Below are 288358 nucleotides of genomic sequence, written 5' to 3'. Positions count from 1 at the left end.
AAGATCAGAGCAGAAATAAACAATATAGAATCTAAAAAAACGGTAGAGCAGATCAACGAAACCAAGAGTTGGTTTTTTGAAAAAATAAACAAAATTGACAAACCTCTAGCCAGGCTTCTCAAAAAGAAAAGGGAGATGACCCAAATAGATAAAATCATGAGTGAAAATGGAATGATTACAACCAATCCCTCAGAGATACAAACAATTATCAGGGAATACTATGAAAAATTATATGCCAGCAAATTGGACAACCTGGAAGAAATGGACAAATTTCTAAACACCCACACTCTTCCAAAACTCAATCAGGAGTAAATAGAAAGCTTGAACAGACCCATAACCAGCGAAGAAATTGAATCGGTTATCAAAAATCTCCCAACAAATAAGAGTCCAGGACCAGATGGCTTCCCAGGGGAGTTCTACCAGACATTTAAAGCAGAGATAATACCTATCCTTCTCAAGCTATTCCAAGAAATAGAAAGGGAAGGAAAACTTCCAGACTCATTCTATGAAGCCAGTATTACTTTGATTCCTAAACCAGACAGAGACCCAGTAAAAAAAGAGAACTACAGGCCAATATCCCTGATGAATATGGATGCAAAAATTCTTAATAAGATACTAGCAAATCGAATTCAACAGCATATAAAAAGAATTATTCACCATGATCAAGTGGGATTCATTCCTGGGATGCAGGGCTGGTTCAACATTCGCAAATCGATCAACGTGATACATCACATTAACAAAAAAAAGGAGAAGAACCATATGATCCTGTCAATCGATGCAGAAAAGGCCTTTGACAAAATCCAGCACCCTTTCTTAATAAAAACCCTTGAGAAAGTCGGGATAGAAGGAACATACTTAAAGATCATAAAGGCCATTTATGAAAAGCCCACAGCTAACATCATCCTCAACGGGGAAAAACTGAGAGCTTTTTCCCTGAGATCAGGAACACGACAGGGATGCCCACTGTCACCGCTCTTGTTTAACATAGTGCTGGAAGTTCTAGCATCAGCAATCAGACAACAAAAGGAAATCAAAGGCATCAAAATTGGCAAAGATGAAGTCAAGCTTTCGCTTTTTGCAGATGACATGATATTATACATGGAAAATCCGATAGACTCCACCAAAAGTCTGCTAGAACTGATCCATGAATTCAGCAAAGTTGCAGGATACAAAATCAATGTGCAGAAATCAGTTGCATTCTTATACACTAACAATGAAGCAACAGAAAGACAAATGAAGAAACTGATCCCATTCACAATTGCACCAAGAAGCATAAAATACCTAGGAATAAATCTAACCAAAGATGTAAAAGATCTGTATGCTGAAAACTATAGAAAGCTTATGCAGGTAATTGAAGAAGATATAAAGAAATGGAAAGACATTCCCTGCTCATGGATTGGAAGAATAAATATTGTCAAAATGTCAATACTACCCAAAGCTATCTACACATTCAATGCAATCCCAATCAAAATTGCACCAGCATTCTTCTCGAAACTAGAACAAGCAATCCTAAAATTCATATGGAACCACAAAAGGCCCCGAATAGCCAAAGTAATTCTGAAGAAGAAGACCAAAGCAGGAGGCATCACAATCCCAGACTTTAGCCTCTACTACAAAGCTGTCATCATCAAGACAGCATGGTATTGGCATAAAAACAGACACATAGACCAATGGAATAGAATAGAAACCCCAGAACTAGACCCACAAACGTATGGCCAACTCATCTTTGACAAAGCAGGAAAGAACATCCAATGGAAAAAAGACAGTCTATTTAACAAATGGTGCTGGGAGAACTGGACAGCAACATGCAGAAGGTTGAAACTAGACCACTTTCTCACACCATTCACAAAAATAAACTCAAAATGGATAAAGGACCTGAATGTGAGACAGGAAACCATCAAAACCTTAGAGGAGAAAGCAGGAAAAGACCTCTCTGACCTCAGCCGTAGCAATCTCTTACTCGGCACATCCCCAAAGGCAAGGGAATTAAAAGCAAAAGTGAATTACTGGGACCTTATGAAGATAAAAAGCTTCTGCACAGCAAAGGAAACAACCAACAAAACTAAAAGGCAACCAACAGAATGGGAAAAGATATTTGCAAATGACACATCGGACAAAGGGCTAGTATCCAAAATCTATAAAGAGCTCATCAAACTCCACACCCAAAAAACAAATAACCCAGTGAAGAAATGGGCAGAAAACATGAATAGACACTTCTCTAAAGAAGACATCCGGATGGCCAACAGGCACATGAAAAGATGTTCAACGTCGCTCCTTATCAGGGAAATACAAATCAAAACCACATTCAGATACCACCTCACGCCAGTCAGAGTGGCCAAAATGAAGAAATCAGGAGACTATAGATGCTGGAGAGGATGTGGAGAAACAGGAACCCTCTTGCACTGTTGGTGGGAATGCAAATTGGTGCAGCCGCTCTGGAAAGCAGTGTGGAGGTTCCTCAGAAAATTAAAAATAGACCTACCCTATGACCCAGCAATAGCACTGCTAGGAATTTACCCAAGGGATACAGGAGTACTGATGCATAGGGGCACCTGTACCCCAATGTTTATAGCGGCACTCTCAACAATAGCCAAATTATGGAAAGAGCCTAAATGTCCATCAACTGATGAATGGATAAAGAAATTGTGGTTTATATACACAATGGAATACTACGTGGCAATGAGAAAAAATGAAATATGGCCTTTTGTAGCAACATGGATGGAACTGGAGAGTGTGATGCTAAGTGAAATAAGCCATACAGAGAAAGACAGATACCATATGGTTTCACTCTTATGTGGATCCTGAGAAACATAACAGAAACCCATGGGGGAGGGGAAGGAAAAAAAAAAAAAAAAAAAAAAAAAAAAAAAGAGGTTAGAGTGGGAGAGAGCCAAAGCATTAGAGACTGTTAAAAACTGAGAACAAACTGAGGGTTGATGGGGGGTGGGAGGGAGGGCAGGGTGGGTGATGGGTATTGAGGAGGGCACCTTTTGGGATGAGCACTGGGTGTTGTATGGAAACCAATTTGACAGTAAATTTCATATATTAAAAAATAAAAAAAAATAATAAATAAAAATAAAAAATAAAAAAAAAATAAATTGGCCATTTAGGTAAGATATACGTCCCTAGAGAAACCGGGACGTTTGTGGTTAAAGTCTGATACCGGTCCACAAAATATACCTTATCAAGCTTTCAAATATTCATAAACCCCAGTACAGGCAAGAGGGGGGTACAAGGGGAACCTTCACTCACCGGTACTGGCTGTACAAATTGGCACAACCTTTCTGTAGGGTAATCTGGCAATACATATCCAAAATCTTTACAAAGTAGATGCCCTTTGACCAACGGGTAACCAATAAGGTTATTTTTAGGAAGCTATCCTGAAAACATAATTGGAAAAGGGACAAACGTGTGTACAGAGATATATGTCCAAGTATTATTAGAGTAGTAGGAAAATATTGGAAATAACCTAAAATCTTTTTAAAGAGTGATTAAGCAAATATAGCTGAAAAGGGGCACAAAGGTGTATATACACAGATATTTAGCTCAGTATTATTTATAGTGGGCAAAATTAGAAATAACCTAAAAATGCAGTGTAGGGTGATTGGTTAAACAAGTAATGGTTCAATTCCGTATTTGTTCACCCGGAAAGATCCCTATGACACACTGAGCCAATAGAGTATCTTACAAAGAACTCATTGCATGGTCTCATTTTTATTTAGAACAAAATCTCTACCTCTCTTTTCATGTATACATAGGACATGGTCTGGAGATAAATATCCTAAAATAGTCATAGTGGTTGTCTCTGCCTAGTGGGCTTTGGTGTGATTTCGGTTTTGACCTTATTGTCTGATTCCATCCCAATGGAGTCTCGTTACTTATAAAAGACATTTCTTCAGGGGTGCCTGGGTGGCTCAGTCAGTTGAGCATCCAACTTTGGCTCAGGTTCATGGGTTTCAAGCCCCGCATCAGGGTCCACACATTGATAGGGCAGAGCCTGCTTAGGATTCTCTCTCCCCCTCTCTCCGCCCCTCCCCCCACCACACTCTAAAAATAAACAAACTTTTTTTTAAAAATGACATTCTTTCAGAACCAGAATCAACTTGGTAGCTGAACACAGACTTTGAAGCCTGACTAAGGTTCAAATCCTGGTTTGACCACTTACTGACTGTACAGTCTTGGGCAACTAACCTCTCTCTACTTTAGTTTCCTCATCTGGAAAAGATATATAGGTAGTAATAGTACCCACTTTAAAAGATTGTCTTGAGGGGCATCTGGATGGCTCAATCAGGCTCTTGGTCTCAGCTCAGTCACGATCTTGCATTTTATGGGATCGAGCCCCACATTCAGCTCTGCACTGACATTGTGGAGCCTGCTTGGGATTCTCTCTGTCCCTCTCTCTGCCTCTCCCTTGCTCACACACATGCGCTCTCTCTCTCTCTCTCTCTCTCTCTCAAAATAAATAAACTTAAAAAGAAGGATTGTCATTAAAATTAAACTACTAAATATATTGCAGTGTTATAAACAGTGCCTAGTACCTAAGAAGAGTCTATGGCTTATTAAGTTTTAGCCCTTATTTAATAATAGCTAACATGTATTGAGGACCTATTCTGTGTCTGGTGCTGAGCTCCGTGCCTTACATGCATTCTTTCTACTCGCGATGGCAAGTGGTTTTAAGCCTGTTTTCTCTAGCAGATGAGGAAACAGACTTGGAGATACATGTGATGTGATCAAGGCCACAGAGCCTTCCACATCTGCAGGATGACAGGACCTCCCCCAGGCTGTCTGGAGTCCAATCCTGGTTCTTTCCTCTCTACCTGCTCAGTCTTCCCAAAAGTGAGGAAGGGAGACAACTCACAGACGGCTCCACACTTTCTAGTTAGGACCTAGACAGATGGTGATGCCACTGATTCACACAAGAAAAATAAAAGGTTTCCAGAATTTTAGAGAGAAAAGGACTCTTTCAAGTTAACCTTGTTCAACCCACATTCATAATTTCAAAATGTCTAAATCCAGAACTTTATCTGTCTCCTCACAACATGCTGCCTCCAGAATATCAAATTTACTCCTCAGTTAAGACAAATACTGTCTTCCCAACATCTTGTTGGCCTTAAACTATCCTTTTAGTGGGGCACCGGGTGACTCAGCCAGTTAAGCATCCGAATCCAACTTCGGCTCAGGTCATGATCTCACAGTTTGTGAGTTCGAGCCCCATGCCAGGCTCTGTGCTGACAGCTCAGAGCCTGGAGCCTGCTTCAGATTCTGTGTCTTCCTCTCTCTCTACCCCTCTCCCACTCCACTCTCTAAAAATAAATAAACGTTAAAAAATTTTTTTTAACTATCCCTTTAGTATAAACACTGTAACAATAACCGATTATCTCTGGAACACACGAATATTTAATGTTTCTACTTCTATCGTCAATAAAGTGGTTAGTCAATGTATCTGACCAACACTCAGTTGATTTCACTAACAACCTATCAAAATTAAAACAATTAAAAAAACAATATACACAGTTAATTTAAGCTTGGGTTCATAAGGACTCTCAGTAAGGAAATGTCCAACCTAGAGTTAAGCAATAAGCATGTGCCCAGCACTGAGTGAGGCACAGAAATCACTTCCTAAAATTCCCAGCCCCAGCCTCTTCCTCGTTCACATCCTCACATATGTCCAGCCTTCATCATCACCCTCCGTAAGCTGCTGCCTGTTAACTGAGTGTTGATAAGTTCTCTTCAGTGCCATTGTGAAAGACTGAATCACATCTGATGTTCCTACTCACTTTCCAGATTCTTGGCTCTAAGACAGAGAACAGTCCACTGAATTCCAGATGCCAAGATGCACGCATCATCAAACAGAGGAATCATTTCCTGTTAAGAGACAATATCTCTCCCCCTGCAGGTGACCTAGGAAACCAAGGATATTCTTGCTTGTGGGCATTCACTCACACCACATGGCTCTGATTCTTCAGGCAGGTTACCAAAAGTCCTTTGTATACTAAGGCTTTGGTTTACCTGCAGAGCATTTTGCTGACCTGTCTCCAAAATAAAGGTCTTCATCCTTATCAAAGACCTAAATTCTGAAGCAGCCCTAGAGAGTAAAACTGCAGAAACCACTAGAACCCAAATTGTTACACTCTCCTCCAAATGTACATTCAAGGTTGGTTAAAACACACACACACACACACACACACACACACACACACACGCACGCACACGCACACACATCAAAAGGAACCAAACAAATAATCAATATATGCTAGAAAAGAATTTTCTTGAATTAAAAGAGAACCAATGTCTATAGGTAGAAAGAGCTCAAGAAGTACCAGGAAAGTACAATGCGAATGTACTTAGTGTTACAGAACTATGTATTTTTAAATGGTTAAAATTACGAATTTTGTTATGTATATTCCACCAAAATATTTTTAAAAAGTAGTGCCAGAAAAACTGTCATTAAGTTAGATCCTGACGATGCAGAATAGTTATCACAGGTAATTCATCTGAATATACATAGAAAATACACTGGGAAATAATTCTACAATATAAACAGTTCTTACCACTAGACATTGAAATTTCTGGTAATTTTTTAACAATTTCCAAATGTTTTCCAAATTTTATAAAAATGAGTATTAGTATTTCTTTTATAATCAAAGGATGCTGTAAAAAATATACATGTAATATATAACATACATGTAATGTATATATGATATATATGTAAATATGTCATAGATGTATATGTAAAACACTTCCTAAATATGTCCCTTCTTCACCATAGTCTTTAGCAAGACTCCCTATGTTTCACATAGACTATTTCATTAATGCCCAACTAGTGCATAAGACCTACTCCACTTTCTCCTCCACACCAGACAGAGTTCTTCAGGAGTATAAAGCAGAAAGCACATATCACATAATACTATATAATACCACATAACACCCCACCCCATTCCTGGTCCTTACTCAAACCAAAGCTTCATTCCACACCTGAGTCTTGCTTTGTCCTTCAACTCCACCCATCCCTCTTCCTTCTCTTTGGCTGAGCCCCAGGATGATCTGATTTGCCAGTATCAGGGATGAGAATGAGTTTGAGGGGTTGTTGTGGTGAGGGATGTGGGGCAGTGACATCTTCATAAGAGTCTTTAGGAGGGGATTTAGGTAGGAATCTACCTGAAATTGCAGAAGTTGTGTTGTATATTAGTTTGGGATAACTTGAGATGGGGGTGATGGAGATGAAGAGAATTGTAATAAAAGCGTTTGCCTACTAAGCATTTTGTTTTTACTTTGATTGTTTATTCACCTGGGGGCGTGTGGGTTAGGGTTGATGGAAATTATGGGGAGTTCTATTCTCATCAAGCTACCCCTGGTTAACCCCCTCCCTTTATTTTTTTCTGGTTGATTCCTCCCCCCCCTTTAGCTTCCTGCTAACTCCTAGGTGTCTCTCATCACTCAGTACAAGCATCACTTTCTCAAGATTCTGCCCAGACATCCTAGTCTTGATCATATGCCTCTTCTGGACTCTCGTAACATTTCAGCAATGCTTTGGTAAAAAAGTGGCATAAGCAATTCCTATGCTCCACTCTGTCCTTTTCCTTACCCACCCTAATGCTAGACCGCAAGCACAAGAAATATCTTCCACTCTGTATCCTGAGCGCCAAGCACTGTATCTGGCAAACAAGTACTCAATAATTATTTTTTAACAAATAGTCAGTGAGTGAGCAGAGAAGAATCAAGGATATGGGTCTCCTTGACCCCCAAGGATATGGGATCTCAAGAATGTGAGAGTTTACAGAGGGATAGTGCGCTGTTTTACACCTCCTCAACCCTGATGATTAAGCCAGAAGAAACAGGCTTTTCATATATAAGTTACAGTGAACTAGCATATGATTAAGTCATTGATGAATGAATGAACTAATGGATGCATCTAAAACAAGGCTCAGGACAAACTTGATTATTTGACCCCCTAAAACTGAGGTCAGATAACAGCAACAATACCATAGTCTCAGAATCTAAGAAAGACCAGGCTAGGACTTGCCGCTCCCAGTTAGGCAATAGTTATTCTGGGAACAGATTGTGGGAGCATCGGATATTCCTCTCCATGGACCTCTAAATAGCCCTGTCTTCCTCATGTTCCCACTCCAGAAGAGCAGCAAAGCCACTGTTATTTTTAGTCACATGCCAAATGTAATTCTAATTTATTCAGCTTCCTAAAACAAAGAAGTCCTGAACAAAGCACAGAAAAGTACATAGGATGTTTAGAAAGGTAAACAGCATGAGCATAGGCATGGAGGTGTGAAACTAAATCGTGTGTGTGTGTTTGTGTGCACGTGTGCCTGCGTGTTGCAGCAGATATCAAGAAGACCAGAATACACTGCAAGGCAAAAAAAAAAAAAAAAAAAAAAAAAAAGGGATATGCGTATGTAGGAACTAAGTCCAGGATAATATCATATGCCACACAAGGGAGCCTAAATTCTTATCAGGCAGGGGAATGATACAGTTGGATTAGTATTTAGAAAGATCCCCCTGGAAGTAGAAAAGGCAGGGAAGGGAAACAAGCTGGAGTCAGATAAATGGCTGCTGCACTAGCACAGACATCCATCACCCCAAAATTTGCCTGCTTTGTGTTCAAAGCAACACAAAATAAGTCTGCCCCTAGAAGTTAAAGATGACAGGAAATCTTGTGGGCAGCAACTGTGAGCAAGCCATATAGCCAACTCCAGGTCTTTATTTTAAAGGATAGATATAAAGGCGCCTCGGTGGCTCAGTTATAACCTTTGCTATAAGCGTCCAACTCTTGATTTTGGCTCAGGTCATGATTGATCTGAGGGTTGTGAGATCAAGCCCAGCATCAGACTCAGCACTGAGCTTGGAGCCTGTTTAAGATTTTCTCTCTCTCTCTCACTCTGTGTCTCACTTTCTGTCTGCCACTTCCCCACTTGTTCCCTCTCTCTTTCCGATAGATAGATAGATAGATAGATAGATAGATAGATAGGCAGGCAGATATAAATAATAGAATGTCTGAGGTCCCTGGCTGGCTCAATTGGTAGAGCATGCGGCCCTTGATCTTGGGGTTGTGAGTCTGAGCTCCATGTTGAGTGTAGAAATTACTTAAAAATAAAATCTTTTAAAAAAATAATGTGTTAGATAAGTCTAGTCCAGCTTGGCCCCAGTCATCAGGCCTACCTCTAACCCATAAAGTCAACACCCAAAATTATTGATCCCTAGACCTTTACCTCCTTATTGACCTGTGTCCTAAAACATTACAATCTGGATCTGCCTTGTTCTTGGTTCTGGGGCCCTTGCCTCATTTGCTGGTTATTATTTTATAGTCAGCACCCAAATCTTCTGTCCCATTTCTGACACTTACCTCTGGCCAGCCACTGCCCCATTTATTTGCTGTCTTGGCATGAAAATCTCTCCAAAGACTTTCCAGCACTAGGTGTCTCCAAACCCATCCACCACATACACTGAAACTATTTTTGTCAATATCACCAGAGATGTGCATGTTGCTAAATGCAATGATTAATTTTCAGTTCTCGTCTTACGTGACAAATCAGAACCATCTGACACATCTCCTCCTTGATAACTTTCTCCACTTGGCTTCCAGGATCCACAACGTTTTGTTTTGCCCTACTTGCCTGATTGTCCCTTTTCTGTCTCCTTTGCCAGTTCCTCCTCTTCAACCTCACCTCTTACATGTTGCTGGGTATCCCAGTCTGGGTCCTTGACCTTATCAATGGTTTCTCAACTTCAGCACTAGTTTGAGGCCAAACAATTCTTTGTTGTAGGGGGCTGTCCTACACATTGTAGAAAAAAAAAAAAAAATATATATATATATATATACATATATATATACATATACATATACATATATATACGTATATATATATATACATATATATATATACGTATATATATGTATATGTATATGTATATGTATATATATATATAGTGGGCATTTACCTACTAGATGCCAATAGCAACCCTTCCCCCCAGTGGTGAAAATAAAAAATGTCCATGGGGCGCCTGGTTGGCTCAGTGGGTTAAGTGTCCAACTCTTTTTCTCTTTTTAAATTATTTCTTAATTTACATCCAAGTTAGCATATCATGCCACAATGATTTCAGGAGTAGATTCCAGTGATTCATCCCCATACAACATCCAGTGCTCATCCCAAGTGTCCTCCTTAATGCCTCTTCCCCCCTCCCACAACCCCTCCATCAACTCTCTATTCTCTATATATAATAGTCTGTTATATTTTGTCCCCCCCCCCGTTTTTATATTACTTTGCTTCCCTTCCCTTATGTTCATGTTTTGTATCTTAAATTCCTCATATGAGTGAAGTCATATAATTTTTGTCTTTCTCTAATTTCACTCAGCATAATACCCTCCAGTTCCATCCACATAGTTGCAAATGGCAAGATTTCATTCTTTTTGATTGCTGAGTAATACTCCAGTGGGTGTGTGTGTGTGTGTGTGTGTGTGTGTGTGTGCATCACATCTTTATCCATTCATCCATCAATGGACATTTGGGCTCTTTCCATATTTGGCTATTGACAATAGCACTGCTGTATACATTGGGGTGCATATGCCCCTTCGAAACAGCACACCTGTATCCTTTGGATAAATACCTAGTAGTGCAATTGCTAGATCGTAGGGTAGTTCTACTTTTAATTTTTTGAGGAACCTCCACACTCTTTTCCAGAGTGGCTGCACCAGTTTGCATTCCCACCAACAGTGCAAGAGGGTTCCCGTTTCTACACATCCTCGCCAGCATCTGTAGTCTCCTGATTTGTTCATTTTGGCCACTCTGACTGGCGTGAGGTGGTATCTGAATGTGGTTTTGATTTGTATTTCCCTGATGAGGAGCGACCTTGAGCATCTTTTCATGTGCCTGTTGGCCATCTGGATGTCTTCTTTAGAGAAGTGTCTATTCATGTTTTCTGCCCATTTCTTCATTGGATTATTTGTTTTTCGGGTGTGGAGTTTGGTGAGTTCTTTATAGATTTTGGATACTAGCCCTTTGTCCAATATGTCATTTGCAAATATCTTTTCCCATTCCATTGGTTGCCTTTTAGTTTTGTTGATTGTTTCCTTTGCAGCACAGAAGCTTTTTATCTTCATGAGGTCCCAATAGTTCATTTTTGCTTTTAATTCCCTTGCCTTTGGGGAATGTGTCAAGTAAGAAATTGCTACGACTGAGGTCAGAGAGGTCTTTTCCTGCTTTCTCCTCTAGGGTTTTGATGGTTTCCTGTCTCACATTCAGGTCCTTTATCCATTTTGAGTTTATTTTTGTGAATGGTGTGAGAAAGTGGTCTAGTTTCAATCTTCTGCATGTTGCTGTCCAGTTCTCCCAGCACCGTTTGTTAAATAGACTGTCTTTTTTCCATTGGATATTCTTTCCTGCTTCGTCAAAGATGAGTTGGCCATACTTTTGTGGGTCTAGTTCTGGGGTTTCTATTCTATTCCATTGGTCTATGTGTCTGTTTTTGTGCCAATACCATGCTATCTTGATGATTACAACTTTGTAGTAGAGGCTAAAGTCTGGGATTGTGATGCCTCCTGCTTTGGTCTTCTTCTTCAAAATTACTTTGGCTATTCGGGGCCTTTTGTGGTTCCATATGAATTTTAGGATTGCTCGTTCTAGCTTTGAGAAGAATGCTGGTGCAATTTTGATTGGGATTGCATTGAATGTGTAGATAGCTTTGGGTAGTATTGACATTTTGACAATATTTATTCTTGCAACCCATGAGCACAGAATGTTTTTCCATTTTTTTATATCTTCTTCAATTTCCTTCATAAGCTTTCTGTAGTTTTCAGCATACAGATCTTTTACATCTTTGGTTAGACTTATTCCTTGGTATTTTATGCTTCTTGGTACAATTGTGAATGGGATCAGTTTCTTTGTCTTTCTGTTGCTTCATTATTAGTGTATAAGAATGCAACTGATTTCTGTACATTGATTTTGTATCCTACAACTTTGCTGAATTGATGTATCAGTTCTAGCAGATTTTTGGTGGAGTCTATCAGATTTTCCATGCATAATATCATGTCATCTGCAAAAAGTGAAAGCTTGACTTCATCTTTGTCAATTTTGATGCCTTTGATTTCCTTTTGTTGTCTGATTGTTGATGCTAGCACTTCCAACACTATGTTAAACGACAGCGGTGAGAGTGGACATCCCTGTCATGTTCCTCATCTCAGGGAAAAAGCTCTCAGTTTTTCCCCGTTGAGGATGATGTTAGCTGTGGGCTTTTCATAAATGGCTTTTATGATCTTTAAGTATGTTCCTTCTATCCCGACTTTCTTGAGGGTTTTTATTAAGAAAGGATGCTGAATTTTGTCAAATGCTTTTTCTGCATCGATTGACAGGATCACATGGTTCTTATCTTTTCTTTTATTAATGTGATGTATCACGTTGATTGATTTGCGAATGTTGAACCAGCCCTGCATCCCAGGAATGAATCCCACTTGATCATGGTGAATAATTCTTTTTATATGCTGTTGAATTCGATTTGCTAGTATCTTATTGAGAATTTTTGCATCCATATTCATCAGGGATATTGGCCTGTAGTTCTCTTTTTTTACTGGGTCTCTGTCTGGTTTAGGAATCAAAGTAATACTGACTTCATAGAATGAGTCTGGAAGTTTTCCTTCCCTTTCTATTTTTTGGAATAGCTTGAGAAGGATAGGTATTATCTCTGCTTTAAACATCTGGTAGAACTCCCCTGGGAAGCCATCTGGTTCTGGACTCTTATTTGTTGGGAGATTTTTGATAAATGATTCAATTTCTTCGCTGGTTATGGTTTCTTTCATCCATTTTGAGTTTATTTTTGTGTATGGTGTGTATGGTGTAAGAAAGTGGTCCAGGTTCATTCTTCTGCATGTTGCTGTCCAGTTTTCCCAGCACCATGTTCTGAAGAGACTGTCTTTATTCCATTGGATATTCTTTCCTGCTTTTGTCAAAGGTTAGTTGGCCATATGTTTGTGGGTCCATTTCTGGGTTCTCTGTTCTGTTGCATTGATCTAAGTGTCTATTTTTTGTGCCAGTACCATACTGTCTTGATGATTACAGCTTTGTAATACAACTTGAAGTCTGGGATTGTGATGCCTCCAGCTTTGGTTTTCTTTTTCAAGATTGGTTTGGCTATTTGGGGTCTTTTCTGGGTCCATAAAATTTTAGGATTGTTTGTTCTAGCTCTGTGAAGAATGCTGGTGTTATTTTGATAGGGATTGCATTGAATATGTAGATTGCTTTGGGTAGTATCGACATTTTAACAATATTTGTTCTTCCAATCCAGGAGCATGGAATAGTTTTCCATTTTTTTGTATCTTCTTCAATTTCTTTCATAAGCTTTCTATAGTTTTCAGTGTATAGATTTTTCACCTCTTTGATTAGGTTTATTCCTAGGTATTTTATGGGTTTTGGTGCAATTGTAAACGGGATTGATTCCTTGATTTCTCTTTCTATTGCTTCATTATTGGTGTATAGGAATGCAAATGATGTCTGTACATTGATTTTATATCCTGCGACTTTGCCGAATTCATGGATCAGTCCTAGCAGTTTTTTGGTGGAATCTTTTGGGCTTTCCATATAGAATATCTGCAAAGAGTCATCTTGAAAGAGTGAAAGTTTCACTTCCTCCTGGCTGATTTGAATGCCTTTTATTCCTTTGTGTTGTCTGATTGCTGAGGCTAAGACTTCCAATACTATTTGAGTAACAGTGGCGAGAGTGGACATCCCTGTCGTGTTCCTGATGTTGGGGCGGGGAGAAAGCTCTCAGTTTTTCCCCATTGAGGACGATAGTAGCGGTGGGTCTTTCATATATGGCTTTTAAAATCTTGAGGTATGATTCTTCTATCCCTTGAGGGTTTTTATCAATAAAGGATGCATATTTTGTCAGATCCTTTATGTCCAAAAGACACAACCCTGAAGCAGGTCACCAAGAGAGTAAAGATAAAGAGGACCAAGGGCTGAGCATTGGGATACCCCAATATTAAATGAGTTCAAAGAAAAGGAGGAACCAGCAAAGGAGATTAAAAAAGAGAGTTAGGGGGAAAACAAAGACAAAGTGTCGCATCCTACAAGCTAAGTCTGAAAACAATCCATCAGGGATCGTTTAGTGACAAACTAAAATCTCTAAACCTAGATCCATCATAGTGACTTCTCTAGGAAATGTACAATCTACTTATGTAGCAAAATGCAGAATGCAATGTAAATATTTCTTTCATTGCTGTGCTTAATTACTCATTAATTTATCAGATATAGTTCTTGCAGTTCAGGATCCTGTCTCCATTTAATTTCCATCTGTTTATGATGCTATCACAGTTTAATTAAATAAACCAAAAGTTTAGGTGTTGTATGAGCATATGGAGGTAGAAATACCAGATCAACACATATGACTAATATCTGAAATGTAGTAATTGTGACATTATCTAATCTGTGACATTATTAATCTTGTCATTTACCAAAATAAGTACCTAAGAATCAAAACTGGGAAAAAGAGTTTTTCTTAACTCTAAACTTCACCATAACAAAACCCTCTAAACACAAAATGGCTAATATTTAATAATTGATCTGATATTATTCAGACAATATATTAATTAGTTAATTTCAAGGGTTTAGCCCAACACTTACTTAGCATTTGGAACCACTTCCCTTGGTTATTTCTTCCAGGGATACAGAGGAGTATAGATTTGGTAAATATGATGTTCATGGGTTACCATAGCAAGCAAGGCACAAACAAAACCAGACCAATTCTGGATCAATGTCTTTGTAAGAAAAAAGATGCCTGATGTATTTCTAGATGGCTTCATAGCAACATTTACTCCCCCAGTAAGCCGAGCACCGAGGCTCCCTAATCTTTGCTCCTGATCATCCTTCTAAATCAGAAGCTCAGAGCAGTTGTACTAAAAAAAAAAAAAAAATGCCTTCAAGATCACATTTCCTACAAATAATAATTGAGCTGCAGAAACTAAGTATAAGCAATGCTTCACACGTGGAAGGGGGCATATGCTTCCATATGACTTCCCTCAGATACACTATTGTTCTATGAACTCCTTGAACATAATCACATATCTACATACAAATTTTACTAAAAATGTGGAATTAAGTAACCATTTCAAAAATTTTTTAAACACCATTTTTTTAACACGATGATAAATAGAGTCCCAAACCTAAGCAAAGTTTCATTCATTTTCCTTGTGCAATCAGATTCTGTAAAAATTTGTCAGATCCTTTTAAAGTTCCTGTAGAACAAACAAGCACATGCCGTCATGTTTTAGCAATTAGGATGAAGTCAGAACAGGCATACGTTTCAAATCTGTGACTGATACAGTCCTGGGAGGGTCTGTTTCACTAGATGAAAGAAAAGGTAGAATAATTATTGTATCCCTTATCTAAGTGATATGTAGGGCTGTGCGGTGCTCAAAACCCACTAATTGAATGAATGGATGAATAAAGATAAAGACTTGGGTTTATAGTGAAATTTTTTGTTTAAAAAGGTCAGAATGGAAAAAAAAAAAAAAAAAAAAAAAACTGGCTTGACACAGATCCTGAGAAAGAGCCCTGGGAATTGAAATTGAACTCAAACTAAAGTTTGGTCAAATGGACCAGCATTGTTATAATATATAAAAAGTTAATACAATCTTATTAGATGCAAGCTTCCAGATAAAGTGCAGTAATTGTGCCTACACTTGGCATGAATTAGACTTCACCTGTAATGTTTTTTGTTCCAGGAAAAATATCATAAGAAGGACATTAGCAATCCAAATTTTCCCCAGAGGATGTGTCCAGGTTGCTTAGCACAGAGCCTTGGACCTACAGCTGTTCAATAAATAAGTACTGAATTACCCTGAGCTGATATGGAAGACTCTGGGAATCATAAAAGAAATGATTAAGGGAAGATGAAAGGAGGTGGATTATAGCTTAACCCCGAATGCACATCCTAACAGAGCTGCCCCGCAATGAAATGAAATGCCCAATGAAGTAGGAATCTTAACATTTCATCAGATGAATGCTCACCTACCAGAGTTGTTACCAAAGAATCGCTTACACTACTAAGTGGGAAACTGAAATGGATGGCCTCCAAAAGCTCTTTCAGTCTGAGCAACCTGGATGGATGCCACGGCCGACAGAGGGTATGTCCATAGCTAGCTCAGAACACCATCCAGCTAGTTCTACTCACCTCCCCAGGGAGCCCCTATCATGCATTCTATTCTTCAAAGGGGAATGCCATTGGGCTCCAGGTTGCAATGTTACCATTTGCACAGCCACGGACAGCCACTCTGTGGGGCGCCTTATGCCCTAAACCAGCCAAAGCACTAGCTTTCCCTTACCATGCTTCCCACTCTACTTGTTTGGAAAGGAAGCTGTTTTTTAAGTCATTCTTCAAGAAAAAAAAAAGATCGTTAGGGGCACCTGGATGGCTCAGTCGGTTAAGGGTCCAACTTTGGCTCAGCTCATGATCTCATGGTTTGTGAGTTCGAGCCCCGCGTCAGGCTCTGTGCTGACAGCTCAGAGCCTGGAGCCTGCTTCGGATTCTGTGTCTCCTTTCTCTGCCCCTCCCCAGCTTGTGTTCTGTGTCTCTATGTCTCTCAAAAAATAAATAAATGTAAAAAAAAAAAATTAGAAAAGAAAAAAAGATCGTTGGCTGAGAACTTTGTACCTAAGTGTTCCTTATCCAACAACCAATTCTACATACTTTTAAAACTTGATGAGATGAGAGTACTGGGGGAGGTGTGTGCTACAGTAGGAAGCCTTCTTGTTCTCTTCCTCACACAAATACCCTGAAAACACTGGAGTAAAAACTGCCACCTTACTTCTAGAACCTGGCTGTCTGGTGATGTTTGCATGAAGCAACAGTGGCATCTAGTGGTGATATGCATTAACCACATGCTTGCTCCATTCATGACAGAAAAATGGATAAAGACCTAATCCTTCTCCCCAACCTCCCCTTGTTCCTCTGATCTACTCAGACCCAATGAGAAGTTGGCTGGGAAACAGAAAAAGTCAGTAAAACAGGGAACCCTTAAAATGATGCATGCAGAGCTTACTAAACACTTAACATATCTAACTAGGCATTCAGTGAACAATTGACATACAGCCAAAATTTCTTTCCTGAATGCAGACCCACTGAATTTGTGCTAGCATATGTTGCATAAATCAAACATTATACATCACCTACATCACCTATACATCATTTGTTCATCGTACATCACCTACAACAGTCAGCTTTTGTTCATCGAAATAAGCGAGAACCTTAAGACACTTGCGAAATAAGATTTCCTCCACTGGTTTTTATAGGGTTTCCTTTTCTCGTTGTTGTCTCTCACTGCTTTTTAATAATCATGGCCCTTCGGCTCCAAGTCTAACTTAAAAGGGGAATGACACCAGTGTGGGCTTCAGCATTTGGGGATCTAGTTCCCCATGTTGGGTCCACCACAGCCCGGGAGGCCAGCAGCCAGTCCAACCCCGACTCAGTGACAGGATCTTGTAGGCATCCACAGCTCCCCTCTCCAGCTGCCTCCTGGGTCTGCTTCTTTCATTATATCAAATTTTTCACTGGGAGGAGGTGGCTGCTTCGGGTGGTTTAGGGTGTGAGAGCTGGAGCCATCCTCCCTGGCTTTAGTTCTACCCTCTATAATCTTGGGAAATTTGCTTACCTTCTTTCTAAACCCAGGATCCTTATCTGGAACATAAGAAACTAGACCCTACTCTTCGGGTGATTACGAGAATTAAGTGAGGTAATCCATGTAAGGCCCTTGGTGCATGGCCTCACAAGCGGGAAGCATTCAATCAATAATTACTGGTATTTTGTGTTTATCTTCTTCTGCTATCCCATAGACCTGCAGTTCTCAAACTTTTTGGTCTTAGGATCCCTTTACATAAATTCTCTAAAATTAAAAGGACCCTAAGAGCTTAAGTTTATAGATCACACCTTTTGACATTCACTGTTTTAGAAATCAAACCAAAATATTTGAATTCTTTTTAAGAGGACAATAATGAATCCCCTAACATAAATAACATTTTAGGAAAAATAACTACATTCTCCATAATAAGAATATTTGGTAAGAGAGTGTCATTGCTTTATACTTTTCCAAATCTCGTTCATGTCAGGCTATTAAGAAGATAGCTGGGTTCTCCTATCTGCTTCTGCATTCAATTTATTCTAATGTTACACATCATGCAACCCCTGAAAAACTCCTTGTGCACTCATGAGAAAAGGAGAGTGGAAAAGGCAAATGACGTCTTAGTGTTATTAAGAAAATAGTTTTACTCGGCAATCAAAAAGAATGAAATCTTGCCATTTGCAACAAAGTGGGTGGAACTAGAGTATATTACGCTAAGCGAAGTAAGTCAGAGCAAGACAAATATCCTATGATTTCACTCATATGTGGAATTTAAGAAACAAAACATAAACATAGGGGAAAGGAAGCAGAAATAAGATAAAGACAGAGAGGGAGGCAAACCATAAGAGACTCTCAAATACAGAGAACAAACTGAGGGTTGCTGGCAGGGTACTGGGTGGGGGGTGGGGTGGGCTAAATGGGTGATGAATCACTAAATTCTATACCTGAGATCATTATTACACTATATGTTAACTAACTTGGATTTAAAATTTTTTTTAATAATTTAAAAAAAAAGAAAAGAGTTTTGGCCTCATGGGCTCCACGAGAGGACCTCAGGGACACACGGGGGTGTGTTTGCAGTTTGTAGCTGTGGCCCGAAGCACCTGTCCGGGTTTCCTGGTGTATCAGCACAGCAGAGTGGCAGGCCCCAAGTCAGCTCACCGTCAAAACTGGGAGGATTCGCACAGACTAGAAGGGCCGAAGGAACTGGACATACACACAGCAGCTGGTGAAAGAGGCAGGAAAACCCTTTACCCTGAGCCTAGCCTATACCCTGTGGTTCAGAAACTCAGACTCGGACCAGATGGAAGTCCACAGTCCTGCCTCTCTACTGCACGATGCAGCTTGGTCATGACTAATAATACCCTTCCTGAAATCCATCCATTTTTCTGGCTGATGGGCTGAATTGTTTTCTGTTTTCTGTTTTTCTTATTTGTTTTAGTCGTTTTTTTTTTTTTTTTTTTTTTTAATCTGTTTTGGAAGAGAGCTAATTCAAGGAAACTAAAATGTTCGTTTGATGTCATTCCTTTTCCAGAAATCACCTTTTTAAAATCTGGAAATCCAATGGCTCTGTGTGACTTAATCATTAATTATTATTTTTACATCATTATAGGTGGGCAAGCTTTCAGACACATATTGTTGCTGAGACCCTCTTAATAGTGTTTTATTTATTCTTTATGGACCTTTCAGGCTACTTAAGTATAATCTATGAGGTGACATCATGGTCACTATGTCCCTGCGTGACACTCAAAACCACATACGAGGCAAACTCAAGCAGTGGTTCATTCTTGGCACCCAGTGGAGACGGTTCCTCTTGAAGGAGGCTCCAGACATGATCTCTAAGACAGTTTTCAAAAGGAGGGCAGGACCGGGGCTCTCTGGAGCTGACTGCTTTGGGTGCAGAGTTTATACTTTTCTCTCCACAAGGCTCTACAACTCAGGTTCTCTCTCCCTCACCGCACTAGTTCTAGAAACTTGAAAAGTTACTGTTATCAGTCAAAACGCTGAGCTGCTGGCACCAAAACCCAAATCGAAACCACTGTAGTGCAGAGCGGGATTTGAGGAAGAAATGCTTGTTTCTTGGAGACAACTTGCAATGATTCCACTTAATCCAGGAGTGCCATGAAAATATAAACAATATAATGTGTAGAGCGTGGCTTATGAAATATTATAACATAGGAACCTATTCTTATTAATATAAACAGGATGCTAAGTGAAAGTTTTCCTACTCCTAGGTGAAGTATAGTCTAATCTCTAGATTGACCTCCTTCTCTCTACATCAGCGATACTGCACCTGTCCTACTCTACCCTTATGTTCACATCTCTATACTATATATGTATGTATCCCAGTAATTTTGTGCTTGCTCTTCCCTCTGCCTGGAACATCTCTCCCCCAAACACCTACAGGAGGACCTGTGCCATGGTAGTGGTCCCTGACTCTGCTCTCTGGCCACCTTCCTGTGACCCTCCCCACCCCCACCCCCACCCCCATCACACACACACCTTGTAGCTCCTACAGCAATGATACACTCCACACACAAAGGAAGGAAAGGAAAACACACACACACACACACACACACACACACACACACACACACCCTACCAGAACATCCTTTGATATCACTTAATTACTCCAAACTACAGTTGTCATCAGTGAAAGAGAATGGGCCAGATCAAACTGTAGTTTGCGAAACTATGCTCCCCAGGATCCCAAAACCTGCACAGAGCAGCTTGGGGGTGACCTCAGGCAACAAGAAGGGAACAGAGTGGAGAGGGCTTTGGCCCTTCCACCTCAGCCTCAACCAGAGCAGCTGTGATACTCTCAGGACATTTGGTTTGAACACAAACTGTGGATCTGAAAGTCCAGAAATAAACCCTAAAACACACACAGGTATTGAGTATGGGATACACATGGTGGTGGCATTTCACATCAATGATGAGAAGATGGGCTATTTAATAAATGGTGTTTGGACCACTAGGCAACCGTTTGGAAAAATGTTACGATGGAACCATCATGCACATCTTACACAAAAGTAAATTCCAGATGGATCAAAGATTTAAGCCATGGAAAATGAAACCCAAGAAAAGACAAGGGAAAAAAAAGAAATAATTTTCGAACAATTCCAAAGATTTGGGGAAGGCCTTTCTAAATATCACACAAGACCTGGGGCACCTGGGTGGGTCAGTCGATTAAACATCCGAGTCTGACTTCGGCTCAGGTAATAATCTCACAGTTTGTGAGTTCGAGCCCTGTGCTGGGCTGTGTGCTGACAGCTTGGAACCTGAAGCCCTCTTCAGATTCTGTGTCTCCTTCTTGCTCTGTCTCTCCCCTACTTGTACTCCCTCCCACCCTCCCTCTCTCCCTCAAAACGTAAACATTTTTAAAAAGGGGGGGGATAAAATTAAAAAGGGGCTGCTAATCTGAATTTACTTAAAACTGACAAGAATTGGGGCACCTAGGTGGCTTAGTTGGTTGGGTGTCCAACTTCAGCTCAGGTAATGATCTCACAGTTCATGACAACTCAGCCTGGAGCCTGCTTTGGATTCTGGGTCTCCCTCTCTCTCTGCCCCTCCCCCACTCACTCACGGGTTCTCTTTCTCTCAAAAATAAACATTTAAAAAAATTTTGTAAAAAATAAATATCACACAAGACCCTGAAGCTAGAAAAGACTGATGAATTTGAATAAAAACCCTTTTAAGTCTACATACATGTTCACAAATCAGCATCAGGTCAGAAGATAACCAGGAAAATGAGAATACTGCAATATTACAAAGACATTTTTCTTAATGCATAGAGAACGTGCATCAATAAGAAAAAAGGACCAAAAGTGAGCATAGGCTATGAACAAGGGACCTATAAGTAATGTTTAGATATATGCTAACTTCATGCCCATTTTTTAAATGTAGCTTAATATCTGTCCAGTCAGAAAAGATCAAAAAAGTTTGGTGGCACCTGGGTGGCTCAGTTGGTTGAGCATCCAACTTCGGCTCAGGTCGTGACTTCATGGTTTGTGGGTTTCAGCCCCATGTCCTGCTTTGCACATGGAGCCTGCTCTGAATTCTGTCTCCCTCTCTCTCTGCCCCTCCTCTGCTCGTGCTCTCGCCCTCTCTCAAAAATAAACATTAAAACAAAAAAGTTTGATAAGATATTGAACAACATGAGGAGGAATTTATAGAACATCTGCAGAGACTAATTTAGCCACATGTGTCAAAATATAAAATGAACATTGTTGACGAGTAATCCCATAGCTAAGAGTTTATCCTGTAGCTAAACCTACTTATTTGCAATATAACAACATATACACAAAGGCATGCATATTCCATAGGTATGGAATCGGAAGCCAAAACATTCCCTGACAATGGACAAGAGGATCAATTCATTGTGCACAGACCTCAAATGGGAACCAATGCCCCAGTAAAAAGAATGCGGTCACCCTGCCTGCACTGTTATGAAACAATCTCCCTGATACATTAAGTGGAAAAAAAGAAAGATTCAGAAGTTTATTATCTTGCTACTACTTACAAAAACACATGTGTGTGTGAACATGCTTGAATATGCACAAAATTCTTCTGGGAGGATCTGCAAGGAAGTGCTGATAGTGGTTTCCTGTAGGTAGGGAAACTGGATGGCTAAGGATCGAGGTGTAGAGAGAGACCTAGTTTTCTCCAAGAGCTTTTTTTACAGTTTGAATTTTTACCATGTGCAAACACACTGCCTTGAAAACCATTGAAAACTACTGAGCGACAGGCTCCCTCGATCTAACATTTAATGATTTCATTATTCGAATACACTTTTATTAAGGATTCCATGACTCTGTCATGTGTTTCACACTTGAAAAACACACTAGAAATTCTGGCCCACAGCTCCACATGCAATGAAAATCTTTAAGCTTTTCACTATTTGTTAAGTTCGGCTATATATACATTTGTGGAATTTATTATGTAAAAGTCATATGTAACCCAATTTTCCCCAGACCTCAGCACCTTTCTGGTCCAAAAGAGGTCTCTGTAACAGCAATGACTCAAATCACTATTCTCACGATATATTATGGGTTTTTTTGTGTGTTTGTTTCTTTTTATTTAAGAGAGAGCTCACACAAGTAGGGGAGAGGGGCAGAGAAAGAGGGGGATGGAGGGCAGGGAGAGAGAGAGAGAGAGAGAGAGAGAGGGAGAGAGAGGGAGAGAGAGGGAGAGAGAGGGAGAGAGAGGGAGAGAGAGAGAGGGAAGGACGGAGAGAGGGAGGGAGGGAATGAGAACCTTAAGCAGACTCCATACTAAATGCGGAGGCGACATGGGGCTCGATCTCATGACCCTGGGATCACGACCTGAGCTGAAATCAAGAGGCGGGCACTCAACTGACTGAGCCACCCAGGTGCCCTGTCACAGATATGTTTTGAAACAGCATCTGTGAAGTCTTCTTATCCCCTTAACACTGGGCTATGTTGAAATCCTCAGGGGATGCCTCTTATGTGTTCGCAAATAGGTGTGGTCCCAGCGTGTGCTTCCGTGGCTGTGCTGAACACTACAGGTCCCCATGAGGCCCATGACCAGATCCAGCCCGCAGCTTCCCAGCAGATACCACCTGAGACATGCTGGAGCCTTCTCCGTAAGCAGGTGGCATGGCTACCTAAGGAAGGCAGAGGCAATGTGCCTTCTGTTTCTATTGCACTCTGCGAGAGGAGTTCCACAAGTATGCCATTGGGCTCCCAAACGTTGTGGAGTTTGGTTAAAATATCTCTTTTGTGTTTTGTTTTCAAGTCACTCTGCTTTCCACAGGGCTCAGTCATGAATGCAGATGGTGCTGGAATAGTAGGCAAAATTAACCAAAGATGGTTTCATACTCAAAATCACCTCTCCTTCTGTGACAAGGAGATACAAGACCAAAAAAGACTCAAGAGCTTGAGGAAAGAGCCCTCTTCATAAAACAAGAACCACACTCCCTGACTCCATCACTGCTTCCCATTATCTATTATTACGATAGGGAGGACAAAGCCAAAAATAAGAGAAAGCAGCTCAGCAGAGGCTTGAATTACTATAAAGTAAAAAATATTAACTATTTTTCACTGGTGATACATCCACTGCTTTGCCTTTATATCTGTAATCTTTATAACATCCCTGTTCCAAGTAAGAGACGTTTAATAGGACCAATAGAAAACCTGCGCAAACTGGGCTAGCATTCCAACATCTGCTTACCTAACAAAGTGTCGTAGAGAGACGTATTTAGTTGCAGGCATGGCCTGATCCAAGGATCACTTGATATGAAAAGGGTGTGGTTTCTCAGCTCCACTTGCTCCCTGTTGACTCTCTTCTCCAGCAGGTTCTGCCCTCGTGGTTACAAGACCACTCCCAGCAGCAACTTATGGGATTTTCCACCCAGGTGCAAACCCAGTAGAAATGAGCAAGTCAGCTTCCCCAAGATTTCAAAACAAGAGCCCAGGAACTGACTTTCTTTGCCTGTGTGCATGTCCATAGGCCAGACACCGGGGATGGAGGAGGGAGAATGCTGACTGGCTTAGCTGTGGCCCTGTGCTCCAGGGGCATCAACCTCCCCGGAAGTACTCCAACAGAAGGAAGAGGGCCAACCCCCCAAGCAAAATCAGAGCATTGCTGCCAAAGGGAGAGAGTTAATTGTAGGCAGCAAAAATAGCAGACTCCACAAGAAACCTTATGAGGTTGAAATTACTATTCTCACTGTACAGATGGGGAAACCAAAGCTCCCAGCTATTAAGTAATTTGCACAAAAATCAAAGAACTGGAAAGTGACAAATTGGATTTGACCTCATTAACGTGTTGGTTAAGATTAAAAGGACAAGTGGGTGTTTCTCAGACAGACTGGAGCAAGCAGGGTGCTCTAGGCAGAGGTTTGTGAATACACGGTTACAAGAATGCTGCGAGGGCGAGGACCTCTCAGGGCATGTCAAGTTGTTTGCAAAGTTGTCGGTGCAGCAGAGAAAAGAGCTCAGTCTGGTGTCAGAGGGATCAGGACTCTGCTATTTATCAGCTAGGTGGCCGTGGACAAGGACATAACCGCTCATCTCATATCCACCATCTGTGTAATACACGGATAATATGCTTCACAGGGTTCTTGGGAGGAATAAGCAAGATAACATATATGAAGGAGCCAGGACAATGCCTAGCACATGGAAACGGACGGTAGATGTTGGTGTGGGGATGACAGGACGTAGAAGGTGACGAACGGGAAAGAGGTAGGGAAAAAAGCTCAAACAATATCCATGGGCCAGATCATGCTAAACTAAGGATTTCAGATTTTATACCCCAGAAAATGGGGTACGATAGGATTTTGACTGGAGGGATGGCCTGGTAAGATTTTCATTTTGGAAGGATCACACTGGCAACAGTGTGTACTTACGGCAGCAGGGAGGGGGACTAGTTAAGATACCGCTAAAATAGAATGACAGTGGTTGCCAAATCTAGCTCAGTGTCAAATTTACTAGGGTGTTTGTTTGTTTGTTGAATACAGATTTGTGGACTCCTCAGGGGTGGGGAGACATCTGGGCTGAGGTATCAGCTAGCTCCCGCCCGGCCCTGTTGGTTCCCGAAGGGAACTGATCCACCTCCTTCCCAACGATCAGCATTGCCCAAAGGAAAACTAGAATTGTAGCAGGAATACAAAAATTAAGGAACAGTCAACTCCTTGTTGTTGTTTTTTTTTTAACTCCAGGATTCTTGAGGCCTCTGGGGTGCAGAGTGGAGCAATCAGATAAGGAGTGGGTGTGCTGGACGAGGTGAAGAAGATGAGACAGAGCATGACTTTTCAAGTCATCAGTAGGTCCGACCTGAGCTGAGCTCCAGGAGAGATGCAGACTCAGGTTCAGGAGCTGGCCAACAGGGAACCTCTCGGGAGCTGATCCAACCCCAACAATCTCCCAGTCCCCATTCAGTCCCCATGCGATCGAGCGCAGGCTGTCTTTGTGAAAGAAAAGCTGCCTGGTTCTACTTTAGCTACCGTCCGGTAAGGGCCTCCCATCTATGGCTGTATCCCAGGGGCCCCACGACTCCACACTTTGCTGACTTTCACCTGAACTGCCTTATGTAATAGATAACAGCCATTCCAATGGGGGAAACACTCATGGACCAAGCCATCTTATGGATGAACCATAATTCACCCCAACCATTTCCTCTGTTCTCAGATATTCTTTCCAAATTTCTACTAGTAAATTTACTGCAATGACAATTTGCACATAAAACTTTTACTCCTATCACTTCCAACTCTAAAATATCTAATACTCTTAGAAGAAACCTGGTAGTGGTCATTTCCTCAAGTTTGAGTTCAAATCTCACACACTAGTTTCTTCTCAAAGTATGCAATGCGCGATCATTTGACAAAGTTCAATACAATTAACCACTGAGCAACACGAGGGTGAGAAGCACAGTTGAAAATCCACGTATAACTTTTGACTCCCCCAAAACTTAACTACTAACAGCCTGTTAGCCAGAAGCTTTACCAATAATATAAACCTCCAATTAACACATTTTTTGTATGTTATATGTATTACACCGTATTCTTATCATAAAGTAAGCCAGACAAAAGAAAATGTTAGGAAAATTCTAAGAAAAATGTATTTATAGTACTGCATTGTATTTATCAAATCCACATATAAGTGGACCTCCACAGTTCAAATTCCTGCTGTTTGAGGGTCAACTGTACCTGCTGATTTTTTTTAAAACCTTAGTGAACAAAGAATAAAAGGTAATTTCCTTAACCTGATAAAAGATACCTACCAGAAATCTCAGCAAACATCTTACTGAATGGTTCCTTCAAAAGCCAGGAATGAGGTATGCATGCCCATTATCACTGCTTCTATCAATACTGGAGGTCCTAGAAAAAAAGAAAAGAGAAAAAAAAAAAAGAAAAAAAACTGCTGCCTCATCCAAGGGCATAGAGAAACAGGTATTCTTATTCATGGCTTGCAATGAGAAGTTCAACCTTTGATGGTGGCAATTTGACAATACGTATGACTTAAAAATCTTCCTATTTTTTTTTTATTTAAAAAAATTTTGTTTAACATTTATTTATTTTTGAGACAGAGAGAGACAGAGCATGAACAGGGGAGGGGCAGAGAGACAGGGAGACACAGAATCCGAAACAGGCTCCAGGCTCTGAGCGGTCAGCACAGAGCCCAACATGGGGCTTGAACTCACAAATTATGAGATCATGACCTGAGCCGAAGTCGGACGCTTAACCGACCAAGCCACCCAGGCGCCCCACAAATGTTCCTATTTTTAAAGTTCATTTATTTTGAGAGAAAGAGAACATGGGGAAGGGGCAGGGAGAGAGAGAGGGAGAGAGAGAGAATCCCAAGCAGGCTTGTTAGCACTGTCAGTGCAGAGCCTGACATGGGACTCGATCTCACAAATCGTGAGACCATGACCTAAGCTGAGATCAAGTGTCAGAGGCTTAGCCGACTGCACCACCCGGGTGCCCCCAAAATGTTCATACTTTCTAATCCAGTAACACCACCTCAATGAATGTACCCTGAGAACGTAGTTAAGTCTGTACACAAAGATGTAAGTATTAAGACGCTCTCAAATACTACCTACAATCAGGAACCAACTGTTTGACAACAGTCCTGAATTCTGGCATGAACACGTGAAGGAAAGTCACTGAAAATGACGCTGTATACGAGCGTCTACTGGAAAGACAGCTAAATATACCTTTGTGTGTGTGTATACATGCACACACACATACAAGAACATTCCGGAGAAGCCCATACCAGAACACTGAGGATTCCTTATGCTCGGTTTTGCAAATTTTCTTAAAATATATGCTACTTCTTTCATTAGGAAAAATGATATGTTTTTAAAAATTTTTTTAACGTTTATTTGAAAAAGAACACAAGCAGGGAAGAGGCAGAGAGAGAAGGAGACACAGAATCTGAAGCTGACTCCAGGCTCCGCGCTGCCAGCACAGAGCCCAACACAGGGGGTTGAACTCACAAACTGTGAGATCATGACCTGAGCCGAAGTCAGATGCTCAACCGAGCCACCCAGGCACCCCGAAAAAATAATGTATTTTAAACGTTGCCTCAAATGATTGCTGGAGGCAAAGAAAGTGGCTCAGAAAGAGTAAAGGGAGACTTGATGAAGGGAGCAGGCTGATGCAGTGCCTGTGACCACAGCTGTCCATTCACGTCCCAACCATGAGACCAGGAAGCTGAGTTACGTTCCTAGTGTCCTATTTTATTGAAACAAAGGAAAATGACAAACCTCATGGCTAATTTTATACACACACGTACATTCACACACACGTTCTTAAGTAAACTCTCTACTCACTCATACCTAGGAACCCGCTCCTCTGCCAAGTTCTCAAGAGGTCACGGGCCACCCTGCAGCCCAGTGATTAGATTGGGGGAGATGGAGCTTACTGGGCTGTTTCCCCAGTTCCGTGACCAAGGAGGGGAAAAAGTTGAAGCGGAAGGGGAAGGAGGATGTCAGTGTCACAACGGTATTCTACGCATGCACTCAGAAAATGGCACAACAGCTACAACAATAAGAATCTTTATGCACATGTCTTTGTAATCAGTACAATTCTTCAGAACAGAGACAAAAAAAAAAAGAAAAAGGAATACAATGTTTCAAAAAGTGACAGCCCATAGGTCAAACATTACAAACTAGGTTTAAACCATTTGGAGGCTTTTGTAAGAGTATTGAGGTGCAGAAGCACTGGAAGGAGGGGACTCCCCGCACAAGTGCTGACAGGGGACAGACAGATCTAGAAATCAAGAAACCGCTACTTGGTAAGTACTTCTGGTGCTTGAGTACAGTGTCCAATACGTAGGGGGGAGAACGAGTCCATACTGGTCTTTGTACATGCTGTGTGGTGAAGGCTACTGCAGATTTCTCTATTTCCTAAAGTAGGCAAGTCTCCAAAATTGACCGATTCACATTGCGATTACACGGTACAATGCATGCATGTTATTGGTACAGAGAGTGCTTCAACAGAAATCCTTCGGTTTTTAAAATCCTGACAAGGTCATTTTGACCTCCAAGGACTATGATCCTTTCAGTTATTCATTCTTCCATTTGGGATAAAATACTTCTTCCAAAGCATGCGCCCGTCTCGTCCGTCCCTCTCCCAGAAAGACCATCAGAGGGAAACCGGTGGGGCCTATGTCACCAACACTAAGACACTTAGCAGACACAACAGCGCCATCCCAAGGACTGTGGTAAGCGGCTCCGCCCCAGCATCCACCTCCCTGGACCTAGATCCTCAGGGAGCGTGGGGCTGACTCAAGAGAAGAGAGACTACTCCTCCATTCCAGTCAGACATCCCTCAAAGGGATGAGTCTGTTCTGACTCATTGGGGTGGGGGAGGAGAAAAGAATATAAGGTGGAATCATTATCTGTAAAGTTTTAGCAGATGGAAGAAAATCGTGTCATTTGCTTAACTTTGAAAAATGCAGCGGGTCTCATCCCCGCAGCGGGACGCGAGGTGAGCCCAACATCCCACCTCCTCCCTTCCCAAGACAGAGGTGGTGGGCGTGGCTGCTTTTTAAGAAGCTGCATGCCAACTTCAGGTGGCACAGAATTCAAGACCAACACCGCAATAACTCAGTAGTCATATTTTCCACCTTCTGTGCCTTTGGGGGTAAAAATACCACAAAAGGGATAACATGGCTTTTCTCACTGTATGTCATTCTTACGTCTTCTACTCAAAAAAAAGCCCACACTACCACATTTTCTATTTTATTATGAAAATTAATACCTCTCACAGTAGAAGCCCTCTCTAAAATTATAGCTTTGGTTTCAGAATTGGCAATCCAATTAGCCCAAATGAACACTGAGTGCATCGACAATGTGCCTGCAGGCATGGTCAAGGTCTATCAGAGAGGAGGATAAAGATGCTGAGGCTATTCTTCGGATAACAGTAAGACAAGGGGATTGAGGAGTGAGCCTTTGTTCAAATGACAGCTGCACGAAGCATTTTTAAAATGAACTACCTTTTTGGGTAAAAACAGAGCTGGTTTTGTGAAACGCCATCACGGGACTCTGTACCATCTGGAGAAAGGTCCTCTGAGTCGAGAGGGAGTACAGTGAGTGGCTTCCCAGTCTTGGTTTTTAGAACCTATACAGCCAATGCATCTGTGTACAAAGAGCAGTAAATCCGCCTATCGTGCCAGAGGAGATGTGACCAAGTCACAGGGAATACTGGGAGTATTCCCCTTGAGTATCTGCAATGCTACTTCACTTCCGTGTGGCTCAGAGTTCCCATCTGCATAGTGGAGATAACAGGTGCTGTCTCTGACCCGCTGGGACCGGGAGAGAAGTGGGTAAGAGAGAGCTAGAAAGCACTAATGCCTTCTCCAAAGAAAGGCAGTGTTCAAGTAACAAAAGTACTCAACAAAGTGCTCCAATCAAAAAAGCACAAAATTCAAGTAACAGAATTGCAGGTGCTGTGTTTCTGGCTTCCGAGCAGCAGCCGTGAACACGGCTCGAGCCACGATCGAGCATCGCTACGTCTGCCATGAAGAGCTGGTAGGTAAGTGAGCTGCACAGCGGACAACACGGGACACGCTCCATGGAGAGCCCACCAAGTCATCCCAACACTGAGGACCATAATTCTTCTTAGAGGGGAAAAAAATGAACCTTGGGGAAAGCTTAGCAGAATCAGCAAGCCGTTCAGAGCGATTGCTTAATGCATGTCCCGTGTGTGTTCTCTGGGTAAGATCTTCAAATTGGTGGCTTAACCTAAATTTCAACAGATAAAGGGTTTTCTTCATTTTGCAGGCAGAAAGGGAAACTAAGGCTATCTACATTTTTCTCCTGCACTTTAGCTCTAGAATGAAAAAACAATCTTCAGACTGGCTGAGAGAAACTACTGAAGAAAAACGCACACACACAAACATTCCCCCAGTGGGGCAGGAAGAGGGAAATCAGGATGTTTTTTGTAACTAAGAAACTTACTTCCTTTGTACAGTTTCTGTTCTAGGAGCTAGTGTGTGCATGCTTGAGTATCGCTAACGCCCAGAGAACCAGAAGGTTTGGAGGAGTGTTGTCGCAGGGACCCTGACAGCCTTCAGAACAGGAAGAAGGAAGAGGGGTTAACAGTCTAAATACGCAGTCTTTTCTAAACAACTCACGATTAAAAATAGGGAAAACTTCACGCTTTAAAACTACAATATTTATGCTGCCACAAGAATTCACTGGATCGGTTAGCGGTGGGTGGGAAAACATCCCCGTCCTGGCTTCCCACTAGAAAAGTTCCATTTCCCATCTTTACAGACTGGTGCTCATCTCTGAACCTATCTGTTCATTTTCACCGGACAATTAACACTCTTTTGGAGCCTCAGCCGGAACCCTTTTACCACCATGGGAAGGCGCATCTACAGTCGAAGCTTCTGAAGGCCATCATCGTTTCTTCGTGCCACTGTTTCCACCGCTGGATTTGCTGAAGCCCCTGCTCATGTGAGGAAAGTGCACGGTTGGGGTTCTTTCTGTAGGACCATATAATCCCAAGTTCCTGGCAGTGGCTGACTTGCGCAGTGGTTTGACGCTGGGGAAAGGGCTAAAGATGGGTGCTTTCAGGTGGCCGCCCTGGGGAGGTTTGGTTTCCCTGGGCGTATCAGGCAGCTCCGGAAAGTGCCGTTGGCAGGGCGCGTGTGCCTTGGGCTCAGGGTCGGCAGCAGCATCCCTCCGGTTCAGTTCCAAGGCTTCTAACTTCACCTGGACCGCAGACACGTCAGCGTCGGCATCCCCAAATGCTGGCTCCGGAGACTGCCCTTCGATTGTCCTCCCCACACAGCCTTCCGAGCTGCCACCTTCTCCTCCAGCTGCTGCTGCGCGGCTGGAGGGGAACTCCGCCGCCCCCGGGCTCTTAGTCTTGCAGCCCTCATTCTGCTCTTCTATCAGCCCAACGGTGTCCCCGCAGCCCAGCTGACTCTTGGTCCTCGTCATGTTCTTCTTGTGGACTCGGATGTGAGTTCGCCACGGAGAATTGAGCTTCGTCTTGAGGTCTTCATAAGGGACAGGAGACGTTCTGCCTCCTGTGTGGCCGGGGATGTGGATGACCGCATTCTTGGCAGGTCTGTTTGACATCTTCACCTTCTTTCCTAAAAGAAGGTGGTTTATGACCGGAGAGTTGTTTACCTGAGATGGGAGAATGCTGGTCACTGGCCCTTTATCTGAAAGAAACGTTGAAAGGTTGTGTGAAATGGACCACAGAGAAACCATCCATCACAGAACAGGAATCACAGAGGTTGTCCCCACATCCCAACCCACGTATCTGCCAGGTTTTGCAGAGTCATGTGACTGAAGGTAACAGAAACTGAATTCAACCCTAGAGCCTGGAGTACCTGTTCCCTCCTCTTCCAAAAGGAGGAGACAAGAGGCTGAGGATACAAAAAGAAGCAGACTCTGGCCCCTCATTACTAAAGTGCAGACACCCTACTGTTTCTTACTGAGAGTTTTTGTCTCTGAGAAATAACCTCAGAGGTCCTGTACCTAGAAAACTTTAGAAGACTGTTTTAAAAATAAGTCAAACACTACGACCATATGGATTATCAGCTGTTAGCTTCTGAGGAGTAGGAAAAGAACACACTGCATATTATAAAGGTGAGAGCAGGCAGAATGACAGAGGTGATAGAAGGTGGTGAAAATGTAGGGAGATCACTGCTACTTGATTCCTGATCCCACTCCTGTGTCCTCAATGGACTTCGAAAGCCAATTGAAACTGGAGAGCACCAAAGCCATGCTCTCCTGGAGGGCACTGGTGATAGTATTCCTGTCGTCCTCCTCCAGTGGCTATGACCAAGCCTCTATTTCAGATGACGCTCAAACACACATGGCCCCAGAGATGACAACAGCAGGCAGAAGCAGTAGGGAGAAGGCCCTACCGTCTCTGTGTGAGCAACCTTCCTCCTGACATCCCTATCATCTGGCTGAGCTCACCTCTACGCTTCTCGATTGCTCTCACGTACCTCGGGTCACACTCCAGTCTTTACTGAAAATGTTGACTACAGTCTCCTCTCCATCCCATATCCTACTACCTCCCTCAGTTGCATGACTGTTTCTCTGACTGACCCATCCTCATACTTCCTCAGCCTCCCCAATGCCATCCGAAACTTCATCACCCAGATCTATCTTACCTGAAAAATATTTAAGTCTCTGATTCTTCTCTTTGGCTCTCCTGGCTCTCAGGTTCTCGATATGACTATACATAGTACTGAACCAGAGACTTGGGTTCTCTCGTCTTTCAAACTTCCCATAACCCCTTGTCTATGTGTGAGTCACTTGCACTCCTCCCCCGGCTAGATGCATGGCTGATCACCAGGATGCTGCCTCACCAATGACCACATTCTTGACACCCCTATCTCTTTATGCCTGGCAAAATCCCAAACCTGGATTTTTATCTTTTCCAAAAAGGGAGGGGAAAAAAAAAATCACACAGACATGTGGACTGAAAGCCCTTCAGATTCATAACTTCCTATTTTGTTGGGTCCTCAAAGCCACTGAACAACCCTTTTCTTTCCCTCTTCCATTCCGTTCGATGACCTACCCAAATCTTCATTGCTTTCTCTACGCTCCTACCTGACTTCCCCAACTTACTCCTCCAAAAGCAAACAACTTTTCCTCCGATTTCTCCCCAAAAACCGAAGCCACCGGGTCCAAAAGGCCCCAACTTCCCGTCCTCCTTAACCTGGGAAGCTGGGACCTCAACCGCCATGCTCACCACCTTACTTCACATCTCAGAAGCTGAAGTCAAGCGCACCCTCTCCACCTGCACTGCTAATCCTCTTATACCATCTCTTCTAAAAGCTACTCAAAGCGTGATCCCCACCCAGCAGCACTGGCACCACCCAGGAGCTTGTTGGAAATGCATCATCTCAGCCCCACCCCAAAGCTGCTGAAACAGACTCTTCATTTTAACAGATCCCCAAGTGATTTACATGCACGCTGAAGTTTCAAAAGCAATGCTCTTTGTCTTTGAGCAACAATCTCCCTAAAAGGAACCACACAAACCATGATCCCGATAAGGGTCAGCGAACTTTTCCTGACTGTAAATATTTTAGACTTTTGTAGTACAAAAGCAGCCATAGACAATATGTAAATATTTTAGACTTTTGTAGTGCAAAAGCAGTCATAGGCAATATGTAAATAAGGGGGCATGCCTGTATTCCAATAAAATTTTAGTTACAAAAACAGGCAGCTAGCCGGATGTGGCCTGTGGAACACAGTTTACTGAGCCCCTAGCTACAGCACAAGACACTGGGCCGATTTAATACCACCGACAACTGTTCACCATCACACCCACAGATGTGTAGGGCGCAAGAGAAAAAGGGACTATGTAAAGAATCAGAACACGGGGGTCTAGCCCTGGCCTGACCACCGACCATCGCTATACAACCCTGCTAAGCTTTCCTGAGTCACCATTTCCTCATCTTTTAAAAGGACAGAAGCATATCCATCCTTACCTGCCTCATTTCTTTAAGGACAAAAATGAGGATATGTTTGAGCCAATGTTTTTAAAATTAAAGTGCTAGAGTTGTTTCTTTTGTGAATGTCCTCTTAATGATTCAAGTCAAAGTAAAAACATTCAGGAAGTTAACCCGCTCCTCCCCCGTAAGTGGAAGGTAAGTACAGTTTTCGTGCAAGATCAGTCACGTGCTCCCCAGTCAACTTCATTTTAACACAGAACAGGCATCATTTTCATTAGGATTTCACTTAGAACAAGACAAACCACTTCCCAAATCAGCATGTATTAAATCACAAAGCAGACTGTTCACTGGCATTTGTGGAATTTAAAAAGAAAACAAAAAAAGCAGCTGGACAGTCCTTGGAAAAGAGCATTTCCAACCTCAATCCAATTTTACTCTTCTCGGCAGATCCCCAAGAAAGACCCCGCTAACCCATCGGTGAGGCACAGGAATGGTTTCTTCCTTTTTCTCTGATGACAACTTCTGTTATATTACTACCTAAATGACCAGTGGATAGCTTAATTTACTAGTGCACAGATTAATAGATTCCATTTTCAAATGCCTAAAATTTAGGAAGAGCTCAAAAATGTCTCAAGTCCAAGGACTGCATGGCGTTTGCAACAGTTTCATCATTTGTAAACCCCTCTCCACAAGCACACGTAGTACAGACGTGTTTAATACCATCAAGTGCCTGGTTCTTGGTACCTAAAAGGGACCCATGGTCTTTTTCTTCGGTCGAGCCTAATAAAATAAGAAAGGGGATACTAAATAGGTCATTTCCTCATGCCAGCAGTGTTTGCGGATACTGAGCTACAGGGTTGCAATACCGAGGCGATCCTAGGAGTATGGTTCCTTCCTTCACAAGACACAGAGGGGAAATTGATTCAAACAAAGAATCACATTACCTGCCCGGATATACACCTGATGAACCTGCTGTTGCTGCTTCTTCTTAATCCGAGAATACTGCCGCTTCAGTGCGTTGATATCTGTGGTCATGCGCTCCATCATCATACTGTTGAAAGCTGCATGGTACTCACTTCGACAAGAGTTGATCGCTCCTGGACTCAGCTCTGCAATGTTATTAGACCGCAGACTCTGCTCTTCATTTGGTTCTACACTCCAGAGGAGAGAGACACGGACATGGAGGAGAAAGATTACACTGTGCCCCAGTGTGGTATCTTAACTTCCAGGGAATTCTAACCACAAAAAAAAAAAAAAAAAAAAAAAAAAAAAAATGCATGCTCCAGTTTGTTGTACTGGTTTTCATTTGGTCCTGAAAATATTTCCGCATTTTCTGATTAGCCTAACTGTGGGTCTGAAATGAGCTGTGTGGGTTCACTGTTTGATTTTATTAGCACTTTGCTCATTCTGTAGACATAAGAACAACTGTTTCCACATAAATATCACTGCCTTTTTCTAAAATTCCCTTAGGAAAATATAACGCCAGGTGTCTAAAGTCAGTTGACAGATTTGCATATAACTGCATGAGGATTTATAAGGAATTGACTGTTCGTAGAGTTTAGACCATCATTAAAAGTGAGTTTTTCCTAAGTTAAAAATAGCAACACATTCTATAAAATTATCAAGACTTCGGGGCATCTGGGTGGCTCAGTCAGTTAAGCATCTGACTTCAACTGAGGTGATGATCTCATGGCTTGTGAATTTGAGCCCCGCATCAGACTCTGTGCTGACAGCTCAGAGCCTGGAGCCTGCTTTGGATTCTGTGTCTCTCTCTCTGCCCCTCCCCTGCTCATGCTCTGTCTCTCTCTCTCAAATAAATAAACATTTAAAAAAACATATCAAAACTTTGAATCACTGCATCACTAGAAATGTTTTTATTCATTTAATACACATTTCCTGCCTATGTGTGTTTTGTCTGATGTGGTTTCTGCTCCTGTGACACCTACAACTAGCAGATTTGTCCCTTAAATAAAATTGAGATTACATCTGAGAAGTAGAAATAAGCACTGTGTGAGGGCAGACACACTACATAGGCTTTTCTAGCACAGTATGTAAAACGGCCTGGGAACCGCTTTTAAAAAAATAATTAGTGAGGATTTCAACTATCGTAGCATCTGCTGAAACTGTTATTCAGGTAAAGCTTAAACATCAGACAAATTTACTTCCTTTTTTATGGAAAACACATTTTTAAGGAGAAGAAAATTAAGGGGTGCCTGGATGGCTCATTCGGTTAAGTGTGCGACTTTGGCTCATGTCATGATCTCACAGTTCATGAGTTGGAGCCCCGCACTGGGCTCTGTGCTGACAGCTCAGAGCCTGGAGCCTGCTTCGGATTCTGTGTCTCCCTCTCTCTCTGCACCTTCCCTGCTTGCGTATGCTCTCTCTCTCTCTCTCTCTTAAAAATAAATAAACATTAAAAAAAAAAAAAAGGAGAAGAAAATTAAAAGGGGTCCTGCTAATCTGAACTTAGTTAAACCTGACAAGAATTGTGGCACCTGGGTGGCTCAGTCGGTTGGGCGTCTGACTTCTGCCTTAGGTCATGATCTCACAGTCAGGGAGTTCAAGGCCTGCGCTGGGCTCTATAATGACAGTTCAGAGCCTGGAGCCTGTTTCCAATTCTGTGTCTCCCTCTTTTTCTCCCCCTCTCTGCTCATGCTGTGTGTGTGTGTGTGTGTGTGTCTCAAAAATTTACAAAAAAAAAAAAAAACTTAAAAAAAAAGTTCATTACATCGATGGTGTCCAGACCACAAAAAGTCCATTCTCTACAAGAAAAAAACAAATGTAGTACAGCATCCAATTCAGAGCACCACTTTTTAAGAGGCACACTACAGGACATTAAAAGGTGAATATACAGAATATCAAAAGTTCTGGAAGTCATCCCTTCTGAAAAATTTTGATCTTGGACCATAGACAAGGATTTGGGGGACATGATGGATGTCCTCAAGATTTCAAGAGACATCCAATAAAAGAGGGAGTAGACTTGCTGTCTTTTGTTCAAAAGAACTACTAAAAGAACTGGTAGGTGGAGATTATCTTTTCTCAACTAGAAACCATGGGCTAAGCAGAGGGATCCAGCAGAATGTCCTATGAGATAACAAGTTTCTAATCACTCAAATTCAAGGAGAGGCTACCATAATGTTTTAGATTTAGAGGGTATCTCTATAGTGGAAAAGAAGCCATTCTGTATCAATTAAATTCAAACAGAATGTGTTAAACATCTATTATATGCCAGGTTCCAGGCTAAGGAACTGAGCATACGAAGTGGAATCAGAAGAACTGGAGGCAAAACACATAAGAAAAAGATATAGGTATGATGTGTGTAACACATAACAGAGAGATCCTACTACATGATAGAGTAGCACAGAAGACACTTTTAACAAAGACCTTTAATAGTGGTAACCAGGTGAGGAAACAGTAGTCATTGATCAGACACAATAATAATACCTTTGCTATAGTGACCCAACACATTGAGATCATCTAAATAGAAAGCGACCTCTTTACCTTTCATTTGCTTTTGGTACTTCTGCAGTTCGGGTGCCAGGAGCCCGCTGAAAGGTCCAAGGCACCCCACTGCATTAGTGACAGCATCTTCATCGTCTGGGTCATTCTCTTCATCACTGTCTCTGACCTTACCATGTCGTCTTGGGAAACATAAAAGAAAAAGAAATATTCAAAGAAAATTGTGGTGTTTTTGAAAAATAAATGATATGGTCACATGGTTTAATTTTTATATATAACTATGAATGTAACGTACATAAAAAGTCTCTCTCCCATCCCTGTCCAACTTCTGCCTTTGCCCTACTTAATTCCCAAAGGTGACCATTGCTACTAATTTCTATGTGTTCTTCAGTTTCTTTATTGCATAGATAAGCAAAGATAACTATGGTCTTATTTTTCTCTTCCTTTTGCATAATTATTAGCATACTGTATACATTCTTCTGCACCTTGCTTCTATGTACCTAAAACTTTCTCCACGTTCACACACAGAGCTTTCTCATCCTTTTTGTACAGCTGCACTGTATTGTGTGCATGTAGCCCATGTAATGGAACCAGGCCACTGACAATACACACCTGAGTGGTTTCCAATCTTATACCGTTATAAGCAATGTTGCAATAAATAACCTTATACAGACTGTGCTTTGCAGGTGTACAAATACATCTGTGGGATAAGTCATAAAGGTAGAATTGCTAGGTCAAAGGATATGTGCACTAGTAATCTGGGGAAATATTGCCAAATTGCCTGCCACAAATCTTGCAGCAATGCGCTACGCCTGTACTGTGCAAGAGTGTCCCCCTATAGCGTCACCAACAGAGCGCACATCCACCTTCTGAATTTTTGTCAATCTGACAGATAAAAACATAGTCTCAATCTAGTTCTAGGCTGCATTTCTCTTCATACAACCGATGCTGCCTTTTATACATAAACTACCAATCCCCATCCTTTCATCGTGTCTCAGTTGGGCAGCCATTTTCTTACTGATTGCTAGGAACTTTATACATGAGAGACCGCAATTACAAATATTTTTTCACAAAATATTTTTGCACCTGCTTATGAAGGTTTTGTTTTGTTCTGTTTTTAGTCATGCAGAAAATTATTTCTAAACTACTTAACTTTTTCCCTTGTGTTTCTGAGTCCATTATTAAGGCCTTTCCAATTCCAAAGAACTAAAGACATTCTTCCACACTTTCTTCTGCTAGTTTTATTATTTCATTTTTTCTATTTAAATACACTTTTCACTATTGATTTGATATGTTAAGTTTTCAAACACTAAATTCCTATACAGGAATATATATTTGTCAATTTCTTGTCTTCTCATTTTAAATTAGGCCATCTGCCTCTTCATGCACCTGTTCTATACGATTTTAATTATTAAAATTTTTAATATTTGACATTTTTAAATAAGTTGTGGGGTCTCTAAATATTCCTTCAGTTTATGTTCCAATCTTCTTTGGAAAGTACGGTTTTAAAAATCTGTCTTGAATTTAAATCAAAACCTTTGGGAAAGAAACATTCAGATTTTAAGTACCAAACTACTTTGAATAGATATATCTGGGGCTTAACCAATATGAAGTTACACCAACACATTAAGATATTAAGTCTTCCATCATGAAAACAACAAGGGGGGGAAAAAGACCTTACCCAGAAACTGAGGTGGGTTTAACTGTGGCTGGGAATGGTGTAATGTTGTAGGTGTATTTTTCCCTCAGCTCTGCCAACTGTGGGAAAGGGAATGGAGCCATAGAATAAACAGTCTGAAAAACACAAGCAAAAATGTCAAGTCTGAAACGATGGCCTTAAACAACTCTTCTCAATCGTGGAAAGATATTAAAGTTCTATGATTTGGGTGTAAAGAGGTAGATTCTGCTTCTCACACAGCAGGTGGAGAGATTCTACTTCAATATCCCCTTTAGAGAAAGACAAAAGAATACTGAGGAACACAATGCTCATTTCTCAAATCAATCCAGCCGTGACTGGGTATTCCAAGTGGTGAACATGGGTGGCAGATGGGGGCAGTCTGACTTCCTCTGGGCTCAACTGACAGGTGGGTTAACTCAGAAATTCACAGCTCTCTATTATTTCTTTAACAAAGAACCCATCGGTGATGCTCATATGCAGTGCTTGTTTTTCAAAGCTTTGCTTGATGACTTTTATAGACATTCAACGTCATCTGGACAACATTAAATCTAGTGGGTGATCGTGTGATCAGCCACAAGCTTTCGCCAAAGATACCACCTTTTCAAATGTCTGTGAATGAGCTCGAGGTGAAAATTGTTAGCTGTTATTTAAAAACAAAAAAAGAAAAGAAAGAAAGAAAGAAAGTGACAGTGTGTAAAGCATAGGCTGTTAAAAAATCTATAAATAAAAAGGGGAAAAGCACCTGTGCTTCCTCCAGAATTTCAAAATTATATATCATTCTACCAGCAGGAGGAAAGTAATCACGTTTGCTCTCTTAATTTTATTAAAGCTTAATTGTTCCAAATGCTTTCCTTCAATCCTTCAAGTACTTATTCTCCAGAAAATGTATATTAATCACCCTAAGTTTCACTTCTCCCAGGAAACCATTCACCTAAAACTACTATGTCAACTACACCTTAATTATTTAAAAAGAGAAACCCATACCATTGGGATTCAAGTTTAAAAGATGAAATTATTGGGGCACCTGGGTGGCTCAGTCAGTAAGCATCCAACTTCAGCTCAGGTCATGATCTTGCAGTCCGTGGGTTTGAGCCCCATGTCAGGCTCTGTGCTGACAGCTCAGAGCCTGGAGCCTGCTTCAGATTCTGTGTCTCCCTCTCCCTCTGTCCCTCCCCTGCTTGTGCTCTATCTCAAAAATAAATAAACATTTAAAAAAAATTTTTTAAGATGAAATTATTAATGATAGGAATTTCAAATTTCCTTATGAATGAAGATGTCTCATTGAAGACAATTAGTAGGGTGACCAGGTGAAGATTCACTTGTGTTTTATTTTTGTCAGTTTTATAAAAAATCATTAAAATATTCCCTTGTCCAGCCTCATGAAGGAAGCTGGTAAGAACAGTATGGGAAGTACGTCCTGCCCCAGAGTAATTGGCCTGGGCTCCTAGCAAGCTCCTTCAAGAGCCACTCAGCTTCAGACATCTGACAAAACAAAAACAAAAACAAAAACAAAAACAAAAACAAAAACCTGGCTGCATTGGTGCTTTCACTTTCTATTTTTTGGTCTATCTTCCTCTATCCTTTACTTTTAGTTAATCCTTCAAAGAAGAAATCAGTGCTTCTGGGGAAAAAAAATGTGTTTATGGCACCTCTTCACATATATTCACTCACTTAGTCGAAGGTCTCACGTCTGAAGGCGAGTTTATGCCATGAATATACACCACACATCACTATAGTCTTCGGGGTACCTGAGAAGCTCTGGTTTCCAGCGTTGTAAATCAGAGATTTACAATGGATTCCAAGAAAGGAATTTTACTAATCACTTTAGAGCCAAATATGGTACACTAACAGAATCTTCGGGTTAGAATGGAATGTAAACATAATTTAGTTCGGCCACCTTCCCAAGCAGAAGTTCCCTCTAGAGACTCTCCAACAGATGGTCACAAAGGCAGCACTGAAACCCTTCCAATGGTGGGCACACACTCTTTTGCAGGGCAGACGGTTTCAATTTTTGACAGCGCTAATTAAGCAAACATTATCCTTCTATCGGACAAGCATCCACATCCTTGTAATTTCCATGTCATCACTGATGGAAAAAAGTGAACGTTCCAAGGGCTGATCCTGCCTCACAGCACATGAGAGCTCCCCCCAGGTAACAATAATTACTGATATACACTTTGAGGTAGGTTGTCCCAAGCACCTACAAACCCTTCTGACAACAGCACCTGATTTTTCTCTCTATTGCCCTCAAGGAAGTCATGAGAGATTTTGTCCAAAGTCTCACTGAAATCCACACCCGCTATTTCACTGGCATTCTCCCAATGTCTTTTTCAGACACCACCAATTTTTTAAAAACAGCCCTTGCTACTTAAAAAAAAAAAAAGTGATATGATTTACAGAAGGAAAAAGCCCAGGAGATTTTGTGTGTGGCACTTAGAATGGAAAGAAATTGGGAAGACCACCAGGGAGAATCCTTCCCTGTCTTTCAGCTCAAAAATAAAGACCTTAAGCACAGCCCGCATTTTTCATCTGGAGCCATTTCAGGTTTGCTGACAGATTTATGGCCCACCATAATTGGATCCCAGCCACTGAATTAATTTTTTTTTTTAAAAGATTGAATAAAGAAAACAGAGTGCCTTGAAATGACATTCACCATTTCTCTCCATAACACTCCATGATGCCAAGGAAAACCAATAAGTCAACTTACTATTCAAACTACCAAAGTACACTTAAATAGACGTTTATATTTAGGTACCGCTGAAAACAAAATTGTATTTTTCATTACTGACATGCTTCACAAAAAACACGAAAACATGAGTTGTACAAAATTAGGCTCAGTTCATCTCCATCCAGATGTTTTCCTCTGCGGAAGAAAAGCTGCTAAAATGGCATCCAATTGATCAAACCATAGCCGGTAGGTATTTTTCCCTCTAGGATTCTCTCACAGCAAGGTAAAGAGGTGGTTGTCTTTTCTCCTAATACCTAAGACTGGAAATTTCTATAGGACAAAGATGGCGTGTGTCAACGTACCTCTCATTCGCTCTGGCAACGTTTAAGTGAAACAAAATGCTGCCTTATTTTTCTAAAGGGGATTTCAGCTTCGGGAAAGACACGTTTCGACTAACGTGGAAGCGGTGGGCTGGTGGTAGGGGAAAAGTAGGCCAGGAGAGGGGGACTTGGCTCCCAGTCTGGGTCTGCCACTGGACAATCTAAAAAACTGGCCATAAGCTCACACTCTATCAAGTGACAGAATTAGGTTAGTTGATCTTTAAGCTTCTTTTAAACCAGTGCCTCCCTAAGTGTTGTTTAAAAACCAGCTACATCAGGTCAGAGAAAGACAGATACATGATTTCATTCATATGTGGAATTTAAGAAACTTAACAGATGATCATAGGGGAAGGGTAGGGAAAATAAGATCAAAACAGAGAGGGAGGCAAACCATAAGAGACTCTTAAATACAGAAAAAAACCACAAAAACCTGAGGGTTGATGAGGGGGAAAGTGAGTGAGAGAATGAGTTAAATGGGTGACAGGTATTAAGGAGGGCACTTGTTGGGATGAGCACTGGGTGTTATACGTAAGTGATGAATCACTGGCTTCTACTCCTGAAGCCAAGACTACACCGTATGTTAACTAACTTAAGAATTAAAACAAAACAGGGGCGCCCGGGTGGCTCAGTTGGTTAAGCGTCCAACTTCGGCTCGGGTCATGATCTCACAGTTTGTGAGTTCGAGCCTCACGTCGGGCTCTGTGCTGACAGCTCGGAGCCTGGAGCCTGCTTCAGATTCTGTGTCTCCTCTTCTCTCTGCCCAGCTCATACTCTGTCTCTCCCTCTCTCAATAATAAAATAAATGTTAAAAAAAAAAAAAAAAAAAAAAAAAAGAATTAAAACAGAACAAAACATCATATCAGAACCATGGTGCATCAGAACCACCGATGAACTAAATGTCCACATTCTAACACACTCTGGAGCAGTTTCTCATACATAGTCAAGTGTGAAAAACACTGCCTCGAGTTCTAATGTTCTAGGAGTCTGTGTATTCAGTGAGCAACCAGGTGTATTCTTTGGTTTTTGTTTTTTAAAGACAGAGGGAGAGAGTGTAAGCAGGGGAAGGGCAGAAGGAGAGGGAGAGAGAGAATCTTAAGCTGGCTCCATGTCTAGCACAGAGCCCAACTCGGGGCTTGATCCCACAACCACGAGATCATGACATGAGCCGAAATCAAGAATCAGACACTTAACCGACTGAGCCACCCAGGCGTCCCATAACTGGATAGGTTCTTAGTACTCTATGGGCGCCTAGGTGGCTCAGTCAGTTGAGTGTCCGACTTCGGCTCAGGTCATGATCTCACAGTTCATGAGTTCGAGCTCCTCATTGGGCTTGCTGCTGTCAATGCAGAACCCGCTTCAGATCCTCTGTCCCTCTCTCTCTCTCCCTGTCTCTGCCCCTCCCCTGCTTGCACACACTCACTCTCTTTCTCTCTCTCAAAAGTAAATAAAGCTAGGGGCGCCTGGGTGGCTCAGTCAGTTAAGCATCCGACTTCAGCTCAGGTCACGATCTCACGGTCCGTGAGTTCGAGCCCCGCGTCCGGCTCTCGGCTGATGGCTCAGAGCCTGGAGCCTGCTTCCGGTTCTGTGTCTCCCTCTCTCTCTGCCCCTCCCCCGTTCATGCTCTGTCTCTCTCTGTCTCAAAAATAAATAAACGTTAAAAAAATATATATTAAAAAAAAAAAAGTAAATAAAGCTAAAAAACCAACCACTCCTCTAGGTGTTATGGGAATTCAGAGTAAAAGGAGGCCCTTATCATTAAGGAACTTACTACTTCATTAGAGAATATGATTAACACATTTGAAAAAAACACCAAATAATATAAAATAATCTGTAATTGGCATTAAATCAGTTGTTGAGAATCTTAAGTACTGAAAGAATATGGAGGAAGGCTCGTCAATAAGGGCTGAGATAAGAGAGGCTGTGGGGTGGGAGGGAGGAGAAGAGACTGAGTAGGATCCTGGTGGGCAGACCATTTTTCACAGAAAGTGGCAGAGGGAACCACAAGCCCTCTCACAGGAACGGGCATGAACAGAGAGGGCCGGGTAGCAACAGACCTCCACCCAGTGCAACAGGTTCCAGTCGGGGAACACCTTCGATAGGTAAGGAACAGGGCAGCAAGAACGCACCTCCAATGCAATCTGTCTCCAAACAAACCCTATTTCTGCCCCGGATAAACTTTTATGCTCTTCCTCCTAAGCCAGAAACCTGTGGGTTGCCGTTGTCTCCCCATTTCTTTCTCCCTCACCCCATATCCATTTTCCGTGGCCAAGTCCCATCAATTTCGCCTTCTAAGTACTGTCTCTGTTCCATCCCATCCTTGTTTCTACCCTTCACTGCCTCTCACGGGCTCCTGCTAGCAGACTTGACCCTTTCAAGTCCACCCTTCGCTGAGCTTCCCCTGTATCTGACAGAAGCCACAACTCAGACCATTTTCCTTCTCTCCTTAAAATGTTTCGGGTCTTCTTTTTCCCTTTCCAAAGGCTCCACAGAACCCCTAGAATCCCAGCAAGCACAATTTCACAACCTCTGACCTAAAAGGTCAAGTCCAATCCTTGCCACAGGTTGTGGTCCTCCATATCCACACCAAATACCAAACTGCTCATAGTTTCCTTCACACACTGTAAAGTTTCCCACTGCCATGTCTTTGTTTGTGCCCCTTCCTCAACCATGACTTCCCTTTCTGCTCTGCACCACTGCCTCCAACATACACACACACACCTCACATGTGCATGCACCCACGCATATACACACACATATATAGAGCCTGACCAACTCCATCTTTAAAAGGTAAAACCACACAATCATTTCCTCAAGGAAGTCTTCTGACAGAGATGCTCAAAAATGTTTGGAGAAGTTAATATAAGACCTAGAAAACTAGGCTGAAGCATTTTATTTACTGCAGTTAGTAACAAGGAAGCACTGAAGGCATTATGAAGAACAATGAAATGACCAAAGCAGTGTGGACAATCACTCTGGCAGCAAAATGCCAATGCTATTAGAGCGGAGGGAATCTGGAAGGAGGGCCACCATATAAGTGTTGTTTAATTCAGCAAACATTTATTGAAAAAGAGAAGGCAGGAAATTAATCTCAGACTCTCAACAGATGTTTGCTTAATGAAGTAATAAATTTATTGAGCAGCTGTAGTAAAAGGCAAAGTGCTAAGTGTTCATGAGCAAAGCACAGGCTCTGACCTCAAGGAGCTTAAAAATATCACTGAGGGGGCACCTGGGTGGCTCAGTCGGTTAAGCATCCAACTTTGGCTCAGGTCATGATCTTGTGGTCCATGAGTTCAAGCCCTGCATCGGGCTCTGTGCTGACAGCTGAGAGCATGGAGCCTGCTTAGGATTCTGTGTCTCCCTCTCTCTCTGCACCTCCCCTCAAAAATAAATAAACTTAAAAAAATTTTTTTAAATATCACTGAGGATATTACTGATTTAAGATAAATCACTGATTTAAGATACAGTCTTAAATCAAAGTAGAATGTGATGAATGTTCACAAGAGAGGTACAAAGAAAATGCCACAGTGATTCAGAGAAATGGGAGATGATTTTAGTTGAGACTATCAGAGAATGCTTCACAAAGGAGAGGGCATCTGAACTGGAACTTTTCATGAGGAGGCAGGCCTTAATCATGTGAAGGTAGATGGGAAAGACTGAACAGAGGGGGCACAGGTACAGAGGAGGCATATTCCCAGGGATTCCTGGGAGTGTGGAGCACAGCTTGACTTGACCAGAATAAGAAAAGGGTATGAAAGGGAGGAGCTAGGACAGTCGAGAGCACTGGATGATAAGTTGAGAAATCCATGCTTCATTTTGTAGGCAGTGAGTAGCCAACAATGTTTCATGAGCGAGGGGGAAGGGATAATATCCTAGAGTCCTGCCTTGGGCAGATGAATCAGGCAGTTCTGTGAGACGTAAAGGATCCCATATGTGGAAAATGCCAAGCACAGACCTTATACACAGAGCCATGTTCAAAAAGAGGTACTTCCCTCAGAGAGAGAATGAGTGATGAAGCAATAGCCCTGAGATGTGTGAGAAGAGTCGGGATCATAGCACCAACGTCAGCATCACACAGAACCCTTCTTCCTCTGAGACAGACAGGAAAGAAGAAAGAAGAGATGAGAAGGCAAAGAAAAGTTGAAATAAAAAAATATGAATGGCTGAATGGTCTTAGTTTCTTCTTTCTCTGTGATTTCTCTTTCTTTTTTCTGAGTTTCAACTTTTACCTTTATGTTGGGTTCCATGCATGGGGTTATGTTTGGGGGGTGCTGGGCCAAGTCAACAGATTGGAAAACGAAGACTCAGGGTCTGACTTTGGGCTTGAGAAGTCTGACTGAATGGCTCAGTCGGTTGAGCATCAGACTTCAGCTCAGGTCATGATCTCGCGGTTTGAGAGTTCAAGCCCCGTGTCGGGCTCTGTGCTGACAGCTCGGAGCCTGGAGCCTGCTTCAGATTCTGTCTCTCCCTCTCTCTCTGCCCTTCCCCGACTTGTGCTCTGTCTCTCTATATCAAAAATAAATAAATGAAAAAAATACATATATTTTAAAAAATATATGAATGTTCGGGGCAGTTCTATCAGGTGGTGAACATTCTCCAAACATAAGGGATTCTGAGAAGGAGCTGGAAGTGCCAGGAAATGAGCAAAGGAATGGAAACTCTTCGCTTCTCAAGCATGAAGTCAGGGCCTGAGTCTTCATTTTCCAATCTGTTGACTTGGCCCAGCACCCCCCAAACATAACCCAATGCATGGAACCCAACATAAAGGTAAAAGTTGAAACTCAGAGAAAAGAAAGAGAAATCACAGAGAAAGAAGAAACTAAGGCCCTAGGGCAACCTTGGACAAGACCCAGAGTTTGGTCGGTGGGCAAAAGGAACAACCAGGAAGAGAAGCAGTAGTCAGAAGCATCAGAGGAGAATAAGGATAAAATCATGTTACAGAACCTAATGCAAGAGAGAATGTTAACAAATCTGTTATCTTTTTTATACTCACTATCGCTTTTAATGCCTTGGTGAATATGATAGTGAGATATAATAACATGCCAGAAAATAACAAAACCCTTCAAGTCTTTTTATATTATGATTAATATAGAACAACATGAGTAGAATATATGGGTAAAACAAATTACCAAAACACTGATTAGAATAATCTCCTTTGGTGGAGAGGCACCTGGGTGGCTCAGTTGGTTAAGCGTCTGACTCTTGATTTTGGCTCAGGTCATGATCTCAGTCATGGGCTCGAGCTCCATTCGGGCTCCGTGCTGAGCATGGAGCCTTCTTGAGATTCTCTTTGTCCCTATGTCTCTGTCCCTCCCCCACTATTCTATATATAAAAAAACAAACATTTAAAAAAATTTTTAAAGAATAATTTCCTTTTCAACCCTCAATAATTTCTCCCTCAAAATAATATGTTGCCCCACAAGTCTCCCTTTATGAAGGTTAAGAATCAGATTCAGAAGAAGTACCTGGTAATTTGGGCGGGGGTGGGGTTTAGAGGTTGGATTGCACGTTATGATTTTTAAGCAACGCAGCTTGAATGGAAGTATAACAAATATCCATTATTCATTTCTTCCTTCCTCTTGTGACACAGTGAGATTCTTATCAAATTATATATATAGACTCTTGGTCAAATGAAAAACTAAATCTGATGGCTGGCCAAACATATTTCCCAAAATTGCTGCTGTGACACTGCCTATTCCCACAGCACCCAGCACTCCCAGAGCCAAAATGGGGCCAGGCTGCCCACTCACCTGCATGAGTTCATGGCTTTCCAGAAGGTCATTCTCTAGCATCTCCTGGGTAAGGCGTCCCATGGTGCTGTAGAATTCGTCGGCTGTTTCACAGCATTCTATCTGCCTAGATAAAGAAAGAACAGAAAAATGAATTATTTAGGACACCCGTGTTGTTTATCAGGCATGTACTGCAGTTGCAACAGGATACAGTGCCTCTTGCCATTAAATTAATCAAGTTAGCAATCAACAAAAACCACACTCCTGGGAACTTGTCTATGGCTTTGTCGTAGCTTGCATGTCCTGGCTTGAAATTCTCTGCTATTCCCAAATAAACCCATCTTTGCTGAATGCAGAGAAAAGATAAAAAAATACCAAAGGCAACGTAGATGTACTTATTACAGGGTGAGCTCTCATCTTTCTTACCTGCTCCCCAGCCTCACAGCCCCATCTGTGGCATCTTTATTATTTTTATTTGACACTGTCTACACAGCAGAATGCCTACCACCGATCAGATCTAAGGACCACAAAATTGGGTACTAAAGAACAATTATCCCCTGTAGGGAATCTGGGGCTTTTAATCTGCAAATGAGGAGATCACTGATAAAATTGAAACCAAGCCACAGTAGAAAGGAAAGTGAAAAATACGAGAACTTTCTCTGTATATTTCATCATCCACAGGATGTTTTCACAGGCAGAAATTTTTCACTTCTTCTCAGGACACTGCTGCCAGTTGGAGATTACATCCTGCTTCCTGCATGTGCTCCTGTACATAAATAAGAATCTGTGGGGGCACCTGGGTGGCTCAGTCAGGTGAGGTCTGACTTCAGCTCAGGTCATGATCTCACAGTTTGTGAGTTGGAGCCCTGCATCAGGCTCACTGCTATCAGCGCAGAGCCTGCTTTGGATCCTCTGTCTCCTCTCTCTCTGTCCCTTCCCAGCTTGTGCTCTCTCTCAAAAATAAATAAATATTAAAAAGAAAGAGAGAAAAAAAGAGTCTGTCGCTTGGCAACCTATAAGGCAGGTTATACTTTCAACCTTCTTCTAGAAGGGAAAAAAATTTAATAGTCTAAAGCAAAGAGCACTGTGTATTTGTTTCATTTATTACAATCTTTTTTGGATAGTAGGATAATTTTATTTGCCCACCGACATAAGACCTTCTCTTTGACATGCACTAATGTCGGGGAATTTCCACGGAGCCATCCAAAAAATATATAATGATGGAAAAACTTCAGGTTCTGGAGTGTTCTTCAATCCCACTGCCACTAAATGAAATAGACCATTGAAGTGCTATTACAAAGATACAGAGTGGCATGTGGGCATAACTGAAAAAGTGGTTACGTTTACCCTAGAGGGTGAGGAAGAGAAATAATGCTTCAGATGAGTTCTGAAAAATATCCTCCAGGTTGACGAGAAAGAAAAAGCGCTCCAAAGACATGGATGCAGGAGACAGCAGGCCCTCTCCAGGCCCTGCAAGGAGCTCCATGCAACCAAAGTTGGCCAGAAGGCCTATGTGGCCAGAGGGAGAGAGCAAGTGTTCAGGGTACAGAGCTGCAGACAGCAGATGGCAAAGGCCTCAGATGCCGGCTGAGCCTCCTCAGGGCAAGAGTCACCGAAAGGTGCTGAACAGGCAATGTGAGAGCAGATGTGCCCTTGGCAAGGTTGGCTGGAGGTTGCATGGCAAGTGTAGAGTATGACAGGGGGACAAGAAAGGAAACACCACGCTAGGCCTGGCATGAGGCCAAAGCATAGGGTCAGAGAAGAAAGGCTACATTAAGGAGATGCCAGCGAAGGTGAGCTGACAGTCCATGGCTTACATATTCCAAAAGCACCGCTGGTGTGAGTGAGAGGAAGAAATGCCAAGCTGGTGGAGTAAAGTGAATGGAGAGGTCCCATGGAGATGTTGTTCACGATTTTTCCAGTGCAAAGTTTGTGGGGAAGAATACAGGCCCTGGAGTCAGAAAGATCCAGGATTGAGTCCCAGCTCTGCTACTCATGAGCTGTGTGACCATGAACTAGTTAATTAACCCTCCGGGGGTAGCTTTCTCAGTTGAAAAGGCAGGGAGAATAATCCTACCTACTTCACAGGATTATGCAAAGAACTGAATGAGAAAATGTGTTTAAGCCGCCTGACAGAATGATGGCACTGTAGGCACTTGGTGATGTATACTGGTTGCCCTTCCTTTCGCTGAACAAGCTGCAGGTTCAAAAAATGTAGAAGTGGAGTGAGCAAAGACTCTGAAACATTTAAAGTCCTACCAGTCTGAATCTATATCCCCTGAATTTCATAAATGATAGCTATTTATTATCCGTAGATTCACATAATTAAAAGTGCAGATTCTAGGGGTTCTTGGCTAGTTCAGTCAGTGGATCATGCGACTCTTGGTCTTGGGGTTGTGGGTTCAGGCCCTGCATTAGGTATAGAGACTACTTACAAATAAAATCTTTAAAAAAAAAAAAAAAAAAAAAGTACAGATTCTAAAGTCAGGATACCTGGGCTCAAAATCAGGCTGTCCACTTACTGAGTGTCTTTGGGCAATTTACTTAACTTATCTGGGGCTCAGTTCCCACATCTGTAAAATGGGGATGATAACAGTCCTTGCCTTATGAAATGCAAGGACTAAGCGAGTTAGCTTCACATCTAGCATGCTTAGAACAATGCCTGTCCATTGCAAGCACTCCATGAATATTGGATATTAAGTGTATCTGTTATTATTTCAACAGTGTGACATCCCTGGGAGGACCATAGGGATAAATTCTGATCCTGCAGATAATGGATAGATGGGAGTAAAAACAGAATCACTTCTTTTCTTCCTGCCCCATAATTAAGAACTAACACAAAGGTTACTAGAACTCAGCACACAGTTAAGTGCTACAGTATTTTAATCCTATAAACTAGTTACCCAGCAACTGGACTATCAGACCCACAGAAACCATCAAAGTGTAAAGAGTTTCAGGCATACAGTAGGTTGGAAACACATGACTACAGAAAAATATAGATACTGGGGGGGAATGAAAAGATAAGTAAACAGCACACCAAATCCCCAGAAGACTCATCTATTTGCCTAGCTGAAAAGCAGTGCGCGATAAAACAAAGGCAAATGAGATAGCTATGTGATGTTTAAAAATACTTATACACAATAATGATCTTTCTACATCCCTGAATTGATAGTTGGCGGATCTTTCTTGCAAAAAGTATGAAATGCTACAAGGCTCCCAGGAAACAACTTATCATAAATAAAAAGTCTAGTTAAAAGGTTTTTGAAACAAAACACTGTCAGTGATTTATTAGTTTTCTGACATGTTGTCTATGAGTACCCACTCAAGTCATTTATAGCTCTAAGAAAGAAACATTAACAACTTCTCTGAATCTTAATTATAACAATTGTCCTATAACCATAACTGTTGTCCTCTCCATTACCCAGAAGGTAAAACTTTAATGTAATAGTCATAATATATTAGAGATGGGTGAAAATACCCTCCTTTTTATAGTTCTGCTACTGGTAACAAATGTAAATAACATCTATGTGGCAATATGTTTAATAGTAATAGGTTTCATCATAGAATTAATTCTTGATAGAAGGAAAGAAGTTCCATGTGTTCTACCTTTTTTTAAATAGGCTCCCCACTCAAAGGGGTTCTAGAACTCACGACCCTGAAATTAAGAGTCACATCCTTTACCGACTGAGGCAGCCGGGCGCCCCCTGTGTGTTCTACTATTGACTATGTACTAAGCACCACAGAGATACCTTATACATATTATCTCATTTAATTCTATCGTGATCCTGAAAGGCAGAACTAAACAAATAATAAAAATTCAAAAAATAATCCAAATCATGAATGTTAACAAGCCCACCTACTCCTCTCCAGATCTTCCTCTTCTAAGTTCCTCTCCCTCCCCCTCTTCCCAATTAGAGTCCAGGGAGAAGCTGCCAAAAGTAAGCCAGCCAGGATACTAGCACTGAAGAGGAGGAAGATATCTGCAGACCTGAAAAAGCTTACCCCCTTCCCCAACATAGATTCTATTTGCCACGCCCCCCCCAACAATCAAGAATCAGCCAACTAAGATTTCAGAAAGCTAAAGCAATTCAACAAAGTTCCCAAATTTCTCTTTTGCTCACACTTAAATACAGATGCTTTCCATATTAGAGCACAGAACTTCTTAAGGCCCTCCACACCAGAGAACAGAAGGGGGAAATCACTTACTCTCCCAATTTTGCCCAGATGGCCAGCGACACCCTCAGGATGATTTCCGAACCTTCAAAGAAGACTGAATCCCAAATCTTTAAGACTGTATGGTTAGGGAGGCACGTAGCAAAAAGAGTCAGAAACCACTGCATCGTGAAGACATTCGTCAGTGGGGGCTCATATCCACCTGAAATGAATCAAATACTCCATGTTTCTTCAGAATTGATGTTTTGCAAGATATAAAAATACCCTCATTCAATCTTCCATGCTCACTAAACATGTTACATTTCCTGACTGATTTCTTCATATCTCTAATTCTGGTTCTTTCCTCCTTTTTTCCTTCTTTTTTTTTTTTTGGAAGAACATAAGTGTGTCTGGTAAAAATCTCAATAATATAACCTTCACAAATTCTTTATATTTCAGAAATGTTAAGCTGAAACTTTATTTGGCTCTACCTATTTATTTTGTGGTGCTAAAAATTAAGGAGAACGTTTTCCTCACCAAAAACAGGATTAAAAGAAAGGATTTTTTCGCCTCTCAAAACCTGAATTCAATTTTCAAAATCTCATAAAGCCCACTTTTATTCAAATGCTACTGATAAAAACAAGGCTCCTTATGAAATTACTTGTCTACTTCTTAAATTATGCACAGCTCTCAGACCACAGTGGAATTAAACTAGAAATAAATAACAGAAAGAAAGCTGGAAAATCCCAAAGTATCTGTAGATTAAACAACATGAAATTTTAAAATATTTTGAACTAAACTATACACACAGCTCACAATGAAGTTTGTCAATTCACCAAAAACACAGAGCTCCCTCCTACTTCCTGGAATGGCATTAAGTATGTATTTTATGAAATAAAAAATGTAGATGTTTAAACTGATCCTCCCTCCAAGTTAATCAAACTGTGCATTTACCCAAGGATAAGCAAAAAAAAAGCTCTATTCTCATTTCCTCTCTTCTTAAAGAACAAAGGAGCATCTTTTTTCAGAGACTTAGAATCTAAGGGCAGCACTTATAAGCAAGTGCAGGACTTATGGAGGAAAACGTAGGGCCGAGGAAAGCACGTCTGACATGGGACAGGCAAGGTGGTCTATCTGGAAGCACTATGAAATCCACACAGGTGCACAATTACACTGCACGGCCAAATTAAATGAGATTATTCAAATGGTTTAGAAGGAAATGCTGAGAGACTCCCAGGTGTCACTAAAATTTCCAGTGTACTGTAATCACAGATTAGGTCTTCAGATCGTTTCAAATTTTCCCAGATTTGAATGTGTGGGTGGGGGGTTGGCAACCATATACAGGAAACACAGCAAAGCTCTGTTTTCCTGGTATCCTGAGCATAGCCAGGGAAGCGCAGGCAGTGGGTACATTCACAGCCATTAGCTGGGGTGCTTCGGAAAGCTGGGAGATGCCCACCAGACAGCAGCGACTCGGAGCTGCTTACAGACCTGAATTTCCATCCCGGTCTCAACCTAGTGCCTTCCTTCAGGGTGCAGATTCTAGCTGGCCGTCCTGGAGAGCCCTTCTCCAGAATGAGCTGACCCACTCATCTCTGGTAAATCTAAATACCCTTACCATGAATAGATAAAAGGAGCAATTAAACGTTTCAATCCAAAAGACTATTGACGTATCTCCTAAAACTTAATGAAAACACATATTCCTCTCTCCATAGCCTCAGTGGTTCAGGCAAAACCGTAGTCTGTGTGAAATTGTACCTGTCGCTCTGTTTTAAAGAACTCCTATAAGATGGGTGCCAGCTTAGAGCAGTGTAACTAGATGGTAAGACATGGACACCATTCTTCACCTAGGGTGCAATACATCATTTCAGTTGTTGATCTCATACTGGGAAAGTATTAGGTTCTTGACTGACTTCCTAACCATGACCAGTTAGAGGTTCAGCATGTGGCCCTATCATTTTTTCAGTTCTATTCTTGTTCTCTAGCAATCTATTTCACTGCACTGTACTCTCACTAACAGAAATACCTGAAAACAAGTATTTCTGTTCAAGGTTTAGGCTCAGATGTACAGTGGAATCAAAGTAAAATATTTTCACAGATATAAGAGCACTGAATCATCACTACCTCCGCTTTCCTTGTTTGCAGTTCTCTGAAGGGTATCCAGGTGCTGAGATAATTCAGGGAGCTTCAGTCTCAAGAGATCTCTGAAGACAGCCATATCCACAGACAATGCCCGGAGATTATTGACAAAATAGCTTTCAGGAAGTACCTTATCAATAAGGTAAATCATAATCTGAAGAAAAATACAAAGAATAAGATTACTTCTGAAAACCTGGGATCCCTAACATGTCCTAAATAGAAGGGACATATTCAAAAATGCTGTTAGCCAAAGTACACCATTCTTTAAATGTGTCAGTCTAAAGTTTCTAGATGGGCCACTAGACCTAAGTTCACCCCCAAAGTAGCTGTGCTTATACAACCTTCCGCCCCATTCAGAAGTGATGGAGCACATACTTCATCAGCAGCCAGCAGGAATCTCAATGCTGGCTCCCTGATGTCAGCACAGTTTTACAACCTTAATATGAAAACCAAGAGCTGAACCATCATAAAACACCGCAACTAAAGCAAGTCTCAGGATTCACTTAGCATCAGCTCAGAAACTGATAGTGGCTTTCCTCTCCCAGGAGACTGCAACAAGGTTTCGTGTGAATACACGGTATTTCTAAAATCTGGATTTCTCTCATAAGATTGTCTCACAAGTTCTTCAAATTACTCTTTTCATTCTGACTTTTCTACTTGCATTACCTTTTCTAAGATATCAAGAACCACTAGATTGACCGAGCAGAACACACAAGAGTTCTATATGTCAATCTCCGGTTGTTTCCCCATCAGCTTGTACACTCTGCTAGGTCTTCCCCCACCCCAGAAAACCACTGAGTCCCCAGAGCCCAGGAAAAACAAGATGAAGAATAGAATCATAGCTAACCCTATATGTTGGTAGAGAAGTAGCTGTCTCACATTTTGATTTTTCTGTCTAACACAAAACTCTAATTTCCAAGAAAATTCTCTCCCAGACCTGACAAGGGCCCATTTGTCCCTCATCCCTGGCTTGTAATTTCTACTTTTTCGGGTCATAGTTTTGACTAATAAGGCTGAGCCATCCTCTTGAGAAGGTCCCTCGGAGACCTTTATTCCAAGAGTGGACAGGTAGAGCTTAGCAATAAAAGGAGTACAGCATATTCAATCTGTGGAGGAAGGAAGTCCTAGAGAGACTGGGGCCAGTTGAGGGGGAATGCAGAGGTCCGAGAGAACGGAGTATCCTGGTGGGGACCTTGCACTCTACTTCTAAGGAGAAGGGGGACTTACAGGATCACAAAGGTAAAATTTAAAAGTAACAGTCTATTACTGCACTTTCTATCTAAGGATATAATAGAGAGAGAGACACTTAAGCTTTAAAAAGAAATCATGGGGGTGTCTGGGTGGCTCAGTCGGTTGAGCCTTCGACTTTTGGTTTTGGCTCAGGTGATGATCTTGCGGTTGGTGAGTTCAAACCCTGCACAGAGCCCTGCACTGGCCATGCAGAGCCTGCTTAGGATTCTCTCTCTCCCCCTCTCTGCCCCTCCCCTCCTTACTCTCTCTCTCAAAATAAATAAACTTAAAAAAAGAAGATAGCAGTTAGCAATTAAAAAATAAAAAAAGAAACTATGATCTCTCAAAATTACACAAAACAAGAAAAATAAATTTCCAATTATCATAGTAATTCTTATGACACAATGAAATTATCTGTCCAAAGGCATCTCTAAGTCTGACATAGGACATAAGAGATAGCTGTGCGGTTTGTTAAGTATGTCACTCCACCCATCACTATATTTCAAAGACACACATTGGGGGAAAAAAAGGATAAATAATGGCAATAGAGCAAAACAGTTTCTTCAACAAATGGTGTTGGAATAAGTGGACATCTACATGCCAAAAAATGAATCTAGACACAAAAATTACACCTTTCACAAAAAAATGACTCAAAATAGATCACAGACCTAAACATAAAATGCAAAACTATAAAACTCCTAGAAGACAGCATAGCCTAGATGATCTTGGGTACGGTGATGACTTTTTAGATACAACAGCAAAGGATACAATCCATGAAAAAAGTCACTGGGAAGCTAGATTTCTTTAAATAAAAACTTCTGTTTTGTGAAAGACAATGTCAAGAGGATAAGAAAACAAGCCACAGACTGGGAGCAAATATTTGCAGAAGACACATATGATAAAAGACTATTACCCAAAATACACAAAGAACTCTGAAAGCTCAAAATAAAATAATCAGTAGGATCAAATGGACCAAAGACTTTAACAGATACCTCACCAAAGGTGTGTTTGGATGGCAAATAAGCATATGAAAAGAGGCTTCACATCATATGTCATCAGGGAAATTCAAATTAAAATGAGATACCACTGCACACCTATTAGAATGGCAAAAATATGGAATGCTGACACCACCAACTGCTGACCAGGATGTGGAGCAACAGGAACTCTCATTCGTCGCTGGCGGGAACGCAAAATTGGATAGTCACAATTTTGGGAAGACAGTTTGGAAGTTTCTTACAAAACCAAATATACTCTTACCATATGATCCAGCAATCACACTCCTTGGTAGTTACCCAAAGGAAGTGAAAACTCACATCTACACAAAAACCTGCACATGGATGTTTATTGAAGCTTTATTCATATCTGCCAAAACTTGGAAGCAACAGAGATATCCTTCAGTAGGTGAATGGAAAAACAAACTACATACAGCCAGACAAAGGAATAATATTCAGCACTAAAAATAAATGAGCCATCAAGCCATGAAAAGACATGAGGAACTTTAAATGCATATTAATTACTAAGTGAAAGAAGCCAATCTGAAAAGGCTCCATACTCTGATTCCAGCTATATGACTTTCTGGAAAGGGTAAGACTGTGGAGATAGTTAAAAGATCACTGGTTGCCAGGGGTGAGGGCAGGGGGAATGAATAGGCAGAGCACAGAGCATTGTTGGGGCAGTGAACACCCTCTCTACAAATACTTTAATGACGAATACACGTCGTTAAACATTTGTCCAAACCCACAGAATGTACAACACCAAGAGTGAGTCCTAATGGAAACTATAGACTTTAGGTGATTATGACCCATTGATACAGGTTCATGGATTGTAACAAATGTACCTTTGAGAAGTGATGGTGATAATGGGGGAGGCTACACATGTGTTGGGGCAGGGGGCATATGGAACATCTGTGTCTTCCACTCAGTTTTGCTGTGAACCTGAAACTGCTCTAAAAAAATTATGTATTTTTTAAAAAATAACTAATGAAGGAGCATCAAAATTTTAACAAGTAGTTAAAAATAGTTACTAAGAAAAAACAGTAAGTGCTGAAAAGCAAGGAAATGGTTCACCTCCTTCTAAAATAAACTATATATCTGCCTAATAATTAAAACTTGCAAAAAAAAAATTTGCAGAGGCCAAAATAGCTGCTAAAAAACACGGATACCAATATCTTCCTTTGCATCTGAAATGATTCTTCATGAATCTAATCTTCCTCTGCATATTCAATGTCTAACCACAAGATTCCTAAATGATGATGATGTCATTTCATTTCACAGAGTTCATTTTCTTAGAGGCAGAAATATAAATATGCAGCTCCTCAGCTTTATCTAATCCATCTTTTTTATGTGCATTTAGTTTCCCAAGTATCACTGAGCCTTTCCATGATTTGATTGGCATGTATATCCCCTCCCCCAAACTACTCCACCTCACCTGCTAACCCAAATTGCTTATTCTAACTTTTCAACAGAACAGTTCTCATTTTATAGGCATAGAAATTACATCTGAAAAGAAAAAATTGACTAAAGCTGATAGACTGAGTAAACAAAACTGCTTCTTGATAAAAAACGTTTTAAACGTTTAAATTCATACATTTATTTGTCTCTGGCTCCTCCCTCCCCCACTTATTTGATGAACATGTAGCTTCAGAGCTGTTTCCTTAAATATGCGAATGGAAAAAGTGAAAGGGTGAATACGGATTTAGACTATGTCAGGCTGGCTTTATAATTAATTCCACCATGATACATACAAAACGAGAAGGAATATTTGTTTGTTTGTCCGTATGACATTAGTCAGTGATTGGAAATATCCTTAAGATTATTTACCACAATCAAACACAAGGCTTGGGGGAGGCTCTTGAATACAAAGACTAAGTATCTATTCCACCCATCACAAAGCATTGCAATCAATAGCAGATTGAGAGTTCAAACATGAATTAGCAACCCCATATTGCCCCAAGCTAATAAGGGAGTAGTCATCCTGCACATGTGAAATGCTTCATTTCTCATAAAGATTATTTCTGGTGATTCACTGACTCACATTCCAACACATAAGCTTAAATTGCTTGTGACCCATCTCAAAGTGTTTCCAGAATTTTTTTTTTTAACAAACAAAGGTTCCAGGTATCAAAGATTAAAAGATAATATAATTCACCTCCACAACCTTTCTCCATGCAAATACCTTCCATAATACACACTCACTCTCAGCCTACCTCCTCCATACCTCACCCCATATGTGAAAGAGTAAAGCAATCCAGTAACAAGACCCAACCTGAATTAAGCATAACTTGTGGGAAAGTAGGAAGTTTCTAACAAGACCCTTCGTGTCCCACCTCTTGGTAGTCACACCCTTGTGTAAGACCTTCCCCTTAAGTAAGAGCTAGCCCTAGTGACTGGCTTCTAATGAATAGGATGTAACAAAAATGAAAATGTAACTGATAATAGGCTACAAATCCGCAAATGAATCTCTCCTACCTTGTCCATTCTCTTTTACTCTCTTATTCTGAGGGATGCTGGCCGCCTTGTTGTGAAATGGAGACATGGCAAAGAACTAAAAAAGGCCTCCAGCCAACAGCCAGCCAGACTTAGGCCCTCAGTCCAACAACCTGTGAGAAATTAAATCTTGCCAACAACCACATGAACAAATTTGGAAGTGAATGCTGTCCCCAAGTGAGCTTTCAGATGAGATTGCAGACCCAGCCAAAAGTTTTGATGTCACAACTATATGACTTTGAGCCAGCTAGGCTGCACTCAGATTCCTGATTCCAAGAAACTATGAGGTAAATCATGTTTGCTATTTTAAGTAGCTAATTTGTTATGCAGCAATGGATAATTAATACAATTAGTATTCAACTTGCTTTAAAAATATGATGTTTCAGGGGCACCTGGGTGGCTCAGTCAGTTGAGCGTCTGACCTTAGCTCAGGTCATGATCTCACAGTTTGTGAGTTCCAGTCCTGCGTCAGGCTCTGTGCTGACGGCTCAGCGCCTGGAGGCTGCTTTGGATTCTATGTCTTCATCTCTCTCTGCCCCTCCCCCACTCATGTTCTGTCTCTCTGTCTCTCTCTCTCTCTCTCAAAAATAAACATTAAAAAAAAATTTAAAGATATGCTGTTTCATAAGCAAGACTAAAAACATAATGATTCTACTCACATTTGGCAGTTACATGAGTCCATCACTTGACCTGGCTTTAACGTGGGGGAAATGTTATTATGGGTAATTACAAATGCGCAGCAAACCCCTCGGAAGGCGGTGGGTCGAAAAGGAAGAGATATTACAGTTCCAACGTTTGACTCTCAGACAGTTTCAGTTGCCCTCTCCAGAGCCTGATACTCACTTTCAGTGCATCCCCTTCATTGCCTTCCACCACTTCCAGAATTAGAGCAGCCAGGATGTTAAAGCCTTGGCAGTAACCAACATTCTTGTTCCATCGAGCATAGGCCAAAAGGACCCGTTTTAACACAACCCTGTCCTGCTCAGCCTCCTGGCCACAGTAAGAACTGCAGCCTGTGCGGTGAAGATCCTAAAGAAGAGAAACAATTATCTTTTCTAATGGTTCCTTATTTTCTCTACAAAAAAAAAAAAAAAAAAGCCTTTAGTTGTATCTCTGCTTCAGCACTAAATAGAATATGTATTTTAGTTTTTTATTATTTTTATTTTATTTTATTTTATTTTTGATTATTTTTCTAAGTTTATTTATTCTGAGAGGGTAGAGAGGGACAAAGAGAGAGGGAGAGGAAGAATCCCAAGCAGGCTCCGAGCTGTCAGCACAGAACCCATCATGGGGCTTAAACTCATGAAATTTGAGATCATGACCTGAGCCAAAACCAAGAGTTGGATGCTTAATCGACTAAGTCACCCAGGTGCCCCAACATGGATTTTAGTTTTTAAAACTATATATGTACCCTAGACACAAGCCAAAAACAATTTTTTAAATTTTCTTTCTCCTAACATTTTCTAACATGCAAAGATACATTTTTTTCCAGTTTTATTCGGATATAGTTGACTAAGGACATTTTCAAGGGGAATTTCAGTCAAATTTTTCTAAATTTCTTTCTAATTTTCTATTAAAGTTAAGTTGTTTCCAGAAGTGATACAAATGTGATTCAGAATTAACAAAAATTGCATTATAATTCTATATAAATTGACAGTTTCTTTTAATACTAGGTCTCAGATAAAACAACGGTCACTTCAATACACATATGATAGATGCTAACATTATTCCTTTCTCGAAAACACAATGTAATATTTACCTATTAAAACTCTAATATTAAGGAGAAAAATCAAAATAGCAAAGAATGCAATCTATATTGCAGAGAGACAGAAAAATTATTCTGTTCAAGACACAGAAATCTTTCTATCTAAATTGGTTTATAAATTTGTATAAAAAGGACAGAAACATTTGTTGTACTTTAATATTTAATGAGATCAATATATATCATTTAATAACTAAGCAGAGACTATGATTTTCATGAGCTAATGTCATTTTACTGACAGAGCATTTACTTCAATGAGAAAAACGAAACATTCTCTTAATAACATGATTGTTATAAAATGTACATTGCCTTAATTCACAATTTAAACAGAAAGAAAATATTTCAAATATGGAATACTTTGAGGCACCTGGGTGGCTCAGTCAGTTAAGCATCTGCCTTCGGCTCAGTCATGATCTCACAGTTCAGGGGTTCAAGCCCCACATCGGGCTCTCTGCTGTCAGCGCTGAGCCTGCTTCTGACCCTCTGTCCCCCTCTCTTTATGCCCCTCCGCCACCTGCTTGTTCACGCTCACTCAAAAATAAATGAAAACATTTTTTAAAAATATATGGAATACTTCATTTCTGAGAAACATTCTGAAATTCCAAATAAAGAGCTGAAAGATGGATAGTGCAGACACTTTTAAAACATACAAAATAAAATTTTATAATTGTTTTCAACATTTGTCTGAAACAGACCAAGTTAGATCACATAGAAACTTCTTTTAGTTAGTACTTCCTCATGAGAAAAGTATCTTCAAATCTGCCAAAACCTTAGCCATCTTCCGGTGGCCAAAATTTATGAGACAACTTCCCTTTTAAAACCCTAGCTTAGGAGTACGTGGGTGGCTCAGTTAGTTAAGCCTCTGACCCATGCTTTCAGCTCAAGTCATGATGTCATGGTTCATAAGTTCGAGCCCCACGCTGACAGCACAGAGTCTGCTTGGAATTCTCTCCCTCTCTCTCTATCCCTCCACCACTCACACACGCACTCACGTGCATGCTCGCTCTCTCTCTCTCTCTCTCTCTCACTCACTCAAAATAAATAAATAAGCATTAAAAATAACCCAACTTAGCATTACACTGTAATGAACTCATAAAATCAAAAGCCATGTGCTGGAGGTTTATGTAAGAAAACAGTAGTGGGATCAAATTGAATCAGCATCCTTGGCTTTTGGCAACAGGCCCTAATCAACTGTAATAATCCCAGTAGGCAAACCACAGCTGCCTCCACAGCTGGCATGAACCCTTGACCATCTGGTTCAAAGTAGACCCATCAATCTATCTTCATAAATTAACAGTTAAGGAATTATCAAAGGCCCTAATAAGAGCCCAATTATTTTAATAGGAAATATACTTAACTTTAAATTTCTCAATCTGTGACTTTCATGTAAAAATCCAGTTAACAGCACTGACCCATGCTAAAGAAAGTAAAAGAAATTTCAATCTCCTGTCAAGTAAGTTAGATAAGCAAGTAGAATATGAACAGAAACATTTTCTTCTTACTGCCAACATACAAATTTATGAAGATAAGATACTGTCAAAGTTCCCATTAAAAGGCTGTTAACTAATGAAATAAGAAAGCAGAAAATATATAGACATTCAGACCATAAGGTTTGATCCTCTATCCAGTAAACACCTGGCTCTTAGAATCTTCCTTTTAAGTCAGGACAGTAGGCCAAACTCAGGGGACTTACCTTGACTATCTGAATTCCCATGGAGTCGTCATCAGGATTACTCCTTTCATTGAAAGTGAAGCGCATGGTTTTGTCCCAATCAATAGCTATACTGTGCAAATAATGATCTGCCAAGGTCAACCAAACCTAAAATATTAAGAGATAAAAAAGAATGCTACACTAAAATATATAATTTCATCCTTCTTTGTTAAAAAATAGTTATCACAGGGGTGCCTGGGTGGCTCAGCTGGTTAAGCAACCAACTCCTGGTTTCAGCTCAGGTCATGATCTCATGGTTCATGAGATCAGGCTCTGTGCTGACAGTGGGGAGCCTGTTTGGGGTTCTCTCTCCCTCTCTCTCTGCCCCTCCCCTGTTCACATGCACTCGTACATACGCGCACTCTCTCTCAAAATAAACTTTAAAAAAATAGTTATCGTATCTAACAAGAAAATGGGAACTGATCCTAGACCATATATAGCCCACTTGTAGAAATCAACTTTTCATTGAAATGTTTGCTGTGCTGAAGTGAACCAATTAGAGCCTTTCATTTATTGTTTTCTTTATTATTTGTTGAGCTTCTGCTACGCAGCAAGCAATGATCCGATCATTACGGATACTGTTAAGAGAACAAAAAAAAATTCCATTTTTATTTCAGTTCACTGGATTAGCTATATTATGTTATATACTTGTTAGACTTGACTCTGAATTGCTCTCTGTACATGGACACGAGCCACCTGGTCATTCATGGAGAATGGGTCTTTTTTCACCATGGCAGGGTCTCTGCCTTTAAATTATCCCTCCATCTCTCTCTCACACACACACACACACAAAACTGACAACAGGGTCTTACAATGAAAAACTTTTTTTTTTAATTAAATTTTTTTTTACATTTATTTATTTTTGAGAGACAGAGAGAAACAGAGCACAAGTGGGGGAGGGGCAGAGAGAGAGAGAGAGACCCAGAATCTGAAGCAGGCTCCAGGCTCTGAGCCGTCAGCCCAGAGCCCGATGCGGGGCTTGAACTCACGAACCGTGAGATCATGACCTGAGCCGAAGTCGGATGCTCAACCGACTGAGCCATCCAGGAGCCCCATGAAAAACTTTTTTTAAAAGAGTTACTGGATATTTTTACTCCTTTGATTACTTTCTCCTGAAAAGCTGTTTCTGAAAGACTTTTAATGTATATTTTGAAGATGAAGAATCCCCACCTTCAAATTCTAGGGGTATTAAGACTAGGTATATAAATTAACATACTAAGAAAAATAAATAACATACTAAGAAAGCATTTCAAGTTTTGGCATTTCAACACAATTTAGCAGAAATAACACTGATCAATATCTCCAGCCAGATTTTTCTTCTAAGCATCACAATCATATATCCAAATGTTCACCTGACACCCTCAATTTAGATGTCTAATAGGCATTTCAACCTTAACAGATAGCAAACCAATCATCTAATCTACCACTGCGTCAACTGATACATGCATGCATATGAACACACACATCTGCCCCTTCCATCTGAGTAAACAGTAGCTCTAACTTTCCAGAAGCTCAGGTCAAAACCTTGAAGTCATTGTTGACATCCCTCTTATACCTTATATTCAACCTAACAGGAATTCTTGTCAACTCGGCCTTCAAAATATATCTAGAATTTAATCCTTTTTTCCATCTCCACTACTGTAACCCTGATCTATGTCTTGCCTGAATTATCACAAGTTTTCCATTGATCGCCCTGTTTCTGCCCTTGTCCATATCATCAAACCAGAGAGGTCTGCTCACAATGTAAGTTGTGTGCTGTTACTCCCTATCTCAAAACTTCCCAGTGCTTCCCATCTCAGACTGGGCAAAAGTCCTACTATGGCCTGTAAGGTCCTACATGATCTACCATCCTCTGACCCCATCACATTTATCTCTATGACCCTCCCTCCAATTGCATTCCTCTTTGTTCACTGGGCTTCAGCCATCCTGGTTATTCGCTTTTGTGATACTCTAGCCTAAGGGTGTTCCCTCTCTTTGGAGTTCCCTTCCCCAGGTAGCTGCCTCACCAACTATTCAAATGTCACCTTGCTATTTAAAATTCCACCTCCTTACTTCCATTCCTCTCCCCTCAACTCTCCTTATTTCTTTCTCTGCCTTATTTTTATGCATGACACATCACCATCTGACATACTTTATATTGCATTCCTTGTAAGCTCCATGAGGCCAAAAGTTTTGGTCTGTTGTTTTCCACCACCACCCCCACTCCCTGTATCTTCAGTACCCAGAACAGTACCTGGCACGGAATAATCAATAAATACTTATTAAATGCATAGATAACGAAGAAAGACAGCTTTCAAATTACTAACCTAGAATATTCTTTTGGACATTTCAGACATTTTAAAGAGGAACGGAGGGCTGATCCTTTTGTTTTGAGCCCTATGCATCCTCCTTACCTTTCTCCTCCATTCCTTTGGTATTCCTGTTGATAGTCTGCAAACTGCCTTGAGAGCATCGTACCACTAGGAGCACAGAAGAAATATTGGCAAAGTGATACTGACCTGGATAAGCATTTTTCAACTTGTTTCCTATTTTGACATCCACAGAGTATGATAAAATTCATATAGCACACTAAGATAAACAGAGTTTCTTTCAGCCACATATAAGTACTCCAAGCCCTACCCCCACCCCCCACCTTAGGTACTCTTAACACACCTGTGACCCCTGTGCAGTACACACACAATGATTGGGAAGCTCTGGTTCAGAAACAAATACATGTATTACGGATTCAAAATAATAGATATTTGGCTTTTTTAATTTTTTTTCACACTTGCACCATTAAGAGAAAGTACAAAATTTTTCATTGCAAGTATAAACTTGGGCCACTTGTAGCCTCATAAGTTTATTTATAATTTTAAAAACTGACTCATCTTATGCATGTCAAAGTATAGGCTAATTTTCCCACTTTGAGAATATATCTCAGAGTGCCCTACCGATACCCCAAAATAAGAGTATTTTCAAAACTAAAAAAAAAAAAAAAAAACAAAGTTACCTGCTGAAAACCATTCTGACCTAAAGATGGCTCAAGAGTGAACTTCAACTTTGTGTCAACTCCTAAAACAAAAATATACATCTGTTATTTTGGAAATAAATAACATGTTAGATCAAAAATAAAATTAAAAATTAACCTGATTCTACTGAATCATTATAAAATTTTTAAAACATGTTTTTACTAAATTTTAGTCAATTTTGTTAAGATAAAAGGTAATAATATTACTTTTTTAAATAAAAAATATCCTATGGCCACTAGAATGTAGTTTAGCACATAGAATGGTGGCTTCCACAGTTGTTTGGAGCCGTGTAAAAACAAAAACAAAAGCATGACATCACAAGCTTGGAGTTATTCAGACCACCACTCAACTCTGGTCCCTAGTGTCAAACAAATTATTTAACCTGTCTCAGTCTCAATACTTTATCTTTAAAATGAGGAATAATATCTACCTCAGTAAATTAGTATGATGATTAACTATAAATCACCCAGCAAAGTATAATTAATATTTATGAAACTTATGAAGAGAATTCTCTACTTACAGAATTTGTCTTAGAAAAGACATTTACGTGAACTAAGTTATGAAGGAAACTTCAGTGAAATATCAAAAGTTATCAAAATAATGTCATTGCTTTCTCACTTGTGGAATAATCCATTTTAACAATCTTATTTGGAGATTTTCATGTACCTTAAAATTCTATGATACATTTACTCACTGAAGATAAAACAGTTTGTATGTTTAATTACAGACTACAAGCTAAAAATATAACTATAGATAACATAACTATTATTTAAAGTTATCTACAACTTTAAACAAACTTCTTTGACTAAAATCCAAATCTATGGAAGAGAATAAATGGGAGAATATATCAAGACAATGTATTTATAATACATAAAGACTTTATGCTATATTCATACTAGGCTTTTATTCAGAATTCCATGTGAGAAGTATGTGTTATTGTCCTTGAAATGAAATTACATGACAATTTTTATTCCCACATAAATTTTATTATTTTTTTAATGAGCTTAATTTTTTTAACTTTATTTATTTTGGTGGGGTTGGGGATTGAACCCATGAACTGCGAGATCATGACCTGAGCTGAAACCAGGAATCTGACATTCAACCAACTGAGCCACCCAGGCAATCCCTCCCATGTAAATTTTATTAAAAAGAATTAACTCTGAAAATGCTAGATTTTTCTACAACTTCAAAATGAATTAAATCATATTTCAAGTCACTTTTTTAGACTTATTACTTAAAAGTTCAAGGATCAAGATATACCAAACATTATTAATAGTATTCAGTTTTACAATTTATAATTGTCATTTATGACAATATTTTTTCTCAGATGTTGATTGCAGATTAAGCATACTGAAAACTTCCCCACAACTTCCAGTACTTAGGAATTGGTATGTAGATAGAAACAATTTTCAGAATTTAAAATTACTATAAGGTAGACTTAAAAAAAAATCATATATATATATATATACATATATACACACATATACATATACACACACATATACATATATACACACATATACATATATATACATATATATATACATATATATATATATATACATATATATATGGATAGGCACCTGGGTGGTTCAGTCGGTTGAGCATCTGACTTTGACTCAGGTCATGATCTCACGGTTCGTGGGTTCAAGCCCAGCATTGGCCTCTGTGCTGATAGCTCAGAGCCTGGAGCCTGCTTCCAAGTCTGTGTTTTCTCTCTCTCTCTCTCTCTCTCTCTCTCTCTCTCTCCGCCCCTCCCCCAGTCACACTCTCTCTCCTCTTTCTCTCTCAAAAATAAAATAAACATTTAAAAATTAAAAAAAATATATATATATGGAGTCAAGAAACTAGAAAGAGGTATGTATGTTTTGCCCAAGCCCATGACAGTATGCAGATATCCTTCTTGGGAGTTCTGGGAAGAGTACTGTGAATACATGATTTGGGTCCTAGATTTCTGAAGTCAAGCCATGATAAAGAATCCCAGGCATCCAATCAATGCCCTGATACTTCTTTTCAAAGATTCAGGGCCACAGGCATATTCTGCCTAAGCAGATAAGATTTCCTTCTCCAAAGGTCTATCAAGTACCCCCACAATTTCTCATCTCTCTGAGATCGTTTAAATGAAGTCCTGCTTCAGTGCAGAGCAATGATACAATGGCCACAAGAGTGCCTCCAGCTGGAGCGAATGATTTAAGGCAGGATGAAACACACTCCCTTGTGAGGTTGCTGTCCAGACGCGGGGTGCTGAACGGAGGAGCATACATACTCATGACTTTTGCTTTAACAAAGACAAGGATATTCTGTCCAGCGCTGACTTATTTCAACCGACCTGACAGTTCTGGATTCCCTGTATGTATGACCGAATATGCTCCCTTTGCTTTTTCAGAGCACCTGCTGGGCACCAGGTGCTGAAACCTGCTGGGGTTAATCTAAACCACAACTATTTTCTCATGATCTAGAATGAGTCACAGGATTTAACTGGAATTGATCATTCACCACCTGCATGCGATAGCTGAAATCAGGTCATTTTCTCCTCTTTTCTTCTAAAGCAGGGGAGAAGGCTTATGTTTCATCTGATAGTCACGGCTGTTCCGGATTCAGAAATATAAAACACTTTTAACGTGGAAAGGAAATTTTTTTTTAAGGGTAAAGGCAGATGGTGAATAAATACTACAGTCTCTGCAATTAGACACTTCCACGGGGAGAAAAACAAAGAAACCACAAGGTTCGTAAAGGCAGTCACGCGTTCCACCCTTTGGGGCTCCGCGCCTCGTCAGATTCTCTCCAGCAGCCTCAGGATAGCAGGTCCCCGGTGGCGCGGGGTGGGGGGGGGGGGGGCAGGGGCTGGGGGAGGACGAACTCGCCTGGAACCCCGCTGGTGCCACGCTGGGGACAAGTGAGCGCTAAGCACCGGCGAGAGTGCAGCCGGCTCCCTCTGCGGCCACCCTTTGCCAGAAAGCTCTGTGCCCAGGCACCCGCGCCAGGCCCATAAAACCCCGGGGAGGGATGCCGGGTGGTGGAGCAGACGCGGAGTTATGCAGCCTAGAGAAGCAAGGATGTGTAAACACAGGCTACCACCATAAAGGGCCTAGCCTAGCACACAAGGCGCGCTCCCGGACTTTAGCTGTAAGAAAGGATCTCTACTTGCAGGAGGGTTTCCTGCCCGCTCCCCAAACGGACACACAAATTAGAGGCTCCAGGCGAACTGACCCTAGCACTCACGCCGAGGGGACACTCAGGAAAATGCACCCGATTTTTCCTTCGCAGCCGCTGCCTCCCCCTTCGACCCCAAGAATCAAACATTCTCCTTTCTTCGCCTCACACACCTCTTTCAAGACGTGGCTTCCAGTGAGCCCGAAGCACAATTGGTTGCGCGGCCTCTGGCAGCCCGGGTAGCCGCCAGCACTTCCCCACCACGCGGACAAGGCCGAGCGCACCGCTCGCCTTAAGCTCTGGGTACAAACAGGGCTAGACCGCGCACAAGCCACAGGGTCGGGACCCGCGGGCAACCACCGGGAGCAGCCAGTCCTCCCAGCCTTGGGAGGCCGCTGCCCGCGCCCAGGCCTTCGTCTGCGCTCTTCCCTCCCAGACCGACCCAGCCCCGCCCGCGCCGAGCCGCGGTACGCCCCACCGGGCGGCCCGCGAGCGCTGCCCGGTTTAGGCGGAGTTCAACTGAGGCAGAGGCACCAGTCCGGGGCGCCACGCTACTTTCCAGTGCCCCATCTGCAGCCCCGGGACCTCACCCGGCTCCAGGGTGCAGAGCAGCCGGGGCGCGGTCCGAGAAATACAGCTGCGCTTTTTGAGCACATTGCTCAGAATGGTTCCCACGCCTCCGCCTCCGCCACCCTGCCGCTTCAGGCATCTCCCTCCGCGCCTCAGGGAGCCGGTCAGCTTGTCCTGCCGCATTCGAGAGAGCCCGGGGCTCCGGCGCGGCCACCGTCCGCCTGGATCCCCGCCGCCCTGCCGGCGTAGCGGTTCCGCGCGCGGGACTTAGCGGGTCTCCTTAGTCGAGGGGCCCTTGGGAGCAGCGAGAGTGCGGCGGGAGCCCGGGGGTCGAAGGGACCTGCGAAGCACCGCTGGAGCCACCGAGCGCGGGGCGGTCGGCAGGCATCTGCAGTGCGGAGCCTGCACGGCTGAGGCAGGAGAGGGCTTGGGGCGGGGAAGGGGGCGGGAGCGAGCGAGCGAGCGCGCGGGAGATGAAGGCGGCGCTCCCGCCCCCAATCCCGGCATCACCATGCGCAGGCGGGCGGCCCTAGCTCCAGGGCGGCCTCAGCTCCTGAGCGCCCGGCGGGCTCCTGGCACCTGCGCCCAGGAACCGCAGGACTGCGGAGCCTGGAAACCCCAGAGTCCGGGAGCCTGGGAACTGGAGAGCGGCCAGGTGAACAAATGCGCCCCGGGACCAGAAGCTGCGGGAGACTTCCGCGCTTTTCCCAAGATCTGGGAGGGGCTGGAGGGTGGCACCAAAGACAGCAAGTCTCAGGTGCAGAACACCAGAGAGATTCAAGTGCCCACCTATCCGGGCAGCTTCAGAAGGGACAGTCAGCCGAACGCAGGACGAATCTGGCAGCGTGGCAGAGAAGCTGGCAGGTGATGAAACACAAGCTTCATCCCAAATGGTGTTACACAGTTTCCTGGCAGCTTAGAGAGGCATGGAAAGCGCGTAACACCGAATAATAATGGTTGTTTCTCTTGGAAGAACAGGCTTCAAGAAAAAAGAATTGTTCACATTTAAAAGCAAGTTTTTTTAAGTGCCCCCTCTGTCCAGCCATAGACTTAAGTAGTTTAGAACTATTAACTATCATTACTATTTAAAAAGGGGGGGGGGGGGGGAGGGAGTCATTCTTAAACTATGACAGTCACCCGTGGAATATTAATCATAAAAATGAATGAGGAATAAGGAAGGAAAGGAGATAGGAGGAAATACAGAGACATTTGTATTTGCTAATATTTAGAAAAGGAATACTACATGGATAAAACAACAAAAAAAGTATTTATGTGAGAGGGAACAGTGTGGAAGAAAGAGGAATGGAAAACAGACTTCTCTGGATGTGCCTTATATAGTTTTGACTCTGGGATAACATGTTATATTAATAAATAAAAAGAAAAAATGAAAATGAATGGAAATAAATGAACCTAACTGAATATCCTGTTGTTGGCACAAGAATACAGAAAAAATTACTAAGTTGCTTTAGAATACAGTATTGTGACTATACATCAATGGTGGTATATATTCCAAGGGCAAAAAGAGCTGCAAAAAAAACCTTAAATGTCAGTAAGTAGCATTATTGTTACTATATTGATGTTTTTTTAATCCTTATGTACACTATGGGATAAAGCAAATAATGTTAATACCACAAGAAACCAAGATGTTCTCAGTGTAACCGAAAACTCAAGTGTACAAAGAAATTAAGGGTTTTTTAATTCTGCAATATTATATTTGGAACTTTGGAACTAGTATGAACTTGTCTTTTTTTTTTTTTTTTTTTTTTTTTTTTTTTTTTTTTTCAAAAATACATACACAGTTGAACAAGGAACAACAGGGGAGTAAAGGATGTGAACCTTCCCACCCACCCCCAATAGTGGAAAATTTGCATATAAATTTGACCTTCCAAAAACCTTACTAATTGCCTACTACTGACCAGAACCCTTACCAATAACATAAATGGTCAATCAACACATATTTGAATGGAGTGCCTTGCTGGCTCAGTTAGTAGAGCATGTGACTTTTGGTCTTGGGGGTCCTGCATTCCACACTGGGTACAGAGCTTACTTAAAAAAAATTAATTACTGGGGCACGTGGCTGGCTCAGTATGTTGAGCATCTGAGACTTGATTTCAGCTCAGGTCATGACCCCAGGGTCATGGGATTGAGCCCTGCATTGGGCTCTGCACTAAGCAGAGTCTGCTTGGGATTCTCTTTCTCCCTCTGCCCCTGTCCCCAACTTGCCCTCTCTAAATTAAAAAAAAAAAATTAATTCCTATGCAAATTTTGGGGGCACCTGGCTGGCTCCATCAGTAGAGCATGAGACTCTTGGTCTTGGGGTTGTGAGTTTGAGCCACACACTGGGTATAGAGATTACTTAAAAATAAACTTAAAAAAAACACATATTTGGTGTGTTAAATGTATTATATATGTATTCTTACAATAAAGTAAGCTAGAGAAAAGAAAATCTTAAGAAAATCATACATTGAAAAAAATTTTTTTAAAAATCATACAGAAAAGAAAATGCATCTACAGTACTATATTTATTGAAAAAAAAAAACACTTATAAATGGACTTGTGCAGTTCAAACCTAAAGACAACCCAGCAGCAATGAACACCTGCAGCACCCAAGTTGTGGTCTCTAAAAACCATTCCCCACTAAAAAGAATCAAGACTCCTTTGAAGTGTGACTGATTCTACATCTGAGCCAGAAAAAAGTACAAGATGAGCCTGAACCATTTTGATGAGCTAAGGAAGTAAGGAAGTGCTCCAAGACTAATAGGGGCATGTCAAAAGGACATAAGAGTCACATGAATAGGCTACTACTGGCCAAAGATGGAAATTTTTGACCATCAAAAACAATGACTGCTATTGATTGAAAAGTATTGAGTATTTTTTAAATGCAGTCCTAATGATATTCTGAAAGAGCTGGAAAAGAAGTCATTCTTATGACTCTGGCACACTTATGTGGTAATCAGTACATTCTGGGCTTTATGAAGTACCCCAGAATCTGAGGACAATGTCAGAAATGACACAACTCTAATCATGAAATACACATTTCATACATATAGAATCTGTTAAAATGAGATTCTTAATCTGCAAAAGTAAACCTGGCTCATTTGGGATACGTAAGCTACTCGGTTATGCCTGCCCCACTGGGGGAAAAATGCTTTGAAAAAGTACTGCCTCATCACTTGAGAAGATGAAGTCATTGTTTAACCTGGTCATAATTGACTGTTTGGCTTAGATTTCCCAACACTTTACACCAAGCTCAAAATCTATCCTTCGTCAGCCCGATACTTTCATAGTTTCAGTACATGTTGATTTTCCTTTTGCTTTCTCTTAATTTTAATAAGATGTCCATTGACTGTTCCAGCCTATCTCAGCTGTGCTGAGAGTAATAACAGAAAGAGAACTGACGTTTGGCTTTAGCCAATTTTTTAGAGGGCACCACAGGCCCCTGGTTGTGAAGACGGTGATGAATGGCCAGAATCAAAGGAAGAGAACCGGAAGGAGAGGGAAAATCCAAGAAAACAAGCCGGTATCTGCATGCACAGTCTCATCTTCCAGAGAGCTCTCATCTGCTCAAACCTTAGGGGGTTCTGTGTTCTCTTTTAACCAGAGAGGCTATTCACACTCAGTTTCTAACACTGGGCCAGCAGGAAAGACAGCCTCAGCAGCCAAGAAGAGGAGCAGTGGGCTCGGCTCTACAACATTGCCTCTGGAGCGGAAGGGACATCCAGCTCCCACAGCTGGTGGACATGTGCCTCTCAGACCATCCCCCTCCCTCTGGCCCAGACTCCATGCTCACCAAACAAAGGCTGAGTGTCATCTGACTTCCCATAGATTTTGCTGCAAAGAAGAAAATGCACCAGCCAGTTAATAGCAGCCAATACCCCCGAATTTGCCCAGTTCTCAGTGAGCTGAGGAAATCAAGTTTCTGGACTACCAAAGGAGAATCTAGACCCTAGATTGCCAAGCCCACCTCGACATGTCATGGCTGACAAAAAGCCCTCTCTCCATAACTCTTCTCCAGACAATTTTTTTTTTTTCCCATTAGTAATGGGTTTGTTTACTTTCAAGATAAAAATTGTTTCATCTCCAATTTATTACAAGGAAAAACTCTTTTAAAAAAGTTTCCTTGAAAACTTGCCATTCTAAACTACATAGAAACTGAAAACAGCAAAAAAAGAAAAAAAATAGTTTCTACTATTATAGCAATAAATAGTGACAGAATTAAATATTATTATTTTGTTTACATTGAAGAGGAAAGCCAGGATTGCCAACTTTTACAGCAAACAGATAATTAAACAAGCAGTAAAATACAATGGTCTAAAAGCAGCCATGGCATAAGCCTAGTATTATACTTATTGTATGACTCATGGTTTCTTATTCATGTCTGCAATATTGTTTTCTAGAAGCAAAAGATGTCACCTGAAGTCAACTTGCATAGGAAACAATGCCAGCATGGACTTTGCTTGAAGACCTCAGGTGGTAAGATTCCCAGCCAAGGCCAACTTAACATCCCTCTTTACTAATTGAGTGATCTTTACTAATCAAATAATATCAGTGAATTCACATTTGGGCAAATCATACCTTGGCACAGCCTTGAACAATTACAATTTAAGCTGTATTTGGCAAAAAGAAGGCTCAATGAAAACTGATTGGGATTTGAAACTTACTTGGATTGCTAAAGAAAATGAGTGTTTTGAGAGAGCCTCCTGAATGGTATACAGAGTCCAATCCCCACGGGACATCCCCAGAGATGGAAGTTCCCAGGCTGATACAAGAAGCAGGGATCTTCGGCTACCCCTGCACCTTCAGGTCCTTGAGCTGGGAGTGAGGCTCTCTTGAGAGCAAAATATTCCTTTATTCGGAGGCACAGAAAGCCCAACTTAAGGAATAAAAGCTCTGTCCCAAGGGGCTTCCAGACAGAAATCGGGTCTGGGACTTTTGTGATTTCCTCATGCTACTATTTTTAACAGGAAAATCTTAAAATAAAAAGGGCCTACGTGCTTATCTACAGGGACTGAACAGAACTAGTAGTGACAATTACCAAGAGAAAAAGCCCTGGAAGCCTGCTTTGAGGAGAGGAAAAAAACCCTACAGGGAGCTGTCTTGCTTGGGAGTGGGGGGCAGGGGGCGGGAGGGGTGAGAAACAGCCTGGAACTCATCCTTATAGCTGCAGAGTTTTCTCGCATCGTTTGTGAGTACCCAAGTCTCTGACGGCAGATGAGAGGTTACCACATAGCAGGTCTAGTGGGTCTAGCAGGAGATGGGTACATCTCTGCACCCCTGCTAACTAGAAGGGCGGGGGTCTGGTGGCATAAAGCCACTATTTTCCTCTCTGCTCTCCCCACGACTTGAGAAAGTCTGTGAGCAACTCCTGAATAGTAAAAATCACATCTCCCCTAAAGGGACAGTAACTATGACCAGTACTGTAAAGGTTAACACTCTCCTCAGACCTACTTAAAAGTAAGGACTTAATAGGTAGTTCCTTCAACCCATTATCTGGGACAAAGCCCACGCACTATGAGCTCATGGTGATGAGCATCAATCATAACCATTTTCCCGTCATGAAAGAGGCATAGAGGCAGGGCAGCAGGAAGAAACTGAGGGGGAAGAAAATCTTACAATTATCTGACATATCATGTTATGTACATGGGACATTTTATTTTTTGTGTGATTTTCTCCCCTCAGTCATAAAACTGATTTCTCTATTTAAATACAGTCATCCTTGCAGACAATCAGGTGTGGCTTTTGTATCTTATTTGAGAGAAAGGATCCTATCAAGCATGGAACAGAGAAGCTTTTAAATTCCAAAACCAAATCCACTCTACCTCCTGAGGGTCACTGTTGATGCTTTCTCTGGACTACTCCCTTTCATCAGATATTTTCAAGAACAAAACCACTCCTAACATTCCCCCCACACACACACACACGTTCAAATATTTTGGATGAAGTATTTTAAGAATAACCAGTTTTGTCTACAGATCAGAAAAAAAAATTTTAATGTTTATTATTTATTTTTGAGAGAGAGAGAGAGAGAATGAGCAGGGGAGGGGCAGAGACAAAGGGAGACACAATCCGAAGCAGGCTCCAGGCTCTGAGCTGTCAGCACAGAGCCCAACGCAGGGCTTGAATTCACCAACCATGAGATCATGACCTGAGCCCAAGTCGGAAGCTTACCTGACTGAGCCACCCAGGTGCCCCTACAGATCAGAAATTTTTAAGTTATGACCATGATATGAGAATTTAATTCCCAAGGGGAGTGGAAGTCCCACTTCTGGGTACCATATGAAAATGTACTTAAAACCCTGCAGCCAAGTCCACACAACCTCAGATACACAGCTAACCCAAAATTTTAGAAGTCATCATATTATTCCTCTTGGCCTCTGATTTTCTATGAAGTATTTTCTTGCCTCCAAATAAGTGAAAGTGATGTAATACTGCCTGAGGTAGGTTTATGTTGACTACAGAAAGACATCTTTGTATTTCTTTTATTCATTTATGCATTCATGAAATAAACATTCATTCGTCAACCGCAGTTGGAAAGGCTTTATGCTATGGTCTGTGGGAAATAAAAGTATGAATTCAGTACATTCTCTACCCTCAAGGAACTTACGGTTTACTGAGGGAAGGACAAAATGGGTGGTGACAGGACGGTGTGAAAGGTTTAAAATACTATGTGAGTATTTAAAATATCATGTGAGTACGTGGAGGGATAGCCTTATCTTTACCTTACCCTAAGGACTGTGTATTCCAATGTTTCCCCAGGGCTTTATTTCATTAAACTGTTAGATTTCAACTGAAAACAAGCCAAGGACAAAGCTGATTTCGGCTCTTACAATTGTGGCGATTTGGCTCTTTGCTTCCACATCAGGAGTAGAGCTGGAAGACGCAGACCATTGCTTCAGGAGACGGTGTCATTGTTCACCCTAGTCATGAGGAACTACTTAGCTTGGCCTTCCCAGCCTTTTACACCAAACCATTCTATGGTTCCTTTGACCCAGTCAAGGGATATGAAAGGAGAGGGTTTCTGATACCTATTGATGCAAATTAGCGTGGCTTGCAAATACATGTTCATAGAGAGGAGAAGGGTCATGTCCTTAAGAAGAATGTGCTTAATTTTGATGGTGAGAAGAAAGAAGTATTGGAAAGAGAGATTAGAGTCAACATTAATGTTGGCGTGGCTGGTCTGGGAGCCTCAGATCACTCAGAAGGCGTAGAATATGCAGGCTAATGAGGAAGCGTGTCAAAGCAGTCACGGCACCTAGTGCGGCCCTCCAGGGGACAATGTGATGTGTCACGGAAGTGCTGGCTCTGAAGGCAGGCAGACCAAGGTTAGAATTCCACTCACTAGCTCGATGTCTGCGGGCAAGTTGCTTAATTCCTAGCTTTCAGTTTCCTCATCTTTAGAATCAACGATACTGATTTGAGGTCCTGTGTGGAATTAAATGGCAAAATAATAGCAAAAGTCCAGAGTCTAGCACATAGTGGTACAAAGTAGGCACTCAATACATTTACATTTGGGCGTCCTTTTTTCCTTAGTGTATGTTGTTACTGTACAGGATAAAGTTAAAATGGCCCGGAGGGCGGTCTACCCAAATATCTGCCCAGCAGAGGACCCAGGACCAGACCCACAGGAGAGTGTGACTGGCCAGAATACCTCACCGAGGTTCCGACCAGGTGTTCTTCCTTTGCATTCTTACCCTACTGCCCTCACTCACTTGATAAGACTATTAAGATTGGCAGGGTGCCTGGGTGGCTCAGTCATGTAAGCATCCAACTCTTGATTTTAGCACAGTTCCTGAGATGGAGCCCCACATCGGGCTCTGTGCTGACAGTACAGAGCCTGCTTGGGATTCTCTCTCCCCATTTCTCTCTGCTCCTCCCGTTCTCGCTTTCTCTCTGTCTCAAAAAATAAATAAACATTAAAAAGAAAAAAGAAGATTAGCTTCATGTTTACTCCAAAGGACTGTATCAGAACTGCTAAATGGAAGTTACAGAGAGTCAGATACCAGCAAAATGTAAGAATGCTCTACCTGTAACAAAACCCAGAGCCTCAGGACGCCTTAAATGCCCTGTCCTTCAGAGTTCTCAGGCAAAAGCTACACACCCAGCAGACAGGAATACCCTCAATGGACGTGTAAAATGAGGTATGGCTCAACAACTAATAACAGTGAAATAGCTTCAGTTTAACTGATACTCAAATTCTATTACTCTGTAAGAATCCCTCAATCCAATATAAATGTTTACCAACTGTAATGCACAGAGAATACAGGTGGAGTTATTATATTTTCAGGTAAGCTGCAATTTAAGCAAAAAGATCCTTTTGGCTTCCGTCCTCATTAAGAATACTTGTAAGATGTATTATTACACTTTCTTGGACTTCAAAAGACTATTCTGAACAAACTGAATTTTTATGTATTTATTAAGAATCTTACATTATCTTTAGATCATTACTCTCATTATATGAGAATCCAAGACACTACTGGAAAGGAATCCCAAATCATGTTAGGAACTACATTAAAAGGAAAATGCATATCTCCTGAATTACATGTACCTGGGGGTAAGAGGAAGTTTATGGTGTATCAATCAACACAGTCCTCAGTGTTTTGAAGGGTAGCATATCTGGTGACTTATTCATTTTTACCTTTACCTTCATAAACATTTAGGAATACACCAGTGTGGGGCGCCTGGGTGGCTCAGTCATGATTTCACAGCTTGTGAGTTCAAGCCAACGTTGGGCTCTGTGCTGACAGTTCAGAGCCTGGAGCCTGCTTCAGGTTCTGTCTCCCTCTCTCTTTCTGCCCCTCCCCTGCTCGTGTACTGTCTCTCTCTCTCAAATATAAGTAACATTTTTAAAAAAGGAATATACCGGTGTATCCTTGGAAATGGTTATGTATGTGTTCTAGTCTTTGAAAGTCAACCTAAAGTTTGGGTAATAGAGAAAAACTTTTTTTTTTTAATTTTTTTTTTAATGTTTATTTATTTTTGAGAGACACAGACAGAGTGCAAGTGGGGGAGGGGTAGAGAGAGAGGAAGACACAGAATCCGAAGCAGGCTCTAGGCTCTGAGCTGTCAGCACAGAGCCTGACGCGGGGCTCGAACTCATGAACCATGGGTTCATGACCTGAGCTGAAGTGGGACGCTTAACCAACTGAGCCACCCAGGTGCCCCGGTAACAGAGAAAAACTCTTAAAGAAGCAGACAGCTTAATAAGTACACTTTCTATGTGTTTCTTCTCTTCTAGAAGCAATACAAATATGGCCTATTATACTCATGTACTTGATAGAGCAGTGCTGGCACCTTTAATTACCATTGTCTTTAGTCCCAGCTTATCACAGAGTCTCACTTGGCAGTATGTTAGTCTGGCCTGATGCCAGAATCAATTAGATATGCCAGCTCCTAGGGAGGGAATAGATTATATCTTTAAAAAAAAAAAAAAAAAAAAAGCAACCTCTGGTTTCTCTAAATTTTAAACCTTCCCGATACTTGAAAACTAAGTACCACAAAGTATTTTAGAAAACTCCTAAATAATTTTCCAGCATAGGGCTTGATACACCATAGGCAGTCAGTAAATGTTTTTTGGTTTTTTTTTTCATTGCCTCTATGACACACAAAAGATATCAGATCACGATCCTGGATTGAACATTTAAAAATGGTACCTGCATGAGGACCTGAATGGAAATTTTTCCAAAGAAAAATTTTCCAAAGACATACAGATGGCCCACAAACACATGAAAAGATGCTCGACATCACTAATCATTAGGGAAATGCAAATCAAAACCACAATGAGATATCACATTACACCTGTCTGAATGGCTAAAATCAAAAAGACAAGAAGTAGCAAGTGTTGGCAGGGGTGTGGAGAAAAAGGAACCCTCATGCACTGTTGATAGGAATGTAAATTGGTACAGCCACTGTAGAAAACAGTATAGAGGTTCCTTTAAAAATCAAAAATACGGGGCCTGGGTGGCTCAGTCGGTTGACCATCTGACTTCAGCTCAGGTCATGATCGCATAGCTCGTGTGTTCGAGCCCCGTGTTGGGCTCTGTGTGGACAGCTCGGAGCCTGGAGCCTGCTTTGGATTCTGTATCTCCCTCTCTCTCTGCTCCTCCCCCACTTGTGCTCTGTCTCTGTCTCAAAAATAAATAAACATTAAAAAAACTTTTTAATCAAAAATAGAAATATCATACAATCCCATAATTCCACTACTGGGTATTTACCTAAAGAAAACAAAAACACTAATTCAAAAAGATACAGGCACCCCTACGTTTATTGCACCATTATTTACAACAGCCAAGATATAGAAGCAACATAAGTGCCCACTGACAGACAAGTAAATAAGGAAGATGTAGCATTTAAATATACAATGGAATATTACACAGCCATAAAAAGGCCATTTTGTGACAACATGGATGGACCTAGAGGGTATTATACTAAATGAAATATGTCAGACAGGGAAAGACAAATACTGTATGATTTCACTCATATGTGGGATCTAAAAAACAAAATAAGTGAATAAACAAACAAAAAGCAGAATCAAAACTATAGAGAACTAAGGGTGGCCAAAGGGAAAGGGGTGGGGACATGGGCAGAATGCATGAAGGAGAGTGAAAGATACAGGCTTCCAATAATGGAACAAGTAAGTCCTGCGGATAAAAGGCACAGCATAGGGCATACAGTGAGTGATACTGTAATAGCATTGCATGATGACAGACGGTAGCTACGCTTGTGGTGAGCATGGCATAACGTATAGAGAAGCTGAATCACTGTGTTGTACACCTGAAGCTGTAAACACCGTGTGCCAACTATACTCAAATAAAAAATGTCTTTAAACAATAAAATAAAAAATAAAAACAGTGCCTGCAGATTGTGGTAATCACTTTACAATATATGTATATATCAAATCATTATGTCATACACCTAAAACTAATACGGTGTTATAGGTCAATTCTTTCTCTAAAAATAATTTTTTACACATGGTACCTGCCTTAGCACCTGTATTCCATATGCCACACTTCTCCCACCCCCCCCCCAGCTGATTCAGCTATGCCTTTGAATTATTTATAAGCACATCTTCTCCTCTCAATAGATCATAAACTCCTTTGAGCATAGGGACTAAGTCTTATTCATTGTTGTATGTCCCCCCCACAACTGCCCGCAGCTAGCATGGGACTCTGTACACATTTGGTACTCAGTACATGAATGTTAAAAATAAACAACATCATAAATTCATCATTTCAGGAAGAGAGCCATACCTTCCCACTCATTGAAAAAGAGCTTTTTATTCAACTACAAGAGACATAAGCAGATGTGTTTATAAACAGTTATTTTGACTGACATTTGTACAAAGCACCAAAAAAATCCCCAAACACTATTCTTAGTCTCCCTGACAAGTTTCCAAAACATGTAATGCTCAAATGTCACATACTTGCTCTGCTTATCAGGTGAAAGATGCTCTTAAAATACTAGCTATCAAGGCAGTCAGCATAGTATAGTAGCCAAAAAGCACAGACTCTAGAACCAGCTGTCTGGACTTGAAACCTGGCTCTACCACTCAGGGGCAATGTAACTTGGGTAAGTTAATTGTCTCAGTTTCCTCATCCATAAAATGGGACAATTAAAGTACCTACTTAATAGGAGCTATTCTAACAATCCAATGACGCAGGTAAAGCACTTACTATACCATCTGGCCCACGGTAAGCTCTATATAAATATGACCTACTATTTTATTTATTTTTATTTTTTTAATAGAACTTATTGTCAAGTTAGCTAACATACAGTGTGTAAAGTGGGCTCTTGGTTTTTGGAATTCCCATGGTTCATCACTTATATACAACACCCAGTGCTCATCCCAACAAGTGCCCCCCTCAATGCCCATCACCCATTTTCCCCTCTCCCCCCGCCCCCCCATCAACCCTCGGTTTGTTCTCTGTATTTAAGAGTCTCTTATGGGTTTTCCTCCCTCTCTTTTTGAAACTATTTTTTCCCCTTCCTAAAGGAAAGACATTTTAAACTATTACATCAATATTGCTACAGATTACAAATGATGCCGCCAGGTCACTCTAGCTTCTTTGCTCTTTAATTATGTTACCACCCATTCTGGAATGGATTTTAGTGTAAAATTAGTCTAGGAAGCCCATAAAAGAGAACATTAATTTAAATTGACAAATTGCTCACATTTTTAATCATCTTGATTTTTTTAACATGTTACTTGAGGAGAAGTCTCTTCAATGCAGACAAGTTAATCCTTCCCTGCTCTTCATAAATTAATAAAGCCCCAGCATTATTTACCCAACAGCCACTTGCCCTGCAAGATCACTACAACCAGGAAATCAATCTTTCACAGCACAGTTTAAGTAAGCAATTTTCTTCTCAGTCTTTCCATTCCTCCAATACTATAACTTTTTAAATAATGCATGCAAGTTTCTGAAATTTGGCTCCATCATTTTATTTTAAAGAGTTTTCCCAAATGTAGCCCATCATTTGGTAGAAAGTTCTGGTCTTTCAATAAATTTTGATTTGCAATGTAAGTAAGTTTTATGGTGTGCTCTACATTCTTACATGTTTTAACGCTAATTCCTCGAGCTGGAGGTGGCAAAGACATCCAGGAAGGAGAAATACCTTGTCCAAAAAAATCATTTTTCTAAGTCTGTCAATTTACCAGGACTATATTTTTTAAAGCAGTTGCACAAAGAAAGAAGTAAGGATAAAAGTGGGACAACTAATAGCAAGAACTACCATGTACCCATTGTCTACTATGAATTATCACTAAACTAGGTACTCTAATTATCTCATTTTACCAAAAAGGTAGCAATTATCTTCCAAGAAATGGGGAGCAAAAGGGCAGTGTATGCATATATCATCAGGGTAATTGTTTTACTAAGCATAAGAAACAAATGACTAAAAGAAAATACAATCAGGGGCTCCGGGGTGGCTCAGTCAGTTAAGCGTTCAACTCTTGGTTTCAGCTCAGGTCGTGATCTCACAGTTTGTGGGTTTGAGCCCCGCATCAGGCTCTGCACTGACAGTACAGAGCCTGCTTGGGATTCTCTCTCTTCCTCTCTCTCTCCCCCTCCCCCACTCAATGCTGTCCCTCTCTTTCTCTCAAGATAAATAAACTTTAAAAAAAGAAAAGAGAGGGGCGCCTGGATGGCTCAGCCGGTTGGGCGTCAGACTTCGGCTCAGGTCATGATCTCATGGTTCGTGAGTTCAAGCCCCGCGTCAGGCTCTGTGCTGACAGCTCAGAGCCTGGAGCCTGCTTCGGATTCTGTGTCTCCCTCTCTCTCTACCCCTTCCCCGCTCATGCTCTGTCTCTCTCTCTGTCTCTCAAAGATGAATAAACATTTAAAAAATTTTAAAAAAGAAAATACAATCAAATACAGTTAATTCTGGGTGGTGAGAATATGGGAGCCTACTATATTTTTCCTTGTACTTTTCTGACTTTTATTCCCTAAGAAGGAACCAAGGAAGGAAAGAAAGAAGGAATAAACAAGCAAACCAACCAAGAGGTGAAATAACTTTCCAAAGGTCATACAAATAATAAGGCGGAGCTGGGATTTGAACCCAGGTCTGTCTCACTCTAAAGTCATGCTCTATCCACTAAGCCAATGAAATATAACCAGATATTTTTATCTAAGCAGGGTCAAAAACATTTTGGAAGTTGTGAAAACTTGCTTACAGCCCCATTTATGTTACCAAAACTGAATAAGATACCCATCATTTCCCCAAACTCCCCCTCTTCTATTAATCTACTAAAACAAAGTACTGGTACAGGTAACAAAGCATCTGCTTCAGCAAGGTTAGCTCAGCACATCAGTGAACCAAAACAAACAAACAAACAAACAAAAAACATGATGACAGAGCAAACGAGTAAGGTTCTTAGGCTAGGATTACAGAAAACCAGCTGTATCTTTTATGACACATGATGGGGCACGCAGGAGTTAATTAGTGCCCACAGAGAGATGGGCTTGGTGGAGACCGCATGGGGCATGCCTTTCTGCATCAGGTCACCCCACAACTCACCCAGGGAAAATGTGGGCCACCTTAAAGTTCCCCGAGAAACTGCAGATATGACTGATCTCTAAAAATAATTTGCCGAATGTGAAACAGGAAACAGGAAGCTGGTTAATTAGCTGAGAAAGCAACAAATTAAAGACCCTCTCCATAGAGAGAAAAATGGTAAATGATGCGGACTCAGGGTACAATCAGTCTTGAGTGATGTTCAGGCCATTGTTGCGTTCCCTCATGTGCAAGGAGCAGCTGTTGTAATTACTACGTCTCGGAGTCAGGATGACATTTGAGATGATTCAAACCAAATTGCCCAGACTTTTAAAAACGTGTTTGAAAACTCTTGCACAATATCACACACGGTAGCAAAATCTCATTAACTACTTACTAATGTTGAAGCTTTGACGCAGTGAGTCAACCCCTCAGATGCTCCCTTGCCATATGTCCAACATTTGCGTTACAAAATTTGATGTACAATTTAATCTGAAATGAACTTTAGTCAAAGAGAAATGCTTAGGATACTCCACCAACCCACCTGGTCCTCATCTAGGTGAGTTGGAACCACATAGAGGGATGCTATGGGCAGCAAATTCATCTATGGCTGACTCTCCCAGGAAGGAAAAATTAGATTAGGCCAGATGTGAGTTTACCTTCCACCTCCGAAGCTTTATGGCTTCCTAATAGGAAGGACAGTTGAGCTCTAAAACAGATTACTAGGGTCTAACAGAAATGACTGTCAGAGAGCAATTTTCAGGGGAAGAAGTCCAAAGAATACTCGAGGACAATGCTGTCTAAGACTTAATTCGATAGTCAGCCGTTTCTTGTGTCCTTCCCTGTTGTAGCTTTCTCCTACGTTACCCTGAAACCTTCCGGTAAGTGTGTCACTGACAACCAGTGCCACATGCCCGTGGTACACTGGGGAATGACAAAGGAGGAACAGGTGGAGAGTGAAGGAAAGGAATGAGGAGGAAAGATGCACTGTGGGGGCGGAGAGCACATAGCAATGGAGAAGTCGGACGGCTGAATCAGAATGGATGTGAAACGCAGACCTACCAACAAGGGCTGTTGGGAGCCAGGGCTACATTTTGCTATTGGTTGTCTCTAGTCCCAGAGGTCACTCTTCATTTCTCCATGGCCTTGCAACCGTGGGAGGTGTGTGGAGGGGAAGAGCAGGAATGAACGGTCAGGCAGGGGGGCTTTGTACTGAACAGAACGTGGGAGGGCGACTGCCAGAGAATCCCCCTTTCTCTGACCGCAACAGCTGAGAACGTGGAAGATAAAGACCTGGAGGGAAGGAGAAAGAACACAAGGAAGAGGGAGAGGACAACATTCCATCGGGAGATCCCACATTCCACGAGGCACAGTAGCAAGCCTTCAGACTGGACCTGTAGCAATACTGATCAGAAACCACAAACAAGTGGCTGGGTATGAATCATGACTCACAGAGGCAGAGGGAAGCCATAGAAGCAGTTTTAAGTGAGGAAAAACAAGTCACAAGATCAAAGCTGAGGAGACCAGAAAAGGACACAAAGCAGATGCATAGAGAAAAATGGTTCAGGATGAAGACTGTAAAGAATTCAGGGCATTAAAGGTGTATTTTTTGATGTAATGCTATATGAATGGCACAAGGGCAGGTTTGCAATGTTTACAGTTTATTTATTTATTTTTGAGAGAGAGAGAGAGAGAGAGAGAGAGTATAGGGGAGGACAGAGAGAGAGGGAGACAGAGAGAGTCCCAAGCAGGCTCCATGCTGTCAGCTCAGAGTCCAACATGCAGCTCGTTTCCTGATCGTGAGATCCTGACCTGAGCCAAAATCCAGAGGCGGACACTTAACCGACTGAGCCACCCAGGCGCCCCAAGACTTGCCATGTTTAAGAAGTCAGAGCTACTCCATATTTGCAGCAGCACTATTTGCAATAGCCAAGGGGCGAGAGCAATCCAAGTGCCCATCCACAGATGAATGAATAAACAAAATGTGGCCTATATGTACAGAGGAACATTATTCAGCCTTTAAAAGGAAGGAAATTCTGGGGTGCCTCAGTGGCTCAGTCGATTAAGTGTCCGACTCTGGATTTTGGCTCAGGTCATGATCTCACAGTTTGTGAGATCAAACCCCACACTGGGTTCTGCGTGGACAGTGAGGAGCCTGCTTGAGATTCTCTCTCCCTCTCTCTGCCCCTCCCCTGCTTGCACTTTCTCTCAAAATAAGTAAACTTAAAAAAAAAATTTTTTAATAAACAAAACAAAGCAAAAGACAGGGACACCTGGGCAGCTCAGCTGGTTAAGCGTCCGACTTGGGCTCAGGTCATGATCTCACGATTCGCGAGTTTGAGCCCCGCGTCGGGTTCTGTGCTGACAGTGCAGAGCCTGCAGCCTGTTTCAGACTCTGTGTCTCCCTCCCTCTCTGCCCGTCCCCTGCTCACGCTCTGTCTCTCTCTCTCTCAAAGATAAATAAACATTTAAAAAAAGTGGGTTTTTTTAAAGGCAAATAATGAATGGTGGTTTACAGGGTCTGGGGAGAGGGAGAAATGGGAACTTATTGTTTAGTGGATGTGGTTTTGCAAGATGAATACCACTGAAATACACCCTTAAAAATTAAGATGGTAAAGTGATATGTAATTTAGCACAGTAAAAAGAGAAAATGAGGGTCGCCTAGGTGGCTCAGTTGGCTAAGCGTCCGACTTCGGCTCAGGTCAAAACCCTGCAGTTCACAAGTTTGAACCTCGCATCAGGCTCTGTGCTGACAGCTCAGGGCCTGGAGCCTGCTTCGGATTCTGTGTCTCCCTCGCCCTCTGCCCCTCCCCCGCTCACACAGTCTCTTTCTCTCTCAAAAATAAACATTAAAAATAAATTAAAAATAAATAAATAAGGGACACCTGGGTGGCTCAATCAGTTAAGCATCCAACTTCAGCTCAGGTCATGATCTCACGGTTTGTGAGTTCGAGCCCCGCGTCAGGCTCTGTGCTGACAGTTCAGAGCCTGCAGCCTGTTGCAGATTCTGGATCTCCCTCTCCCTGCCCCTCCCCTGCTCGTGCTCTGTATCTCTCTGTCCCTCAACAATAAATAAATGTAAAAAAAAATTTTTTTAGTAAGTATTTAAAAGAAGAGAGATGCCTTTAAAAACATACACATGCACAGATGCAGATTAGCACTTGGTGTCCAGCAGTTTTGAATATATTCCCCTTATAGCAGTATCTTCCGAGATACAGTACGTCTTTGATAAAAATTTTCGAGCCTCTACCGTATACAAGCAATGTGTTAGACACTGGGAACATCAAGACTGGTAAAGCAGAGTCCAATGTAAGATACAGACCAGGAAATAAAGTATGGCAATTCTATGTGACCAGGATGACCCTGAAAAGAGTGAGCATCTAATTCAGACTATGTAGTCAAAAGTACTTGGCAGGAGGGGCACCTGGGTGGCTAAGTCAGTTAAGGGTCCGACTCTTGGTTTCAGCTCAGGTCATGATCTCAACAGTTGTGACATCGAGCCCCACGTCAGGCTCTGCACTGGAGCCTGCTTAATATTTTCTCCATTTCCTTCTGCCTCTCTCTCTCTCTCTCTCTCTCAAAAAAAAGTACTTGGCAGGAGAGATGATCCCTCAGCTGCACCCTAAAAATAGAAGTTACCACATAGAGGTAGTGAAGAAAAGAGTACCAGACAAGGGGAAATAGTTGTGGCTGGAAAAAATATGGTGAGTTGTTGTTTTTTTTTAATGTTTATTTTATTTTTGAAAGAGACAGAGCATGAGCCGTGGAGGGGCAGAGAGAGAGAGAGAGGGAGATATAGACTCGGAAGCAGGTTCCAGGCTCCAGGCTGTCAGCACAGAGCCCGACATGGGGCTCAAACCCACAAACTGTGCGATCATCACCTGAGCTGACGTCAGACACCTAACTGAGCCACCCCATCACCCTGAGAATGTGGTGAGTTTTAAGCACCTCATGTAACTCCTCCTGCTTGGAGCACAGAATGGGAAGTGATTTGAAGGAGAGGAAGGTAGAGAGTCAAACAGCGTCCACACATCAACAATGAAAATGATTTTTCTGGACAGTGATAAACCAGTTGATGGAAGGATGCTTTAGCTTTTGATCCACGAGTAATTTTGTGGGGGGAAAATGCCATGAATGGTATATTAGGACAAAAACAGAATAGGAGTTGAGAGGAAACGCAGCACCAATTACCCATGTGGCCATAAGCATCTGTGTGTGTGTGTGTGTGTGTGTGTGTGTGTGTGTGTGCGCGCGCACGCATGTGCATTAAAATACACCTAAATTTACCGTGTTAACCATTCTCAGTCTACAGTTCTGTAGCGTTAAGTGCATTCACACTGTTGTATGACTGTCTCCAGAACTCTTTTTCCCAAACTAAAACTCTATACCCATTAAACAATAACTCCCTCTTCCTCCCTCTCCCCAGGCCCTGGCAATCACCATTCTACTTTATACCTCTACAATTCTGGCTACTCTGGTGCCTCATGTAAGTGGAATCATATAGCATTTGCCTTTTTGTGATAGCGTTATTTCATTTAGCATAATGTCCTCAAGGTTCGTCCATGTTGTGGCATGTGTCAGAATTTCCTGGGGCGCCTGGGTGGCTCAGTCGGTTGAGCGTCCGACTTCGGCTCAGGTCATGATCTCGCGGTCCGTGAGTTCGAGCCCCGCGTCGGGCTCTGTGCTGACGGCTCAGAGCCTGGAGCCTGCTTCCGATTCTGTGTCTCCCTCTCTCTCTGACCCTCCCCCGTTCATGCTCTGTCTCTCTCTGTCCCAAAAATAAATAAAAAAAACGTTGAAAAAAAAAAAAATTTAAAAAAAAAAAAAAAAGAATTTCCTTCCTTTTGGGGCACCTGGGTGGCTCAGTTGGTTGAGTGTCCGACTTCGGCTCAGGTCATGCTCTCACAGTTTGTGGGTTCAAGCCCTGCGTTGGGCTCTGTGCTGACAGCTCAGAGTCTGGAGCCTGCTTTGGATTCTGTGTCTCCCCCTCTCTCTGCCCCTTCCCAGCTTGCGTTCTGTCTCTCCCTCTCAAAAATAAATACACATTAAAAAAAAAAAAGAATTTCCTTCCTTTTTAAGACTGAACTATGTTTTACTGTATATATATATACCACATTTTTGTTTATCTGTTCTTCCACTGATGAACACTCAAGTTGCTCCCACCTTTTGGCTATGGTAAATAACGTTGCAATGAACATGGGTATACAAATATGTCCTTCCAGACCCTACTTGCAATTCTTTTGGGCATATACCCAGAAGTAGAATTGCTGGATCATATGATAGTTCTATTTTTAATTTTTTAAGGAACCATCATACTGTTTTCCATAGCAGCAACACCCTTTAACTTCCCACTAACAACGTACAAGGGCTTCAATGTTTTCCACATTCTTGTGAACACTTGCTATTTTCCAGATTTTTCTTTTTTTATAGAAGCCTTCTTAATAGGTGTAAGGTGGTTATAAACATCTTGTTTGAGCATTCAATTTCATCGTCTGTAAAATGAGCACATTGGATTAAATGATCCTGAAGGATCTGAAATTTCATTCTATGAATTCAGATGAGAATTCGGTTGATTTCCTGGGAAAACTCAGCAAGGTCATTTAATCACTCTGAGACTCACATTCCCTAGCTATATTCACAGCACTGACACACTGCATGTGGTTTCAAGTTAAACACAGACTGAAATTCAAGTGCAAGGAGTATTAACTTAATGGGACCATTTAAGAGAGCCTGGTCCCAGCCATCCGTGGGGAGGGCACTGGATACTGAAGTTGATTGGTCCACATATTCACACTGTTGTACAACCATCTCCAGAACTTTTTTTCCCAAACTAAAACTCTATACCCACTAAACAATAATTCCCCCTTCCTCCCTCTCCCCTGGAGCACACTTCACTGTTCACCCCACACGCAGGTGGGGGGGGGGGGGATTATTCACAGTGACTATAACAGAGACACCTTCTAACTCATCGCTCAACATTCACTTATATAAAGGGATAGAACTGCAACTAAATTAAAAAATGACCAGGCTCGGATGGCAGACAGAAGAGGTCATTACCTCCAAGAAATCTGTTATGTTTTCTGGTGTGGAGTGAGTCCTTCCCAAATACAGCAAATAAAACTCTGAACGGGGAAACATATTTTCTCAATGGGACACTTCGAAGAGTCACCAGTAAGTCCCTGGGGAAGAATACTGTGCTTACAAACAGGTAAACAAAGACAAGAAGGACAATTTGTAGAAAAAAACAGTAATACCACAAACAGAACCCAGGACTCCTGAACTCACAGCCCAATAGGCTTCACAAATTTAGCTCCTCCTCTAAAAGGAGGATTATTATTATCATTACATCTTTCCAAGAACAACAAAAATCAAAAATCCATCAATATGGCTGTGTATATATTGTTTAGGTCTTTTTGTAGGAGTACTGGCACATTGAGAACCTGGTGTGGGAACCAAACATGAGAAGCCTCCTTAATGTTCTATCAAGACTCATCACCCAACACCTGAAAACCACAAGGGTTAAAGGTGGAGTATCTCATACTTTCTGTGGCTGATCTTGGGACAATTAGGGCAGAAAAAGCTCAGAGAAGGCCACCAACAAGGGCTGAAAGAGGTTTGTCCCAAAAGAGTCACAATGTATGGAGAAAACAAGGAAATGACTTTTGTGCCTTCTTTTCCATTCGTTTTTAATTATATCACATACTGATTCTGGAAACTGTGTGATCTGACAAAGCAGAAAACTGCTGGATATGAGAAAGACTGAGCAGGAAGGAGGGGGTCCAAGCCCCGGATAAGGAAAAGGAGCAAGCCTGCCCTCTGGTGGACATCCTGAGTAGTGGCAGCAAGACCTGAAAAATGAGACTTTTTTTTTTTTTTTTTTTTTTTTTTTTTTTTTAAAGTAGGCTTCAAGGGGGTAGGGGGCAGGGCTTGAATTCACAACCCTAAGACCAAGACCTGAGCCAAGAACAAGAGTCCAACGCACTTACCGGACTGAGCCACCCAGGCGCCCCAAGAATGAGACCCTTTCTGTCTGCACCTTTAGCTGGAGGATTGAGACACACAAAAAGCCAAGGCACCTATCTACAAGTTTCATGCATATCAGAAACTTTATGGGAGAGATCACAGGCCAAATGGCAAACTCTGATGTTGCCTTAGTGGAACTGTGTTGAGAAGGAAATGCTGAGTGAGACCAAAAAAGAGCACTATCTAAAAGGCTAGGCATGGGCTGTGATGTGCATTCATTAGAAGCTATTCTTTCCCAACAGACAGACAAACAGATAGATAGACAGACAGACAGACAACTTTTTAAGAGAGAGAGAGAGACCACGTGCCCGCACAAGCAGGAAGGGGTAGAGAGAGAGAGCAAGAGAATCTTAAGCAGTCTCCACCCCCCAGCTTGGTGCCTGACATGGGGCTCAGTCTGAGGGTCGTGAGATCATGACCTGAGCTTATATCAAGAGCTGGTCACTTCACTGACTGAGCCACCTGGTGCCCCTCAAAACACTACTTCTACAGAGTCCATTACTAACACCTACCTGTTCATGCCCTTACCAGAAAAAAAAAAAAAAAAATGATGTTACATTACTATTCAATGATATATAATCCATTGAAAGTAAAAATCATGACAAAAACCCCAAGCAGCAGGTAGGAAAAGACTTCTGACATCCTGAGGAGGGAGATAGGGTCAGATATATATTTAGAATTGGGTAAGTAAACTTTTACAATGCTGTTGAGGAAATAAAGACAATACAGCTGAATTATCTGTATTTGCTATTGTTCTGCGGCCTGATACATAAATTTTCAAACAGTTTTTTGGACCTTCTAACTAGAATGATAGAACCTAATTTTTCCCTACTCACTCCATCCTCGCATAGAAATAAGACTGTATTAACATTATCAATTAATAAGTATGTCCTGGCCAAACAGCCAAACTCTCAAATAAGCTTTCAATCTAGCTAGGAAGGCAGTTCACATAAACTAGTGCCCTGTGTTCTGTTAACAGTTACACTAGATTAATTATGAGGTCCCCTCTAGCTCCAAAATTCTAAGATGTTATAATTACACAAAAGTCCTGCACATTTACTAATGACAAAGTTCCAATCTCAACCATCCCGATACTGCTCCTTCCTGATCAGTCCCTTTCCCATATGTCAGAGTGATGAATCCAAATCTGCACTGTTGTTCACAAGCTCCGCGCCTACTCCGCCTGTCCCCCTCACTTCCATCATCAAGTCACCTGCCTCACACATGCACGGTGACTTTGACCGAACCTCTTAATTTATCCCACCAACCCACCCACCCAGCTATCCATCCAACAGACCTTCTATGAGCTCATCGCAATGCCAAGCATTGTAACAGATGCTGAGGACAAAAAGGTGAATGATATAGCCTCTCCCTCAGGAGATCTATGTCAAATGGCCAGGGGAAGGAAATAAATAGATGTATAAAGAAACAAACTACCACTATATGTATGTATATACATACATATGTGTGTGTGTGTATAATATATATATATATATATATATATATATATATATATATATATATATATATATATGGTAAAATGTTATTGGTGCTATAATAGAACTAAGGATAAGGAATGATGGAATTAAGAGGAGGAAAAGGTTAATCAATAATAACCAATGGGGACACAGAAAAGGCTCCATGCAAGGAAGTCGGGACAAGCCTAGTTCTCAATCCATCTCACTGCATCACCAAAAGACTTTGGAAAGACTATAACACCCTTGCCTTTTAAATCAATGTGGCTTCTGTCTCCAGCATTCTACTGAAACAGAAACTCCTCTCCATCACTTTTTTGTTTTTAATTTTTATTTGAGAGAGAGAGAGAGAGAGGACACGAGTGAGGGAAGAGAAGAGAAAGAGGAAGAGAGAGAATCCCTGTGGGGAATAAGCTTAGGAATTGCCTGAGCTTGCACCCATGGGTTAACAAGGCATATAGGAGGAGTGCCTGGGTGGCTCAGTTGGTTAAACGTCCGACTTCAGCTCAGGTCACGAGTTTGAGCCCCACCATCAGGCTCTGTGCTGACAGCTCGGAGCCTGGAGCCTGCTTCGGATTCTGTGTCTCCCTCTCTCTGCCCCTCTCCCAATCACATTCTGTCTCTCTCTCAAAAAATAAATAATAAAAGAAAAAAAAAGGCATATAGGAATGAAGACATATAGGAAGCCTCAGGATGAAAGCATCCAAGATTAGGTATTCAGGGTGGAAGCACCCCCCACTTTAGTACAATAACAGAAAGCTGCTTTCACAGGAGGGAAGGACCAGTATAGGTAAAAAGGGCTATCGACCACACCAGGGCAAAGTTGCCCAGAGCAGAGCTTATTAGCAAAAGAAAGGTGCCTTGCTGACCCTGAGGTAGCATGCTAGGTCTGTCTTATCCCCTAGGCTAGCTAAAGATAGACAAGGCACCTCATGCCTGCTGTAAACAACCATCTGCTCAGTGCCAGGAATTTGTTTTGTATTGACCCAAACTCCTAACACCACATGTCTTCAAAACCCTCTTTTCCTCACACCCATGAGTTAATGTTCACGGTTTCATGGTCTCTTTGTGTACTCCATCATGCTTGTAAGCCTTCTGATCCTAATAAAAACAGAGCAAGGACCCTTACTCAGGGCTCTTGTCTCCTCCTGGACATTAGCCTCTCTCACATTTTAATCCTGTGTCTGCTCTCTTGCTGGACAAGAGAGAACTCCAGACCCAGAGTCTACACAAATCCCAAGCAGGTTCCAAGCTCAGCATGGAGCCCGACATGGGGCTCAATCTCATGAACCATGATATCATGACCTGAGCCAAAATCAAGAGTAGGATGCTCAACCGATTGAGCCACCCAGGCACTCCCATCATTTTAAAAAGGCAAAAATCCCAGGACACCTGGGTGGCTCAGTCGGTTAAGTGTCTGACTTTGGCTCAGGTCATGATCTCATGGTTCATGAGCTCGAGCCCCGCATCAGGCTCTATGCTGACAGTGCAAAGCCTGCCTGGGATTCTCTCTCTCTCCCTCTGTCTGTGCCCCTCTCCCACTCCCCATCTCTCTCAAAATAAGTGAATAAGCTTTAAACAAAAAGGCAAAAATCCGATGTGTTTTTCATTTTCCTATTTGACTCCTCTACGGTAATTTTATGTACAGCCATGTGTACTTTACAAAAGTTCTTGAGAACTGTTCTATAGAAGCTAAAACTGCACCTCCTTGAAACAGTCTCTGTCCTCCAACAGCTTCTTCTGCACAGCTCTCCTCTGAGGACTCTGTTCTCTGGCCATTCCACACACTCCTCCCCAACAGCCCCACGAGGTGCCCCTAAGGGATCTTAGCTGCAAGCACTTATTAATGCTTCCCAAACCTTACCCAGACCCCCAGGCCCCCAGATTCCTCCTCTTCCCACACCAGCCTCCTGGCCCTACCCAATCTCCTTCCTAAATGTCTCACTGCCTTTCCTCCATTCCCACAGCTCCTTCTCCGAGAGCCCATCAATTCAACTCATTTATTGCATCAGCCTCCTCCTGATACTCCTCATGTACACTCTCCCTCTGCAGCCTGTCCTCCTCACTGGGGCCAAAATGACCCTTGAAACACAAAACTCCAATCACATCACTCTAGTGCTCAGCAGTGATGCTATAGGACACAATGTAAACTCCCGCCTCAAGCTCTGCCCCTTCCCTCCAGCCTCCAGTTTTATATAATTTGTAACACTAGATTACTGAAAGTATCACAAATATCTGATGCTCTCACAGCCTCTGCACCATTATCTCTGCCTGAAATGTCTCCCAACGCCTCCCACCCTCACCCACATGACATGTGTCTATCATTCCTCTCTCCTGGTTCTTTGAGATGTCTCAAGGAGGATTTGGGGGACTCTCATCTTTGCTCCTATCTCCCTTTGAGCAGACAGGCAGGTGCCTACTTTCAGATATAATGTGTGTCCCCACAATATGTATACATATCCTCTTCCCAACTGTGACACATGAGAGACGAGCCATCTCCTTGCATGCTACTGGAGAAGAGTAAGCTACGCTTTCCCAAAAAGCTAAAGATGTAAAAACACCTAATCATGATTATTCAGTATCTCCTCCTCCAATAACGCCACCCCATCAATTTTTTTAAATGTGAGGAGCCTCAGCAACCTTCACAGTTGCCTTAAAAAGGCACGTATCCAAACGCTGATGGAAAAGGCAGCCTCCAACCCTTCCTACTGCAGGAATAAAGGCAATAAGAGTAAATGATGCAGCCAACACTATTCTAACCACGTCACATACTTTAACTCACATAATTCTCATAATGAGAAGTAGGTATTATCATCATCCTCTGTTTACTGATGAGAAAACTGAAGCACGGGGGTGTTAATTAACTTGCATGAGATTGCACATCCAGGGAGTGGCAGAACTGGGATTCAAGTTCAGACAACACAAAAGTCCTCCCGCCCTGGGTCTGTGGTTTCACTTTCTGCGGTTTCGCTCACCCACAGTCAACCACAGTTCAGAAGCAAATGATGCCCCTGATGTATCATATCCTGACCTCATCTCATCATGTAGGCATTGTATCATCTCACATTATCACAAGAAGGGTGAGTACAGTACAGTGAGATAATTTGAGTGAGAGAGAGAGAGAGAGAGAGAGAGACCACATTCACACAACCTTCATTAGAGTATATGGTTATAATTGTTCTATTTTGTTATTACTTGTTAATCTCTCACTGTGCCTAATTTATAAATTAAACTTCATCATAGTTGTGTGTATGCATAGGAAAAAACATAGTATATACAGGATTCAGCACTATTCACGGTTGTAGGCATCCACTGGGGGTCTTGGAACCTACCCCTCGTAGATAAGGGAGGACTACTGTACAGAGAACATAAATTTAATACTGTTTTTAAGAAAGCTTAAGAGAGAATGAGAACTCCCCCTGCTGGCTGTATATTTTTCTCTTGTCATAACTGATAGCAAGGACACCAACCAGGAAGTCCTCAGTCACCAACCGGCTGAGTATTAGCAAAGCTCTCAACTCCTCTACCCTTCACTTTGCTCAACCATTAGGTTGGGAGTAAGTAGAAATCAGATTTAAATTCTCTTCTGGTTCTAAATTATGATGACTTTGAGATTCAGATTTTTCTTTTTAATTTTTTTAATGTTTATTTATTCTTGAGAGACAGAGAGACAGAGCATGAGTGGGAGAGGGCAGAGAGAGAGGCAGACACGAAAACCAAAGCAGGCTCCAGGCTCCGAGCTGTCAGCACAGAACCCGACACGGGGCTCAAACTCATGAACCGCAAGATCATGACCTGAGCTGAACTCGGCACTTAACCGACTGAGCCACCCAGGCGCCTCCAGATTTTTTTTTTTTTTTTTCTAAAAGCCACAACAAACATCTTCTGCTTTTTTCAAAGCCCCAACAATCTCTAGGAAGTCGGAGGTTCAAAAGCTGTTACTGTTTCAAAGATTCTACAAACTTGCAGTATGCGTAGGAATGAGCAAATTAGGACAAAACAGAAAAAATAACCCTAAGCTGTAAGACACTAAAGAGTTTTTTTTTAAAAAATGAGAGGAAACTATGGCTAAAAATACTGTAAGCAATTACAATCCTGTTGCTTTCATCTAGTCATATTCTCACTAAGTTACTTCAGGGCAGATCAAACTGCTAATTATATATCAAAATATACCCAAATCTGTTATCCGTATTAACAAAATTGTGCCAAAACTCACGGTTCTGCCACCAAGTTCCAAATTTAAGGCAAACTACCTTAAGATTTTTTAAAAGAGTTTATTTTTAAGTAATCTCTATGCCAATCTGGGGCTTGAATTTACAACCCTGAGATCAAGAGTTCCACACTCTGCCGTCTGAACCATCCAGGAGCTCCCAAATCTACCTTCATTTAAATGCTAACTTCTTTATATGTCAAATATATCTCAGTAAAACCTGAAAAAAATGCTAATTTCTTTTTACCTTCTGAACTTATGAAAAAGGAATATGCACATCTGAGTGAAGAAGACAGACAGAAAAAAATTGCATGTAAATCTGGTCCCCACCAAAACCACACTAAAATTACAGTACAGGGATCTTTACCGTAACCCTATAAGGACCAGGAAACAAAGCAGCAGAGACAACAACAAAATGTTGAAGCTCAAAAAGCATATGGACAAGTAGAAACTGACTTAGAGCCTACAAAGCCAGATCTCAGATTGACAAGGCAAAGCTTCATTACATCACATATTCCACAAAACTCAGAGATGGACAGCCAGCTCTTGAGGAGGCTTACTAAGGAGAACCTGGAGGAAGCTGTTGAGAAATGGCTGCATCCCTACATCCTCCCCTCTATTTCATGAGGTTGGGCAATTACTCCTCTGTCATCCTTCCAAAAGTTTGAAGGTTTCCTTTCTGAAAAGGGTTAAAACAAAGAGTTGCTGGACAGCCAGCTGACGGTGAGTACCTGACCTAACACAAAGGGACTCAGCAACCACCTACATGCTGACTGCTGAAGGCAGAGATCCCAGCGCTTACGCCCACAGACCTTCACGATCCAAGCAGGAGGTCAGCAAGCTCTTCCCTGAGGAAGCTGAGCAGCCCCAAAGGAAAGACCTGAAGGTACTTACCTGGGGACCCATCCAGGTGACTCTTGAGCAAAGCTCAAAATCAAGAAGCCTTACTGGACAGTTCAGAGTTCAAGTCACTATTTTAGACCCCCACACTTAATTACAAGCAGACAGCCAAGGACTACTAGATATCTGAGAAAAGACTCTAAATATAATAAGTTTTGAAAGTTTCTTTCCTCCTTGTATAATCTCTTTCCTCCAAATTGTTTTCTGTTTGTCCATTTTAGTCTCTATCATTAATATCCTTGAAGCAATAAGAAAATATATAAATTTATAAAACAAGAGTAGGATACTATATATAAAACAAACAATCAAATAACAATCCCCCAAAAAAGAGGTCTCAATAGCAGGATGGGAAATAAAGTTGAGATAGTCTGCAAGAAAGTAAAACAAAAAAAACAAAAACAAACAAACAAAAAAAAAGACACCAAAAAAAGAGAGATGGAAAATAAGAAAACAAAGAATATTCAAGAACTAATCCAGAAGTTCCAACAGCCAAAAAATAGAATTCCAGAAAGAGGAAAAAGAAAAGGAGGAAGGAAAAGCATCAAAGGAATCATTTACATAAATTTTCCAGAACTGAAGGATGTAAGCTGCGTGACTCAGAGTCTATCAAGGCCAGGCACAATGGGTGAAAACAGACCCACACCAAGGAAAATAAGAAGGAATGTGATAATTTCAGAACACCAAGAACAAAGAGAAGATTCCACAAGCTTTCGGAGGTGGGGGGAGGGGGGAGTCCAGTACGAAGGATAAGGAATCAGAAAGGCTCCAGACTTCTGAAGAGCAAGAATGGAAGAAGTCAACAGAGGAAGTATGAAATTGTCAAAGGAAGGGTCTAATAAAGACATCTTCATTCCTGCACAATTTCCAAACTTCTACCTCACAGGCACCCTTGCTCGAAGGGATACAGGCAATGATATAAAAAGAATAAGCAGGAAAGAAGAAAACGTGGGATATGGGAAACAAAAGATCCAACACAGGAGAGAGGCATAGAGAGGGAAGGGAAACCCCAAGGTAACAGCTGGGCACCAGATTGAGCACAATCAGTCCAGATTGTAGCAGTGTGGCTCAAGTGACAGTTGTATTGATGGCAGTCAATGCAAGATGCTTCCTGCTACTGGACCATCTTTCTAACTCAAGGACAGAATGCCTGGGAGAGCAGGTCCACATTCTCATCTGGACTTGTTTATCTCACAATGTGCTGAGGAAGTGGTCACCCTCTCCTCCCCTCCATGCCCACAAAAGTGTGGTGTTTTAACCTACTTCTGGAAGCAAGAGCAAGTCATGGAAAGCTTTGAATCAAACATAAAAAGCAGGCCATTCCCCCAACTTAGCTGATCATGCAGCAAATAGCCTAAACCTCAGCTCTGACAGATGCCACAAGCCTCATTTTTCACCTTGCTCCCTGACTCCCCCAGAAGGGGGTCCTGTGCATTCTCAGAGGTACCCACCACCAGACTATGATCCAGAGCCTGGTTTATCTCTTGGGAGCCTTTATCTAACAGAGGCAAACATTAATTACCCTTTCTGTGTACAACTAGGCTTGGGCTTGCTACTCAGTTTCTCAAAACTATACATTATTTAGGAATTTACACAGCAGGGAGAAAAACTACAGAGAAAAGTAAGAGATGTGAGGAACAGAGGAAATTTCAATCAGGGAAGAGCACTCAGCGTTTTCTAATGTTCTAGTAACTGTTACTCAATTCTGGTAAGTAGATATCCACATACATAGAACTTTATTTTTTTAATATATTTCTAATATACATATTTGTTAAAATACTGTTCTTTATGATGATACATTCTATAATAAAACAAATTTTAAGTGGTAAGTGAATTCCTCTTTAAATCAGTAGAACTGTTTTAGTATCTTGAAACACCAAAGGAACCCAAAAAATAGTCTTTAAAATTTTCTGTCCATAAATGTGACAAGGTATGGGAAATGGGCAAATCCTATAAATTTACCAAAGCTGATATAAGAAGAAATAGAAAATACAAATAATCCTATAATTATTTTTTAAATTGAATCCATAATTTAAAACCTCCCTACAAAGAAAGCTTCAGGCCCAAATATTTTACCAGTGAATTCTATCAAAAATGAAAGAAGTAATTCCAGTCTTACACAATTTCTTCCAAATAATGGAAAAAGTGAGCACACTCTATAGCTTCTTTTATGAGTCTCCCAAAACCTGACAAGAGCATTATAAGAAAGGAAAATCATAAGCTTGTCACTCATGAACACAGCCATAAAAATCATCAATAAAATATTATGAAAAACAAAGTCAGAAATATATGTATATATAAATACATACATCTCGTGACCTAATTAGGATACTTCCAGGAATGCAAAGTTGTTTTAACTTTCAACATACTATCTCAATACAGCAATAAAGTCGTATGATAAAGTTCAACATCTTAGCAAATTAGATAAGAGAATTTCCTTAATTTGATAAAGGACTTCTATAGAAAATTTTCAGCAAGCATTGTACTTAATAGGGAAATGATGGGGGAAAAAACTTTCCATCTGAGATTGCACCTGAAAAAAATTTCACCCCATTATCACTACTTTTATTCAATATTATCACGGAGGTCTTAACCGTAATCACAGGTGATAAAGATTATGTTCATTAAAAAAATACAAAATGGGGTACCTGGGTGGCTCATTCGGTTAAGCATCTGACTTTGGCTCAGGTCATGATCTCAAGGTTCGTGGGTTCAAGCTCCATGTCAGGCTCCGTGCTGACAGCTCAGAGCCTGAAGCCTGCTTCAGATTCTGTATCTCCCTCTCTCTCTGCCTCTCCTCCACTCACACTCTACCTATCGCTCTCAAAAATAAATAAACATTAAAAAAATTTTTTTAACACAAAATAATTTATCAGAATGCCTCGTTGGCTCAGTCAGTGGAGCTTGCAACACTTTATCTTGGGGTTATAAATTCAAGCCCCACACTGGGTATAGAGATTACTTAAAAAAAATAAAATCTTAAAAAAATTAAAATAAATAAAAATTAAAAAGAATGTACAGATAATTAAAATCAACAAAAAAAGTAAGATTGCTAGATATAAGGTCAATATGCAGAAAACAACCATATTTCTATGTACTAGAAACAAACAGAAAATGAATTTTCTAAAAGATACCAATTTAAAATAGCATCAAGAAACCTTAATTACCTATGAATAAATCTAATAAAAGACTGGTAACACCAGGAGTAATTGTTGGCTACTCCAAATCTGCCCTAACCTGTTTTTGTTTTTAATTTTTTAACGTTTATTTATTTTTGAGACAGAGAGAGACAGAGCATGAATGGGGGGAGGGTCAGAGAGAGAGGAAGACACAGAATCAGAAGCAGGCTCCAGGTTCTGAGCTGTCAGCACAGAGCCCGACGTGGGGCTCGAACTCACGGACCGCGAGATCACGACCTGAGCGGAAGTCAGACGCTTAACCAACTGAGCCACCCAGGTGCCCCCCTAACCTGTTTTTTTTTTATTTCCCATAGTACTTATCACTTTATCACCTTCTTACATACATAAATATTTATTGATTCTTAGTGAGCAGGTGACCCAGCTAGGTCAAGGAAAGTGAATTATGGAACTTTCTGGAACTGTGGAAAGAACTTTGTGCTTTCAGGTAAGGTTGATTAATTGGAGCTGCCATAGTGGCCCTTTTGGTGTTATTTGGTGCAGAGGAAAGCACTGCTAAGGGATGAAATCATATTCTTAATATGATTTCATATTCTTAATATTGGGGGGGGTGCGGGTTTTTTTTGTTGATGGTTTGTTGGTTTTTTTTTTTTTTTTTTGAGAGAGAGAAAGAGACAGAGTGTGAGCTGGGAAGGGCAGAGAGAGAAGGAGACACAGAGTCTGAAGCAGGCTTCAGGCTCTGAGCTGTCTGAACTGTGAGATCGTGACCTGAGCCGAAGTTGGACACTCAACCAACTGAGCCAACCAGGTGCCCCTTAAATATACTATATATAGGCAGCTGTATCTGATTTAGTTACATCTGAAGCCACATCCTTGGAATTTTAATTATGTGAGCCAATCAATTTCCCTTTTCACTTAAATCAGCTTAAGTTGTGTTTCTGTACTTATGACTGAAAGGAGGTTTTTCACTATTACAATGTTGTAACAAAACAAAATGATGGACTGAAAAACAGTGCATTAATCATTCAAAATTATATTTATGGATAATTTATGCCAGCTTATGATGTTACATGAAAAAGGTAAATCCATAATAATGGAAAGTTTGACAATTTTGGATACAAAAATGTTATGTTGTACGCTGACTTTGGAAAAACTTTGCATAAAAAAACACTTGAATAAATATTCAAAACTATGAAAAAATGTCTTTCGAAAGCGATTTTTCCTCTTTTCATACTTTTGTATTTTCCGAAGTTTCCATGAGGAGTGGGTTATATTTTTAACACATTACATTTATTACTTTTATTGTACCAATAACACATTCTACAGTAAAACCTTGGATTGCGAGTAACTTGTTCTGCAAGTGTTCTGCAAGACGAGCAAACATTTCTAATTTTTACTTGATAAATGTGCCATGTCTTGCAATACGAGTAGTACATGGCACCTAATGTCACATGATCACAGCCGAGCCAATGGTTCTCCCTTTCTTTCTCTCTCTCTCTTTCTGTCTCTGCAGGATTGTGGGTGATTGTCAATGCAACAGCACATTTCCACAAAAACCTCAAAAGGAGGCAAAAGCAAGTGTCATTGGATAGGTTCCTTGTTAAAGTTGCGCAAAAAGAAAAAGATTCCATTGAGCCAATAGACAGCAATGATTCCGTTAGTGATAGTGAAAGTCGTCCTGCAGAATAACCCTCCTCTCTCTTGTCTCCCTCACATCAGCCACAAAGGTTTTCAAAGGTCAGGGCGGGTTAATTTATTTTTCTTTGTATTTTGTATTTTATTCATTGTTTTGTATTATATTACAGTATTGTAATCATTTTTATGTGAATATTTTTGGGTTCTAGAATGAATCATCTGAGTTTCCCTTATTTCTTGTGGGGAAATTCACTTTGATATACAAGTGCTTTGGATTACAAGCATGTTTACAGAATGAATTATGCTCACAAACCAAGGTTTGACTGTATTTATTTTATTGAGATATAATCCACACACCATAAAATTCACCCTTTTAAACTCTACAATTTAGTGATGCTTAGTATATTCACAAAATTGTGTAACCATCACCACCATCTAATTGCAGAACATTTTTGTCACCCTAATAAGAAACCTATACCATGAGCAGCCATTCTTCATTCTCCCTACCCTGGCCCCTGGCAACCACGAATTGACTTTCCATTATTATGGATTTACCTCTTCTGGACGTTTCAAGTAGAAGCATACAATATGTGGACTTTTGTGTCTTGCTTCTTTCTCTTAGCATAACGTTTTCAAGGGTCGTCCATGTGTAACATGAATCAGTGCTTCATTCCTGTTTATGGCTGAATACTATTCCATCATATGGATATACCACTTTTGTTAATCCATTCACCCACTGATAGACATTTGAGTTGTTTCCATTTTGGGGCTATTATGAATAGTGCTTCTACCAACACGAACGTCCTCATTTTTGTGGGGACATACGTCTTCAATTCTCTTGGGTAAATACCTAGGAGGGGAATGGCGGGTTGAGTGCATTTACTTTTATAATGTGTTCTAAAAACACAGAGAACTGTTTCTTAGCAGAAAATGTTGAATGTCGGTGCCACCAACCTGAAGCCACACAAATTCCTTCTCCTGCCACAGAGAAGGCTACTTTAGAGAAGATAACCATAGAAAAAAAAAGAATAAGGACCACTACCATTCACTATTTGGCAAGTGTGTCTGCCAGGTATTTATGATAGACAGCAAGATTTAGTCACAGTATTAAAGATGCCAGACACATTGATCAAATGAGGCAGTAAGCTGTTTAAAATTCCTGTACCTGGGGCGCATGGGTGGCTCAGTCGGTTAAGCGGCCGACTTCGGCTCAGGTCATGATCTCGCAGTCCGTGAGTTCAAGCCCCGCGTCGGGCTCTGTGCTGACAGCTCAGAGCCTGGAGCCTGTTTCGGGTTCCGTGTCTCCCTCTCTCTGACCCTCCCCCGTTCATGCTCTGTCTCTCTCTGTCTCAAAAATAAATAAACGTTAAAAAAATTAAAAAAAAATAATTAAAAAAATAAAAATTAAAAAAAATTAAAAAAAATTCCTGTACTTATTGACAAGGCTAAAATAAAGACAATACTTTCATGAATGTTCACATTTTTTCCACCTTCCCTCTTTACCACAGTTTTCCAATGACAGGTAGATTTTATTACTTGCTTATACTACCATTTCACAAACTCAGCCAGCATAACTTAAAAATTTACTACACCAATGCAAAAAATTATAAAATTAGGAAATGCTGATAGTTAAGATAGCCTCCTTTCTGCCTTCAGGAAAAATAATCAAGTCACAAGCAAACCACTTAACCTTAACATCAGAAAAACAACAACAACAACAACAACAAAAAGACAACAGATGAACTCGTGGCCAAATATTCATCTAATTATCCCATTGTCTTAAAGCCTTGAGGGTGATTTTCCTGCACACCTGCATGCACATAATGAATAGTGACACCACTACCATTCTTATTATTAATTTTACTATTAATATTAAATTGGCTATACCAAGGGTGCCTGGGTGGCTCAGTCGATTAAGCGTCAGACTTCAGTTCAGGTCATTATCTCACAGCTCATAAGTTCAAGCCCTGCATCTGACTCTGTGATGACAGTTCAGAGCCTGGAGCCTACTTCGGATTCTGTGTCTCCCTCTCTCTCTGTCCCTTATCTGCTTATGCTCTGTCTCTCAAAAATAAATAGACATTAAAAAAAAATGTTAATAAAATAAAAAAAATAAATTGGTTATACCATGGTTATCCTTAGACAAATGGTTAAATATGGGGAAACATATGCTCTTCTACAAGGCAAATATTGATCCTGCTCTTAATCCCATCCTGTTCGAAAATAAAGCAACCTCAGTCACCTGGGTGACTCAGCCAGTTAAGCGTCCAACTTTGGCTCAGGTCATGATCTCATGGCTCATGGGTTGGAACCCCATGTTGGGCTCTGTCCTGACAGCTCGGAGCCTGGAGCCTGCTTTGGATTCTGTGTCTCCCTCTCTCTATCTGCCCATTCCCCACTCGCACTCTGCCTCTCTCCCTCTCTCTCTCTTTCTCTCGTTCTCTCTCAAAAATAAACGTTAAAAAAAAAATTTTTTTTCACGTTTATTCATTTTTGAGAGACAGAGAGAGACAGAGTATGAGTGGGGAAGGGGCAGAGAAAGAGGGAGACACAGAATCTGAAGCAGGCTCCAGGCTCTGAGCTGTCAGCACAGAGTCCAATGCGGGGCTCGAACTCACGAACTTCAAGATCATGACCTGAGCCAAAGTTGGACACTCAACCGACTGAGCCACCCAGGCGCCCCCCAAATTTTTTTTAAATAAAGCAACCTTGGGGCTCCTGGGTGGCTCAGTCAGTTAAGCACCCTACTTCAGCTCAGGTCGTGATCTCATCACTCGTGAGTTCGAGCCCCGCTTCGGGCTCTGTGCTGACAGCTCAGAGCCTGGAGCCTGCTTCGATTCTGTGCCTCTGTCTCTCTCTGTCCCTCTCCTGCTCACACTGTCTCTTTCTTTCAAAAATAAACGTTAAAAAAATTTTTAATAAAAAATAAAAAATAAAATAAAATAAAGCAACCTCTTTGACATCGGCCATAGTCACCTCTCACTAAATATGTCTCCAGAGGCAAGGGAAACAAAAGCAAAAAATGAATTATGGGACTTCATCAAGATAAAAAGCTTCTGTACAGCAAGAAACAATCAACAAAACTAAAAGGCAACCTTCAAAATGGGAGAAGATATTTGCAAATGACATATCAGATAAAGGGCTAGTATCCAAAACCTACAAAGGACTTATCAAACTCAACCCCCAAATAACAAACAATCTGGTTAAGAAATGGGTAGAACACATGAATAGATGCTTCTCCAAAGAAGACATCCAGATGGCTAACAGACACATGAAAAGATGCTCAACATCACTCATCATCAGAGAAATACAAATCAAAACCATAATGAGATAGCACCTCATACCTGTCAGAATGGCTAAAATGAACAATGCAGGAAACAACAGAAGTAGGCAAGGATGTGGAGAAAGAGGAACCCTCTTACACTGCTCATGGGAATGCAGACTCGTGCACTCTGTAAAACAGTATGGAAGTTCCTCAAAAGGTTAAAAATAGAGCTACCCTATGATCTGGCATTTACATTACTAGATGTTTCCCCAAAGAATATAAAAATACTGATTTGAAGGGACACACAGTGCCTGATATTTATAGTAATATTATCAACAATAGCCTAACTATGAAAAGAGCCCAAATGTCCATCAACTGATAAATAAAGTAGATGTGGTATATATATGTATATGTATGTGTACATATACATATATATGTGATAGAATATTACACATATATACACATATATATACACATATATATGTATATATACACATATATATACGATAGAATATTACTCAGCCATCAAAAAGAATGAAATCTTGCCATTTGCAATGATGTGGATGTAATTAGAGTCTATTACACTAAGCAAAATAAATCAGAGAAAGACAAATACCATATGATTTCACTCATATGTGGAATTTAAGAAGCAAAACATAGAGGGAAAAAAAAAAGAGGAAGGCAAGCCATAACACAGACTCTTAACTATAGAGAACAAACTGAGGGCTGCTGAAAGGGAGGTGGGCAGGGGGATGGGCTAACTGGGTGATAGGTACTAAAGTGGGTACTTGTTATGATGAGCACTGGATGTTATATGCAAGTGATGAATTGCTAAATTCTATTCTTGAAACTAATATTACACTATATGTTAACTAACTGGAATTTAAATAAAAACTTGAAACAAACTAAATAAATAAGTAATAAAGGGATTCTACTGTAAGGCTTGGTGTAAGAAACCATAAAATCCAAGCAGTTACAGCATATGTGTTTGAAATAAACACAACCTAGTCATTTTGGTTCATAATCCACACTTATAAAATCATATCCTCTTTGGTGTATCAATAGGAAATGACCCATTTTTTAAAAAGGTTAAAAAGTTTTATATTACATTATAACATGTTATGAAAGGCAGAACATCACTTATGGAAAGAATTATAAGGACTGAATCCATATATAGTGGAGAAAATGAGGGTTATCTGGACTTCTGTATATTAAATACAAAAAAGTCAACATACATGTTGTATTTGAACGCATCACTGCCAATCACTGCTAAAATGAAAGCTCAGTTATTCATTACAAAACAGTGAGATCTAAATTCTTTAGAACTCTTAAGCATCTGGGTGGCTCAGTCAGCACCCCTGATCCACTGTCATTTCTTAATTCAACAAAAAACATTCTGTCCCATTTAGTAGAGTCTTATTACCAAGGTGATAATGTAACTCCCAAGGTTAAGAGGCATTAATCCCATACTCTATGAAATGAGAAACAGTGGCTGGATTTAAAGAGACAAACCCTAAAATACATAGGAAGGCTGCATTCAAATTCACAATTGAATTAGGTTCTTGTGAACACGTTTTTCTAAAAAGACACAAATGCCTGTCCCTTTATCAGTCAAGTAAATTCAAACTCTAAATGATTATCAGTCCCTGGTAATTATCAACCCGTGATCCTATGCCAGCCAGACATTCCCCTCTGTCTCCTAACACTGGTTCCATCGCCCCCTTATACTTTTTCCCACATCCAAACCCCATGCATTTACCACTTCATGCTTTTAACGTCTGGTACAACAGTAATAATGGTAGATGAAAACACAGTTGAAAAGAGAAAAATCAAGGTATTTCAAAATAAAGGGAAAATAACAGAATTTCTACTAGACACTTGTGAATCAATCAGAATCCACGGAAAAATATCAAATATAACACATGCCAACTTTTTGTAGATAGATACACATATAAAATATACACACATGTGTATGTATATCTATATCCGTATCGTCCTTTTCTAGCTGTTTCAGACAAGTGCCTAGCTCTGGAGAAAACCCTATTCAAAATCAGTCAATTCAATTACATCCTGCTCCTTGTATGGACCATTATATCATTATGATAATTACGTAACATTCTGTTCAATTTACATTAGGTTGAAACCTTCTTTAGGAGACAGCAAGAATAACAACTTGGGGATAACAAACAGTGACATAATAAAACAGGAGGAGGAAAACATGGTATTTACTTTTTATCATAAACCTAAGAATGAAGTTTAAGCCATTAATTTTATTATTTGAAACTAGTCAAACCCTGAAAATTGTCTTATGAAAACAAACACATCTTAATTTGGAATTAAAAAAAAACAAAACAAAACTCTAGAAGGTATCACTTCATATATAAAATGCGGTGGGACAAAGAAACAAAATAAAGCAACTTTCACATGCACCCAAAAACCTGTCACAGGCATTTGATCAAAACATCACTGGTGCCTAAATTTGCCATACCTGAATATACTGTTCTGCCGTGCTGCATGTTAATAAAGAATACAAAACAAAAATAGGGAAATGTTAGCAGAATAAAACATAAAACTATTGCATGGAGAATTAAAAGATTAATTCACAAGGTTTTACATCCCGTAGCTAACAAGGATCAATGATTTAACATTTTTAACTCAGTTAACAAACCACACAGCTCTTAGCTGTGAATGGATGACCTATGAGACAGATTTAACTTATTAAAATATTTCGTCTTTTTTAAATTTCAAAGCAAGTGTAAGTTCCTGTTATAAAAGGGTCCTTTTTTAAAGCCGATGTTTGATTCACTTTTTAGAGTGACACAGAGAAGAAGAGAACAAAGGCCTTTTAGGCTGTGTCTATTTGATGCAGTTCTAAAAATATTTTAGTCATTATTTAGCATCAGGTAAAAATAACCATGGTCAAAATGAAGTACGACTTCAAATCTAGAATAATAAAATGAAGTTTGTAACATCAGACACGTACTATACATTTTTACAAAACAAAAAACAAAAACAAAACAAAAACAAAACAAAAAATCCCAGGAAACTGAGTTGTTCATAGCTCTCAGTTTCGATGATAGAAGCTTCCATTTAAAACTTTGCCATATATTCAAAAACACAACAACTATTGGCTCAGCTCCACTAACATTCCAGACACATGTGGCCAAAGGGATAACCCCACTCCAGCACTTACTCCGCTTCTGGGACACAGCCTGCAGGCACGCAGTCACGATATCGCAGTTTCTCTGTACTTTATGCAGAAGCCTATCTTTTCGCTTCAGCTGCCGAAGTAGCTTTGCAGATTGTACGCCAATTCTATGCTTTAGCTCTTGAAGGATTGTCTTCAGTTCATTGGTGTCTATCAAAGAAAAAGAAAAATAAGAAAATAAATACCCTGAGAAGAATACAAATTCCCATGTAACACTCACCAATCATAGGACGAATATCTAGAACATCCATTTAAACCAAGTAATTCTGGCTTCTCACCCAGGATTACATGCACGTGTTCAGCTGAGATATTCTGATCAAATAAATCACTCAAACATTTCCTGCCCTGGCCGTGAGATAATTACTGTAAGATAAGTTTTATCTTTGAGGCTACTTGCAACATGTAAGCAAAGACTCTTGTCACATTTAGCTCAGGTTGCAGATTTACCTTTCATTGCCTGAAAATTGGCATGTATATTTTGTATCATTAAAGTGCTCAGACGGTAAGCTTACAAGAAAAGAATCCTTTTGAATCTGTTACATCAATGGTAAATCTAACAGCTGATAACAATTTTTTTAAATAAATGTTTATTCATTTTTGAGAGAGAATGTGTGAGTGGGGGGAGGGGAGGGGCAGAGAGAGAGAAGGGGACACAGGATCTGAAGTGGGCTCCAAGCCGACAGCAGCGACAATTCGAGTTTCAAACTCATGAACCTTGAGATGATGACCTGAGCTGAAGCTGGACACTCAACCAACTGAGTCACCCAGGCGCCCTTGATAACAAATGTTTTCGTTTGGTTTTGTTTTAAAGTTTATTCATTTGTTTTGGGGGAGAGAGAGAGAGAGAGAGAGAGAGAGACAGCATGAGCTGGGGAGGGGCAGAGAGAGGGAGGGAGACAGAGAATCCCAAGCAGGTCCGCACTGCCAGCATGGAGCCTGAGGTGGGACTCAAACTCACAAAACTGAGATCACGCCTGGGGCTGAAACCAGAAGTGGGAGGCTTAACCAACTGAGCCACTCAGACGTCCCCTGATAACAAACGTTTTTAAAAGCACTCACCTTTGTAAATGATCCGTTAAAAGCAAATAATATAACCACATTTTCTAACGTAGATGAATATAGCAATATTGGTTTGGTTTTAAATATACAGTCTTCCAATAGCTTGATTATTAGGTACAATATTTCACTTTAGAAACTCAGTAGTTTTTCAAATATGATAGAAGATACATTTCCTTTACACAGATAAATTAAGGATAATTCTACATTCATAAAATTAATATTCCCAACAGCTGTTTTTCCACAAATGAAAAAAGACTTGGGAATCGAAACTATCAGCAATCTTTATATGAATAATCATTACAATTTGGGAGTTTCGTCTGTCACACTTGGTATTATCATTAGTCACTGGAGTGTGGTCTGCCAGTCAGGCAAGAAGCTTCCATGCAACTCGGAATTGGCTTGTCCCTCATTAGAGATCCTGTGTGGGATTTGGGTCTATTCATTTTTAAAAGGACTTTGAGAAACTAGAGAGGATCCAAAGAGAACAAAAGAAGTATTCAAAAGCTAAAAAAAAAAAAAAAAAAAATCCAGAGGTCAAAGAAAAAGAACTTTGGGGGTCTGTATAACAGAAGTACAAGGTGGACCTTTAACAGCAATCATGTTTAGCCACATCATGGAAAATGTATTAGACCTTGAAAAGAACTCCCTTTGGACCAACCAACCATCTTTGTGATCTTAGGCAAGGTAGTACTCCCAGGCTCAAATTATGTTTAGCATACAAGACTATTTTGAGAAAGAAATGTGAACAGTCTTTATAAACATCAATATAAATAGCACTAAAATAAGAATAAGGGGTTACTCTGAAGAAGAGAACAAAGGCCATTTCTCTTACCTTGAGTTCAAACTTGGTGGCACATAAGGAAAAGAACACATTTAGGTTAAATGATAACATTCGTGTTCTAAGGAAAATTAAATATGGAAACAAGCTAAAAGAGGAGACCAGGGGGCTCTTCGTCCCTAGATCCCTTCCACAGAGCAAAGAGCCTTTCTTTGAATGTTTAAAATTTTTCCTTCCAGAAACAGAAAGGGTAGGAATATCATTATCTTGCATTTACATTATAGTTGTTTTTTGTTTTACATTATAGTTTCCTTCCAACAAAGAGTCATTTTCAGGGACTCTTAAGGTATCCACAGCTCTGTGATGCTCTGAACTATGTGTATTATCCAACATGGGAAAACTCTTCAGAGTTTAGAAATGTCTTCTACAGCAATATCTGCTGATAAAGCATCCTGAAGACAGGAATAATAAGGTCTCCTTTATCTTTGCATGCCCCACAGCATCAGCCACTTTTGCTGTTAAGTAAATGAGGAAAAGACCAACTGACAAGCAGCGGACAATTTCCTCTCTAAGAAATTCCAGTGTGTATGTTGATAAAAATAGTATCTAAACTTTGTTGAGCATTTTACACACACATTAACTTACATAATTATCACCACAGTCCTCTCTGGGAGGTAGGTGTTATTATTATCCATATTTGTAAGTGAGGAAAATAAGACAGAGAAAGGTTAAATAGCTTGCCCAAGGTCACACAGCGAGTAATGAACAGTGGCAGGATATCGATTCAAGCACTCTGACTCCAAAGTTCACCTCCTTTATGAAAATACCAAGAAGGGAGCCAAGATTTCCTGAGAAACCATTCTGATGCTTCACATAAATAAAGGACCCACACACGCCAAACACCTAAATAGGTGCTACAGCAAAAATCCTAATAGAGTAAGAGGTTATCTACAAAGCATTATGATAGGAGGGACATTTTTTGATCTTGAAACAAAATCAAGTAATCTAATAAGCTGTAAAATTATTTATGCAGACAGCTGTTTCCACGTGCTTCCACCTGTTTATTCTTAATATTCTAATGATACTCATCAATAAAGGGGGTGCGTGTGGGTGCGTATAAGATTATTATAATATGGCACTTTTGTTCATCTTAGCAGAGTCGATTCAAAGGAAAGAAAAGGTTAGCAGGCAACTATGCAATAAGGCTGAGACTTGGGAAAAACAGACTCTTGGCGATCTTGTGAATTAGTAGAGTGGTCACTGGTTTGAAATCCACAGGCAAAGCTCTTTAAACTTTAAACTTTAGCTTGCCAAATTTCCTCTTCCACGAGGAAATTGCCAACCCCCCAAATTTGCTCAGTAATGAAAAGTGAACGGCCTTGTAAAAGACAGAAAGGCAAATCATAATTCTTCAGAGTTGATTTTGTTGGATTCGGAAAGACCTATTGCCCCCACGGAACTCCTGGCATAAACACTCCGAGAACAGCCAAAAAACTGTGTAAAATTAAATGGCACTACTCCAGGCAAAGTCCCAGGCAGGGGGAGGAAGGCAGAAGCCATTTGTAACAATCAGCTGAGAAAAAAACCTTTGCTAGGAAGCCAAAGGAGGAAGTTGAAAGCAAACAGCTTTCAACTTTCAACACAGATTCGAGAAAGCAGACAGATTTATTCCTTTTCTGTTATTTATTTTTTTCCCCCACCTGGCACCAGCTAGACTTACAATTAGGAGACAGGAGACCATTCAATAGTATTCTCTCCTTCCTTCCTCTCCTGGTAATTTAGCACAAGGACACTAATTCAAGATATGTTATGGCGGCTTAGCATCTGTTTTCCACACCTCACTTTATTATATAAATTGAGGTCTTGATACATCTATGAAAAAGACATCTGTAATAACAGTGCCTGAAAGGCAAGCTATTATGAACAGTTAAGGCGGGGGTGGGGGGGAACCTCAGGACGTGAGCATCAGGGTCTGATAACAAAAGAAACACCAAATTAGCCTCCCCCCCGCCACTCCCCAAAAGCCACGTCCATTTCCAAATCGAAGGTACCAGCAGTCAAACCCTGTGCTAAAGCCAACAGCGTAGGGCCCTCCACTAATCCGCCGTCGAGTGAGCTTCCTGAAACCAGACTGGCTGGCAGAAATGGAATTCATCCGCTCTGCTTAGAAACTGCATTATCGAATTATTCTGCCTCACTAGTTAAACACTATCCTAGTGGTGTGGCCAGGGAGGGCAGATTAGGAGAAATTTAAAAAAAAAAAAAAAAAAAAAAAAATCAGGCCCAGGAGTCGCCGGTCTTCTCTCGGCGCCCCCTAGGCAACTTGTGCTACGCGTACCAGAAACTCCCAACAGTCGAAAGAGCTGTTCAGGTGCAATTAGAAGGTGGGCTGCCTGTCCCCTCGGGGCTCCTGCAAACACGGTGCGCGCAGAGGAGCGGAGACCCGCCGCTACCACCCCCAACAACTGTACCACCCGCTACAACCCCAACAACTGAGGTTCCACTGAGCAGCTCGAGAGGGATGCGGGCGGGGGCACAGTAAGAACTGAGTTTAGCCACGAACCAGTGACACCGCGGCCACTAGCCGCAGGTCAAAGGAGCCGCCCCAACCGTAATATCGGAGCGCCGCGCGGCTCAGCCAGGGGTGCCCAGGTGAGCGCGGGAGCGCCGGCGGACGCGGCGGGGTGCCCTGCGGCCCGTCCCCGAAGCCCCCGAAGCCCCCGAAGCTCACCTTTCTGCCGCAGGTACTGCATCTGGTGCCGCTGGCTCGGCCGCTCCTGCAGCTCCTGCAGCACCCGGGAGTCGCCGCCGCGGCCGCCCAGGAACACGTCGGAGCCGGAGGCCTCCGTGGAGCTGTCGAGGCTGTCGCGGCGCCGTGGGCGACCCCCGAGCCCCCGGCTCCCGCCCGCCGCCTCCTCCTCCTCAGTGCAGCTGTACAGCTCGGTGAGCAGGCCGCTCACCAGGGACGCCGTGCGGCTCGTCCTGCCGCCCCGCGGCTCGCCGGGCTCCGGGTCCTCCTCGGCCTCCCAGGAGTCCCGGGAGCCTCGAGGCTGCTCCGCCGGGGGGGCCCCGCGCAGGCACACAGACCGGGGAGCACCGACAACCGCTTCCTCCGCCGCGTTCTCCCGCCCTGCCTCGGGCTCCGGGCGCCCCGTCCGGCCCCCGCCCGTGGGAAGGACCTCCATGGCCCGCGGTGCGCGAAAGCCCGGCTCCCGCCTCTCCTCCCGCCCGGCCGCGCCGGCCAGTTCCGGGAGGAGGCGCGGCCTCATGGCCGCCGGGGGTGCCCTGGGCCGGGCGCCGCGCCAGCGGGCCCCAGATCCCCGAGGCTCCTGACCTCCCCTCGGCGGGCACGCGAGCCGCCGCCCCGCAGCTCCGAACCGGGACGAGCGGGGCGGGGGGCTGGGGGGCATACGGCCACGCCTCTGAACCACCTGGGGACACCTGCAGCAGGTGAGGCCCCACTTCCCCTGGGAACGCTATCTGATCCGCGTCTAGGAGGATGTGGCCAGAACGCATCAGGACGAAGCCTTCAGCCGGAGGGGGAAGGGCCCTCTGGCAGCCCCCACCTTTACTTTTAAGCACGTGATTTAACTCAAAAAGGGGGCAATTCTTGCCTCCTAGTCAGCCACCTGCTAGAAATCCTGCGGGGGAGAGTTCTCGACGCCAGTCAATAGGCCGAGGCCAGGAGCTCCCTTCTTCGCGTACTCAAGGCACAGTGCCCAGCCCTTCCCACCGTCCCACCTGATCCGGGCGCCTTTCAAGGCGCTCTTAGTTTCTGACAATAACCTTTCTGAAGACTTGGCTTATGCTGGAGATTTAATAACGCTGGGAACTTTCATCCTTCAGTGAAAAAGTCAAGTGCTAGATTAAGATCAACTAATTCCCAGGCACAAAACCTAACAGAGAATGAGGGCTTTAATAAATGTCCGTGAGATGACCGCACCAATGAATTGACATGGCTGATTCTGACAGTGAAATCAAAAGCTGACGGTAATATTCTGAGAGATGTATCTTTACATTAGACCCCAGTGGAAGAACCCTGAGATGCCCCTCCACGGCATGTATCTTTGTGAATTTAGTAGTAATTCTCAACGTTTTTGACGGCTTTTTGTGTGTGCCAAATCCTGTTCTTAATTCTTTGCACGAACTATCCCATTTAATTCTCACTTTAACCCTATAAAGCAGGTAAATATTGTGGGACTTTTTTTTTTTTTGAGGTATAATTGACTTAAAATTAAGTTAGTTTCAGGTGTCCAACATATGGTTTTGATATTTGAGTATATTTCAGAATGACCACAAGGATAAGTCTAATGAACTAACATCCCTCACCATACAGAGTTTAAAAGGTAAGTGCTATATATAGCCTCACTTTTCAGGTGAGGAGCTGAGGCACAGAGGGACTAAATAACTGCCCATTCACAAAGAATAAAGTGAACTTCCCTTAATGCTTAAAGTGTCTGGCTTTCATTATGGATGAATACATATTCCATTATGGACTCCATTATGGATTTTCATTAATGGACGAACATGTATTTGTGTAAGCCCTAGAGCTATTAAATATTTGCCGTATTTCTAAAAGCAGCCACAATGCACCTAGTGAACAATGGTGGGGCTTCATGTTTGTTCAGCACACGTTTTACTTTTCATGGCACTTTCATAATAGAGTCTGACCCTACAGGTAGAAACCTGAGGCCTCTGGTCACCACCACCACCACAATGCTTGTAAACACAGAGTGAGGGCAATAGGGCCCTTTTTGAAATTTGGAGTTACTGTAAGAAAAGCAAACTTTTAACGACTTTTCTCCTTAGGTATCCAGAATTTTTAAAAAGACTAGAAACATCATGTTGTGGTTTTACAACTGTATTTACTACTATGCCCATTGAATTATAAAATGTATTAAATAGAAAAATGAAATTATTTATTACTTTGTTGTTTAGTCTTTTGAGCTTTTTTTAAAATTTTGTTTTTAATGTTTACTTTTTTTCAATATATGGAATTGTCAAATTGGTTTCCATACAACACCCAGTGCTCATCCCAAAAGGTGCCCTCCTCAATACCCATCACCCACCCTCCCCTCTCCCACCCCCCATCAACCAATGTTTATTTACTTTTGAGAGAGAGACAGAGTGAGCAGAGGAGGGGCACGGAGAGAGAGAGAGAGAGAGAGAGAGAGAGAGAGAGAGAGAATCCCAAGCAGGTTTCAAGTTGTCATCACAGAGCCTGACGAAGGGCTCAATCTCACCAACAGTGAGATCATGACCCTCTGAGCCGAAATCAAGAGTCAGACACTTAGCTGGGAGCTTCTTTCATATGCCAAAGTTTGCAACACGCAGGACTTTCAGTAACGGGAAACAATGAAATTGGATCTCTTTTCTTATTTTACTCCCCAACCCTTTCTCTATCTCCATCCAGTAAGAAATGTGGTTACCAGTCTTCAGAACCTCATGTTAGGTATCTCTATCAGGACTTATGGATGAAGAAACTCAAAGTGAGCTTGAAGGAGATGGGGAAAGAAACCAGTAAACACAATAGGTCATTGACAGTCAACATTTCTAAATTATTCAGAACTTCAAAATTATTTCTCATTTCCTGTCAGTACCAAACCACACTAGGAGAGGAAATTGGCAAAATAAAAGCTAACAAGGAAAATAGATTCAAGTCCCTTGCACTTGTTAGAATGATCATCCCCCCAGATACCCAGAGGACTCTTACCTCACCAAGGTCAAGTCTCTGCTTAAACATCATCTTCTCAGTGGGTCTAACCACTCTATTTGAAACTGTGGCTCCCCACCCTCCACCATTCCCTTATTCCCCCTCCTTGTTCTCTTTTTTCCATAATATGCTCCATCTTCCGACTTACCATATCACCTAATGACTTACTTTGTCATCTGTCTTCTGCCAGGAAAATGTAAGCTCCTGAAGGCAGGAATTTTTGTCTAATTTTGTTCATGGATGTATGCTCATCAAACTAGACAGAAGACCAACAAATTACCTGCTTTCCTAAAAAAAAGAGAGTCTCATTAAAAAGAATCTTAGAAGTGGTGTTAGCATAGAGCAGCCCATTTTTGGACCTTATATTACTGCTGCCTGGTGACTGGAAGTCCCTAGGTGAGTTCCCTGAAGCTCTGAAGCCTTCTAATTGGAGGTAAGAGAGAACTATTGGTCTCACAGAATATGATTTCAAACTGATCATGACTAAAGGTAATAGCTAAAATTAAGTTTACTATGGTTAATTATGCTACTGATAATCAGTATTTTAACTTATTTGGAAACTTAGTTTCAATATTTAAATAATTATACTAACTACTTTATGCCAGATATAAGGTCTAGTGATACATTATATTTACAAGGATCTAAGAGCACCTATATTGAGTACAATTTACTACAATTTATAGAATACAATTTACGGAAATCTAGTGTGCAAACTACAGGCTGTGAACGTTTACAATTTCCAAACAGGCACTGGGGTCTTGCCAATAACCTTCTGATACCTGTCACTTAAAACTACCCTAACAAGGGGCGCCTGGGTGGCTCAGTCGGTTAAGCGGCCAACTTCGGCTCAGGTCATGATCTCACGGTCCGTGAGTTCGAGCCCTGCGTCGGGCTCTGTGCTGACCGCCCAGAGCCTGGAGCCCGTTTCAGATTCTGTGTCTCCCTCTCTCTGACCCTCCCCCGTTCATGCTCTGTCTCTCTCTGTCTCAAAAATAAATAAACGTTAAAAAAAAAATTAAAAAAAAAAAAAAACTACCCTAACAAGAGGCTCCTGGGTGGCTCACTCAGTTGAGTCCGACTTCAGCTCAGGTCATGATCTCATGGTTTGTGGGTTTGAGCCCGAGTAGGGCTTTGTACTGACAACTCAGAGCCTGGAGTGTGCTTTGGATTCTGTGTCTCCCTCTCTCTGCCTCTCCTCTGTTTGCACTCTGTCCCTCTACACCAAAAATGAATAAACATTAAAGGTAACTAAAAAAAAAACAAAAACAAACAAAAAAAAAAACTACCTTAACAAGACTCTCAACATTTTTGATAATTTGATAATTTTTTCAGCATGTTAAGACACACACATAAATAATGAATTGCTATGATGAAAGCTTTGATTATGCTCAGAATGGCTGATTTCTAATATCTAGCATTGAATCTTTTACTCTAATCCTTCCGGGATTTCTCATTCCCAGGCATAAGAGAAATTCAAAAAGTCATGGCTTGGTTTCAGCTTCTGCTCATGGAAGCTCATTTTTGCTCTTTATTTTTGCTGATTACAATTTATTTATATGCTTGGACTACAATAATCTCCGTTTTCAGTTTAATAACTAGACATGCGGAAGACTCATAGTTTTCAATCCAAAAAGCTGGGATGCCAGGTTAAAAAGAGATTTTATTACTTTTAAAAACCATCAAGCCTTAGATAGACCTTAGGAAATACATAGTGATACATAGTAGTTAGCCAATAAACAAGGGCTATTAGGGGAGCCTGAGTGGCTCAGTTGGTTAAGTCAGACTTCGTTCATTTGGCTCAAGTCATGATCTCACGGTTCAAGGGTTCAAGCCCCGTGTTGGCCTCTCTGCTGTCAGCACAGAGCCCACTTCAGATCCTCTGTCCCCTTCTCTCTGCACCTCCCCTGCGTGCACATGCCCTCTCTCTCAGAAATAAACATTTAAAAATAAGGGCTATTAATTATGAATGACATTTAAGTCATGAAATTTCGTGTTAAGAGGAACTTTGGAGATCTCATCTTACTGTTTAACTAAGGATTGTTACACTAGATTTCCAAGTGACAGAACATAACTTTTTCTTCATAATAGTAAAAAACTGTGATTGCTCAATGCGTATCAGCTGGGAGCCAAACTTCTGCTAGCCCACCTGTAATCACGTGACATTCTTTGAGCGTGAGGTGCCTACCATGCCAGCGTTTAGGTGGCCACTGACAAAGGGTGGTTAACCTAAAATGACCAAGCTATTTTTTATAATTCGTTGTTTAGTGCCTCTTCCATAGTGAGTGCTTTCTGGTGGGCATAAACATGTCACACAAAGATGATCACACTTTGTGCCTGTTCCTGGATGTCCATGCTTTTGCCTCTACCTCAGACCTCCCTATCTACAATCTTCCAGTCATTTTCCTTCCATACCCACGACGGGACCAGCCAAGGCCATTCACCACTACCGATGAATGCATATACTATTGTAATGTCAGACCACTTCCCTTGCCACACAACCTGGATGGTCAGGTGCACCAAAGCCGTGCCCATTTAGGATGGTTTTCTCTTACCACTGTCGTTCAAGGCCAGCCCCAAGTGAGGTTGCAACTCATCATCCATTTCCACCTTGCATCAATGTACCAAGCTGTTCTATCCATAAACCAGGCTCTGACTTTCTCCTCCTCCTTTGGCGGGTCATACAGTACCTGAGGTCTGAGCTGAGAGAGGGGTACTCCAGTAACCCTGCTGAGCGATCTGAGAGTCTGGGCTACCTACTCATGCACTTGTTTATTCCCTCCAGTCTTGCTCATGCTTGGTTCCAGAGGTAATATTTCATCTTATGTGAAATTACTGCTGATGCTAACCAACTTCAACTTGGTAGATCCAAGAGGACCCAACTCATTGTGGACAGTACAGGACGCATGGTCATTCCGTGTCTCATGGCCAAGAGTTCCATCTCTATCAGGGCTCAGTACACCGGGAGTTATTTTTCAAAAGATGCGTAATCCTGCTGCAGATAACATTTTCCCACTGGGGCTTGTTCCACATTGCATCTTTTCTCATCACTGGCACCCGGAATACCATAGGGTCTGCCAGAGTGTGTGGCCCAAGCAGAAGGCTTACATGCGTCACGGGCTGGATCTGCCACCAGGACAGACTTTAAGATGTGAACCCTGTAGTTGCACAGAGCATCATTCTGAGAAGGTACCCACACCTGGCCTGATGCTTTGTGGTCACCACCTTGAAATTACTAACAATTTCATCTTTGAACTTGTGTTTTGAAAATAAAGTGCAATGGGACATGCATAAGCAGAAGAGATAAACCAGGACAAAGAATGCCACAAGCAGCAGCCAGGCACAAAACAATGGTCACAGGGAATGCCTCAGGGCGGTCCAGGGAGTCTCAGGCCCCAGAGGGGTCAGAAAAAGACCACAGCCCAAACTGGAGGCAGCAACAGCAGAGAGAACAGTGGAGAAGCAGCAGTGGTGGCAACAGCAGCAGGAAGGGAAAGAGGCTCTACACAAGGCCAAGGCTGGGACCTGTTGTGGGGATCCCCATCTGCTCCCCAGATCCCATCTTTGTGGTATTTGCACAAATATTTGAGAGCTAGGATGGGAACTGCTTGCTTTCAGGCAATACATTTTGCCAGTAAATTATTATGAAATAAAAGCACACATGTGAACATCGTAACAAAACAAATCAGAGAATTCATTGAATTATTAGAATTAAGAGTTTAGAATTCTTCAGACTTTAGAAAACTTCTGCAACATGGCAAAACAAATATCCACAAGCTTACAAATAGAAAATAACACCATTTTCGTGTGAAAGTCCAGATGAACCAATTATTAATGATGAAAAGAATTTAAAAGTAATTTTGCCTTGTAATTGAAGATGCTGTGATAGAATGAATAGACAGGCACCTTGAATTGCTGTATATAAAATTTGAAGCTGGGGCACCTGGTTGGCTCAGTCGGTTGAGCATCTAACTTCAGCTCAGGTCATGATCTCATGGTTCATGGGTTCTAGCCCCACATCAGGCTCTGTGCTGACAGCCTGGAGCCTGGAGCCTGCTTCTGATTCTTTGTCTCCCTCTCTCTCTGCCCATCCCCTGCTCGTGCTCTATCTCTCAAAAAATATATAATAAAACGTTAAAAAATATTTTAAAGTTTGAAGCTGCTGGAGGTTTCTTGTACACCTTCCACAAGTTATAGGAAATATCAAAGGAAACATTACAGTGTAACTATTATACCAGTAACAATTTTACAACTGCAAAATCACAATAATTTTTGGCTTACATTTACAATTAAATTAATATCTAAATAAAACTGATCTATAAGATTTAAATGTTTTAGAAAAATTAGTCCACAAGAATTGTCAGTTCCACATGACAAACTTTCTATTTTGAAATAATCTATCAATAATTTATCCCTTTGTTATGCAGCCTATAAAATACCATTAACAGCTTCAGGAATAGTTATGTTGGAAGAAAGAGCCTCCTTAAAATTAAAAATTATTGGGGCGCCTGGGTGGCTCAGTCGGTTAAGCAGCCGACTTCGGCTCAGGTCATGATCTCACAGTCCGTGAGTTGGAGCCCCGCGTCAGGCTCTGTGCTGACAGCTCAGAGCCTGGAGCCTGTTTCAGATTCTGTGTCTCCCTCTCTCTGACCCTCCCCTGTTCATGCTCTGTCTCTCCCTGTCTCAAAAATAAATAAAAATGTTTAAAAAAAATTAAAAATTATTAACAATTATTTGCAATCATGCATTTGCTGAGAGCAAATGACATTGCTTTTAATTGTATCAAATGAAAATGAAGTTACTAAAAGTATACATTTTGATGGCCTAAGAAATGAATTTGCAGGAAAGCAAGCCAGAAAAATCATATTAGCAGTCAAGGTATCACGTTAATAAAATGTTATTTATAGGATATATAAATTATAATGCCAAAAATATTAATTGCAGTTTGTAAGATTATGGTGTTACTCAAGTATCACTAGAACCCCCACTGCATCTTGTTAGTAAATACAAGATTTTTTTTATAAAGTTTATTTAAGAGAGAGAGAGAGGGGCGCCTGGGTGGCGCAGTCGGTTAAGCGTCCGACTTCAGCCAGGTCACGATCTCGCGGTCCGTGAGTTCGAGCCCCGCGTCAGGCTCTGGGCTGATGGCTCGGAGCCTGGAGCCTGTTTCCGATTCTGTGTCTCCCTCTCTCTCTGCCCCTCCCCCGTTCATGCTCTGTCTCTCTCTGTCCCAAAAATAAATAAAAAACGTTGAAAAAAAAATTTAAAAAAAAAAAAAAAGAGAGAGAGAGAGAGAACATGTGCTCATGTGAGCAGGAGAGGGGCAGAGAGAGCGAGACAGAGAGACAGAGAGAGTCCCAAGGAGGCCTCTTGCTGTCAATGGGGAGCCCAACGTGGGGCTCAAACCCACGAACCATGAGATCATGACCTGAACTGAAATCAAGAGTCAGGCACTTCACTAACTGAGCCACCCAGGTGCCCCAGTAATACAGTATTTTTAAAATGAAAGGCTTTATACTTTAGTACATTTCGTGGCACTTTTTTTCTGCATTACTTCACCCTGGGCCCCACAGATTACAATGTAGCCAGCCCTGTCTGCTGTAGCCTGCTTGTCTGCTCCAGGCCCCACTCAAAGCTGGCAGCCTTCCACGTCACTCAGCGTCACGCAGTATACAGCTGAGGCAGTATGCATAGGTAGAATAGGTTGCATACAGAATACAGAAAGGTAGAATGAGCACTGGGCTTCCTTCTCTGTAATAACAAAAGCAAGATGCAGCAATTTGTTTTTGCCTCGGAGACCATGACCCTGATACACCCCTGGACCCCTACAATCCTTTACCGAAGGGACAAGTCCCCGAATTTTCATAGGGTCCGTCACCCACTCCCGAGAGCACATGCATCATATCAAAGATGGCAGCCTGTTAGCTGACTCTTGTTCACCCCGCCTGATCAGTATGTCATGGGTGCAGCAGACAGATATGACATTCTGCAGGGTGCCCAGACGGTCTAGATCTGTTGTGACTATGACATATCGTTATAAGAGGGGTTTTAAAATCCCGGACCTGTTAATTACTTCATCTGTGTCATTTATTACGTTTCCGTTGACTGATTTTTCCCTGGTTATCAGTCACATTTTCCTATTTGGGATCCTGTGTAGTAATTTTTTATTACTGGATGCAGGACATTATGAATTTCATATTGTTGAGTATCTAGATTTTGCAGTTTTCAAGTGTGTGTGTCCTTCTTCTGGCAGGCAAGTTAAGGTTCTTGCAGATCAGCTTCATATTTTGCGACTTGTATTTAAACTTTGTCATTGCAGGTGTACAATACTTTTCACTCATGGTAATTTAGCCCCACTACTAAGGTATGACTTTTTTGCGTTCTCTACTGAATACCCCCAGTGATCAAGGAAGACTCTTCTGGCTAGTTGAATCTCAGATATTTCCACTGAGAATTCTTACATGTTTTTGGTTATTCGTTGCCTTATTTTATGATGCCTTCCACCCTACACATTCACATCTTAGTATTCAACAACACCTCAAAAGGATATCTGTGCAGATTGATGGAGCTTTTCCTTCTCTTTGGAACTCTGCCCCGCAACTTCCAAGTACCTCATCCTCCCCCAAACTTCATCTCTGTCCCCTCAACTCATCTTCTTTCTACATGAAACACTCTCTCTGGCTCCCGGGTTCAGAATGTGCCTCCAAGTTGAAAGCAGTTAATTGATTCCTTTTCACACAGGGATCAGAGTCCTGCACTGCCTGTTGTCCGTTGTGCAAAAATATACACTTGGTCCTGTTTTCTGGTTGTTTACAGCAAGAACGTTAGTCCAGCCCTATTACTCCATCATGGTCCGAGATGGAGATCTTAAGGTTGTCAAATATGTAAGTGAAAGATATTTTTACTTCAAAGGTCATGATAAAAAGTAGTGTTGTCATAATGGAAGTTTCATGGGAACTTTTCAAATAATAGCTGGGTTTAATCCATTTTTGCTTAAGGTCTAGGAAAAAATGATAACATTTTAAAAAGTGACCTATTGGGGCACCTTGGTGGCTCAGTCGGTTAAGCGTCTGACTTCAGCTCAGGTCATGATCTCACGGTCTGTGAGTTCAAGCTCCGCATCGGGCTCCGTGCTGACAGCTCAGAGCCTGAAGCCTGCTTCGGATTCTGTGTCTCCTCTCTCTCTGTTCCTCCCCCGCTCACATTCTGTGCATCTCTCTCTCTCTCTTTCAAAAATAAACATTAAAAAATAAAAAGTGACTTATTTTACCAAGACAATTTATGACAAATTAATTTAAATGATGGGGAAATGTTTTAAAGAGTGGTAAGTCAAATATATAACCAGACACCAAATAATAACATTATACATTCTATTCTGGATGTGACAAACTGATCAGTTGTCAATTATTGTGGATTACTCCTCTAATAGGAACTCCTATTAGCAATTTTTAACTTTTTCACCCAACTGAAAACATTTGTCTGACTTTATTCAACAAGGTGAAAAAAGATTTGAGCCATTTCAACCTGCAGTTGGGCATTTACAGTCACATGTCAGCACAGCTATTATGATGATTAGAACAAAGGGCTGCGTGTTCTTTAAAAACCACTGCAGCACATGAGCCATGCACAAATCACTACCTTGATTTTGTTAGAGGCAAGGCTGCCTCAAAGCATCTGAGGTTAACTACTTCGAGAATCTGAGATTGTTGTGTATCTTATTTTCAGGTTCGACTACTATATGGAGTCTTTTTTTCTTGATCTTTTAAACATATATGCCAAGTTGGATTTTTCCTTAAAGCATCTAACTATAATGAAATGGTCTGCCCATTATAAAAGTGTTCAAGCCTTGCAACACAGGCTCAAAGAAAATTTAAGGACTCTAAAATATATTTTCAATGACTCAAAAGACAAACCAAAACACAAATGAGATGTAAGAACTTATTCAACAGTTGACAAAACCCAAATATAACATTTTTAACTACAATTTAGAAAGACACTTTGGAACATTTCAATTAAAGATGTGATAAATTACAAACTCCTGATGTGGATGTATATAGTGGGCACCTTCTCAGGTCATTCGTAAATTTATTTTACTAAAGTACTGATATAAAATTGAGGGTAAAAAATTAATAAATATGAAATTAAAGTGGTAAAGATGAGTGAGAAAATCAAAAGAAATTATCTTGACATTGAGAAGTAAATAGTACTAATTTTTTTCAGATAACAAAGACAGTAATTGTCTAAAATGAAGAGATAAATTGCAAATGAAAGTAATAAACAGGCCCGTGAATTTTTTTGATAATCAATTTGTGAAGAAAATCATATAAGCTCATTAAAAATATTTAAATTTCTGATTTGACCTCAAGTTGACATAAATGAAGACAACATAAACTCATAATACATGATTACAGTAAGTGTGTGTGATCGTGTATGTGTGTGTATAACCAACAATGAACTGCGAGGATGAAAAAAAAATTCTTCTGAACTATCAGTAATAAAAATCAAATACTGATCAACTATACCAGAGAAAAGACTAAATTATCTTCCTATTCTCTCTATAGAGTATTACAAAGCCACCGTCATATAAAAGATGATTGAAGTGTACATAGCCATAAAATGTAGGGGAAAAAAACATGGAGAGATGTATCTGGCAGTTCACTAATAAAAATATTTTTTATTGTGAGTGTGAGCCCTGCATCGGGCTCTGTGCTGACAGCTCAGAGCCTGGAGCCTGCTTCAGATTCTGAGTGTCCGTGTCTCTCTCTCTCTCTCAAAAATAAAGAAACATCAAAAAAATTTAATAAAAAATACTGTTTTAAAATTTTGCATTTGTAATTTGCAATATTTTTCAACTTTTAAAAATTGATAATACTGGTATTTCTTTCTTAGCCTAAAAAAATATTCACTTTGTACCTAATTTTGTATTTGTAACTATTATTCTTTTTAAGAAGCCACCCTTGCCAACTTGTATACATATAAGCTTCATGCCCCACAAAATCTGATTTGTTCCTGTTATCATCATCTCTCCACCTAATTGACCTTTATCCATTCTTGCCCTCTTCTAATCTGTACACCATGCCACAGCATAAAGGATCTTATAAAATTCATATATATTTTTTCTCCCCTATTCTTCCAGTGATTTCCCATTAGCTTTAGATGAAGACCAAAATCCTTCACATAGGATCTGGGTCCTGTCTACCTCTCCCTCTCCTTCTCTCCCTCTGCTCCAACTACACTGGCATCTTTTAGTTCTTTGAATGCACCACCTCAGGACCTTTGCACATACTGTACTGTGCCTAGGAGACATTCTACCACCGAACCATTCCATTAACAAGTCATCTCCTATTTAAACTTCACATGGACACTGGAAGTTTACTTCCTTAGCCTATCATAAATTCGGTCAGCCCCCCACCTCCTTAAATGCTCATTGCACTTTTTACTTTTCCTTCACAAAACGTCTCCTTATTTGTAATAATACACTTCTGTGATTATTAGGTTGTATATCTCTCTGCAACTAGATTGCAAGTTCCAGATGCCTAGCATTTGGAATAAAGTTGGCACCTAATTGTAAAGTGTCTACCATCATACTTTATAATCTAGCCTTGAAATAAGAACAGTGATATAATCTTACAATTTGGGGCATGGAAGCAGGTTCTTTTTTTGTGCCAGAAGTCTTCCTGGAAGTCTTTGATTTCCTAGGAGTTATTCCACCAGCTTGCAAAATGAGCCCAGCTTGAGGCTGTTACCCAGTACCATGGCCATCTGGGAACTACTCTGACCAGATGCCCAGCATAATTTTTCTTGCAGTGGAACTTTACTTCACTTTGTAAAGATTCTCTTGCCTTCTGTAAATCTATTTAAAAAAAAAAAAAAACAAAAAAAGGCAACACTTCCTTTTGCATAAATCTTATAGTTGTACATGTGACATTTCGATGTATTTCCACAATTATTTTTACCTCACAATAGGATAGTACTTAGAGAAAATACACTTTGTTAGGAGCCAGGAGGTACTAGTTGTTGTTCTGAATTGGAAATAAGCCTTGACCCTTCACCCTGCCAGGGATAATTCTGTTTTTATAGACTTCAACAGAGAGTTGAGATAAAGCTGTTCTAGAGCTACCACAGAAATATTTATAGTTCTAGTTTCATGGAATTTGTTCCCCCAAACATTACTTAATGTGGTTGGGTGACTGTTTCAGGGGTTTTGTTTTTGTTCAATATGCATATCCTCCAACAACCTCTAAGACGGCTTTCAAAAATTCACCGAAGACTATTAGGGTAAATATTAAAAAATTCACCAAGGAACATTAGGCTGTCAGGATATCTCTAAATCGTTTGCTTGTTTGAAATCATGTTATCAGCCGAGGCTTGAAATTAAGAATGCTAATCTGGTATCCAGCTCCAAATTTAGTAGGTGGGTGGTAGAGAAAATTAGAAATGATTAACTGTAAGGCCATCAGTGAGTGTGGACTCGGAGATTAAATATGACAGAGCCGACTTCGCCCACCAGCTGATCTTACTATGCGGTAGGTACATTTCTCCCTTCTCTTAATCGCTTACTGTGAGCTGATTCTCTCCTCCATTCCATCTTATCTTCTCTCCATTTTAAACCTTACACCAACCATTAAGCTTCACGTCCCCCGAGAACCCAACCCCAGCCTGAGAATGAAACAAGTCCAGGTCCAGCTCTCGGACCTTTTTTTCGCCCACTTCCGGTTTCCGGCCGGGTGGTCCGTCCTCCCTCCCCTTCCGCCCGCAGTCCTACCCTAGCGCTCTTCACGTGATTGCTCGGTGTGCTCCGCCTCCAGTCCCCGGCTCACGTGATCGTGCTAGGGGAGAAAACGCCTGACCCCAGCCCCGGGGCCTTTCCCGTGCAATCCCTTTCTTCCTGCAGGTCCTTCTCCTCTAGCCTTTCAGACACCTGCGCCTCCCTCCACTCGGTCCCGGGGCCGCCCCGGCGCTGTGTCCGCCATGTGGCTCCTGCCTCTGGCCCCAACTGGGCCCCGGCGGGACAACCCCCGTCACCTGCCTTCCTGCAGCCCAGCGCTGCTGCTGCTGCTGCTGCTGCTGGGCAGCTGCCTGGGGGTCTCTGGGGTGGCGGCGGGTTCTCGGAGGCCCAATGTGGTGCTGCTCCTCACCGACGACCAGGACGAAGTGCTCGGCGGCATGGTAACTCTTCTATTTCTGCCCCGCCCCTCCATCTCCCGGGCTGACCCCCAGTTTCCTTGCCCTCTTTCGCCGTCCCCACCCCAATTCCCTCAGCTGGCAGCTTTCCCCGCCGGGAGAGGTTCGCTTTTGCCACGCCGGACCCCTTACGGAAGTTCAGGGTTTGCAGGACTGTATTTCCTCTTTCTCCCGCGTCTCTGTCTCGCGTCTGTTTGAGTAGACACCTGCACGCACCACACGGAGCTTCTAGTCTGGACCTTAGTGCTGCGGAGCTCGCGTTTACAGCTCAAGATGAACATGTGGACGCCAGTTAGGGATGGGCTGAGCCACCGAGGAGCAGGTGCTGGCTAAAAGCACGCAAACTTTTATTGCTCTTCTTTTGGTTTGAAGGATCAGAGGTCAAGTCCAGCCCTAGGTCCTTCCTCTGTGAAGGACCTAGGCCACCTCTGAATTTGTCCCTGTGTACAATGTCTGTGCCTGATTATTTATTTGTAAAATCAATGCCGAGATGAACTAATCCGGTAGGTAGGTTGTCAACTACTCAGGGAGCCTTTTGCCTCGCAACAATCAAGAAAATTCAATTAGCCTGATTGAACACCTGGCTGCTGCATTGGCTACTGCTGTCCGTGTTCCATTTTAAATGTTTTGTCATGAGACTTCGTTCTTGCCCGGAGTTCATTTTGCTTCTGTATCTTAGAGATCTGGAATTTACGACCTTCAGGAGCACTCAGCCAGCCCCCTAGTCATGGAGGCCCCAGAGAGTGGCTTTCCCAAGGCGCTTAAGTAGTTGAAACCCTCAGTGCTCTGATCCTGGGTATGGCTTTTTTTTTTTTTTTTAAAGGTCTGCTTTATTTTTTTCTTCCTTTCAGTTCTCTTGTTGCTTTCAGCTTAATGTTGAGACTATGAAAACACTTCAGGCAAGAGGTTCCTAATTTGCACTGTGTGGGAATTCCCTACCTCAGTGTCCTTCAGCTGACTGCAACCCATGAGTGAGTTGTGAAATCAGTTTAGTGAGTAGCTACCAGCATTTTTTACTTTCCTGTGGAATAAAGTAGAATAGAAAATGTTGGTGTGGCACATGGGGCAAAGTATACAATCTATATGTATATTAAAGGGTTATGGATTAAAATGTTATTTCTTACTCAGGGGCTGTGTCCACAGCTATGAGACTCTTTTCTAGTTGATGTTTAAGATGCTTGCATTTTGACTCCATGCTTCTTCCTGCCACATGTACCTCGTTGCCTTTTAGTTTCCACTCAGCCACATTGACATTGAAGAGTCTTGACTTAAATGCTCTCCTGGAATTTACTTTGTTCTTTCCATTTCAACCACTGCTCTTACTCTTCTCACAAAATTCCCTTGAGGTATTTTGTCTAGGGGGCGCCTGGGTGGCTCCGTTGGTTAAGTGTCCAAGTCTTGATTTGGGGTCAGGTCATGATGTCACATTTCCTGAGATCCAGCCCCAACATTGGGCTCTGCACTATCATTGCCGAGCCTGCTTTGGATTCTCTTTCTCCCTCTCTCTCTGCCCTTCTTGTGCTCACTCTTGAGCGCACGCATTTTCTCTCTCAAAGTAAGTAAACATTTAAAAAAATTTTTTAACGTTTTGTCTAGAAAAAGCAAGCCATCTCTATAAAAAAATTAGTAATAGCATAGTGACTAAAACAATTAAAAGGTCAAGCTTTCACATCTCTGGTGAAAACAAAACTTTATCAGTAAAATGTAACGAGTTCAGAATTGTCTTAGTTCTTAGGGACCACAGATGTGGTCTGTATATATTTGAGTTCTTTTTCCCCTAGCGTGTTGTGTTTGCTTCTCTAAACCAGTAGCAGATTCTTTTTTATAGGCGTTTGTACTAGAGAGACGAGCCAAAATGGAGTGGAGGGCACAAGTCAAATTTAATGCTTCCAACTCTCTGGAGTATTCTGGCTTCTCTTTTAGCCTCTTTCAGAATATTCTACCACTAGTTGTTAAAGAGGACTTGAAGGGAAAGCACTAAGACAATAACTGTTGGAAAACCTACTGGAGCCAGTTAAGAGTGTGAAGTATTAAACTTGTGCTTCAGTCATTACAGGAGTCCTCTGCTGTAGGTATTATCCTTTCCTTAAATAAGAGGAAACTAATACTGAGAGGGGGTTAAGTAACTTGGCCAAAGTTCACGTAGCTAATAAGGGGCAAAATCTGGTGTCTTACGATCTCAGAGCCCCATTTTTCTCCTATTCTAGAACAGTGTGGTAATAGTGACTTACCAGATGCCATTCCACATGTCCACATCAGCATAGACACTTCTACCACAGATCAGAGATTCTTTAGATGATACTGAGGGGCACCGGTGGGGTCACGGAAATCCTTAATTTACACGTAAAAGTCTGTGTATTATCTTTTATGGAGATAGTGAAGTCTCTGACTCAAAAAAGATTGTGAATTGCGGCCACAGTTGGCAAAATAAACAGCTAGTCCACCAGACTAGCTCAGGTCAAAGGATTATAGCATTTGTGTGATTGTTGTTTCATGTAGAATCTTTTGGTCGTCTTTGAAATAGCCTTTTCTGCATCATCTTTAACATTTCACTGTATTTGTTTACAGGTGTCATCTGTGGGACTTTGGGGTTTTTGCTTTGGGAACAGTTCCTATTTCTTGATTTTGCTTGAATGTTGTTATGGTGTGATAGACCCAGTGTGCTTCACAGAGGCACAGGTTGCTCTTTTCTAAAATCATTCACTCTGGAAAAAGTGACACTTGGTCGGAATTTCAAGGAAACGAGGGAAGGAGTCATGATGAAATGTAGGAGAAGACGGCATCACGTGTCTGCTTTATTTAAACCAAAGAGATCTTTAAAAGTGGTTGTTAAAAGAAAAATTAGCCATAGATTTTTTTTAGAATTGTTAAAACTTTATTTCAGAGCAGTTATACACAGGAACCAAGAAAGTAAATGACTCCTTAGGATTTTTATGGAAGGGGTTTGCTTTGGATGAGTTAAAGTATAACACATCTACCTATATTCAGGTATAAGATTGGCTGCTGCTTAAACAGTATTGTACATCCTTTACCTGACCAGCCTTGCAGCTGTCTTTTCTTACATCTTAAGGCTCCATTTTAGTATTCAGATTAGCATGGACACACATCTTCAATACAGTGTGGTTTTTTGTCTAGGATTTATTTGGGGCATCTGGGTGGCTTAGTCGGTTAAGCGTCCAACTCTTGATTTCAGCTCAGGTCATGATCTCACAGTTTGTGAGTTTGAGCCCGGCATGGGGCTCTGTGGTGACCATGCAGAGCCTGCTTGGGATTCTCTCTCAGTCTCTCTGCTCCTCCCCTGCTCACACTGTCTCTTTCAAAAATAAATAAGTGAACTTTAAAAAAATAAAAGGATTTGTTTGATGAAGCATAGATGATGGTTATCACCACACTGGTGTTAACAGTATAAAAATTATGGTCCTTAATGTAAATGTCTTACTTCCAATAGAATCTGTGTTCCTGTGCAGCCTTGCATCATCTGCTGGCTCCTGCCTGATGCTTTGACCTTGTCTAACACCACAGTCTCCTTTACTTGCTGTGCTACTTCTGCCATATTCGCCTTCTTTCTATTCCTCACATGTGCCTCTTTCCTTTTCTGGCAGCCCTCGTACTTCCTATTCACTCAGCCTGAAAACACCTTCTCCTGGATCTTTGCCTGGCTGACCTCCTTGTCATGTGATGCTAAGCACCAAAGTTACCTGCTGAGAGAGGCTTCTCCTGACCACCCATCTAAAGTAGTTTCCCCCTTTCCTCCCACCAGCTGTAAGCACATCATCCTGGTTTACTCTGCTCGTAGCGCTTTTCACTGCCTGAAATGATTATTTACCTGTTAGTTTAAGTCTCCAAGAATACAAAGGTCATGAGGGCAAGGACTTTCTGTCTTTGATCCATCATTGCCTAGATCAGTGCCTGACACACTGATGAATTATTAAGTGTTGAATAAGTAGGCTATAATCACACAGTGTAGGGGCATGTGGGTGGCTCAGTTGGTTAAGCATCTGGTTCGATTTCAGCTCAGGTTATGATCTTAGGAATGTGAGGTTGAGCCCCGTGTCGGGCTCTGTGCTGGGCATGGAGCCTGCTTGGGATTCTCTCTCTATCTCTGCCCCTCCACCACACACACTCTGTCTCAAAAACAAAAAAAATCACACAGTATAGTCTTACTATAAATCAGATACTCTTCAGGAGCTTTGTGTGTTGACCAGACAGTTTGAGGATTAAGTCCCATATAATCAACTCACGTAGTCCTTTTCCCCACTTACACTGTGTATTCTCATTTCCCCTCCCTGTGTCGTCATAACTCAGATTTTTCATCACACCAGGGTTTCAGTCAGCCCCGTATTCTTTACCTAAAGATAACCACCCAGTGATGTTTTGTGGGAGATCATAGCCAGTGACATTGCCTCTGAAGGTTAGTGAAGACCTTGTATATTTGTAGCATTTCCTGGGAACCTATTATGGATCTACTCATGAAATTATGAAAGGTCTTCTTGAATAAGTTAGACTTCTCATCTTTTCGAGTTTATGGGTCCCTTATATCTTTTACTATCTATAGAAATCAGTGGGAGAGAGTGATTTATATAGTATTGTAAACAAGACCCTTGTTAACACATACTTAGATTATTTTTAAGGAATTATTGCACAATAAGATATACTTGAACTGCACGGAATATGGTCTCGTATTTAAAAAGTACTTCAATAACATTGTGAACTGATTCATATAATACAACTAAACTGAGCCTCTTTTTGTCTGGAATCTGAATGTTGTTAGTGTTCCTTTTATTTGTATTTAAATGACCTTCATACTTTTATCTTCACTCTAGGATTTGAGATTAATTGTTCTACTATTTGCCACCTAGTTCAAGTCCTTACCTGAGGTGGTGATTGGTCTAGTGCACAGGGTTTTGAGCCTGTATCTGAAAAGCATGATTTAGGCTGCACTACTGAATGTGTGATATTTGAGTCCTCTTCTGGGCCTCAGGGCTTTATCTGGCCTTTAGAATCTAAGTGTTATTTCTGTTTTAAAGGGTGGAAGGCTCCTTTCATATCCTATCCCACAGCCTGCTTCTAAAGATGAATTAATGGAGATCTGCCCTATCTATCTTGTAAGGGGGCTGGTGACGAATGAGAGCACCAAAATTTCATCACATTTAAATCAGCATTGCTGGAACAATGCTGTCAGCTGTGAACGTTCCCTTCCTGCAAGCATTATGACCCCTCTGAACTTTTGCACGGGACATAACTGACTGTAACCAAACCTGTTTGGTTCATCTCAAGAATCACACAGGACTCTTGGTGGTTTCTTAGTGTCTGATGGAGCTGATAATTGCGAGTAAGATGCAAAAACCATGAGTTTTGGTCTGTGTGTTTTCGTTTATCGGAGGAAATGGTTTAACAGATAATTATTTACTTTGCAGACACCACTAAAAAAAACCAAGGCTCTCATTGGAGAAATGGGGATGACCTTCTCCAGTGCTGTAAGTTTTGAATTTAATTTTGTGAGACTTCCTGTTCATGTTCTAGGAAGAAACCCTCTCTTTCGGGTAATCTAGTGTAATCTATGTGGTTTTTTTCCTAGTTAGATGCCTGATTTAAAGGAAGAACCTTATTTAATGTGATTTAAATTCTTTTAATTGAAGCATTACTTTTTACTAATTGAACGTTAATTGTAGATAGTGTCTAAGCCAGTTTGCTCTATAGCTCAGAACTAGAGAATTTTGTTTCAAAACGTCATTGTTGGAGGTTTGAAAATGGATGTTAGGAGTCATGTAACATTCATGCTATGTAAATTGCCTTGTGGTAAATGCTTGCAGGCCATGTTACAAAAGTCCAGTTAACCCTGATAGTCAAACCTGAGAAAGATAATAGCAACCAAACAAAACTGACATCTGTGTGTGTATGTATATTCACGTATGTGTGTATGTGAGGTACGAATATATACGTGTGTATAAAGACGGATGTAAAAATCCGTAATCAAATACTAACAAAATTCAGGAACCATGCACATAACCGAGTAAGTAGTAGTCTAGCTTAGCAGGAAATCCATTAAACACCAGCACAGTGTTGTGCTTAAGAGCACAGAGTCTGGAGCTGGATCACCTAGTTTGAATGCCATCTCTACCTCTTTTCTACCTGTGTGGCCTTGGGCAGGTTTCTGGCCCTTGGTCTCCCCACTTGTAAGTGGGAGTACTAAATCCTATCTCAAGGTCTTTGTGATGGTAAATTAATTGGTACATGTAACACAAGCACTTGACTCATAGTACTACATAATGGTCGTTATTATACTGTCCACCAACAAGATCAGTAGTTGAAAAATGAAAAATGTGATGTTCATGTTAATAGATGCTTGAGAGTCCTCCGAAATTTAGCATCCTTTCCTGGTAGTTTATTACGCTGATAAAAGTGCATCCTTACTGTGATGAGTATTTCAAACAAATAGCATACCACGCCTTATAGCTGAGGTGAAAGACTCAGAGCATTGCTGTTAGGAACGAGACAAGGGCATAATACTTGTCACTGAATGCTTTTCTAAACTGTATGGTCATTGGTATCTTGTGGAATTAATTGGAAGACTGGAAGAGACAAAATTATTATTTCCACTTCTTTGGATTTTTTACCTAGAAAACATGGAACTGTTGGAAAACTTTTTAAGTTAATTGAGTTTAGTAAAACAGAAATGAAAAAACAAAAATAACTTTCTTCTGTATAACCAGTTAGAGAAGTACTGGGGAGGAGAGAGAAAAGATCCCATTCATATAGCAGACTCTAGGAATAGCTGTTGGTGGCCTGTAATAGTTAATACCTATATAAATAAAGGTACAGAACTTCATGAGTGGTATAATAAAAATCTTTAATATGTAGATACACCCATCATTTTCTGTGGGGAGACGCAAGATTAATTTATTCTGATCAGAATCCCAACAAGATTTTTTTTAGGCTGAATAAAGGGATTTCAGATTTATCTGGAAGTATAAGTAGGTTAGAACAATCAAGGTAATTTCTTAAAGGAAGAAATTGCTCTTCCAGATAATAAAATGAAATATGAAGATACAGTAAACAGTGTGACATTGGCCAAAAAATAGGTCAGCAAACAAAAATGGGAAAGGAATCCAAGGGTTGCCAAAGTAAAGATTACAGAAGTCAAATATCTAACAAAATTAAAAGGCAAAAGTAAAAAATGGCAAGTATGTATTTGTAATGTGACTGAATCCTTCCTCACCTCAAATTTTATGTAACAAGAAGCTCATGCCCCAGGAGGAAAAAAATGTGCAAAGCTCGTGAACAAATCATTCACGTAAACATAATTGGTCAGTATGCATGTGGAGAATGTTCATCCTCACCAGTACTTAAAAATGCCAAATCCAATTTGAAACGCCAAAGAAATGCTGAGTATTTAAAAGAGATAATATGTAATTTTGGCAAGGGTGTGCTTGAATGAGCATTCCTTCCCTGCTGGTGCGAGTATAGGCTAGTATTACGCTCTGTAAAGTGGCTTGGTGATGTGTGTCCTAAGACCTATACAAATATCGGGTAGAATGGGCTAAATTTATTGATGATAGGTGCTAATAGAAATACAATTAGAACAGAAAAACTATGTCCAGTGTCTTAAGTGACACGGGAAATGTATAAAACTACAGATTATCCTGAAAACTGAACCTGTGCCTCTCAGCTACATTAGGTTCAAGTGATACTCTTTATCTTCGTTAAGACCCGGTTCCTACCACGTAAATATTTCTTTGGCAGATGAGATTAGAATCACTGTTATTCTGAAGCAAGAATCCAACTGCAAAAGAAATCTGTTCTCTTGGTTTGTTTTGTCTGATTTATTGTCTCCATTATGTGACTTAGCGCAGCTCTGAAGTGTGTCATGTGTTTAAAAAAACAAAAACCAAAAAACCTCTATTCCATGGGAAACTAGAAATTCAAAGTTAGAGTATTGAACAGCTTTCTTTATTCTGTTTAGAAATGATAAGAAATCCATCTTTCTTGTGTAACTGGGTTTTTTGCTTCTGTTCCCTTTGTAGTATGTGCCAAGTGCTCTTTGCTGCCCAAGCAGAGCCAGTATCTTGACGGGGAAGTATCCACATAATCATCACGTTGTTAACAACACTTTAGAGGGAAACTGCAGTAGTAAGTCTTGGCAGAAGATCCAAGAACCAAATACTTTCCCAGCAATTCTCAGATCAGTGTGTGGTTACCAGACCTTTTTCGCAGGGAAGTACTTAAATGAGGTATGTTAAATGATCTAGTTATTCCTTAAAAAAAAAAAAAAAAAGCCTTACAAATGTGAATTAACGTAATGCATGTTGTTTTTCAATTAGTATCCATTTGAGTCATGTTAAAATGTTTTTGGTAGATGTTTTCTCCTAATCTTCCCATTGAACAAGAATTTACTTACATGAACATATTTGCATGATTTGGGTACTATAGTTATTCTTCCTTTTTTTTTTTTTTTTTTTTTTTTTTTTTTTTTAAAGTTTATTTTCAGAGAGAGAGCAGGGGAGGGGCAGAGAGAGGGAGAGAGAGAGAATCCTAAGGGAGAGAGAGAGAATCTGCACTGGCAGGGCAGAGCCCAATGCAGGGCTTGAACCCATGAACATGAGATCATGACCTGAGATGAAATCAAGAGTTGGAGGCTTAACCAACTGAGTCACCCAGGTGCCCCAGTAATTCTTCCTTTAAGTAGCCTGATAGCATTTATTTAAAAATGGTCCTATGACTGCTGCTGTCTGATGCATCTGCCCCTTTTTCTTTAAGAATTTTGCTTGTCATGTGGCTGTTTGTCATTTTTGTTTACATTTCCCCCTTTATCAAGATCAAAGTGAAGAATTTTTTCCTTCTACCATCTTTTCTGCATCGTAACAACTTAAGACAACCCATGTCCTAACCTGAAAAAAATGGGAACAATATGTGGAGAGATCAGTAAGGAAGGGAAAGCACTCAGAGCCTGGGATATTCAGGCCGTTAAAGCATATGTCTATGTGGTTGATATGCTGGCCTCTCGTGTGCCTGGATGGAGAAATACCCCTTATAGCCTGCCAAGGCCAGATTTCATGGCCCCCACATTTACCACATTGGCCTTCGCTTTTAGAGTTCAAATTTAAAGGAAATAAAGTTTATTTGAGTGTTTGGGTTGTCTCTTCTAGTAAAACTAGAAGAGGGGATGCAGCACAAAGAAAAGATGTGTATTTTCTTATACACTTTATCCATGGTTGCTGGAGATCCTAATATCTTATCTGAATTTTCTGTTCATTCTTTCCCTCCCTACAATAATTTAGAGAACTTGCAACCTTGTGAGTTTGAAAGAAGAAGAGTCTATTTAAAAAGAATCATGATAAATAAGTACAGATACTAGGTTATCGAGATAAGGATGTGGAACATAAACAGAACATGTACTACTTTGCATATCAAAGATCATATAATGTATATAAAATTAGGAGAAATTCATTAAAATATGAAGATCTCTTAGGGTGCCTGGGTGGCTCAGTCAGTGAAGCGTCTGACTCTTGGTTTTGGCTCAGGTCATGATCTCACAGGTCGTGGGATTGAGTCCCCAGTGCAGAGCCTGCTTGGGATATTCTCTCTCTCTCAAAATAAATAAATAAACATTTTTAAAAAAAATATGAAGATTTCTCAAGGATTCTTCCTTAAATGTAAGGCAGTAGTAAACCTTGTCAAGGAAAAAAGGGATGATTCTATGGTTATTTATTCATCTCCTCAAATAAGTTGAGCTCCGAAAGTAGATTTCACCATCAGCACAACAAGTTGTAGGCTGAGAGCTCATAATATTATTTTGGCCTTGTGAGCCACAAGGTTAGTTGGAGTATTCAGTCTATGCCATCAATACCTCAGGAAATGAACCCTGTGGTGTAAGCCACGTGGACTTTTTCTGGAAAGGGCCAGAAGTAAATATTTTAGGCTCTGCAGGCCATGTCTTTTTTGTGATGACAGAATTCTCTGCCCCCACTCCCCATCCCCTTACCTATGGGGGATATTTTCCCAGACCCCCGATGGATGCCTGAAACTATGGATAGTACTGAACCTTATATATACTATGTTTTTACCTGTACATATGTACCTGTGATAAAGTGTAGTTTATAAATTAGGCACAGTAACAGATTAATAACGGCTAATAAAAGAACAGTTATAGCAATATAATGCAATAAAAGTTATGTGAATATGGTCTCTCTCAAAATATCTTATTGCACTGTACTTACTCTTCTGGGATGATGTGAGATGATGAAATACTACGTGATGAGATGAAATGAGGTGAATGACGTAGGCATTGTGACATAGTGTAAGGGGGGACTTCTGTATTTGACTCTGCTGTTGTAGCATGAAAGCAACCATACACATTATAAAAATCAACAGTGAGTGCAGCTGTGTTCCAATAAAAGTTCATTATCACTGACATTTCAATTTCATGTAACTGTCACATGTCACAAAATACTCCTCTATTGTTTTTGTATTTTTTTTAATGTTTGTTTATTTTTGACAGAGTATGAGTGGGGGAGGGGCAGAGAGAGAGGGAGACAGAATCTGAAACAGGCTCCAGGCTCTGAGCTGTCAGCACAGAGCCCGACGTGGGGCTCGAACTCACAGACCGCGAGACCATGACCTGAGCCGAAGTCGGACGTTCAATCGACTGAGCCACCCAGGCGCCCCTGTTTTTGTATTTTAAAGGTTTTTTTTTTTTTTCCTAAATGTTTATTTATATTTGAGACAGAGCAGAGAGAGAGGAAGACAGAATCCAAATCAGGCTCCAAGCTGTCAGCATGGAGCCTGGCATGGGGCTTGAACTCATGAACGATGAGATCGTGACCCAAGCCAAAGTCGGACACTTAACGTGCTGAGCCACTCAGGTGCCCCTGTTTTTGCATTTTTTAATGGTTGGAAAAAAACTCCCAGCTTGCTGATCATATAAAACAGTTGGCAGGTTAGATTTGACCTAGTGGCCATTAGTTTGCAAACTCCTTCTTCAGAAATTCCTAGGATTATATTCTTTACTTTTTGACTGGTTTATGTGTTTGGGAAAATTGAGCATCTACCATGTTTCAGTTTTTATATTTATTCATTTTTGAGAGATACAGTCGGGCAGGGGAGCAGCAGAGAGAGGGAGACATGGAATCTGAAACAGGCTCCGGGCTCTGAGCACAGAGCCTGAGCCTGAGCCTGATGTGGGGCTCGAACTCCCAAACCGTGAGATCATGACCTGAGCTGAAGTTGGATGCTTAACTGACTGAGCCACCCAGGCACCCCACATCTATCATGTTTCAGGCACTGATCTAAAAAGATTTCTAGGGGCGCCTGGGTGGCTCAGTTAAGCAGCTGACTTTGGCTCATGTCATGACCTCACAGTTCATGAATTCAAGCCCCGTATCAGGCTCTGCACTGACAGCACGGAGCCTGGAGCCTGTTTTGGATTCTGTGTCTTCCTCTTTCTCTGTGTCCCTCTCCCACTGGTGCATGCTTGCTTGCTCTGTCTCTAGTAAATAAATAAATGTTAAAAAAAATTAATAAAATTAAATGTGCCCATCTTTAAAAAAATTAAAATAGAGTAAAAAGATTCTAAAAGTTTCCTTTCTTTCTGATCTGGTCATGTCTAAGGATTTCTGATGCCCCACTTGTCTTGCTTTTCAGTATGGAGCCCCAGATGCAGGTGGACTAGAGCATGTTCCTCTGGGCTGGAGTTACTGGTACGCCTTGGTGAGTGATTACTGAAGTCATTGGCAATTACATGCGGCCCTACAGATATGAAATATATTTACTCTCTAATTTAGTTCTGATTTTTCACATAAATTGCTTTGTGTTTATGAGTAGCTATTTTATCTCCTTAAAACAAAGTCTGTTGATTTACAAGTCACTCCCTGCAGGATATTTTTCCTGCATCACACAGAGTTTAACTACGTTTTGCTGTTCTACCTGACCTACTTGTGGCATTTTAAACTAGGACATGTTATTGAAACTATGTTAGTAGTTCATAAAACTTCAAAGAATCCGATTCAGTATTGAGATAATGTAAAATCCGATTCAGTATTGACTTAATTGCCTTTTTTTTTTTTTTGATGTCCTATCACTAATTAAACAGTATAGGTTTGCCCAGCACGATTTTGACTTTTGTTTGGGGTGCTGACCTCATAACAACTTCTACTTTCCTGTCTTAATAGGAAAAGAATTCTAAATACTATAATTATACCCTCTCTATCAATGGGAAGGCACGAAAGCATGGTGAAAACTACAGTGTGGACTACCTGACAGATGTTCTGGTGAGTTACTGAAGCTCTGTCCTTGCAGGTTTGTTTTACAAATGAGTGAAGGCTCTGCCTAGGAAACCTTTGGGTTTGGTCATATTGAGTATGTGAATTAATAATAACTTCTTTTAACTGCCAAGGAATATTTCCAACTGATTAAAAACTCCTGAGGGTATTTTTCTTTGCATATAAGCCAGGCTCAAAGCTAATGTTCTTGAAATTCCAGCAACAAATCCCTTTTCCAAAGGCTAATCTCTAAGACTATAGAGATTACTTTGAAGAGGTTTTATTTTAGAGGTTTTTACTCTTGACCCCCGTTTCATTCACCAGCTGTGAGATGGCAGCTTCACCATGAGGGTGGAGAGATAGGGATTGGGAGTTCTTAAGGCATTGTGTATTTATATATCAAAATTACTGAAACTGGGTGAATTTAGGACTTTCCTTTCCTATCTAAGGTGTTTCTAATGACACCCCTCCATAGAGTATTCATTCAGCAAATATTTGAGACCCCAGCATAACATGTGTTCAGTAGATGAAGCAGAGTCCCTCTTGGTGATCGGTTAGAGAAATAAGGCAGGGTATGGGGGTTACTTAGATAACACTGACAGAGGTGAGATTGAGCTGTGCAGATCAGGAGAGAGGTTGCCGCAGACAGAGGGAACAACAAGTGTGAGGGCCCTGAGGCAGGAGTATGCTTGGCATGTTGGAGAAACCACAGGCTTCTGACAGGGCTCAAGCAGGTGGGTGGGATGGTAAAAGGAAATCGATGCAGTCAAGTATCCTTTGACTTTAGTGATGGGGATAAATGAAAATATAACAACTAGAACAATTTTTTTTTTTAAGTTTATTTACTTATTTTGAGAGAGGGAGCGAGTGAGCAGGGGAGGAGCAGAGTGAGAAGGAGAGAGAGAATCTCAAGCAAGGTCTGTGCTGTCAGTGCAGAGCTCAATGCGGGGCTCAAACTCACGAACCGTGAGATCGTGACCTGAGCTGAAGTCCAGAGTTGGATGCCTAACCGACTAAGCCAGGCACCCCTCAGCTAGAACAATTAAAAGCATAACATGTATGTGAGATGTTTTCAGTTTCGTGATGTATCTCCAGATAAGCAAATGAAAAATATAAGTCAACATAAATTAAAAACCTGGTGTTTGTATTTGGATTTAATGTTATTCATACAGCTTAGCTGCTTTCACTGGCATAACTTACCGTATCTACGCTCTGTGTATTTTTTATAAGATTAAGGTAACTTGATCCACCTGTCCCACTGTTGTGAATTAGGTTGACTCTTTTTACATTCTTCAAGGTATCAAAGGAACACTCTAAGCTGTTTTAATATAAGCTAATACTTGAATGGCCAAAGTACTATTTCTTTTCTTATGGGAGGCATAACAGTCTTTAGATCATGTAAAATCATTAGGATCTTCATTCCTTTCTTAGGATGGTGTATCTTTATATTTTTTGAATAAGTATTGCCTGAAACCCAAATATTTGTTCTAACAACACACTTGTAAGTAACTGTGACATAGGTTATGTTTCGATTAAAATTGTTAAAATTCTTAAGATTGCTTAAAAGTGAATATGACTGTATACCTCCTGTTTACCTGAGAACAAACATCTCTCAGGTCCTCAACTGTTGGATAGGGTCGATGATGATGGATTTTATGTATCTCAGGCTAATATCTCTTTGGGCTTCCTGGACTACAAATCCAACTCTGAACCATTCTTCATGATGATCTCCACACCAGCACCACACTCGCCTTGGACAGCCGCACCTCAGTACCAGAAGACCTTCCAGAACGTCTTTGCACCAAGAAATAAGAACTTCAACATCCATGGAACGGTAGCTTCCCCCAATCCTTGAATTAAACCATACTCGATATAAGTAACTTGTCAGGGAGCCATTGAGCCAGTAGTCAGTTTTCCTTCCAGGTCTTTTAAAGGTAATTGTACCTGTCTCAAGTACAATAGATAGTGTAAACTTACTTCTGAAGTACGGATAAGCTTCCTGCCGCATATGTAGTTAGCAGCTGGAGCGTGCACAGGGAATATTAAAGAAATGCCATCTTCCCTGACTACAGGCTCTCTTGATAATTTTTTTTTAATTTTTTTTTTTTTAATATTTATTTTTGAGAGACAGAGATAGAGCATGAGCAGTGGGGGAGGAGAGAGAGGGAGGGAGACACAGAATATGAAGCAGGCTCCAGGCTCCGGGCTGTCAGTACAGAGCCCGATGCGGGGCTCGAACTCCCCAACTGTGAGATCATGACCTGAGCCGAAGTCAGACACTTAACCGACCGAGCCACCTGGGCACCCACTCTCCTGATGATTTCTGTGCTGGTTCTCCTCAGTGTCTGAGGCACATCTCTTGGGGCTGAGCTAGGCCTGCAGCAGCCTCCTATGGGTGGCCCTCACCAGGCCTGAGGCATGGGAAGGAGGGGGTGACTTAGTGCAGAATGATTGGAAGGGGAAGTTAAATGGAGAAATGAGCTAGAGCAGGGAATATAATTAAGGACCACAACCTAAATATTTGCCTTACATGCAGGATACTTATACTTTCCTTGGCACAGGGGATAGGCAGTTCACTGATTCAGAGACAGAAGTGCTCAAATGCCTCCTGTGTGTTACCCAGAAATCTTCATTGTTTGTGAACCAGTAGACAGAATGAGTCTTAGAGTAGACTCAGCATTACCGTTTTCTAGCTAAGTGACCTGAACATGAGCAAGATGCTTCACTTCTGCTTTTCTGTCTAAAGTGGGAGATGCTCATTCCTCATGCAGCTGCTATATGGATTAAAGAACCTAGAAATGAGTAGCATGTTGCCTGGCACATTGTAGGCAAATGCTTAAGTATGATTTTTAAAGCTGAGAGAACAGAGTTTTGAACTAGAGAGTCATTCTCAGACTGTTTCAAAAGCAGTTAATAGAAGTTCCCATGAGCAAGTAAGTTGAGGAATTTTAAATAGGTCACTCTTATAGGATTTCTCAGAGATATTCCTGTTCTAACATGAATTCCCAGCAGGACGATACGCCGTATAGCATTTCTCAAACACGTTAACTAAAAACCTTTTGAGGATGGTAGTTTGGGAGATGGTGGCTTGGGACTTTATGAAGAGGGAGGAGAGAATTAATGATGTATGGGAATGTTTTTGTTTTTTAGAACTGTGAGTGTTTTGTTTAAATGAGAAGAACCCTCTAGATTTGAGTTTGAAGTTTTAGGAAATTGCAATGATGAGATTTTTCCCAAGGCTCTAGGATGGTCATCTTGGGTAGGAAAATAGAGGGTGATAGAATGATGGCTTATGAGGGCAAAACTTAATGGAAGGTAAAGTTAATATTTACCCTTTTGGAGTTTGGGCAGTAGACCCAGAGCATAGACTTAAAGTTACAAATTCAGTCTCCTTTTAGCCAGTAGTTTCTCAGTACTTTTTACCAAATCTGTTTTAATGCTGCTAACAAGGAGTCCAGGCCTTCTCTCATTAGGGAGGTAGTAGGAAGAAGCTAAAGAACAAGTGATAATCTATAGGACATGTTTTTACAAACATATGGGGCAGGGGAGAGGAAGTCTGAAGTTGCTTAAGTGTTCCTCTTTGCTGAAGTATAAAACGGTCCTTTTCATTATCAACTCTGGTAGTTTATTTGATTGTAGTAACTTGGTATTAACGTTTTTTTTTTTCTTTTAAATTTTAGAACAAGCACTGGTTAATTAGGCAAGCCAAGACCCCAATGACTAATTCTTCAATACAGTTTTTAGATAGTGCCTTTAGGAAAAGGTAAGAGCTGCTACTTTATCAGTCTGGATGGTCTTTGAGGACCTTTCCAAACCAGCCCATGAACAGGGGACTGCACAACATGGTTATCTTTGAGATAAAGTCAGAAGGTAGACTTTATCTGGTTGATGGGAGAAACTTTGATTGGGGGTCCGCTGCCCTAGAAGCGGACTGAGATTCCTTTACATTCAGGTGTATGGGAGATGGTCTTTGGACCCCAGGACTAACATAATTGCAAACTGGAGCCATTTGGTTAAAAAAAAAAAAAAAAAAAAAAAAAAAAAAAATCCATTTGTTTGAAGAAAAGGTCACTTTGTGAGAATCGGGCCCAATATTGGTATAAGACCCAAAGGCTTAGACTAGAGCAAAGTATTTTCTTTGCTATTTGGAATTTGAAGGAATTGCATTACGTCAATTCTTAAAAATCAATTATACTCTCTTAAGATGTATTTGGATTATACCAGGGAATAACAGACTTTTTCTATGAAGAGCCAGATAGTGAATATTGTAGCCTGGCAGGCCATACAGTTTTTATCACAGTTGCCCAGCTTTGCTGTTGGAGCCCAGCTAGGCAATATGTAAATTAATGAGCATGACTGTGTTCTAATAAAACTTTATATGAAAACAGTTTGTTGTTTAATGGATACAGAGTTTCAGATTTAGAAGACGAAAAGGTTCTGAAGATCTGTTTCACTGGGTGAATATACTTAATACTACTAATTGTATCCTTAAAATTTGTTAAGATGGTAAATTTTATGTCGTGTATTTTTTACAATTTAAAAGCAAACAAAAACAGAGGGCAAACTGTGGCCCATCACCATGGTTTGCCAACCCCTAGTTTAGACCCTTAAACTTTGTTGTAGCATAGGTCTGTCTGAATTAATCTGTATTCATCAGTGCTGAATTGACAATTTTCTCTTCCAGTTGCTTCTGCTGTCATAACCAGTGATGATAAAGCTAACTGGTTATTAAAAGCTCCATTTATTTCTCTAGAAATCATTAAATTTGTAATGAACTAATTACATTCTGGAATTTTTTTTTTCCCTTCTGGAATTTTCTAATTAGAAATTAGAAAATTATCTCTGGTTTTTTCCAGTGAGGGGTTTGAGGAAAGGAAGTTTGGGATTTGAGCTTTTTAGGGGTGTGGTTTGGGGGCTTTGTATTGTTTTGTTTTGGACTTTGCTCCCACTCTTTTGGCAAAATAGCATTCCCTCAGTCATTGTTTCTGAAGTCCCATTGTCACCTTCTGTTTACATCCAGGTGGCAGACTTTATTGTCAGTTGATGACCTTGTGGAGAAACTAGTCAAGAGATTGGAGTTCAATGGGGAACTTAACAACACATACATCTTTTATACCTCAGACAATGGCTATCACACAGGTAAGGGGCAAGCTGGGGTATTCCTGTGACCTTGATGAGGTGCCTTTCCTCTTTCACCCAGTCAGCAGCACTGGCAGGCAGCTCTGGTCTGTTATAGGGGTGCCCAAGCCTGGAGGGTGTTGTCCTCAGGACTCCTCTGCTTAGAGGCTCTTCTCATTAGCATGGAAAGACCAGGTTTCATTATTTGCTATTGCATATGCTAAATTACGTGATGTTCTAGGAGTTGGGAAAGGAGAGTGAGCTTGCTGGGTTAGAGGCAGGCTTTATGAAAGAGGTAGGAAACAGAACTAGATTTAAAGGGCAAGTAGACCTTAGAGAATACAGGCGTAAGAAATTTTACGAGGAAAGACCAAGATAAGGTTGTCTTGTGAAATTGTGAAAGAAGTTTTACTGATTTTGTGTGTGTGGTTTTGTTCTATGTCTTGTCTTTTCAAAAGTGTATATGAGTCAGCCCTAGATCTGTGACTTTCCTTTTCTCCACTTGGATGTTCTTAGAAACCAATGGCCTCTTTCCCTACGTATAAATTTCACAAACTTCAAACTGCTAACCTGAGACTTGCTTGCATAGTAGCAGATTGATTAGGCATTTAATTTTTTTTTTAAGTTTATTTATTTTGAGAGAGAGAGAGAGAGAAAGAGAAAGCAGGAGGGGTGCGGGGGGCGGAGAGAATCCCGAGAATGCTCCTCGCTGTCAGCACAGAGCCCTTACTTGGGCTTGATTCCACTAACCGTGAGATCATGACCTGAGCTGAGATCAAGAGTTGAATGCTTAATTGACCGAGCCCCCCAGGTGCCCCTAGGCATTTAATGTTTTGTTGTGAATATTTTGAAGCACTCAAAGTAGAGAGTAGTAAAATAACCCTCGTTATCCAGCTTCAATTTTTAGCTACATGTGACCAGTTTTTTAAATTCTTCTTAACTTCCCCTTGTTTTTCTTTTTTTAGCTTGGAAGGCTTTGGAAAAACTTCAGACATTGTGATTCCGTACATCAATAATTGATTGTGTATCTGACTGGTCTGTTATGTATTGGGATCTAGACAAAGTCCACATGCTACCTGTATTTTTTGTGTGCCCTAAGGTTGTCATTGCCACTAAATTCATTGGGGAAAAGTGTTTTTTGTTCTTTAACATCTCGCATTCTAGATTTGGCTGATTGCGGTCTTGTGATGCTTGTTTATCTTTAGTCAGCGTTTTCCATAGATGGGTAGTTAGATCTACGATCTTAATAGAAATTCACGTTTCCAGTGAGAATGCTTTCTTTGGTGATACTGACACGTACTTCCTGTTGCATCACTTCATGAGGGTGTCTGCTTGGCCCACTTTAGCAAGGCTCCTAATTGATGGCTCATGTGGTATCAGCCTGAGCCTCTCTTACGAACCTTTTGTGATCGAAGCTTCCATCGATGATTGTTGCTTTAATCCATTCTCTCAAAAATTGCAAAGTGTTGACTTCCTAACTCTGTCCTTTTTGCATTTATTACTTGGAATTCCTTAGGGAAGAACTTCCTCACATCAGCTGTTTGGTATCTTGAAATTGATTGATTCAGGAAAGGCCGAATAAACGTTTTCGTTCCTTTATTTACAGTTTTTAGAGTAACCTCGTTCAGCTGTGGTCAGGTTGAGTGACATACATAAATTATATTTGTTACAGTACTTTCCAGGCATTCTTTTTGCTGAATATGTCCTATGTTAGACCAACGAGTCCCCTGAGACATTTGTTTAAAGATGAACTCATTTCCTGCCTTGTAGTAATAAGAGACCTGAGCGATTGTAAACTTTCCATTAAAGTGCCATAAATAGTAGGACAAAGTTGTTTTCATTCTTACTATCAATTAAATGAATCAGTGACACATCTATCCTGGCTCCATCTTTACCCCATGTATTTTGTTTTCAGGACAGTTTTCTTTGCCAATAGACAAAAGACAGCTGTATGAGTTTGACATCAAAGTTCCACTGTTGGTTCGAGGACCTGGGATCAAACCAAATCAGACAAGCAAGGTAGGTGCCTGAAAAAATGGTGGTGTTTACAGGTAGCACTTGCCTAAGAAAAGAAGGTTATTTCTCTGGAGAAGAGCCTAATTAGATTTCTCCCGCTATGAGGAGGATGTCTGATTGGCTTAAGATCTTTTAAGTGTATTTATAAGCCTTGGAAATAGTGATTTCCTTTTTTATTTTCTGGCCACCTTCCATTAACTGTATTCCCCCCACCCCCATATCATATCATATCATATCAGGATAAATAACTTTTATTTGTCCTTCAAGACATAAATCTTTTTTTTTAATGTTTATTTTTGAGAGAGAGAGAGAGAGCAGGGGAGGGGCAGAGAGAGAGAGACACAGAATCCAAAGCAGGCTCCAGGCTCCAAGCTGTCAGCACAGAGCCTGATGCAGGGCTCAAACTCATGAACCGTGAAATCATGACCTGAGCTGAAGTCACATGTTTAACCGACTGAGCCACCCAGGCACCCCTGCAAGACTGTAAATCTCTACCTTGTCCTAGAACAGTGACTCTCCCGTGCAGTGCTCCTCAAAATCACTCTCTGAAATTGTGAAAGGTTCAACATCCACAATGGTTCTAATGGACTCACTTGGATGGAATAGAGACCCAGCCTCTGTTTTTTTTTCTTCAGTTCACAGATGATTCCGAGAGGCAGCCCGGTTTGAGGCCTACTACCCTGTAGATCAGAACTCCTCAGGCAGATTTCCCCTGGGGACCTTGTTAAAATGCAGGTTCTGACTCTGCATTTCAGACTTCCCAGCCGATGTCTGCTGCTGATCTGTCCTCACTTTGAGTAGAACATTCTAGAAAGCCTGTCTTGTGAGGATTTCGTTCCTCTCTCTGTGGGACTTTTCCTTGCTAATGTGTTTCTGCTTTACTGATTCTCCTAGAACTGTCATAATGTACCACTTTCTTTCGTTGCCATTTCCATTTGGTTTCATTGTCTTTTTCCAAACTTGGTACCTCATACTGAGGCACTTTGTTCCTAGATCCAAAACACTTTGTAGGCACCCTGATTCAAAACACTTTGGTCTAATGCTTGGGAGATAAGAATTGATAAGCTCTACCAGTTATGTCTTTTGTTTCCTGATAACAGCTCTGTGAGGCAAAAGGAAATGAGCAAATACATCGTTTAAGCTAAATTTGGAAAGTGGGCCAGACTTTCTGGGTATACTAGATACTTTAGTTTAATTTGGAGGTTTAATGTTTATTTTGTTTAAATGTCTGTAATTCACTTATTTCCTTTTGTAATGCTCAGATGGAATTCTGTTGAAATTCTTTCAGAAAGGTAAAATGGCCTTCATAATTTCCTTGGGAGTTTTCTTTTTCTCCTAAGACCTGTAATCCTAAACCCAGTTACTTCCCAGTACAAATTCAGTTCCCTATACATGGGCCTTTTTTCAAAGGAGATAGGCGAGTTTGGAGGACCATTAAATCTTAAAAAGCATTTTATTGATCTCGATGTTGGGAGTTGATTCAGGGACGTGTCTGCAGCTGTGTACATTTGTAAGGAGCAGGGCTACTGGGGCCACTTCTAACCAGTGTGCGGAAGGAGGCTGAATGAGAACAAAGTGAAATGTAACAGCCAGCTGCCCATTGAACAAACCATTCCTTTTGTCTTCAAGTTAACAGTGGCAATGAGAAAAGTTCATCTTCTCTAAGCAGTCTAAATGAAACTTGGTTCTTAGAAAACCATTTCAATAATAAGTATGATTTGTTAAATGCTTCATATGTGACAGCTCTTATTCTAAGTGTATTAGCTGTACCGACTCATTTAACTATCACGGCCTTATGAGAAATAGATAGCTATCCCCCTTTTACAGATGAGGAAATTGAGGTACAAAGTTAAATGGTTTGCCCAAGAAAATGTAGCTAAAAAGTATCGCAGTCTGGCTCCAGAGTCTGTGCTTAACCATTACAGTATAGCTCAGAAAATATTTAAGTATCTTCTTGTGCCAGCAGCCTTGGATACACAGTACTGAGCAGTCAGGGAAGATCAGTTCTTAAGTCCCTGTGTGCAGGAGAACCAGATACTTTAGCTACACTTGTTAGTGAGAGCCTCCGACGCATTTGAGCAGAGACCTGAATGTTGAGAAGGATATAGTCCTGCAGAGATTTGTGGGAGGTCATTCTGAGCAGAACAATAAGTGCGAAGGCACAGATATGAGAATGAGCTTGGCTTGTTCAGGGGACAGAATGTGGCAGTTGTACTGAATTATTTTCACTTCCTAAGTGAACCATCTCTCTGCCCTCCTCACCTTTGTATGGCTGATTGCTCCTTCTGTTTGGAATGCCCCTCTTGAGCCCCTTCCACCTCACTAATTGTCCTTTAGAGCTTCGGTTTTGGACTCCTGTCTGGAAAGTCTCTACAGACCCCTGCCCCCACTTGGGGTAGGTGTTCTTCCCATGTTCTTAGCTGGCCTCACACTTACCACACCCTACTGAGTTTGTCTTTTATCTGGGGAGTTCCTAGAAGAGAAGCACTGTCTAAGCTTAGACTACCCAGCCCTTACACACACTGGGGGACATCCTTGTTGCTTGAATGGTTAATTAATACCAAGGTCACATAGTAAGTGGCAGAACCAGGACTGAAAATTAAGTGTGTGGTTAAAATCCGTGTGTGTGTGTGTGTGTGTGTGTGTGTGTGTGTGTGTCTTGCACTGCTGTGCTGACAGATGTAGTTGGAGACGTGTGAAATGCTCAGCTTCCACCGTGCACAAAGAATGTCAGAGATGGTGGGTAGTTCATCATGTGTTGACAACATAGTTGTCTCAGTGCCAGTTGTCCCGTGTGAGTGGCACAGGGTTTTGAGTTGGGCATAATAAACTGAGCCTCCAGAAGCTGATGGCCAAAACAGGGCACGTTTGACCAGTGGGGCTTAGCTGTTGGGAGATCAGAAGCAGGTGGTATGTGTGAATGCCAAAGACTGGCTTATTGAGGTTTTCTCCCCTGGCTGGAAATTAATCTAGCTTTAGATTTGGTGGTAGAAATTCTTCAAAAGGGTTTTAAGCAAGAAAAAGGTTAGCAGGAAAAAAATGACCAGCATGATCCAGGGGAAATAGAACTGAACTGGGAGTCAAGAAGATGACATAATGGCTTTAAGACTGGACAGAATAAGCCTTGTTTCCCTACGTGAAGTCGGGAAGATGGTAAGTGAAAGATTCTCAGGTGTAACTTAGTGACACCCTAGCTTCATACTTGTAGGGAAGCTGGGGTTGAGGCGTCAACCCAGATGAAGCAGCCCAAGATGGGGAGAGTTCTCTGCTCTCTTACATGGTTCCACTGCTTTTCTCCACATGGATTTGGGGTGTTCTCTGGCATGCTTTGAGTCTTCCCTTGATAACTCTACATGAATTCTTGATTCTCAGGGCTTAAATGTCTGTTTGGAAATCCGATGTGTCCTCCTGAGAACCCTCTTATTTTATTTTATTTTTTTCAGTAATTCTGTAGCACTGTCATTTTTTTAGAGCTAAAAAAAAATAAGCAGCTGCAAGGCATGATATCCCTTGATTTCATGCCCCAGAATTTTCTCAGAGCTTTTACTTGATCAGAATGTCTGTATACTTCAAACCTAAGAACATTACCAAACAGTGAGGCTGTGATTTATGAAATAATTTATTTTTGGTCTTGTCAGTGCTTTTTTGGTTTCAATCCATAAATGAATCTTTATACTTATAAAAGCAGTACCATTTTAGGAACTTGAATGCTAATGTTTCTAGAAGTCATTATGATCATGGGTCCATAGTGTCCATTCTAATTTTTATTTGTAAAAACCAGAGCTAGGTGTAATTCTGTTGAATTCTTTACTCCTCCCATTTCCACTAAAAGTCTACCATCTCCTGACATAGTATGCTAATTTTGAGACTCTTCACCTCTTAGTCAAATAAAAGTCTAGAAGGTAATAGAATTTGTCCATTATTTTTATGAAAAATGTGATTATTGTAGATAGCTAGGAATGGAGAGTCCTGGGATGGTGTTTATGGCACTTGGGCCGAATCTTAGGGACTCTTGATTTGTACTGAAACCTAAAAGACCTGTCTCCCCATAGAGCAGACTCACTCGACAGAGGCCCCCCACCCCCGGTTCATACAGCTGATGGTTCTTGAGGCAATTGCTGGTGAAACAGGCAGTCACCATTTTAAAAAAAATTTTTGTTTAATGTTTGTTTATTTCTTAGAGACAGAGCACGAGTGGGGAGGGGCACAGGCAGAGGGAGATACAGAATCTGAAGCAGGCTCCAGGCTCTGAGCTGTCAGCACAGAGCCTGACGTGGGGCTGGAACTCAACAGACTGCAAGATGATGACCTCAGCCGAAGTCGGACTCCCAACCGACTAAGCCACCCAGGCACCCCCAGGCAGTCACTATTTTATATCTCTACAGGCTTTATTATTTTGGTGTTTACTTTTTTTTTTGTTTTCTTATGAAACTGCCTTGGTCCTATTACTAATACCTGTGGAATTGGCTTTACGTCATTTATGTTTTAGACATGACTGAAGATCTTTTAGTCACGTGTCAGGGTCTTGTTGCCTTGATCTGATTCCGAAGGTAACATATGTGCTGCTCTTTCCTGCCACGATCTTTTCTGTATTCATACCCAGTCTTCTTGACTGTGTTCAGAGCGGTTCAGTCTGTCTGGGAGTCTTGGAATTAGGCAAGATATTTCTTACACTGGGTCTTGTATAATCTCTAGAGACGTCATTTTTGTGGGTTTTTTCCCCAGTAACATACGGATTGCCTTTCCCGTGAGTGGCTTGCCACTGAATGGTAATTTCTGACAGCTGCAGCATTACACTAAATGATTCACAGCCAAGATAAGCATTTTGGTCTGCCCTACAAGAGCCATCGTAGCCACAGGAGAGCTGGCCCCTGGATGTTGCCCTGAAGATGCTTTCTTGCCCTTCATGTCTGTACTTTTGGTTTTGTTTTTAAATTAAAAGTTCCTGACTTGGTAGGAATCCCTGTTTGGCCTTTCCTAAGACGCTCTAAGTTTTCTCAACAATGTTGAAGACTTAATTTCCTTTGAGTAAATGGTAGCTTTTCCAGTTACGAGCTGTTGGCTTTGTTTCAGTTACTTCCCTTTCATTTTCTCATCTGTAAAATGGAAATATACTGCATCCTACAGTTGTGGTGAGGATTAATTGAGGATAAACGGTAAATACTGGCACAGAATAGGTGCTCGGTAAACATTAGTGCCCCTAGTTTCCATGGTGAATTGTCTTCACCATTCTCAAAGGTTTTCCTAGCCTGTGACTGAAGTGACTTCAGGTGTATGCTTAGGTCCTGTATAGGCCTACACTGTCCCCTACAGTAGCCACCAGCCACACGTACCTGTTAATGTCAAGTTAAATAAAATATATACAATGAATTTCCCCCTTTTTTTTTTTTTCACTTTAATGTGGTCACTAGACAATTTTAAATTGCATATGTGGTCCCATTGTATTAGACTCTTCTGGTTTAGGTCCTAATGAGGATTTGTGTACAGAAAGAAAATAGTCTAATAAACTAAAGGAATAAGGCAAGGTATAAATGCAGGACAATAACTTTAATGTCTAGAATGTTTATGTAGCACATTTAAGTTCTGTGCTCTTTAAGGAACCTTTTATCAGTGCACTGTTGGAATAAGTTTTCTGTGGTCTCCAGCCTATTGCAAACATTTTTTAGTATGTGTTAATCACTTTGAGAAACTATGAAAAGGGCTAATATCCTCCTTGGTAAAAAGTATTTAACTTTTGGGACACCTGGTTGGCCCAGTCGGTTGAGTGTCCCAACTCTTGATTTCGGTTCAGGTCATGATCCCAGGGTCGTGAGATTGAGTCCCATGTCAGGCTCAGGACCCCCATTCCTGCTCCCTCTCCTCCTCCCCCTCCCCTTCCGCCCCTCTTCCCCACTCGTGCGTGCTCTGTTTTTCTAAAAATAAAAAAATAAATTTAAAAAGCATTTAACATTTGAGACTTTTTTTTTTTTTTTTTTTTTTTTTTAACGTTTATTTATTTTTGAGACAGAGAGAGACAGAGCATGAATGGGGGAGGGTCAGAGAGAGAGGGAGACACAGAATCCGAAACAGGCTCCAGGCTCTGAGCAGTCAGCACAGAGCCTGACGCGGGGCTTGAACTCACGGACCGCAAGATCACGACCTGAGCCGAAGTCGGACGCTTAACCGACTGAGCCACCCAGGCGCCCCAACATTTGAGACTTTTAAAAATGTCAGGAGTTCATTTGAAATCAAATTTAGTGAACTATAGAAATAATCAAGTTGTAAACACTTTGTATAAATTAATTAGCCCAACATTTTCCTCATAATTCATCAGACTTCGGGCAGTCCCAAAGAAGTTTTGAAAAATGTTTTGATCAATAACAGTATAGGTTGAATAAATACATAACTTCCCAGGGGCTTATATTACAAGTCTTATTAAACCTTTATGTGTTGTTGTTGTTTTTTAATTATTGTAGTTATGTTTGAATCAATGAGTCAGTAGACCTCAGTAAGTCTAGGCTATACAAAAATAATAATAATAAATGCTGTTTGTCTTCTGGATGGGGTGGGGAACAGCTATATTACAGGTAAAAAAGAAAAATCAGACAAACTGTGTTCTAGATTGCTTCTTTTTTCCTCATTCTCATAGATGCTCGTTGCCAACATTGATTTGGGTCCTACTATTTTGGACATTGCTGGATATAACCCAAATAAGACACAGATGGATGGGATGTCTTTATTGCCCATTTTGGTGAGTATAAAGCCTTCAATCAGGCCTGAGCCAAGACTCTGAAATAAATTCCAGGGTGTATAAATTTAGACTTAAAAATTTAAATCTTAAACTATTAAATTTGGGGAACAAAATAGAATTTTTCTCTTCTCTATGGTGGGAAAGAGTTTTCTAAAAGACTGGACCACATATAAAGAGTTCTGTATCCTCCCTTCCCTCCCCACTGCCCCAAAAAGAAACCATCATAAACAAAGTGAAGACAGGTGACAAACTGAGAAAATAGTTGCAACATACATGAAAAAGGGTACTTGGTCCTAATAGATGAGTTCTTAGAAAGCAGAGATTAATATCCCAGTAGAAAAGTGGGCAAAAGAAGTAACTTAACAACTCATGGAGAAATGAGAAATGGCCACAGTAAATGCAAAAACATTGCTCCAGTGCTCATCCAAGAAATGCTTAACCGAAGGAGGCCTTTATTGCCTACAGTACTGGCAAAGATTACAAAGATTTATACCCAGTATTTTCAGAAGTCTGAGAAAATAAAAACTACTCACACTGTGTTCACTGAAGTGTGATCAGTATGAGCTGTCAGGAGGCTAAAGGTCTTTAACAAGACCTTTCACTTCAGAATATACACATTAAGAGGCTCCTGGCTGGCTCAGTCAGTGGAGTGTGCGACTCTTGATCTTGGGGTTGTGAGTTCGAGCCCCACATTGTGTACAGAGATTACTTGAAAATAAAATCTTAAGGAAAAGAAATACATTAAGCAATTCCATCTGGGAATTTATTCTAAAGGAAACACATTTAACTCAAGAATATTTGGGCACCTCCTGTTTGTCTGGCACTGCACAGAGCTAAGGATCTGTGGAAGGATCAATATTAAGTTGGGAGGATCAGTATTAAAATGTGCTGCGGTTTACGGTGACTCATTATAGGTGACTCTTACTGGTCTGAACCTGTTACGACATATTATTAGGTAGTATATGCTTCATACGAGAGGACTCCTGTCACTCACATAAGTTACGAGATAGAAGAAATCCCCGTGAACTCATCACCTTGTTTAAGAAGGCAGGTATTCCCAGTGCTGGTGCATCCCCCCCGTATGCCTCTCCCCATCCTGCCTGCCTACCTACCTACCTACCTACCTACCTACCTACCTTTGTATGCCCCGTGGGAGTGATCCTTTTCCTGAATTTCATGGTTACCATTCTCTGGATTTTAATTTTTTAGTAATGATGTACATATTCCTAAACGAAATACCTTAGTTTTGATATTGTTTTGCACTCTAAAAATTATACCCTACTGAATGTAGTCTGGGACTTTTTTCAACTCAGCATTGTTTCCAAACTGATACATGTTGTTCACAGATGCCTAATTTCCATTGTATGAATGCATCACAACTTAATTACCTGTTTTGTCAGTGGATAAACCTTTCTGTTATGCTAGTTTTGTTTTAGGAACAGTGCTGTTAGAGCATTTTTATATATTTCTTCCAGTGAACATGTGTGTATATACCAAGGTATGGGAACTGCACATTGTTCTCTTCTACAGATATTACCAAGTTATTTTTATAAAGAGGTCATTAATTTACCTTCCCAGCAGCAACGTATGCAATTTCCCTTTGTTCTATATGAAACTGTCAGCTTAATTCTTGCCAATCTAGTGGTTTAAAAAGACCAAAACTTTATTTGGTCCTACTACTGTGTGTGCATTTCTTTCTTTATTAATGAGATGAATCATTTTAACAGCTTACTTGACTTAATTTGTACAGTTTACTGAAGTTGACAGTTCAGTAATTTTTGGTATATTCAGAGTTGTACAGCTGTACCATAATCTAAATTTAGAACATTCTCACCTTCCCAAAAAGAAACCCCAGATATATTAGCAGTCTCCCCCCACCTTCGCTCCCTCTCCCAGCACCAGGCAAGCACTGATCTACTTTCTATTGCTATAGATTTGTCAGTTGTGGCCATTTTGCATAAATAGAATCATATGTGGCCCCTGTGACTCGTTTCTTTTCCTGAGTATAATGTTTTCAGAAATCATGTCGTAGCATATATCGGTATTTCATTCCTTTTTATTACCAAATAATATTCCATTGTATGGATATGTCACATTTGTTAATCCATTCCTCAATTGATAGGTTGTTTTCCCTTATTGGCTACTGTGAATAGCGCAGTATTCCCAGTATACCCCTGGGAGTAGAATTGCTCTTTCGTATGGTGACTTATGTTTAACTTATTGAGGAACTGCCAGACTATTTCTTAAGCAACTGCACCAATGGTGTATAAGGTTTCAAAATTTGCTATATCCTTGCCAACACTTGCTGTTATCTTTTTATTACTTCGTAGCGGGTGTGAAATGGTATCTCCTTGTGGTTTTGATGTGCACTTCCCTAACGACTGATGATGTTGACCATCTTGGCATGTGTTTATTGGACATCTGTGTCTTCTTTGGAGAAACGTCTGTTCAGATCTTTTGCCCATTTTTTAATTGAGTTTTTGATCAGTGAATCCTTTTTCATTTATGCTTTTTATGTTGCTTCCCTTGTGAAGTGCATCTTTTTGCCCGTGATGTCCTCCCTGTTTGTGACTTGTCCTTGCTCTACATTAAGATATGAGAACACAGGAGTTAAATGTATAAATCCTCTCTTTTATCGTTGGTGTTCTTTGTATCTTGTTTATAAAAAGGCTTCTGAACCTCGAGATCAAAAACAATTTTCCTAGGTTTTCTTAGAATAGTTTCATACTTCTCCCTCTTACACGGAAGTCTTTGGTGTATCTAGAATTGGTTTTTCTGGCATGGTATGAGGAATTCAGTTTCATTTTTTTCTCTATAAATACTCCATTGTTTTTTCTGTTCCACACATGTATCTTTCCTTGTACCAGTATCATTTTTGTCTTGTTATAAAGCTGTGTAATTAAATCTGTAAAGGCACACCTCTGTCATTGTCCTTGTGAGGATCTTAGCCACCTCTCATACAAACTTTAAAGACCACTTTTCAGATTAACTGAAAAAATTCATATTGGATTTTTGGTTGATATGCTGAATCTATAGATCAGTAAAAGGAAAATTTACATCTTTTAATGTTCTCCATACAAACTTTATACTATCTGTCTCCTTTCTAGTTAGGAAAAAAACCATTTCACTATGGGGATGAAATTACTATGCAGTTGACCCTTGAATGAGTATGAATTGTGTGGGTCCACTTACATGCAGGTTTTATCCAATAAACACTGGAAAATATTTTGGAGATTTGTGACAGTTTTTAAAAACTAGCAAATGAACTACGTAGCCTAAAAGTATTGAAAAAATAAGAAAAGGTTAAATATGTCACACATGTATAATTTATATGTAGATACTATTTTATTTCTTACTACCATAAAATATACACAAATCTCTCATAAAAAGTTAACACTTATCAAAACTTACACAGGGGCGCCTGGGTGGCTCAGTCAGTTGGGCGTCCAACTTCAGCTCAGGTCATGATCTCACAGCTCATGAGTTCGAGCCCCACCTCGGGCTCTATGCTGACAGCTCAGAGCCCGGAGCCTGCTTCAGATTCTGCGTCTCCCTCTCTCTGCCCCTCCCCTGCTTGCATTCATTCATTCATTCTCTCTCTCTCTCTCTCTCTCTCTCTCTCTCTCTCTCTCTCTCTCCCCTCCCTCCCCCCGCCTCTCAAAATTAAATATTAAAAAAAAAACTTCCACAGAACATACATGACACCATTCGAGAGAAGTGTAAAAAAATTTAACAAGGCAGGATTAAACCATAAGTGCATAAAATTAACTGCAGTACATACTGTATTTTTGTATAATTTCCTAGCCACCTCCAGTTGTTGTTACAGTGAACTCAAGTGTCATGAGTATCTGCTTAAAATGCCATGTGGTGCTAATCATCTCTGCATGAACAGTTTGTCTCTCTAGTAAACTGGGTATGGTGGTAAATGATTTTGGTTCTCGTGTATTTTTCATTGCCTTTAATATAATACCATAAGCCTTGAATAACACCATGGGACTCTTACAAAGTGCCACCTGGGATGCTAGAAATGCTCCCAAGAAGCTGAGAAAAGTCATGACATTATAAGAAAAAGTCGAATTGCTGGATATGTACTGTAGATCAGGTCTGCCGCTATAGTTGCTCACCATTTCAAGATAAATTAATCTAGCGTAAACACCACTGTGGAAAAAAAATAAAAAAGGAAATTCGTGAGGCCATTACTGCAGCCATGCCAGGAGGCATGAAAACTTGACACCTTTTGCAAAATACCTTTTTATCTGGTATTGAAAATAATAGCTTTTATGTGGGTACAGGATTGCTATACGGAAGACATACCTATAGACTCTTAAAGTGATTCAAGAGAAAGCAAAGTTATTATGTGACAACTTAAAGCAAAAGGAAGTTGAAGGATCTAAAGCTGGAGAATTTAATATCAGCCAAGGGTGGTTTGAAAATTTTAGAAAGATATGTGGCTTAAAAATGCCAATGTAACAGAAACAGAAGAAGCTGCTTCTGTCAACCAAGAGGCAGCAGACAAGCTCCCGATGCCATTAAGAACATCCTTGAGAGTATCTGCCTACACAGGATTTTAATGCAGACAGAGGTTCCCAATTCTGGAGAAAAAATGCCATGAAGGACATGTATTAGTAAGGAAGAGAAGGAAACACCAAGATTTAAGGCAGAAAGGGACAGGCTAACTCCTGCTGTTTTGTACAAATGCAGTTGGGTTTATGATCAGGACTCCTGAGCCTTGAAGGGAAAAGATAAACACCAGCTGCCAGTTTTTTGGTTGTACAACAAGAAGGCCTGGACAATGAGAACCTTTTCCTGGATTGGTTCCATCAATGGTTTGTTCCTGAAGTCAGGAGAAAGTACCTTGCCAGTAGGGGACCGCCTTTTAAAGTTCTTTTGATATTGGACAATGAGGATGACCACCCAGAACCCCATGAGCTCAACACTGAAGGCATCAAAATGGTCTCCTTGCCCCCAAACAGTGTCTCTAATTCAGCTTTTAGATCAGGGGGTCATAGGACCTTGACTTTCAGGGCTCATTACACACATTACTCTGTGAAAGGATTGTCAACACTATGGAAGAGAACCCTGCCAGAATATCATGAAAGTCTGGAAGGATTACACCATCAAAGATGTCATCGTTGTAGAAAAAGCTATAAAAGCCACCAAGGCCAAAACAATAAATTCCTACTGGAGAAAACTGTGTCCACATGTGCCTAACTTCACAAAATTTACAGTAGAGGAAATTGTGAAAGAGATTGTCTATACGGCAAAAAGGAGGGGTGGAGGGCGGGTCAAGGGTTTCAAGATACAGATCTTGGAGGATTGACACTGGACAGTCTGGCAGAAGGGTTTCCATTATTCAAGACTGCTTTTAACGTCTTCAGTGCCATGGACCCTTCCATGATATAGGCACTGAAGCTAACGTAAACAGTGGAAGAAGGATTGGTACCATATGGAAACGGTTTTAGAGAAATGGCAAAAAAGACAAAAATTACACTGTATTTCATAAAGTTATACTGAGTGCGCCTGCCTCCCCTTCTACCTCCTCCAGTGTGGAGACAGCAAGACTGGCCTCTCCCTTCCTCCTCCTCAGCCTACTCAACAAGATGCTGGGATGAAGACATTTATGATGATCCTCTGTCCTTAAAATAGTCATCATGCCAGACGTTAAACTTGTGTAGGTTTTTGTCTTTGTGTAAAAATCTAGTAACTGTAAGCAAGAAATGTATCAACAGCATCACTTAAGTATTTACTGTGTGGAATGTTGTGTACAAGGCTTCTACGGACATGGATGGCCTATCCTTACGTAGGCATAAGGTGAGTGATATTTAAAGTAAAATTAATGTGTTAGTTTTCTTGCCATTTGTGCTTTCAAAGAATAACGTTACCATGCCCTGTGCCTCTCTCAAAATTGGAGAAACTGGGTGTCAGCCTGTCACCGCTGGTAAGAGTTTTTTAATGTAACCATATTTTCAATGCTGTGTTATGAATATGCCTGTAATACTGTGTGCCATAAATTTTGGCCATAAAAGTTATATAATCATCCATTAAGCTAGGCTACTGTGAAGCGTTCGTGTCAGCTGTACTAGGTCACCATAAAGCAGCCACATTACGTGTTGCCAATGCATGAATCGTTATACCCGTAAATAGGAGGGGTTTTTTTTCACATTTTTTCATTGTTGTTAAAACTTCTAAGTTTATTTTGAGAGAGAGCGAGCTGGGGAGGGGCAGGGAGAGAGGAAGAGAGAGAATCCCAAGCAGGCTCCGTGCTGCCAGCGCAGAGTCTGATGCAGGGCTCCATCTCATGAACCAGGAGATCATGACCCAAGCTGATATCGAGTCAGACGCTTAACCAACTGAGGCACCGAGGCGACCCTCGTTTTTTCTTTTTTCATGTCTAGTGTTACCAATATGTGTTACGTGTACAGTGTGTTATATCCCTTAAGGTGCTGACAGATCATCTCGTAAACAGATGACAAGCTTACGATGCGAGAAATACAGTACCATAAATGTATATATTCTCTTCCTCGCGATTTTAATATTTTCTTTTCTCTAGCTTTACTGTAAGAACGCATCATATAATAGGTATATAAAGCATGTTAATTGACTTTGTTGTTAGTAAGGCTTCCGGCCAATAGTAGGCCATCAGTAGTTGAGTTTTTAAAGAGCCAACAGTTAGGGGCGCCTGGGTGGCGCAGTCGGTTAAGCGTCCGACTTCAGCCAGGTCACGATCTCACTCACGGTCCGTGAGTTCGAGCCCCGCGTCAGGCTCTGGGCTGATGGCTCGGAGCCTGGAGCCTGTTTCCGATTCTGTGTCTCCCTCTCTCTCTGCCCCTCCCCCGTTCATGCTATGTTTCTCTCTGTCCCAAAAATAAATAAAAAACGTTGAAAAAAAAATTAAAAAAAAATAAAATAAAAAATAAAGAGCCAACAGTTACACGCGGATCTTCAACTGTGCAGGGTGTCAGTGCCCTTAACCCCTGTGTTGTTGGAGTGTCAGCTGTCGTTAATTTCTCTGCATTCTTGTGGAAGCACTGCTTAGGATTCCACCCTTCTCCTTGTTCCTGTTTTGTTTTGGAAGTTACTCTGGTGAGACCGCTGGTGTATGAAGGTCGCAGAGCAGCTCGCAGCCCTAGCCTGCCCCGATTCAGGAGCTGCTGGCTGCATGCGGCTATTTAAGGTCACAGGAATAAAGCGAGGATTCAGTTCCTATGTGTCACTAGCCAGACTGTTGAACAGCACAGATACAGTACATTTCAGTCAGAAAATTCTGGATGGTGCTGCTAGAGATGGGAGGTTGGCACACCCCTGTGAGCCAAATTTAGCCCACCCCCATCTTCCATAGATAGTGTTATATTAGAATACAGCCACGTTCATCCATGTATGTATTTTCTAGGCCTGCTTTCCTGTACAACAGCAAAATCAAGTAGCTGCAGCAGAAACTATATAACCACAGACCCTAAATAGTATCTGGCCTTTGACAGAAATGTTTAATGACGCTTCCAGACCATTAGTATCACCTGGAGACTAAAATACAGTAGTCACCCCTTATCTGTGGTTTCACCTTCCACGGTTTCAGTTACCCATGGTCAGCCACAGTCTGGAAGCAAATGATCTTCCTCCTGATGTGTTATTAGAAGATCAGTAGTAGCCTAATGTTATGTCACAATGCCTGTGTCATCCCCCTCAGTTCATCTCATCACGTGGGTATTTTATTCCAAGAAGGATAAGTACAGTACAATAGATATTTCAAGAGAGAGACACCACATTCACATAACTCGTATTACAGTATATTGTATTTGTTCTGTTGTTATTGTTAGTCTCACTGTGCCTTTTTTATAAATTATATTTTATCATAGGTATGTATGTAATAGGAGTAAACAGTATCTATAAGGTCCGGTACTATCCACAGTTTCTGGCATCCATGATGGGGGAGGATCTTAGAATGTACCCTCCACAGATGAGGGGGAGACTACTTACTTTTGCTTGGGTCCCATCCCCAAGATTATGGTTGATTGACCTGTGATATAACCTGGCTGTTGGGATTTTTAAAGCTCTCCTTGTGATTTTAATATTCAGCAAAATTTTGAGACAACTGATGTAGACTTCTCAGATACTCTTTTCTCGTCTGCATATTAACGATGCACAAGTGTGGGGTTTTAAAGTCCACTCAAGTTTGACAGATAAGGTATTCCCCTGACTCCCAGCTTCCACAGCTGAGAGTTGGTAGAGTGGGTACCTGCAGAGGAGTTGATGGCTTCTGAAATCCTGTGACTTAACGATTTCTGAGACCTTAACCTGTGTGGGATTGTTCAGGCTTCATTATAGGATAGTGGGTTAGTAGACGCGTTCCTGTCTGTGCATCCCCCTTTCCAGGCAGCTGTGGCGTTCCGAGGCCTTGAACAGGCTACCAGTCCTTCCCACTGTGGTCAGCAGGTTAAGTGGGTGCGCTGAAGTCCTTAGAGCAGCAGTTTTCACACTTGCATTCATCAGGAATGGTTTCCCGCCCCAACTAGGAATGAAGAACTTGCATTTGCAGTAAGTCCCCACCTGATGCTAATGCTGCTGGGGAACACACCCTGAGAACCACTGTTTCAGAGTGTGCTTCTCAAGTTTTACTGTGCATATGAATCACCAGTGGATCTTACTGAAATACAGACCATGGCTCATTAAGGGTAGAGTAGGGCCCAAGATTGTGCATTTCTAACAAGCTCCCAGGTGTTACTGATAGACTGCTGTTAAAAATTCAGCTGAGTAAAGGTAAAGATCAAATTGGCTTCATTCAGTGATTTATTACTTGGGCAGTGGCTCATCTGGTAATAGAAAGGAGCTCCACCAAGCTATAAAAAAGCAAAGGTTTTTAAAGGCAGAAAGAGGGCAGAAAAAAGTCGTTAGCGAAGAATGCATCATTTCAGGCATGGTAGCCCTCCTAAGGGGAATGGAAGGGCCCAGTGGGCAGATTACCTCACTAGTACTGACCAGATAATTCCAGGTTGACTGGTTACAAGTACAAGGTAGGGGGGAGGGGGGGCTGTAATTAGGTATTAAGTCTTGGTTTGCTGACGTGGAGTTTAGCACAAGTGACTCCATTTTGGGCCTGTTGTCTCTTTTTTTTAATTTTTTAAAAATTTTTTAATCTTTATTTTTGAGAGAACTGTTGTCTCTTTTTAAATATGCGTATATATGTATATGTATATATATTTTAATCTTTATTTTTGAGACAGAGAGTGTGAGCGGGGGAGGAACAGAGAGAGAAGGAGACAGAATCCGAAGCAGGCACCAGGCTCTGAGCTGTCAGCACAGAGCCTGACGCGGGGCTCGAACTCACAAGCCGTGAGATCATGACCTGAGCCAAAGTTGGACGCTTAACCGACTGAGCCACCCAAGCGTCCTGTTGTCTCTTTTTTTTTTTTTCTTCTTCTTCTTAACAGTTACCCCTTTTTGATCAGACTGTCAGCTTAACTGAGAGTGATAAGAATTTAAGGCATTAGTGTTGTTCTCAGATACTGCTCTATAGTTCTCACAGCTTTTGTCCATCCTTTGTGTGGTATTCATAGGTCATGACATCTTTTGCTTAATCTCTGTGATATTCACAAGCCACAACTTCAGGTTCATAATCTTTTTTTTTTTTTTTTTAACGTTTATTTTTTGAGAGAGAGAGAGACCAAACACAAGCAGGGGAGGGGCAGAGAGAGGGGGAGACACAGAATCCGAAGCAGGCTCCAGGCTCTGAGTGGTCAGCACAGAGCCCGATGCAGGGCTTGAACTCAGGAACCGTGAGATCATGACCTGAGCCAAAGTCGGATATTTAACCAACTGAACCACCCAGATGCCCCCAGGTTCACACTCTTTGAGTCGATCATTCTTTTCACTCCTTTTCTGACATTCCAATCTTGGAGAGATCATTTGCTTGATGGTTAGTGGCTGTGAACACACATTTAATTCTTTTGAGAGAATACAGTGCACCAGGAAGATTATGATGATTATTATGGACAGGATAATTCCCAATGTTTGTAGTCCCCAAGACCCAAACCAATCAGAATCTGTCAAAAAAAAAAAAAAAGATCCCACTGAAAGTCACCTTTTTGAGCGAAGTGGCTTGTTCAGGAACCTTACACAACTGAGTTTCAACTTCCCCAGAAGTGTTACTCCAGCTACAGTATAGCCATAGCACAGAAACCTCTGTGTTAAGCTAAAATACAATCAAGGGCTATTCTTTTAACAAGAACAACTTTAGCCAGAGAGTCTAAGGAGCTTTTTCTGGAAGCTATTGTCTTCTGCTTTCTCTGCCCCTCCCCTGCTCCCATTCTCTCAAAAAAAAAAAAAATTTTTTTTTTTTCTTAAAGAGTGGAGAGGTTTCCGTCGTATTCTAATTTATATTTACTAATAACCAGAAAAGTATCTGCCAAAGGAGGTGATTTCTTTTTTTTTTTTTTTAATTTTTTTGTTTTTAACGTTTATTTATTTTTGAGACAGAGAGAGACAGAGCATGAACAGGGGAGGGGCAGAGAGAGAGGGAGACACAGAATCGGAAGCAGGCTCCAGGCTCTGAGCCATCAGCCCAGAGCCCGACGCAGGGCTCGAACTCACGGACCGTGAGATCATGACCTGAACTGAAGTCAGACGTTTAACCGACTGAGCCACCCAGGCGCCCCAAAGGAGGTGATTTCTGAGTCATGAATGTCTCCTGGTAATTTCTTTCTAACTTGATATATAAATCAAGAGAGTCAACCAGTGAGGTGTCTTAGTTCACTGTGGAAAGTCAAGGGCACAGTTAGATAATCTAAGACATTGCCCGGCTGTGTGCCAGCTCTCTCAGCATTCATAGGCCCAAGGAGAGTGAAAACCACCACAAAGACAGACTGGATCAGGGCACAGATCATCTCTGTTTAAGTGGTAGTGTTAATGGATCATTCACAGGATTTGCTGTGTGTAGCTGTTCAAACAGGGGACAGTTAGGTTTTTAGCACATAGGGAAAGAAAATCTCCCAGCCTGAAATAGTCATTCTAAATGCCTTGCAGAGGTGAGTGCTGCTGGTGAGATATTTCCGTGAAAAGGGACAGGTCTGACCTACATAATCATGAGAACGTGAGGGAGCAAGTGTACTAAAATTTACATAAATACTTGGGTCTGGATCCGGCACATAACAGTCGTAAATGGAGAAATGTGAAACAAGGCAGAGGATGTTCTAGCTCTAAGAGTCGAACTTGGTAAAAGGCTTCTTGAAGGGGTGGGGTGAGGGGCTCGATCATGGTTTGTAGTAACATTGGGAATAGAAGAGAAATTGGTCACAGGGGACACCAGAGGATCTCTAGCATCATGGGTAGATCAGAATCTTTGATGACAAATCCAGCAGTCTGAAAGGTTACCTTCCTTAGCACTTCCCTGAGAAATAACGGATCAAGCATGTTATTTTTATGGGCCAAGACGAGAGTAAAGGAAAAGAGGGGAAGGTAAAAAAATTTCATGTTCGGTTAAAAGTATGAAGTCTTGGTCCAGGGGGAAGCAGTCTACTTTGATGTCATTTGCTTGTCTTCCTCATCAGTTTGATTTGGAGGTTTCCAGTGTCTGTATATGACCAGATGTCAGGTGGAGCCTTCTTAAGCTGTGAGGTGTATACCCAAGGCTCAGTGCCTTCTAGTTTTGCAGCAGTGTTAGTGATCAGTAACCACTTGGGGAGGACCTTTCCAGTGGGGCTTGAAGGCTGTTTTCTTATGATGTTTCCAGGACATTTATTCACCAGGCTCTAAGACTGTGACCCGACAGGATCCTTGAACTGGGATCCAGGAAAGCTTCATTAACCTATTGATAATAGGCTTTAGCAAAAGATGTTAAAGACTTACAATATCATGTCAGGCTAGCTTGAAACAAGGCATCAACAGAAAGTTGTATACCAATAGACATTGGTCTACCAGTAACTGTCTCATGTAGTAGAATGAGTTCGTTTCCCAAAGTGGGTGCTATGAATAGTCGTCAAGGCCAGAAGCGATGCCTTAGGTCAAAGGAGTCCAGTTTTTCAGCAAGTTTAGAGATTTGTAAGTTTGAGGATCCCATTCGTTCTCTCAGTCTTGCCTGATATAATCGAGGGTGATTGGGACAGTGATCATTTCAAGAGGTTTGCAAAGCTTTCATTAATGCTTGTATGATTTGCCCATTGAAGTGGGTGACTCAATCACTGGTGATTACAGAAGGTATACTCGAAGTGGAAAACAAGTTTTCTAACAGTCTTTCTGCTGCTATAAGGGCATCAGCTTTGCAGCAGGGCAAGGCTTCAACCTATCTGGAAGACATACATACAAGAAAATATAACCCATGCTAGGTGAAAAATGAATGAAATTCAGTTGCATTTCTGCAGAGGGTCTGGAAAGAGGAGGTTTGAGTTCTCTGAGAACAAAAATAGTTTTTTCAGGATTATGGTCCTGATAGGTCAGACATTTATAGTTCTTTAAAGAAGTTTCACCACCGATGTTTTTTATAATTTGCGTCATCTTAAATGCACCATGGTTGGTGAAGGAATGCAAAAGCCACAAAATGGGATTTGCCAGGGAGCCAGGAAGAAAGGTCTTGATTTTCCGGTAACCCCAGTCGTTTATTAAGTTTACAACCATTGTCTTCCAATCTTAATTTCTCTGTCTCGGGAACAGAATGTTGCCACGTTGCAAGGATGAGACCTCACCCTTTGCCCCACATGGCAAACTTCTGGCAACAAGATGTCATTTTTTGTAGAAGCAGAATAGACTTGATCCACATGTGCCACAACCTGTACAAGTTCTGTCGCTGCTACCTTTGCATGAAAGCCAGCTAGGGTATTTCCCTGATACTCAGGTTCAGTCTTTTTAGTGAGAGCCTCAGTTTTGATGACAGCAGTTTCAGAGGGTAAAAGAATGGCAGTAAGGAGTTTACTTGCCCATTTTTGATTGGGGTCCCAGTGGACATAAGAAAACCCCTATGTCTCCAGAACATCCCCAAATCATGGGCCTACTGGCTCTCGGTGTAACAGTTCTACCTTTCAGGAATTTGCATGCTGAGGTGGGGGCATAGAATAGAGCTCTGCTTATTGGGCCGAGTGAGCTTGTGGGAGATTAACAGCATAACCTGCTTGGAAGTTCCCTTTCTCGTATTTATAGTGTGACCCATCAATAAATAAAACTACTCAGGATTAGTCAAAAGGGGGATGGATGTCTTGTAAATCAGGACGCAGTGTCACAGAATGGGACATTACTACCCCACAGTCCCGGGCTCCCTTGCTCAGGCAGGGGCAGTAAATGGAGCAGGATTAAGAATGTCCTGACAGTTACGATGCAGATGAGGGGGTAGGAGTCGAAAGAGTTCCTAGGAGGTTAGTCTGCTTGCAGAAAAGTGTTGGAAGTGTGAATCCTTTTGGAATTACAAAGGCTTTAAGCTGTGTTTGGGTTGTGTAAAGAAATGTCATTTCCTAAGCTTAAATTCACCAAGGCTTCTAACTGCTGCTGGATCTGGAGCCTTACGGTGGCTGCACAGCTCTAGCAGGGGAGTCGAGCTGTATGCTGTAACAGGCCTGTATTTATTGCCTTCTTCTTGCATCAGCATTTCTTGTGCTTGATGATCTCTTTCACACACAAATAAGACGTAAGGGTTTTGGTTTGGTTGGTTTGGTATCTCTAGGGTGGACGGTTCTTCTAGTGCTTATTTTAGTTTTAAAAAGGCCCGTTCATGTTTATCTTCCCATTCAAGGGGTTCAGGGACTGATGTCTCGGTAAATTCATAGAGTGGGGAAGCCAACAGAGAAAAATTAGGAACCCGTAATGTGTAATAGCCAGCTAGGTTAGAAATCCACAAAGCTATGCTTAGCTTAATGCTTTCTGGAGATAACTGGATTCCTTTCGTGCTTAGATTATGACCTAGGGTAATCAACAACGTCTAGAAATGAGATTTTTTTCCTCAGAGACTTTATGTCCCTTTTCACCTAACTGCTACAGCAAGTCCGTGGAACTCTTTATGGAGACCTCTTTGGTAAACAAGCATAGAAAGAGATGGTCTGCATATTGTAAAAGGATCGATTTCCCAGGAACTGGTGGAGGATGAAATCTTGGTGGAATACATGGGGGAAATAAGGGACCTCAATGAATCGTTGAGGCCTGACTATCCAGGTGTATTATTGATTGTTCCAAGTAAAAGCAAATGGATATTGGCTGCTGGAGTTCACAGAGATGCTGGAAAAGGCTGAACAGGTGTATAACAGCTAACCATTTGAGTCTGGTAAAACTTAGGTATTTGAATTTGGGACAACTGGGAAATGGGGAAAACTTGTTAATAGCTCTCAAGTCCTGGACAAGTCACCATCCTCTCCCATTGGGTTTCCAGACTGGCAAAATCTGCCTGTTGCAGGGGCTGGAACAGGGAATGATTAACCCCTGGGCAAGGTGTGAGGCCTTGGATAGCCTAATGCTTTAATGGATATTGGGGCAACATAAGAATAGGTTTAGTCCTATCTGTGAATTTCTGTAGGCTCTGCACTTGTTATCCTCCCAATGTCAGAATTAGAAGTGGCCCACAGATTTTCAGGCATCTCAGTTAAAATAGGGGATTTTTGTTGGAAGTCTTCCTCATTTATATCAATGGAAGATCAGGTTCAGGTTGGTCAGGAAATTGTAGGGTGAGGTCTTATTAGAAGCAAAACTTATTGGCCCTTTAAATTTAGAAAGGAGGTCTCTACCTAATACATTGTGGCTATATCACAGAGCCAAAAAGAAGGCTTTTTAGTAAAAGGTCGCAAAGTCGTTTGTCCTGGTTTGAGGTAGAAATTCTGTCTAAACTTGATTAGATACCCCTAGTATATAAACTTTCTTTTCACTCTGAGGAATTTGATGTCCTATGAGAGTGGGGTTTAAAGTAGAAAGTGTAGGGGCACCTGGGTGGCTCAGTCAGTTGAGCATCTGACTGTGGCTCAGGTCATAATCTCGAGGTTTGTGGGTTCGAGCCCGTGTCAGGGTTTGTGCTGACAGCTCAGAGCCTGGAGCCTGCTTGGGATTCTGTGTTTCCCTCTCTCTCTGCCCCTCCCCCACTCACCCTCTGTCTCTGTCTCTCAAAAAATAATAAACATTAAAAAAAATAAATTTAAAAATTTTTTTTAAAAATTAAAAAATAGCATAGCCTCGGTAGCTATAGAATTTAGCAAAGTATACTTCATTAATTTTAGTTTCCCCTTGGATGTTCAAGGGTATTACTGGTAGGAGTTTCCCTGTCGGTTTTGGGAAGGGCCCCACATGGGAGCTCTCCCTTGGGAGCATTGAGGAATTTGTGTAGGAGCTTTCAGGACAGTTTCTCTAAAGTTTCGTAGTTAATTACAAGTGAGATAATGGCCCCCGGAACAGCCATTTGATGATGCACTTCTAGGAGGGTATGATATGGAAGACCCAGTAAAGGCCATTGGTTTGGCAGACTTCTGTTTATGATTTTGGTCCAAAGTCCTCTCAAAGTGTTTGGCTATGGTCACAAGTTCAGTTAGGCCAGTGGCCTCTCATCCTGTCTTTTTATTAACCCACGAATCTCAGGAAATAATCCATTTACAAATAGGGCAGCTTGAGCAGATTGTACGGAGTCAGAAGTGCCATAGAAGAACATTTCCAAACAGACTTCCGACTCTGCTATGGATTCATCTTTTATTTTCATATTTGATGAACAGACCAACTAGTGCAGGCAGGGAAGACTCTAGGAATGGCTTTTAAAATATCAGTTGGTGAGGGCACCTGGGTTGTTCAGACCGTTAAGCAGCTGACTATTGATTTCGGCTCAGGTCATGATCTCACAGTTCGTGAGAATGAGCCCCAAGTCAGGCTCTGCGGTGACAGTGTGGGACCTACTCGGGATTCTCTCTCTCCCTCTCTCTCTCTGCCCCTCCCCTGCTCATGCATGTGCACTCTGTCTCTCAAAATAAATAAGCATTTAAAAAAATATCAGTTGGTATATTTCCAGCTCTTTATGGTCCTTAAGAGAGCTATGCTGGTGACCTAGGACCCTGAATATCATCGTCCTTGGGATTATGCCATTCTACTTCCTGCATCCATTTTTGGCCTTCACAAGGTCCTGCCAACATACGTGGAAGCTGATAAATATAGCAGCCTGGGGTCATAGGCCCTGGTAAGGATTCTAAACTCTTCAAAAAAAACTTAGGGCTCTTCCCTGGCTTTAGGAAATTCTTTAGCTATGGAACTTAGTCTGGTCTTTGACCAAGGAATGAAATAGATCTGAGAAGGATCACTTGCAACTGCAGGTAGGTTTATTTTAAAAGGTAACTTTTAAATCTCTTCAGAGTGGAAAGGCAGTTTTGACAGAATTAGTAAAACAAGAGTACTATTGTAAAGAAGGATAGAAGTGTGGGAGTCAGGTCATTTGTGACGTCTTTTATTTTAGGTACCTTTGTCTTTAATTTTTCCTTGACCTTTTGAAATGAATCTTTCAGTGAGGCTGTTTTGGAATCTTGAAGCCTTTTGGAAACCTACATATCAATTAAAATAGGTATCCCATTTTCATTTAATTCAGGAACCGTTTCAAGTACATCTCTTTTTTTTTTTTTTTTTTAATTGAAGTGTAGTTGAGGTACAATATTAGTTTTAGGTGTTCAACATTTATATATAATACAAAGTGATCACCACAATTCATCTAGCTGTCTTCTGTCACCAAAGTTATTAAGTTATATTTCCTATGCCGTACATTGCATTTCTGGGTCTTGCACATGTGCTGCCAAAGCGAGCACTCTGTGTCTTATTTAATAGCCTGTAGTTGGTACCTTTTAATCTCCTCGCCTCTTACAACCACCAAACTGTTCTCTGTATCTTTGGGTCCATTTCTGTTTTGCTCATTTGGGTTTTTTTGTTTTGTTTTTGTTTTGTTTTAGATTCTACATATCAGTGAAATTATATGGTATTTGTCTTTCTCTGACTTATTTCACTTGGCATAATACCCTCTAGGTCTTCCCGTGTTGTCTTAAATGGCAAGATTTCATTCTTTTTTTGTGGCTGAGTCGTAGTTTATTTTATATAAATATATGTATGTATGTATATACGTATATAAGCTTCATCTGTCCATGAACAGTTAGGTTGCTTTCATATCTTGGCCATTGCAAATACTGCAGTGAACATAGGGGTGCATATATCTTTTCAAATTGGTCTTTTCATTTTCTTCGCCTAAATACCCTGAAGTGGGATTACTGGGTCCCAGAGTAGTTCTGTTTTCCATAGTAGCTGTGCCATTTTACATTTCCACCGACAGTGCATGAAGGTTCCCTTTTCTACACATCCTCACCAATACTTGTTACTTCTTATCTTTTGAATATTAGCCATTCTGATGAGTGTGTGGTATCTCGTGGTTTTCACTTGAATTTTCCAATGATGAGTGATGTGAGCATCTTTCACGCATCTGTTGGCCATCTGTTTGTTGTCTTTGCAGAAATGTCTGTTCAAGCCCTCTGCCCATTTCTTTAAGTTTATTTATTTTGAAAGAGCACGAGCACAAGCAAGGGAGGAGCAGAGACAGAGGGAAAGAGAATCCCAAGCAGGCTGCATGCTGTCAGCGCAGAGGGGCTCTGACGAACTGTCAGACATGACTTGAGCTGAAACCAAGGGTTGGACATTTAAAACTAACTAAGCTACCCAGGCTCCCCTGCCCAATTTTTAATTTTATTTTTGCCTTCTTGCCGTTACCTAAGGAGACCAATCCAAAAAAAATATCCCTATGTTTTTTGGTAGCTGTTTTATGACTTCTGGTCTAACATTTAAGTCTTTGATCAATTTTGAGTATATTTTTGTATATATGGTGTAAGAAAGTGCTCCAGTTTATTCTTTGGCATGTAGTGTCCAGGTTTCCCAGACCATATATTAAAGAGACCATCTTTTTCTTATTGTATATTCTTGCCTCCTTTGTCAAATATTGACTGTACGAGCATGGGTTTATTTCTGGACTGTCCTGTGCCGTTGATCTATGTGTCTGTTTTTGTGCCAGTACAATGCTGTATTGATTACTGTAGCTTTGTAATATAGTTGGAAATCAGGGAGCGTAATACCTCTAGCTTTGTTCTTTCTCATCATTGCTTTGGCTATTTGGGGTCTTTTGTGGTTCCATACAATTTTAGGACTATTTATTCTTGTAAAATCCTGTTGGTATTTTGGTAGGGACTGCATTGAATCTATGGATTCCTCTGAGTAGTATGGACATTTTAACAATATTAATTCTTCGAGTCCATGGGCACAGTATGTCTTTCCATTTATTTGGGTCATCTTCGATTTCTTTCATCATTGTCTTAGTTTTCAGAGTATAGATCTTTCACCTCCTTGGTTAAATTTATTCCTAGGTATTTAATTCTTTTTGATGCAATTGTAAATGGTATTTTCTTAATTTCTCTTTCTTACAGTTCATTATTAATGAACAGATTAATGTGTATTAATTTTGTATCCAGCAACTTGACTGAATTCATTTATTATAATACTTTCTTGGTGGAGTCTTTAGAGTTTTCTATATCCTGTTGCCTGTAAATAGAGACAGTTTTACTTCTCTTCTAATTTGGGTGTCTTTCCTTTTGCTTATCTGATGTGGCTAGGACTTCCAACCCTATGTTGAATAAAAGTGGCAGGAGGCATCATAGTCTTGTTCCTGATCTAATCTTCTCTAGTGTGTATATATATATATTTTTTTTTTTTTTCATTTCATTTAGTGTATTCTTCAGCTCTGATTGGTTCTTGATTATATTTTCTGTCTGAAGTTCTGAAGTTCTCATTGTTCATCCATTCTTCTCCCTACTTTGGTGAGCATCTTTATGACCTTCTCCCTACTTTGGTGAGCATCTTTATGACCATCAGCTCTTTCTCTGGTAGATTGTTTACCTCCATCTTCTTTATTTCTTTTTCTAAGATTTTGTCTTGTTCTTTTCTTTGGAACATACTCCTTTGTCTCACTTTGCCTCTCTGTTTCCACGTATCTGTTCTATTAAGTAGATCAGTTATATCTCCCAGTCTTGAAGAAGTGGCTTTATGCCAGAGGTATCCTATGGGGCCCAGTAGTGCCAACTCCCCTGGTCACCCAGGCCATATGCCCTAGGGATGTCCCCTGCATGGGCTGCATGCACCCTCCTGTTATGACTGGCCTGCAGTCTATGTTAACTCACTGGTGTGCAAGGCAGTTCTCTGGTGCAGCTGGCTGTGGGCAGGGCAGCCTTCGGGTGCTGCTGTCTACAAAGTCCAGCTGTAGCTGTTGCGGGCACCAGGGCAGGGGCGCTCATGGGGAGCTCGAGTGCCAGACAAGGCAGCCCACTGGGTGTGGCGTGGCAAGAGGTCACTGGGGAAAGGTTCTGGTGCTGGCTGAGGCTGCCAGCCAGGTGTGGCAGAGTCAGGTATGTTTCTTAAATGAGTGATCTTCTCTACTTGTCCCCATAAGGGCCATTTTAAGCCTGGGCTCTGGGTTGTTTTTAGGAAGATTTTGCTATTGTTGTAGATATTACCTCAGGTACCATAGTTGTTAGATATAAAATAAGCACATGTGCCAGAAGGTGGTACACTCGACTTAGAGTTTAAGATGCCCTTTAGCTAAGGCTTTGGATTTCTCTGAGCCAGTCTAAATACCTAAATGGGATGTACCACTGGGTTGGGGGTTGGTGTTTTACAGTGTAGCTCATTGGATAGAAGTTGGTGGGTGACCACCTGTCCATCCAACCCATACCATGACCAGTTTATCCTATCACAGGAGTCTTCTTGAGGTGGCAAGCGCTCTAAAATACTCGTGTCCACCAATTTTTCAGGCTATTTGGCTTCAAAGATCCTCATTAGCAATAGTTTTTATCTACACAAAAGACGACAAACACACACCTTAACATAACAGCAGGAACCACGAAATGTTTACTGCAGACTGGCCAAGAGAAGGCCATATGTACCACCAGCGATTCCCAGCGTGGACTCAACCAGTAAACTCCAGTAAATGGGGATTATGGACTGGAAATAGATTGCAAATAACTGGGGAACTGCAGATTGAACCAAGGGCTGGGGAGTTAGGTTCTGAATGGAACATTCTGCTGTCTCAAGGTGACCAGCTGAGCCCTGGACTAGAAAGCCAGTTAGACCAGGAGCTTAAGTCAGACCCTCAGCCCTCAGAAATGGCAAAAAGATCATGAACTCAAAAATGGATTTGCGATTATCACGCCTGTGGCTTTCATGGTCCCTAAATGCTGTCAGAAGTTTGCTTCAGCTCCTGGCACCTACTACCCAGTCTGTTAAAAATTTATTCAGTGATTCATGAATCACGCAGCAACTTCTCTACAATAGAAGGGCACTCTGGAGAGGTGTAGAAAAGGAAAGGGTTTTTTTAAGGCAGAAAGGCAGCTAAAGGAAATTATTAACAAAGAATGCATCGTTTCATGCGTGGTCACCCTCCTGAGGAGAACAGAAAGACCCATCGGGCAGATTACCTCCCTAGTACTAACCAAGTAATTTCAAGTTGACTGGTTAAATAAAGGTTACATTCCTGGAGGGTTGACACTCAACTGGGTTAGGGTAAGTATTAAGTCTAGGTTTGTTGATGTAGGGTTTAGCACAAGTGACTCCATTCTGGGCCTGCCGTCTCCTAACACCGCAAAGCAGACTTTGATTAGTAAGGCTGAAGACCATCTTAAGAGCACATTCTAACCTGATCTCCCTAGCTCCATCTCTCCACCCCATCTCTTAGACTCTGCTACTGGGATGACTTTTCTAAAGGACAGCCTTGATTGTGTTACTTCCCTGCTTAAGAGCCTCCCGCTGCTTCCCACCACCTGCTGCTGTTTACAGAACAAGTGGGCAGCCTCCTGTCCATGCCGTTTTCTGTGTGGTTGCCACCCTTGTCTGAAAGCTGGATTTGGGGAAACCTTACTACCCCATGTTCTTCCTTCCAGTACTCCTGTTGTCCTTTTGATCCAGAACTTTTTACTTCTGTCGCCTTCCTCCTTTCACCATGTGTGAGCCTGTCTTCAGCGCTCCTACTTCAAATGCTGGTGCTTCTTTCCTTTCACTCCACGGATGTGCAGTGAAGACTAAATGAGTTCATTTACGTATGGTATCAACATTCTAACCAAGAAGAATTTTGAACCTGTTATAGTCCTCAACGCATAAGCTGTGTTTAATTTTTGTCCTTGTGTGTATTAGCCTGTAAATTTCTTCAGATGAGTTAAGAACTCTTAGATATCGTTTATAGTTTCCATTCCTGACCTGCTTCTCAGAAGTAGTCTTGGGAAGTAACTACTAAATGCTCAAAGTATTTGACCATCACTTGGAAGGGCTCTGTAAATACCAAACATGATACTCAGAAGCCTTCATCTGCATTAGTTTTTGTCATTCTCTTTAGGTGCCGAATGCACAGTCCAACCAGCTTTGACTCCCGTGTCCCCTGAAGTAATAGAATAAAACTTTGTGATCCTTATCACATTCTGTATGCCTCACAGAAACCATTTTTGTTCTTCCTTCCAGAGAGGTGCCAGTAATCTGACGTGGCGGTCTGATGTCTTGGTGGAGTATCAAGGAGAAGGCCGTAATGTCACCGACCCAACATGTCCTTCCCTGAGTCCCGGAGTATCTGTGAGTTGGCTTAGATGGTTTTCTTACCAATAGCATAGCAAGGCATTGGTTCAGACGTGTCAGGTACTAAAACCCCAAATCTGAGTCTTGCTCCTCTTTCACTTGACTTTGTCACTTGGCTGTGGAGATTAGTAGATGAAAAGTAAATTCAGTAGTCCTGAAAATGATGCTTCTGATCTATTGGCAGAATGTGCTCCTTGAATTCTTGCAGTTTTTATAACAAGTGCATGTATCTGCCCATATTCTTATCTATACCTCTTCCCAATAGCAGTACCATTTTTTTTATTAGGGAAGCTATCTATCCGTGGCACTCAGTAGAGAAGTGGGGTTGCCACAGTTCTGTGTAACTGCCATCATAAGTGTCTTGCATTGGTGGCGGTCAGGCTGGTGATGGAGGTGGTAAGAGCACGTTGGCTTCACTTTGGAGAGTGGGAAATAGGAGAGTTAACTCTAGATAGAAGCCTAATACCAACGTGTAAGGATGTAGTGAAGAACCGACCAGAAGTTGGTAAGGAAAACATGAAAAAATAACTTACCTGCAACTGGTTCCACAAAGCTCATTTAGCCTTTTTATCCAAGTGTTTAGGGCGAGCGTTCTTTAATATACCATAGACACGACTCACAGGAGATTGATTCTGTCTCCTTACCATCTGTCCCACCCATTTTCCAGTCGCTCACTACCACGAATTCTCGGCAGGAGATTAGCAGACAGGGATGGCAAGAGTACGAACAGAACTACCACCAACACATGTTCCTTAGGTTGGCCAAAAGAAACAAAGCCCCATATCTATTGATTTGCTTCTCCATGGAAGGTTGCCTGATTTCGGTCCAGTTGTAGGTCTGGCTTGAGCCAACTTGGTTGCCCCTGTAGGCCGGTGTTACGTATTAGAAGAACTGTTTTCGTTTAACTCTTTAAATCTCCCTACAGCAATGCTTCCCAGACTGTGTCTGTGAAGATGCTTACAATAACACCTATGCCTGTGTGAGGACCATGTCAACACAGTGGAATTTACAGTATTGTGAGTTTGACGACCAGGAGGTAAGAAGGTCCCCACTTCCCCCACCCCCTTGTGTCTCGTGCCAGTGCTTTGTTGGCTGGACCTGGTAGCAGAAGAGCAAGTCCAAGGATGTTCCCCGGGAAAGATAGGTTTCTTATCTGTACTTCCATTCAGGCTTCCTTCAGTGAAGAACATGGAATCCACGAGGCCATACTGCGCCTCTGTAACTGTGATCTTTCCGGATGGGATTCTCTCCACGCCTACCACCACCCAAACACCCTTTAAATGCACAGTCCACTTTTTCAGATTGTTGCATGCCTGGTCTGTTTGTTTCTCTGATAGTTTGGGGTCAGAGTAAGACACCTCGACTTCTGTGGAGCTGTAAGGAGTTTGGGACATTTCCTAGAAGGCTTACTGGCAGCCAGCTTGTTCAGAAACTTCTGTCCCCACAACAGCACAGTCCAGAGCTGCTCATTTAAATAGATGAGCAGGGGGGGGCAGGACCAGGAGTTTCCATCCTCATAAGAAGGTGGCTTTTAGGGGCACCTGGGTAGCTCAGTCAGTTAAGTGTCTGACTTTGGTCAGGTCACGACCTCGCAGTTTGTGGATTTGAGCCCCGCCTGCCTCAGGCTCTGTGCTGAGAACCGGGACCTGCCTCAGATTCTGTGTCTCCCTCTCACTCTGCCTCTCCCCTGCTTGCACTCTGTCTCTCTTTCAAAATAAAAACATTTAAAAAAAAAAAAGGCAAGGTGGTTTTTAGCCAGCACAGATCAGTGTGGGTTGTCTGAGGATCTCCTGCACTGCAGTCCCTTGTGCTTTCACACTCTATCTGCCTGTGCTCACCTGCCTCATCTGGCAACCCACATCTTGCCACGGGGAGCCGAGGCTCATTGTGTTTCTCAGAAATGGACTTGCTCACCATTTGTAGCTCCCGAGCACTTTGAAAGAAGCTCTGTTGCCTATTGTCCAAAGCCCATTCTTGTTTCTCCTTCCCCCATGATGTTTACCTGCCATCTTCCTAGCCTATCACTTAACTCCACTTAGGAGAACACAGTACAGAGTGGGGGGGATGGTGATATTAAATAGAGCTAATGTTAGAAACAATAGGGTTAGATCCTTCCCCACTTGGGAAGACATCCAACACTGCTTTTAAAACAGGAAACTTTAGCATCTGTACAGCACGAGTGACTGTACTTTCAGATCTGTTCTCATTTGAATCTTAACAGTTCTAAGGCAGAAACCTTCAAATGTCAACTCTCACTTCTATAACAATATTACTGTTAAGTCTAGTTTCTGAGACTCGCTCTTTGAGGGTCCTCCCTTCTGTTCTGCTTTTATTACATAAGGTCATAAATGTCCCCTCCTGCCTCTGCTTGAAGCCCCAGGGTGTGCCAGAGGCTCCTCTCCAGCATGGGCCACAGACCTGAAGCATTTTAACATAGTCTCATGTATACCCATGGGCTCTTTTAGGATCTTGAGACCAGAAAATGTTCTCCTGGGCGCTGCCCTTCCCTTCCCACTTAGAAATAATTCACACGAGGGGCACCTGGGTGGGTCGGTCAGTTAAGCGTCCAACTTCAGCTCAGGTCATGATCTCACTGTTTGAGAGCTCACTTTTCAGTGAGTTCAGGCCCCCTCATCGGGCTCTGCGCTCACAGCTCAGAGCCTGGAGCCTGCTTCGGATTCTGTATGTTCCTCTGTCTCTGCCCCTCCCCCGCTCACGCTCTCTCTCTGAAAAGTAAACATTTTTTAAAAAACTCACATGAGGAATATTTCAAATATAATGCTTGCTCTTCTCTTTCCTCCATCTTCATTCTTGTAGGTGTTTGTGGAAGTCTACAACCTGACTGCAGACCCAGACCAAATCACGAACATTGCTAAAAGTATAGACCCAGAGCTTTTGGGGAAAATGAACTACCGGCTAATGATGTTACAGTCCTGTTCTGGACCAACCTGTCGCACTCCAGGTGTTTTTGACCCGGGGTAAGTTCCCATTTTCTTCGAAGGCTTTGTCAGGCTTTGTCAAGCTGTCGGTGGCAGTCGTGTGTGCTTGAAGGCAGAGAAAGCCTGAGGGGTCCTTTTGGCTTTGAGCTAAGCTGTGTTTCTTGTTCTTCTGCTTTGTGGTAGGAGTACTGTGTGTTAGTGCATTTGCCTGTTGTGCTGGGGAAATGAGCCCTTTGAAACTTCTGCTCTGTGGTGCCAGTAGCTACTTTAGCTGGAGGCCTAGCCCTACTCCCTGCCACATGGGGCTCTTCTTCCTCCCTTTCCTCCTGTGACTCTTTTCATGGTACCCACTTGATTGCACTGGTGACAGATGGAGTTTCTTTAAAGTGAGCTGACCACCTGCTACCTGTCTCCCTAGCGCCTCCAAGAGGTTATGCCTTCATTTCATTTCTCAGAAACCCTGATTAGAGGAACTTGAATGCTTGCCAGTAAACTTAGTAGGCTGAACACACAAAATAAATTAGAAGGTACAGACTTCAAATGTTTAAATATATAAGCCCACTGTAGTATATGAAGGCAGAAAAGGTTATCACCTACTAAGCGGGCTCTGTCCCTCCCACTCATTCCTCTGGAACAGTTACCCTTCACCAGTGACGTGGGGTCTCAGCACACCATGCATTTCAGCTGCATGTAGCAAGAAACCTGTCATTTTGGGTTTAAGATTATGAAATTTAAAGTTGAATTTTCACCAGGAAAGGATTATTTTAGTTCTTACATTGATTGTAGGAGAAATGGGAGATTGATGTCCTAAGCTGATGGAAAGGAGTAATTTGAGTAGTAACTTAATTATTTAGCCAGCCTTCTGTGAAATATTTTCAGTACACATTAGAGAGTAATATATGTGAATGAGTAGAGACACTGGATAATAGACTTCTGATGAAAGAAATGTAATACTTTTGCTTCTAAATACGGTATACACACTTGTAAATTCTAAATCCATGTCGGTCAGGAGCTCTTCTGCAAGATAGTGAAATGCATCCTCACTTACACCAGTTCCTTGAAGCAGGAAGGAAGTTCAGTCTCTAAAAGGCACAAGACTTTTAGTTGACACATGCTGATTTTGCAGTTTCCAACAACTGTGCTCAGAATGTTTTATCAAATCAAATTAGATGTCTAGGGGCACCTGGCTGGCCTAGGAGGTAGAGCATGTAACTCTTCATCTTGGGGTCGTGAGTTCAAGCCCCATGTTGGGTATAGAGATTACTGGAAAAAAAAAAAAAATAAAATCTTGGTAAAAAATAACTTCAGATGTTTATAGCAGTCTCTGGATGACTTATGAACTTAGATGATGGATTTAATCTTTTATCTTTTAATGTTTATTTTTGAGAGCGAGCACAAGTGGGAGGTGGGCAAAGAGAGAGGGAGACACAGGATCTGAAGCAGGCTCCTGGCTCTGAGCTGTCAGCACAGAGCCCCACATGGGGCTCCAACCCACGAACCATGAGATCATGACCCGAGCCGAACTCGGATGCTTAACCGACTGAACCACCCAGGTGTCCCATCCTCTATTTAAATCTTGAATGGAGAGTCAGGACTTAACACCTCTTGAAGTACGGTGTTTGGCCAAACAGTCCCTGACCGTGCTGCTTCTGGAGCGTGGACCTGCTGTGCTGGCAGCCGGTTGGCCAATACGGCAGATTCCTTCAGTCTTCTGAGCATCAGCCCATAAGTGTTAGGACTTAACCATAGAATTTCCATATAGTCTTTAGAGCCCAGAGGTAAATGTGCCCAAGGGTCACCCTGTTAGGACTGATAGGCAAGATCTGACTCCCAGGCAGGCTTTGTTTTGTAACTATAATTTAATTGTCTTGTTCACATTCTAAGAAGCTTATAACCAAGACTCTAGATGCTGGCTTTACTAATGTCAGCCCCAGCTATTTAAACTTTTTAAATTCCTTATCAACAGCATATTCCTTCCCACCAAACATTTAGGCTTATACACTCTCTGAAAATGGAGGTCAGCAGACTAGGTCCTCAGGCCCAATCCAGCCACCACCCTTTGCAAATAGCCACATTCATTTACATACAGCAACAGAGTTGAGACATAGTTAGGACAGAGACCGTATGGCCTGCCCTTGTTCTAAAATAATGCTAAGTAAGAATGAGTTTATCCCTAAAGATTGCAGGTAAAAGGAAAATATATTATTTCTAGCCTGCCTGTGTAAAATGTCTTTGCAAACTACCCTCTTTAGTTTTACCACCCAGGGGAAAGTAAATGCTGACTGGTAACGTGACACTGGGCCGACTGATATTATGTGCCAGACATATTACGTGAATTGAATTCCCGTACGATTTTATTGGTAGCTAGAGAGGTTAACGACTTACCTGAGTTCATAATGAGCCAGACAGAAATGTCTGTCTGAGGTGCACACCTGTGCTCTTGCCTGCTGGTCTGTGTGAACTGTGAGAGAAGGAAGGGCTCTGAAGCTGCTGGTCAGGCTCCGACAGGGGCTAGCCTCTGCCATTGGTTACTTTACACCTTAGGGAGTCCTCCTCCCCCTCAAAAACCAGCTCAGATCTTGTCTCCTAATGCCTCTCAAGATTATTTTACATCATTTTGTGCTTGCTTGCTTGTGATGGGAATGCTCTTAATTAGTAAGTTCTTCTGTTTTGTACTACAGACTTTGCCACGAGATTCCTTTCTGGGGACTTAATTGTTCCTTTTATCTTCCTTCCTGCCATCCTTTCCACCGAACATTCTGAATGAGGAACATGGCGGCTAACTGGAGTTGATGTAACATCCTTTTTCTTTTTTTCCTCCTCAGATACAGGTTTGACCCTCGTCTCATGTTCAACAATCATGGCAGTGTCAGGACTCGAAGGTTTTCAAAACATCCTCTGTAGCGACCTCTGCAGTTGGGTCCCAGCACACCTCTGTCTGATGAAGTGATTGTAGTAGGTTTCTGTAGCTAGTCCTCAAGACCATGCCTTGAAGAGTTTCTGGACTGGCTCTAAGTCCTGTTTGAAAAAGCAACCCAATCAGCTGACTTCCTTGTGCAATGTGTTAAACTGTGAACTCCGCCCACACGTCAGGAATGGCTGTCCCTTCATTCACCTAATAACCAATGCTCCTGAGGTCTTTGTCCTCACCCACACCCTTTCTGTCCTGGGGTCACAGTTCTTGATTATTCCCCATGTGGTCATAGTCTGAATTACTTGCTTGGGGGCAGAGGGGTGGTTTACAGCTTAACCACTTCACTATCAAAAATACCAACATCACATGGCTTGAAGAATAACCCTCAGAGCTGAATCATCAGAGCAAGAACAAGTACCGCCATTTTCAGATTAGTAGAAATACAGTGTGTATAATACCCATCACAATGTGATAAGGTCACAAGTTCAAAACCTGTCAGCCAAGCACGGTTCGTGTTGTTTTGGTTTTTTTGTTGTTGTTGCTTTTTATGCATTCTGGGCTGATGCTACACTTAAATAGAACAGTTTTTGGTACAGGCTAATAATTCGAGGTAGTTCTAAAAGTGAAAGCCGTGGACTTCCTGGTGGCTGCTAACCACATGGAGTACCAGTCAACAGAGGTATCAAGGGAATGTTTCTTCTCCTGATAATTACTCCTCTGAGATCCCAAAAACAAAATGGCTTAGGTATCCTATCCTAATATTTCTCAGTAGAGGAAAAGAACTTCCAAGGGTTGGTGAAGGTTGCATTTTCTGAGGGCCTTCTATAGACGGGGCTCTTGGGTGGACAGGTTGAAGGGCTATTGTTGGGATTTAGTAAGTGCCTGTCTAGCAGGGAGCCTGGGTTTCAATTTTGACTCTCTGCATTTTGTGGACATTGTGTTCATTTGTTACAGTTTTTACAAAGTTCCAATTGCTTTACCCTACCTTGTTCCCTTTTAGAGAAGTTCTTCTGGAGGGTTTGGAGTCTTGCATAATTTGAGCCGCATTCACTGTTCCCCCTGGCAAAGCCAGACCTTGTTGAGGTTTCCTGTATAGAACACCTACATTTGTATGTTTCTGGGCTCAAAGACCAATCCCGTTTCTACTGTTTTCTTCACAAGAAAGTTATCTGTGGTGGGACAGCAGGGGGAAGAGGAAGAGCTGTGGTTTATAACCTGTTCAACTCAGGCATTAGTGATTTTAGCTTTATGTAAGGTCTTAGGTTGAGCTTTAAGCACTTTGTAAGACATGGCTGTAAACAACTTCTCTATCAACTCTAGAGAGCCATGTTGGGTTAATAGCCATTGGGTTTATTCCTTTACCTCATGCAATCCCAGTAACTGTGGTGGTATTTAGAGGTGAAAGAGGCAAGTGAAAGAACACCTCTGCTGTGAATGTTTTAGGGAAAGAAATTCTAAATATTTTGTAACTAAAAGCAAACTACACTGTTAAATATGGGTATTAGCTTTATTCTACACTTTGATTCTTAACATTAATCAGTCAACTTCTACCTTAATGAAAGTTGACCATAGTTATTCCCGAATAAAAAGACACCAATACTTACCAGGTCTTATATTGTGATGTCCTGTTATTCAGTTTTAGGTTGCTGGTTCCTGAGAGCAGGTAAAGTTGTAAGAGCAACACAAGTCAGCTGCCCATAGTGTCCCTGCCACACTGTTCTTACATTCAGCGATTTCTGTTTGGGTGGGGGGATCGGGTGCCCTCCCTATGTACCTCTCCTATATGTGGTACACTTCCCACTAACCTTGGAGTGGCCTATAATTTCACTTTCTCTTAGACTGGCTTCATTCTGGATCTGTGCTAAAATCATCTTTTGTGAAGAGGCCTCAGTTTATATAGCCTAGCAGACAACAAAATGCACTGAACTTTTCAGAATGTATATGTACAAGGAACCCACTGCAAGAGGTTTGGCTTGTTTCTCTCTTAATTGTATGAATTTGAATTTTGATTATTTTCTCTTTTAAAGAAGGCCAGGTCTGGACTGGTTGGTACCCTTCAGAGTAGAAAACTAACCCTTAGGAGGGATCCAAGGCCATAGGAATGAATCGAGATTCTGCCTTACAGAATTTCCTATTACAGAGGTCTCCCTCAAATACAAAGTGGGGAACCCCTTTTTGAGTATCTCTGAATTTGACCAATGGTACTGTTACAAAGTACGTTTTTAATTCACGATACTAAGGTTTTTGTACAAAATCGTAACAGTAGCCATGGAAGTCATAGCCTCATCTGTGAGAAACATTCTTAAATTTATTTTTACCATCTAAATTAAATATTAGTGCTTTAAAGCACTAAAGAAGGATTTCTCCAGGGTCCTTATTAAGAGGAAGCAAGTACTTCTGATCCACCAGTGACCTAGGTGGGAATATTTGGGTTTTCTACTTACACCACCACTTGGGTCCCACACTGAGTGTTGTGAATTCCTGCGTTTGCATCTTCTGTTCCCAGAAGTTATTCTGCCGTGGCTTTGTGTCATCTCGAGTCACCTGACTTAGAAAGTGCCCTTCCAAAGACCCTGTTCACTGCTGCACTTTTCAATGAATTAAAATTTATTTCTGTTCTAGTGGGAAATGTGTCCTTTGTTTTAGTCCACAAGTAATTTTGACAAGAGTTTTTTTCTTTGTCATGCTGGTTAATGTTGTCATCACTCACCTAGGACTGGAGAATGAGCCCTTTCCTCTCTAGGTGCTGTAGTCTCTACCTCGAAAGCTCTTTTTACATGTGATCTGCTGACCAGTACCCCTGAACGAGCACCCCTAAATGAAAAAAATAAGTCTTTGTGCATTTACGGCTTTGCAGGAAAAAAAAAATCTTGGCAGGCTTTAGATAAAACTAAGCTTAATTTCCAGGGTACTTTCCCTTGATGTCCAGTCATGTGATCCACTGCCCTAAACAAAGAAGGACTTTTTTTTTTTTTTTTTACATTCATTTTTGACAGAGACAGAGCACTCGTCGGGGAGGGACAGAGAGAGGGAGACACAGATTCCAAAGCAAGCTGCAGGCTCCAGCCTCTGAGCTATCAGCACAGAGCCCCACGAGGGTCTCGAACTCACAAACCGTGAGCTCATGACCTGAGCCAAGTCAGATGCTTAATTGTGCCACCCAGGCGCCCCATTAAGGACTTTATACAGGTGTTGACAAACATTCACTTAAAGGGAGGTCTCTGTCATAACTACTTAACCAGTGCTGTAACACAAAAAAGTAACTACTCAATACTTAAATGTATGAGTGACTCTGTTCTGAGAAAATTTTACTTCCCAAAACCGGCCAGGATTTGCCAACCCCAGACCTAGTAGGTTGCCTCCTATCTTACAAATCATAAAAACCTGGGGCACCTGGGTGGCTCAGTTGGTGGAGCCTCTGACTCGATTTCAGCTCAGGTCATGATCTCACGGTTTGTGACATCAAGCCCCGTGTTGAGCTCTATGCTGACAGCACAGAGCCTATTTGGTGTTCTCTCTCTGCCCCTCCCCCATTTGTGCATGTGCTTTCAAACATTTTTTAAAAATTATGAAAACCAAGTAGAAAAGATGTTAGAGGACATCTGTAAACTTGCCAGATCACTATACAGAAAGTAATTTGAAGGGCGCCTGGCTGGTTCCGTTGACGGAGTATGCAACTCTTGATCTCAGGGTTGTATGAGCCCCATGTTGGATGTAGCAATTACTAAAAATCTTAAAAAAAAAAAAAAAAAATGTCCAAATAAAAGTGTATTTCTATATGCTTTCCTAATGCTTGGCTAAATTATAAAAATGTAATTTGTATCAAAAGGTGAGGCCAACAAAAAAGAAAACATTTATTTGTACAAAGTAAGGCTAAGTACAGACTATACCAGATCATTTTTCTACCTTAGCTCACCTCCCAAGGAGACTACCCTGCCCTGTAGAACCAAACTCCCTACAGAATTCATCTTTGTTTCATTTTCTTCCTCCATTAGCAATGGGCTTGAAAGGCTGGTCACGGGTGTACCTTTAAGTCTGCTGTGGGAACAGCAGACTCAGAGAACCCAAAGGCCCCAAGCTAAGGCCCCTACAGAAGGGCTAGGAATTCCCACAGAAGAGCTTTAGATGTGGGACATGGGTGCCTGCTTCTAGACTAGCATAGAGCACAAGCATTCTAACACTTCATCTTTCAGAGGAAACGTCCATGACCACCTTCTGCCCAGGAGAACCGAGGTCCACAAATATTCCCATAACCTGCAAGTCTGACTGATGCTGACAGGATAGATACAAAGGATGCTTATAATTAGTACTTATCATAATAAAGCACATCTGCAGAGTAAGTTTTTTTCCTTCAGCTGAATTTATCCAAGGTCACATAGCTAATTAAAGAATCAGGATTTCAAAGAAGTTCTGGCTTCAAAGCCAACTTGGCTGTCTCTGATCTAAGAAGGATTTTTCCCTCCTCCATTTTACATCTGAGTGCCTACTCGCTGCCTGGTAGTGAGCTTGGTTATGAAGTGGAATTATTCTATTCCTGAATATTCTATGTCCTGTCTATTCTAGGACAGTATATAGATTGGCAAAAGTAAATGTATAGTAAATGTAGATTAATTTCATAAAGCTAGTGTAAGGTTAAAAGGCAAAGGTAGTAAAAAAAAAAAAAAAAAAAATAGTACAATTAAGGGATGCACCAAAATAAAATGTGACCTCAAAAACATTAAAAAGTTGGGGGGGGGGGGGCAAAAATGTGTACAACCTATCAATTTAAAATAGACTGGTATAAGTTCTTTATAAGCCTCATGGTAACCACAAGGCAAAAACCAAAAGTATGTACACATCCCACTACAGAAAGTCATCAAACCACCAAGGAAGAAAGCAAAAAGAAACAGCTATAAAACAGCCAGAAAATAATTAACAAATGATAATAAAGATAAAAAAGATTTTAATAGCAGTAAGTACATACCTACCAATAACTACTTTAAATATGAACTAAATTCTCCATTCACAAGACACAGAACAGCTAAGTGGATTTAAAGAACAAAACAGGTGCCTGGGTGGCTCAGTTAACATGACTTTGGCTCAGGTCATGACCTCACAGATCGTGGGTTTGAGCCCCGTTTCAGGCTCTGGGCTGCCAGAGCCTGGAGCCTGCTTCAGATTCTGTGTCTCCCTGTCCAACCCTCTTCTACTTGTGCTCTCTCAAATATAAACATTTAAACAATTAAAATTAAAAATAAAACACAAGACCCATCTACATGCTGCCTACAAGGGACTCACTTCAGCTGTAAGGATACAGACAGACTGAAAGTGAATGGATGAAAAAAGATGCTCTATACAAACACAACCAAAAGTGCCTGGTTTTGGGCTCCTTGCTGAGCATGGCGCCTGCTTGGGATTCTCTCTCCCTCTCCCTCCCTCTCTCTCTCTCTTTCTCCCCCCAACTCCCCTACCCAAACTCTACAAAAGCAGGGGCAGCTATATGCATACTTTGTTTCCAAGCCTATTTTGTCTAATAAACAAAATAGGGCATTACATAATGATAAAAGGGTCAAGCCAACAAGAGGATGTGTTTCTAAACATTTCTACAACATTTATGCACCCAACATAGAAGCATCTAAATACATAAAGCAAATAACAGACTGCAAAAAAGAGGAAACTTGTCCCTGATACCTGTATTTACAGGGAAACGAGTTTCAGACTAAGACAAGGAGGTGTCGCTACTGTGCAGGTGGTTTCTTAATCCCATCCCACAGCATGGCTTTTGGAAAAGAAGTCAAAACGGAGCTCCTCTCTTCACACCTCACGTAGCTATTGCAGAATGGCTGTGGTAAGCCGGCAGCCAAGATGGTTCCTAACGACCTTGTGTAGTATCTTTCCACGACGCATTGGGGTTGGCCCACGTGACCAGCAGGATGGGAGATGGGACGTATGTGACACTGTGTGACTTCAGGACCTGGATCATAAAAGACGTGACCACTTCCCCTTGCCCTCCAGTGGTTCTGGAGGAAGCCTGCTGCCACATCATGAAGGCACCCAAGCAGTCCTATGGTTAGGTCTGTGTGGAGAGGATCTAAAGCCTCCTGCAAATGCCCAGCCCCAGCTTGCCAGCCAGCCATGTGAGGGAGCCATCTCAGAAGCCTGTCCTCCAGCCCCAGTCCAGACCCACCACTGACCTTGGCGGCAGTCATCCGAAGTGTGATCTGAAGAGACGCCCAAGCAAGAACCATCCAGCTAAGCTGCTCCCAAACTCCTGACGCACAGAAACCAGGTAACATAATAAGTGTTGAATGTTGTTTTAAGCTGATTTTGAAGTAATCTGTTGTGCAGCAATGTATGACTAATATAAGGACCAAAAAAGCTGGTTATCAAGACAGAAACTGAGGCAAGCCTTTTGCCAAAACCTATTCAGCCCAGGCCCGGGGAAAGCTGTCTAGTGGTAGATGTTCACCTTGTCTCCACAGCGGGAAAAAGTCTTACGTGTGTTACATACGTGAAGAACATAAACCAACACTGGCTCCCAGCTATCGTTCCAAAACCAAGTAGAAGTTTCTCTGTTGGAATGGTCGCTTAAATGTTCTCTCATGTTGTCAAAGACTTTAATGGATGCTCTTGGCTGGCGGGCTCCAGTCACAAATCCAATCCTCTCTCCAGCAGGTGTCCGGAACCTCCAGAAGCTGGTGTGGGAGAGAGCCCTGCAGGGGGGCAGAGCGGCTCTCTCAGCTACAGCAGCAAGCCCACATTCCGACTTGATGCGGGAAGCGCCTGTTGTCAAAACCAGATCGGCACTCACCACTGCCTTGCTCATCCCAATGCTAGCAAAGTAGCTCAGAAGCAAATCGCATTCTGTTCCTGCTAAAGTCTCTGAGACAGCGGCTCCTTCGCGTATTTTTCTTCCCCTGTCCCCCCATCTCCTAGCACCTCCCAGATTAGGTGAGCCGTAACTTCACTGGGCCTGAGATCAACATGACAGCCTGGATTCCTTTAAAAAACTTTGTCACCTAGCCGGGTAGCCTTCAGCCTTTGGCTATGCCTTTATGGATGCTCCCAGGGAAAATGAAGCCTGGGGTGTCAAGTCTGGTCCCCTATGCAGCACAGGAGAACAAAATCTGGGGGCCCCAGTCATCCTGCCCTGTTATTCCTGTAGTGCTGCCGGAGGCCCTAGCTAAGTTCAGCCAAGGGTGAACACTGCAGTTCTGCCTGCATAGGAACACCTGCCTGTCTCAAAGCTGCCCAAGTGGCTGTTTCCAGACAAGACTGTGAAATGTTGAGTCTTCCAAATGTTGTGCCCTGCAGCTGAGAGAGCTACAAAAAGTAAGCTGAAGATATGGTCCAGCCCCCAAGGAGAGTTGTATGGAAGGGGCGGGTGGAAGAGCATTCACATGTTTGACCACGCTGACCAGGAAGGAGAGGCCCCAGAGTGCACCTGCATGTGGCTCTCTGGTCAGGGTGTCTCAGCATCACTCGCCCCACGGTGATGGTGACAGTTATCCCTCGTCTTAGCTGCTCTGAGCATTGTTGCTCTAACTTGTCAGGGAAGAAAGACAACATTCTGCCACTGTATCTACGGGGAGCGCAAGGGGAAGTCAATGAATGTTGATTTCATGGTCTACCAATTGCCCTAGAATCTTGGGTGGTTTGCTTAGTTTTGCTTTAACTGTCATCTTTCTGAAGCAGGGGTTTCAAAAACAAAACAAAACAAATGTTTCTGCTTGGGAAAATGTCCCTTTTAGAAACAGCATCCTAGGTGACGCTTCTAGGTGAATTTTAGTGTCAATGCCATAGGTAAGCATCTTAGCCTAGTGGTAAAGCAGCTATTAACACCACTGCAGGACCAAGAACTTGGAAAAATAATACCACCTTATAGGGCATTAGGCTTTATGGCCTAGAGACTACCTTCACAGTTACCATTGTATTTGGTCTTCACATCAGCCCTGGGGGTAAGGGGGCAAGGAGCAAACAGGTGATGCTCTACTTCATAGGGAAAAAAAAAAAGAAAAAGAAAAAAGGTGTGATCCAAAGCAACTGCCACTGTAAATTTTAACTCTGCCCTTGCCAAATAGAATTATTTAATCCTAAAGTTCCTGTCTCAGAATAAAGGAAAAACAGCAAGACTGATGCTGACAGAACATGCTGCCGAAAGGACTTTAGAAACCAGCCCCCACCGTGTAGAAGACATTCATGTAAGTTACGGAATCTACGAGGCAACCCCTCCTCATCCTTAAGATCTCAGCTCTAACTCACTCTCACAAGGAGGCCTTCTCCAGCCGTGTAAACACTCATAACAGTCTGTACTTTACCATCATAACACTTACCAGTCTGTATTACACATGGACTCTGGTTTCCATGGAGGGGCCATGAGGTTATTTCTCATCATAATCCACCCAGTACCTAACATCTTCAGGGTGATCCATACAGGTACGTTGAATGAAAGAAATTAAAACAGGGGCACTTGGGTGGGTCAGTCAGTTAAGCATCCGTCTCTCGATTTCAGCTCAGGTCATGATCTCACTGTTCATGGGTTCGATCCCCCACATGGGGCTCTGTGCTGATAGCACGGAGCCTGCTTGGGATTCTCTCTCCCTCTCTCTGTACCTTCTCCACTTGGATGCACACATGCTCTCTCTCCCAAAATAAATAAATGAAACTTCAAAAAAAAAGAAGAAGAAATTGAAACACTTCATGTTCTATTCAAGTTTCTTTTTCTGCAAAGAACAGAATATATAAAGCGTTAAAAAAAACAACAGGTAATTATAAGAATACAGATATCACAGAACCCAACAGTAAATCAGATTTTAAAAAATAAATAAGTCATTTTTCTTTTTGTAACTTGTTTTATTTTTTTAAGTAACCTCTACACCCAGTGTGGGGCTTGAACTCACAACCCCAAGATCAAGAGTCGCATGCTCCACTGACTGAGCCAGCCAGGTGAACCAGATTAACTCACTTCAAATATAATTACAATTAATTCCAAGCTGTTGACTGAGAAAGGAAAAAAAGGAGGGAGGAAGAGGAGGAAGAAGGAAGAATGGAAGAGAGGAAGGATGGGGAAGGGGGGCGGGTAGAAGGAATGGAGAGAAGGAAGCAACCATAATCATAATTCTCATTTTAATAAGCATAAACCCTACTGTACTTCCAATAATATGAAAGTAAGTTTAAATGTTAAAGGAGAAAATTACTGGGGAACCTGGGCGGCTCAGTTAAGTGCCCAACTCGATCTTGGTTCAGGTCATGATCTCACGGTTCATGAGTTCGAGCCTCACATCAGGCCCTACCTTGATAGTGCAGAGCCTGCTTGGAGTTCTCTCTCCCTCTGTCTCTGCTCCTCCCCCCCTCTACTCTCACTCTCAAAATAAATAAAGGAAAAAAAATTATTGGTCACATGCATAAAAGTTACATACTGCAGATAATTCCCAAGGAACCAATATGTTGGTAGCAGTAGTATCATCTGCACTTGTCATTTGGCAAGCATTTCAGAAACTAGGCAAAATTGTAGGCAAAATATGTAGAGCTCTTTTTTTTTGCACACAATTTTTTTTATGTTTAGTTATTTTGAGAGACAAACAGCGTGAGTTGGAGAGGGACAGAGAGAGGGGGAGATAAAGAGAATCCCAAGCAAGATACACACCATCAGGGCAGAACCCAGTTCAGGGCTCAAGCTCACAAACTGTGAGATCATGACCTGAGCTGAAGTCAAGAGGTGGACACAACCAACCAAGCTAGCCAGGTGCCCCACAAAAACAGCAATTTTTAAGGAAACATTTCAACACAAGAACCTAAAACATGAACATCTCAAGTAGATCTGTACAATCTGTAGTGATGTCACATTCGCCTCTTATTCCTGATATTGGTAACTTGCATCTTTCTTTTCCTGACCAGTCTGGTTAGGGGATATTAACTCTGCTGATGTTCTCAAAGAACTGGCTTTTGGTTTCATTGGTTTTCTGTTTTCTATTCCACTAATTACGACTCTTTAGTACTTCCTTTTTCCTGCTTACTTTGGGTTTACTTTCCTTCTTCTAGTTCTTAGGGTGGAAGCTGAGGTCTATTTGAGCCCTTTCTAGGAGGAATTTAGTGCTAAAAATTTCGCTGTTTCCACTCTTGATCCCATTGTAGAAATGGGCACATTAGTACAGAGCTCATATAAACAAACATGGTTCTTTACTGGAGGCAGAGGGATAGCTGAAAAATCCCAGGTAGCTTCTGGATTTACTCTCCATCTCACAGAGACCACAGAGCCTCTCCTCTGCTTCCCTCTGCTCTGTTCTGCTTTCTCTGCAGTCTCTCTCCCCTGCTGACACAAGGTCCATGAGGTCCGAGTACCCACTGCTGACTAACTAGAATCCCTGTGTTTAAGATTTTGAGAAAGTTGAATTGATCAACAGCCCGTATCAGAGGTCTAAGATCCAACTAGCCACAGTCAGGGGCCCAGGGTCATACTGTATGTAAAACTGTCCTTTCCAGGGCTAGGGAAGGCAGGTCAGGGAGACTCCTCGCAGGCTAGCCATTACTCTCAATTTAAAATCAGTTTGTTTAAACACATGCCATGTGATTTCATGTCTGTGTGGAATCTAAAACACAAAATAAATGAACAAAAAAGCAGAAACAGACTCATAAATACAACGGACTGAAGGCTGCCAAGAGTGGAGGTGGACAGAGGACTGAGCAAAGTGAGTGAAGGGAGGCAGGAGACACAGGCTTCTAGGTATGAAATGAGTATGTCTGGGGAGAAGAGACAACATAAGGAATATAGTTCCTGGTATTACAATAGTATTGTATGGTGCTACATTTGTGGTGAGCATAGCACAACTACAGACTTGTTGAATCACTATGTTGTACACCTGAAACTAACATAACATTGTGTCAACTACACTAAGTGTTGTGTTTTTGGGGGGGCGCCTGGGTGGTTCAGTGGGTTAAGCGTCCAACTCTTGATTTTGGCTCAGGTCATGATCTTGAGTTCAAACCCAGCTTGGGATTTTCTCTCTCTCTCCGTCTCTCTAAATAATCATTTAAATAAAAAATAAAAAATAAAAAAACCCACAGAACATTTATCTGGAAGAAAGGCCATGGAACTTGGACTTTTCTGAAGGCCAACACCTGAGTTCCCCAATCACTGTGGCTGCCCTTGCATCCTTTATTGATATGGCATTAGATGATATGCCTGATTTTACCTAAAAATCATGGACTCTGAACATTTTTCTTGAGAGATTACACATGCAAGAAAAAAATATTTGAAAGGTTTGCCATTTTGAAAAGAATCTGAAGACCCCATTTATGTGTAGCTCAGAATCAAACATCTGAGTTTAAGCTGTTGCCTTCCAGCTGCCACAGTAATAATTCAAGGACTGTACTATATGTATGGTTTGATGCTCCAGAATTCCTAGAATTTAAGCAAATCTTAACTGCACTTGAAAATCAGAAAGCTCTGGAGAGCAAAGCCCCTTGAACTCCACTTCAGAGAAGAGGAAACACACAACAGGATTTCATTAATCTCTCTTGCCAGTAAAGGTGCCGAAAACAAGGGGAGGCTGCAAACACCCCCAATCTGTGCCACTATAGCCGCATTCAAGGTAAGACTCATTTAGAAAGATTGAAAAGAACTACTCTGGTTAAAATAACTCCTGTCCAAAAATGAAGCCGAAACCCCAACTTCTTTTGAAGTTACAAAGAGCCCTGGTGTTCTGCTGTTTGTGTGCAAACGTTTAAAAATTCCAACCTTCACGGTTCTGTTTGGAGAGGAGCTTGTGGGGTTCAGCTGCTGCCAAGTGCGACCTCAGCCAAACAGGAGTCCTAAGTGTCTTTGCAAACCGTTATTTAAGATCAAAAGGGCCTGTCCTCTACCCTGCCATTCTCTCTCACCTTGTAGAATTATAGGGAAAGGTCTGCCAAAAAGCAAAATGAAACCAAAAAGCGCCACCCAAAAACCCCAAACAAAACAAAAAACAACCCTGCAGGTGACATTTCACCTGAAGGCTGTTATTTAATGCTGCCCGCTCCCCTCCCCCTCCCCCATTTCCTCCCCTCACCCCTGTACAGAGCTGTTCCTCTGCACACTTGAACATGTGGTGATTCACACCACACAAGTGTGTGCTCTAAGGACTTTGAATAATACTTAGTGCCCTGGGTTCCTGTGGAGAGACTCATCCATCCTTGATGGGGGAGTAAAGCTCCAGCCTTCTCCAAGGGGAACAGTGAATTCTCCCTGACGCTATTCTTCCGGTGGTTCCAGGGAATTGCCATGCTAATTGCAGTGAGAACGCAGGCCTGGCTACCTGCCCTGTCAGTCTCCAGCACAACAGAACCTGCAAATGAAAACACAGGCAGACGGTTCACTCTAGGTAACTTGTAATCACTTCAATGGAATTGCTAAATGCCCAACAACAACAAAGGAGGATAAAGCACTCTGACATCAAGGCCGTCCTTTCGTTTCCCACAAATCCCAGCTGTACCCGGACGCCTGGTAGCAGACGAACTGCCCGTTACAAGCAACATAAGAGGGTTTTCATTGGCAGTTGAACTGGAAGACCGCATGGAACTTACAGGAAGACCAGAGAGGCCGGGCAGCTCGGCTGCAGGGAGCCAGCTCTGCCACCCTCGGAGAGGCCATGGGGAAGTTGCGGGACCTCAGCGCATTTCCTCATCTGTAAAATGGGGGTGTTGACGGCACCTACCTCACGGAGGAGAAAATGAGTTAATACGTATTAAGGTTTTGGGATAATGCCTGGCACATCGTCAACACTTTGTCTGAATTTGCTATTATAGTATAGAGACTTTCCCTCTTCTTTTTTTTTTTTTTTAGTTTTTTTAATGTTTATTTTTGAGAGAGAGAGAGAGCGAGCGCGCACGTGCGAGTGCAACAGGGGAGGGGCAGAAGAGAAATGGAGAATCCCAAGCAGGCTCTGCACCGTCAGCACAGAGCCTGATGCAGGGGCTCAAACTCACGAACCATGAGATCATGACCTGAGCTGAAACCAAGAGGTAGATGCTTAACCGACTGAGCTACCCAGGCACCCCTCCCCCTTCTTTCAAACACAAAATGCAGTATTCACCGTTCTTGGGGATTTTTCAAAATAAGAAAAAAAATTTTTTTTTTTTTTTTTTATTTTTGGGACAGAGAGAGACATAGCATGAACGGGGGAGGGGCAGAGAGAGAGGGAGACACAGAATCGGAAACAGGCTCCAGGCTCCGAGCCATCAGCCCAGAGCCCGACGCGGGGCTCGAACTCACGGACCGTGAGATCGTGACCTGGCTGAAGTCGGACGCTTAACCGACTGTGCCACCCAGGCGCCCCCAAAATAAGAAAATTTAAACAAGTTATCAATTGGTAACTAATTCTGAAAAGGGAAGAAAAAAAAAAAAAAAAAAAGCGCCTACGGCAGGCAGCTAACTCCCTTTAAGTGATAAAAGTTCCAAAAAATTCCCCCTGCACCTTGGGTAGTAACCCAGGCTGAACTCCTAAATTCCTTTGGATGGTTCATCAAAACACACCTTTATCTGAAGCCATCATTTTGTTTTTATTTTAGAGAGAACGTGAGCAGGGGAGAGGGGCAGAGGGAGAAAGAATCTTAAGCAGGCTCAGCACAGAGCCCCACGCGGGCCTCAAGCCCACAACCCTGGGTTCATGACCTGAGCCGAAATCAAGTCTGACCCTCAACTGACTGAGCCACCCACAGGCGCCCCACACCATCATTTTCTACTATAGTATTTTCACTTATAAAAAAGCTATGGTACTTGGAATGTTTCCCCCTCACCAATGGGTGCAGCCTCGCTATTTCACCAACGCCTCTAGGGGGCAGTGTAGCAGAAAAAAAAAACACTTGCCTCGGCGGGCATGGAGGTCTGCACACAGAGCATATTACCCGGTCACCATTGCTGACCACCAACCACTCACCATCCCATCATACCGTGTAAGACAGTCATGCTGGCCAAAAAACACAAATACCTTTAATGTTAACAGTGGTCTGTTTCAAGGACAGGAGACCTAAAGGCAGGAATTGAGGGTAAAGGGAGAGGATTTCTAAGGAACTGATGATAGCCCTCCCATTTGGTCGTGGCCACAGGCTGCCCACCTTATGTCAATTCTTTGTTCACATGCTTTATATGCGTTTGTGTTTTGTTTTTTTTGTGAGAGAGCGAGAACGCATGCACGTAAGCCAAGAAGAGGCAGAGAGAGACGGAGAGAGAGAGTCCCAAGAAGGCTCTGATGCCAGGCTTGAACTCACAAATCATGAGATCCTGACGGGAGCCGAAATCAAGAGTCAGACACTTAACCAACTCAGTCACCCAAGTGCCCCTTATACACTTTTGAGTGGATGTACGTTTCACAATTAAAATGTGCTGTATGGGCAGACACTCGGCTGGGGTTATTTTCCCCAGAGGATAAGACAAAGGAAACAACCCCTGGGGGAACAAATGTGCCCCACTCAAACCCAGTAAATCATTGCATTCCCGTATGGTCCTCACATATCTGCAGAAGTTCACCCCACCCCCGTGACCTTCTTTCACCTGGCATATTACGAGCCATAAATAAAAACACACGAACAAACATCAACAACTTCGACTTTTAATAATGGAAACAATTTGCCATTCCAGAAACAACTGTAGGGAAGAAAAATCTTCCCTATAAAAATAAACTCATCAAAATTATAAATATTATAACTTTTTACTTCTGCGATTTAAAATGCTCCCCTGCAATACTACGCCCTTCATTTAACAACATTCCTGTACCATCACATACTGAAGAGAAAACAGTATTACAGCAAAGCTTAGTTTAATTTAACGTAAGAATTTGTACAATGATTTTTTAAAATCTTTGGCCTTAGTGGCCTTTCTTCTTTCGCCCATGAAAAACGCTGCTGCGGTAACCAGTGTTTGGGAGAGAACATCAGTATTCAAAGAACTGTGTACTGACAGAATTTCAATACAGCAACTTTTCCAAATTGCAAATTGTAGTGCACACGACAATGAGCGAGGTTCCGGGTACTACGGAGGAGGATGCCTATTTTAGACAATCTAGTTCAAGTAAAAAAAAAAAAAAAAAAAAGTTGTTTTGTTTTTTTTTTCCCTTCACAGATAGCCATCAGCTACTACTTTAGGTTCTAACAGTGTCTTCATCAGAGAAACAAAAGCTTCACAAAATATAAGCTTACTGGATGGGCGAATAGAAGACCAGGTGGTTGATACCAGTACGCTCAAACCCAAGCCACAGTCTTGAATAGTAAAACCAGTATAAAAATCACGAAGGCATTCCCTGAACAAAAAAGGTAAAGTATTAGATGACAATGTCACTAAAACCTCATCGAGGCACTAAAAAGAAGTTACATGCAAAATTAAACAAGTTGTGCCATACATATTTTATAGCTAGTTCTACTTCCCCACCCCACCCCCCAACTCTCCTTAAAAAGCTTAGGAAGATACGATTGTCGCAGTAACGTGTGTGGCACGGCATGACCGCCACTTACACCTGCCTCCAACAAGATGGGTGTGCTCTGAAAAGTCAGAAGTGCCACACCAAGAGGGGAACAGAAATGCTGCGATAAAAGGCACAGTTCACGTAAGAGGCAAAGAAATGAAGCACCTTGGAATTTCAAAAAGAATCCATTAGGTGTCACCAAAGTGTGGACAATTCCTTGGGAATTTATAAACAAAACACATCTAGACTAAAATAGACCACAAGGCCCCTCTAGAACCAAAGCACACCTTTCCCATTGTTTTCAGATTGCTGAAAAAAGAATGGGGTTATTTTACCTGCTTTCAGGAAGGCTCCTATTGCACATGCCTTTCTTTGGTTGGGAGGAACATGCACGTTTGTGAAAGCATTTCCAGAAAGAACCCCTCTTGTGTGATCAGCTGCGGGGCGGTGGGGGGGGGGGGGGGGGTCCCTCCCTTTCTCGCCACCCTCCTCCCTACAGCCAAGTAGTCCTAGGGTCTATACAATCCATATCCCGATTCTACCTTATGTCAGAACAGACTGTAAGAGGAAGGGGGAAGGAAAAGAGGGGAGACGGAGAAGGAGGAAGGAAGGGAGGGGAAGGGGAGGAAAAGGGGAAAACTGGGGAAAAGAGGGGAGCGATTGTCACAAAAGTATGCTTCTGCGAGCTCTCTACCTGACAAGCCGCTCCCTACCCAGACTCCTTTTCAATCCAGAAAACAGCTGGGGGGCGGGGGGTGGGGGTGGGGGTAGGACCACAACATAACAGAGTTAGCAAACGGTCATTGTCCCACCACCCTGAGAAGAGAGCATTGGGACCGTCCACAGGGAGGGCAGCCCCAGCGGCATGACTCCTGTATGTATGGGTCTGCGAGGTCCACCTGCCGGAATGTTCTGCTCAGCTGCAGACTTCCCAGGTCCCTCCTTTTGGTCTAGCTGCTACTTTCTTTGGCTCTGTTCCCATATTTTACTCACCAGGTAATCAAGCAATACTACAATGGGTTTAACATCTCAAAACCGAATGCGTCCACCTCATCAGCAAATACACCTTTCTCCCCTACCATCAACGCCTCACCCAAACCACATTCCTGCAGAGCTCCCCAACTTCCACTGTCGCCTTCTTGCAAACTTGCTCTTCACTTCCTTTGTCAAACTCCTACGAAACCCTTCACAAAGTCCTCAGAGTTCCTAGCTTCCTGTGCCTTACAGTTCACATGGATTGCTTTCTCTGACATTTAAAAACAAAACACAAACAAAAAACAAAAAACAAAAAAAAAACAGGTAGTTTCAACACAGGACAAGTGTTCAGATAGATTCCTTGTTAAGCCTTTAAAAAATCATTTGCACATCCTTCAGCTTAACAGCATCATCACATAATTAAAGTAACTAAAGGAAAGTAAGGACTTAAAAACAAAAACAAAAACCCCAGAGTCCATGCTTCAAAGCAGTCTGGATGGCTCCAGATGAGACTACAGATTCACAGCTTGCCGAGAGGTAACACCGCAGTGCCGTAACAGAACAAGCTTGCAGAATCCCTTACAGAAGATGCCTAAGGTGCGGGACGCTGCGTGACCAGGTTTTGGGAACTAGATCTAGCGATCGAAGAGGGAAGACCCTAGCGTCACGGGGCAAGAAGACAGCCCTCCGACGAGAGAGACCCTTGCGCCGGTTTGTACACAGGTCCTGCGCCTTTCCTTCCCGAGCGGCAGGGAACCCGGTGCCTTAATCGGGTTTCCACACCTCACTGAGGGCTTCTTCCAGCTTGTGTCTGTAGGCTGCGTAGCGCCTCTTCAGGCTCTGCAGCTGCTCATCTTCCTCCTTGTCCAAGATCCGCAAGAAATTCTGTAGTTCTGGAAGGCTGAAGGCTTCCCACTGTGAAAGGACACAAAAGAAAAATGCCAGGTGTTGAAGTCAGAACTCGGGAATGCTGGCCCAGAGCAGGCGGGGGTGTGGCTGCCCCTCCTACTCCAGCCAGCGTTTCGAAAGGCCTGTTTTACAAGGTTACAAGGTTTTTAAGGCTGTCTTACGCAGCCCTCCCACGGAATGCGGCCCCTGCCCTCCAGATGGCAGCCAGGCCAACCCCCACACTCTCACCCCGCGTCCTTCCCTCTTCCCACTGGCCTCCACAAGGGCTCCCACAAGAGCCAAAGTGCTCTAGACACTTTCACTGCTGATTTGGCCCCTCTTCCTCTGACCCCAGAGGCTCCCCTACCCGCCCCCTCTCCCTGGAGTCACCACTGTCACTGCCTTCTTCCTCACCTCCCACAATCTTACCGGGGCCTAAAGCAGCTGTCCAATTGGCCTGCTTTTCTCTACCTTTACTGCCCCTGATTTATCCGCCATCCTTTTCTCCATTCCTGGGAGAGCCTCGCCCATGTCCTTCTTACTCTGGTCTTAGGTTCCCCACTCTGTTCCCCCAACAGTGAGCCTCAATCCTCTGTAAGATGCAAATCTAGGCCTCACCCTGCCCTGCTAGAATCATTCGGTGGCTTCCCCTAGTTGCTCTTGCTAAGTCTGAAAGACTCTAACCCCTCTAGCACCCTCCGCACCCCCTCCCCACCCCACCCCGCCATGCTGTGGCCCTCACCCATAACATTAGCCTCCGTGGCTGTGCACATGTTCTCCACTCTGCCTGGCGAACTCAACTCAACCTTCAAGCCTCAGCTTAAATGCCACTTCCTCTAAGAAGTCTTCCATAATTTCCTCCCTCCCTTCCCACCCAGAACTACATCCCTTAGAAGCTCTCACTGAGCAATGGCAGCCACGATCACAAAAGATTTAAAAGTTATGACCATTATTTGCTGAGTACCTCCCTCACCTACACTTTACCTACACTGCAGCTGCTGCACCTCTCACTATTTGAGGTTTGTCTCTTGCCCTCGAGTCTCTGAGTTGTTTCCCCAACAGCACCTGGTACCTAGCAGGCACAAAATAAACACCGGTGGGGTTTAAATTTTGTTTTAACTAAAGCAGTCAAGAAAGGTACTTGGCATCACGGGGGAGTTTTTGTTTGTTTGCTTTTCGACACATCCTCCCCTCCCAAAAGGGGACCCTGGGTCTTCTGCTGAGAATCACTGCCTCCGTCAGGAACAATTTCCGATGGGGACCTCCCAGGAGTGTGGGGAGGAAAAAGACTGGAGATAACCTAATACAAGTGGAACAGATGGAACAGAAGGAATAAAACCGCCAAGTGGGCACATGGTAGAAGGCTTTTTGGAGAGGAATTCTGACCTGGTTATTAAAGAGAATAAGAAACATGGAGTAGGAGAACAAAACTTTCTACATTAGAATACGCCATTAATTAAAACAGCACTGTCAGGGAAAAGGGGGGGCGGGGAGGGCGCCTGGGTGGCTCAGTGAGTTAAACGTCTGACTCTCGATTTCGGCTCAGGTCATGATCTCACCGTTGGGAGATGAAGCCCAGCATCCGACTCGGTGCTGAGAGGTAGAGCCTGCTTGGGATTCTCTCTCTCCCTCTCTCTGACCCTCTCCCTCACTTGCACTTTCTCTCTCTAAAATAGATAAAATGGAAAAAAAAAATTCCTTAATAAAATAAAACTGGGGCACCTGGGTGGCTCAGCTGGTTAAGCGTCCGACTTGAACTCACAAACTGTGAGATCGTGTCTGAGCTGAAGTCCTGCATCAGGCTCTCTGCTGACAGATCAGAGTCCACTTTGGATCCTCTGTCTCCCTCTATCTCTACCCCTCTCCCACTCGTGTGTACGCTCTCTCAGTCTCTCTCTCTCTCTCCCAAAAATAAATATTTTTTTACATTAATAAATAAAAATAAATAAAATAAAATCTTTCTGTCTCTCTGTTCCTCCCCCGCTCACACTTTCTCTCTCAAAATAAATTTAAACAGTAAAAAATAAATACATCTGGGCGCCTGGGTGGCTCAGTCGGTTAAGCGTCTGACTTCGGCTCAGGTCGTGATCTCGCGGTCCGTGAGTTCGAGCCCCACATCGGGCTCTGTGCTGATGGCTCAGAGCCTGGAGCCTGTTTTGGATTCTGTGTCTCCCTCTCTCTCTGACCCTTCCCTGTTCATGCTCTGTCTCTCTCTGTCTCAAAAATAAATAAACGTTAAAAAAAAATTTTTTTTAATAAATACATCTTTAAAAATAAAAAATTAAAATTAAAAAAAAAGCACTGTCTTCCTAAAACCCCCCAAATAAACTTCCAATTTAGACATATGAACATAATTTACAAAGCATGTTTACATACATTTTTAATTTGTGACTCAAAGCCACCTTTTAAAATCTTTAGTCCCACTCTACAGATTTTAAAACTGAGGACTGAAAAGACTGGAAGATTTACCCAAGGTCATGCTCCCAATCTAACAAGAGGACCAGTAGGAAGCTGAGACTTGGTTTCCTTTCCTTTTTTAAATTTTTTTTTAATGTTTATTTATTTTGGAGAGAGAGAGAGAGAGAGAGAGCTCACGAGCAGGGAAGGGCAGCAAATGAGGGAGACACAGAACCCAAAGCTCTGAGCAGTCAGCACAGAGCCTGATGTGGGACTTGAACTCAAGAACCGTGAGATCATGACCTGAGCTGAAGTCAGACACTTAACTGACTGAGCCACCCAGGCACCCCACTGGTTTCCTAACTTTTAACCTGGAAACTATTCTCATTGTATCACATGATGTTCTACATGGATAACATTTCCTGTTCTAGACAGAAGACGGAGACCCAGGCCTTGAAGATTTACTCAAGCATCATTTTAAACCTGACATTTGATCTAGAAAAATGGTATAAAGTGCTTTTTCCTTCAACAGAACTGGCCTAAATTCAATCCTCCCTGGAGAGAAAATGGCAAATGATGCATATACCAACATAATTTCTAAATCATTCTGGCAAGAGGAAAAAAAGATTCTAGAAAGTTAAAGGTCTTTCATGGTAAAGAGATTCCATTTCCTTTTATTTCTCTTTAAATGAATAAGCCTGCAGATGTTTGTTAGTAGCAAACATATGGAGAGTGTCGACTTTCATAGTTTAACTGGATTGGGGCAATTTGGAGGTAGAAGGGGTGATAAGCGCTCTTTAGGTGGGAGGCAGCTTTCTTTCTTACTCTCCTCCCACCTCTGAAAACTACACACCAAGAGAATGGATGTTGTAAAAAAAAAATTATATTGTAAGCTAACTTCGGGTCTGTTTCTGAAAACTGAAAAACACAGGGACACCTAGGTGGCTCAGTCAGTTAAGTGTCTGACTCTTGCTTTCAGCTCAGGTCATGCTCTCTCTCGGTTTGTAGGATCAAGGCACACGTCAGGCTCCACAATGATAGCATGGAGCCTGCTTGGGATTCTCTCTCTCCCTCTCTCTCCCCATCCCCACCCTCTCTCATTTGGAAAGAAAGAGAAAGAAAGAGAAAGAGAGAGAAAGAGAGAGAGAGAGAGAGAGAGAGAGAAAGAAAGAAAGAAAGAAAGAAAGAAAGACAGACAAAGAAAGAAGGAAAGAAAGAAAAAGGAAAGAAAAAAAGAATGAAAGCACAAAAGACAAAGAAAGAAAGAGAAAGAAAAAGAGAGAGAGAAAGAGAGAAAGCACGTTAAAACACACACACACACACACACACACACACACACACACACACACCACACAGAAAGGTATCGTCCACAGACCAGCTCTCCCCCCTCCCAAGAGGTACAGCCAGACACTCACGCGCGCACACACACATTCTCTCCCTTTGTCCCCCTCCCAAGTGGATAAAAAGTCACTCCACTACAGCAGTAAAACAGGATCGGCTGCTCCGTACGGTTTAAAGCAAGAATGAACAACTACTCACCTCTCCGATTTCGTGCTCACGAAGAACAAAACTAAGGGTGTCTGTCCTGGGCCCAGCCACCAAACGCAGGTAGAGCGGATGTTCCCGGTCTGAGAGCTTACAGGCGTAGACTGGGTGAGGAGACAAGCGGCATGTGACAGAGTACTGAACCGTCCCCCGGACCATACGCCCCGCTTACCAGCCCCTCCTCCAGATCAACACAACAGCCCAAGTCACCCAGCCACCAAGTCACCGTCCTCCTCCTCTTGTGACCAGAAACAGCCTATAGTGGAATGAAATCTACACTATTTCCACCGTATGGACAGCTGCACAATATACGCTGCGCCTTGATCAAAAAGGAAATAACTCTCGAGGCACCTGGGTGGCTCAGTCGGTTAAGTGTCCGACTTCGACGGTCTGTGAGTTCGAGCCCCACGTCGGGCTCTGGGCTGATGGCTCAGAGCCTGGAGCCTGCTTCGGATTCTGTGTCTCCCTCTCTCTCTGCCCCTCCCCCGTTCATGCTCTGTCCCTCTCTGTCTCAAAAATAAATAAACGTTGAAGAAAAAAAAAAAAAAAAAGGAAATAACTGTCCAGAATGAATTTAAATGGGTCTTAGTTAGTCCCCAAATGGGCTTACAATTCATTCTGCTCCTCCTTTCAAAACGCATCTGCAACCCCTTTCAGAAACCATAAAAATAATACACCATCCAAAGAACACAAAATTGGAGCACTAGGAGCAAATCTGTCTACAGATTTAGAGTTTTAGCAGCTGCAAATAAACCGGGCGGTCAGGATGCAAGCTCTGGTGACTTCAGGAGCACAGCTGTATGTGTCTCCTCCCACACACTCACCCCCCCACCCTCCCCCGAGGGTACCAGCACTGCCTGCAACGCTGGAAGATTTCGCCAGCCATCAGGGTACTATCTCAACAGGCCGCTATCACACTATTACTGTCCGTGTGTGCCACTCCAGTCCAGGTGGGCAGGCACAGCAGCTGGCAGGATAAAATGCCATCTGAGCTCTTTTACGTTATTTTGGCACTTCTGGAAAAAACTGCATCGCAGGTCCTGATTTCCCTGTGGACGGAAACCCCCACAACTCTGAGCCTGGGGCCTCTTGAGGGTAGGCAGGAATCTTGGCCTGCCCCTCTTCGTATTCTGCAGGTGGCCTGTGCTCAAAACAGAGCATGCACACCTAGCAACTAGCTGGGTTCCATCCCCATGCAACTGAAGGGCAGTTCTCTCATGTCAGGTTAGTGTATTTTCCTCCATGGCTCTGCTGGAGGCTTTACCCCCCAAAAGCACAGTTTAAGTAGCTGATCACCCACACATAGGTACCATTTGCAAACGAGCTCTTGATGAATCACTGGATCACAGTGGTATCGATTTCTGCTCAAGTACCTGCCCTCGACTACTGTGTGTTCAGTTTCACGCAGTTCTTTAATATTCTCTTTCTATCCACCGAACGTGGGTATTAAGTTCAGACAGGCAGACCCCAGATCGGAATGTCATTCATCCAGCGGATTGGCCTCTGGAGAGCTACGTACCAAAATGCCCCAGCGTCAAGGCCAGTGTGGCAAGCTAAAGAAACTGAAGAACTCACGGCTGTGCCACTCCAGGCTGAGATGTTCAGGCACACGTGTGCCTCCCACCCTCAAAGTCTCTGAGGATGCAGGCCCCCCCACACCACTCCATGTTCGGATGCACATCAAATGTGGGATGTGCTAATGAAGCCTTCAAGCACAGAGGCATTCCTTTTCGTCCTGAAGAGCATCAAAATCAAAGCGGGAAACAAAAAAAAAACAAAAAAACAAAAAAACAAAAAAACCCTCAAAGCTACCCCCCCTCCATCCCGTGCACACATCACAAACTCCTCCACAAAGGCCCATCACATGTGGGTGCCTCGGGGCTCCTCAGACCCCCAACTAGCCAACTCAAAAATACGGAAAGCCAGCAAACATCAGGTGTGAGCCACGATCACCACAGCTTCCAGAACCCACCCCAGGGCTCTGACACCACCGAGGTAGAGACACCCAGCAGTGTCCTTTCTGCAAATGAGGACAGAGACCTAAAAGCAGAGACCTTTTCATCTCACGCACGGCAGCATACCTTGGTCTTCCCTGTGACAACGCTTATAAAGTGCAAACTTGGCAGGGCTCTCGGTCACGAGAAACTTCTTGAGCAGGGCCTCGATCACTTCCCCCACGGTGTTCGTGCTGCTGATGTGAAGCGTGTTCGTACAGCCATTGCTACTGGGAGCAAGCTTTCCAAGGCTCGGAGAAGTCTGTGGGGGTCTGCAGAGTTCCATCTGGACTTTAATGAAGCCAGTGTAAATCCCATTTGAGTTCTGAAGCCAGAAGAGAAGCACACACTTAGTTGCGCTGACTGCGGCATTCGGCATGGCATTCGAGGGAAGCACCCCGGCAAAACAAGAGAAAGAATGTCTCGCCTTCCTTCTCTTGGTCTTTGTTTTTCCTGCTCTGTGGCAGAACTTCAGTAAAGATCACCCCTGAGGGAATGATCTCAGAGGGAGGGAACACCCCCAACAAAGTGCTTCCAGAGCAAGGTCTGTAGGGCAGATGTGGGACAGAAGCCTCCCCCTGCTTTGGAGACCCGAAGCGCCCGGAGCTACATGTGAAAGGTCAGGGCCCGTTGGAGAGGTTACAATCCCCTGGGGCAGTGGCCAGCCCAATCCCAAGACGCCTTCACACATGGGGGCCTCCGTCCATGTCCATCCGCAGCTGATGGCCAGCTATTACACAGAAAAGGAAGGTCACTGGGGGGCTGGGAGACACCCAAGTAACCTGGAGTGGTCAATGAACAACCTATTTCATTCCCAGTGGCTTTACGGTATGTCCTCAATGACCGATCTCACTCAAACTTTTGTACACAACACATATGCCATATACAGCGTGGGGTACACGATGATGTGATCCCGGCACCTCGAGCGACAAGATGTGCAAAACAGCCCGAAGGTACGATGTGAACTACAGAGTTTGTAAGGACTTGTCTTTCTGGTCTGACTTGTACCTCCGTCTACATACTATTTCCTAACAGTTTTACTGAGGTATAATTTTTATTACCCCCCCCCCAAAAAAAAAATCACACATATTTATACAGACAACTTGTTGAGTTTAGCGTTTAACCGAGAGCAGAATTACTATTTCTTGGTTGCCAAAAATAGTAATAACGGTCTGGGCTTCATTTTTTCTTTTACAGCGGGTATATTTAGAAAAAGTTTATTCTAACGTTTTATTAAAACAAATCTTCAGGTGTTATATCGATAAATGAGACAGTTAAAGTCAAACATTAAAAATCTCCTTTTTGGTCCATATATTTCTTCCTTTCCACAAGGTCAACTTACAATGCCAATTCGTGTGTTCATTCCTTGGAAAGTATTATACGACACTTAAAATTTCTATCTATGAAACGAATGGAAACCTGCATGTTTTAATCTCCATGGTGGGAAGGGAAGAAGAAACCATGGCAAGTGGACTATTTCTCCTCTGATGAAAAATGCATTTGAAAAAAGAAATGTGAGCATTGGAATGACGAAGCTGGGATCGTCTGTCCCACCCCCCCTTCTGGGGGAGTCTGCCGGGGAGGGGTTCTTTATCACAAAGGCTTGGATTTAAAGGCTCCTCCCCAAAGGTCAGAGAGCTCAGTAGGGCCTGTCCTAAACGGGTCAGCCTAGTCTTTGCTCAACTGTCAAGTTCACGGTCAACAGACTGACAGGCCGAAGTCCAAGGGCCCTGGAAACCGGCAAAGGGATGGCAGGTGCCTCAAGGAAAGTCACCAAATGCGAGGACGAGGCACAGATGCCAGTCCAGTCTGTAGGCACATGAATACTGTGGCTTTGTTGCTGGCTCTCCTTGTACTGTCACTAAGCCCTGGGCCTCCTTCCTCCTAAACCCTCACCCCCGCTGAGCATTAGCGTTCGGTACCACACTGTTGAAGCCCGAAACGGCAACGTGTAGGACGTGAGCACGACCTCCCTCATCTTCCACAACAACCAGCTGAGAGAAATCTTAGCTCAAGTATATTCTGAGCCACGGGCACGAAATCCTTTTGCTGACACTTCCAAACTTATCTGCACAAGATAAAACTTATCTAAAGCCTTATTAGAATCTGAGTCACCACCTGTATGTGAAACAGACAGTGGTTATACTCAACGCTAAACATCCTTTGGGGGGGGGGGGGGTCACAAAAACGTTTACAATAAAACTGTAAAGTGTTCACCGATGTTCACCTACTTCAACATAGAACTTTACTTTGAAAGCTGCGGAAACACTCCACCTTACCGTCCTGCACACCTTGGCCATTCAACCTCTGCAAACGCTACTCGGAGATTTTAAAACACATAGACTGTAGTCCCAACAATTTACATTCATTTGTCTTTCGACCCGTGCCAACATGGACAGTACCGTGGGTGCTTACCAAGGTCATCTTCAACTTGTCGGTGACTGCTAAGTTGTATTTGTGAACTTTCTCTTTGATTTCCTCTTTGCTGAGGTAATTGTGGGTTTCCTTCTCTTTCTCCACATCCTAGAAGGAAAACAAGCCGTGCCACACATGAACAATCATAGAAAAAATGCAGGTAAGGCAGGACTCTTTATACAGTCCCCACAAGAACTCTGGGGCACTTCACCTCGAAACACACGCGCAGACATGAGCACACACACACCCTCTCGCTGTCAAACTCTCAGGGTCATCCACCGAATATGGTTCTCCTTCCTTCAGACTACCACCTTCCTGAGGGCTACAACTAATTTGTCAGCAGCTAATGGCAACGCTTCATTAATTATTATTTTGTGAAACCGCCTTTGCTAAATTTCCCTTCTGCACAGACACCATTCTCTCAGAGTGCCTGTAGGATTGGCTATTTCCATTTATTGTATTTTTTTGAGAGAGAGCGCACACGCACAAGCAGGGGAAACGGGCAGCAGGATGGAGAGACTCTCAAGCAGGCTCCATGCTCAGCGTGGAGCCTGACACGGGCTCGAACCCACAACTCTGGGATCACGACCTGAAGCGAAATCAAGAGTCAGCCGGCTCAGCCTCAACCGAGACACCCAGGTGCCCCAGGCTATTTCCATTTTAAACAATATTTAAAGACACAAACCAAAAGCTCCTCATTAGCAAATTCTACGAACTTTACGGTCTTTACAGCTTTATGCCATATTTATAAGCAAAAAGTATGGTAATTAATCATGTTAACTGGCACTAACCAATGACCTAATTACACACAACTACCACAGGGTAATTGATCTTCCAAACACATTGTCATGTCAAGATACAAGTAGCCAGATTTCCCCTACTCACCCACTCGCAACCCATCCAGTCTCGACCCCGGCTTGGACTGTCCACACTGTGGACGGGATGATAGTAAACCCTCTTTCCACTGAAGAATTCAATAACGGTTTCTCGTCTAAAGAGCTCAAGCAGTGCGTGATATGATGTAATGGCTAGATGCAATCACAGACGGCCAGACTTCAGTGTGCTGTGACCCCCAAGAAGCCAAGCATACAACACACCTGGCTTGTGTTGCATTTAATTCTCCCAACAACCTAACTAAGTAGACATTATTATTCTGGCTTCCAAAGGAAGTCAAGTTCTAAGTAAATTCACCTGCCAATAGAAACTTAGCGGTTCTGTGGCAGTGAGAGAACTTCCCTGAAGCCTGGTTCCAAAGCCTACCAACCCTCAGTAACTCCAAATCCTGAGATCCCTCGGGAAGTGTGTGGTTTGTCCGGGGACACCTCAACTAGTTAAGAGATCAAATTTAATTTTAACCCAGGTCCTCTATGTTGCTTCCACTAACAAGAATAGGGGGGCGCCTGGGTGGTTCAGTCCGTTAAGCGTCAGACTTCAGCTCAGGTCATGATCTCACGGTGCATGACTTTGAGCCCTGCATCAGGCTCTCTGCTGTCAGCACAGAACCCAGTTCGGATCCTCTGTCTCCCTCTGCACTCCCCCCCACCCCCCCACCCCCATGCACTTGCCCATGCTCACTCTCTCTCAAAAAATAAGTAAACATTAAAAAAAAAAAAAAAAGCAGTAAAAAAATAAAAAAATAACTTTACAGAAGCTTCAATGACTATTTCTAAGGAAATTCAAAACATATATTGTAACTCTCGGCTTGGCCCTGCTCTTTCCAATCCACAATTAGCTGGCCATGGGCCATAGCTGAAAAAAGATCTTGAGTCTTTGTGTCGACTTTGATTTTTCAGTACAGACTGTCCAAAGACTCTTCAGAGCAAATACTAAACAGTGAACCTAAGGGATTTCCACTTCCTAACGAGTGAGATGTGGCACTGGCAGAGCTAGAGGGTGCTGTGAAAAGCGTGCCCAATTCCAGCGAGACGGGGGGCTCTGGTCCAGAGTCTCTCACCAACTAATCCCGTGCCCTCCGCTCATTGACCTGAAGCCACTCCCTCATTTCCTAGGAAATAAAGGGACCAGAGTGAATCATCTCAACGGTGCTTCTTGACCCTAACAGGACAACTTTGCAAAAATCTGACACTGCTCTCACTGGTGGGACCTATGGGGCAAAATGGTTCCATTTGAGGAATCAAGGCAACCAAAGACCCACCATTAAAAATGTACAAAGTAGCTAACTACACAAATATCGTAGCGTACGTCCACCCTAGGGGCTTACCACCTAAATAAGAGAAGGGGGAAACGGAGTGATTAAGAGCAAAGAGCAAGGTCAAGTCCATTTAGAATTTAGTGAGGTGTTTTTTTTTTTTTTTTTTTAAGAATCCGTGTGATTTTTTTTTTTTAAGATTTTTTTTAAGTTTATTTATTTGGGGGGCGGGGAAGGGCTGCAAGAGAGAGAGAGAAAGAGAGAGAGAAAGAGAGAGAGAGAGAGAGAGAAAGAGAGAGAGACAGAGAGAGAGAGAGAGAGAGAGAGAGAGAGAGAGAGAATATCCCAAGCAGGCTCCACGTTGTCAGCACAGAGCCCAACACAGGGATCAAACCCACTAAATGTGAGGTCATGACCTGAGCCAAAACCAAGAGTTGCTCAACTGACTGAGCCACCCAGGCTTTCCACACCCAACACAGGGCTCAAATTCACAACCCCAAGATCAAAAGTAGTATGCTCTACTGACTGAGCCAGCCAAGCGCCCCTAGTGAGTTCTTAACTGTCCCTAGGCCACCTCATGTCAGCATTCCCAGCAGCGTGAGGAAAACCGAAGGCGCTAGCTGGCCTGCAAACAGAAACTCACCCCGGCTTGCCCACAAAAGCATAGCTGAGACATACTTGTGCAACAGCTATCCTTCCTTCTCGGAGATTAAAAACCAAGGAAACTGTAAGCAACGATAACAGAAAAGAGTTGGGCCCAAGGACCTCCACGATCCTTTCAAGGCAAAACACCTTGTTATTAAAAGATTAACTGGAAAGTAAATCCCAGAGAAGCAGCTAAACCCTAGAAGGCTGGGACCCTGAGTTTTTTACTGAGATATAATGGACATATAACACTATTTGTTTTAGGTGTACATCATAAGGATTTGACATACGTATATACTTCAAACCAATTAGCCCCAGTTTAGTTAACATGCATCATCACTTCACATCATTAGGATTTTTTGTTTCCTGTAAGAACGGTTAAGATCTACGCCATATTTTTAAGTCAACTGACATAGCAATTGCCCACAAAGGCCACAGACCAAGGCCTGCTCACTGAGCAAATATTTACTGAGCTCCTGCTGTGTGCCAAGCGCTCGCCTGGGCGTGGGGACGTCAGGCACCACACCTCCACCCTCATGGCACTTATTGTCCAGCGAAGCCCGAGTCTCAGTGAAGAATGTCAAGGAAAAAAAGCTTCTGAAATGATAAAAGCAACGCTCTGAGTGGAGTGTAGAAGCAGGGGGAAAGGAACAGAAGTCACGAGCTCAGGCTGTGGAGTGAAGGACACTGGTTCCTGTTAGTATCAGAATGGGAGGAAGTCTCTAGAGCTGGAAAACTTCCAAATTGTTATCCCTTTAAGACCCCCCCCCCCTTCCTCTCACACAGGGAAGGATCCCCCTGCCCTTCCTCCAAATACAATGCCTTTGGGAAGACGGCCTTACGAGCAGAAAGAAGGAAAAAAACATGCAACACTGAAGGGACAAAGTAGGTACATGGGTGCAAAAGGTAAAAATAAGGAGGAGCTTTTAAAAACCTGTGTGGCAAGTGCAGAACAGATCAAATAGTATAGACGTTAACCTTGAACTGCGATGGCAAGGACAGGAAATGGCATGGGGCGCAGCAGTCTGAAGTATCCTTATTGTTCTTGGCGGCCGAGGCGGTGACGCCACACCCAAGTACGTCTGTCTGGGCAGTTACAGGTCCTCTTTTTTATAAGCCACCTTTCTTTTATAGTCTCCCAACCCTCCAGTTTTTCAGTTCTTCCATGAAAAATTATCAACCCTAGACTCTTCCCTAGTGTGTTCATCCTGCAAGCCCGAGGGCTGCTCTGGGGTTCGCTTCGGTTCCTGGGTGGGGTCACCGAGACGTTTCTCCACCGGTGAACTTTCTCACAGGGCCACACCCTGCCTCCCAGACGCGGCGTGGTCCTCGTGCGGCGTGGCCCCATCCCATTTTAAATCAAGACTGTCTGAGAATGAACGCACCGCTTTACAAACCTGTTTATACCCTTTCTTGCTAACTCTCCTGGAATTTGACATTTTATCTCACCTTAAAATTTTAAGTCCAAAATATAACAACAGCAAAACAGAAAGCATCCAGGAGGACTGTGACCACGAGCGGGAACGAGGGCTGGACCCCTTGCGCTGGGGAAGGCATGTGGCCTCCGGCGTGGGCATACACAGGTCTGATTCACAGCTTTGCCACGTCCTCGCTGTGTAACCCAAGGCAAGCTCTTTAACCTCTTGGAGACCATTTTCTCATCTCCGTAAAACGTGCAAGCCAATACGTACTTGACAGAGCTGCGACGAAAATACGATACAACTCATTATCCAACAATTCTACTGAGTGCCTGCGGGCGCCCCAGTCGGGGCCACGCACTTACGGCCAGGACAGACGGCCGTGGCCGCTGCCTTTCTACCTTTCCACAGCTGACAGCCTAGTCAAGTTTGACCCACTCCCGCCCCACTCCCTCTCGTGTCTTCTTTAAAAAAAATAAAACTATTGACCCTTTAAAAAAGCAACTAGCACAGCTTCTCTGATTGGGTGGGGGACGCCCCGGTAGACGCGCGGTGCCTGATGACAGACGCAGTGGATGGTGTCAACACCTCCCGGTCCCACAGGTCCCACGGCTCTCGTGTGGAGCTGCTCTGACTCCTGGCCAGGTTTGAGGGCTAGCACGTGTCAGTGGGAAAGGGTGAACTTACCGGGCCAGCAGGCGCTTACTCTAAGTGATGCTAGATTCCAAACTTACGAATTCCTACTTTCAAGCTCATCTTCCGGTGGTGGCAACTGGCAGTCACCTAATGATGTCCCGAACATACTGGGATACCCGGCGCACTACACACGGAACCAGTGCAGACCTGGGTACGGAACAAACCACAGGGACCCCGCAGGCTGTAACCGCACTGTCCGGGGGCAACGGGCCCCCGCTGCAAATGGAATGCAGGGACAGCTCGAGGGGAATGGAGTGTTGGTAGTGACTTCTTTAAATGTCCTCCTCCCAGGCTCCGTTCCCACAAAGACAGCAAATAAAGTGTTGTGGACCTAACCAAAACAGAAAAATCTTCTCTGGGAGAGATCTTTCCACTGCGGTCACAGACAGACCTAAAAGCAAACCAAAGCAGGCTCGCACTTAAGCACCAGTATCAAGCAAGTGATTTCCAGCAGCGGGTGAGCAAGCAGTTAGGGGACTCCAAGGCAACTTCCAGAAAGTCCAGTTAGATGCTCCTGAACTAGGTTTTAAAGTATAACTAGCAGGGGGCGCCTGAGTGGCTCAGTCAGTGAAGCGTCCAACTCTTGTTGTCAGCTGAGGTCTTGATCTCATCAAGGTCGTGAGTTCAGGCCTCAGGTTCGGCTCCACGCTGGGCACAGAGCCCACTCAAACATTTTAAAAAATTAAAAAATAAAGGGGCACCTGGGTGGCTCTGTCGGTTAAGGGTCCAACTCTTGATTTCAGCTCAGGTTACGATCCCACAGTTCGTGGGAGTGAGCCCCACATCGGACTCTGCACTGGCAGCGTGGAGCCTGCTTGGGATATTTTCTTTCTCTCTCTCTCTCTCTCTCTCTCTCTCTCTCTCTCTCTGCCCCTCCCACTCCTGCTGTCTCTCTCTCTGCCCCTCTCGCTCCTGCTGTCTCTCTCTCTGCCCCTCTCGCTCCTGCTCTCTCTCTCTCTGCCCCTCTCTCACTCCTGCTGTCTCTCTCAACTCCTCTCACTCCTGCTCTCTCTCTGCCCCTCACTCCTGCTCTCTCTCTCTGCCCCTCTCGCTCCTGCTCTCTCTCTCTCTCTCTGCCACCTCTCTCTCTCTCTGCCACTCCTGCTCTCTCTCTCTCTGCCCCTCACTCCTGCTCTCTCTCTCTGCCCCTCTCGCTCCTGCTGTCTCTCTCTACTCCTCTCGCTCCTGCTCTCTCTCTCTGCCCCTCTCGCTCCTGCTGTCTCTCTCTACTCCTCTCCTGCTCTCTCTCTCTCTCTGCCACTCCTGCTCTCTCTCTCTCTGCCCCTCACTCCTGCTCTCTCTCTCTGCCCCTGTTGCTCCTGCTGTCTCTCTCTCTGCCCCCCCATCGCTCCTTCTCTCTCTCTCAAAATAAATAAACTTTAAAAAACTAATAAAGTAGAATTAGCAGGGAAAAACTGTTCTGAAATGTCTTTTAGGTGTGCAGAACAGAAACCCTGTGAGGAATGTAAGAAAGGCCGTCACACAGAGCCAAACCCGCCAAGTCCTTAGAGGATCTTTTAGGCTAGGATCGTGCCCGGCGAGAAGGGTCACAGGGGACAGCTGTGTACTTACATTAGATGCCTGTTGGGACATTCTTCACTTTTGGTGCCACAACCTCTAAGATATAAAAGTAGGCAGAGCAGACGGGGGAGCTGAGTGAGCCCAGAAAGTTCTCTCAAATAAGGAGCAGCACCACCGAGAGACAACAGCACCTTCCACAACGAGGAAATGTCCTATAACTGCTGTCCAAAAGAACAGTCACTAGCCACATGTGGTATCTGAGCAAGTAAAGGGAGACCATGAATTTCCATTTCAATTTTCAATAATTTAAGTGTAAGTAGTTATGTGTGGCTCGTGGGACTCCACCCGGCCACGTGAATCTGGACTGTAGTGGGCGCCGTGCAAACGAACAACAAGGTGGGGAAGCCCACAAGAAAGCAACGCGAACTCTGTGTTTTAAGTAAAAAGACAACCTTTCTGGGACAAATGAAACTCTCTTCCTGAAGGAAAAAGCAACTGTGTCCAGGGGGCCTGGTGCTGCCGTTCTTGACCTTAAAAGTACAGGGTGCTGCTTGCTGCCACGTTCTCACGGCACCAGTGTTGACAATCGGCTGGGTGCCACGTCTAGAGACTCGCGCTTATCTTGGTGAACGGCCTGCTGATTCACCCTGGCCAGTCCAGAGTTTTTTCCCCTGCCGGATGAGAAGATTTTTTTTTTTTTTAACTGCGGGATATAGAGCTGGGATATATTACGTCCCATTAGGTGAGGTTCAGGGATTCACCTTGCCCATTGTAGGCTTCTCTGCACCCATAAAAGAGGTCTGCTGTTCAGGTTTCCGACGGCAAAGAAAAGGCAAGGGAAAGATGTCCCAGCCCCCTCCATCCTCCTGTTATGGAGAAACGCATCTCTGTTATCTCAGGGGAGGAAGAGCAGGTGGAGGGACGGGAGGGCAGCTAAGAGGACAAGGTCAATGCGCACAGTGCTGCCCAGAGGCCGGGTGCCAGGCTCCCCAAGAGTGCCCCCCCAGAACGCTAATCCCCCAGCATGTTCTGTGGGCAGAAAGGGCGCCGCCGCCGCTCCTCGCCTACCTCTCCCACCCCCCTGGCGAGTCCCAGAGGGACCGAGATCTGAGAAGACCCGAAGGTTTAAAACGAAATAACACAACACACACACAAAAAAACCCTGTATCAGTACACAGCAAGAAAACTTGTAAGAAAACAGGCCTGTCATAATGTTGTAACTGGGACATTCGTTAATTATGAGCAAATGGGTACATTACACAAGAACAGATACTTCTTTTCTTAATTATTCACTTAGTGAGTAGATTCTGTACTCAATTCTGGGATATTAGCACACATGAACCACATCTGTTGAACTTGACAATTTTAAACAACTTCTTTGTCCCAAGGCTACTTGTTAAAACAAGAGAACAGCACGAGAGAGTCGATGTGGGCATTTTAGAGGAGTTTTTAAAAAATGGGCTTCAAAAATAGAAGCAGGCAGCACCCTTATAAGGATGGAACACCATACTAGGCTCGTCTTCCATGCACTTGAGAGAGAGGTCAGTGTGCCACCCACTGCCTTTAAATTCTCCCAGCCGCACCCCTACCACTCCGCCACGAGCCACTGTGCCCTGAGAGCACCTTGTGGGCCACCTCCTCGAGGCCCACCCCACCCAGGAAGCCATCCTAGCCACAAGAGCCCTCACTCACCCCTGTATGTTAGGAACCCCTGGGGTACCCCATCCCTGCCGATTTAGCACTCACCGCACACACCTCCACAGTTTGCTGTTTCCTATGTTTGCTCCTGCCTCCCCGTGACCTGACAGCATTTTTAAGTCTTCCACTCACTCTGGAATACGGTGCTGGAACTAGCTCGATGTTGGGGGGGGCGGGGGGGGGGGCGGGGGATATTCCTTTTCAACTGATTGATTCTATCTGGTCACAGAACCCGCATCTACAAGATTGCATTTGCAACCCAGCCTCGCAACATCTTATCTGCAGGAGGTTTTCTGTTTGCTTCTCCAAACTAAATGAATCTGCGAGGGCACACAAAAGGCCTTTATAACAGCAGATACAAAGTTTTACACGCTTCTGTTATGCATCTGCACCATCAAAGGAGACAGTCCTTCAAAGCCTGCGCCTTAAATACCCTCAACACACCCGAGGCAGTGAGAGCAGGCACGGGCCCAGGATGTTAATAAGATTAATTGCAGTTGTGATCCACGCGAAGAGAGTTCCATCTGGGCCTTCCATGACCTCACTTTTTAAACCCCCTGGTTCCCAGTCCGCAATACCCTATATGGCTGTGCTTTCAAAACCCGGGTCGCGTGCCAATCGTCAAACAGCCACTCGTTTGTTTGGAGCCAGAAAACAAAGTTGGAGGTGGACGAGTCTCCTCAGAGTGCCCCAGCCTGAGCGCCCAACCTCAAGGGGTACCAGATTACACTCAACCTCAGCAATCCCAGTTTGACGTGCTTTCAAAGGGAGTCAATTAAGATGCTGTTCATTTCTGAAAGGTGATACATTTTCACAACTGGTTTAACTTTCTCAAATTCTAGGCGAGCTAGGTAAGAAAGAAAGAAGATTATTACAGCCCTCAGAGCCAAGCACATCCAAATCCAGCTAATCAGCTCTGATAATTAGAAAAACAACATGGCCGCAGGTGAGTCAGCAGGCCTGCCTCAGGCCCAGCTCTCTGAGGTGTCAGAAAGGAAGCTGCAGTGGATTCTCAGGTTTCCAAAGGAAGGTGGGTCCTCAAGGAGTTTCCCTGATTATTAAGAAAACATTGGACTATGGTCCCTGTCCTTTTCAGCAGTGAGTTTTCTAACATTTTTGTTTTCATTTAAGTAGCCTCCACACCCAACGTGGGGCCTGAACTCACGACCCCGAGATCAAGAGCTGCACACTTTTGTAACTGAGCCAGCCAGGTGCCCCAGTTTTCTAATATTCTGTATTATCTATACCACTGTCCTAATCAAGTACCTACAAAGTCCACTGAGTATTAGGAAAATTAACTGGAACAATAATATGAGCGATCGCTGAGAAGCCAGGAGAGAAGAAAGACACTACAATGGCAAACGGTGACACAACGTCCACCCTAAATTCTAGATTAAATGGTCTCACTGCTCAAGGCTCTAAGGGTCATTCAGCAGCCAGCCACTTCCTTTGGCTAAGAGCAATTACAATTGTGGCCTTGGAGGCCATCGTCACTAGTTCAGGTTAGCCCAGGGGCACTAGAGGCTCTTCCAAAGGTCAGATCTTGTGACTTCCATATCATTTGAGTGTTCATGGAACCCTTGTACCTTGGCTGTAAGGGGAGGTAGGTTCCGGAGAAAGGAAACGAGCAGGCTCATTTGGAAGTGAGCCAGACGGGAAGCGCGAAGGAACGCTGAAGCCACCAGGACGGGGCAGGTGGAGCCCATCTGGGAAGCTGAGCGGGCTCCAGCTCCACCTACGGCGGGAATGTGAAAGTCAAGGGCAGAGGCTTACAAGCAAATAGGAGTCGTCACCTAATCTGAACAGGGACAGAGTGTCTCAAGAAAATCAGAAGTGCCTATAGGCCAGCACTCCAAGAAAAGTGATCAGAAGCAAGCTTATCTAAGAGACACCTGGTGTTCTTCCTTGCCATCTCTAATAGGAGTCTAAGTTGTCGGCACATAAAAGATTTGAAAGCGACTTAAAGTTCTATGTTTTCATGTAACAATTAAAAAGTGTGGATGACAACAATTTGTTGAGGAGGAGAATGTCCAGGAAGTCACATTTGACTCCTTAGGGTCTGGATTTGCAAATCCTCTATTCTTACCCACCGTAGCCTTGCTAATGCACTAGTCCAAACACACTTGCAAAGCTCCCTCTCATATCGTCTGAGGAATAGGGAGAGACTCGTCGGTCCTTTCAGGCCAGATGTCCAGACCACGAAAGATTTTAATTAGACAAACTTAAAAGTCTGAAGGGGGACGCAAGCTTCAGCTATTTTCTATCACTCTTGTTCCCATCCCCCCATCCCCTCTCCTGAGGTCTCCTTCTCTATGCTCCACTCGAGGCGGCTCTTTTAAGTCTGTTCCTAGCCCTTAAAAGGCTTAGCTGAAGTACTACTGTGTGTATGAGGACTCACTCTTCCACACCACAGGCAATACACGGAGGACAGAGAAAGATACCCCACTGCTGCCCTCCGTTCTCAGAAAGACACCCGTACCTCCAGCTCCACCTCAGCGGCCCCAGGTTTTGGTTTCATCTGAGGAATCACCTTCCTCCTTCCTACCAGGGAGGCGAAAGCACTCTGGAGTAATTAAAAGATGATAGAGCAATTCAAATAAAAATCTGGTGGATTATTACCTCGAAGGGTTTCACCCAGGAATTTGTAAAGACACTCTTTTTCTACAGAAATCCGCTCCTGCCCTCCTGCTTAGCTGTAGATGGGGTGAGAACCACAAAAGTCACAGGAAGTGTGTCAGGGATACAAGGCTGGTCACGGTCAGAGGTGTGGGGTGAGTTAGGACACCCAAAGAATGACCAGAAGAGAGCCCAGGGAGGCAGAACCCCGTGCAAAAACGCCCAGGGGCCTGGCGCTCCTGGCCAACCTCACCCACCTCACTGAACCCAACCCCAGCAGTAGTGGGGTAAAGCAGCACCACTGCCTTTGAGGGTTCTGGCAATCTCTGAAACAGTTGACCTTTCCCTACACTTGGGTGGGGGGGAGGCCTTCTGGATACACCGCCCCCCCCCCCATTCCGCTTCTCCTTCTTTTCTGCCCACTCTTCCAAAACAGGACAGAATTAGGCCACCCAAATCCCTAGGAGGGGCTGAGGGTGGGGAGGAAGGTGGACAGCAAAAGCCCTTAGTGAAACTTGTCACCAAACCCCAGACACCGTGCCACCCTCATCACAACCTGACTCGGGATTCTTAGAATAAACCCAAAATTGGGTACCACTATTCTCCCTATTTTGCAATTGGAAAACAGAAGCTTACAAGGACATGAGGTTGGTTCGTGTAGAAGCTAAGTAAGGGTTGTGCCGCGTCCATCTGATTCAAAGCCCATTAAGCCAGGAGGAGGAGGAAACAACCAACCACGTGCTGGGACAGAGAAAGTGAGTTGAGAAACCCTCAGGTCTAGCACCGCTGGCTCCTGGAGGCTTAGTTGTTGTTTTATTTATGAGAGAGACAAAGAGAGAGAGAGAGAGGGAGGGAGGGAGGAGAGAATCCTAAGCAGGCTCCACACTGCTAGTGTGGACCCCCACGCAGGGCTCGAACTCACGAACTGTGAGATCATGACCTGAGCTGAGGTCAAGAATCAGACACTTAACCAACTGAGCCACCCAGGCACGCCTGCTTAGTTGTTTTAATACACTGTGTTCAACTTGAATTGGGGTGGGGGGCAGCTACCAATACAACCCAGCAATTTATCAGGGAAGTAGTAATCTGGCCAGGACCACAGAGAATTCGTTTAAAAATCAGAAACTGTATTCCCAGCATTAAGAAAATAGCTAAGCAGGGGCGCCTGGGTGGCTTGGTCAGTTAAGCGTCCGACTTCGGCTCAGGTCGTGATCTCACGGTCTGTGAGTTCGAGCCCCACGTTGGGCTCTGTGCTGACAGCTCAGAGCCTGGAGCCTGTTTCAGATTCTGTGTCTCCCTCTCTCTCTGCCCCTCCCCGTTCATTCTCTGTCTCGCTCTATCTCAAAAATAAATAAACGTTAAAAAAAAATTTTTTTTTAAAAGAAAATAGCTAAGTAATACTTCCAAATGTCAAGATGGACCATATAGGAGCTGTTAACATGAAGCCTACAGAAGAGTTTTTAATGGGAGGAGAAAAAAAAAAAAAATCAGAGGAACTGTACATCCACTATGACAAACTATGTGCCTGTTGGAAAAATGGAGTCACTTTTGCTAAGCCCAAGTCACCAAACTAAGATTTCATACCTAACTTACAGTTTCAGCTCCCCCTGCCCCTCCCCCCCAGTGGAACCTCAAACTAGTCAACTTGGAATTACCTGGTCAGCACTAGTGAAGTCAGCAGCATGATAGATCCCTGCTGTCCCCTAAAGGAAGGTGACCTTGCCACAATCTGCTTTTTGCTTTTGTAACTTCCCCATTAGTGTCCCCTACGCCCTGCGTGCCCCGCCCCCAACCCCTGAAAACCTCTCATTTTGTACAGCTCTTTGGAGCTCCGTTCTATCTGCCAGATGGGATGTTGCCCAATTCATGAATCATTGACTAAAGTCAATAAGATCTTATAAAATTTACTCCGTTGAACTTTGTTTTTTAACATGCCTCAAAGACTAGAAAGGAAGATTCCAAAATGTTCACGGCGCTTATGCCAGTCTGGTGAGATCGGAGACGGTTTCTTCTTTCTACACAAAACTTTCACAAAATTTTCAAAAACTCCATAACTGTTAATCGAGGTCTCTGAGGTCTGCATAACTGTTAATCGTTAATCGGGGTGGGGGCAGGGTGGGGCAGGAATCTAGCAAGGAAATAAAAGACTTCCACGTATTAAAAAAAAAAATTCAAAATAACATTAAAAACAAAAGTAAACACAATGCAATTCAGCCCCCATCAGCATAAATGAAACACACTTTGATGTGCTGACTGCGCCTGGGGGGCAAGCCACCTCTAGATAAACAACCCCACATTAAGAACAGAGGCACCAGTGTGGCAAGGCTGTTATCCATTTTCCCTAATGTTGGCAGCCAGCTGCACAGACACCAACGTAGGAAGTTGCTAGAGAGCAAACCAGAGATCTCCTAGGTAAAAACAGGCTTGTGGTCTGGGGAATTTAAAAAAAAAAAAAAAAAAAAAAAGCCCCTCCAGCCACTCACAAAAAAACGAAAACCTGCTACTGCCAAAGACTGTCAAAAAGAAAGCATAGGTTTTTTAACATCACTCGACCAAGTCAACAATTTATAAATTAAAAGCGACTCTCCAAAAGGTGGTGGGGGGGGGGGGGCAGGGGGGTTCAGCATTTCAGTCGTCTTTGTTGTGGAGGAGTGTTCGTGTTGTTGGTATAACCTGAGGGTTCACACACCCTCCAGCTCTGTTTTCCTCCAGGCTTGCACAGGAAGCCCAAGGCCTGGAGGAAGTGCCCTCCCGCCCCACCTTTCCTCAGTGCTGGGGGGGGTGGGGTGGGGGGAGGGGGGGGTCAGGGACCCAGCCGGCTCCACCAGCCACCAGCCAAGACCAGGTCGGCATGGCCTGCAGGGGGGCAGGCAGGGAGCTCTGCCTGCCAAGTGTGGGCTGGAAACACACAAAAAGCAGAAAGCAGACTTGAGGGGGGAAGAAGAGAAACCGAACGTAGTCGAACGAACGTATCGTTAGCATCAGGGGTCGAGACAGATGTGTGTGGATCACGGTGGCGTGGACACTGCTTCAGAGCAGCATTCACTAACCTGAAGACCTGGACAGGAAGCAAGTAGCGGACACGGAAAGAGGAGGTCACCGCACAGTGTTCAAGCCCGGATGTGTGCCTGCTTAGAGCTGCATTCTTCTCCCTGTGTGGGGCATCGCCTGCAGCAACCGTGTCCCTGAGGGCCCGGCACAGACTGTTTCATCCAGGACACCTCAGGAAACATGGAGACAGGACTCCCATCACATTTCACATGTTCTAGACCAGGTCCCCTGCCCACAGATCTGAATGTTTCCCCTCTCACCCTTTCACCTAGCCCACCAATGCCCCCAACCAGGAACTTTTTAACAGTCCACTCGTACGTTTAACAAAACAACTTTAACACAACAACAAAAGACTTACAGAACGTCCTAGAAAAGAAGTACGAACATTTAAGACTTGAAAGGCATTTGTTCCCCAAAGTTAAACAGGCCACACTGTTCAGTTCCTGACTACAAATCAATTCCAGGTGTGACACAAGTTCTTCTACGGTGGATAGGACACATGAAATTCTTTCCAATTTAACACTTTACTTCCTTAGGAACAACTCTTTTCCTCCCAAAATATCAAATTTACAATACTCAATTTCCAGGACGCCTGGGTGGCTCAATCAGTTGGGCGTCCGACTCTTGATTTCGGCTCAGGTCCTGATCTCATGGTTTCATGAGTTCGAGCCCCGCAGAGGCTCTGTGGAGCCTGCTTGAGATTCTCCCCCTTTCTCTGCCTCAAAGAAGAGTCAGGTTCTCACTCTGAGAACCACCTCCCCATCACCAAGTTTCCCAAGACTCTAAGCCAGGATTTATGAGAAAGAACTCGTGGACAGGCCTGGGGAGATTTGCATTGCTGATTAGGGGGAAATGGAGTACTGGCCCAGGCTATTAAACATGGGTTAGATCTACTGTAACCCTCCCAAGAGGCCTTGAGGTCGGAAGTCAAATCCCATTGTTCAGATATATAAACCAATGCAAAGGTCACAGAGGTAGTAGCACGTGAACATGAGGCCTGGCCAGCTCCAAAATCATGCCCTTTCCATGCATTCCAAATGGCTTCTAAAGCCCAGGAGAAAAATCTGTTGCCAACTAGCTGTGTGACTTTAAGAAAGGATATCACCTCTGTGGGTGCCATTTTCTTACCTCTTAATAGAAAAGGAAGGCCTCCTCTCTCCACCCATGAGTCTGCCTCCTCAACAAGGGAGGAGAACAGCATCAGTGGGTCCGGAAGGAGAAAGCAGGAGTGCACGCGGAGTCCCCCTGTCCCTCTGTCCTCACCTGGGGGCTAACGTTCTGCACTCACCCTGCAGAGGGGGCCAGCAGAGCACCGGAGGCCAGCCTTGGGAAGGCCCTCTGCCCATAAGAATAAGCCACATTCTGCACACCAGCATCCTCTGCCGTCAGCCATGAAGGCAAACTTTGGCCTCCACCTTCCTTACCCCAGTCTTCCTTCTCGACTAACTGATCCTTAAAAGAGAAGCCAGGACCCCTCCCTTCAAGGAATTTGTAACACAAAGAGCACACTTTCACAAAACTGGAAAACAGTTTCAGAAACGGACAAATGCAAACTGTTGACCAAGTGTACCTAACTTTCACCAAGTCAATGTTTCCCATATGAGGCAGGGAAACCACATTTTTGGAAAGCACAGACAGTATTTTAAAAACATAAACACACCTCAGAAAGGCCCAGTGCTATCTACGGCCCAGGCAGAGGAAAGGTAGGCAGGGAGGTGTTCTCAGGAGCCTCTCTGTCAGGCAACGGGCTTCTGTCACTACACCCAGACCCTGGCCACGCTTCTGAGCCACTCCCAGCCCAACTAGCTTCTCTCCCCCTTTCTCTTCCGTTCCCACTTCCTTAATTTTCACGTGAAGAGACAGGTCTCTTTGTCAACACCACCAACAAATAATATTTCCCTTTCTTTCTGCTCAGTAAATGGACCAACTTTTTAACGGTGGACAAATATTTGTTAGGCGCCTAAATATTAAGCAAATAGTTGTATGAGGCACTGGGATAGAACAGTGAGCAGAGCACAGGTTCTGCCCTTCGGGGTAGGACAGGGGTGGGACACAGAAAGCTGAGCTATTGAGAACGACAGGTGAGATGAAAGAGAGCACAGGAGGGGTGCGGGGCGGGGGCTCAGTCCGTTGCTTAAGCGTCCAACTCTTGATTTCGGCTCGAGTCGTGACCCAGCCCCTTGTGGGGGTCCGTGGTGAATGCAGCCAGCTTGGGATTCTCTCTCTCTGCCCCTCCTCCCCACTCCATCTCCCCCACCTCGCCCCCTCACTCTTTCTCTCTTTCATAAGAAAAGAAAGCACAGGAAACACCTTGGGAAGGCCTCCTGGAAGAGTGAGCCCGAAGCTGGAACTCACCTCAGGTATTTGTAAATTTTTGTATAAAAGATAAAGTCATTCCTAGTTTGCATCCCCCAAACATGTTACCCACAGCTCGTAAAACGACAGCGAGAAGCGGCTAGAGCACCTGATGGAAGGATTTAGAAAACCAGACTACATAGCTCAAATCAGCTAATTTTAGACAGAGAAAATACTTGCTGTGCTAACGGGTATTTTTAGAAGTCTGTTTCAGTTAACCACTCTGAACGTCTCAGAAGACAGAAAAAAGAAAGGAAGAAATTTCAAATTCACATAGCAAGTAAATGGTTTTCCTTCCTTTGTGCTCCAGCTCTTTCCTCCTAAACAGAAAATAAACAGCACTCTGTAACGAATTCCATTCTATGCCTAAACACTGAAGGTATTTGCTTAGCACTTAGGGAAGAAAGTTCACTACAGCTATCATTTCACGTTGCATTTCTTGAGGGGGGAAAAAAAAGCACTGAACAATGTAAAAGAGTATGAGCAACAGGCAACAAATTAGCACAAAATGGTAAATTTTCCTTCCCTTCCCCAAATCACCCAACGGCTTAAACAACACTTCATAACCTGACAGCAATCCCAAGCCTACCCACTAGCCTCTTAAAGCCTCTGGCCCAGCCCAAGAGCAAACCAAATTCCAAAGTTTGGGATGGGAAGTTCCAGAAAGCTCAGCTTTCACTACACACAGTGGCACCTGCTTATTTTCTGCAAAAATACATCAGTCTTGGAGATCTGAACTGGACCACCCAATGCCCTGCCGCTCCCTTGTCAGATCTGTAACAAACTCGGCCTTATTTTCTGAAAACACCCATGAGGAACCCAACAGACAGAATGCCCCCCATTCTTGGGTTCCTGCCAGTCAGTAAGTCTGCAAGGAAAACAAAACAGCTCACTTTGAAACGGTCACTGCTATTACTTTCAAATGGTGGTGCTATTCACATTTTTCCCATTCATTCGACAGAGATTAAATGAGTGCCCAGGACTGTGCAAGGTGCTTTGGGAAGATTCAAAGATAGACCCTGCCCTTGAAGAGCCCAGGGAAGGGGAAGAAGCAGGCGAAACCGCGCTGGCTGGTTTCTGGGGAAAGGCTTCCCACTCAGCAAATACTATGCGTGCTACTATGTGTCAGGCGCTAGGGCAGATGTGGTCCCTGCCCTCCGTGCACTCAATTCCAGCCCTCTGTAGGGAGTGAACGTTATTTATTTTGCAGAACCATTTCTCCATTGCAGACATGATGACCCTCTACCCCTCCATCCTTAAGCATGAATCTCTGAAGAAGGCCATTCTCCTACATAATCAAAACCACCTCCATCATACCTAAGAAAAATCGATAAGAACTTCTTAGTATCCCTTTCATAGTAAGAGTTCCCCATCTGTTCCAGAAATAATCTTTTACAGCCACTTTTTATCTACTCAAGAGACTCATATTGGTATGTTATGTCTCTTTGGTCTTATTTTAAGAAAAACTGTTAAATCAACTTCTCTCCATATTCACTAAAATGTCAACATTCAAAGAGGAAGCACAAAAGTCAGGAGACAAAAATAATGTTGCATTCTAGACCTTAGAATCTTCCTTTCCAGGTAACTAGAGTATCAGGTGTATCAAAAGTTCTAAATTGCTAGGTGTAAGGACAGCCAATTGCTGATTCACCCCAAGTTCCCAGCTGCCTGGAGAACCCCAACATCAGGAATCCCGAAGACAGAGAAGGTGACACACATCGCGACCGTCTCAGGCCTGCCCAGAGCGTCTGGTGACCAAGCTGTCTGCTGTCATTTTCCAGCCTACTTCCTTCCCTGCAGAACAGAGATTACAGGCCCGGCTCTCGTTCCTGTGGGAACTAATAGCCATAAGCCAGTTGTTTGCCGGGTGGACAGATCAATTTAGAGGAAAACACAGAAACTCTCCAGGAATTTTTCAGGGAGACCATGCAACTACACCCAACCTGTGGGATTCCGTTCAACTGGCATTCGAAAAACCCAATACTGTGTGCATGAAGCACGGTTAGCTGTTGTAGGGGCAGGCAGAGCAAAGACCTGGCTTCTGTCCCGCAAAACACTGAACTGCTTCCAAAAGAAAGTTCTTAACTGCCAACTGTTATCAGCAACCTCCCATGACTTTTTAACTCATGCTGTCTGGACCAACAAAAAGTGATCTCTTAACATTTTTCTTTCCTTACTTTTCTTACTTTCTAAATCTCTTAATCTGCTTCTTGTCAGCAAAAAGATCATCACAGAAATACATGCCCTCAGAGTGTCCCTGTTCCGAGCCACCGGGGTAACTAACACACATGAAGCCCTTCACAGTGTCAGGCTGCCTACGGTCATCATCATTCCCATGACAGCGATTGGCAGCATTCTGTTTTAAGATTTTATTTTTCTAAGTAATCTCTACATCCAACGCAGGCTGGGACTCACAACCCTGAGATCAAGAGTCGCACGCTCTACCAACTGAGCCAGCCAGGTTTCCCCGCTTAGCAGTATTATTAAAGCCAGTGTTTAACGGTAACATTAGATTAAAACTGAACATTAAAGGGGCACCGGGGTGGCTCAGTCAGTTGAGCATCCAACTCTTGATTTTGGCTCAGGTCATGATCCCAGGGTCATGGGATTGAGCCCCGTGTCGGGCTCTGTGAGGAGTGAGGAGCCTGCTTAAGATTAATGCTCTCTCTCCCACTGCCCCTCCCCACCCCCAGATAAAAAATAAAAAATAAAAATCTAACACAGGGGCGCCTGGGTGGCTCAGTCGGTTAAGCATCCAACTTTGGCTCAGGTCATGATCTCACGGTCCGTGAGTTCGAGCCCCGCGTCGGGCTCTGTGCTGACAACTCAGAGCCTGGAGCCTGCTTCCGATTCTGTGTCTTCCTCTCTCTCTTCCCCTCCCCCATTCATGCTCTGTCTCTGTCTCAAAAATAAACATTAAAAAAAATTTTTTTTTTTAAATCTAACATAAAAATTAATGTTTATCAATGGGGCAACCTGACTGAGGGCTTTCAAAGTCAACATCAGGAATGAACAAATTTCCTTCCTCACAAAAGCCAAATCAACCAGATGTAATTTTAACATCTACCTTGTGTCTGACACACCTATATCAACCCATCAAATCATCGCCACCACCTTTTGAGATCATTACATTTACTTCACGTGTGAGAAAACAGAGACACACTAAGATTAGCCTCAAATTTTATACAATGGTTGAGAAAGAGGCTGACATCTAGATCCATGCTAAACTTTCCACTGTACTTCATCGCTTTTCTAATTGTAGAGGATACTTTAGCTCGCAAAATACCATAACCAACAGAGAACACTGTGTCTTTTAATTCTGGGCCTCTGATTTTTTTAGGGAGAGGGGATAGTTCTAATATTTTCTTTTTTTTTTTTTTAAGTTTATTTATTTTGTTAGAGTGAGACAAAGATCATGAGTGGGAGAGGGGCAGAGAGCGAGAGGGAGAGAGAGAATCCCAAGAAGGCTCTGTGCTGTCATCACAGAGCCCAACGCAGGGCTGGAACTCACAAACCGTGAGATCGTGACCTGAACTGTCAAGAGTCGGACAGTTTAACCAACTGAGCCACCCAGGTGTCCCTGTAATATCTTCAGTGGACATTTATTTACTATTAAAACTGACTTGGTGACCACTACTAAACTGAGGCAGACATGATGTATAGAGAACTGAAATAATTAGCAGTAACCTTCAGTAAAATTTAATTTTTTTAATACCAGTAGTAGAAATCCTTATTTCTTTTTTTTTCTATTTTTTTAATTTTTTTTTTAATTTATTTTTGAGACAGAGAGAGACACAGCATGAGCAGGGGAGGGGCAGAGAGAGAGGGAGACACAGAATCCGAAGTAGGCTCCAGGCTCCGAGCTGTCAGCACAGAGCCCGACACGGGGCTCGAACCCACAAACCATGAGATCACAACCTGAGCTGAAGTCGGACGCTCAACCGACTGAGCCACCCAGGCGCCCCAATCCTTATTTCTTAAACTAAAAAAGCATCACTGAGAATGAGAAGTTGATGGTATACCATCACACAGAATAAGCTCACATCCCTGAACGGAATTCCGTTACTCTCCAAAACCCGTATGTAGTCGCTCAATAAGATATGGCTCAAGTTTAGGAAAAGCACTGTTCTTGTCTTCCCATCAATCAGCATGCACCACACCTTTACTACAGTCTCTTATCCTCATCCCTTTATCGAAGTACATTTTTAGAAACTTGACTGTGCTTTGAGAATGTGCTTGTTCCTTTCGCCTATTGATTCAACAGACGTTAAGTAACACACAGCCTCTGTTACATACATTAACCATGGCTCCTGCCTTAAAAATTTATTCCTCCAAATGGCCGCAAGGGCTGAAAGGGGAAAAAAGATGAGAGAGTGGGAAATCGGGAGGAGGAGGGTCCACATCATATCTGTGCTCCAAATCTAACACTTGCGTAATTACTGCTTCTAGCACCAGGCACTTTTTCCAAGAGAGCGGCCCCTCTGGTTTCTATTTAAAACTTCTGAGTTTTATAACAGGAGACAATAGCTAAACAGTGTTAACATATAATAACTAACATTTATTGAACGCTTGACACTATTCTAAGCACTTTCCAGGATAGATCGAAAGACCACACATACACGTACCTCTCAAACCCTTCGTTACTAGAACCTGCACTCCCAGCCAGGCAGGATCAGAACCCACCACTTCCTCCCGAAAACACCATGCCAGGGGCATCAAGGAAGTTCCACCTCAACAAAGGGACAAGTTCTGGCCTCCAACTGGAGTATCGAGATCCATCACACATGGAAACAACATGCAGCTACATTACAGGTTCAATAACTGAATTATTTCCTCCTTTCCCCTAACACATGCACACATACACAGACCCCTTTCACGCTTGTACTCTTTTCTCCTTAGTACCTATCACTACTTAATGTATCATATATTTCAGGCGATTATCTTGTTTATTACTGCCTTCTGAGCTCCCTGTGGACAGGGTATTCTTTTCTTTGTTTTGGTGTCCAGTACCAAGGGCAAAGCCTGGCATGCAGGTGATGCTCCACAAACACTGCTGAATGAAAGAAACAGACAGGTTTTGGTGGGTACACCATCAATGGAGGTAGCCTGTTAATGCATCAATCAATCACATAATTTTATCTAAAGAACGTTATTATTAATGAGAAAACCAAGTTGAGCTTGTTTGTCACGGCTACAATTCCAGTGCATCGTGGAGCCAGAATCTGAACCCAATGCCTACCACTGGAGGGGTCTTCCCTTGTACAGAAAGTCTTCTGATTGCCCCAGATTTAGAAACAGACCCCGAGAACACACATTCACAAGTACAGGGTTGCTGCAGTATATTCTGTTGACTTCAATGGGCTGGTTTGTTGTTGTTGTTGTTGTCTAAGATTTTATTTTTAAGCTCTACCCCCAAAAGGAGCTCAAACTCACAACCCCGAGATCAAGAGTCCCCGGGTTCCAACGACAGGTGCCCCCTGTTGACTTTAACATTTAACAAATGCAAAATAAAGCTCCTTGTGCACCCATGGAGAAGACAGGAAGTTGATGGGGTAAGGCCAGGTGACTGCCTCCCAAATCCTCCACATTCAAGAGACCAGACAGGAGGCAGGAAAAGGACAGTGGTATACCCTGACAAGCCCCTCTACAAATACATCCTCCAAAGCAGAAGGGGTGGCTAGGCTGGATGAAAGCAAACCAACAGGGAATCAGCTTGCTCAAAACACACCCAGCAGTTATCCTGAAACAGACTGCCTGAAAGGAAGAGATTTTCCAGAAACTTCTCCATTTTTTTCCTAACTTCCAAGTATTGTGCATTGAGCATGTATTATCTTAGTCACCAGGGAAAACATATTTTAAAGATGTTTCCCTGCATTTAAAATATAAAATAAATGACAGTATCATAGCCTATTTAAAAAAAAAAAAACAAACAAAAGAAATGATTTGTGACCTACTCCTTAAAGGTCAAGAAATCAGATTAATGACCAAGTAGAAACTTACTTATGAAATATGAAATTGTATCTGTCCCTAACAGTACCTAGCCAGGTTTAGGCAACAGTTTCCTTATAATACAAGCCAACATAGACTCAGTATTCATACCCTTAAACACAATAAGATAGCTCTTTAATATTTTCCTTTTAAATGCCTATTACAACAGCTTCTAAATGTAACTGTAAATGATAATGGAATTAGCAAGTGGAAAGAAGTATTGCTTTTAGTGTAATTATTTTCTAGTGTCCCTTTTATAGGGAAAAAAACCCAGAATTTGTTTCCAGGAGCATTGCTAATAATACCTAATTCTTAGCGTTTTTCATGTCTTTTTTTTAAAGTTTATTTGAGAGAAAAAGTGAGCGTGATGACAGAGGGGCAGAGAGAGTGGGAGAGAGAGAATCCCAAGCAGGCTCCACAGAGCCCCACAAAGGGCTCAATCTCATGAACCGTGAGATCATGACCTGAGCCAAAGTCAGGCGCTTAACCAACTGAGCCACCCAGGTGCCCCAGCATTGATTTTTCTATACTTCCTTTCAAAATTTGCTCTATTCTGAATAAGTGCTTTTCCATATGGAAAAGTGACAGGGAAATAAAGACTGATTTACTTACGAAATTCACAAATCAAATCAAAATAAAGTACTCCACAAAAACTGATGCCTCCCTGATCCAGAAGTGAACTTCAAGTGGGTGTAGGACATGACCTGGGAATTCAGCACAAGAGCTAGGGACCCAGTTTTTCTAAACCTGTCCAGTTTGCTTGGACTTCTTCATTACTAAGCGAGTGACCACAGTTGGGGTTTCGCTTAAGAGGAACTAATCTTATCAGGAAATTACTTTGTATTTCAAGCTGTTCCAAAAATATCACATCCTTGCCTCCCTTCACCTCCCTACCTCCTCCCTCACCTCCTCCTCCTCCCTGGTAAAGAATTTATTTAACAGATGAAGACCGCCTCTGAGAATGAGCTCTCCCTAAAAACACTGACAGCATATAAAGTGTGTTTTGAAGCTAGACTGTCCAAGCTCATGATCAATGACCCATCAGACTTTCATGTTTCCCTTCTGTCATTTGTTCTTAGCAAATTAATTTTCAACCAATTATATATTGCTTCTGTGCTACAGACTGAATATTTGCATCCTCCTGATACTTGTATGTTGAAGTGCTAATCCCCAGTGAGATGGTATTAGGAGGTGGGGTTGTGGGACTTGATCAGGTTCCTGAGGGATTAGTGCCCTCAGAAAAGACTCCAGAGAGCTCCTCCGCCCCTGTGAGCACCAGGGAGGACACAGCAAAACACTGCTGTGAAGCAGGAAGCAGGCCCTCACCAGACACCCAATGTGCACGGCCCTCGTCTTGGCCTTCTAAGCCGCTAGAACTGTGAGACATAAAATCCTGGGGTTTATATGCCACCCAGTCTACGCTATGTTGTTACAGGACACTGTAAACATGTTTCGTCTCGGGTTTGTATTCTTGTGTCCTCCACTGACTGCCCCGTCAGTTCCTGAAGGAACTAGCGGTGTGTCTGGCCTTGTATTGCCCCAGGAAACAGGAGAGCCATCAGGTAAGTCTGCCTCTTCCTCATCCTGGTGGCTCCTCACAAAAGTGCACAGCTCCTCTGGCACCATGAGGACTTCTTTCTTCCATGATGAATTTTCAGGCTATAAACGAGTCTTACTCTTCTACTGACACTGTCTTTTTTAAGAGTGCATCTGTGGGCATCAAATGTCAGCTATGTACTGATTTGACTACTTTAAACCGGGTTCCAGACATTTCACTGCCACCCCCCAAATACTACCTAAATAGTGCCACCCACACTTACTACCACAGATGAGCACACTATGCGATGGGACACTTGGCAAAAAGCAAATGCATCTCTCCCAACCTCCCTCGGGATTATCAGTGCCTCGGGGCACACGTTTACCTTTCTCCAGGGCAGAGCTCAATTTCTGGGACACAGGAGATGCTCCAGGAATGACAGGTGGGAGGATCAGAAGGAAGGTACAGTAGGTGGAGACCTCGCTGAGCATCTGGTTCGTCCCTCACACATACTCGGGATAGTGGCAGAAGCTAAGCTACTGGAACCAGTGCTCAGTCTGGTGGAGAATTCAGATGCCGTGTCCCACTCTCTTTTCTTCCAAAGTGATTTTACTCTTAATTAATTTCTCTCTGTGTGCGTGTGTGCGTGTGTGCCTGTGTGTGTTTAAATATACATAACATAGAATTTAAAATTTTAGGGGCACCTGGCTGGCTCAGTGAGTAGTACATGTGACTCTTGATCTCGAGATTATAAATTTGAGTCCCATGCTGGGTGTAGAGATTACTTAAAAGTAAGTCCCATGCTGGGTGGCTCAGGCAGTTAAGCCTTGGACTCTTGGTTTTGGCTCTGGTCATGATCTCACGGTTCGTTGAGTTTAAGCCCCGAATCAGGCTCTACGCTGAGAGCATGAAGCCTGCTAGGGATTCTCTCTCTACGTCTCTCTCTGCCCCTCCCCTGCATGAACGCGAGTGCTGTCTCTCTCTCTCAAGATAAACATTTTAGGGGTGCCTGGGTGGCTCAGCCAGCTAAGCGGCCGACTTCGGCTCAGGTCATGATCTTGAGGTCCGTGAGTTCGAGCCCCACGTCGGGCTCTGTGCTGACAGCTCAGAGCCTGGAGCCTGTTTCAGATTCTGTGTCTCCCTCTCTCTGACCCTCCCCCGTTCATGCTCTGTCTCTCTCTGTCTCAAAAACAAATGTTAAAAACAATATTTAAAAAAAAAATCAACATTTTTAAAAGATAAAAGAAAAAAATACTTTATAAAAAAAGAATTTAACATTTTACCCATTTTCTTTTAATTTTAGGTAAGCTCTACACCCCATGTGGAGCTTGAACTCATGACCCCAAGATCAAGAGTTGCCAGCTCTACTGACTGAGCCAGCCAGGCACCCCACATTTTACCCATTTTTTAAAGTAAACTCCACCCCCGACATGGGGCTCAAACTGACCATGAGATCAAGAGTCACACGCTCTACTACACCAGCCAGACGCCCCTCATTTTACTGATTTTTAAGTGTACAGTTCAGGGGCATTAAGTACAGTTTCACACAGTTCTGCAACATACCAACACCCATCTCCAGGCTGCTTTCACCTTCTCTAACTGAAACTCTATATCTGTTGTATCTCCCTATTTTCCTCTCCCCCAGCCTCTGGCAACCACCATTCTACTTTATCTCTATAAATGTCACTACGTTAGGTAGCTCATGTAAGTGGAATCCTGTAACATTTGTCTTTTTGTGCCTTAGCTTAAGGTCTCCAAGGTTCATCCACATTAGAGCATGTGTCAGGATTTTACTTTAGACAACTACTTTGTTGACAGCCTGGAATGGTCCATAAATTAAGGGATCAATATCATGAAGTCCCAGGTTTTCCAACGGGCAGACAGGCCCATTTCTCCGACCGCTTTTTGCTCAAGCGAGCCTTCAGCCTGTATTTTTTCCGGTCTCTGGGCTAAAAGACACAGGCTTGTATAAACAACATTCACTGCACAAATTCAGGGCCACTCAGCATTTCCTTACCACCAGAAGATACGAGCGTTAAAGGTTCTTTATCTTTCATTTCAACTACTTTGGGAGATCTGGCAAATGGAAAAAGGAAAGCAGGAAATCACAAGCAATTTGGGAATCTTCTCTGCACTAAAAATTGGTAACATCTCTTTTTTAAAGTTATTTAGATATAACTCACGTAACCATAAAATTCACCCACGTGAAGCACACAAGTCAGTGGTTTTAGTATACTCACAATGTATACAACCATTCCCAAGATCTAAATTTACAATATTCACAGACCCAGAAATCCTATCCCATTAGTATTTGGACCCCACTCCTTCCCATTAGGCCATCTCAAAGTTAGTATCTCGTTAACAGTCTTCCATTCCAGGGGCACCTGGCTGGCTCAGTCAGTGGAGTGTGGGACTCTCAATCTCAGGGTTGTGGGTTTTAGCCCCACGTTGGATGTAGAGACTACTTTAAAATAAAATCTTAAAAAAAGTCTTACATTCCTTCTACATCTTCCAAAGTACTTAGCAAGTACTTAAAAGTCCGGTACGTACCTGTCCGTCACCATCAGATGCATATACACCTATGCCACAAATAACCTCAAAAATAATTCTGTCTAGTAAACATTACATTCAGAAATTTTATAAGTAGGCATATGCCAAGATCTCCTCCTCCGACAATGAGATTCCAGTTAAAAAGAGAAAAATTGGGGGGGGGGGGGGTGCGCCTGGGTGGCTCAGTTGGTTAAGCTTCTGACTTTGGCTCAGGTCATGATCTCAGGGTTCATGAGTTTGAGCCCCGTGTCGGGCTCTGTGCTGACAGCTCAGAGCCTGGAGTCTGCTTCCGATCCTGTTGTCTCCCTCTCTCTCTCTCTCTCTCTGCCCCTTCCCCATTCATGCTCTGTGTGTGTGTCTCTCTCTCTTGAAAGTAAAAATTTTTTTTTTTAATTTTTATTTTTTTTTTAAATAGAAAAAGTTTTTAAGCTAGATATATGTTCCCAAAACAGCACCATGTTCTGTTTTTTGTTTTCTACAATTAGATAATTTTAGAAGACAGAACAATGGCTAAAACAAGCATTTCAGGAGCGAACTCCTCTCCATAGCATCTAGGACTCTCTTCTCAGTCCCCTGCCTCGCCACCACCCCAGGAAACTAGATCTGGCCAGCTGTTCCATGAAGATTCCGGCCTCATTCCCTCCAAAAACAACACATACAGGCCACTGAATGATACTTCATTTGATAACGTGCATTTTTTTTTTTAATTTTGATACCGTATCCTCTTAAATGAAGCCGTTTCAAAGAAATGGGATATCGCAAGGCACCTGGGTGGGTCTGTTGTTAAACACCTGACTTCAGCTCAGGTCATGATCTCACAGTTCGTGAGTTTGAGCCCCACATGGGGTGAGCATGAGCCCCACTTTGAGTGAGCTCGTGCCCCACTTCGGGTTAAAAACAAAAACAAAAACAAAAACACGAGCCCTGCTTTCTCTCTCTCTGACCCTTGTGGGATTCTCTCTCTCTCTCTCTCTCTCAAAAAAGGGAAAAAGAAATGGGACATCACAAGATTTTTTTTTAAGGTAAACCATTTGGTCACAGAAATACTAAATACGAAATATAATACCTGTGGGCCTTATGTAGATTTGAACACCTCTACAGATTTATACCAGTGTTACTCAGAGGGAAGCATGTGCTTTGTGCACAAACCACTTTGTTAAACAGTGAACCGTCATGAACCTGTAGGTCATCCTTGAGCAGGGGCCATGCTAATCTTCTCTGCATCATTCCAATTTTAGTGTATGTGCTGAAGTGAACGTGTCCACAAACCATCTGTGAATTAAGCATCTCCCCTTGCTCTCACTTCACTCTGGAGCGGATTTCTCCTGGGACGGGTATCGGTGTCATTAGCTCTTAAGACTAGTAAGTCATGGCACATAAGTAGTTTTGTTTTGTCTTTTGAATAGCATCCATGGAAGTTAATGCAAAAACAAAGATGCACATGACTGAAATCACTTACTTGGAAATGAGAGAAGGGAACCTTGGTGAATTAGTTTCAGATGGAAGATAGTTTTAATTAAAAATTAGACTAGTGGTGGGGCACCTGGGTGGCTCAGTTGGTTAAGTGTCCAACTCTTAGTTTTGGCTCAGGTCATGATCTCACGGTTCATGGGTTTGAGCCCCGCATCAGGCTCTGTACTCACAGTACACAGTACAGTACTGTGAGTACAGAGCCTGCCTAGGATTCTCTCTCTCACTTTTTGCCCTCCCTGATTCTCGCACACGCACGCTCTCTCTCTCAAAATAAAATGTTAAAAAAAATTAGACTAGTGGCTAGACGATTATGCCAAGGTAGAAAATACTCCTCCTAGTGCTACTAAAGTGATTTTAGTGGGAGTCAGAATTGAGAGAAGGAGGGAAAATGGGCAATCTGACACTGGAGCGATAATATCTTTCTCCAACATGAATTTGCTCTTGGATCCAGAGGAGCTCCACTAACAACTGCCCTCTACCAACCTGGTGATCCTGGAGGGTGAACCGGAGTTAGGACCCGGTTAGGTCATCCTCAGACATCACTCCACAGACATGCTTCTGGTTGAGTACTGAAGACACCAAGACTTTAAAGAGAATTTGGGGCCCCTGGGTGGCTCAGTCGGTTAAGTATCCAACTCTTTGATTTTGGCTCAGGTCATGATCTCACGGTCATGGGTTGGAGTCTGCATCTGGCTCTGCACTGACAGCATGGAGTCTGCTTGGGATTTTCTCTCCCCCCCCCCCCCCCCCCCCGCCCCGCTCTCTGCTCCTCCCCCGTGTGTGCATTCTCTCTCAAAAAAAAAAAAAAAAAGTCTGAGCACCTACCATGAAGCAAGCAGTGTGCTACAGCATACACAGAAAGGTGGAGAAAGTTTAAAAACAATGCCTTTAAAGAAGTCACAGATCTGGTTGTACAAAGCAAAACAAAAATATGTCATCATTCAGAAAATTATACTATTCAAGAAACCTTAAGATTACACTGTTTATTCTGCCATTAGAACCTCAGCTAATTTGAAGTCACGATGCCACTCCTCTTCATCCCTATTCAAAAAGGATATTGCTGATACACTGAAAAGCATGATAATCTAATGTCTAACCACCAACTAGTCTGTTGTAAATCTCAAGCTGCTGCCTTAGATCTTCCAATATTTCAAAATAAGAACGTTTGGGGGTGCCTGGCTGGCTCAGTCAGTGCTATGTGCAACTCCAAGTCATATAGTTTACAGGACTAAAAGTAAATACTCAGAGCAGGGACTTTCCAAGGAGTGTGATTTACTGTAAGCAAATACGTGTAAGAATCCATAGGAAGCACCCAAAATGGCAAATCACTTTGGTGCAAGTTTAGTGCAACTGCTTCTGTAAGGTACAGGAAGAGGCAGGACCCCTAAAACTCCCTAGTAAACATCTCCTGGGGTGCAAAGGCAATTTTATTTTAGCCACAGAAGACAACTCATTAGCCAACTATTGATTAAATACTTGAATCTGATCTTCTCTGTCAGCTCAGAACTCAGCACATTATGGGAGTCATGAGATAGGGACATTGAGGCACTGCTTCAGCCTGGCTCGGAGGCTCTGCTTCCTCTTCTCCTTGGGGAGGATCAAATTTGCTCATCACGCTGGTGAAACGACAGCTGGGAGGGTGGGCCAGATCAAAGTTAACATCCAGGGGCTCAAAGAATAGGATGAATCCAAGATGAACTAAAGGCACATGTAAGGTCTACACTTGTGATCCCTCCACTCCCCCTCAAAAAAAGACAGAAGTATATTATTATCTTTGTAACAAGAGAGGAGTAAATGGTCCCACTCCGTGCTCGTCAAAAAAATGCCTAATTTGGGGGATGTCTTATTTGAAGAGCAATAGTGGAAAGAGGACCAATTGAAAGACGATGGCAACAGAGGCTCTGAAAACTCCACAGGAGGACTAAGCACTGGGGAGGTTCAGCACGGGAAAAGGAAACCAGGGAGATATGAAGCCCACTCTGCAAAAGCAAAGACCACTCTGTGAAAGCTACACAAGGAGACAGTTTGGCTTGTTTTACCAAAAAGCTTTTCCGATCTTCCAAAAACGGCTGCCTGGGAAACTGGCAAGCTCTCTGTTCTGGAAGTGTTTAAGCAGGGACATCATGACCACTTTGGAAACCAGACACATTTAATACCGCTCTCTTGCCTAGCCAGGTGTCAACATTTCCATCTTCTGACTCTCCTGGGATCTGACTGTGTCCTAGAGGGGAGCTCAAGACCCATTTTCCTTACTGATTCTAACCTGCAGCATGGGGAGGGAAAGTACATTAGAATAAATAGAGGCATTTTTAAAAATCCAAATAGCAGGGCACCTGGGTGGCTTAGTCAATTAATAGTCCAACTCTTGATTCCAGCTCAGGTCACTGTCTCCTGGTTTGTGAGTTTGAGCCCCACATCAGGCAGATTCTCTCCTCTCTCTGCCCCTCCCCAGCTCACATGCTCTTTCTCTCAAAATAAATAAACAAAAATCCAAGTGACTGCTGTGACCCCAGAACACCCATCAAAGCTTCCAGGTAGGCCCAGCCACTGTATTTCCACGAGTTTTATGAGCAATTCTGACAACCATCCTGGGTGAACCCCACCACTCTAGAGTTCCAGCCAGGAGCCCCAGTCCACTTCCACAGCTACAACCAGTTTTGTGTTCATTTTCTCCAGCCCAGATCTCCCTCCTGACCCTCAGTTCGACATGGCCAACATCCTACTGCAATGCCATACCCGCTGCCCAAAGAACCTTTCCAAAGTGGGGAAATATCTCAAAGGTTGCAGGGCCAGACATTCAGGAAGTGCCTCCTTGACCTGCTCCAGGTTTGAGGACCAAATTTATGCCTGCCATCAAACACAAACACCTGTTGGGAGCCCAGATTCCATCCCTTAGCCCAAAATCTAGTGCCCATCTGCGTGAGGTCCAGCCACTTTCCAAGGTACAGGTCTCATTCCTTCTACACAAAGCCTGGTACCAGGGCAGCCACAGCACATCATCAGGAGTTTTCCTCTGCACTTTCTATGTCATGGTCAGCCATATGCATTTCCTACCTTGGGTACCTCACACAGGACTCTTAAAATTGGACTGATTTCTCATGTACTGTTTAATACTCCTAAAAGGACCTAAAAACAACCCCACGAATAAAACAAATATGGGCTTCATTTATTTTTTAAGTTATTTATTGAGAGAGAGAGAGAGAGAGAGAGAGAGAAAGAATGAGCGGGGGTGTGGCAGAGAAAGGGGGAGAAAGAATCCTAAGCAGGCTCCACACTCAGAACAGAGCCCGATGTGGGGCTCGATGCTACAATCCTGAGATCCCGACCTGAGCCAGAATTAAGAGTCACCCCCTTAACCCACTGAGCCACCCAGGCACCCCGGATTTCGTTTACTGTTGATTAGTGATAAATCACATGTGGATGAATCACATGACATTGCATTGGGCAAAAGCTGTCAGCTACAGAAAGAGTATATACTCCAGATTTCATTGATATGAAGCACACAGCCTGCTTCAGATCCTCTGTTCCCCTCTCCTTCTGCCCCTCCCCCACTTGCATTCGCACTCTTAAAAAATAAAGAAATAAACTTTTAAACTAAAAGTACAGTGGTTCTAGCGGAGAGGTGAAAATATTACTGATTAGGAATGATTACAAAAATGCTCACTTCAGCAGCACATACACTGGGCGGGCGGGGGGGGGGGAGGAATGGACACAAAAGAACCTTCTGGGGTACCAGAAACATACTGTATTTTGAGCTGGAAATAGCTGGTAGTTGGGAGGGGCAAGAGGGGAGGGAAACTGAGGGGAAGAGACACGCATTAAGCTGTACAATTAAGATTTATACATTTTACTTTATACTAGTCATGCCTCGATTTTCAAAATTCAAATACCTACACAAATAAAGATGAGGATTCTGTGTCTGAAGATAAACCACACTCCATTCTTAACCTCAGGAACAAAATATCTTTTGTTTTGGGTTTTTGTTGTTGTTGTTTTTGGTAAAAGATGACAGAAGGCTAGTAACAAAAAGTTTTACTTAATAAAACAACACAACTAAAGAACACAAAAACTTTCAAAATGGCAATATTTAAAAAAAAAATTTTTTTTAATGTTTATTTTTGAGAGAGAGAGCACAAACAGGGGAAGGGCAGAGAGAGGGAGAGAGAGAGAGGATCCGAAGCAGGCTGCAGGCTCTGAGCTGTCAGCACAGAGCCCGACGTGGGGCTCGAATCTACAAACCGTGAGATCATGACCTGAGGCTAAGTCAGATGCTTAACTCACTGAGCCACCCAGGTGCCTCAATAAACATTTTTTAAAAAGGATAAATTCATCTGTAATACACCGTCCTGTAAATGGTGGGTAACAATACCTATCTCACAGGGTTACTGTGATAGTTGACTGAGGAGATCACATAATAAAGCACTTAATACAGTACCTATTCATCAATACGGTCCATACTCATCACTCTTGATTTGCCATAATTATCTGTCCATCTCCTTCAATCCCTTTCAGCCCATCCCTCAAAAATTCTCAGCCCAGCAGGCATTTAGTATCGGCAAAATAAACTCAGAGGCTCTCTCCGAGCATACAAACCATCAACAATTCCCACCTGATTCCGCAAGAAAATACAAAGCTGTTGAGGCTGTGTTTCTGACGCCAGTGTCTGTACAAACCTCGGGGCATACCAAGGTGTACTGGAGTTCAGGTAAATATGGTATATATACCGGAGGCGGTCTCACTTAAAACCTCAAAGAAAACGTAGGTGTTTTTAAGCAGACGTTAAGAAAAGGCTGCGACGTTCGCCAAGGCAGCACAAAGCACTGCTGAAAAGTCTTCGGCGCCCAGCCGCGGGCACTGAAGTGTGGTTCGCTGGCCCTCATTCTCCCTGACCCACCCACGTCCTCTCCTGCTCTCCCCACCTTCATTTCAGGTACAGTTTTCACAGCTCGGGCACCAGGAATTTAGAATATTCCTGCTCTCTACCTTATAAAACTCTAATCAAGGTACTCCTGGCTTCTTAATGCAATTTTAACTGATGATGGCTTGGGCTGTTTCCTTGAATTGTCAACACCACTCTGTCTGGCTTACTAACCCAGTAAAACAAAATATTTATTTTCAGCAAGTCGACACGCAAAAATCGAAAGAACAGGAAACTACAGTTAAGACAAACAAAATACCACAGTAAGATTAACAAACGATATGCACTTTTAAGGATGCTCTTAAGAAGTCGCCATTGTATGAAAGTGTATTTTGGACACAACCATATGCATGCCACAACGAATGGTAACTTTATTTAAATAATTAGTCAATCAAGGGGAACAAATGAAACTCTAAGAGAAACTGAAAAATCAAACTGTCCTTTTTAGGATTAACCTGCAGGAACCTCTGGCTGTTTCTACCCAGAATAAAATTCATATGCAAATTTTTTTCATTTACAAAAGAAAAACAAGACAATTATAGGAGGAAAAAAAAAAAACAACACAGAAGCCAAATGAGATTTATCCTATCACCCAGAGAAGTAAACCCTTTGGGGTTTTCTTTTTCCCCTCTCTATTCTTGCATTTAACCTATAAATGCCTTTTTTTTTTTTTTAATGTTTATTTTATTCTTGAGAGACAGAGAGTGACAGAGCACAAGCTGGGGAGGTGAAGAGTGAGAGGGAGACACAGAATCCAAAGCAGGCTCCAACTCTAAGCTGTCAGCACAGAGCCCGACATGGGACTCAAACTCACGAACCGTGACCTGAGCCAAAGTCAGATGTTCAACCGACTGACCCACCCAGGCACCTGTATACATGCCATTTTTAAAATCTTTTCCAATTAAAAAATGTCGTGAAGATCTGTGTATTGAATACTTTAACAACTGTTAATGTTTGTTGGTCAAAAGGTACAAAGTTTCGGTTCTGCGAGATGAGGTTAAAGAGTTAATGCACAGGCAGGATAGGATAACTATAGTTAATATCATACTGATCCCAGGAAATATCCTACAACAGATTTCAGGTTGCTGGCATCACAAAAAATAATGGTTAACTATGAAGAAATGACACATTAATTAGCTTGATGGCGATAATTCACTGTGTATATATCAAGTCATGATGTTGTAGGTCTTAAATACGTAACAATTTTTATTTAAATGAAAATATATATAATATTTTGACATTTGAGTATTACTAGGGACTATGCTTTTTACATGCATGACCTTCTTTGACATTCAAAACAACCTCAAGAAAGCCGTGATGACAATGATCAGTTAAGAAACTTGCCCGCACAACAATGTGAATACACTTAATGTCACTTAATTATACACTTAAAAAGTGTTAAAATGGTAAAAGTTATGTTATGTATATTTTACCATAATTTTTAAAAAAGAGAAAGAGATTCGCCCAAGGTCACACAGCTCTAAGGGGCAGCACCAGAGTCAGAATTCACAGTCTGGCTCTAGAACCTGAAGTTCTAGACACTGTAGCCTACAAATATTTTTTCTCCGATATAAATATTTTCAAATTGTTAAATGTCTGCATATTGGACAGGTTTGATGTTGGACCTTTACTCTGTTTCCAAATTTCCCACTATTAAAAACAATGCTTTGATGAGCTGCCTTAGAACAGATTTTTCATACATCCTTGGGTTTTGGGGGTTTGATTTTGTGGTTTTTGTTTTGTTTGTTTTTTAATTTAAGGGTACGCTTTTAGAGGTAGAACTGGTAGGTCAGAGCAGAAAGCAAACAATTTAAATAACCAGGTGGATGAGCCATCAACCAGAGCTCATTTTGATCAGCTTACAAGGAAGCCGAATACAGTAAGTAGATGATTTGCAACAAGTAACTGTAATTCGATGGCTCTAAGTCTCAGGGTAAGAATGGGGGAGGGGGGACAACACACCCGTGTGGCTCAGTTGGTTAGGTGTCCCACTTCGGCCAGGTCATGATCTCGTGGTTCATGAGTTCGAGTCCCGCGTCGGGCTCTGTGCTGACAGCTCAGAGCCTGGAGCCTGCTTCAGATTCTGTGTTTCCCTCTCTCTCTGCCCCTCTCTGCTCATGAGCGTGAGTTTGCTCACGCATGTGCTCTCTCTCTCTCTCAAAAATAAACATTGTAAAAAAAAAAAATCAATAAACATTAAAAAAATATTTTAAAAAAAGGAGAATCACTAGAAATTCAGAGAGTCACAAAGGAGGCTATCCATGACTAAAGAAATGCTGCTATTGAAGAACACATTAACTGCCCATGAAATGTCCCTTGGAGTCCCCACCCTGACAGCTGTTCAGACTCGTGGGACCCCACCTCCACAAGGGTTCCCATTTGTTCTCTACTTTGACCATCACCTGCTTTAAAGTTCTTAGTTCAAACTAGCAGGACAGTGAAGAATATGTAAGAGGCCCTAAGATTAATCAGTCGGTGATCTGATCGACATTAAATCCGCATAAGTGCAAAGCTCACCCCTCACCCCCTCTCCTACAATGGCAAGGAGACCTTTCATGTTGTATTCCGGCATAAAGTTTCTGTCAATAATGACTCATCATAGAACCTGTAACCAAGATCCATGAGAAGTAGCTCTCTTACGGATTCCTGCCAGAAGGAAATAAACGTTTGGAGAAACAACTAAACCATAATAGCAAATGGTTTTAGGATCTTACTGAAAAGAAGAGTTACATAAAAGTTCCTTTAAGAGACGTGGGGAAAACATGAAGAAACTGATATTATCAGCCTAAAGCCAGTCCAACAGGTCTCTTGGAAACCACAAACTAAACATAGGCAGCTTGAGGAAGGCTATAAGAAAACCGAACCAAACCCCCCACCCCCCCTTTGCCCAAAGGGAGCACTCCCCAGGTTATTCCAAAAAGATGCCATCAGGATTTATGCCATTCTTCATTCCCTTCTACTTGATCACTTTGAGACAGAAAGAGGACTGAAGAAGTTTTCAGTACAGCATGGACACTAAAGTTAATAATACTGCAGCATATATTTGAAAGTGGCTCAGAGAGGAGCAGTTAAGGTAGTTAAGTTCTCCTGACAAGAAAAAAAACAAGGTACTGCCATTTGATGATCATTTTGCAACATATACAAATAATGAATCATTACCGGTCTACAACTGAAACTTACACACATCAGTTACACCTCAAATATGTTTTTTAGTTTAAAAAGACAGTTTCAAATAAATTATAGAAAATTTAAACACCACAAAAAAATGTTATTATCTACTCAAAAGTCTCCCCTGCCCCACCAAGCCATTCTTCCTGCACCTTCAGGTGAGCACAGATGACCAAAGAAATACAGTTTAGGAATTTCTTTTTTATAGTCTTTCTTTGCGATTTTAGGTGAAGATATGCAACCATATATCCAGTTAAGTGGAATTTTACACAAATCACTGAAGTTACCAACCATTAACACATAATAAATATTATCTTCTGTATTCCAACTTGTCCCCAAACCACAAGTTTCCACAGGTCCATTACAGTTTCAAGAAAATATTAGCATACAAGTTAAAAAGAAATAATTAAATCCTCAAGCTTCCCAATTCAAAGATGGAACTGAAGTACTAACCCAATGAACATGAAGATACACATTCCCTTCCCTGTGACTAAGCGATTCCACTCCTGGGGATTACAACCTACAGAAAAGTTTCCCATACACGTGAAAGGAGGCACGTAAAGAAGTGTATTGCAATGTCATTTGTAATAGAGAAAAATGGGAGGAAATAGTAATTAAATGTACATCAACAGGAAAATGGACACACTGTAGTGTATAGCAATTAAAAAGAATGAACTAGAGTAGCAAGAATCTCAAAAACAAAGCTAACAATAGACGTTGAGCTACAGAAGAAAACAGGCAATAGGACACTACAGCCAGAAGTTTAAAAAAAAAAACACGTAAAGTAACACTCAACTATTGATGATTAATATTTACATAGACACCAGTAATTAAAGTATTAAATACATGGACAGCAATGATAAACAACTGGAGAGAAAGGGAGGGGGAGCAAACATGGAGCTAGGAATACCCAGGGGCTTCAACTACATCTGCAATGTGTTATCTTTAAAGTTGGATGATCGGGGCACCTGGGTGGCTCAGTCGGTTAAGCGTCTGACTTCGGCTCAGGTCATGATCTCGCGGTCCGTAAGTTCGAGCCCCGCATCAGGCTCTGTGCTGACAGCTCAGAGCCTGGAGCCTGTTTCAGATTCTGTGTCTCCCTCTCTCTCTGCCCCTCCCCTATTCATGCTCTGTCTCTCCCTGTCTCAAAAATAAATAAAATATTAAAAAAAAAAAAATTTAAAGTTGGATGATCAGCGGGGGCACCTGGGTGGCTCAGGTCATGATCTCACAGTTTGAGCCCCGTGTCGGGCTCTGTGCTGACAGCTCAGAGCCTGGAGCCTGCTTCGGATTCTGTGTGTGTGTGTGTGTGTGTGTGTGTGTGTGTGTGTGTCTGCCCCTTCCCCACTCATGCTCTGTCTCTTTCTGTCTCAAAAATAAACATTAAAAAAAAAAATTTTAGGTTGGACGATCAGCTATAAAGGCATTCATATACTTTTACATAATCACTGTATTCTGAATAACTGTATTGTGAATTACTGTACTATGAATTACTATATTCTGCATGACTTTAGTTTTTTTTAAGTTTATTTATTTACTTTGAGAGAGATAAAGAGAGTTGGAGAGGGGCAGAGAGAGAGGGAAAGAGAGAATCCCAAGCAAGCTCCTACTTACTATCAGCATTGCTGAGCCCTGGCATGGGACTAAAATCCATGAACCATGAGATCATGATTTTAAGATCTATCCCAATCTCACAGATACACTTTGTAGTGTTTCTAGAAAGTCACCACTCATTCTGTGTACCTATCCCTGGAGACCACCCCATTAGAGACACATGCCATTTCTGAAAATTCATGTTTTTGAGGCAATCTAAACCTTTTCCAAACACACATCAGTGCTTCTTCTACAGAAAAATAAGTTGCACACCCAGTCACTGGCTGAACTTCTACCCTTCCAAAACCCAAATCCAAGTGTCTACAACCTCCAAGAAGTACTCCTAATTAGGTCTGCCCTTTTCTATTCAGCCTCTTGGTGCCACTCACTCAACAAGAGTTGTACAAAACCAATAAATCAAGGGTACTATTATATTTATTTTAAATGTCTCTTAAATGTATTTAATCTCTTCTGAGTTGTTCTGTGCTCATTTATTATAGCTGTTACCATTCACAAACTGCATATTATATGTTGGTCTCCTCATATAATCCCAGAGAGTTCCTTATAAGGAAGGGAGAGTCTTTTATAATAACCCAATTGTATGTAGTACTAAACCCTGTGCATGGTCCGTGCTCAACAATACGTACTGCAAACATCTGAGCAATCTCAGTGTGCCAATAAGGATGTGAATGACTCAATTTTTGGAACTCACCCAGATCCTTTACATTTTCTTTCTGAGAATATATAGCAATATAGAACCAGCCTCTAGAACTTCATTTTCCACTCCTTGAAACAAATCTCCAAAGCTTATTAATCGCAGACTGCTCTTTAAATCACAACAAACCAGACAGAAATCCCCAATTTCTTACAAGTTGTGACATTCATTACAACCACTATCATTTACACCTGTGTAGTGCATATATATGCACTTTGTTAGATGATAATGTACACAACCGGTATGAAAACAAGAATGCTAGAAATTCAAAAGGTAACGTCAATGTACAATATATGCAAATCTATACATACATTTGTAGGGATTTCACAGTAAATCTTGATATGCAAGGAGACACTGCCTTATCTGGTTCCCATCCCCCTCTCCTATTCCACTACTTGAAACAAGTCTACCCAGGCTTAATTTAACCATAAGCCTATGACTTCCCTTCCCATTGTCCCCCCCAACCCCCGGCCCAAGCTCCAAGCACTAAGCACTGACTTTTGCTAATGTGGCACAGTCACCCCAACGAGACTGCTGCTTTCCCTATTCTTCATCGATTTCTTAAAGCATGGGTTCTTACACCAGACTGCCCATTTTCTAACCCTAGTTCCTCTGTTTACCAGCTACTGTGACCCTCTCTGTGCCTCTTCTCTACAAAGAGAATATCCACGCCTACCTCACTGGGTTAGCGTGAGGAGGAAATGAACCAATAAATGGACAATGCATTGAGCCATCGTTGTTATCAACAGTAAGAGTATCCCTTCCACGTGCATCAACAATGGTCTCTTTATAGCTGAAAAGAACAACTGGACTGTCTACTCCACTACTCACAACACTTCGCTTCTGACACCAGAGATGGCGGGGCTTCCCCTCACACCAAGCAAGCAATTCTTCGGTTCTCTGCAGACACCCACCCGGTGTCCGTCCTACAATTCAACTCCATTCTGACACCATCCATCTGGGGTTAGCATAGATACCACAAGTGAATTTAAGAGCTTAGTCCCACAAGACACCTTCTACACACACACTTCACATGCAATCGCAAATCCAGATAGTTATCTATGCTTATAACTGACCAGGTATAAATCAGGGATTCCCATGACGCCCTTCTCAGGTTCACCCATTTGCTAGGATGGCCCACAGAACTCAGGTAAGTACTCTAATCACTATTACCTGTTTGTTTTTTTTTTACAAAGGCTACAATTCATGAACAGCCAAGAGATACACAAGAGGAGGTAGGTGGGAAGGGGCCCAGAGCTTTCACGACCTCCCCACAAGTGCCACTCCCCCTTCACCTCCCATGCTCACCAACCCAGAAGCTCTTCCAAATTCCTTCCATTATATATACTACACGTCACAATATCACAATGGTTCTTTATGACTTTCTACTAGACTGCATGCTCTGGAGGTGGGATATTGGCCTTCCTTCTCTTTAAATCCCAGGGCCAAGCACAACACCAGCTATAAAGCAGGCACCCAATAAATGTTTGTTGAGACCACGGAAGCAGGAAAGTAATCTCTCTGCTACAGCATAAACCATACAGTAGTTGCAGATAGTTCAGAAAAAAGTAGGAGGGGGCTAGGGAAAATAACCGGAACCACCCACATCCCCACACAAATTCTAGAGCACCCACCCCACTGTCGGAACTTCCAAAGGATCTCAAAAGTTTACTTCCGGGCGCCTGGTGCCTCAAGCCGGTTGAGTGTCAGATTCTTGATTTTGGCTCAAATCAAGATTCATCCCAGGGACGTGGGATGGAGCCCGCGTTGGGCTCTGTGCTAAGCATGCAGCCTCTTTCTCTCCCTCTGCCCCTTTCCGCAGGCTCATGAGCTCTTTAAAGGCTTTATTTCCCCCTCCCCCCAAAAAAGGGGGGGGGGGGCGCGCCTGGCTGGCTCAGTGGAAAGAGCTTGAGCCCCATGTTGGGTGTAGAGATTACTTAAATAAAAATAAAATTAAAAGGAAAAAATAAAGACTTCTCCTTAGTAAACATTTCCACAGATCAACAGGATTGTGTGCTTCTACATTTTGGGAAGGAAAACAGAAAAACGTGGATTTTATGGAAGATCCAAAGTAAGGCTCTACAAACCAGTATTGAGCTAAATATAAATTGTAATCAGCATATTTCCTGAAAACCACTTTAGTTGTTTTTTTTTTTTAATCCATCTAAGGACACTGCATTAGAATATTAATTATTAGGTATCCATTGATGTCAAGCCTGAGGAATACAATCCAGTGATACCACACTCAGACAGTATATTTCATATTCAAAGAGGTTTCAAAAATACAACCAGCTAGTCCCCAGTTTTCTCAAGTTTCTTATCAAAAATAATAAACAGAGATTAAGAAAGGGATTTCGACCTGATAGAAAAAAAAGAAAACTATCAAGATAAAAACACTTCTATCGAAACTTCTTGAATTTATTTCCTAACATCTTTTTGTCATTAATTTTGAGCTATTTGGGGGGCGGCGGGGGGGGGGGGGGGTTGGGTCACATCCACATTCTGGTCATCAAAGGCTTTATTCTAAGAAAGTTAATAATACACTGAAATGGTCTAAGAAGTTTGCTTTCACAGTCCATATCCACATCAGGATTTATTTTTCTCTTGTTCCTTCAAATAAATCTTAACCACTTCCAATTCAAGGATGATGACCTCATGCTTCCGATCTCTCTTGCAGGGACCTCTGTCTTGAGCTTCAGAATCCTGATTCTCGTAGCCAGCTGGGTGCTACACAAACGCTCTGTAAATGTGCCTGAAATTGAACTATCCCACCACCTGGCTAGACCTGCCTCTCTTCCTCCTGTGTTCTCCAGTTCCCCATCGGCAGGGCCATCCTCTCAGCTGTCCCCTCCCCCCGCCACACACACACCTTTTTCCTCCTCTCTCCCCCCGCTTGGTCAATCAGTCAATCTCAGGAATCAGTCAACCTCAGAAATCCGCACCTCTCCCACTGCAATTGCCCCATTTCAAGCCCTAATGACCGTCACCCAGGTTACCGCAATGGCCTCCCGAACAATACCCCTGCTTCTCTCTAAACTCTTCCATAAACTGCTCTCAGCTCCCAAATTCTAGATCTGACCCCGTTACTTCTCCCTAAGTGGCTCCTCCCCACCCAGGAGATGCAATCCAAAGTCCTCAGCCTGACAAACAAGGCCCCTTTAGAGCCGGCTTCCTTCCCCAGTCGTTCACCACACCCACCACACCCGCAGGTGTGTCCTTCCCCGACAGCTCCACCCAGAAGGCCACCTGGTCCCCCAGACACACCACAGAGCTCCCCTTCTGCTTCTGTACCTCCGGCTTTCTCTCCACACAACAGCACTTGCACACGCATATCCACCTGCTTGGTCAGTGCCCATCGGCCACGACTCAAACTTCTAGTCACCCCCACCCCCCAACCCCGTATCAGGTACAAGTTTACCAGACTTAACCCTGCCCGCCTTCTCCAAGAGGACCCACCCGCTTTCTAAGCAGTCCTCCACCACTTCCGGTCCAAACACCACCCCTTCCGCTGCAAAGGCAGCCATTTCCTTGAGGGAACCCTAGTGCCTCACCTGTATCCCCATCCGCCTTCTTTCTACTCAGGTCGCTCATCTAAAAATGATGCCAACACACCAACGACTCCCTCTCCCCATGGACTCATTTTAGGGCACTCTCCTTTGTAAGAGCGAGCAGTTTGCACCCACTTTTCCTGTCTCTTCCATAGCTGTTCAGTCCTCCTCCCTCTGCAGTCCGACTGCCTCTCCAGTTTTCCGAAGAGGCTCTCCTCAAGGCCTCCAGAGGCTCCTACTGGCTCAACTTCAGTCCCTGGCCTTTCTGCGTGCTGCACTTGCCCTACTGACCACGTGCCTGTTCTTGAGGCGGCCCATCCCTGGGCTCCCACAACACCATTCTCCTGGCTTTCTTCACCTCTCGAGTCACTCACTTTGGTTATCTCTGGAGACACACCCTTCTTCTCTGCCTACCCTTTAAATGCAAGGAGCACCTGGAACACTCAGTTGGTTGAACATAGGACTTTGGCTCAGGTCGTGATCTCACCGTTGGTGGGTTTGAGCCCTGTCTGCGGCTCACCACTGGTAGTGGCAGCCTGCTTGGGATTCCCCCACCCCCACCCGCCCTCTCTCTCTCCGCCCCTCCCCCACTTGCATGCTCTCTCAAAATAAAGAAACTTATAAGCAAACTTATGAATGAATGCATGCATGCTGGTGTATCCTCCTTGCTTGGGTCCCCCTCCTCCCATGGCTTCAACAAATCCCAGAGCTCTCTCCCCAGATCAGCTATACCTCCAAGAAGCTCAGGGAACACTGACACCCTACCGACAGCTCAAAAAAAATACACCCAGATTCATTCATTCGTTATTTATTGACTGCCTGGAGTCAATACACGGTCTGAACTTATCCTCCCTCCCCAATCTCCTCTTTCTTCCATATTCCCTTAATTGGCAAGTGATGACATCACCTTCCCAGTCACCGAAGCCAAGAAACCCACAACTCATCCCTGTCCTCGTTCTCACCACCCCCCAGTACCCACATCCAGACCCACCCCATCCCAATTCACCAATATCTGCAACCTGGCCCCTCTTCTGCTTCATCCCCACTCTCACTGCCTTCCTTCCACCTCAGTAACTGGGCAGCCACGGAGGCCTAGCTAGAAGTCACTCCTGCAAGCCCCGATAGCCACAAAGAACAGGTCAGTACTTTGCACGGCTTTTTAGCTTCATGTGTCTACCTTTTGGGGGGGACATAAATTATGCAGCTGGGGAAATCCACTCCTTCACACTTCAGCCCACATTTCCTTTTCTGATCACTAGAATTGTTAAAATCAATCACTGCCTAAATGAATGTAATGCCTATATGCAAACTCAGAGATACTTCAAATAATGTTTAATAACTGTAACATTAAGGGTCTGGAGTCTTGATACTCTGCTTGCCACAAAATGGTAATGCAACATTTTAGTTCACCTAAACCATTTTGACAACACTCATTTTCATAGAGCCTACATTTCAAATTAAAAAGAACACAAATGTGAGCAGCTACTAAATCTGCCATCTCTTTGTATTATCGTATCACACGTTTTCCAAATCTAAAATGCACCACAGGGGCAGCAGGGTGGCTCAGTTAGTTAAGCCTCAGACTTCGGCTCAGGTCATGATCTCATGGTTCGAGAGTTCGAGCCCCGCATTGGGCTCTGTGCTGACAGCTCAGAGCCTGGAACTTGCTTCAGATTCTGTGTCCCTCTTCCCCTGCCCCTCCCCTGCTCACGCTCAGTTTCTCTGTTTCTCAAAAATAAACAAAACATTGAAAAAAAAATTTTAATAAATAAGTAAATAAATAAAATGCACCACAGAATTTCAGGGACACTACAATGTGCTTAATGAAAAAAATGGGAGTTGCTACAAAAATAATTTTTTTTGTGATTTCCATTCCTAAAAACAAAGCTTCCTATAATTATGTGTTTAAGTATGTTCCTTCTAGCTAATTGCAGAAAACCAGACTCTTCACATTAAAAGGAACCATTCCACCCAGGCCATTCCTTTAGAGTTAGTTATGTCTTTCTAAATTATCAATAATCCCTCAAATGTTTAAAAGTCAAATTTTAAAGAAATATCTTTCCCTATGGGGTCTTGCTGAAATATCTCCTGAAGTCTGTATGAAATTAGAAACAGATGAAAATTCTAAATAAATTGCTCAGATTGAAAATAATTCTTCTTGGGAATGACAATGTCTCAATTATGAATCAGGTTAATCATCACATTCACGAATCATTCAATATGGCCTCTATAAAGCAAAGATCCCTAGCCCTCAAGAGTTTTCATTCTTGTCAGGAAGGCGATACTTAAATATGCCTGTAGCAATCAGAGGACAAGACATTGTTGTAAGAAATGAGCCTTGAACTGGATATCCATGGATCAGTGAATGGAGAAGCTGAGTAAAGCACTCTACACAGGGTGTGGGCAAGGGGATAGAAGCCTCTGGAAGCCTCATATTTGGATATATTGTATTAGGCAAAAGACTCTGAGGTTTTATAATAGAATTTAAAAGAAACTGATTTGGAACATTTACCTGGCAAGGGTCAATGCAGACCAACTGGAATACAAGAGACACTGGAAACAAAAGACAACATTTAATCTTCCAAAGGAAATGAATACACTTCCCTCACTCCCAAATGTGAATGCACACCTGCCTGTAAGCACTCGTCCTTCAGTAAGCACGGGGGCTAAATTACCCACACTACCCTAGCATTCTCTGTAAGCACAAGACTCTCCTACATTCATCCTGCCCAGTTGCTTTCTGGTGGGCTCCTTCTTAAATAGTTCTTGACATCATGTTTACAACTCCTGCAATAATTAAGGCTTTCCTTTGGCTTGCATGAAACCCATTCTTGTTGGAACTATATAGGGATGAATTCAATAAACCACCAGGACCCCCTTGATTTCTTACCCAAGACATTCCCTCTTTAGGAAAAGGAATAATTCATATTCTACTCATATTCCACATATTCTACTCATTTCTCAAACACCCATGACTAACCAATTCACTTAAGTTCAACCCCACCCAACCAGATATGACCTAATACAGCTATTTCCTAACTAATTCATTTGGCATCGCAATACATTTCATGGAATCCCTTTCAAGCCCTTTATCACCGTTACTTTCCCTCCAATCAAGAATTCAGCTCTAGAATAAATCAGCCATTAAATTCCAAAGCTACTTCTTTGGAACAAAGTAGAGGCCTAGGACCCAGGTCTCCACATCCCCAGCCCAATATAGGTTCCGTTTCGCCTAAATGGCTCACTTTCACATGATACAGAATCTATTACCATTATTTATTTTAGGATTACTCCCCTTGAAAAAAAAAAAAAGAAACATGTTTCACTGCTTTCAACCAACTTATTTTTCTTGATTAGGATTCTGACACAAATCTGACCAAATGAAAACCACGTGGTCAATTAACGAATAATGACAGGGCACCTGGCTGGCTCACTCAAAGGAGCATGTGACTCGATTTCAGCACTCGGGGAGTTGGAGCCCCACATTGGGTGTAGACATTACTTAAAAATAAAATCTTTAAAAAATAAATAAAAACAAATAACAATAGACCCCACTTGGTGCCCTGTGCCAAGTACCACACTAGCAATGAACATCTAGTGGTGAACAAGACAGAAATGGCCTGCCCTCATGAAGCTCACAGACAGGATAATCTGGAAGGCCTAAAACTAAATTTACTCAAAGCCCCTGATGCATTCAATCAATAATAAGAATGGGATATTGTCTTTCTCCAAAGCATCAGAGTGCTTCAAAAACACAATTCATTCATAAGGTAATTTAAACTTGCTGCTTAGATATAAAATGCTCAGGTCATCCAGGGTGCCTGGATGGCTCAGTTGGTTGAGAGTGGGACGCTTGATTTCGGCTCAGGTCATGACCCCAGGGTCATGGGATCGAACTCCACATCAGGTTTCATGCTGAACATGGAGCCTACTTGGGATTCTCTTTCTCCCTCTGCCCCTCGCCCCTCTCCCCAGCTCATGCTTTCTGTCCAAAAATATTACCAAAAAAAAAAAAAAAAAGTTCAGGTCCCCAAATACAAATCACCATTTTGCAGATAAAAAGAGACATACTTGGGGGCGCCTGGGTGGCTCAGTTAAGCAACCAACTTCAACTCAGGTCATGATCTCGCAGTTGTGAGTTCAAGCCCCGCATCAGGCTCAGAGCCTGTAGCCTGCTCAGATTCTGTGTCTCCCTCTCTCTCTGTCCCTCCCCTGCTCACACACTGTCTCTCTGTCGCTCTCTCAAAAATAAACAAACATTAAAAAATTTTTAATGAAAATCAAAATTAACAAAATATACATGAATGAGATGGGGGAATAAATTCATTTTTCAATAACCATTTATCAAGTATCACCTCCAATACTACCATAGGTTGAGAATTTAAAATCAATTTATAAGACACAATATATGTTAAGAAAACAATTTTATACTAGTCTCTAAACACTAATATTTGCAATTATGTAACAATTCATAACTTGGGAGTACTTTCACACACATTATCTTATATAACCCCTCTAGAATATGTTTTAAAGATTAACAAGCTGATACTCAAAAAGTTAAGGAACCTCTTCAAAGCTCCCAGAGCTAGTGAATGACAGATTCAAAAATCAAGATGATTTCCCAATTCTAGATCCCTAGACTTTCCCATCATATCACACTATCTTAGAGCTCCTATGAAATTGTTTTTAATGAATAATGCTAATACTACTAGAAATAATAGTCAACATTTATTGAATATGTACTCACATGCTGGATAATGTCCCAAGTCTTTTATATTAACAAGAGAATATTTACGTAGGAGTATCAGTAAAATTTACGGTTCAGCTAAATTTACAATGGAAGTGATTAAAAATATTCACAATGGCATTCAGAATATAAAGCCAGCTTTAGACAACCAATTTATTGTAAGAAACACAACCAAAGGAAGGGGAGGCTGGGGACAGAGAGGGAATGGCAAACCCCAAGAGGCTCACATGGTCTGAAGGAAGAGGTTTCCCACCAGATTCCAAAACCCATGCCAGTTTTATAGAGCATAAATGAACTCTGAAGAGTTAGCCAAACAGATCACGTGACTCACTGAGCTTCTTTAATGCCTGTGTTCAAACTGTGCACAAGCGAAGCTTACTTCCGAACTGTGGATGTGTCCAGCAATGCTCAAACACTGAGTGGGAGACCAGAGGGTTGGGAGCCCAGCCACAGCGCGTGGAAATGGATTCAAAGGACAGCAACACATCCCCTTTGCCGTGAGGTACTCAGTTCACATAAATTACCCCATTCAATTTGATCTCATGAAAACCAGAAACAAGACAGTGACTAAGTCCCTAAACAATGAGCACAAGGCAATTTACACCTTCTGGAGGAAAAAGGGAAGCCCCCCAGGAAGAAGCAAAAATCTGTCACCAGGTCAAGCCAGTAGCCTCCAGCAGAAAACTGCAGCCAGAATCCTGCAGCCAGAGGCAGATAAGAGAGGGAGAACAAAAGGAAGTTGAAAGAAAAAAGGAGGAGAAAAGAAACAAACTTCAGTGTGTTAAGGTATACACCAACTCTTGAGCAAAAGAACCACATTTTCCTATGTCCGATCTCTCTTTCCACTGGGGTGGCTAACTTTAAGGGGAAAAAAGACTAGTAAAGACTTTGATAGGTGGCCTCAGGCTTGGTCAGGAGACAACAACTCCTTTACCAGAAAACAAAAGCACTACAGTGAGACTGAAAGTGGTTTCAAAAAGAAAAAAAAAAATTTTTTTTTTAAGCCTCCAGCAATGACTAAAGCTTCCTCCTGATCAAGGACATTGAGATTCCCAATTTCTTTTGGTCAATAAATCCAAAGTGACGCACCTAATTACCTTTCATTCTTTGGCTTCAACTCTCCCAGGCACGGCCAGTTCTCCATTCAGCCCAAAACTCAAATGAAATACATGACCAAATGTGGAAGAACCTTTTAAAAATAAAAGGTAATTTTTTTTTAATTGCTAATACTTATTACTGTTTATATGTGCCAGGCATGCTGCTACTTTACAGATGAGGAAATCGAGGCTCAAAGAGGTGCAAGGACTTGCCCAAGATAATGGTGGGCAGATTTAAACCCAGGCTGCCTTACACAGCTGCTTATTATTAATCAAGGACACACATCCTTTTAGCCCATAACAAAATCCAGTTCCCCCTCTTTTTTTTTTTTTTTTTTTTTTAATAGCCCTCACCAGAAAAGATCAAGATCCACTGTTAATTAAAACTGTTCAGGGGCGTCTGGGTGACTGACTCAGTCAGTTAAGCATCCCACTTCGGCTCAGGTCATGATCTCACTATGAGTTCAAGCCTATGAGTTCAAGCCCCACGTCCAGCTCTGTGTTGACAGCTCGGAGCCTGGAGCCTGATTCGGATTCTGTGTCTCCCTCTCTCTCTGCCCCTCCCCTGCTCTCACTCTCTCTCTCAAAAATAAACATTAAAAATAAAATTTAAAAAAAATGTTCAGAAGTACCTCCAGTGTGAATGAATTTTACGCTGATTTGCTGATTTGGGTGCTATATTTGCCTTTTTGAAAGGTATTACTTTCCCCTACATAACCTACCTCCAGTCCCCTGCACCAAATGGCAGCAATAATTGCACTCTGGGTACAGTTCATAGAGCAAATTTCTCTAGCACAGACCAGCAGGACAGCCAAGAATCAAACCCCACACCTCAGCACAGTACATCACCACCACACTCCTTCCCCCCCACCCCCACCCCCAGGGCACCACGTGGGCCTGGTCATTAGAGAAAGCAAGAAAGCAATTTTCAAACTTCAGAAAGATCTGAAAGGGCAGTGACTCTCCCCCAAAGGAAAACTGGCAAGAAAAAGCTATCCACGAGCCTGTTTAAACAAACAGAAACAGACCTTAAATGGACAAAAGTAATATTATTGTTTCTTTAAACCACCTACATAATATTTACATTTTCCCATAGCTGGGAAATCACGGACTACAGTCAAATACCTCTGAATTCACCTCCGCAGTGCCATTAAAACCTGGATCTGGTGAAGGTCTAAACCAATAAAACTTCTGTTGGTTTAATTTCTCATTTCCAAGTTCCACTGAAATTAAAGTCCAAATAAATCAACTGAATGTTAATTCTCTTGGAAAGCTCCATTAACTATAAAACACGATGGAATGTTAAACATTTTTAGTACTGCTATTTTTTCCCTATGTAATGCATACAGCTTTTTTATATTTTCATAAAAGTGTTTGGTTTTTGTTTGGCTGCTCAAGAACTGTATCAACTACACATAAATTTCTAGGACTTCACTGGCGAAGTATCAAAAAAAAATTCCTCGAAACAAGCATTTGTAGGAAATTTTCAGAGTAAACTTGTTTGAGTTGCCTAAGAATATGAGGATTAAGGCGGCTTCATAATCCATCTAAAGTCAGAAATAATTCTTTCCGTCTCTTTAAAAGATTCACTTAATTAAAATATTATGAAGAAAAAATTAAATGAGGACAAACTACGGGTTCATCAGATTATAAGAGATTAAGCCAAAATTTTCATCACAGGCAAGCCTTAAGATAGAAGGATGCCCGATTCTATCTAACTGCAATGTTTCAACAAAAGACAATAGGCCAATAAGTAAACAGTATAAAAATTCTTTGGGGTAGGTGGGTTTTTTTTTTTTTTGTTTTTTGTTTTTTTTAGCAGTTTGTCCTACAATCCTTTTTTTCAATATCTGGTCTGTTTATAAAACTTAGGTTCCTCTGAATTCTCCCAGGGGCTTGGAAGACTCACACTAAATGTACTGAAATTCAAAGATAAACGGGCACCTTCAGTCACTTTTTTTTTTTTTTTTTTTTTAACATGCTAAGTAAAAGGCACATCGTCCAGCTCCCACCCTCTGTATTCCACAGTGTATTCACAGGACACAGATGCTTTCTTAGTAATGCCTTTCCTGTGTCATAATTATAGGAGTAAAGTGGGTTTTTTTTTTGCTTGGAGTTTCAGAGTGATGTCAGCCTGAGACAGACTCTAAAGGATTTCAAAATGCCAGAATATGTAATGTCCTTTTGGTACAAACAGAGTAAGTCAAAAAATAACCTGGAGTTTAGCTGACCACAAAAAAGGGGAACCATCTCCCCCGCTAAACATGCACACGACTCAAGAACAGAGCTCTTGGGAGATTTCCGGCCTGCCTAACAAATGGTCAAAGGCCATGAGCAATGCTCACACCAAGAGGAAGATCTACTTAGAAGTACAGAAACATATTAAATTTACTGTTAAAGGAATGCAAGTTAAATAACAATGAGTTATTCTTTGTCCTCAGAGTCACATGCTCTACTGACTGTGCCGGCCAGGCACCCCACTTTTCCCTCTATTTTAACGACGATGCCCAGTGGAGCTAAGGGCACAATGAAACTAGTTAAAAATACAGCCTTCAGGGGCACCTAGGTGGCTCAGTCAGTTAAGCATCCGACTCCGGCTCAGGTCATTATCTCACAGTTCATGGGTTCAAGTCCCCATCCAGCTCTGTGCTGACAGCTCAGAACCTGGAGCCTCCTTTGGATTCTGTGTCTCCCTCGCTCTCTGCCCCTCCCCTGTTCATGCTCTGTGTCTCTGTCTCTCTCAAAAACAAACATTTAAAAAAAACATATCTTAAAATTTTTTTAAAAATTTACCATATGATTCAGCAATGCCACTTCTGGGTATATACCTGAAAGAATTGAGATTCACCTAAGACAGATCTGTGTACCCATGTTCCTTGCAGCATTACTCACCATAGCCAAGAGTTAGACGCACCCAACTAGTCACTGACTGATTAATGGATAAACAAAATGTGGTACATACATGGAATGCAGTAGTATTCAGACCTGAAGGAAATGCTAACACATGCTACAGACAGATGAACCTTAAGGACATTACGCTGAGTGAAATAAGCCAGTCACAAAAAGACAAATATTGTAGGATTTCACTTACAGGAGATATCCAGAACAGTCAAACCCATAGAAACAGAAATAGAATGCTGACTGCCAGGAGTATGGTGGGGAGAGGGTTGCACTTTAATGGGGACAGAGTTTCAGTTTCCAAGATGAAAAAGTTCTGGCAATGGGAGACATAACAATGTAAATATACTTAACACTAGATGGCAAATTTTAGGTGTATTTTACCACAATTTTTTAAAAAGTCAGGACAAAACAATTATATGTATGTAAAAGGACAAATGAGGGGTGCCTGGCTGGCTCAGTCAGTTAAGCATGGGACTCTTGATCTTGGGGTCATAAGTTTGAGCCCTACATTGGGTGTAGGGATTACTTTAAAAAATAAGACAAATGAAAAAAACTAGAAAACAATTCTGCAAAATAATATTCGAATTAGGATATTGACCTAAACTTAGATAATGGACCATTTTCCCCTCAAAGTATATGATGCGATTTTTACAGCACTCTTATTATCAAAAAAATTTGGGGGAGGGGGGGCAACTGGGTGGCTCAGGTGGTTAAGCATCCGACTTCGACCCAGGTCATGATCTCATGGCTGTAAGTATGAGCCCCATGTCGGGCTCTGTGCTGACAGCTCAGAGCCCAGAGCTTCCTTCACATTCTATCTGTGTCTCCCTCTCTCTCCACCCCTCCCCCACTCGTTCTTTCTCTCTCAAAAATAAACAAATATTAAAAATTCTGGAAAAAAAGATTTTTAAACATACTGCTCCAGCTACCAATAAAACCTTAATATCCTTTGAGTAAAAATGCCATGCCTATGATAAAGTACTTTCTTCGCATATACGAAACAAACACGGAGCCAGATTTTGAACTAAGACCTTGCTCTTTACCATGGACGAGAAATGATGTATACAGACTACAAACTCAACTTTTTAAAAGATTTTAAGTAATCTCTACACCCAAAGTGGGGTTCAAACTTAGAGTCATACAACCCTGAGATCAAGAACCACATGCTCTATCCACCGAGCTAGCCAAGTGCCGTAAGACTCTGAACTCAACTTCTTAAGAGCAGGTTTCTATCTGTTTTGTTCATCAAAACCCTAGCACCAGTCTATCACATTGCGAACATTCCATGAACACTTGGGAATGAATGTAGAAAACTACCTTCACAATCTTAACACACACAAACATGGCCTGACCTGCATTAATTTCATGAAAAAGTTTGCTGACTGCATTCTAAACCTCTTAAATCTAGATCTTCTAAATCTATTCTTCTGGTCTCCAATTCCCAAATTCATCCTTCTTCCTGCTCTAATTATCTCACTTTCTTTAGCATCTGGAAAAAAGAACTGAGTGCTACAATATAATTAGTAAATTATTCTTAGCTGACTGAATCATGTAGCAGCAGTTAGCAATTATAGTCCATAAAATGTGTATTACTCTTGTTGTTTTAATACCCTATGAAATAATGAGCTCCAGTCTCTTTAAATTCAAGGCAGGGTTGCAGTTTGAATGCCATTAGGACAGTTTTTATCCTATCAGCTCATAGGTCAGAAAAAAGGGAAGTTCCCCACACAAAAGTTTCACAACCTCAAAATGCTGGTATGCATGACCCTCGATAGGCTGAGAAGAAACTATTCCCAACAGTAAAGGGCAAGTTCCCCTTCACAAAGAAAAATCTTCTCAGGGCACCTGGCTGGCAACCCATCCATCCATGTGCAGAGGATGGAGATCGAAACCCCCGGCAAGAGTTAGCAGCTCTGCTTTAGCAGATAGCATTGCCCAGCAGAAACAGAATGTGAGCCACATACAGAATTCTAAATTTTCTAGTAGCCAAGTTAAAAAACAAACAGGTAACAATTTCATTTAACTCAGTATATCCCAAATATTCAGCATATAACCAATATTAAGCAATCATTGTTTACATTTTATATTCTCTTCCCTTGGTCTTAGAAATCAGTGTATATTTCATACCTCCAGCACCTCTAAGTTCAGGTCAGAAACATTTCAAGTGCTCAAGAGTCACATGTGGTCAGTAACTACTGTATTACAGTACAGTTTTAGAATGATGACCACTTCTATTCACAACATTTTTATGTGCATATCACATCTTAATCATTTTTTTATGGGCTCTGACATCCTTCCTATTGCATATCTGGCCCTGTCCATTAAAAAAATAACAAGTTAGGGGCGCCTGGGTGGCTCAGTCAGTTAAGTGTCCAACTCTTGATTTCAGCTCAGGTCATGATCTCATGGTTTGTGAGACTGAGCCATGAGCATGAAGCCCACTTAAGATTCTCTGCCTTTCTCTCCCTTTGCCTCTCCCTGACTCATTCTCTCTCTTTCTAAAAAAAAAAAAAAAAATATATATATATATATATATATATACATATATATATACGTATATATACATATACATATATATATATACATATGTATATATATAGACATTCTAACTTTTGGGGCATCTGGGTGGCTCAAGTCAGTTAAGCATCTGACTCTTGATTTCAACTCAGGTCATGATCTCAGGGTTCATGGGATCAAGCCCCACATCAGGCTCTGTGCTATTAGCAGAGGGATTCTCTCTCTCTCTCTCTTTCTTTCTGCCCCACCCCCCTCTCAAAAATAAACTTTAAAAAATAATGATGATAATAACAAGTAAACAAAACCATTTCACTAGCCACTGACAGCCAAACCAGAACTATTAAGAAAAACCTGAAAAACTAACACTATTTGGGAGAGTTTGATCAACTCTGGTTAGTGTTATTAATATGAACTCTGTTTAATGCACTTCATATCCTTGAGGATGATGATGTTTCTGTTGGAACACAATCATCTACAGCTTCTGGACAGATGTCAACAGGAAAACGTGGCTTGTTTTACAGAGATACACTTCTCTGTAAGCCTTTCCATCTAAACTGATGTACAGCTTTACCACACTTTACACAATACAAGTGTTCTTTAAAAACTGTCAACAGGTACAAGTTTCCTTTACACTAAAGGGACAAGCTCTTTAAAGAAAAATTAGAGAGATGTTCTATTTGGTAAGCTTTTAAAAAATATTACTCAAAGGAGGCACCTGAGTGGCTCAGTCGGTTGAGCATCCAGCTCGACTTTGGCTTAGGTCATGATCCCAGGGTCATAGGATCGAGCCCCACATCAGGCTCTGCACTGAGCATGGTGCCTGCTTGAGATTCTCTCTCTCCCTTTGCCCCCTCCCCTGCTTGCGTGTGCTCTCTCTCCAAAAATAAATACATACATACATACATAAAATAAACACTTAAAAATAAATAAAACCTTAAAGGCAAAACAAAGTAGGCATCCCTCCCCTCTTAAGCCCTCTGCTCCTTCCCTTCATAGCAAAAATAAATTGTTGGCAAAATAAATTCAATAAATGTTAAATGGATGAATAATGGGCTTTCTTAAAATAAGGGGGAAATACATAAAGTGAGTTATACCTAAACCAGTAATAACACTGATTACCAATATCATTTATTTTTAAATGACTATTAACGTGTAAGATGCTTTTAGAAACTTTTGGTCCAGCTGGGAGAGGAGGAAAAATTCTGCATACTTGTGTATAAAGGAAAAGTCACAGTACCAAGGACTGGAACTTCCATCCAAAATCAGTAGGTTTTCCATAAAAGACTCTTAAAAACTGAGAACAATCTGAGGGTTGATGCGGGGGGGGGGGGGGGGGGGGGGGCGGGGAATGGGTATTGAGGAGGGCATCTGTTGGGATGAGCACTGGGTGTTGTATGGAAACCAATTTGACAATAAATTTCATATAAAAAAAAATCAGGTTTTCATTCCTTCAAAAACTAAGTACGGGGCATTTATTTATGTGCTGGGTCAACATGGTAGTCCCTGTCCTCATTAAACTAAATAGCAAAAATTATAATTTTGTTGTTCTATGAAAGGAAAGAGCAGAGGGCTGTAAGAGGAGAGGTTGCCTACTTCGGAGTGGTGATTCAGGAAGACTTTTCTGAGGGGACGGAGAAGGGAGGGAAGCAATCCCAGGCCAAGGTTCTGTGATGGCAAATTACACGGCTCCAGAAAGGAAGTGAAGACTAGTATGACCAGAGTCCTAGTTACATGCAGTTATTTAAAAGTTGTTGCAGAGGAGCCTGGGGTGGCTCAGTCAGTTAAGCATCCGACTCTTGATTTCAGCTCAGGTCGTGATCTCATAGTTCAAGAGTTCAAACCCCGCATCAGGCTCTGTGCTGACAGTGTGGAGCCTGCTTGGGATTCTCTCTCTCTTCCTCTCCTCTGCCCCTCTCTGGCTCTAGTTTTCTAAATAAAATAAATAAATAAAAATAAAAATAAAATAAATAAACATTAAAAGTTGCTGCATCAGGGGCGCCTGGGTGGCTCAGTCCATTAAGCATCCAGTCATGATCTTCAGCTCAGGTCATGATCTCACAGTTGGTGAGTTCAAGCCCCTCATCAGGCTCTCTGCTGTCAGCACAGAGCCCTCTGTCCTCTGTCTCCCTCTCAGTCTGTCCCTCCTCCACTCACACTCTCACTCTCAAAAATAAATAAGCGTTTAAATAAATAAACAAACAAAAGTTGTTGCATCCGAAAGTGAACAAGAAGCAGGGCCTCGTCACATAGCTAATGCTTATTCAGAATTAAACCTCTTACTAGGCACTGTGCATAGCTCTTCAATGAGACAAAGATACCAACAGGTGAATTTAGCCAAGATACAGTATATAAAAGCAGCTCCTTCCCAGGCATCTATCTCCTATCCTGTACTGTCTTTTCACCAGCACTTCTGAACAAGGGCCCCAACTAGATAATGGCCTCAAGCCAAATCAGAAGCAAAAAGCAAGCTTCAAACAGGGGCCTTTATCAAAGGACAGCTACTTCTGTGGGCAGCTGGGGGTGAGCAAGAGCTGATGCTCACGGCTAAGAATTGGGGCCCACACCACACTAAAAAGTACTTGGTCTGCCTCGTGTTTTTTTCCTCCCAGAAAATGAATGTTTACAGTATGACATGCATGGACTGCCAAAGGAAGTCTAAAAAGAATAAGCACATTATTGGATATTTTTAGCTTTTCTTTTCATAAATGTTTTCTGTCACTGCTTTCCAAATAATCCCAAATCTTTGCAAGTTAGCCAGAAGAAGAAACGGGGAAGAGAATGTATTTTCATAGAAGAGGTGACTAATGTTCTCTTGAAATTGAGTTAAAGGAATGTGTCTTTGTGAGTCCTGTTCACACAAACACAAAATTCCAATGGATTAATATGTACTGTGTAAGGACAGGACATAGCAAACATGGAGACGAAACGTGCAAATCACCCCACACCAGGCAAAAGGACTGGTAGGAATACTTATGTTTGACAATATAGGGATTAAAAATCCGTGCAGAAAAGCAATAAAGTCAAAATACTTTTGAAGTTGTAAACCATTATTCTTTCATCCCCAGTGACCTACCGCCAAAGCTTCTAATGGAAACACTGAAGAAAAACAGTGTGCCTCATTACTGCTGATTCTAACGATGTGACACAGAACCAAACAAGCCAGAAAAAACTTTAAATTATACTAAGGAGAGAACCCATAGGGCAAACTTGAGGCCTGTTATATGGGGTCTCACAGGCTTGCCTTATTAAACAATTTTTCAGGGTAACTTCTTTTAGAAGTGTGAGTGGTTCAGAGACGATTTTTTAAGTTTAAGGCTTCTTGACTATTCTGCTAAAGCAAAAACAGGGTCTCCTTTCCTTATTCCTATTGAACTACCAAAGGCCCGGAAAGAAAAGTAATTACCTTAGCTGGGGGTAAGATATGCTCCAATAGATTACATTAAGAATTATGAACACTGTAATGAAGATATATGCAGAATGGGGGACGGGTCCCCAACATTTTAAGAAACTCCTAAATTATAGATGTCCATATGTGCGACAAGAAAACTGAACTTTAATTTTTTTTTTTTTTTTTTTTTTTTTGGCTGAGAATTAACAAAAAAGGAAAGTTTGTGGGCCCTTCGGTGAATCCCTTAACAAGGCCTTACCTTTCATTAATTCTCCAGGGGGGGTTCTGGGGAGAATCATAAAATAGGATGCATTTGAAAACCTGTAAAGAGCCGAGTATTATCAGGGCCCCTGGCTGGCTCAGTCGGTTATGCTTCTGACCCTTGATTTCAGCTCAGGTCATGATCTCATGATCCATGGGATCAAGCCCTGTAGAGCCTTTTAGGATTCTCCCTCCCTCCCTTCCACCCCTCTCCCCCGTATCTGTCTGTCTCTCTCTCTCTAATAAATAAACTTAAAAAGAGCCAATTATTATCAAACCAGGAAAGGAGTCACATAACTAATATTCACTGAGCAACCACTGTGTATCAGGTACCAATGGAGACCCCAGAGATACAATACATAGGACATCCAAACTGCCACAAAAAGGCCATGTGTTCATTCCTGTTTATATCCTCCAGACAGGTTTTTCAGTCTTTTGCTTTTTTTAAAGAGGGTACCAACATAATATAAGAAAGAAAACAGTAACATTTTCTTTATATCCATAAGATTTTTGTTTTTGTTGGAGATAGAAGTTGGGCTATATTCCTTTGCCTGGCAAGAGAAGAAAAGAAATTCCTCACTCCCCTCCCCCTTTTTCTCCATCCTGAATTTACCACAAACATCTTGCTTTCTCTGGATATTTTCAAGAGTCCTAGAAACCATATCTTCCTGGCTTTTTCACCAGGTGGTTCAGCACCAAAAAAACAAAAACAAAAACAAAAACCCACAATTACCATTATCAATAACAAAGCCTATGGCAACATCTCTCTTTGCACCTCTCTAAATAAAGAAAGGATAAATTTCAATTTCACTTTCACACTTTGTCAGATATGCTTATCTTATTCTTCTAATCACCAAAATAATAAAATGAAAAAGGTGGGGTGCCTAGCTGACTCAGTTAATATAGCAAGCGACTCTTGATCTCAGGGTCATGAGTTCAAGCCCCACATTGGGCACAGAGATTCCTTAAAATAATAATAATAAGATAATAAAATGACAAAGGCTTATCTATCATCTAACCATAGGTAAAACAAATGTTCTATATTTAGAGTGCCTTGCTTTTGAAGTTTTACTTCTTTGCGGCGCCTGGCTGGCTCAGTCGGTTTAACACCAACTTTGGCTCAAGTCATGATGTCACAGTTCGTGGGTTCAAGTCCCGTGTCGGACTCTGTGCTGGCAGCTCAGAGCCTGGAGCCTGCTTCAGATTCTGTACCTCTCTCTCTGTCCCTCCTCTCCTTGCACGCTCTCAAAAATAAATAAACATTAAAAATTTTTAAAAAGGGGGCGCCCGGGTGACTCAGTCGGTTGAGCGTCTGACTTCGTTCGGCTCAGGTCCTGATCTCACAGTTTGTGAGTTCGAGCCCCACATGGCCTGCTTCGGATTCTGTGTCTCCCTCTCTCTCTGCCCCTTTCCTGCTCATGCTCTGTCCCTCTCTCTCTCTCAAAAAGAAATAAACATTAAAAGAATTTTTTAAATAAATAAATAAATAAATAAAAATTTTTTTAAAAAGTTTTACTTCTTTAACTCGCAAATCCTATCAGGAATTTAACACACTCCTTCAGGCACTTTAACCAAAATGCCCACAAAAATTCAGTTGGAAACACTTTTTCCACCTGGCAAGTAAGTTCCAGAAGTCAGCGCCTTCCATGTGTTATGTTAGAAGGGGAAATACACAGGCAATAAGGCTTCAGAAAATACAGAACAGGATCTTCAAGCAAAGAACTAGGTCTTACTGTCCCGGTTTTCAGCACAATACTAATGAATGTCAGACTAATTCTAAATGCTAAATAAGTATTAAACAATATGAACGCTAGATCAACAAGCAGAAACACTGTAAACCCAGAGAAAAAGAGGCTTTTACTTTCTAGAGCACTGAAACATTCTCACACTATTCTAACCTGGATAATCTGGCCCTTGGGAAGGAGCATACCTGGAGAACCTGAGAACCAGCAAGTTTTCTGGAGATCAAGAGCCGCCTCTGGAACGGCCATCAACCCAGCACAACCACTGCTGTCAAATTCTAGCGAAAGTGTCAGGCGGTGACAGCAATGTAAGTGGCAGGAGAAAATACAAAGAGAAGAGAAACAAAGGAGAGATCAAGAAAGAAAGAAGAGCCAAGCGAAAGAAAGAAGCATAAGGAAAAGCGATTAATTCTTCCCTCAAAGACAGAAGAACAGTGTTTCTGCCTTCTAAACTTCACAGCAAACGCATGCCATTAAAATACACTCTATTGGGGGCGCCTGGGTGGCTCAGTCGGTTAAGCGTCCGACCGCTCAGGTCATGATCTCCCGGTCTGTGAGTTCGAGCCCCGCATCGGGCTCTGTGCTGACAGCTCAGAGCCTGGAGCCTGTTTCAGATTCTGTGTCTCCCTCTTTCTCTGACCCTCCCCTGTTCATGCTCTCTCTCTCTCTCTCTCTCTCTCTCTCTCTCTCTCTGTCTCAAAAATAAATAAACGTTAAAAAAAATTTTTTTTTAATAAAATAAAATACACTCTATTGTAAAAGAAGGATCAATTGCTATTAACTCCATGTGGACCCCCCCCCCCCACTCCAAAATTCGAATGATGAAGCCCTAAACGTGACAGGATTTGGAGGTGGGGATCTGTGGGAGGCAATGAAGCCAGGAGGGTGGCCCCCAAGATGAGAGGCACCCTTATAAGAGGAAGAAAGCTAGCCCTTTCTCCACCTGAGGTCACAGCAAGAGGTGGGCTGTCTCCCAGCCAGGAAGCCCAAGCCAAGAAGGGGGTCTTCACCAGAACCCCACCATGCACCCAGATCCACCTCCAGCCTCCAGAACTGTGAGAAATATTCGTGTTTAAGTCACCTAGTTTACGGTATTTGTTACAGCAGCCAGAGCTAAGCCATCGCTCAAAGTGACTAGTAAATAGTGCAACCCTAAGCCTTAGAAACAATAAAGAAGGCGGACTGCCGCCCCAGGACTTCACTTAGGATTACCTGCTTACTGAATAAGGGCACTTGACTTCACTCTGGCCCTTCACCATCCCCTCTGCCCCTCCTTCTGGTTTGGGGGCTAAGAGGCTGAGAAGACTAGAACTTCCGAATCTGGAAATCTGACCTCAGAAAGTGGTTAAGTAAACTTAAAAGGTCTGGCAAGGAAACCCTGACACATTACTCCGTCCTCACCCCTCCCATAACTCCTCTTCCGGCCCTGAACGATTTTCCTTGCCTCTAGTCTCCAGGACTGTCTAATAGCAAAGTTCGGGGAGCGCCTGATGTTATTTAAGGGCAACAAATTTGTTCCATTACAGCCTTCACTAATCTGATGTGGGCACGGCTTGGTTGGCGGGGCTCCCTGGTGTGGTTCCCAGGGCCAAGAGGCCGCAAGTTCACGCTCCAGACTGAGAAGTCCACCCCAAGTGGCCCGTTTCGAGAAAGCCTCCCTGAATAACACGGTCACGGTCGGCGAAACCGGCCCAAGTTCCCTTCCCATCTTTTCCAGAGTCCTACTTCCCACGGCATGCTTCCTCCAAAAAAGGAAGAAACCGGCCTAAGGCTCAGCTCTCGCCGGCTGGTATTTACCTAGCACCGGAACTTGTTTGCAAAACACTGGAGGCACTCACAAACTTGACTTTGCAGGAAACGCACAACCTTGACTCCCGCAACCAAGATCTAGTGAGCGCCTTCTATCGTCCCCACCCCCACCACCAAAGTCCCGGACCCGGAAGGTAGGGGAAGCCAGGTCACCACCGCCACCCCTGGCTATTACACGGTGCCCAAGCCACTCAGTGCCCACTGAGCCGACTCACAGTGAGGGCCGGGGCCAGGACCCGACCACGGACTGCTGGGGCGCAGAGGAAACGCCGGAATGGGCGAGGGACGCCTCCACGCTCAGAACTGCTTGCCCGCAGCCCGAAGCTGGGCCGCAGAGGCCATCTGGCGCGGAAGGCAGGAGACGGCCCCCGGTCTCCTGCCCTTCCTCCTCTTTCCCTAGCCCTGGCCGCTCTCCGCGCGCGCACGTCCGCACGCCCATGTGCACGAGCTCCAGGCACGACCCTGGGATCCCAAACGGCAGGAGCCCCTTCTCGGCCGCCCCCTCCTCCTTCCCAGCCGGCATCCCCAGCGAGCCTCGCAGGCACACGTGGATTCGGGGACCCCGGGAGCGATGGGCGCGGGCTGCGGCGCCCACGGCGCGTGCCACTCACTTGCTGGCCGGCGCGGGGCTTGCCCTGGGGCGCTCTCCTGAAAAAGGAGGTCCTGGCGGTGAAGAAGAAGTCCTCGGAGTCCTCCTCCAGGCTGCTGTAGCCGCTGCTCATGCTGCTGGTCCCGTCGCGCGTGGGCCGCCTCCCCCGGGTGCAGGCGGCCAGGCAGGGGGTACCGCGCCCGCCCGCCCCGCGAGGTTCCAGGCGCGCGGCCCGAGCCGCCCGCGGGCCGTCCAGCTGCAGCTGCGGCCGCCGCTCACTCCGGCCGTCCCGGCCCCTCCCGCCGCCTCCCCGCCAGGCTCCGGGCGCGGCTTTAGCCTCCGAGAGCCTTACGACCCCGCCTCCCGGGGCCCCGCCCTCTCCCGGGTGCCCCTCCCCGGGAGGCTGGGGACTGTGCCCACGCGGTCGGGGCGCTCGGCGCGTGGCCGCAGGTGGGGGTGGTGCAGCCCGCTCTCCCGGGCGCCTGCTCTACCCCGGAGGTGTCTGTGCCACCTAGAACGTCCGCTTCGGCGACTGCGTCTGGCCGGGCTGTGCTCGGGGTCGCTTCCCCAACCTCCCGGAAACTGCCAAGTCCTCCGTGATCCGGCTACCCGCCCCCCACTCCGCTAGCTGGGGCTTTGGGGAGGACCCGGGCAGAGCAGGGAACTGTCTCCGCCCTGCTCGCCCCTCCCGGGGTCCAGGGGGCGGCAGTAGAGATTGTCCAGCGGAGGAGCCCCCCGACCGTCGGGCCTCCGGCACCCCTTTCGCCGCGTCCTCAACCCCGCATCTCGCCCCAGCAGGAGGGTTAAAAGTTAGCGGAGATGAGTGGGGAGGTAACAACTGGGCAGTTTATTCAAATGAAAACATCCTTTCTGGTAATTCAGTTGAGCTTCGGTCTTTCCTTCCCGCCTTCTCTCTAGCGAAGGTTCATTCGCCTAGGATGACCAAAGAACGGCCAAGGTCGTTATGATCTTAGAGGCCTCTTGGTGAAGGGGGTGGGGGTGAATTAGTTCGAGTGCTTATTCATTAAACGTGTGTTTTAGACCTCCCTTCCGACAATCCTACAAAGGCATGGTTTCAGTGATGGGGTTCAGGGAATTCTATTCACCTCCTACAAAAAAAACAAAAAAAAATCCCTATTTTCTGAAACCCTTCCAGTCAATTAATCCTCTTTTAGAATGCAAAATTTTCCTTCAAGCCACCTGTGGGTACCATTCACACCTTGGTGTTATTTAACTGATTTAAGTCATACTAGCTTCCGTGCTGACATCTTGACTGAAAGGAGGTTGTGAGGCTTCACCACTGCCTCAAAGCAGTGGTAACCAGGCTTTAAGAGAGGTTTCATTAGGAGAGAAAGAGAAGGGTTAGAAAAGAGAATCTTCACCCGTTATCGCTAAACTCTCTTGCATTATCTCCTTTCAATCCTGAAAACAACTGTATAAGATAGTTAGCACTTACTTATGTTCATTTCATACCCAGAGCAGCTGAAGTTTAAAGAGGAAAGTAGCTGTGGATGGTAGGGCGGGGGCCATTCCGATCTGCTTTCTGTTTATCTCAAAGTCTGCAGAGACCCTTCTAGATTGGCTTGGTCCCCAGTCAGCTGTGCTTCTTTGTGCACTAGTGGAGGGGAGAGCTGGCTCTTGAGTCAGCCTACCCACAGGCAAAAGGAAGGCTTGCAAACCCTCTCCACTTTCAGGCTTACACATCCAGCTTGCAAAGTTGTGCGTTACCCCAAGTGATTCACAACTGCAAGAGGCAGGCCTCAGAGTTACAGCCCATCTTAAAGATCCTGCAACATTAAAGCCTTCTTCCTGGCCACACAGCTACTGAATAATTAGAAACCAGGAATTCTAACTCCCTGCTGTTTTACCCAGACTAAACTGATCTGCTGGTGCCATGCACGTAACCTAATGTCAGAGAATGAGACAATTTACTTACTTTATGGTAGATTTGTGTTACCTGGTTTCTGTTATTACATGAACGTAATCTTTATTATTAAAAACTTCCAATTGAAGAGTAATGTGTAGGTTAAAGAATTGAAATAACTTGTTTTATTGTGGGTGGGAAGAGGGAAATAACCCCAACCTGAACTAATTAAAGTTTCAGAATACTTGGAAGAAAAATATTAAAAGGAAAAATACACTTAAGTGTTTTATGATCCACCATACCATAAAAGGGATTTTTTCATGGTATTAAAGTTCCAAAGGACTAAATTTTTATATCCGTCAGCACACCATCAGAATCAGTTATAACAAAAAGGCATAATTGAATAATGAAGGAGAAGCACTGCTTTTAAACAACATAAAGTAGGGGCGTCTGGGTGGCTCAGTTGATTGAACGTCCAACTCTTGATTTGGCTCAGGTCATGATCCAAGCCAGGGTCATGGGATAGAGCCCTGTATCATGCTCCGTGCTTGCTGAGCATGCAGTTGGTTTGAGAGCCTCTCTCTCTCCCTCAAAAAAAAATTTTAAAATTTTAAATAAAAACAACAGGAGCGCCTGGGTGGCTCAGTCAGTTAAGCCTCTGACTTCGGCTCAGGTCATGATCTCACAGTTCCTGAGTTCAAGACCCGCATCGGGCTCTATGCTGACAGCTCAGAGCCTGGAGCCTGCTTCGGATTCTGTGTCTCCCTAGCTCTCTGCCCCTCCCCCACTCACCCTCTGTCTCTCCTTCTCTCTCAAAAGTAAATACACATTAAAAAACAATTTAAAAATTTTAAGAAAATAAGATAAAAACAACAAAAAGTAAAAAACATGAAGGAAGGAAGAATTGGCATTCTACTTCCTAAAAGCACCATAATAATCATATTTCTAAATTTTTCTGATAGTATTCTTGATAAAATAATATTAAATTTTGGCTCATGAAATTAGTATTTGTAAAAATTCAAAATGTCACATTAAGCAACTAGCATTTAAAATTCAAGGAAGGAGGTGGAATAAATGTATGCAACTAAGTTCAGTTTTGAAAGAACTTACTGTCAAACACAATAGGATTTGTAAGTGGACTCCATTACCATAAATGTCCCAGTGATACAGAGCCTAATGATTTAAATTTATAGCCTAGTAACCTTTTATTTCCATATTAAATGAGGAATATATTTAAAACTGAATAACTAAATGCAAAAACTATAAATACACACAAAATGTTTTATAATTGTAATCATCCTGTGCATCAAATCATTTTCCTTGAATCAATGTAAAAGGAGCAGCTATAGTAACAGTTTAACCCTTCTTGTTCACCCAATAAACCCCCCTCCAGAAGAAGGATGCCTGGCTGGCTCAGCCAGGAGAGCATGTGACTCTTGATTTCAGTGTTGTGAGTTTAAGCCCTACACTTGGGTAAGAACTTACTTTAAAAAAAAAAAAAAAAAAAAAAAAAAAAAAAAAGAGGAGAAAAATAATCCTATAAGTATGATTATAAATCAAAAGTTTAAATCATTATTCAGATACTTTAAGCACTATATATCCACAAATAGTAGAAACTCAGATATAATCAATGTAGGGGAAAAAAAAAACGTTTTAAGCACATCTCACCTTTTAACCAAATACATTTAAAAGTAAAATCTTTCTTTCAAGGGGTGCCTGGGTGGCTCAGTCAGTTAAGCTTCTGACTTTGGCTCAGGTCATGATCTCACAGTTTATGAGTTCAGGCCCTGCATCAGGCTCTGTGCTGACAGCTCAGAGCCTGCAGCCTGCTTCTGATTCTATGTCTCCATCTCTCTCTTCCCCTACCCCACTCGCATTCTGTCTCTGTCTCAAAAATAAATAAACATTAAAAAAAAGTTAAAAAAAAAAAAAAAAAGCAAAATCTTTCTTCTGTTGGGTACCAGGGTGGCTCAGTTGATTAAGGATCTGACTCTCAATTTTGGCTCAAGTCATGATCTCACAGTTCCTGGAATCAAGCCCTACGTAGGGCCTATGCTGACATTGCAGAGCCTACTTGGGATTCTCCCTCTTTCTCTGCCCCTCTCCCTCACTCATTCTTTCTCTCTCTCACAATAAATAAATAAACTTAAAAAAATTTCCTCTTTCTCTGCACCCCCAGCTCTTTCCCCTGCTCGCACTTCCTCTCTCTCTCTCAAAAAAAAAAAAAAAAACACAAAAGTACATTTTTTCTTTTGTCAACTTGTCCTAATAAAATGAGGAAAAAAATTATAGATTTGACTGTGCAAATTTGGGAATATTTTCAACACACACACAATGGTAAAGACAAAGAAAAAATGGAGGGAAATATTTGCCATATAACTGATACCCTTACAATACAAAGAGCTCATACAAATCAATGAAATTGACATGACAATGACATGACATAAGCAAAAACATGACAATAAGTTTATAAAAAGAAAAATAAAAGTAACTTATCAGTCACGTATACATTAAAACATTCACTCAGTCAACAAATATGTATTGAGCACATACTATCTGTCAAATGCTGACCTCAACAGAAAGGGTGCACCATTGGACAAAACAGACAAAACTCTTTGTCCTCATAGAGCATGTTTCAGTGTGGGCTAGAGGGAAACAGGGGAAACAAAGAAGACAATTATATAGTATGTTCGAAGGTAATAATTACTCTCACATAAATCATGGAAGAAAGATAAAGAATGGTTAATACAGACTTGCTGTTTAAGCTCTCCCTGAGAAAGTCACTTTTCAGCAAAGACGTGTAGGAGGTAAGGGAGCTATCCAGGCAGATATCCCCAGGAAAGCATTCCAGGCAGAGAGAGCAGCAAGTACAAAGGCCCTGAGGAGGAAGTGTGCTGCCATATTTGAATATGAGCCAAGAAGCCAGTGTGTCTGAGGTGGGCGAGTGGAAGAGAAAGTAGGAGAAATTTTGGTACAAAAAGTAACAGGGTCAGAAAGCTTACTGTTCCTATAATGCCATGAAAGCACTTATGGGAGCTTTGAGTTTGATCTTTACTCTGACATAACTCCTGGAGATTTTGAGCAAAGGAATGGCATGATTTGGCTTACTTTTTTAAAGGACTCCTTTGGCTTCTGGGTAAAGAATAAAATGCTAAGCCTTATGAAAACTCAAGCAAATGAAAACAAGGGACATTTTCCACCAATGAAATTGGCAAGGGTTTTGTTTTTATTTTTTGTGGGCTTTTTTGGTATTTTTCTTTTTATTTTAAGTAAGCTCTATGCCCCAGGGGGCATTGGGGTGGCTCAGTCTGTTGAGACCTGTACTTCAGCTCAGGTCACGAAGTGAGTTTAAGCCCCACATCAGGCTCACTGCTGTCAGCCAAGAGCCCACTTCACATCCTCTGGCTCCCTCTCTCTCTGTTCCCACCCCCCCCCCCCGCCATGCTCTCTTTCTCAAAAGAAATTTTTTTAAGTAAGTTCTACACCCCACATGGTGCTTGAACTCATGACTCAGGACCCCCAAGATCGAGTTGCTTACTCTACTGACTGAGCCAACTACATACCCCTGATATTGACAAGTTTTTGGGGTTTTTTTTGAGAGAGAGCCAGAGTGCACATGCATGTGTGCTTGAGTGGAGGTGGGGCAGAGGGAGAGGGAGAGAAGAGGGAGAAAGAGAATCCCAAGCAGTTCTCCATGCTCAGCACAGAGCCTGATTCTGAGCTCTATCTCACAACTGTGAGATCATGATCTGAGCAGAAATCAAGAGTCAGATGCTTTTTCTTTTTTAATGTTTATTTATTTTTGACAGAGAGAGAGAGACAGAGCATGAGCAGGGGAGGGGCAGAGAGAGAGGGAGACACGGAATCCGAAGCAGGCTCCAGGCTCCGAGCTGTCAGCACAGAGCCCGATGCGGGGCTTGAACTCACAGACTGCGAGATCATGACCTGAGCCAAAGTCGGACGCTCAACCGACTGAGCCACCCGGGTGCCCCAAAAGTCAGATGCTTAACCAACTGAGCCACCATGCACCCCTGGCAATATTATTTTTAATTTAATTTAATTTAATTTATTTATTTATTTATTTATTTATTTATTTATTGGAGAGAGAGAGCAGAAAGAGGGTGACAGAGGATCTGAAGCAGGCTCTGTGCTGACAGCTACAAGCCAAATGTGGGGCTCAAATTCACAAACCATGAGATCATGACCTGAGCTGAAGTTGGGCACTCAATGGACTAAGCCACCCGGGTGCCCCATGGCAAGTATTTTTTAAAGCAGGTAATGAGGGGTGCCTGAGTGGCTCAGCCATTTAAGTGTCCAACTCCTGGTTTTGGCTCAGGTCATGATCTTGTAGTTTTGGGGGTTCAAGCCCCATATCAGGCTCTGCACTGGTATCACAGAGCCTGCTTGGGATTTTCCCTTTCCCTTTCTCTCTCTGCCCCTCCTTCACTCATGCTCTTTCTGTCTCTCTCAAAATAAATAAACTTAAAAAAATATTTTTCAAATGAGCGGTACCTGGGTGGCTCAGTCAGTTAAGGGGCCGACTTCAGCTCAGGTCATGATCTCACCAGTTCATGAGTTCAAGCCCTGCATCAGGCTCTTTGCTGCTAGCTCAGAGCCTGGAGCTTGCTTCAGATTCTGGGTCTCCTTCTCTCCCTCTCCCTCCCCCACTTGCACTCTGTCTCTCTCAAAAATAAATGAACATTAAAAATAAATAAATAAAGCAAGCAGGTCATGAAACAACATGTATAATATGATTACATTTGTGGGGCACCTGGGTGCCTCAGTCAGTTAAGTGTCCAGCTCTTGATTTGAGCCGAGATCACGATCTCATAGTTCCTGGGTTCAAGCCCCATGTCGGGCTCCACACTAATCACACTAATGGTGCAGAGCCTGCTTGGGATTCTCTCTCTCTCCCTATCTCTCTGCCCTGCTCTCTCTCTCTCAAAATAAATAAATAAACTTTAAAAAATATATATGATTATATTTATATAATTGTAATTGTAGGTAATATTGGGTTTTTTTTTTATGTTTATTTATTTGAGAGAGATGGAGGCAGTGCAAGCAGGGGAGGAGCAGACGGGGCGGGGGGGGGGAGGGGGGAGAGAGAATCCCGACCAGGCTCTGCACTGCCAGCACAGTGCCAGACTTGAGGCTCAAAATCACAAACTTGTGAGATCACGACCTGAGCTGAAACCAAGAGTCATACATTCAACCCACTGAGCCACCCAGGCGCCCCCCCCCCCCCCCCCCCCCCCCGCCAAGTAATATTCTTAAGATGTGCTAGGAACTAAGACGATTTATCAGGGAGACTTTTTTTTTATATATATATATAATGTAGGCTTCACGCCCAGCACAGCGCCCAACATGGGGCTTGAACTCACAACCCTGAGATCAAGACCTGAGGTGAGATCAAGTGTCTCGTGCTTAACCGACTGAGCCACCCTGGTGCCCCTGTCAGGGAAATTAATAATAAAGTTCTCACTGACAGAGAACTGTTCTTTTGATACTTATGTCATATGGAAAAGCATGGCCTTGGAAGTCAGGGCAACCTGAATGTGAATGACAACATTGTTCCTTAACTCGTGTGTGACCTTTGACAATTTAATTCGTTTACAGTACCTCAGGTTCATCATGAGTAAAATGGCAAGAACTAAGCTCCATTTTATTCTCTTTAGTTTACGGTGAGGATTAAGCAAGAGAATCCATGTAAAACCCCTGGGCATAGAAGAGGGCCAAGCAAGTATTACTCTTTCTGGTCCCAAATATTATACCTTGTTGCATATTCAACATATATCACCCTCTTTCTTGTTAACCAACTAACGACTCAAGTTCAGGAATCCTCCCTTCTCAGGGAAAGAGGTTCAATCCCAGCTCAGGAGCAAGGGCTGATAATAATAATAATAATAATAATAATAATAATAATAATTCATTGAACATTTACTGAGCTCATATTATGTGCTAGGCAGTACTCTGAGTGCTTGGCCTGTATTAACTCACTGAGTGCTTACAACAACTGTCATTTTCCCCAATGAAAGAGAAGCATGGAGCAGGGGGTACAGCTTCCATTCGATAAAGCTGCTTTCGCTCCTAAATTCGCCCTCCTGACCTTTGGACTACACTGCCTTTAGGACTCAACCAGCCTAGAATGGGAGGAGAGTCAGACTGTCTCAGAGGAAAACCAGGTTTCTGCCAGTCAGAAGTGATTTCCAGTGAGTTAATTTTAATAGAATATTTGTGTGAGAGGAGATATTTCCTATTTAAAGTTTTGAAATGAGATTTTTAAAAAAATTTTTTAAAGTTTATTTTATTTTTGAGACAGAGAGTGTGAGTGGGGGAGGGTCAGAGAGAGAGGGAAACGGAATCATCACAGAGCCCCACATGGGGCTCGAACTCACAATTCATGACAGTCGCTTAACCGACTGAGCCACCCAGGCACCCGGAGAGATTGTTTTTATTCAGCTGACCAGGACACTGAATTTTCCAAAAGTTATTTTGATCAATCCTTCCTACTAATTTAAGTCCCCACCCTACCCTCAGCTTCTGCTAAAGGCTTAGTAGCTCTCTACCCCTTATTTTGAATACAAGGAGGAAGGACTTCATTCATTTTGTCATGGAGTAGTCGCCTTTTTTTTTTTTTTTTTTTTTTTAAGTAATTCCTACCCCCATCATGGAGCTTGAACACATGACCCCAAGAACAAGAGTCGTATGATCCACGGACTGAACCAGCCGGTTGCCCCAAGTAGTCGCCATTATTATAGTGCGTTCACATTGGCATTATCTCTTGCAGGGTCATCTAAAACCAGAGACTGTGCCTAGGAGGTTAATACTGTCCTCAAGGCGAAGAGTCACTATCCACTGCTGGGTCTCCTTGTCAAGTGGTGTCCTCCCTGTAGACATGTTCATTTTGTAACCTATGAAGAATGAAGAGACATTTTTCTGCACTTTTGCTTTAGATGTCATTAATCTCAGGAGGCTGGGAGGTAGAGGAAGGAATGAAGAAATAGAGAATGTTCTGTAGCTGAATATGGACCATTTATTACAAATACATGGCAGAAATCTGATGACTCTCTTTCAGTTGTAGTACCTGGACCCAGAGCCCAAGGCATCTGACTTTGAAATCTGTGTCTAAAGACTACAGCTTTAGGTAAACAAAAAATGTTTCCGGGGGTACCTGGGTGGCTCAGTCAGTTGAGCGTCCGACTTCAGCTCGGGTCATGATTTCACGGTTCATGGGTTCGAGCCCCGCGTCGGGCTCTGTGCTGACAGCTCAGAGCCTGGAGCCTGCTTCGGATTCTGTGTCTCCCTGTCTCTCTGCCCCTCCCCTGCTCATGCTCTGTGTCTGTCTCTCAACAATAAATAAATGTTAAAAAAAAAAAAAAATGCTTCTGATGTTGTTGTTCAGGAAAGACATTCCAGGGAAATAGGGATCTTCCTTAATAAATACAAACAGAAACCTAGCGGTGGCCTCAGGGTTTCTATGGAGGAGGGCTTAAAGGCCGCTTAAACTGGGTTGCATGAATTGTCAAAGACGAGGACAGTCGCTGATGGAGAGAGATTCCTAGAGGAGCATTAAGGTTCCCCCACTCTACTTTGGGGCTCAGCAACCTCCATTTTCTTCTTTACATTAAGTATTTATTCAGACCTCACTATGTGTTTAGCACCACCAAAGCTGGTAAGGTACAAAATAAGAGGTACGTTTGCTGTCCTCCAAACGCTTATAATTTCGTTGGTGAGAAAAACATATCCCGTGGAACAATTACGTAACAATGACATACTGTAATCAGGCAATCGATGAATTTATGAAGGACACATCAAAATCCAAAAACAATGATCAGAAAGTGTGAGATTTGGTGAGTCCTAAAGGAGACAGACAGAGAGGAAGAGAACACGAAGGGCAGAGACCAGAGGAAAGGTCGTCAGCAACAACTTAGGCACAGCCTATTCTCGGGCTGAATCAAACACTTGAAGTTGAGGGGAAAAGTTGACCAGAGAGGTGAGGGCCAAGGAGTTGAAAGATAAGGCAAGTTGGGCTTATCTGTGAAGAAGTGGGGAACTTCCAGGGAGGTGACCTGGAGAAGAGAGAGTTGGAGGTGTTGGGGCGGGGGGGGGGGGGGTGCTGTGTTGTAAACCCAACCAGAGAGGAGCAGACAAACAAGCTTGTGCATCTCTTGTGAAACTTCCTGTGGTTTTGTGAGGGACTCCCACGGCACAGAGGTGGAGCGCTGGTTAGGCATTGGAAAACAACACCAAATCCTTGAACTTTGCTGTCACTGATGGATGACTGTTGTTGAACACAGTCCACCAAAATTCAATCTTCCTGCTAAACTCAAAATATTCAAGGGATATGGGCGGTGGAAGAAAGTAAGAAACTTTTTCCTCCACTCTCTTAGGTCCGGTATCTGGGGCCCTGCAGATTAAATTAACAAAAGACAGGTTCACAGGAGAAAGGGGTCTATTGCATATGCATATGGAAGCTTCACAGAAAAGGAGAGCCCAAAGAAGCATTAGACGGGAGCTTAAGTATCTTTATATCAAAGAGGAGGGGGGGAGGTCCTCCCTGGTGATAAAAGGGGTCTCAGCGGGGAGCCTGGATGGCTCAGTTGGAAGAGCCAGCAACTCTTGATCTCTGAGCCTGATTTCCAATGTTAAGTCCCTGGTGTAGAGATTACTTAAATAAAAATTTAAAAAACCTTGGGGCACCTGGGTGGCTCAGTTGGTTGAGCATCTGACTTGGGCTCAGGTCGTGATCACACCATCATGGGCCTGAGGCCCATGTTGGGCTCTGTGCTGACAGCTCAGAGCCTGGAGTCTGCTTGAGATTGGGTGTCTCCTTTTCTCTCTGCCCCTCCCCCACTCACACAGAGTCTCTCTCTATCTCTCTCAAAAATAAATACACATTAAAAACAAAATTTTTTTTTAACAAATAAAAAAATCTTGGGCACCTGGGTGGCTCGGTGGATTAAGCATCTGACTTCAGCTCAGGTCATGATCTCATGAGGGTTCAGGGCTCAAGCCTTGTGTCAGGCTCTATGCTGACAGCTCAGAGCCTCGAGCCTGCTTCAGATTCTGTTTTTCCTTCTCTCTTTGCCCCTCTCCCGCTCGCACTCTATCTCTCTCTCTCTCTCTCTCTCTCTCTCTCAAAAAAACAAAAAAATAATTTGAAAAAAATTTTTAAATAATATATTACTATATGTTCCTTAGTGTGATCAATTCTAAGTATAAAATAATTATCGAGTAATCTTAAATCGCAATAGTGTTACATTTGTATTGTTATTTTAAAATTTTTTTTTATTAAAAAAATTTTTTTAATGTTTATTTTTGAGGGAGAGAGAGACACAGAGTATGAGTAGGGAGAAGCAGACAGAGAGGCAGACACGGAATCCAAAACAGGCTCCAGGCTCCGAGCTGTCAGCACAGACCCAATATGGGGCTTGAACTCATGAACTACCAGATCATGACCTGAGCCCAAGCTGGGCTCTTAACCAACTGAGCCACCCAGGCGCCCCTGGTATTGTTATTTTTAAATGATTATAGGCATATTTTTAGGGTAAAGTAATTAAGTATTGTTTTTTATGTTCATATTTTTCTAGAAATATATTTCGAGGTATGTGTGGATAAAATGACCTGATGGCCAGGAATTCCTTGAGCAAAAGAGAGAAAAAGGAAATGGATAAAACAAGGATGGGACTGTTGAATGTTAATGCTGGGTACCTGGGGATTCATTATACAATTTGTTCTCATGTTAGGTTTCAGAATAATTTTATTTTTTTAATTTGAGAGAGAAAGAGTGTGCACACAGGCACAGGAGGGGCAGAGGGCAAGGGAGAGACTCTTTAAGCAGACCACGCTCAGCTCAGAGCCCAACGTGGGGCTCAATCCCACAATCCAGGATCATGACCTGAGCTAAAATCAGGAGTCGGACGCTCAACTGACTGAGCCACCCAGGAGCCCCAGAAATTTTTTAAAGAAGCATAAGATCTCAATTTTTAGCAATTCTGCTGAAGTACAATCATCAACCTCTTATCCTATCTAAAAAACAAATTCAGCTGGGATCTGAACCCCTATGAAGAAACTTCTGAGCATCCTTTCATCTTCAAAGCTATTTAAAAATCTCAAAGATAAAGCTTCACTGTGTTGTTGAGTGGTATTTCAGTTAATTGCTGCATTTCTAAATAACAGGAGTATAATAATAATAGCTTGATGTATCTTGGGCTGTGCTTTTTAAAATGCTGAGGGCACTTTCTCACACACATAGTTGTCTCGGCTTCACCTAAAGGCTCTGTAATTAGTGACACTTCACAGATGGGAAACTGAGTCTGGAACAAGTTAAGCAATGCGTCTATGATCACAGTTGAGCTGATATTGAGTCTCAGGTTTCCTATCAGCCAATTCAACTATTTTATACAGATTACAGAGGAAACATCGAGAGATGAGATTAGAATTCATAATATTTTTGCTTTTACTATAGAACATTGTGATTATATGGTATACATATTAGATCAACTTTTTAAAATTATTTTTGTATTTTTTAATGTTTATTTGTGTGTGTGTGTGTGTGTGTGTGTGTGTGAGAGAGAGAGAGACAGACAGACAGAGACAGAGAGAGAGGTAGGGGGGAGGGGCAGAGAGAGAGGGAGACACAGGACCTGAAGTAGGCTCTGAGCTGACAGCAGACAGCCCCATGCAGGACTCTAAACTCACCAACCCTGAGATCATGACTGGAGCCAAAGTTGAATACTTAACTGATTGAGCCACCCAGGTGCCCAGTGTTTGTTTTTTTTTTTTAAGTTTATTTATTTATTTTGAGAGAGAAAGAGAGAGCACTGAAGGGGAAGAGAGAGAGGGAGAGAGAGAGAATCCCAAGCAGGCTCCGCACCATCAGCACAGAGTCCAACACGGGGCTCGAACTCACAAACCGTGAGATCATGACCTGAGCTGAAATCAAGAGTCCAACACTTAACCAACTGAGCCACCCAGGTGCTCTAGAGATTTTATTTTTAAGTAATTCCTACACCTAATGTGGGGGCTTAGACTTACAACCCTGAGATCAAGAGTCACACACTCTTCTGACTGAGACAGCCAGGTGCCCCCATATTAGATCAAATAAAAATTCTGAACTTCCAGGGTGCCTGGGTGGTTCAGTTGGTTAGGTAAACAACTCTTGATTTCCGCTCAGGTCATGATCCCACAGTTTGTGGGATCGAGCCCCGAGTTGGGCTCTGCGCTGACAGCATGGAGCCTGCTTAGGATTCTCTCTCTCTGCCCCTTTCCCACTTGTACTCTCTCTCTCTCTCTCTCAAAATAAATAAACTCTTAAAAAATCTCTCAATTTCCTATGTAATGGATCATCTAGAATGAGTGAAAAACCTTACTATGCATTTAGGCACTCTCTCTCTCTCTCTCTCTCTCTCACTCTCTCTCTGGTGTGTGGGTGTGTGTGTGCGTGTGTGTGCGTGTGTGTGTGTCCACCTAACCCCATTTTCAAGAATTACTAGGAAATCAAGGGTGTCCCTTCTACTTTATTTGAGACTCAGGATTATGGGCTTATGTCCACAAAATAATTATGATAGAACACAGTGCTTGTTGAGTATGTTTGTGCTGTTTTGGACCCATTACTTCCTCTAGAGAAGAGTTAAGCCAAGAAGTTCAGTTTGTCAAATAGTCACAGAATGCACTGTTACAGGGCAAGCCTTGAACCCTTTTTCTTTCTGGGGGGAAAAATGTTAATTTAAAACAGCATCCCTAAATGTTTTAAAATATGCTCATGTTTGTTGAAGCAATATCGGCATGTGGGAAGGCCCTAAGTATAGGACCTACTATCTTTAGTCTTTAATTATGGAGTGTCAGCTTTAACTATTTGAGTGTGCTGACAGTTTTATGTGAAAAAGAGAATTAACTTTCAACTAAATTCCCATGTTGCCCTTGTTCTTTGATTTATGTAACACATTTGGTATTATTTGAATACCTTCGTTTTATTGTATTTCAAAAGGCACTGTAATGGTTTTTTATTTTTCCTTCAGGTTTTATTGTAATCTGGGTCAAAGCAGCTTTTCGCAAATTAAAAACTAAAGAGAAGTCATGTAAAAAATTACAGGACATAAAAGATATGCATTTTGACCCCATTAAAAATATTCAATCACATTGAAATTTACATTAAAAAAAGGTTTTTGTGTGTATTATGTAGACATTAAAAGCATCTTTTTTATTAGTGTTTCTTTTTTCTTTAGAGTGGGGTAGAGGGGAGAGAGAGAGAGAGAGAGAGAGAGAGAGAGAGAGAGAGAGAGAATCTTAAGCAGACTCCACGCTCTTCACAGAGCCGGACATGGGGCTCAATCTCACAACCCTGGGATCATGACCTGAGACGAAGTCAGAGGCTTAACCAACTGAGCCACCCAGGCACCCCACGAATATTTTTTTAAGTTTATTTATTTATTTTGGTAGAGATCAAGAGAGAGTGTTGGCGGGACAAAGAGAGGGGGAGATGTGGGGAGAGAGACAGAGACAAAGAGAGACAAAGAGAATCCCAAGCAGGCTCCGCATTATCAGTGAAAAGCCCGATGTGGGACTGGAACCCATGAGTCATGAGATCACAGCCTGAGCTAAAGTCTGATGCTAAACTGACTGAGCCACCTAGGTGCCCATGAATATTTTTAATAATGATTATACACAGCTCCCAGCAAGTCTGTGGCATGCAAAAACGGACAACAAAATGTACAGTTGACTGGACAGTCCAACAATTCGCTTTTCCAATCTTCCGTCCTTCACAACAAACAAACACCCAAATGCAAAGAAATATTCCCCTGAGACATTTTCCTTCTATTCCCTCTCTGCATTCTCAAAACTTGGAATAACTGGCTCTTTCCTGATGTACTCATTTAGCAAATGGATTCTGATAAATATAGAAATCTAAAGATACAAAGCCAGGGGGTGGTGTTCACTTAGTTAATACCATGAAACAACCAAATACTATGGTCTCTACTCAGTTGAGATACCATTGTCTATGTTGAAATATTTTTAACTGGAACAAAAATAGAACTGTTACAGTTTCCATATTCTTCAAACAGTTACATGTTGTAAGTGGTTGGAAGATAAAAACCAGTTCTTTTTTATCTTAGTATAGAAGACACAACTGTGGAAGATCAGCCACCAGCCCCAGCCAGGCAAATACCAACAATACCACCCTCGGCACTAAAAGCATCTGTCCCCTACCCCGCAGGGGGAAGGGGGCACGTTCACACCACCAGGCTGCAGACACACTAATCCTATGGATGGTGACCCACTAACAAAAGACAGGCTTTTTAAATTAAACTATGCATCTTAGGGGCGTCTGGCTGGCTCAGTCTGTAGAGCATTGACTCTTAGTATCTGGTCCCAAGTTCAAGCACCACACTGGGTGTAGGGCCTACTTAAAAAACATATGTATTTTACATGGCACTTGTCAATACCCTGGCCAGGCAGCATAGCCGTCTTACAGATAAAACAGCAAGGTGAAGTTGTTTTCCAACTATTAGCTATTTTTCCCCCCTGGGGAAAAAGTAAAAATTAAAAAATGCATACACACACACGCACACACACACACGCGCGCACACACACACACACACACACACACACACACAGCTACTACCACTCCATAAAAAAAGAGGGGGAGAGAACATGGAAATAGACTTAAAAGAGCATGCAACTTTGGAAATAGATCATTTGGCTTTCAGTGAATTATTTTACTTTTCCTGAATCTTGGTTTTCTCATCTGCAAAATGAGGATAATAATATTAATTATATATATATATATATATATATATATATATATATATATATATATGTATGTCAGTAATTATCTCTAGAGAATGAGTTAATGGGGAATTTTCACTTCCTAAATTTTTTTAAGAGAGTTTATTTTGGGGGCACCTGGGTGGCTCAGTCAGTTAGGCATCTGGCTTCAGCTCAGGTCATGATCTCGCGGTCCGTGAGTTCAAGCCCCTCATCGGGCTCTGTGCTGACAGCTCAGAGCCTGGAGCCTGTTTCAGATTCTGTGTCTCCCTCTATCTCTGACCCTCCCCCATTCATGCTCTGTCTCTCCCTGTCTCAAAAATAAATAAACGTTAAAAAAAAATTAAAAAATAAAGAGTTTATTTTTAAGTAATCTCTATGCCCAACATGGGGCTCGAACCCACAACCCCTGAGATCAAGAGCCACATGTCCCACCGACTGAGCCAGCCAGGTGCCCCTCTAATTTTTTTAAGAGAATGAAAATGCCTGTTCCAGAAGGTTCTAAATAGGAACAAGTAAGACAATGAATGTAAAAGTTTTTGTAGACACTAACACTCTGCGAGGACTGTTGTCAAAGACAGATCTAGCAAAACTCAGTAAGAGTGTCGATCAAGGACTGGGGAAAGAAATGTCTCATTTTTTTCCCCTCCTCACTTACTGGCACCTGAGTTAGCTGCTATTCTGTCAAAGCTTCATGCTTAAGAAAAAGTACTGTATCCCCAAAGTTCTCTCCCCAGCCTGGTGCCCAGGCACAGAAATCCTTATGGTCTTGGATTTTTTAGAGGTCACCCAAGAAATCCCCATTGGTATCCCTGGGCTGAAGCTGGCAGCCTCCATCCTTCAGGAGAGGCTGAGTTCAAAGAATCCTTTTGTGCCTTTCCAGAGCGCTCCTGTAGAATAATATTGCAGTGGGTATAGTATGACTTGCTGTGCTCCTGCCAGCAAACCCACCCCTCCCTCCCAGGGATTTGCTAAGAGCTGGATGCTTCCCATCACAAGTCGATTCTTCAGTCTGTTCTTCGTAAGGACTTTTCCTTGCCACTCCTCACCCCCACCTCCCAAGAGCCAATGTGTCCTTCTTCTGCACTCTGGCTGAACGCGTTTATTTGTATGCATTTCCTCCGGAATTCACAAGAAAAGTCACAGTCATAAAGATGAGGGAATTTTAAGGGAAGAGAAAGATGGAGAATGGGACATTAACTTTATTTTCCTTTTTGTTTTTTTTGTTTTTTTTTGTTTTTTTAATTTGGGCATTTATTTGGGCAGCGTTATTTATTTATTTGGGCATTTCTAGTAGAAGGCAACGAGACCTCTGAGGGTATGGAGAGCAGATCAGAGAGGCCAAAAGGGAGATGTGGAAAACGGGGGAGCTAGGCGCTCTCCAGGACAAACTTGCCCTCATAATTTTGCCTGATTCTGGCTCCACGAACAAAAGGCCCCTTTTCACCTCTGGACAAAAGGGGCAATCAGAATAGTTAAATGTTCAACGTGTGTCAGATGTTAATTAAGTACCTGTATTTCCGCTGAGAAAAGAGGTGATGTGAAGGGGAGATTTCTCTGTTCAGAACGGCCCTGCAGAAATCAAACTGGCACCAAAGTCTGCTGTGTTTCCTTCTGAGTTTTGCTGCAACCCCTAAGTTATAATCAGAGGAAGGAAACGCCTGAGAGATCTGAAGGTTTCAATTGTTGCCGAGTGCAGATGGCTTGGATCACCACACAGCAACGGAGCTCAAGCTCAAGGTCAGTGTCTCGCTGTAATCAGTGCCTCCATATGTGATTTCAGTTGGACTGCACCATCCCCGCGCAAGAGCTGTGCGGCTCCGTTCAAGCCAAGTTAGAGCCGGGGACATGGGCTGACAGAGATTGAAATGTAAACCCATCAGAAATCGGGAGCACTGATAAACCCACCATATTTTTCACGCACAATAACAACTTGCCAGGGATCTTCGAAAGACAACCAGAAGTGGACAGGATTGGGGACGAGCAGTCAAGAAAACACCACCGGGAGTCCTGGTTTCTCCTAGGCTAGTACACTGAGGGCAGACAGGTGCAACGCGTGCCTGGGGCCAGCAAAAATCGTTTGGACGACTGAAACACAAGTCTGATTTCCCCAACCTGGCACAGAACCCTTGAGCTCTTCACCCCATTCACAGGGAGTAAACAAAGGGATTATTTTCAATTTCACAAAAAGCCCAGACAAATCAGCTGCATTAACTGTGCCAGAGGGCGGAGATCGTTTGTTCCCACCCCAGGACAAAGACTCAATACCCATTGCCTTGAGTGGTGCCCCAAGTGCCTCCCCGTTGCCTGGGGTAGAGAGGAGGGTGGAGGTGGGGGGAAGGACTTAGAGTTCCACAGGGGCAGAACTGCGGGTTGCGCAAGCAAGCAAAAGGTACAAGGCTCATTTCGAAACGTGCGCGTAGAGGCCCAGAGTTTCTGCCCCTGGAGAATGACTGGTGTGTCTGCAAAGCTCCTTCTACACTCTTCACCCTACTCCTGTGAGGGATAAAAAAATACCTGGACATACAAGCTGGTCACGATCTTAGGAAAACGACCAGCAGAGTGAAATCGGAACCCCGCCTCAACCCTTAGTACCTTTCATGGACTGCACAGCCCAGAACACAGGCAGTGTTTTGTCATGGGAGACTGACCCCGCTCTCCGAGAAACAGGTTAGGCGGTAGGGATTCCTTCACAGGAGCGAAGGTGGGAAGTAGAAGGGAGGTTGTTTCAGAGAGATCTTTTCAAACCTCATACCTTCTTTCTTCTCACCCTAAGATGTACCCCTCGGGCCCCTCCCAAAGTAGCCCCTCTGAGAATCTCGGCAGGCAGGGTAATGGATATGGACTGTTTCCAACTTGAATGTCTCGGAGACACAAAAAGATTCAGTTAGTCAGAGTGTCCTTTAAGTTCTAAAAATTACCCATAAAATAGGAAAGCCTTTAAAAGTGAATACAGGCCTAAGGATTTGTTTAGGTATCGCCTAAGGAAAGATCAGGCTAGGTAACCTTTTTTTTCACTCCCCTGAGCAGGCTGGGGCTGGGCAGAGGAGGGAAACGAGACGAATTTCAGAGAGCGGGCAGAGGGGTAGCAGCATCCCGAGAGACCTGGAAAGGGAGGCTTCACGGTTTTCCTTGGACCCTGCCCTGTTAGTTGGGATCTGTCTTTTACAATTAGAACAAATGTCTTCTTGAACTCGTTTGAAAGGCTTTTCAGATTTAAAAAAAAAAAAAAAAAAAAAAAAGACGATGCATTCTTCTTCAGGCTTTGGCAATAGATCTTCCTTCTATCTTGTATGTAACATTTACAATGTGCCTTTAAGGGGCGCCTGGGTGGCTCAGTCGGTTGAGCTTCCGACTTCGGCTCAGGTCATGATCTCATGGTCTGTGAGTTCGAGCCCCGCGTCAGGCTCTGTGCTGACAGCTCAGAGCCTGGAGCCTGCTTCAGATTCTGTGTCTCCCTCTCTCTCTGACCCTCCTGCATTTATGCTGTGTCCCTCTCTGTCTCAAAAATAAATAAACATTTAAAAATAAAATAAAATGTGCCTTTAAAACTACTTATTATTGGGGCGACTGGGTGGCACAGTCAGTTGAGTGCCCAACTATGGATTTCAGCCCAGGTCATGATTTCACGGTTCATCGGTTTGAGCCCCAAGTGGGGCTCAGCACTGGTAGTGCCAGGCCTGTTTGGGATTCTCTCTCTCCCCCTCCCTGCCTCTCCCCAGTTCATGCGTGCGGTCTCTTGCTTTTTTTTTTTTTTTTTGATGTTTACTTATTTTTGAGAGAGACAGAGCCTGAGTGGGGGAGGGACAGAGAGAGAGAGGGAGACACAGAATCCAAAGCAGGCTCCAGGCTCTAAGCTGTCAGCACAGAGCCTGATGCAGGGCTTGATCTTATGACCTTGAGATCATGACCTGAGCTGAGACCAAGAGTCAGACGCTTAGCTGACAGAGCCGCCCAGGTGCCCGAGCATATGGCTCTTGATCTCCAGGTCATAAGTTTGAGCCCCACATTGGGTGTAGAGGTTACTAAAAAAATAATAAACTAAAAACAGGCATCATTTTGTAGATCAGAACCTACGTCAGGATTAACTGGTTGCAAGCTAGCTGAGGGAGGCAGTAATGCTAATGTGTGAGAGGCAGTGTAGGAGACTGATGAAGAACATGAACTTTTCTTTCTTTAAAGTTTATGTATATATGTGTGTGTGTGTGTATGTATTATGTATTTAAGTAATCTCTACAGCCAACATGAGGCTTGAACTCATGACCCTGAGGTCAAGAGTCAAGAGCATGCACTTTGCTGTCAAGCAGCCCTGTCAGTGTCACGCAGATTTAGTTCATGACCTTAGGCACTTGACTTAGCTTCTCTCAGCTTTAAGTTCTTTCTTTCTTTCTTTCTTTCTTTCTTTCTTTCTTTCCTTCTTTCTTTCTCTCTGTCTCCTTTTTCTCTCTCCTTCCCTTCCTGCCTTCCCTCCTTCCTTTCCTCTTTTAAGATTTTTTAAAAAAAATTTTTAATGTTTAAAGAGTGAGTGACAGAGGTGAGTGGGGGAGGAGCAGAGAGAGAGGGAAACACAGAATCCAAAGCAGGCTCCAGGCTCTGAGCTGTCAGCGCAGAGCCCGATGCGGGGCTCGAACTCACGAACCGCGAGATCATGACCTGAGCTGAAGTTGGACGTTTACTGACTGAGCCACCCAGGCGCCCCTTAAGATTTTTTTTTTTTTTAAGAATCTCTACACCCAACGTAGGCCTCAAACTTACAACCCCAAGATTATGAGTCACACGCTCTGCTGACTGAGCCAGCCAGGTGCCCCATAATTTACTTATTTCTTAAAATGATGCTAATGGGGGCGTACCTAAGGGCTCAGCTAAGTGACCGACTTCTGATTTCAGCTCAGGTCATGATCTCACAGTTTGTGAGATCAAGCCCTGAGTCGGGCTCTGAGCTGACAGTGTGGAGCCTGCTTGGGATTCTCTGTCTCCCTTTCATTCTGCCCCTGCCCCTGCCTTACCCATGATCTCAATCTCTCTCTCTCTCTCCCTTTCCCTCTCCCTCTCCCTCTCAAAAATAAATAAATAAACATAAACATTAAAAAAAAAAAAGATGCTAATAGGGGCACCTGGCAGACTCAGTGGGTAAAGCATGAGACCCCTGACCTCAGGGTTATAAATTCAGCCCCATGTTGAGTATGGAGTTTACTTAAAAATAAAATAAAATGAAGTTGAGCAGCCGACTTCAGCTCAGGTCATGATCTTGCAGTCCATGAGTTCGAGCCCCATGTCAGGCTCTGTGCTGACAGCTCAGAGCCTGGAGCCTGTTTCAGATTCTGTGTCTCCCTCTCTCTGACCCTCCCCTGTTCATGCTCTGTCTCTCCCTGTCTCAAAAATAAATAAAAACGTTAAAAAAAAAATTAAAAAAAAACAAACAAACCTGATTAAAAAAAAAAATAAAATAAAATGATGCTAATAACTTCAGGATGTTGTTGGGATTAAATAAATTCATTACATATTAATTAATATATAGTAATGATAAAAATACATAGTTAATTTGTACAGAATGAATGTACATAAAGCACAGTGCCCGTCACATTGTAAACCCTTGGTAAATATCATGTATTCTCATCATTATAAGATTGTAAGCCCCCTGAAAGGCAGCAAACACAATTTAGACATCTTTTTGTATACTTCTTATGTCCAAATCGGGTGCCTTCCATATGAAGCTGTATAATAAAGTTAGTTAAAGGAATTCACTTCTAAAACACACCAGCACTCCTACTATTTCTTTCTCCTCCAGAAGCACCAATTTCTCGAAGACTATAATCTGAAATACCACAATGAGCTTCACGGGCATTAAATGGACCTCACTGGGTTAAATGGCGACAGCAGGTGGAACCGTCTCAGCCTCAGACATGGGGAAAACTTAAGGCGCATGCGTGAGGTCTATCCTCAGTCCAGCAGGGATGGAACTAGAAGCCAGAATTCCCAACAGCACAGCCCCTGGGAGGTGGGCTAGTCCTTTTTAAAGAACTTCATCAAAGTAGAGCTTGAACTATGGGGAAAATGGGATTTTTCCAAGGGGAGAAAGGCTTTCCTTTCTCTTTTAGTTTGTCATTCATAGAAGGCCATGGAACAATTTTGAGAAAAGAAAAAATGATCACTACCAACTTTTT

The 288358-nt window shown here is 42.5% G+C and overlaps 3 protein-coding genes, 2 long non-coding RNA genes and 1 other non-coding gene across 9 annotated transcripts; 1 reads left to right on the top strand and 5 right to left on the bottom strand.

Moving 5' to 3' along the window:
* Positions 1–28119: 28119 nt before the first annotated feature.
* TBC1D30 (TBC1 domain family member 30) lies at positions 28120–114295 on the bottom strand. 4 transcript variants are annotated; one of them, XM_060657063.3, is made up of 14 exons: positions 112540–114295; positions 107957–108121; positions 65391–65452; positions 64795–64860; positions 62384–62509; positions 59772–59957; positions 54199–54367; positions 52129–52297; positions 47944–48049; positions 39152–39264; positions 37513–37652; positions 34956–35162; positions 34732–34791; positions 28120–31758 (listed from the first exon to the last, which is right to left on the bottom strand). In XM_060657063.3, the coding sequence occupies exons 1-14, from the start codon at positions 113216–113218 to the stop codon at positions 30986–30988; spliced, it is 3021 nt and encodes a 1006-aa protein (XP_060513046.2). In that variant the 5' UTR covers positions 113219–114295; the 3' UTR covers positions 28120–30985. The 4 variants fall into 4 exon arrangements, with proteins under 4 accessions (XP_060513046.2, XP_060513047.2, XP_060513048.1 ...); XM_060657064.3 differs by lacking the exon at positions 34732–34791 and having other exon boundaries at positions 112540–114290; XM_060657065.3 differs by lacking the exons at positions 107957–108121; positions 112540–114295 and adding an exon at positions 69153–69764.
* Positions 114296–122753: 8458 nt separating this feature from the next.
* Positions 122754–126240, bottom strand: LOC132694121 (uncharacterized). The gene is made up of 3 exons (XR_013556725.2): positions 126079–126240; positions 125150–125371; positions 122754–124283 (listed from the first exon to the last, which is right to left on the bottom strand). It is a non-coding gene; the product is annotated as an uncharacterized LOC132694121 (long non-coding RNA).
* A 110-nt stretch (positions 126241–126350) lies between these two features.
* GNS (glucosamine (N-acetyl)-6-sulfatase) lies at positions 126351–181859 on the top strand. Its single transcript, XM_060657067.3, has 14 exons — positions 126351–126687; positions 132120–132179; positions 134727–134933; positions 138343–138408; positions 138870–138968; positions 140626–140793; positions 142640–142722; positions 143980–144098; positions 145993–146096; positions 152722–152823; positions 174283–174390; positions 175319–175429; positions 177211–177371; positions 180158–181859. Exons 1-14 carry the CDS (start codon positions 126490–126492, stop codon positions 180234–180236), a joined length of 1665 nt encoding a protein of 554 aa, XP_060513050.3. The 5' UTR covers positions 126351–126489; the 3' UTR covers positions 180237–181859.
* Positions 176344–193315, bottom strand: LOC144616894 (uncharacterized). Its single transcript, XR_013556724.2, has 3 exons — positions 192787–193315; positions 179718–192548; positions 176344–178595 (listed from the first exon to the last, which is right to left on the bottom strand). It is a non-coding gene; the product is annotated as an uncharacterized LOC144616894 (long non-coding RNA).
* Positions 193316–194794: 1479 nt separating this feature from the next.
* RASSF3 (Ras association domain family member 3) lies at positions 194795–266889 on the bottom strand. The gene is made up of 5 exons (XM_078449722.2): positions 266586–266889; positions 205874–205981; positions 203546–203783; positions 201459–201568; positions 194795–197549 (listed from the first exon to the last, which is right to left on the bottom strand). Exons 1-5 carry the CDS (start codon positions 266694–266696, stop codon positions 197400–197402), a joined length of 717 nt encoding a protein of 238 aa, XP_078305848.1. The 5' UTR covers positions 266697–266889; the 3' UTR covers positions 194795–197399.
* On the bottom strand, positions 233253–233354 carry LOC132660442 (U6 spliceosomal RNA). The gene has a single exon (XR_009601792.1). It is a non-coding gene; the product is annotated as a U6 spliceosomal RNA (small nuclear RNA).
* Positions 266890–288358: the final 21469 nt, after the last annotated feature.

The sequence above is a fragment of the Panthera onca genome, chromosome B4 (genome assembly GCF_046562875.1).
Source record: "Panthera onca isolate mPanOnc1 chromosome B4, mPanOnc1 haplotype 2, whole genome shotgun sequence".
Classification (NCBI taxonomy): Eukaryota; Metazoa; Chordata; class Mammalia; order Carnivora; family Felidae; genus Panthera; species Panthera onca.
This window is presented reverse-complemented; position numbering and strand designations above follow the sequence as displayed.

What these genes read in the sequence shown, in the direction of transcription:
- GNS (XM_060657067.3), top strand. Translation starts at nt 126,490, where the DNA reads ATGTGGCTCCTGCCTCTGGCCCCAACTGGGCCCCGGCGGGACAACCCC. An exon ending in CAGGGAAGTACTTAAATGAG is followed by an intron (nt 134,934 to 138,342) that starts GTATGTTAAATG and finishes CTTGCTTTTCAG; the next exon opens with TATGGAGCCCCAGATGCAGG. An exon ending in CCCTGAGTCCCGGAGTATCT is followed by an intron (nt 174,391 to 175,318) that starts GTGAGTTGGCTT and finishes ATCTCCCTACAG; the next exon opens with CAATGCTTCCCAGACTGTGT.
- RASSF3 (XM_078449722.2), bottom strand. Translation starts at nt 266,696, where the DNA reads ATGAGCAGCGGCTACAGCAGCCTGGAGGAGGACTCCGAGGACTTCTTC. An exon ending in AGCCCCGCGCCGGCCAGCAA is followed by an intron (nt 205,982 to 266,585) that starts GTGAGTGGCACG and finishes TTTTCCTTCTAG; the next exon opens with GATGTGGAGAAAGAGAAGGA. An exon ending in ACAAGTTGAAGATGACCTTG is followed by an intron (nt 203,784 to 205,873) that starts GTAAGCACCCAC and finishes TTCTGGCTTCAG; the next exon opens with AACTCAAATGGGATTTACAC.
- TBC1D30 (XM_060657063.3), bottom strand. Translation starts at nt 113,218, where the DNA reads ATGCCCCCCAGCCCCCCGCCCCGCTCGTCCCGGTTCGGAGCTGCGGGG. An exon ending in CAAAGGAATGGAGGAGAAAG is followed by an intron (nt 62,510 to 64,794) that starts GTAAGGAGGATG and finishes TTAATATTTTAG; the next exon opens with GTTTGGTTGACCTTGGCAGA. An exon ending in ATCTGGGCAAAATTGGGAGA is followed by an intron (nt 48,050 to 52,128) that starts GTAAGTGATTTC and finishes TTCTTTATCTAG; the next exon opens with GCAGATAGAATGCTGTGAAA.